General features: G+C 35.3%; 5 protein-coding genes across 11 annotated transcripts; 3 read left to right on the top strand and 2 right to left on the bottom strand.

The window, feature by feature from the left end:
• The first annotated feature begins 15,440 nt into the window (after window positions 1-15,440).
• LOC149784377 (uncharacterized) lies at window positions 15,441-80,567 on the top strand. The gene is made up of 20 exons (XM_089932429.1): window positions 15,441-15,584; window positions 23,487-23,579; window positions 25,927-25,974; window positions 28,228-28,409; window positions 30,144-30,221; window positions 32,892-32,944; window positions 40,016-40,048; window positions 42,113-42,254; window positions 46,266-46,382; window positions 48,637-48,675; window positions 51,561-51,623; window positions 54,812-54,901; window positions 55,264-55,374; window positions 58,310-58,435; window positions 61,716-61,829; window positions 64,947-65,018; window positions 66,291-66,347; window positions 70,259-70,432; window positions 74,552-74,611; window positions 77,236-80,567. Exons 4-19 carry the CDS (start codon window positions 28,278-28,280, stop codon window positions 74,603-74,605), a joined length of 1,455 nt encoding a protein of 484 aa, XP_089788555.1. The 5' UTR covers window positions 15,441-15,584; window positions 23,487-23,579; window positions 25,927-25,974; window positions 28,228-28,277; the 3' UTR covers window positions 74,606-74,611; window positions 77,236-80,567.
• Window positions 80,568-82,795: 2,228 nt separating this feature from the next.
• On the bottom strand, window positions 82,796-127,856 carry LOC149784376 (elongation factor 1-delta-like). Of its 4 annotated transcripts, XM_089932430.1 has the most exons (10): window positions 127,711-127,856; window positions 122,500-122,596; window positions 112,961-113,056; window positions 104,259-104,276; window positions 101,110-101,200; window positions 99,281-99,468; window positions 95,843-95,903; window positions 87,476-87,601; window positions 85,132-85,250; window positions 82,796-82,895 (listed from the first exon to the last, which is right to left on the bottom strand). In XM_089932430.1, exons 2-10 carry the CDS (start codon window positions 122,593-122,595, stop codon window positions 82,857-82,859), a joined length of 834 nt encoding a protein of 277 aa, XP_089788556.1. In that variant the 5' UTR covers window position 122,596; window positions 127,711-127,856; the 3' UTR covers window positions 82,796-82,856. The 4 variants fall into 4 exon arrangements, with proteins under 4 accessions (XP_089788556.1, XP_089788557.1, XP_089788558.1 ...); XM_089932431.1 differs by lacking the exon at window positions 104,259-104,276; XM_089932432.1 differs by lacking the exon at window positions 104,259-104,276 and having other exon boundaries at window positions 112,994-113,056.
• Window positions 127,857-135,090: 7,234 nt separating this feature from the next.
• On the top strand, window positions 135,091-165,896 carry LOC149784375 (chromatin accessibility complex protein 1-like). Of its 3 annotated transcripts, XM_089932437.1 has the most exons (6): window positions 135,091-135,377; window positions 136,363-136,495; window positions 137,129-137,328; window positions 138,024-138,081; window positions 153,588-153,708; window positions 158,976-165,896. In XM_089932437.1, the coding sequence occupies exons 3-6, from the start codon at window positions 137,324-137,326 to the stop codon at window positions 159,053-159,055; spliced, it is 264 nt and encodes an 87-aa protein (XP_089788563.1). In that variant the 5' UTR covers window positions 135,091-135,377; window positions 136,363-136,495; window positions 137,129-137,323; the 3' UTR covers window positions 159,056-165,896. The 3 variants fall into 3 exon arrangements, with proteins under 3 accessions (XP_089788563.1, XP_089788562.1, XP_089788561.1); XM_089932436.1 differs by lacking the exon at window positions 136,363-136,495; XM_089932435.1 differs by lacking the exons at window positions 135,091-135,377; window positions 136,363-136,495; window positions 137,129-137,328; window positions 138,024-138,081 and adding an exon at window positions 146,615-146,768.
• Window positions 165,897-170,521: 4,625 nt separating this feature from the next.
• Window positions 170,522-195,914, bottom strand: LOC149784374 (uncharacterized). The gene is made up of 5 exons (XM_089932428.1): window positions 195,257-195,914; window positions 192,064-192,120; window positions 186,479-186,503; window positions 183,645-183,711; window positions 170,522-180,798 (listed from the first exon to the last, which is right to left on the bottom strand). Exons 1-5 carry the CDS (start codon window positions 195,770-195,772, stop codon window positions 180,729-180,731), a joined length of 735 nt encoding a protein of 244 aa, XP_089788554.1. The 5' UTR covers window positions 195,773-195,914; the 3' UTR covers window positions 170,522-180,728.
• A 59,709-nt stretch (window positions 195,915-255,623) lies between these two features.
• LOC149784373 (large ribosomal subunit protein uL10-like) lies at window positions 255,624-273,793 on the top strand. 2 transcript variants are annotated; one of them, XM_089932427.1, is made up of 10 exons: window positions 255,624-255,746; window positions 257,027-257,153; window positions 261,112-261,211; window positions 264,640-264,715; window positions 266,571-266,658; window positions 267,207-267,353; window positions 267,960-268,068; window positions 268,864-268,940; window positions 269,805-269,945; window positions 273,154-273,793. In XM_089932427.1, exons 2-10 carry the CDS (start codon window positions 257,100-257,102, stop codon window positions 273,319-273,321), a joined length of 960 nt encoding a protein of 319 aa, XP_089788553.1. In that variant the 5' UTR covers window positions 255,624-255,746; window positions 257,027-257,099; the 3' UTR covers window positions 273,322-273,793. The 2 variants fall into 2 exon arrangements, with proteins under 2 accessions (XP_089788553.1, XP_089788552.1); XM_089932426.1 differs by having other exon boundaries at window positions 255,692-255,764.
• The last annotated feature ends 14,565 nt before the right edge of the window (window positions 273,794-288,358 follow it).

The following is a 288,358-nucleotide window of genomic DNA, read 5'->3' as shown; positions in this document are numbered from 1 at the left end:
GCCCACTTTACGGGTTCTGCGTTCGAGAATGCTTTCGATGTCGTACACGTCGTCTTCTTTTTTGGTGACACGTTGTAACTCGGGCAAATAAAACGTTCCTTTGAGTACTTCTCCGTTCATGTCTTCCAATTTATAGACGGCAGGATGACGGCCATGTACTCGTCCAGTGACGCGAAACAGTTCGGTCGTCCAGTTAGGTAAGTAACCTTTGTCGAAAGTGCGTTTGGTTTTGCCAATGCGCACCCAATCTCCCACGGTCAACTCTCCACTTTTCTTGGGGACAGCCCTCGTCGGGGACGTACCGAACAGGCGCTCGAACACCAGCACTTCGTTGTCGGGAGTCACGTCTTGCGGGGCACGTCCGATGCTTCGATGGTAAGATTGGTTGTACGCTTGCACCAGGTGCGGTAAGATATCGATGTACTTCAGAGTGTGGTGATGCGTAAAATATTTCCACATGCGTTCTTTCAAAGTACGTTGAAAACGTTCCACGATACTGGCTTTGGTTTCGGGATTCTCGGTGGTAAAAAAATGAATGTCACGTTTCTTTAATTCTTTTTGGAAAGCTTGGTTCAGAAATTCGGTGCCTTTGTCCGTTTGCCATCGAAGAGGGTGACGGCCGCTTTGTTTCAACACCCGTTGCAGGGCTCGCACTAACTCGCTGCTGGATTTGGAAGTCAAAGGCACGACCCAGGCAAATTTGGAAAAGACGTCGATGACACAAAACAAATATTTGTAGCCACGATTGTAGCTGGCTAAATGAGAGACATCGGCTAAATCGGCTTGCCATTGATGATCGATGCCTTCCACTCGGGTGCGACTTCTGGCAAACTTGCGTCGAATGGGTTTGTGTAAAGTGTAGGTAGCTTGTTCTTGTAACCATCGTTGCACTTGAGGTAAACGGAGACTTTTCAGTCGCGTTTTGGCAGCACGATACAATTTTTGAACTCCTGCGTAACCTGCAGGATGGGAGGGATCGTAGTAAATGCTGGCTAAGACTTTTTCCATTTTTTATTTTGTGTTGGTGTGTTAATAAGGCACCCACTCTTGGAAGAGGCTACTCTTTTTCTCTTGGGGTATTTTCTTGGATTGCAAGGCTTTGCGTGTGCGGCCAGCAATAGGTGTCGAAGAGGAGGATGTCTGAGCGGGGGATATCGGTTCTTGTTTCACTTCTGTCTTCACTTCTGTCTTCACTTTCTTTTTCTCTTGTGAGGAAGAAGGGGTGGCCATCATCTTTTTAATCCATCCAATTCTGGAGGTAGGTGGTGTTGTTAACTTGCGTACTTTTTCTGGTGGAGTTTGAAACCCTTCTTCTTCTTCTTCTTTTCCTTTTTCTGTCTTGGTCACGGGTACTGGTGGTACTGGTACTGGTACTGGTGATGGTGCTGGACTTTTCATCAAGGTCTTAAAATCTTTCAGAGTGGGTAGAGCTGTTTCGTCTAAAGCTTTCTGGTGAAAGAGTTGCAATCGTTGCAAGAGTTGACCGTACTTTTGCGATTTTTCTGTTTCGGACAAATCTTGGCGATCCATCAAGGACTGCAATTCGTGTTGTAACTGGGACATTTCGCTCAAATTGGGATTGGGAGGTAAATGCGGGGTGCGTTGTTCTTGCCACCGATGGTATTCCATCCATCGTTTGTAAGGCACTAAAGCTAGTTTTCGTCCTTCCATGGGGTTGTCAGGGGTGAATTCTGAGATCTTGGGACTTCCGAAGGCCTTTTTATCTTGCTCCCATCAGTCCTCCCAACATGGTTCCCAAGACTCCTTTCAGTATGGGGCCTAACAAGAGAGGTAAAATGCCTCCACGTTGGACCAACATCTTCTTTTTTTGACGAATGGGAATTTTCTTTTGAACCATTTTCCGAAGAACGTGACGATGTTTGCCTAAGCATTGTTTCTGGTGTTTGGACAAAGGGATCGTGCCTTTCAAAACGTTCAAACAACATTCGCACACGGTATCGATGACCTCTTTGGAGGCCGTTTGAATGAGTTTTTTTCGTAGGGGTGGAGAAGCTTTGGACAGGACAGATAACAGGTCCCCATGTTTGGCTAAACGTGGTGGCAGTCCTTTCCTTTTCTTTCCTTGGGGTTTTCTGGAGGGTGACATCTTTGAGTCTTCAGGAGCACCAAAAAACACTGATATCCTACTCGGTCACAGGTCTTTTTTATACTGGAACGCGTCGCCATTGATTGTCTTTACGTCGTATCAGTTTGAGGACAGGCATGACACGTCGTGCAGGGGTACGTAACGGACTAAATCGAGCCAGTTCTTGCTTGGACAAATCCAGTAAACTTTGTAACATGCCCGATCTTTCTTGAACTTTGATTTTGGGAGAAGGTACTTTGTGAGCAGCAGCCACTGCCGCTAAATGGGAAGGTCCTGCCACTGGGGAAGTTCTTTTGGGGGTCATCAACGGAGAAGTTCTTGGTGTGATCAACGTCTCCAAGTACTCTTCAGTTCCTGGTGACATCAACGGAGAAGTGGACAAACGTGAGGCTGCCGGAGACGTTGTGGCAGGTCGTGGCTTGCGAGTGTAAGGTTGCGTCCTGGCCGAAGTGCCTCTCTTGCGACTAGTTTTCTTCTTCTGTGGACTTTTCTTTTTTTGAGGACTTTTTCTCTGTTTCTTTTTCTGGGGGCTTCTTTTCTTTTTCCGGGGTGATGGTGGTGTCTGGTAAGAGGAGGGTCCTGCCACTGGAGAAGTTATTCTTCTTGGGGACTTGGTCTTTTTCTTTTTCTTCTTGGGGCTTCGTTGGACTTTTGTCTTGGGGATAACTTTGGGGGCATTAGGATCCCATCTTAAGAGTGAGCGAATGATGACCCCTCCTAGAGTACCGCTCCCTCCAGGTTTCAAAATGATTTGTTTTTTGGTTTGAGTGTCGATGCGGGGATCGGCCAGTTGGACCAAAGCGACTTTGTTTCGATCGAAAAAGCGTTGGGTTTGATGAGGAATCTGAATGATTCCTTGGAGTAATTGACGTGCCGTCACCGTGAACCATCGTAAGACTTCTTTGAGACTAGCTTCTAAGACACGGGCTCGTGTTTGTGGATCTTTTTCTCGACTGATGCCATACAAGGCACGAATCAATTTGACGGGAAGATGAGACTGAAGGGACGTCATGTTCACACTGTGTGAGACAGACGAAAAAGGGTCTGAGGTTTTTATAGATTTTTTTCATGGGAGTGAAATGAAGTCGAGGACGGAGACGTGTACAGGACAGGCCCTCCGTCTTGGCACCAGTGGTGAAACAAGTGGGTACGAAATCGCAAATCCTCGGGGGTCGTAGGTTTCAAATCGACGAGTAAATAGGCGTGTGGAGTTTGAGTGGCATCGTCGTACGCCTGAGTCAGCCAAGGCGTTCCTAACTGTTTGGCTAAGACTTGCACTTGCGATTTATCTCGAGGGCTTTTAAACAAGACCACGTAATGCGCATTGAGACTGATGGTGCGATGGGCTTTACTTTGTTGAAACAAATTTTGGGTGATGTAAATGACACTGGCATTACGGTGATGCCCTTTGCGCGTGAACCACAATTTAATTTCTTCTTCGTCTTCTCCTAACATGTCGTCGAAAATGACCAAATGGGTTAGACGGGAGTCAGAGACGATGCCATCGTCTTCTTTAGGAATGCCTTCCACAAACACGATGGAATCGCCTTGACTTTCACGCAAGAGGCTGTACGCCGATTGCCACTCTTTGTAACACCACACGATCCGTTGAGGTGGCCGATCGATCAAATGATGTTTATGTTCGATCAAACGTTTGACGAATTCGGTTTTGCCCGAACCGCTAGGTCCAGCAATGAGCATGTTAAAGGGATGGCGAAGATACAAAGCCTCCCAACTGGCACGATCTAAGTGTTCGTCGATGATTTTGACAGTAGAGGAAGAGGGAGCAGAGACAGCAGAGGTAGCCATGGTATGAGAAATGTCACTTGTGACACGAAAAAACAAACAAGACAAGAGTTTATATACTTTTTTCAGAACACGTTTATTGAATGTTTCAAATATGAACACGAAAGACAAAAATACATACAACCCAAATAGTGATGTACAGGAATATAAAACACAGCAAAGCGATCAAAGTGAAATATAAACAAGTGTCTGTACAACATGTTTTGGTTAACCAAGATGTCCTAGGGACAGTGTGTAATGTTCTTACAGTTTCTACATGAGGTATTGTCACACAAGTGTCCTCCCGGAATGACCTTTCAGGCATGTCCATGACAGTCCTGTCCTGAAACGAGTGGTTGTTCTCGGTGACGGGTTCTTCTGGCACCGTCACTAACACGGGTTGAAAAGTAACTTTTTTCCTTGAACAACTCTTGTGCATACTGGGCCACTTCTTGGGTCCAAACCTCAAAACCCCCCTTTTTCCAATCACGAACATCTGTCCAATGAGGGTGTAAGTCACAAGCTACACACACATCGTCATACACGTCTTGGGTCGCTAAAAGTTGACGAATCTTTTTTTCCTGTTGAGGTCGAGAAGTATCCAGATGAAAACGCAAGGCTTTGAACAAAAGGAGTTTTTCGTGACCATTTAAGGCCATGGAGGTGGTAAGTACTGATCGTAAAGAGTCCACAAAGAATCGGCTGGTAAACGAAATCCCAGAAAACAAGTCACTAAGACACACACCACTTGTCGTCCAAAATTGAATGGATACAGTTCTTGTAATAATTGATGGTAATGATCCACGGTTTGAATATGGTCATTGAGTTCCTTCCACGGAATCTGTTGGATGACATGTGACATAAGTCGTGGCATGGCAGCCTGTTTTTATAGTCTCTTTGTTTCGGAAACAATACACGTACTTTCTAGCCAGAGATCTTCGTTCTCCAGTAGGGAATCTAAATCTTGCATACTGTAACCGAAACTTCAGAGTTCGTTTAGAAGTTTCCTCTTCCTCTAAGTAGATTCCACGTAAAATATGTTGATAATCCTTTAACTTGTCTTCCTCAATGTATTGCTGTAGGTGAATCTCGAAGTAACCAAAATCATGAACATTTCGATCATTCACTAACTCAAAGTGTTGAACAAGGTCTGACCACTGAAACAATTTCTGACGAATCAGTTCTCTTATACCCTTCAGGTACCAGTGGTTAAAGATCTGGTGACGTATCGGATGCAATTGTTCTTTACGTTTGACTTGTATTTTCACCAGCTCTCGGTAAATGCGTTCTCTCAACTCCACAGGCAAAGCACGAATGTTCTCTTGTAAAGTATCCATGAATAGGTCATACTAAATCCTCTTTGGTCTGACACAAGAAATGTACTCTTTGCACAAACATGGTTTCACTTCAGTGTCGAATTTAAATCGTTGAGTCACTAATCTACACATGACAATTCGTTCAGAAGTTTCCTCTTTCACCAAGTTGACATTGTGTGAAAGATGTTGGTAATTCGTTAACTCTTCCTCTGGAATTCGATGCAGTACGTTTACAATGTAGTAGATAGAATCGTCAATACCAAACCATTCCTTTTTATAACCAGGAGGTCGTTGATCAATGTCTGTCCAATGGAACACTTTCAACTCAATCAGTCCTTGTATAGCCTTCAGGTACCAGTGGTTCAAACACCGGTGACGTAACGGATGCAATTGTTCTTTACGTTTCACTTGTATTTTGACCAGCTCTCGATAAATGCGTTCTCTCAACTCCACAGGCAAAGCACGAATGTTCTCTTGTAAAGTATCCATGAACAGATGATTATGGTAAAAAGTTTCTTCAATGTCTCGGTCCCACTAAAGGTAAGTAATGACAATTCGGTGACCATCGAGCATGTTCTACGTAGGCCGAATCTTGCGGTTCCCAGTGGTGAAGTGACACACCGCAACTGAAGCACTTGACTTTATCTCCTTCGCCCAAGTAGAAAAATCCGGCTCTGGCTAATTCTTCGGGGGTCGGTCCTCCCAGATACTTTGGCCATTTTCCTTTGAACGATTGAAGACGATTTTCAAAGTCGCAGTATTCCGACAAACGCACAGGAAACGAATATTCGTCTTTCACAGGTTCGTTTCGATGAGGGTTGAGTGACATGGGTAGGAGTTTGCTCAGGGCTGGATGACATCCGTAAGGGGGTAGACGTGAAGGTGGACATTCCCCTTTAAAACGAAACCCAGTAAAATGTCCAAGAGGACGAGCAGCATCGCTTTCGCATCCCACAGGTCTGACACGCACAGCATCACTTTCCATGATAGGGGTAGGGGTACTAAAGTTCCCATGATGCTTTACGGCATCGCTCAGGTCACAAGGTACAGCATCGGTCCCATCGCAAGGCTCACAATCGCACTCGTCTGCAAACTCCGTTACGCAATTACAATGGTAACCACATGGACAATCGCAGTTTCCTTCCGGACATTTTCCGTCGCAATGCATGGGTCTTATCCATCCAGTATTAGTCACACTAGAGAAAGATACAGCTTTTTTACAATCCCCAAACTGAAACGATGTCTTTTTCAAAGTATTCATCTTGTTCGCTCGGTCTTGGTAGTCACAATGAACTATCGATCTTGACCATAGCCCCTTTTTTATACTAGTCTCAATGCAGTCTCCAACTTGTACATCTTTCCTTTTTTACGTTTTTTATGTCCTGTTCTGGAAGGTACCGTCTCTAAGGTACCGTCAACATTGTACCGTAGTGTGATGGGTGGAAAGGCCATAGAAAGGTAAGGGCAATTCGGAGACCATCGAGTATGCTCCAGAATAGCTGAATCTTTATAGATACATAGATCCATTCGTAACTTCAGTCCGCAAGCGAAACACTGTACCTCGTATCCCAATCCTGACTCAGGTCCCAAGTAGACAAATCCTGTTCTAGCTAAAACATGCGAAGAAGGTAATCCTTCCCTATCCGTAGGCCATTTCTGAAACGTGTCCAATCGACGGGCACAATCACAATAGTCAGGTAAAAAGACTGGAAAATGGTAGGGTTTGAACTTGGAGTTCTCATCGGGTTTCTCACTCGATTCTTGCTGTGGCGAAGTCATCTTTCTGGTGGGGTAACTATCCTCTTACAACCAATGTTTTATACCAACGTGTCCGTAAGGTAAGGTGAAATGATTGGGAAGTCGCACTCGCTTCTGGTACACGATTTGATAGACTTTTTCCAAGGGTCGACTGACGATGTGGTGAGTGGGTAAACGTACAATCTTGTTCGGTTGGTGAGTGGTCACTTTAAAGTTTCCATCCTCTCCCGATTGCAAGGCTTCTTTCAATACCCCAAAGTTGACCACACGACTGGTACGATAATTCAGAGTCAGTCCTTTCACTTTGCACGTCGTGTGCACTTCTCCTTGTTTGTCCCGGTATTCGTAGCCGTAATTTTTGGGACCGCCACTGACGAAACTTAGAATCTTGTCGTCGGGATGCTCGTCTGTCCAGGCTCCTAAACGGTCTCCTTCGATGTTAGGGTGATGTTGAATAGGGTGATGGACGTAAATGCAACTGTCCGTGTCAAAGTACAGGACGCGTTCCCCTAACAGTTCTAAAGCTTCGTACAATTTTAAGCGAGCATGAGCTGTCACGTAAGCCGCAATGATGACATTTCCAAAAGGGTCGTCTTGTACAAAGTCCAGATCTTCTTCGTAATTGACCAAGATCAAATTCTCTCGAACGACGTCCACGTGTTTCATGTATTTGGTTTTGTCGTGAATCATCTGGAAGTAGCGGGAAGGTTCTGTCAAATATTCCGTCTTGGGTAAACACGGTCGTTGTGCCATTTTACCCCACAAGCAATTTAACATCACTTTGGCAAACGATCGCCTGCCTTCGTTTTTCTCGATGTGGTCTAAAGTGATGCCTTCTTGTTCGTAGTATTTCTCTTTGAATTGTATTTGGTCTTCGGGAGTGTGACACCAGGAAGGATAGCCGCTGGCTTCTTGCTTCAGTTTCAAAAAGGCATCCACGTAGTCTGCGAAAATGCCTTTCTGAGTAGGGTCACCCTTGTGGTATTGTTGTGTCTTGGGAAAGTGGCAAATTTCGTACACTTCTAACAGTTGGTATCCCATGTCCATAGCTTTGAACAATTCTACGCTGACCCAGGTTCCCGTCAAGGCCCGTTCTTCCTGGGTGTGCTGACAAGGCTGATCTTGGTTGCACGTTTCGGCACAAGTACGGCACAAGGGAAACATCAATTTGCCTTGACAATGGTGAGGTAAGACGGGATGGTATAGGTTCGTGGGAGGCAAAACTTTGCACTTGATCAAGCCTTCGTATTGTCGAATGTTTTTCAGGTCGATGTGTTCCGTGAACAATTGTGGGTGCCCTACAGGAAAGCGACAATATTTGCACACGTAGGGATACAGCGAACACACGTCCAAGTATTTGATTTCTTCTCCTTTCTCTTCGTCGGCTTGGTACAGCAAACAGGTGGCATTGGTCCTTCCTCCGTACAAACTATCCCTCGGGTTCAGCGGATCCATGAACTGGTAACTTTCCACGAGGCGTTTAAACTCGGGATCGGTTTTCAAACGGTGATCGTACTCGTGTTCCCACATTTCCACCACTTGGTATCCTTGCTGTTCTAACTTTAGACGTCGCTGACAAGTGTCCTGGTACAAGTCTTCCATGGTTCGTTGCAAAAACTGATTTTTAGTGCCACGGTCAGGGTAACAGACGGGACATCCGTGAAATAAGCAACCGTTAAACTCGTACACGATCTTGGGGTTTTCTAAGTCCCAACCATCGACCGAATACGTTCCGATGGTCTTTTCGCCTCCTCCGTTGCGGGCATGCTGAATCCATTTGTCTTCCTTGTCGCACAAGTAATGTAACCAACGTAGGGCTTTGACCGAGTATTGACGCTTGACATAGTGGGTCGTTTGAGGACTGATGACAGCCACGGTGTTTTCAGGCATGAATCGTTGGCGGTACACTAAGGAACACGCTTTGGCAATGGTGCAAGCTTCTTTCAAAGGATCGACCCCTCCGTGTTCCATGAACAGTTCTCGAAATTTTCCACAGCAACGCCGTAAAATGTCCACGTCGGAACGACAATACTTTAGCATTTCTTCCTGAAAGTCGAAAGGGTCCGAGGCGTGAATCTGGTACCAAGCGTAGAAAGCTTCTCGTTGTTCGGTACGCATGTTGTCGGGGTCGTAATAGTGAACCTCTGGTAAATGGGGTAGAACGGCATGTTGATTGGCTTCCGTATTGAAAAAGTGTGGAAAGTACCCTTTAGCCATTTCTGTCATTCCAAACGTTTTAGGCATTCGACTCAAAGGCATGGCCAAATAGCTCATCGAATCTTTAAACTGTACTTGTCCCACTTGCATGAAAATGATTTTGGCTCCGTTCAAAGTCACTTTAGGACGCTCGGTGCCTTGTTCCGTATAGTATCTGAGAAGAAACTGTCCATCGTATCCGGAGAAATTGTGAGCCATCACCGTGGCATGACGATGACAATCTCCGTAACGTTCGATGTCCTCTTGGCTCCACGTCTTGTCGACGGGGTCTAAGACCCATTGGGCAAAATCGGCTAACGTGTTAGGTCCCCGAAAGATTTTTTCACGCCCTCCGGGAATCTTGCTGCAGTGAGGGCAATGACTGAAGATAGGTTCTTGAATGCACTTCTCGCACGCTCGATGAGCCACGCAGAAATTAGGAATGTGAATGCCGGTCTCTTGCATGCATTCGAAATCGAAAAAGATGAAATTGCCTTTCTTCTTGTGACCGTCCTCTTTCTCTGGTGGGGGTTGGTATTTTTGCACGTAACATTGGTGTTCCAAGTCCACGATGTGGTGACAAATGTGACATTTTTTCTTTCCTCGACATACGTGTGCCTTGGCAGCATTGGTACATATGACTTGTTCACACGTAGGGCACAATCTCAGGAGTTGACAAGCACATTTCTTCTGTGAACCTTGCGTTTTCAGATGTTGTTGGTAACAGGTAGGGCTGACAAACGTGCGCAGACAAGTTGAACAAGGCACTGGTTCTTCGCTCAGACAGGGTGAAGAGGCCAAACATCCTGAGCATTTCGATCCACAATGCTTGTGTTGCTCTCGATTATTATAACCATGGTCACATTTCTCACAGTAATATCTGTATCTCAGGAATCCAGTGATACTGGTAATGGTATCGAAATGTTCATCGTGATGATAAAGGTGAATGTATTTTCCATCCTTAAAATCTAGGCCTCGAAACAACAGAGGTCCGCGCACTTCTTGAGGGTGCACTTTCAAGGTGTAGCGTGGAGCTAGGGTATCTTGCAATTTTTGCATCTCAGGAATGCCACAGGGTGTGTCTTTGGACAGTCCGGCTTGTTGTAACAGGAGTTCTGCTTCATTTCGTTGTTTGGCTCGATCGGATCGTTGAATAGTGTTCCAGGTTCTTTTCCATTCTACCGTGTCGTTCTTGTTGGCATAGGTTCGTCCCACCACGATGGCACGAGCTAAACACATCTGGTCATGAGGGTTGTTAATTCGGACGAGACTCTTTTTGGTGTTGCGAAGGTCGTCCACCAATAACATCTTTTTGCGTCCTGTCCCTTGAGGAGGAGAGACGTGGGTCATGTCCAGTGTGGCTTTACCATCGGTGATGTCAAACTGATCATTAGATTGTTGTACGTGTTGAATCTTGTCCATGACTTTGGAAGCAGTTAATTCTGCAGGGGTGCTAAACTCGATCCAAACAGGGGATTTCAAACCGTCGTGTTGTATGGAAAGTCTCAAACGATCGTCTTCTTTGGGTTGACATTGTCGCTTGAGTGCAGTGAGCAAAGAATCCCACACCTCAGTGATGAACACTTCTGCTTTCTCTAACGGTACTTCGGCCTTGAAATCTTTAAACTTCACCGTGTATTTGTAAGCCGTGGTTCTAAATTTTCTAGAGGAGCGCTTTTCCGTCTCTCGAATGGAATAGTACTTTTCAGGGTTGACAAAGGGTGGTGAACTTGGTTTAGAGGGTTCGGATTCCGGTTCACTCATGTCCTCTTCAAAATCACTGGCATGAATTTGTGCCAAGATTTCAGCCCTGGTACGAGGCGATAGATCACGTTTCTGCCTCTTACTTTCTTCTTCTTTCTTCTCGAATGAATGGGATCGTTTCATCTTGAAAGCAAAAAGTCAAATGACTTAAGTTCAAACACCATAAACTACTTTATAGTCATAGCAAACCAGCGTATATAAAAGGGTGTGTGTCTTGTCCTTTCACTATTCATTTCACTCTCAAGCCGAGCACAACGATGGAAGAGACTGACCAGATGGAACGTTTCGTCAGAGCTTTGCGAGGGGTCATTAGAAAATTCTCTTCAGACCAGCCTACGGACTACTCTCCTTCCTTTAGAGATAAAAGTCAAGATACTTGCTATATCTGTCAGAAGAAAGGGCATTGGTCTTCAGAGTGTCCAGACCGTCAAAAAAGAACAAAAACAGGGACTAAAAAAGACAAAAGTCAAGATACCTGTTATTATTGTCAAGAAAAAGGACATTGGTCTCCAGATTGCCCCAAAAAGAAACAAGAGGAGTCAGAAGAAAAGAGGAATTCTTCAGAAGAAGAGAGGAATTCTTCAGAGCAAGAGAGGGATTCTTCTGAAGAAGAAAGAAGACAGGTGAAGAAAAAGAAACAGGAGAAAAAAAGAAGAAGGGAAGAAAGCGAGGAGGAAGAAGAAGAAGAAGAGGAAAAGAGTGTGACGGTGAAGAAATTCAAAAAACAGAGAGACTAAACAAGGAGAAAAGAAGAAGTCAATGAACTTTTCATTAAAGTGTTGTGTTGTGAATTGTGAATTGGATTGTAACTATTGATAAAAGAATAAATGAATGATATAAGGTAAGTGTCTTTGAGTTATGATTTTAAAATAAGAAGCTACACTCACGCACTCATACACAGACACGTACTATAAGGGTAACATGGGTGAGTTTTTTTGAGTTATTGGCAAATTGAAATTGTATTTCTTTTCGAGAAATGTGGGTGGCCCTGAAAAGGGCCTTTTTTCTTCATGGTGTAGGGGTGAGTTTAAGCAATCAATTTTAACTGCCTTAAGCCTTTGCCACGGCCAAGGCCTACTTCTGGACTGCGTAATGATGATAATGATTGGGTTGAAATCACTAAGGGTGGTACGGTAGGCTTAGTCACAGGGTTGACATGTTTGGCTCGGGAAGGTCGTATTCTCTTCGGTCGTGATAAAGAAGTCTGATACATTTGTTTCAGACTTCTTAACTCCGCTAAAATGTCCAACAGTACCGTGACCGTTTGATTTTCACCCTCTTGTTTCTTTGCTGCTACTTCTTCTTGCTGTTGTTTTTTTCTTACCTCTTCTTCTTCTTGTTGCTGTTGCTGTAGGAGAAAAGCCTGTTCCGCTTCCTTTTGTCGTTGTATAAATTTCTCCAATTCTTCTTTCTGTCTCTGTCTAAAATTCTCCACTTGCGGTAATGAAGAAGGTAACGAAGGTTCCGGAACAAATTCTTGCGAGGAGAGAAAATCCACAAAATCCCAATTCACCTCTTCTGAAAGTAAGTCCGGGTTCCCTTGGGCGGTCTCCCCTGCTGGTGCACCCCACTGGATCGTTTTCTGAGTTTCCGTCATGTTGAATCACTGTCGCATAGATTGACTGCACACAAGCGCTAGCGAATCTATATTGACTACGTGACGTCACAGACTGCTCTCTTCGGATTGGATGCGAGCTGACTGAATTCTGTAACGCGTGTTCGGATTGGTAAATGAACTCAATCCGTTTCAATCCTTTCCGCCCCTATAAATAAGCGCCGTTCACTGCATTGATTCACCTATTCTAAGAACCTCAACATGTGGACAGACGTTGAATCTTCAACCCTTGTGTCAACGATGATGTTCAGGACGGACATGCTCATGTATGTCCGATCCAAGTGGACCGTTGTCAACAGGACCGACACGAGCCTATGGATACGTAGAATTTACGTGGAGAGGCAAGGATGCCTGAAAAGAGTTTTAGTTTATGGACCTACCATTCGACGAAGCCTAAGAAGAAGAAGAAGATGTTGCAGATGCCCTTTATGTTAAGGGCATATTAACATAAACCCAAAGGCCCTTTTCAGGGCCAGCCATATTTCTCGAAAAGAGATAGTCTTTGAATTGCCTACCCCTTTTTTTAAAAAAAATTTTTTAAAAAAAAATCCCATGTTAAATTCCCCTTGTACGTAAAATGACCCACAATTTATTCCCATGTTAATTCCCCTTGTACGTAAAGTGGTACACGATTTTTCGCCATGTTAAATTTCCATTGTACGTAAAGTGGCCCAGGGGTCTCTGTAATGTTATTTTGCATTGTACGTAAGGTGGCCCTATTCACTACTTGCGGATATAGCATTTTTTTTAACAGATGCACATCTGAAGTAAGGCCAAGCTGTATTATCTAGATCCCAACTTACTCCCATCCTGCTTACACCAAAAAAAAGGGTATTGAAAGACAATACCTACGATGTATAAAGTCTTTTTAAATAGCTAGTATAACCAGCAAAGAAAACCTGAGACAGTCTTTTTCTTTAAAAATCTAACCCCATTTCAAACTACGAAACTCTAGAGCGCCACCTGAAGGAGTAGACATCAATTAAACGTGTTTGGTGAATCGCCTCTGGCGTAGTACATCACATATGTTACGACAGTAAATGCCGACGATATTATGATTGTGACTTTGTCTTCTTCTGTCGCCATACTGTTCCGCGTGAACGAAAGTAGCTCCAAATATAGATCTCAACGGCGACGAATTACATCAGAGGTTTCTTTCAGGAGTTGACGGAAAATGCCGATGATTTTTCCGGTTGCAGCATGCATTTGAGGTATGATCCGTGGAATTGACTAAAAGGTTGAGATTAAATGGGGTTGAATTACAAACGAGGTTTTTTCTTGACTGAAGGGGAAAAGGTCAAGTCAAAGATACTCCATTTCGTGTAATGTGAGTGTTACTTGATAGCAGAAGAATTTGTCTTCAGACCAGTAATAGGCCGATAAATCAGCCCTTCACCCGTGATGATACTGATTTTCGGGAGGTATCGTCCATCAGTATCAATACAGATGGGGGTTGCGGTTGATTTATCGGGCTAGATCTGCAACTGCTCGATGTTATGAAGGTTCGTTTGTCCAAAAGTTAATAAGTCCGAACTATTCTTGTGCAATAGTTCTATTTTCCGAACATTTTAGCCCAAAGCTCAAGGAGGTTTAGCAAATTCGAAGAATATATGGGTCAATAGTCCGAAGGATCATTGATCTGTGATTTCAAAATTTCGAAGAAAAAGTTTCAAAGGTATGAAGGTTTGTTAGTCTGGATTTTTTTTACAAGCTGTCCAAAGGTCCGAAGGCCATTATTCCGAAAATATTTGAAGAAAAGGGTTCTCAATTCTGAGAGTTCTTTGGTCTGAAGGTATTTGCAAATGGGTTACCACAGAACCTTCGGACCAACAAACATTTGGATTATCGATATGTAACACTCCAGAGCAGATTTATAAAAATAATTTCAATGTATATTGCATACACTTTCTACTTTAAATATTTTACTTCAGTTTATGCAATTTACTCACAACATTACCCAGAATATTCATAATTTGCCATACACAATTGTCTCATCTTCTGATCGAGTGTTTGCCTTTACTGTTTTCTGATTACGTGATTCACATGCAGTTTCATAACTATGTTCATCTGAACGAGTGGGTGGAGGGATATTAACATGTTAAATACCGTTGTTATGTCCGTGTCATTTTTTGGTATGCATGCATCTCTCTCTCTCTCCCAAGACCCCATCCGGTGGCCTAGTGGTTAGAGCATCGCGGGTTCGAACACCGGCCGAGTCATACCAAAGACTTATAAAATGGTACTAACAGCTGCCTCGCTAGGCGCTCAGCATTAAGAGATTAGTGTTAGGACTGGTTGGCCTGGTGTCAGAATAATGTGATTGGGTGGGACATCATGTTACGTGTCTGCGGCAATATGCCCCAGTGCAAGACATCACTATAAATTGCCACAATGCAGACATCGTAGCGATATGACTGAAAAATCGTTAAAGTTTCATTACATTCCAAATCGAACACACAGACTCTTTACCAAGAACAACAACAAGAACAGGCAAATAATACTTAAAAGGAGCCTCGTGGAAATCACCCGTGATACCAGAGACGTCATTTCAACGTTTTTCAAAGGGGGGGGGGGCAAAACTTATGGGTGGGGGTACTTGACGGGCTCGTTAATTTTCGTATATAGGCAACAGCAGTTTTACATTTTACAGCATATGCAAATTCGGGGGGGGGGGAGGGGGGCAAATGTGCCATGCCCCCCCCCCCCATGATGTCCCTGCGTGGTACGCGTCGATGGTTTGCACGAAATTAGCAACTTTCCCACGCTACATCATCCGTTATGACTTTGCATGTGACCGCAATCTTTCCCACGCAACGTCATCCGCATGTGTATTCCCTGTACGAGTTTCCCACACTGTAGCAATTGTATCGTGTCTTCCTGAATGGAAAGTGCTTATACCGTTGAAGATATTCAAATAGCAGAAGTAATGGACCACTTTCACCTTGCCAGTGTTGAAGAAGATAATATGTTCAACGAGGCAGCTGAGAAAAATATAACATTTCTTCGAATTTCTTGAAACTTACAAACTGTGAACGTACAAACTGTAAGTGCTTCGTCTTTCCAGAAAACGGGATAGGTGTCACTGAAATATGACTATTGTTTAAAATGACCTATTTGAACTAACAGCGTAAGTGAGGTGAATCGAATTTGTCAAAATTTAGTCAGGTTTCGGTTATATTTTTTTTCTCCGTATTTCAGTCCCAATTTCAACATTAAAAAATGCAGATCTCTGACAGTCTTTCTTCAGTTTGTTGAGAAATTTAGAAATTGTTCTAATTGATTAAAAAATTTGTTTGCATGATCATATACTTTTTTCTTTATGTCGGTTCGTACATAGTCTTTTTTAACAGTACTTCGGTTGTTTCTATCAGTATGAATGTACGGAAATTCCCAGGTAATCACGTTACGGTACGTTTTCGTTTTCATTCAGTAAATTTTTTTTTACAGTTTTTTTTTTATTATCGCAAATTAAGTTAGAATATTACAAATGTGTTTATATTTAGGATCCTTTAATCATATATTTTAACATGTTTCTCTTTAGTCGAATACCCCCCCCCCCCGTCCCCATCTGCTCATTCTGATAAACCGTCCGTCAATATTATTATAGGCGTGGGTCTGATTTATAGGCCTAATTCACTTATGCCGATTTTATTACCGAATGGAATGCAGTGAAAGATGTCCTAACCAAATCCAACTTTTCGGACATTTTGTTTTTATTTTTAATTTACTAACGTATGCTAATGTGTTATGTACATTCTTTTGTAAGACTGGAATCGTCCTAAGGTTTTAAGGAGAACAGCGTTTTTTTTAAACTGGAATTTTACGTAATTTCTGAAGTCCATTGACCATTTTCTCGTATGTTGTGTGTTTTATGTCTACTGGCTGGCCCTACAGGGCCGGATCAGGTCAAGTATTGGGGAGTGAGGTAGGGTCTAACATTTCAAAAGGGCATGACTTTCCTCAAAAGGGCACAAAGAAAAAATGAATGTCTATTTACTCAAAGTGCGCATAATACCCAGTAAACGTGCGCAAGAATAAAACGATGGTAAAATGTCAAGTGACAAGTGACTACGTTTGTGCTTGTATGTACTTTTATTTTATATATATAGACTGAGTGGGAGTTCCGAATCCGGTCTGCCATATAATGCATGTCCTGCCCGAGTGTTGGCTACCGACTAAGTTTCTCCGCTTATTGTATTAGTCAATGTGTTTTGTCATTATCTTTAATTTAAAACAGGTTTTTTTTTGGCATTTGATAAAGACAAAGAAAACAAGATTTCTTTTTCTCTTTCTTCTTTTCGCGATCATAAGTTCTCTTCACATTTTAGTACTACCGGTTTGAAAGTTTATCAACATCCGGTTGGGCGCCAGATTGGACCACGAGTCGGATACAATTTTGATTTGTCTTGTTTCTGTTCAAACTATGGCGAATCTAGCAAAGAGATTACATAAAGGCAAGGCACAAGTATCTCTTGTTGATATTGATAACATTTTCTGAGCTTACGTTTTTCAGTGGTAGACTCGACAGGTGACCCACGTGTCATGCCCCCCTTCCAAATTTTATACTACGGTACAATAATACATCGCACATTTTATTTTATTCTCAAGCTGTTATATCATAACCTACTTGATTTATTCTTCGTTTGAAAACTTTTATCACTTTGTAAATATTTTGTCTGCTGCCAATTTACCAGACATGGCAACATTTGTATATTAAAGTTCGTGCCACTGAAGAAATGGTCACGTGACATACTTACGCCAGGGTGAAGAGATCGGTCGCTTTTAGTGAATTTTTATTATTAATATTTGCATCCGTAATATATTTCAGTGTTTTCAAACACGTATTGGCTAATAAAGAACCTATAAATAATGATCAGGCCAATTAAAAAGAATCGGGTTCTACGTATGAGTCCTATTTAACATTTCTAAGCTTGATAATGCCTGACGGAGTCATTTAAGTCATAATAAATGAAAATTTGAGTGTCATTTACATTTTTAACATACTTTAAAAAGTTTAGTCATATCACTACGGTGTCTGCATTGTGGCAGTTTATAGTGATGTCTAGCACTAGAGGTAGTCCTACACTGTAAGACATAGAACGTTTTTTAAGTGCCGTGTCTTACTATCCAAATAATGGGCTTGTATAGTGTGTTCCGATGTCAATGACATCGGAATGAGTAGTCAGAGTTTCAGGAATATCTCACTCATTTGGCAGCATATATTGACACTCTTCCTCTTATGTATGTGTAATTAATATACTTACTGTGCTGTCTTTATCCTGGTGGAATGAAAATATGACATTTACAAATGGACGCATTTTCATGTTCTGTTGACATTCATGTGAATTTGATGCAATGCAGTGTTAGTCTAGTATGCCGAAGTATGTTTAAGTAGGTTCATGTGGCTGATACGTTTATTGAACGAAATGAAACTTTGCTTTACAGTTCCAGTAGCAGGGCTCGAATTTAACACAAATTTTTTTGTAGCCAGAATGACTAGTATATTGAGAAATTTACTAGTCCTGTTCACAAAACAATGTCACATAGCTTTAATGTAAGTTTACAGATTCAATTTTAAAGTTCGAACAACCCGCAACTAAACTTGATGTTTTCTGTGTTTTTGCGAATTGCATACACCAGTTACACCACATAACGTTCCTTTCCTCGTCATAATTCAGCCATTCCCTGTCTTTTGTCCATTCTGAAATTTTCCATTATGCTTTTCCCTATCATAAGAATTATTCGTCATCATTCTCATTCAACTTTTGCTTTTTTTTTCCGGTGGCTGAACGCCTATCAAATGCCACATTTTCCTGTCTTGTAAGGAGGGAATTGTGCCTTGTTTTGAAATATGAGATGTTATAGTATAGCTGACGCGGATTATTTAAAGCAAGAAAAGAAATGGCACAGTGTCCTTTATATAAGAAAGTATGAGCAAGAAACATGTTTCAAAACACGTCTTTGCCCCCTCCCACAATTAAATGACCTCTCCCTAACAAAGACTTCAGCGGATGTTCTGCATGATCAAAGCAGTGGCTATTGTAAACACCATTATAAAATATTAGCATCAGAAGATAGTGTTAGTTTCAGCTTGGAAAAGGTGTGTTCCCATCAAATGAAGCCACGACACTCGATGCGTTGTATTTAATAGATCCAATTACGGTATCGTAAGTTGTAAGTTTGGTAATTGTTCCTAATTAATCGAACCTCAATGTATTGTTGAAATTAATAATAAGGCAGACAGTTTTCAAATCTTGGATGCCCATGCGCAGAGATTTTAATTCCCACCAAATGTACGACATTCTGTTTGGATATCTCCACGTGTATTCAATTATTTGTTCATTCTTGTAAGGGAAGAATATAAAAACTATTATCATCATAGAAAAAGTAGTTGTATGGAAAGGATGTGTCAATAACATAATCTTAATAAATTGATCTCATTCTTATAATTATTTCGATGCAAATGTAAAATATGCAGTTTCCTGTTTGTGACTGTTGGAGCATTTGGGTAGTGAGCAAAAAAAGAAAGAAGAACCGTAAACAAAAATGTGCAAACTAATTTCTTTGAATAGTTTTTGCCGTGTTCTTTTGAGTGGTATACTGCTTTGTAGTTTGTTACTGTGGTCAAGTGAATAAAGTGTGATGCCACGTTCTTCTTCATTTAATTCGTCATCTGATTAATTGGGATCAATTACCAAGCTTCCGTTGTTAATGATTGGACCGTAATTTGCGCTGTTAAGTGAAATGCACAAAATCAGATGGATTCTTGTTATAGAAATGCACCTTTCCAAGGCAGAAGTTGACTTCATCTTCTCATGCTAATATTTTATGACTGTGTTTACAATGGCCACTGCTTTGATTCTACAGAACATCTGCTAAGTTGAGTCTTTATTAGGGAATGGCGTAAACAAACGCTGACTATTGATAACCCAAACTTACTAGCCCGACAGGAAATCTGCTAGCCTCGGGCTAGCAGACTACCGCTAATTTCGAGCCCTGCAATAGGCAAAATATATTTTTGTTGGTTTCATTAAAGAATAATATTTCAACTTAACCCAATTTCTGCATTCCCGGCTTTCATCGCTTTCCAGTCAACTGAAATGTAGGCCAACAAAGCTTGAAAACAAGTCCATTTCTTTTGTGAGAATTTGAATTTATTAGAGAAAAGACATCAGAGTGAGTAAAGTCTGACAAAACATTACTTTGTAGGAAAGTGTCGTTATTGGTTGCCAGTTGTGTGCGATATTTCTGAAAATTTGACTTTCGTTAAACTGTTAGTTGATATCAAAACACACTACACAGTGCCTTTATTTTGGCGACAAGACCCATCCCCCCCCCCCGAACAAGCACTAGAGCATAATCCCACAAACATGCACCACCTGGTCAAATTATCCTGATACCAGGGCAGTCAATTCAAACACTCACCTCTTAATGCCGAGTCCCAAGCAGCTGCTAGTACCTTTTTTATACATATTTGATCCGAGGTGGACGTTCTTACCACTTAAACATAAGACACTGTAACCACTTAGGTCACCAATGTTAATATTAGAAAAGTGTATTGTAAATGATGCTGATGAATAAATTAACCAGACTGAAAGACTAATTTGAAAATATTTATGCCAACTTAATTCCCTGAAAATTGGGAGACAAATTTGAGTTCAAACAATTATAAAGTCTTAACAAAGTCTGTTGAAAATCACTTTTGAAATGCTATTATTTTATAAACTGTTTGACTATCAAAAGAAAATGCAATCTTTTTCAATATACATCCAAATGATTTCCTTTTGTCCATAAGCATAGCTGCCAACCCTCATGATTTTGGTGTGAATTTCATGACTTTTTCAGCAATTGATTGATTCACGCCACAAGCAAAAAAATTCACGAATTCTCCAATTCTCAATTATTTTAAATCTTTAATAAAATAACTGATTTCTCGTTAGGGGCTTGTCGTGATATTGGCAGTTGCTGAAATGGTCCGGTACTGCTGGTCGCGATATTAGTAGAACTACAGCCGATTGGTACAGTTGGCCTGGTAGCAAGCATTTTATCCTATTTTAATCTATATGTATAAGAGTAGTTTTACAAATGCTTTTGAGAGAAACTGGGGCATAACCATGTAAGATCTTGAAAAGGGCTTAACCACCAAGGAAAAAGAAATGTATTGCTCAAAAAGTGAAGTTTAATTTGAAATATACCAAAAATTGTCTGTGCATCCTGCCATTAAACATTGATATTCATCATGCTTTTTGCACACAGTGTGCCACAAATTTTAGTATTGGGCATTTTAACAAGATAACCAGATCGGATTTTTCTGATTCACAACAGAACACTTTTGACAATGATATAAATACAATGTTTAATAATGGATGACTTGAATGAGCAATTAATTATGCAAATGTGCATGTATATCATCCAAATATTGGATTTAATTAACATAAAAACGCACAGACTTAATGATGAAAAATACAAATAAATTACTTTAGCAAATACAAAGACAAGAGATGAATGGGTCACAGCGATTTGACAATGAAACGATGGATATAGTTTACTCGGGTAGTAAACAATGTAAACTTTTACTCACATAGTAAAATGCATTCACTCAAGTAGCGAAATTATGGTGATAAAAAAGAGGGAGAGATATACAACTTATCTTTACAGTCCTGAAAGATACTCTAGCAGATACTAGCGATTTCAATTGCTTGTCGCAAGAGCACACAGAATCTCACAACCGTCATTTTCATATATTATAGAAAAAAATACTTGATCAAAGTCGTATACTGGTTCTAATAAAAACACAAAAATGAAAGAGCACAAAAATTCTCTATATTTTCTGAAACCTGCTTCGGAGTTTTGTTGTATCACGTGACTACCACGTTGACATGTGCTCTCTCATGCAAGGAGTATACAAGGCAGGGAACCAGACTACACTGCTTAATGACTCAACCTGGCCAAGTTTCTTGTTGTTCTCGAAATAAATATGTTGAGAATTATGTTCTTTCTGGTGCTTACAAAAAGTATCAGACTTTCATTTAATATAATTGAAATTTTGTACAACGACATTAAACAGGAGTTTGTTGTTGATATCACGTGACTATTGGACTTTCAGCATCGTTGTTTGAGAGTTGTCAAGACATGTGACTAATAATGCAAATGGTGAGACCTGCTACGATGTCTGCAGTATGGCAGTATATAGTGATGTCTAGCACTGGAGCATCATGTAGCATGATGTCCCACCCAGTCACATTATGCTGACACCAGGCCGACCAGTCCTAACACTAACCTCTTAATGCTGCATGCCAAGGGAGGCAGCTGTTGGTATGACTCGGCCAGTGATCGACTCCATGACCTCACAATTTAACCACTAAACCACCAGAGCAGTAACTGGTCAGGTTTCATCTTTGCCAAGTTTCGTCTAGTCTGTCAGCGGATTAAAGACATAACGAAAATAATACTTACCATTTTTGAGAAAATAAATAATTTTCCTATCGATTTCATGCAGGTAGAAGTTGATATATCATAGTTTCAGTTTGCTAGGCCTGTTGGTAAGCTATCTTACGGTGACAGCAAATTCCATGTTTTTTTATATGTAATTTCTCTGAACTCACACTCCATCCTAAATGTCCAAATGTGAAAAAAAACAGGGTTGGAATATTCAGAGGAACCCCAGATTAGAAAATTGTTGAATCTCTGAGCTGAACTTTAGTGCAAAACTATTACACAGTGACATGTAGCTTGAATCATTGGTTTCAGATCTTAAATAGAATGCATGAGAAATAGGAAATTGTTGTCCCTTTTATTATATATTAAGAAACGATAAGAGCCCATGTATCAATACAGGTTTTGGGACTGATTTATTGCACTACAAGAAGACAAGTTGATTTTACAGAAAATTCAGTCCTTGTTTATACAACAATATGTAATTTTAAAGATCTTTGTCAAAATTTAAATCAACCCTTTTGTAAATGTCTTTAAATAATGGAATTTTTAACCAAATTATCTTAACGAGTTATTTTATTGGCACACATAAATTCAGGGTTAAACTTTTTTCGTTACAAGATAAGATTGTAATACTTTGCATTTATTGGGGTTTTTTTTCTTCATACTGTGAGAGGAAATGTTTCCTTTGCATAACATGCACATAAATTGCTCTAAAATTCTTTAGAATTAAAGGTTTAAAAGTAAACAATAATTTATGTTCTTTATTTTGTTTCCACCTAGCAACATAATGCAGGTCAACAAAGTCAAGTTAGGATTTGTATTCTATACATTTAAATGGCAATTTAAAGGAATATAGTCAGATTTGTTTTGTGTGACATATTTTGTGGTTTTGTACATGATCATCTTTTCTGACATGTTTTGGAGTCTTGAAAGAGAAACATCTTCAGATTTGGAAAATGCTTGCTTTATAATCCAACATATTCTTTAATTCTAGCCATAGATAAGTGAGTGAGTGGCTTAATGCGGTCATTTTACTAAACGTTTGAGGCAGATAATGTAACAACCCTCATGCAAATTTTGTCAATTTTGTTTTTTGTGTTGATTGGCAAAAATGTTACATGACTTTGCTTCTGCAAATGAATAGGTTTTGTGAGTTTGTGAAGCACAAGCCAACTCTTATATTTACAGAATGAAAGATGAAATAAACTTGTTAATAGAAATCACTCTGTAAACCTTGATATGGTAATTGTTGGCGGTGCAAATGCATGAAGGTCGAATCATTTCAGTTTGATGTGTACATATTTGGCAGGAATTGTATGCATCCTGTATATAATTAACTGTGCAAAGTCAGTTGGGGGGGTGGGGGTGGTATTTTTCACTTACTACAAAATGAAAAGCCCCCTTCCCCTCAGAATTAAAAAGCAGTTATACTTTAGCTTGTGCTATGTTTTACCTAATTTACAAAGGGGATTTAGATGTTTATGGTAATTAATTGACTTTATTGCAGATAGTTCAGATTCTGAAAAAGATGTCAAAAAAAGGAGATATGAAGAGTCCTCTGAGGAGGAGGAGGATGAAGAACATGACGAGGAAGAGGAAGGTAACATCAGTAGATTTATATCCCAGACCATGTCATAAACATTGATGGGTTAAACCTTCATTTTTGCAGATAAAACATTTTTTTACATAGTATTAAAAATGTCCAAATAATTAAAATTTATATAATTTTGAACATTTTTTTTTCCAATTCCATTAGTTTATTGTAAAATAGTGTTTTACAAGATTGTTTACAGGTTATAAACATATATGTAACTTCTAGAGTTTGTATTGATGGCATGTGTATACAAGGAACAAGAATGGGGAGAAATGTCAAAAATCAACAAGTAATATTAATATTATCCTATTTACATCTAGAGTGTAACCTGACTTCAAAACCAGTTAGAAATGTGGAATTCGAATGTAGAAGTTACATTTAATTGTGAACATGTTCTTATTCACAAGTGTTAAGAAAGCTTCATGATTTCTGAGCATATGGCACTGATCAGCCATTTCCATTATTGACATTGATCAGTCATTTCCATCACTGACATTGACACTTATCAGCCATTTCCATTACTGACATTGACACTGATCAGCCATTTCCATCACTGACATTGACAATGATCAGCCATTTCCATTACTGACACTGATAAGCCATTTCCATTACTGACATTGACATTGATTAGCCATTTCCATAACTGACATTGACACTTATCAGCCATTTCCATTACTGACATTGACACTGATCAGCCATTTCCATCACTGACATTGACACTGATCAGCCATTTCCATTACTGACATTGATGCTGATCAGCCATTTCCATCACTGACATTGACAATGACCAGCCATTTCCATCACTGACATTGACAATGATCAGCCATTTCCATTACTGACATTGACACTGATCAGCATTTCTTGACGGCTCAATATATAACTTGTGCCAACAGATCCCTGATTTCTTATTGGTTAAAAATGTTGAAAACACTATAAAATTGTGTTAAATATACATAACCATGGAATAAACGTTTGGTTTGAAAAATAAATCAAGCATTTCCTTTGTAATCGTGTGTACAAAATAGAGAGGGGGGAGTATACATGGAAAAAAGTTGATATTTTCTGTTTATTTATGTTGAGTGCATGTGTTTGAGATAGGTATGTTGAGACAAGGTTGAAAATCTATATACTCTATACTGTGAACTGTATATGTTTGTGTTGTGAATACTCTGAACTCCTCCAAAACCACTGAACAGAATTTGACAAAGTTTTCCAACTTGAATGCCATTTGGAATATATGCAGTTAATGTTGTTCAGCCTTAAAATTTGGCAGCTGTACTTTTGAATGGAAATCCATTGAAGATTATTTGACCAAGTTTGACGCAAAGCATGCAGTTATAGGATCCTCTTAATATTGCACAAACAGTGCTAATATCAAATATATATTAAGATATAAAAACTATAGAGAAACCTTTAAGCATTTGACTAAATACAAAGTCAATTAGTTGCAATGGAAAATTTCTAGAAAAACATTCTACTGATTCTGGTTTCTGGCCAAATTTTGTTGCATTTGGATGTTGGGCAAATGTCTGTTTGGTGAGTGATCTAGAGCCTACTTGGATCCCTTGTTTCATAGAGCCCCTTTGTCAATACACTGAAATAAAGGAGGCCCTTGCCTATACCCTTTCATTTATCTATGACCATCAGATCTCTCTTTCCTAGTGGAACTGAATGCCAGGCAATAATTGGAAATGCTGTTGTCAGGATTCCCGTTGCTAAAATGTAGTCGTATTGGACTGAAAAATTCTGCTTACTAGAGATGGAGCAGACTACTTTCATTTTGTGAACACTAAAAATTGTTCATATAAAGAGCATACATATATGTTTGGCATTGAAGTTTTTATCACAGTTAGGATCTTGTACACCTGGATTCTTTTTTCTTGTCTCTCAGTGTGATTTTTTTTCTGGTGTTAAAGATTGGTTTTTAGGTCATCAGCCATGTCAGCTTTCATCATTGGACATCCAAAAAGATGTTATTATAAATTTTTCACGGGCTGAGAAGGAGAATATTGATAAAAAACACATCTGGGATACAAGAGCAAGGAAAAGAAATATAAAACATTGAATAATACAGAATTACTGAAAGTTGTAAAAATTCCCAGATCTATATTAAGCAAATAGAAACAGATTTAAAAAAAATAAAAAAAAATTTGTCTTTTATGAACATGATAGTGTGTTGTCATATAAGAGCTGGGCAGAATAAGAGTTCAAGTTGGAAGAATGCTAGTTGTTTTTTTTTTTTTAATTACATTTTTCCTAACTGGGTGAGTGGTTTTTGAAATTGTTTGGCCCCTAATATTGAGAGGGTCTAATCTTTTGAAAGCTTCAAGTTATTATTTTTTTTTTGTTTAAGTTGAAATAGATGCAGTGAGAAATGCAGAAAATGCCACATTACCAGCAGGTGAGTGTTTTTTGTTCTGGTTGTCATTCAAGTTCTTATTTTGTACTTAAAGTGCCGATTCTAGCACTTTGTCAAGTCGGGCACTTTGTCAGGTCGGGCACTATATATGTCTAGTCCAGATGACTACTGTGTAGTGTTCTGTACATATTTTTACCAGTTTTCTGCCGGTTGAAAAATACATACCAGACATGCAAGCAAGGAACATGATCATGTGATTCACACAAATATTTATATGAATTCATATACATACAGTGCTCAACGAATTTTGTTTTTGACATGGGTACAGGACTGATGACTTGGAAAAATAAAAAGCCGTGACTCGAAGGTCATAAGCTCAGACTCCAATTTCCATATGCACAAAATTGTCCCTTATTCAATATTATTTTCACACATCATTGCAATTGCTACACTTAAGAGTTGAAAAAATAAAAACAAAAATTGTATTAAATTGACTTTCCATCTTGAACATTTTTGAGCAAAGCATTTTTTCTCATGGTCCTGAGGTTAGTCATTATCTGATTGCTCTAACAATGTCCAGTAGGTCAGCAATGTTTATGTTTATTAACATTGGAAGCGTCTCTTGATTTATATACAGTTTCTGTTTACACTTTTGATGTTGTTCATAGATGCCACTTAATTGGTTTAACCATATTTTCATTACACTAGTGTAAGTATGAGCAATGGACATCTGAATTACTATTCAGTAAACTTTAGCATGAAACATCTTGAACAATGCAATAGCAATTAAACAAGAGGATGAATTCTTATTACAACGATGATGGCTATTCTGTCCTGGATTAACCAGTTTTATAATACCAACAGGTGTGTATTACATTATGAAAGTTAGCTTCATCCCCCTCCCAAAATGCATACCAAAGTATGAACAATAACAATTTGCAAAATACTTCATGTAGCAAATAGAAAAATACATGGACTTGCAGGCAGCAAAGTACACATAGAGCAAGTAGCAAATAGCAAAATACATAGTACAAAGTAGCAAAAATACATGGAGTAGCAAGCAGCAAAAATACATGCATTCGCAAGTAGCAAAGTGCACAGGAGCAAGCAGCAAAAGGCATGCTAACCATTAGCAAAACACATGGTTCAGCAAGTAGTAAAATACATGGAATATCAAGTAGCTAAATACAGAAGCAAGTAATAATACAGTAACCATTAGCAACATGCAGGGAGTAGCAAGTAGTAAAATACATGATGTAGCAGCAGTAAAACACAGTAACCATTAGCAAAATATATGGAGTAGCAAGTAGCAAAATAAATGGCATAGCAAGTAGCAAAATACAGTAACCATTAGCAAAATATATGGAGTAGCAAGTATAAAAATTCATGGAGTAGCAAGTTTTAAAATACAGTAACCATTAGCAAAACATGGGGTAGCAAGTAGCAAAATACACGATGTAACAGCAGCAAAACACAGGTAACCATTAGCAAAATATATGGAGTAGCAAGTAGCAAAATACAGTAACCATTAGCAAAACATAGGGTAGCAAGTAGCAAAATACATGATGTAGCAGCAGCAAAACACAGTAACCCTTAGCAAAATATATGGAGTAGCATGTAGCCAAAAACATGGAGTAGCAAGTAGCAAAATAAGTAACCATTAGCAAAATTAATGGATTAGCAAGTAGCAAAATACATGGAGTAGCAGGGAGCAAAATATAGTAACCATTAACAAAACACATTGAGGAACAAGTAGAAAAATACATGATGTAGCAGCAGCAAAACACAGTAGCAAGTAGAAAAAACACTGAATGGAAGTTTAAAATGTTCTATCTGGTCACTTGGTGAAAAATTCATTCAAAGGTTTCTTCCTACCAAGAATGTAGAGAGAAATAAACCCCATAGATGCTTTTGCTGTTTTATGTGCCATGCTGCTGTTTTATATACCATGTTGCTCCCAGATTATAAAGTTCTTCATGTTTAATTCTAACTTTGCTAATGGCCATTTTATGAACCAGTGATTGAAGTTTTTTTAATGACTTTTTACCTCATCATAATCTGTCTTTTTTCTAATCAGTAGGCTTGATGACAGAAGGATGATCCTGATCTTGTATGATATTAATTGTAAGTGTCAGCATGGTCAACACACCATTACATTGCAAGCCTTATTTTAATTATTTCAACTGGCTTGGCAGTTTGTTCATTTCATGTGTAACCTTCAGATTTTCAACTTCAAATGTTAATATTCTATCATTTACCTCTTAGCAGACTAACTTCATGAGTTGTTTCTGTCAGGGCCAGGAAAATGGAGCGTCGAAGACAGCCATCGGCTTCTTATCTCCATCATGTTGTTGCTGCCACCGTGTGATGTCGAGCCATACAGTGAACAGGAGGCACAAATTGAATGGGAAAAAGTTGCGTTTGGCTCATTCCATGCTGACCAGTGCAGAGAACATTGGCGTGAACTGATAAAAAAAGTAAGAATTTAGTTTTCTTTTCACTTGATTACTTTGTAGTGACACAATACTATTTGTTTCCCTTTTTTTAGAGAAAAATGCAAGAGGGATTTAGTGCTGTAATTATGGCATGTAATTTATAGATAACACTGTGCCCAAAAGACACTTTTTGGCCACCTTATATCAGCAATAATTACACTAATACCTCTTTTGGGGTTGGCATGTATGCCAATAAGATTCCAACATTATAAATGTTTATATACTTTCTTGTCATGAAAAGGTCAAGTCATTTATGCAACCAGCATTTGCTACCAGGAGGATCTTTCCCTGCCATTTCCAAGACCTGGCTTTGAGAGCCATAAATTGGAAACCATTCACTTCCTCACCCTTTAAGTGTATATATATATATATATATATATATATATATATATATATATATATATATATATATATATATATACACACACACACACACACACACACACTTAATTGGTATTACTAGAAGAAGTAAGCTGTGCAGTGAAATAGATTCCTGGGTTTGCTCTGAACCCACAGGGCTACGCCCATGGTGTCATAACTTTGAAATAATTTAGATTTGCATCCTATCACCAGAAATATGTACACTTTGTATTAAAAAAAGACAAGTCATTAAGTATCTCTGGGGTCTTGTCCTGAGTCGTAATTTATAAACTTTTTATAGCTCCACCTGCAAGTATTGACCAAGGACAAGGAGAATTCACACACACTGTAGTAAAAAAGCAAAAAGCAAAAATCTGAGAGATTGTTTTCCATGGAAGCCATTTTTATGTGCTTTTATACAGCACCATGAGATCTGGTTTATTTTGAAGTCCATCCATCAACCTATCCATTATCAATTTCATTTCCATGCTATAACTCGAGTTGTCCACCATAAACACTTTGTAGACTATATTAGATGACTTATACTTGGGGTAAGGATGAACCCTATTGATCTCAGGGACTGTGACTGAATGAAAATAGGGTTTCCAGACAATTGAGTTTGTGGGTAGCTTGAAGTCAGCCTATCAGCTTCCTTTGTCCAAAGGCTAAAGATCAGTTTGACGGTGAAGAAAAGATGGAGAATGGCTTCTACATAATAACAAATTCTACATCACAAACCTGGACCAAACTTTATGGATGGCTATCACTTGGGTTAAAGAAAAAAGAACTGGTTTGCACATGGTAGCAGAAGTTGAACATCGAACCTGAACCAGAATTGCAGATGACTTCAGTTGGAATAAGGATAAAGCTTAAAGTCCAAATCTCGTGATCATGGTCATGGACTGAAAGAAGAAAAAAGGTTTCTGTCCAGTAATTCAGTTATTGTGTACGTTTACCAAATGTAGTAGCTGACTTGCACATTGAGTAAGAAGTAAGCCTGTTGATTTTGGGGTCAAAGGCCAAGAACTTTATGACAGAAGACAATCTAATGTGCACAATTTATAGTTTTTAGGTTTGTAAAGTCCTTATCGCTGATATTTAAATCTCTGCTAAGAAGTAATAGCAGTATAGTATTCATGTATTATTTTTTAATACATGTAAATACCATTTATGTTTTGCATAAATTTGAGAGCCCTCAGGCGAGACACAGAATAACATTACTCACACTGAGGAAACCAGAACTTCTAATGTATAAAATAATACTGTTTTCAAACATTTTACATTTGTGTTTGATCACGTTGGTCATAATCAGATTTTCTTTAATAAAACACACATTAATGCAAATACCATTTGCAGGTGAGGCTCTACCGGACAATGAGTGATTTGGTGATTGATGCCTTATCTTTGCTTTCTCGTCCATCTTCAAGTTTCCAGGTAAAGTGCAAGGCTTTGCTAGATAATAACAATGTTGACTTCTCGTGCAAGGCTTTGCTAGACAGTAACAGTGTTAACTTCTCATGCAAAGCTTTGCTAGACAGTAACAGTGTTGACTTCTCATGCAAGGCTTTGCTAGACAGTAACAGTGTTGACTTCTCATGCAAGGCTTTGCTAGACAGTAACAGTGTTGACTTCTCATGCAAGGCTTTGCTAGACAGTAACAGTGTTGACTTCTCATGCAAAGCTTTGCTAGACAGTAACAGTGTTGACTTCTCATGCAAGGCTTTGCTAGACAGTAACAGTGTTAACTTTTCATGCAAGGTTTTGCTAGACAGTAACAGTGCTGACTTCTCAGTTTGTATAAATTGTTAACACTAGCAAACTAATTTTGATTCACCTTGCTTTTTATGTAGTGTTGAAATAATAATGTTGCCATCTTTTAACATTATTGACCTAGTTATATTTTCTTACATATTTGCACAGTTTTTAAATATCGTAATGAAATAGATATGCTTTCAAAAACTAAGAAGTGATACATTCTGTTGATACTTTACTGCTGTGTTGTCCTGGTATAAAATGTTTTACAGGAGCAAGAGAGTGAAGTATTAGTAATGATATTGAAATATATAAAGAAGATAAAATAGTCCAGTGCAAAGAAAAGTAGAGTATGAGTTGAAATAAAATACATGATTTGTTAGGTGCCTCAGTTATGTTTAATAAGTCACTTTATTTTGATGATCTAATGTGGATATCTGTTTGTAAATGGCATTGCATCCATTGTAAGCAGTCATCATGTCAGATGACTGGTCAGGTTCTAATGCCATTTTACATATATTCATGCAGGTTTTGCATTTAGGTCTGTTTGTCCATTTCTCTCATTTTGTCAAAACCCAACCTTGGCACATTTGTATCTTACATAGTATCGTTCTTTGCTTAGAAATATAAAAGTTTGCTTGAGAAACAAGATAACTGCTTCAGAAACATGCTTTATAAAATACGGCTATATGATGTTACCATGTCTGTCCACCCATCTGTTCATCTGTTATGTATTTTTTTTTTTGTACAATAACTGGAGCTTTCCATGATCTACTAAAGACCCTGTGTGGCTGATTGGTCTCACTGACATCTTACCCCTGTCTGCATGGTTTTAAGTCTTGGACTTGGTCAGTGTGGATAAGTGAGAAACCTTACCAGTAGCTTCCCGGGAGTTGGTTCTTCACATAGTTTTCCCAGGTTCTTTCTTCAACAAGTATATTGGCTGCCATGTATAGTCTCTCACATTTTGAAAAATGGTGTTAAGCACTTAACAAACAACCAGTCAACCATGATCTACCATTGTCAAAATTTGTAAGTAGCTGCCATTTGGGTCGTGGAAGAAACCTATTGATTTTGGGCTCAAAAAGTCAAAGTCACTTGAACTGAAAAAAAGAAAACCACTTGCACACAGTAACTTGCATACGAGTTACCATGACCAAACATTGTAAATGACTTGCAGTTGAGATGCATAAAACACACATTAATTTGGAGATAAAACTGACGACCACGTGACTCAAAGAACAAAATGGTTTCCATATTATATTTTATTTTGGCAAACTTTGTGGCTGTCTTGCATTTGAGGCCAGGAAGATATCTATTTATTTTGCAGTCAGGTCAGAATCAAGGTTAGAGGGACAAGAATAAGGGAAATGGTTTCCACACAACAATTTGATTCTTAGACTACAAGCCACGATCAAACATTGTGTGTAGCATCTGTTTGAGTCTAGAAGGGCATGTATCAATTTTGGATTGAATAGGTCAAAGATCAAAATCACATAACTTGATAGAAGGCATAACATTTTGTAAAAAGATTTTATTTTTTTTAAATTTGTTGCACTATCTTAGCTTTGTTGTAATCAGCCCAGATGATTTGAATTTTTCCCATGCTAAATTCACTGACAATAACTGCATTTATTTTTTCTTCTCTCCAATTCAGTACAGTTACATCTGTGTAAATGGCTAAATATCAGCACACTCCTTTTTTCATGAGTTGAAACTTCAAAGTGTAACCATCTCCTTCTCCCGACTGCTGGTCATGTATGGAAGAAAATGTATTGTCTATTTCAGCAGCTTTATACAATTTATTTATATGCTGACCACCTTTAATGTTGAGAACATGAGAATGACTTTGAAACATAAAAGGCAGTCAACATACAAAAGTAAAGCATGCTAACAGACTGAGAAAATATTATGTGTTGACTAAGTGAGAAAAAAATGAAATTCTTTAATAATAACTTTGATAAGCGATTGTGCATTTCCATTTAAATTTTATGTTCGGCTCCTGAATATATTTACATTTATGGAATGATAAGAATGGAAAAATTGTGATGAAGAAAGGAAACACTTTTTTTTTCTCAACATTTACAATGAGAAATTATGTATCAATGATTCATTGGATGTATGTGTCATACAAAAGAATCAGAAATTTGGATATTCTCTTACCATTTTCATACAAAAATATAGTGTCAAAATTACTACTTTCTTTAGTTTTCGGACTAAATGGCACCCTTGACCCCTGGGCTTACTTTTCATTATTGTGGTTTTTCCCAACTTTCATCCATGTATGTAGCACATTAGGTACTATTTGCAATATTTTTTTTTCTTCATTATTCTTGAAATTTTACATTGTAGATGATACAGAAAAATAATCGGAGGCTGAATTCGAAACCAAATCCCAAATCTACGTAAGTTGAAGTTACTTTGTATGATCACATCATATATCTAATGCTGGTCTTCCATCCATTTACAGTTTATGTAGAACAAATATTAGCTCCACTCACTTAGTTAAATACATAGCAGATGCAAGAGGTCATGGGCTTGAACTCCAGCAAAGTCATACCAAAGACTTTCAAAAATGGTACTAACAGCTGCCTCACCGGACACTTGGCATTAAGAGGTTAGTGTTAGGACTAGTTGGCCTTTTGCCAGGATAATGTGACTGGGTGGGACATCATGCTACATGTGCGCTGTGTGATGTCCCAGTGCTAGACGTCACTGTAAACTTCCACACTGCAGACATTATAGCAATATCACTGACAAACTGTTAAAGCTATGTTAAAAATCCTAAACACACACAGATACCTAGATTATGAATTTGTTATTGCAAAATTAAAAAAACAGACACTAATTTGATAATTGCAGGGGTGTTATTTACCAAATAGTTAATAAAACATGAACTTCACTTGCCAGTATCTGACAATACTGGTCCTTTCTTAAATAGATGTACCTAGATTCCATAATTGCATCTGATATTGTTTGGTGTTTATCAGAATGTTAGCTGTGGCCATGAAAATTGTTACATGTAGTGTTGCTACAGGCAGGAGTAGCAATTACACCGCTCCCTCGATAACTCGCGCCCGGATAACTCGCGATCCCGCTTATAACGCGGTGTCCGTCTTGGCTCCCGATTTTTTCCAGAGAAAATGTATTTAAAATATCTTTAAAATATGCTGAACATGAAAAAAATTACGATAAGAATTGATAAATTAAACCTTGATACATTGCTCGTTTTATTATCGAAAATGGTGATTAATGCCCGTAAAAATATAATCCATATTTTGAAATTTGCAAGTTCTAGAGAAGAATTAATTTCAGAGATCTCGAAAACGCTTAATTACGCGTATTTGGACGCCAATTTTTGATCTGGGACGCAGAAAAGGCGGGAGTCCTCCGTACGCATGTAATAGGTGCGCGGGAAAATTCAAAGATTTGCCGGTCCTGTTTCAGTTCAGCCACCTGCTTTGTGGGAAAATGTGTTGATCAGTTTACTGTGCTGATATTTACAATGACAGAATTCAGTGACTGAAAGACTCTTTGATGTACTGTTGCTATTTCATAAGAGTACATTAAAAAAAAAAGAACATGATGCAACAGCTAGGCGGCTAGTTCAAAGGCTTTGACTTGGCGGCCGAGTGAAAAAATATACTGATATTTAGTGATTGAATTCAGAGGCAGAAAGACCCAGTTTTAAAATCCTAGCGAGACCTCTGTTTAAAGATATCATATATTATGTAAGTTTTTAGGATAAATAGTTGTCATTATACTGTAAATAAACAGTCTGGTGAAATAGCGATCAATGAAAACTTCTGGTAAATGTTAACAGGTGGCAACAGAGAATGAAATAAACACCAATTAAACGACTTCCTGTGTGAAAGTCTAATCCTTTAATTCCGTTTCAGTGTAAACATTATAATTACAACATAGTCTGTTCATTGAAAACATGAAAAGAGTCAATCGACCGTCACATCGAAACCCGTGAATACTTCTGTGAGAACCTAATTACATGTACATGCCGGCTTTGTTTTGATCAACAACTTGGGGAAGTGTTTGTTGCATTAAAAAAAAAATCGATTACAAGAGACCTCGGGTGCTGGATTAAGCGTCTTGGAGCTGCCTTTGACGTAAAGCTAAACAGTAACAGAGACAACGACGACGATAGTGACTTCGAATGTTTCAGTGAACTGATGTCATTAATGCCGAGGCTGTTTGGGAGAAATTAGTACAGACTCATGGTCCTGAGATGGGCGTTTCTCTTGATGGAGGAGTGGATTTGTTCTGACAATGATTGCCCTACAGCCGCATACATGTCAGATGAAACTATAATTATTTCTATAGCGAACAAATTTGCAGCAGAAGACGATTCTAACTGGAATAACACAAGTGTTGAAAGTGATGCAGACACAGATGTTGCACCCCCACCCTTCTGCACAGGAAGCAAATATTTTGATATTGCCATAAGGTGGCTGGAGACCCAAAATGTTGACTACGTAAAGCTCATGCAGTTGAGAAATCTGGGGGATTTTGCTCGGCGGCAGAGAAACCAAGGAGTAACACACACACAAAAAATTAACTGATTTTTTCAAAAAGTGAATTGATATTTGTCAAGCGCGGCACAAACGGCAAGTATTAACTTGTTCTAATTTACGTTGTTTTAAATTTGAGACCAATTAAATATGTTAGTACTGATTAACTCTTGTTTTTTTTCCCATTTTACTTCTATCGCATTCAAATCTATCTATCTATCTATCGTTCGATCGACACAGTTTCTCGAAAAGAGTCGATCTTTTGTGTAAAAAAAAATTATAATTTGGCTCAAACAATAAAACTAGAATGTATACAATTCAACATAAAAATTAGTGACGTAGTACACAATGTGTGAAGTGGTACACATGTTCAGCGAACGGAAACCACGTGGAATAATGTTTTCGATGATCGCCTCAATATACTGTAATTTATCCTGAAATTTTTAATGTTGTCCTATGAGAAAATAATAAAATACACCGTTATGAAGAGATATTTATTAACAGTTAATCTCAGAACGATTATAAAGTGAATATTCAACAGTATAATCTGCCTACCCCCCCCCCCCATTTTTACGTTATGTCGTCAATCACTTTATTGGTTTTGGGCTTATTTTATAGGTCCCTCGATAACTCGCCCCTAGCTTATAGTGCGGTCGATGTTTCTGGACCCCGATGTGCGCGAGTTATCGAGGGAGTGGTGTATAATGACATTTGTGTTAGATACTTTGAAAATGAAAAAGGTAAAGTCATGTGTGTTCTTTCATTACCATAATTAACAGTAGATTCCAAAAATGTTTGATTGCTTAATAATGCTGTGAAGAAATGTCATGTAAGTTGGCAGGACTGGATGAGGATTTCTTCTGACTGGAATTCATATAGGAGTTGCATCCTAGAGTTTGAAAATGTCTCCACTAATTTCTATAACAGTTTGTTCCAGTCTTTGATGTGCCTTGCTGTGGGAAAGACTGAGGATAAATTAGATATTGGTCATCCTTTAATTAACATTAGTCATCTGGAGATGCCTTCTATAAATACTAAAAAAGACCAAAAACAGAATGTGCCGTTATAAAGTACACATATGGGCATCTTGCTGCATGTATTACTCAATCACCTTTAGAAAAGGGGGAAAAAACCTTCCCCTGGTAATGCTCTATGTATGTACAGAACCAATTACACAAAATTGTTCTAAGGCATTACCAAGTTATTTTCTTGTTTTATTCCATGACAGTGTTGCAACAGAAAATTCCAATCCATCATTTGTAAACTACAGCATCCAAGTGGTTCTTCAAAGGATAAGTGTAGCACGAGTTAAGTTGTCAAGAAGCATATTGAGTCTTTCAGTTCTTCTAAGGCGTCCAGCATCTTCAACAACTGATATGAGAAGAAGATTTAAGCCCTTCTTCATGCTGTTTTGAACCTTACTGCCTGTTTAGTTGAAGCTTTTGTCAAAGATAGAAAACAGTAGTAAATAATAACTGGAAACTATTAAAATACATACCATACTCTCTCAGTTTCAAAGTTTAAATATTCACTATATTTATATCCATATAGATTTCATTTAGGTTAAATCCCAAGAATGACCAATTAGCATGCTGTGTAATTGTTTTTGCAAATACAATGACCTCTTCTTCCCAGACAGATGATTCTCCTGATTAGAAAGTGCATTTACACTACTTGTACTCAGATGGCATTTGGTTTTGACCTTGGCTTATTTTAGTTCAAATTTTAAATTGCTGACAGTTTTGTTGACGAGTACAAAAGTTTCCACTGGTTGAGAAAGCTACATGACTAAGTATCTGGCATTTATTTCATTCATGATATCATATTCACAATCCCCTGTTCATAGCCTCACTCTCCTCTATTTCCTTCAGACAGGTGTTTGCTTGGTTGAGTTGACCCTACTTGTAGCGTATTTAATTAGCATGTAAATAACACTGCCGAGCCATGTGGATCTCTGGACAATGGATAATTAAAACTAGAAGGAACTGTTTATTCAGTGGTATTAATTGACAATGGAATATAGTATTGACCTTGTAGATGATCATGAATGTCTGGTAAATAAACAAAACATATTAGAGTGATTCTGAAACCTCTTATATCAAGGCATATTCTATTTGGTCACGAGGTAAAAGAAAAATATGATGGAATACCTGGTTATGTCATGGTTATTCATTTTCTAATTTGTCTTTTCTAATGCACATACATGTAATCAAATTTAAACAAGGTATCTTGCTAATACATGCTGCTTTAGCACAATTACATCTGATGTACATGAATTTTATGCTGATGATCACATAATTTTTAAAAATCTTTTTCAATTTTGGGTCCTGTATTTTTTTCATATACGATCTCATTCATTATACGATAATTAGTTTTACATGTTATTTTTTGTTCTTTTGGAGAAAATATTTTTACATGCAAAAGATTACATGACCTATGATAAAGCAATTTGAAAAACATGATCCACATACAAGTCGATTCAGACTATAATCAAATCCAATATTTTATTGTCAAAAGTATAGACTTGTAGGCTGGCAAATATGGTAGATCACAGTGTGTGATTGCAAATAAAGAATTCTTGCATAATAAATTTTTTAAAATGAATAATAATTGTAGTTCTGGTTGCCTTTTCTTTTTCTTTATGTAAATATTGTAATGCCCCATGTGTTATATATCGAAAAGACCAGAGTTCAGGAGGTAAAAATGATTTTTATTTAACAATAAATGTGAAACAGAACAATACTTTTCAATCTCGCTTAGTCACTTTACATAAACACAGTGTCTGTCACAACAATATCAACTTGTGATAATATGGAGCAGACTTGTTTGTCTGAATGCCAAAAGACAACGTTACAATACACCATATTATGGTAAAATTAATTCTATTATTAAATTCCTGTGTATATTAACAGTTAAATATATTAGATTGACTGTAACATATTATGACATTTTAGCGTGATCTCAATGAAAAAATTAGTTTTTGTACTAGTGTACTTGAGCAGTGTGATGGGAGATAGCAGCTTTATAACGAATTATATATTAATTATAAAGCATTTAAATTCAATATCAGTCATGTTACAAATCTATTTAAAATTTCTCATAAACAATTTAAGTTTGAGGATTTTTAAGTGCCAAAGTTAGTATTGGTTATGTAAAAATACATAATTGATGGTTTTAGAATACATGGCTGAAATTCTTTTCTACTTAAATGTTCATACTTTGAAGCTCTGACAGCAATCTGCTAGTGCACTGTCTGCACTCGTATTTATAGACTCCTATTCATGTCACATGACCTTAGTTAGCCAATCAATGTTTGTCCTTCTTAGGGTTAGCCATGGTGGTAACCAAGTCAGCTGTTCAAACTGCATGGAAAAATCCCTCTGAACACAAAATTTAGACAGAATTAACTTGTCCTCTCAATGTCCGTGGTGTGCGTTTTTACTTTTATTCTTATTTATATATTTATACCTATGATTAAGTAGAACTGAACGAAACGGACAAGTGAATGTCAATGCAAATCAAGCCAGAGTACAACATTCTGATGATGCAATGAGGTGTAATAAGGTTAGAAATAGTATCTATCAAATGCATGCTATTTTGCACATTACGGTTCTACATAATCAATGATGAACAATAACATTAGTTCTAACTTATTGTTCAGCAAAAGTCTGACATGAGAAATGTGATTCTTTGGCCGGGCAAATTGATTCTATCACTATCCTGCATCTCCACTGTTTCGGTAACAAAACTCCACCGGGTATTATTGAAGTCACTAATTTATGTATTAGCATCATGTTTCTGGCTTTGATATTCCAGAATCATGGAAGGTAAGATAATTAATTTCCTAAACTATTTATGTGAAATTGTGGGTGGGTGGGTGGCCCACATTCAGGAATGGAAGAATTCACACGGTGTTTTCAGTGGCAGATAAAAATGACATGATCAAATATGCCAGAGTCTCAATAGTTCAAATATCATCTCACATCTCAATGTTTAACAGCAAATAATCTTGACACATTAATTGGACGATGTGCATGCAAAACTCCATTCACAATACCATTGGGGTATTACAACATACTGAACAGCGTCATGTTTTTCTGACTTTGTTTCATGTTTTTACATTATTGTTATTAATATTATTACTGGAAAAAGATTGTAGTTGTTAATAGCGCCTAGTATTTTGGTTTAAAGAGTTAAGTATTACAATATACTGCTAGTGGAAGTATTAAAAAAAACAAGCTGGGAGGTCCAAAATATGTTTGACTATATATGTGGTAAACAAAGGCATGGGTCCTCAATTCACTCACATTTCAACTGGATTTATTTTTCCATTGTTAAAAAATTGTATGTACTTTTTTAAAAAAATGTCAAAATATTGGCAACTTGTCTGGACAATTGGAGAGTCCTGACATTTGGTTCAGTGATAGTATGCCAACTTTTAGGGATTTTACAATTCAGTCCTTGCTGTGAAAGCTGCATTCCCTTTATTAAAAAAAATTAACAGCATGGCATGACCACATGTCTAACTCCTGATGAAGAATAATAGTTTGCACAAAGTCAAGAAAAAGGGAAAATCAGGGTGTCCTCAGATCCATGGTTAAAAGAGAGAATGTTTTGCTTACAAATTGGGTTTAGCAGCATACATCATTATTTCTCAAAATGTCATACAATCAAATCTTTGGTTTGCTTCATTTGCGAAAATTTAATATTTGGTCTCTTTAATTCTACAGGAGTTATTTTCACTTATACCGTAAGGTTAAATGATAGATTTAAGACCTTCTTTATTACCAGTAGAAATGTATATAGTACTAGGTAACATTTCTTTTCAATAAAAATACACCATTCTAGATTTAGCAAGTCTGTACATAATAAATATAGTATTTTACACAATATAAAAATATCAGTCTATATTAAAGTTATTTTCTAATGTAACCAGAACTTTTTATGTTTCAGGAAAAAGAAGTCATCTCTTCCAAAAATGGTTATGTAAGTGTCTCCATACAATTTCTTATTTCCATATTTTATTTGTTCAAGGCAAGATGAGTAGTAAGTACACCTCTCCCTTGATAACTCGCGCACAACGGGGTCTGCAAACATAGCATGCACTATAAGCAAGGCATGAGTTACTGAGGGACCTCCAAATTTTTTTTTAATTGCTGACATCGAGAAAACCTTGTGGGGGGAGAGGAATTAAGGATCTGGGCTGTTTATTGACTGAATCTTCATTTTACAATCACGTCAATAATAATTTTTAATAGCGTGCATTTTCTAATGAAATTTATACGATATTGATGTCCTGATTTCATTGGAAGTAATAATGAAACTTCTTGTCATCCTTGAGGATATCTCTTAAGTGCCATTCAAGAATTCTCTGAAACTTGCTTGCCCACAATGGTTCATTTCTGTGAAATCAAGCTCTTTATTTTATGAAGTATTAATTTTGCTTGGCTGCCTGGTTATATTTGATCACAGTTATGAAAGAGTTGGTCAATTTAAGGTAGTTTATGTTACATACACAATAACATTTATGTGTTCGATTGATGAAATGAAGTGAGTTCACCTGACATACGACTGGGGCCACTAGATTTTAAGTTTGTAGGATTTTCATGCCTTTTAACTTTTTGTTCATTATGCCTCCTTTATTTGATTCAAAAGACATAATTAACTTGATAATATAAAGGAGGCCAGCTTTCAATTCAGTGCAACAGTACAATAAGTACTTCCGAAAATCAGTTATCAAAACATGGTCAGCACTTAATTAGGTTCTCAGAGAAATGCTCGTGAACATCGCTATTCTGGTAGATTGACACATTTTACGTTTAATTACAAGAGGACATATTGCATTTATGACGATTACACTTAAAATGAGGTAAATGTAAGAACTAGTACACAAATTTCAGGGCGCAAGTTATCGAGGGAGTGGTGTAGTTCCCATGGGGCCACACATTGACAAGGTTTCTGGTGACATGCTAGAAAAAGCCTCTCAATTACAAGGTTTCTTATCATCAAAGTTTCTGGCATATGCTAGATAACACCTCTCAATGACAAGGTTTCTGGCAGCATATTAGCTAAAGCTCTTATAAACAAAAAAAGTTGACCATAGTATTTTGTTATAGCTGTGTTTGAAAGGCACATTGTTTTTTTTTCTCTTCATTTTGTTATTTTTTATTAATAAATGTGTTATGTTTATTTGATTTAATTTATATTTAATTTAATTTAATTGTTTGTAAGTTTTAAAATATTTTTATTTTCATTTCATTACATGTTAAGTAATGTAATTTTGTTTTCTGGAATTTTATACTTTCCAGAAATTAGTTTGACCTGACTGTTTTGTCAAAACATCTAAATATAGAACTTTGTATCCTTATGCAAACCTAGTTCCTGACCTTGATTGAGAATCAAGTAAACAACAACTCTTTTTTTAAATTCATTATTAATGTTTGAATGATAATAGTGAAATCAAGGTTGCCTGGGACTACATGACTTTAGATGTAAGTACTTCTACATTCTCTATAGATTAATTAGTTAGTTAGGCTTCTAGACACCAGTACTTAAAGTGTTTTGTTTCTTCTGTTGTGACCATTTGAGTTATATCTTAAATTTTCTTCAAATTATTTGGATTCTAAAAAATTCATTCATTTTTTGTTTCCTGATAATATTTGAGTGCTCATACAGAATTCTTGGACTAAGACATTTCTTGAAATTTTATTAGGAAATTCAAGCATTGAATATTATTGTCTGTGGAACAACAAAGAACTGTAGACACTACAGCACTATACTGGCTATAGTATACATCATCGTCTTCCATTTTGGATTTGTTTGTGGGGACTCGAACTTGAATTCATTAGAACATTTTATTACTAGGACTTCTCAGATTTAATTCGTGGATTATTCTTGGATTATTTCTGGATTTGATTTTTACATTGTTTTTCCAGGGAAATAAATTATTTGTTAAATTTTTCAAAGCTTGTTGTAAGCAGTTGCTGTTTTGAGTTCTTTCTCTCAGTACCTACGATATCTTTATAAAAAAAATGTTTTCTGTTTTTGCAGGAATGCATTCAGTTTCTTTATGAAAGAAAAATTGAATACTCTTAAACACATCCCTGCAATGGAGCGGATGAAACATGTCTCTCAAATGTATAAACTTCTCAGCGAGGCAGAAAAAAATGAGCTGAAGGAGCGCTACGATGAAGTAGGTTACTCTCATAGCTTTAATGACTAGCCACTTGTAATGGATGTCTCAAGCTAAGTTTATATAAGGATGTAATTTCAAGAAAGTGAGATCTTTTTCTCAGATGTCCGAGTTATTTTAAACTTTACACTGAAATGTGTCATTTTTCTTAATATAGGGGAAAAATTATGCATGCAGACTCAAAGCTGGCTTACATCAGTCTTTGAGAAGGTAATTAGTATGCAAACTTTTGTTACAGCTTCTACACTAGATACTCCTTTGAGTGCAAAAATTGCTTGCATAAAATTTGATGTCAATACTGCACATTTTGTACTAGGAAAATAGTCTTTTTGATTTTACATTGTTTCTATTCTGCACACATGCATGTGCAGATATACAAGTACACACATGCCAGTCCTTAAGATTTTACCGTTAGACTTACAGTAATGACCCATAAAATTTGAAATTACAGGCTTAAATAATAACAAATTATGGAAAGACATTTGTTTACTGTAAATTCTGGATACTGGCTTGTTGTATGTGTTTGAATCTGGGTTTTATATTAGGTTAAGTGGAAATTGTTGGGAAACCATAATAACTTTACGGGAGTATCTCTTGGGAAACCATAATAACTTTACAGGAGTATCTCTTGGGAAACCATAATAACTTTACGGGAGTATCTCTTGGAAAACCATAATAACTTTATGGGAGTATCTCTTGGGAAACCATAATAACTTTACGGGAGTATCTCTTGGGAAACCATAATAACTTATGGGAGTATCTCTTGGGAAACCATAATAACTTTACGCGAGTATCTCTTGGGAAACCATAATAACTTTACGCGAGTATCTTTTGGGAAACCATAATTTTACGCGAGTATCTCTTGGGAAACCACAATAACTTTACGGGAGTATCTCTTGGGAAATCATAATAACTTTACGGGACTGTCTCTTGGGAAACTATAACTTTACGGGAGTATCTCTTGGGAAACCATAATAACTTTACGCGAGTATCTCTTGGGAAACCATAATAACTTTACGCGAGTATCTCTTGGGAAACCATAATAACTTTACGGAGTATCTCTGCTTTAGAGTGTGCATATTTTGTGATGGTGCTAAAGATGATTTCTGTCGACATGGCCTCCGTGAAATTAAATTTATTTTTTACGGGTTACTTCAAGTTGAGAGATATCAAGAAGCCATTGAGCTTCATACGGTTTGGAACTGCAGTTTGTGAAACTTTACTGGCGGTAACTAAGGTTCAAGTAAACTTTACAAACTTTTGAGTTAAATATGACATTTACAGTTGCTGTCATGAATCACTTCTAGACTTTGCACATTTCACAGCTTGACATTAGCAGTACATGATATTTTTGTTACTTCTTACTGAAAACTGGTCCATCTTAGAGAACAAGTTTGCAAAATAATACTCCATTGGTATTAAAAATGAAAAATATCTCATTTCTAACTGAAAAAAACAAGTAATGTCAATAGAAAAAATATTTGGCTATTTGATCAAGTTTTATAAAACCATGGTCATTACATTATTAAGACATTATAATGCTAATGTTGTGAGGCGATAGATTCAGTCTTAAGACACTATTATAATCTGTTGTGAGTGGATGAATACAATCATAATGTCTTGTGCTTTACATGATTTTTCTCTGTATTCCTTTTTTTTTTTTTTTTGAAATCATCTCTTATCTCGTTTTTAAAAAAGTGATCTGTCTGGTCCCATTTTGTAATGATGTTTGTAAAGTATTCATTCTGTATATTATTTAATGTTATAAAGAGAATTCAAAAGTTCTACTCATCCAGTGAATCTTCATATAACAGAAATGGATGGAAATGGAAAGAAAGAAGCATGCTTGTAAAACATGGCATCTTGAGTTCTTCAGAGAGACCAGGACACAAAGTTTGGATGAAGATTTGATTATTATATATTGTGTGTTTAGTACGTGTGTTTTGTGTTTACAGGCCCTCTCTGATAAATATCTTGCCTGGGTGTTGGCAACCCACTAAAAGATTCCCTGCCTATTATATCAATAGTGTAGCTAGTAAATTGTAAGCTTTCCCTGCCTATTGTATCAGTAGTGTAGCTAGTAAATTGTAAGCTTTCCCTGCCTATTGTATCAATAGTGTAGCTAGTAAAGTGTAAGCTTTCCCTGCCTATTGTATCAATAGTGAAGCTAGTTTATGTGTAAGCTTTCCCTGCCTATTATATCAATAGTGCAGCTAGTAAATTGTAAGCTTTCCCTGCCTATTTTATCAGTAGTGTAGCTAGTAAAGTGTAAGCTATCCCTGCCTATTGTATCAATAGTGTAGCTAGTAAAGTGTAAGCTTTCCCTGCCATTTGTATCAGTAGTGTAGCTAGTAAAGTGTAAGCTTTTCCTGCCATTGTATCATTAGTGTAGCTAGTAAATTGTAAGCTTTCCCCGCCTATTGTATCAATAGTGTAGCTAGTAAAGTGTAAGCTTTCCCTGCCTATTGTATCAATAGTGTAGCTAGTAAAGTGTAGGCTTTCCCTGCCTATTGTGTCAATAGTGTAGAAAGTAAAGTGTAAGCTTTCCCTGCCTATTGTATCAATAGTGGAGCATGTAAAGTGTAAGCTACATCGTCAGCACTTGCTATTTTTATTGACAAGCTCTCAAATGTTTGCTTATTTTTTATAGGGTGTCTGTTATAATGTAAGCTTATCAAGTACATATGTAAATATTCATGCCCCAAGAAATTTTGTTTTACAAGGTTACACAAATACCATTCAACAGTGATGATTGAAATTTTACTATCATATTTGTAATGTAGAAGACCTGATAAGATTTTCTTACCATTACAGCAGTTTTTCAGATTTAATTTTTCATTTTTTAACTATTTTTTTTTCTTCTTCTTTTTTCCCCTCCACTATACAGTTTTAATTTAAGGCCTTATGAGGCAGGCAAATGACACATATTTGTATGTGCATGACCTGGTTATATTTTGAGATTCTTGTCCATTTGTCTTTACACTTTTTGTGTTGATGACAAAAAGTGTTCGTATTGACTTCAGCTGCACAGACTCGGATCTACTGTCACATTGTTTGCTGGCTGATCTGGGTCTGTGTTTTTTGTCATAAGTAATCAGTAATGGAAAAAAATCTCAATCTGCTGGTGTGACGTCAGATCTGGGTCTGTGTTTTTTTGTCGTAAGTAATCAGTAATGGGAAAAAATCTCAATCTGCTGGTGTGACATCAGATCTGGGTCTGTGTTTTTTGTCATAAGTAATCAGTAATGGAAAAAAATCTCAATCTGCTGGTGTGACATCAGATCTGGGTCTGTGTTTTTTGTCGTAAGTAATCAGTAATGGAAAAAAATCTCAATCTGCTAGTGTGACATCAGATCTGGGTCTGAGTTTTTTGTCGTAAGTAATCAGTAATGGAAAAAATCTCAATCTGCTGGTGTGACATCAGATCTGGGTCTGTGTCTTTTGTCGTAAGTAATCAGTAATGGAAAAAAATCTCAATCTGCTGGTGTGACGTCAGATCTGGGTCTGTGTTTTTTATCGTAAGTAATCAGTAATGGGAGAAAATCTCAATCTGCTGGTGTGACGTCAGATCAAGGACAGTCTTGTTTTGGGTCAGGAAGCAAATGCTATTTGCAAAGCTTGTTAGTATGCATAAGTAGATAATTTTACTACAAGATTTTAAAAAACAGTTTAGAGTTTTTGGTCTGCATTTTGGGTATAACTTCTTTGCAAATATAAATTTTGTATATTTGATTTGTCCATACCTGTTTGCACTTCTTTCCAGGTATTAGAAAAAATTGTGTGCATTATCTAAATTTGGAGATCATTGTACTTGGACCTTCTTTTTTTTAAATATTTTTTATATTTATTTATTTATTTTTTTGTTAATCTAGTTGGGTTTATTCTTGAATCTAGAATAGAAATAGTTTTGGTAATCCTCCATTGTCAAAAACAAAAAATTGAATCAGACTTTGTTTTCAGATGTCTTGAGAGGGCATTTATCCAATATATCAGCATCTTTTTGATTTGAAGGTGAAGAGGAATCACATCAAGGTTTTAAAGAAATTGAAGGAGGATAACCCAGCGTTAGCAGAGGAGGTAGACATACAAATAAAAAAACTTGAAAAAAGTCCAGGAAAACCTAAAAAGGTAACAATACATTTGTTGTCCCAAAGATTAATTTTGAGTGGGTCTAGAAGGTTGTCAGCATTCTTATGTTACTTTATTTTGAATTTTAAAACTATTTCTTAGTATTTGTTGTATTGTTATGTGATTTATTTTCAACAGGGTATGATGTAATTTACAATTATATTTAATCATGATATGAACTCTTTGAGAGATCAGAATATATTATTTTATTTAAAATTGCCTTCTTGGGTACCATGTATGGAACAACCCCAGACGCATCAGCTACAATGGAAGGAACATTTTTACAGTGTGTATGTCTTTGCTATTTAGAATTATTTCTCAATAACCAGAATTCCATTTTCTTGCTAAATAGACTTCCATTATCCTGCTTGTAATAATCCTTTTATTCTCACTCCTAGTTTAATGTTATCTACTTTGCAACAAGGGGATCTGGTAAGCAATCCACAGGATGGATAGGTTCCTAGGTGTCCTAAAGATGAGAACATGCAAACAAAATCCCAGCAAACTCTATATCCATAATGTACTTTTAAAAGTAAAGTGCATTGTTTTGTTGCAACTTTGTCTGTCTTAACATACATACCTCTTGCAAACAGCAATAGCAGCACAAGTTAGTGTATTAATGAGCTGGCATTTGTGAAAAGAAGGGGATTTCTTTGCAGAGATCAAAGGTCAGGTCACACTGTTGAGTTGATTATTGTTTGAAATGGAAGAAATAACAGTAGATATACATTAAACTTGACCAGATTTGCCAGTACATAGAGCATTCTTGGTTATGGCCAGAAGGTCAAAGCTCAAGGTTACATCATGAATGGGTTAATGGGGGAATTGTAAGCTTTATAAAGCAAGTACGTCTTGTTTTTATATGCAGTATGTATGTATGTACATATATAATAGTACTTTGTGGCACATAAGTACAATAGTGACTATATCGTACCAACTAAAGGTAAATGTTTGAAATGTTTCCATATGGATTATTATCAGTTTTGGCACAGACGTTTAACAGGAAACAACATAGGTAATTGGGTGATTGAAAGGTCAGAGTTCACTCCATTTTCTGGTGACAAAATTTTTGACAGTGTCACTTAGGCAGAAGTGACATCAAAACCATAAATTTATGAACTCATTTTTAATTAGGAAAGAAATCCCTTGTAAAGATGTCTGCTATTTGGACTACAAATACCTAATTACTTACGGACTAATTATAGTTTAGGTTGCTGAAAATAGTTGTCAATCTTGGAACCACTTTGACCTCTTAACATTGTCTCAGTTTGCTTGTTAAATTTGTCATCTTACGTTTCAAATAGGTTGGCAAGATTTTAAGTGAATTTGGGCTGAAAGGTCAAAGATGGAAAGGATGGATTAGGGTTACAGGCAGCAGCATATATTGCAGGTGAAAATATTATTTTAAAATAAAGTTTATGGTGTTGAAGAAGGGTGTCCTGTTCATTAATTTTTGTTACAATTTTCTCCTCCTTATCATGAGTAGCAGTGTCTTCATCATAGACATTGTTTACGCCTTTAACGATCACTGCCATCTCACTTCAGTCTGCGTGTGTTCGAGTCTCAGCCAATGTGTTTTTTTTTAAAGAAAGCTTACTAGTAGCTTACCGTGGGTTGGTGGTTCTAGCTGGGGTTTTCCAAGGACTATTCCTCCATCAGTTAGGATGTCTGCCATGTATAGGCTATTTTGCACTGAGAATTGGTGTTAAACCCCAATACATACAACTACAGCCCCACAAAGAGTGAGCGTCCTTTTCATACAACAGCAGAATGTTAATTGCTTATTCGATCACAGTCATGTTTAGATATTTCAACAATTCCTTTGTCGTTATATATTGATGATGCATACTTTGCCATAGCCCAAGGATTTCTGTATTTCCACACAGCACACTGTATAATCATTATTGTAACATGATCAATTACTAGGTGAATAAATTATACGCCAAATACCAACAAAGATATGTTAAGTGAGGAAATCATTTTAAACAAGCAGTCCTTGAAATCCTGATTTTAAATGTAGCTGTCCATCATAAAGGCTTTTGACATTAAATCGTCGGATCATATATGAATATACTGTAGAGCACAGTCATATTGAAATAGTCGGATCATATATGAATATACTGTAGAACACAGTCATATTGAAATAGTTGGATTATATATGAATATACTGCAGAGCACAGTCATATTGAAATAGTTCCTTTCTGGAATATGTTAATCCAAATTGATCACTAATATTTATAAATTTCTGTTTCAGCCAAAATTTTCAGCTGTAAATCAGAACAACTCAATACTGGTAATTCTCTTTTTTTCACACAATCTCTCTAGCTTTCTGTCCCTCACTCCATCTCACATGATGGCACAAAGATAAATTTGGAATTGTCACAATGTTAAATTTGGAATTGTCACACTGTTAAATTTGGAATTCATGATGTACTTATTAAGCATGACCTATAATTCCCTCTTACATTAGTAGTGTTGGACACCCATTTTTGGAAACAGTACTGTCATTGTTTGGCATGTTATGTAGATGAGATTACAGCATTGCCAGTCATGTCAAGTGAGTATCAGACTTGTGCATCTTTACCTTCTGGTTCAGTTTTTATGCCCAGCCATGACAGTGGCAAGGTATACAGTTTTACGAGTTCTCTGTAGAATTATATATCTGTCTGTTACACATTCATTAAGTTAATGTTAGGTTGGTTTTCAAACACTGTAGTGTTTAGAGGGAAGTGCTAGAAGATTACAGCTTGTGAAATTTGAGCACAAGTCCAGTTTTGGTGATCAAACAGTTGGATTACTATTAGGATTAAGTATTACCAGAAGAAAAAAAACAGTATATTTGAATTGGAGTACATATGTATTGGTCTGACACTAACATTGATGTTGATTTTGCTTCTTTTATAATGTAATAATGAGCAATTTGCTTGTAAAATCTGAACAATAAAACTCCTATTAAAAATAATTATAACATAATTGATTTAGCCAACAATAAACACATCAACACAAGTGAAAACTTCCGTGAGCTCGAAACAAAAATTGGTGATGTATTGTAGTATTATTTTGCCTAATCAGAAAGGTTTATTGGTCAATCAACTAAAACGATTAAAAGGTTCATGGATTGCAGTAAAGTCATGACAAGAGACAAAAAATAAGTTTTAAAAAAATGCATGTAATGTAATTTTCACTCTGATAAATCTCTTGCTTTGATTTGAAAAATAAATTAATAATATAGTAAACTAGTGATATCAGTCATTTCAAACATTGAATGGTTTCAGCCCCAGATACTTAGAAATGTCATTGGTATGTTAATACAACTACATGTGATGGACAAGCATGATTTTATGTCCTCTTTGACTTTTAAATACATCTCTGGGATCATATTCTCAGAAAACTTGTCTAGAAGGTACAACAAAATCATGGATCAAGCACCGATATTTAAGAATCGCTTTTTTAAACAACATTATATGGACAAAAGTCATGAATGATGAAACTGGCAATGTCGTAAGTGATAGCTGTGCCTCTTTGTGATTAGGTTTTGTATTTAGTCTGTGCATCAAGCATACCTGCTGGAAGGCTATCAGAACTGTCTAATGTAATTTAGGGACAGGCTGTCAGGAATTCAAACTATAAGTCAGTAATATGAAGTTTTTCTCTTTTTTTTCTTTTTTTTTTCTTCAATTATTATTATTTCAATAACATTTAAATTGGGACTCTCAGGTCTAACATGCGTACATGATTTTCTTGCTTCCCCTGTTCACATACATGGGATTTATTGCAAGGAATCTTGTACTCCTGAACAGCTATGAATTTTGTAGGAAATGGCAATCACACACCAAATGCTATTTTCCAATATGGTGACATATTTTTCAGTGTTCATATCCTCATCGATAAAGAACAAAGTTTCAACTCCATAGTACGTAAGCAGTTCCCACACCATAACTTCTGATTGGATTTTGCTCATGTGGATGTGTCTGGACAGTTATGGTTGAAGTTTTTTTCCAGCATTCCTCTAAGTAACTGCTTGCGTGAGTCACATCATAATTGGAGTATAACATCAGCACATAGCCCCTTCCATCAGTATCGCTCCTGCTCCTGATTTCTGACTTGGGAGGGTCTGTGAGTTAAGATTTATATTTGGAGCACATTTTAGTTCAAGTTTTTTTTCTTCCAGCACTTAATTTCTGCTACCTCTTACACAATTCACTTAATGTTCGGAATAGAAAATCACTGCCATATCTCCTGTTCCTGTCTTGTGTTTGGCCTTGGGATCAGGAATTCTAATGAAGGCACAATTTGGTCAAAGTTGTTGGTTGATGTTTTTTTTATATCTTTACCTATATTTTCATAACCAGTTCACTTTACATTTAAAATAACATTTCACACATTGACCTTGTGTATTTTACCATTATTACCCTTGCATCAAACACGTACAGGAACATTTTTGGGGTTACAGTTTTAAATCCATCTCTTATGTTTGGATGAAAGTTTTATCCAGTTTGCTATAAACTTGGAATATTGTGTGATCTCAAATTCCCATTTTTTTACTTCTACTGATGTTGCCCCTGGGTAAGATCCCCAGGGTTAGATCTTCAGATGGAGCCATTTGGTCAAGAATTAAGTCACTGGTTGTATTTGTTTGAGTTCACTTAATATATGGACTAATATGCAAGGCTTCCCTTCCATTCTATAGCCATGTTTCCAATGGGAAAGCATCTTTAAAACCCAAACAGAAACATGCGTCTTTGCTTTCATGTAGGATGACAAACAAATGGGTATTATTTAGCTGATTCCCAAAAGGTCACTTGCACTAAAAATTGCATTCAGTTGCCTATATTTTCCAGAAAATAAATCATAAGCTATGAAGAATGTTGTGTCCAAGTTTATGCCAAACATAAGTAACAGTCTTGATGCATCTGAACATGTAATTAATGTACTGGATTTTATCAACTATACAGCAGAATAAAGCAAATATATATATAAATTAGTTTAGTAACATTTCCTGTATAAGGAGCAAGAGAAATTAAATACATATAAAGCCATGTTTTCAGACCAGGTATTTAGCAATGCATATGAGTATTAATTGGTGATGGTTGCATCTTTGTATCCCATTCAAGATAAGATTGCCTTTAAGTTGTATGTGTTTTGATATCTAGCAAGTTTCTCTCTTTGTCTTGCCAGAAGTATATGAACAAGGAGAAGACAACTCCAGCACAGAAACCGGGGGGAAGTGAAAGAAAACAGGTAGGTTGTTCTTGTCACTGTTTTTTTATTCTTGCCATTTTTTTTCTCTACCATCCAAGACTGTGAACTTTGAAGGGAGAAGGCCAGTAATAATTGATTGCATTAGGCCAGTAATAATTGATTGCGTTTGAATAAGTAGGCATTGAGATTTGGTTATCAATTGAGTAATGATGCTTTGCAGAGAAAGTGCCATTTTTTTTTGTTGTTGTTGTTTTCTGAATGTGGACATTGAGATAGTGGCTTATTATCCAGGGTTCGTAGGATCTTTGAAGGTCTTTGACAGTTTGGGAAAAATGAGGTAGCATTTTCAAGGACTTGAAAGTTTAGGAAAATCAAGCAGATTACCCTGAAGTCTTTAAAAGTCTTTGAAAATTGAAATAAACCCAAATATTTTAATTTATTTCCATAATCACAAAATTGTCCGTGGTTGTTAGATTTGGATGTAGTCTAGTTTTGCGTTTTTTTTCCTTCTTTTCTTTGGATGACCCGTTCAGTTTCATTTTATCGTATAGCATAACTTGTATACAAAATGTTAATGCAAGTAGGTCTTGGAAATCTGTGTTTGTGGTCTTTGAAAAGTTTGTGGTCTTTGAAAAGTCTTTAAATTTATCATTCAGAATTCTGTATGAATCCTGTTATCAGAATCACCGAGTCTTGTAATGATGTTCTTTGCATTTACCTTAACCCTGATCAAGACGGAGGGAAGATAGGACAGGAAGAGTTTGATGGCATAAATAAAGAAGATGGGAAGAATTTTATAGCATAAATAAAGAGTTTAACATAGTTGGCAAATGTTTCTTCCATATTAGTTTCTGTTGTCATAAAATTGGCTGGGGTCAGATTTGGGTTTTTTGAAGTTAAATTGTTTCGGGAGTCCTGGGTGACAGCATGGTCTGAAGTGCTTGCCTTTACAGATCACTGCCATCTCACCTCTGTCTGCCTGGGTTTGAGTTTCAGGCTTGGCCTATGTAGGTATGTGAGAATACTTACATACCTTAGATTCTTGTTGGTCAGTTATTCTTTCTGGATTTCTCCTCGGTTTATTACTCAACCATTTTTGTTGGCCACCATGTATAGCCTATCATGTGCTGAATAAATGGCGTTAAGCCCACAACGACAACACATTCTTTATTGCAGATATGTTTGATAAATACTTGTTAACTGTATGAACTGTGCTTGCAGTGGAAGGGAGGATGGGAATCATAGTAAAAATAAGTGGGTTTACAATGCAGATCAAATGATATTTTATTATTAAGGGTTCCCATACTACTGGGAAATCGGAAGAAATGATTATAAAAAAATCCCAACCATAAATTTTGCAAATATTGATGAAAGTCGGAAAAAACACTGAATTTTCTGCCAGCACTTTACGTTTGAAACAATCACATAATTGAGTCATAACTAAACTGATCATGAGTTAAATTTATCGAGTTCTAACCAGAATATTAGGAGGGTACAGTATGGATCATTTTGGTACTTGAAATAAACATACATGCTGAGTCAATCCAAATGCTCAGTAGATTAGTTATGTCTAGTAGACTTTTATATTCAAAGTCAGGATGATATCCGTATCTTTCTTTACATGGACGGTACGAAAACCAGTCTAGCATCAGAAAAGGCCAACATCGTGGTGGCAATGTGTAGCCATTTAGTGGATGGCCTAGCAAACTTCAAAAATTGTTAGATCGAGTGATATATGCATGAAATCGATATAAAACTTATTTTCTCTGGCCGAGTGGTCTAAAGCGCTCACCATTACGGATCACTGCCATCTCACCTCTGTCTACGTGACTTCAAGTCTCAGCCTCGGCCAACGTTGGTACGTGAGAAAGCCTGTCAGTAGCTTCTCGTGAGTCGGTGGTTCTTCCCAGGGTTTTCCCGGGTTCTTCCTCCACCAATTATACTGGCTGCCATGTATAGCCTATCATGTGCTGAAAAATGGTGTTAAACCCTACAACAACAACAACAACAACAACAACAACTTTTTTCCTCAGAATTTTGTTAAACCTGTCTCCAAACCTGTATCGATATATTACAAGAAGACAAGTTGATTTTACGAAAATTCAGTCCTTATTTATATAATAGTATATCATTTTGAAGATTTTTTTAATCAAAATTTAAATCAACCCTTTTGAAAATGTTTTTTAAATGATGGATTTTTAACCAGATCGTCTTAAGGAGATCAGGTTGTTGGTTGTTTGAAAAATCTTGTTTGGAATTTTATTGGCCACAGATAAATTCAGGGTTAAACTCTTTTAGTTACAAGACATGATTCTAATATTTGCGTGTATTGCTTTTTTCTATATTCTGTAATAGGAAATGTTTACTTTCTATAAGATATATATATATATTTATATATATAATTCTTTAGAACTGAAGCTTTGAAAGAAAACAAAACTAATTTATTTTCATTATGTTGCTCCCACTTAGCAACATAATGCAGGTCAGCAAAATAAAGTTTGAATTTTTATTCTGTACATTAAATTGACTTTACATGCCAATTTATAGGAATATAATCAAACTTGTTTCGTACGATACATTTTGTGGTTTTGTACATGATCATATTTTCTGACTTGGATATTTTGGAGTCTTGAAATAGAAACATCTTTAGATTTAGAAAATGCAGTTTTATAATCTAAAATGTTCTTTAATTCCATTCAGTAATGGTCATATGTGAACCTTGAAAAAATTAATTTCATCCTGGAAATTACCTGGAAATTTATTGTTAGAAAAGCGAGGGAACCATGATTATTGTTATTGGATCTGTTGATTCACTGCATAACTTTTGCCCATGAGTTATTAGGATAATGAAACCAGTCAGGGACTGGGGGTCACTAGATGAACCCAGCAGATGGGAGGGAATGATTTGACTTTAATTCAGGCAGTCTCTTTATTTGTCTAGAGGTGATAGTTTTCCACAAGCATTAAGGTAACGACAGATATTGCAGTGTCGGGAAACATTGTTCTATCTCTTTAATAATTATTAGAAATCATGCTTTATGAAGATGACTTGTGTTGGATGAATTTGGGAGTAAAAAAATAAAGTTTTTCGTATGATGCATGATCTGGTAGGTATTACATTAGATAAATTTTTATCTTTTTTGATATTTGTAAATGAACCTAATTGTCATTGAATTTAACCACATTTTACAAAATGGTAATAAATAATTGAGACCACCAATTTTCAGAGTAATCCATCAAGTGGTAGATCCCCAAAGGAGAGTGCCTCAGTGAAATCTGCATCCACACCAGTCAAATCCAAGGCAATAGAGGATGAGGTAAATAACTCCCTCTTCCCCACCCCATTCCCATTCAGACTTTCTCTTGCTCCCCACCCCCCCCAAAAAATCGGAGACATAGAGATAGTGGTTTTATGACCATATGTGGTTTAATATCTGAATCATAGAGTCTTGTAATGTTTCTTAACTACTAATCGAGATAGAAGAAAGAAAGACGGGAAGAGTTTTCTGGTAGGAATAGTTTGACATTTAAGGCAAATGTGAGTTCCATATTTGTTCCATTAGATGTATTGTCATGGATGGCCATTGCTAGATGCTTGTTATAGAATTTAATTGTTAGTGAATGTAACCACATTGAAAACAGCTTATCAATAGAAAACCAAACCTGCACATTTTTTCAGAGTGATCAGTCTAATGATGACTTCACAAAGAAATCTGCATTCAAACCTCGGACCACAGCAGCAGAGGAAGAGGATTCTGGTGCTTCAGACTCCAGTGATAATGAGGAACAGGTAAATAATTCTCCCTCCCTCTCACCCTCTCTCTCCATACAGACTAGTCTAGTAGCTTTAATTTCAACTTACATGTGAATGTCAGTGACCAAAATCTCAGCATTAAAACCCATGGTGTACTGTCGAAAATGTTGATCTTATTGATATCATGACCATATAACATAGAACCACAAAGAATTTCATTTTATAATGATCTTTCAGAAAATCTTAAAATTTTGTATAGTCCGATAGAAGAGCCAAGTATCAAGTTGTTGTCCAAGTTTCCTCCGATTTTTCTGACTTCGTTACACATAGGATAGTTATCTGAGATAGAGGTGAGATTATGTTAAATATTGAAGTGTTGGAATTTGTTGAAACTGTATAATGGCATAGGGTTGCTAATTAATTTTAGACCTAGCAAAGTTAAGTGACACTGCATCAAGTCATTCCTACATGAAATCAATATTTTTTTTCTTTGCAACATAACAATAAAACATATTTTGACTTTTTTTAATAATATACTACATGGTCACAAATAATCTTAGCAAACTAAACCTCTTATATTGCCATTTCTCTTGTTGCTTGTTTCCAAAATCCAGTTTTTCCCTTGATGTCAGAGGTCAAATGATACAAGCATTATACAAGGCTGATAACTTTATTGTGTTTGAATAAGTGGGCCACAAGATTTGACATGACAAGATAAAACTACAGCGTTGATGAAATGTTACCTGGTACTCGTGATTTGAATTGCTAGTCGCATGAGTACACATTTAACAACCCACATTTTCAAATGTTGTAGAGAAGAAAATATTAAATGAAAGTCATATCTGATTGTAATAAAAATAAAAAAACAAAAGAACACAAAATTTTCCATATTTATACATTCTGAGAACAACTTTTGGAGTTTTGTTGTATCACAGGACTACCACGTTGACATGTGCTCTCTGCTTGATAAATAAGGTTGGCGAGATTGCTGGTTTTTACAAAAAGTATCTGACTTTAATTTAATATAATTTAATTTCTCTACAACAGCATTAAAATGGAGTTTCTTGTTGATATCATGTGACTAATAAACTTTTTATGTCGTCGTTTGAGATTTGTGAAGTGACTAGTAATGCAGATGGCAAGTACTGGTCAGGTTTCATCAATGCCGTAGTTACGTCTAGTCTGTCAACTGAGTAAAAACATGATGTTTATAATACTTGCTATTTCTGAGAAAGTAAATCATATTCTGATTGATTTCATGTAGGTATAAGTCGATATACCATAAGTTCAATTTTTCTAGGATCGCTGGTAAGCGACTACCATATGTCGCTACCACACTGTGGTGGCAAATTCAAATTTTTTTATATTCAATTGCAATGACCCCACACCTCAACTTAAATGTCCAAATATAAGAAAAATGGGGTATGAATATTCAGAGGAAACCTGGATTAAAAAACGGACAGCTTTTCATTTTAAACCAAACGTGTTGTCAGAATTGTTGAATCTAAGAGCTGAAATGAGAAAATGTCATCCCTTGTATTTTATATTAAAAAACTATTCGAGCCCCTGTATCAGTACAGGTTTGGTGACTGGTTTAACAAATTACAAGAAGACAAGTTGATTTTACAGAAAATTCAGTCCTTGTTTATCAAACAGTTTATAACTCTGAAGGTCTTTTGAAAAAATATTAATTTCATCCTGGAAAAACCTGGAAATGATCACTAAATTTATCTTTAGAAAAGCGTGTGAACCTTGTGCTTGCCAACAGCACCCTAAATTCAGCTTGTCTGAAGCTGAGTCTGGCCTTGGAGTGGATGTCTACCAGTACGTCTTTTCAGCTTTTCTTGTTGTTTGTGTTCTCTTTTATGTGAAAATATTTTACTGTTGTTAGGCATGAACAAAGACCAACATTCTTTACAAGTGTAGCATATATTGCTGAAAATTGCTGTAACCTGCTTTAGTATATAACTCCATATCTCAGGCACCTGTTCATAATGGACACTTTAAGTTATTACCAGTGTAGGTTGTGCCTTAATATTGACTGTTTAAGAGCAAAGGAAATTAAATTCCAAGGAATTCCATTTTGACTATAAAGCCACATAATGCTAGTTCGTTGAAGGTGATTGAAGTGTCATTAGAGTTCATCATTGTATCTATTAGAGACTGGATGACACTCTTGTTCAAACTTCCCCATTGAGATAGCTGAAATCTTCTCAGCAATGAAAATGACCTTTCTGAATCGAACACTTACAAGCTAGTGTTATTACATTGTTAGATGTTATTTACTCCAGATTGATACATGTTGCCATGGTTGTTTGATATGTGCAGAGTGCAATTGCTTCTTGCTGCTCTTCAGAGTAAAACTGCTCTGCCAGCTTGAGAATAAAGGTGTGGGGGGGCTTTTTATGTTTAATTTGTGTTTATTTGTATTACTTTAAGTCTAGAATAGACCATTGTATATCATGGGAAATATAGTTACAGTAAATAAATAAATAAATCTTAATCAAATACATAAACAGTTCTTGAAAACTAACAGCAAAAGTCCACAATACTTTAAATAAAAAAGATCAAGGGTTTTTGTCATACCTCTGTCAGGGTTCTTTTGTCCTGAAATTTAGTTTTCCACAAGCATCAAGTGTAAAGCTATGTGAATTATGACTTTTTGTTGTTTTGCCATTTTACAGGCAACAGGAATATCTTGCAGTTTCAAGAAAGATTCCTGTTGCTTTAATTGTTATTGGAAATCATGCTTTTGTAAACAAGACTGATGTTGGGGAATTTGGGAATTGATTATTTTTATGTGACACTTGATCTGACGGGTATGTTAGTAATTACATTAGGTATTTTGATAATAATTACATTAGGTATTTTGATCATTTTTATTTTATTTTAATGTTTATAATAGAATTTAATTGTCAGTGAATTTAACCATATTAAAAAAGTTCTAATAAATGAGACCGCCAATTTTCAGAGTTATACATCAAGTGCTAGATCCCCAAAAAAGAGTGCCCCAATGAAATCTGCATCCAGACCTCACAAATCCAAGGCTATATTGGAGAAACCTTCTGTCTTGGACCACAGTGGTAGTGAAGATGAGGTAAATAACTCCCCCTCTTTCTCCCTCTCTTTCTTCATGCACACAGGTGTGTGAAATTTCCCCCTCCATCTCTCCGTATTTCTCTCCAAGCATGCAGATGTATGAACTTAGAAAGGGTAAGGCCATTAATAATTGATTGCATTGGAACAAGTAGGTATTGAGATTTGGTTATCATATGACTAAAGCAGCAATGCTTGGCAGAGTAGTGTCTTATATATTTAATTTATACTGTCTGCTTGACCTTTGACCATGATTGAGGGTAGAATTTTGGCCTACCTGATGTTTTGACTTGTCAAGATGTTTTACCTAAAGCATTGTTTATGAGCTTCTTGTTGAACACAATCTATCAGCTTCAGATCATACTAAGCATTTGTTCCGACAAATATTCCCGGACTTGAAAATCGCTTCACTAATTTATGTCACTATAAACTAATTTTTACCCCTATTTTCACTAATTGCGAGCCTGGAGGGTTTGGCAGCTATGAACATGACTTGCCAATGTACTGTTCTGAAAGTTATTGTTTTTTTGCACATTTGGTACTGGTGGGTATTTTTAGCCTCTGTACATATATGGCAAAATATAAAGGTATCTTTACTGTCACTTTCTTCACTCGACTTCTTTTTTGAAAACGTAGCCAGCTGTGTTTTCAACCATTGCTGCACAAACTGTTTTATCTTATTGGTAACCATTACCTCATCTTTGGATGATGAAGGATCCACCGGTTCGATAAAAATACTGTTATCATTGGTTGGTCATAAACGCAATCCAAAAGATAATTTCGTTTGTTTTGGATCTATTTAATTTTTTGCCTTGGATGCCATTTACAATCATATGTTGACAGTATATTGGAACAATGCAAGACATAAAATTGAGCGAATGGAAATTGTTGCTTCATTGCACGACAAAGGTGAGCATAAAATAATATTTTCTCATGAGAATCACTTTAAAATCATGTTTATTTTCTGCCTCTTTCTTGGGTATGATGATTATACAATTCTAACATCCTATTGCTAGAAATGATGTGACAGTTACAGTTCACATAAGGTCAGCTGCAGGCTCCACACTCAGTTTTGACCCTATGTGTTATGATAATATTAGTGTAAGAAACTGATGTGCGCGTTTTCCATTTGGAAGAGTTGTAATCTAGCCATTAAAGTAGTTAGACCAAACTTTAATTTTGTTTTAATCAGCAAAACATAATATTGGGGTGCGTCAGTTTACCTACTGGCGATGATTTTCAGACCAAACCTTTTTTGTTTGTTAATGAGTAAAATGCAACATTGGGGTGCATCAATTTACGTACCGGTGACCATTTTTGTGTGTCAAATAGGAAAAGTATGTGTATTTGACGCATGATGCATGGGTAGATAAAACACTGAAACAGGAGTGCTTTGCACATTAGATTGCCAGTTTTTTTTTCTATCACCCAAGAATGGGGACCTAGATATACTGGTCATCTGTCATAGAATAGGGTTCTTGATATACTGGTCATCTGTCAAAGAATGGGGACCTAGAGATGCTGGTCATCTGTCATAGAATAGGGTTCTTGATATACTTGTCATCTGTCAAAGAATGGGGACCTAGAGATGCTGGTCATCTGTCAAAGAATGGGTGTAACGAGATAACGGTGGGATTTTTCGGATTCACAACAGTACATTTTTGACGATATAAATACAATGTTTAATAATGGATGACTTGAATGAGCAATTAATTATGAATATGTGCATGTATATATAATCCAAATATTGGATTTAATTATCAAAACGCACAGACTTAATGATGAAAAATACAGGTAAATTAATTTAGCAAATATAAAGACAAGGGTTGAATGGTTCACAACAATTTGACAGTGAAACGATGGATATAGTTTACTCGGGTAGTAAACATTGTAAAATTTTACTCATGTAGAAATGCATTCACTCAGCGAAATTATGGTGATAAAAAAGAGGGACAGATGTACAACTTCTCTTTACAGTCCCAAAAGATACACTGGGTTTTACAAACCCCAGAATTAGCCCACGGCTAACAAATTACATGTACGGAGATACACTCCACCATAGTACACTGTTTCAGCTCCACAGCTGCTGCGATTCATCTTCACGGCTGCTACAGACTTTGAACACTCAGAACACTTCGAAACATTAGACACTCGGGCATTAGATACTGGTCACTTCAGACACAGACACTCTGGTCACTCCAGACACAGACACTCTGGTCATAGACAGGGACACTCTGGTCACATCAGCTGAAAATACATCCAATACTGTGTACTATACATGTCACGGGCATAATAATGTAATGACGCTATACACTGTAAGTTATATAGATTACATTATCAGCACAATAATTACAAAATGACAGGTTCAAAAATAAACCTAATCCTGTTCGATAAGAATCCTACTATATTAAACAGTTCTTGAAAAAATGTAGCCCTACATTACTAATATAAATCCCTTGCTAAGTCGAAAATGAGAATAGAAATATGTGTATTATACTGCATAAACTAAAGCTGCATAGCAAACATACAAAAAAAAATAATGTGGTAATACAGTAGTTATAACTTATAGACTAGAAATTAATAAACTTACATACCTATACAGCTGAAGATGTGCAAGTCTTTGAAGCAGACTGCCCGCTGACAAGACTATCTCGTATTGTAAAGAAATGTACGTACGGTGAGGTATTTATACACATTCTGTATTGTAGACATTTGGTTCGTCCCATCGAGAGCACTTCGCACGTGCGGCATGGGATGAACCAAACTCACTATTTCGAAATATGACACACTGTACATAAATCACCCTTGGGTATCGTTGTACACAAAAAACGAAACCCAAGTACATGTATTCAATAAATAAGAGTTTAATTCTGTGACAATGGGGACCTAGAGATACTGGTCATCTGTCAAAGAATGGGGACCTAGATAAACTGTTCATCTGGTAAAGACTGGGGACCTAGAGATACTGGTCATCTGTCAAAGAATGGGAACCTGGTGTTTCTGGTCATCTGTTCGAAAATGGGGACCTACATGTACTGTTTATCTGTTCATGTGTGGTTTAATCATTGAATTTTGTAATGGTTTTTTTGTTGTATAAACCTTAAGGCTAATCAAGATTGGACCAGAAGAATTTTATGGTATGAATAAAAAATTTGATATTAGTTGCATTAAGTGTATTATTCTGCATTTTGATTTCTTATGCTCGTTATAGAATTTAATTGTTAGCAAATTTAAGAACTTTGAAATGTTATCAATCAATAACAAAACCTGTAAATTGTCAGGGTGATCAATCTGCTGGTGACTTCCGAAAGAAATTAGCATCCAAACCTAAGAGCACCAAGGCAGTGGAGGAAAAGGATTCTAGTGCATCAGACTCCAGTGATAATGAGGAAAAAGTAAATAATTCTGTCTGTCTCTCTCACCCACACACACACACATACCATTGTAGTAGCTTTGATTCAAATTAATATTTAAATGTAACACACTATTTGATTGGTTGATTGTCCAGATTTTCACATTTTAATCCATGCGGTACTGTAAGAAATGTTGATCTAAATGATATCATGAGCTTCCTTATGACTTAAGACTACAGAGAATTTTATTTTATAATAATATTTCAAAAAACCTTCAAATTTTTTGTATTGCCTGATAATGCATCAGATTACTGCAGTACAAGTTGGAGTCTCCTCCAGCGTTTCTGACTTGGTGTTATGCATTGGACAGTTATCTTGAGATGGGAACATGTGCCCTATTGAAATGTTGGAATTCATTGAAACTGTTGTAATAGCCACTTAATTCTAGACATAGCAAAGATAAATAACACTACATTGAGTCCTTCCTGCATGAAATCCAACTTAAAATCAAACATAACGAAACATTTTTGTTCTTCAGTAGAACATGTTGGAGCAAATATCATTGTGTAGAATTTACAATCAATGGTAGTGAGTGATTTTCACCAGGAAACCCCAATATGTGTCCTCGTGTGGAAACCCCAATATGTATCCTCGAGTGGGGAAAATTGGAAATTGTTTGCCCTCGTATGTTACATTCATGGGGAGGCCATCCTTAAGAATTATGTGTGAACATCAAGTCGTCATGCTTAGGGATTTTATGTGGGTGTTGGAGGGGACCACTGTAGGTAAATTAAGATTAAAGTAATTTGTTATTTGATACTGAGCACCAGCTGTTTTGTGGTTGTGTAGGTTGAAGTGTTTAGATAAATGTGTATCACTCATTTTGTGGAAGTCCCTGCAGTGCTCTTTTTTTTTGAAATTCCCTTTTTGGTCTCACCTGCATATTATTTGCCACCTGCGTGAAAGATGAGTAAATAAACATCACATTTGGTGTGTTGATCTTTTAACTTGGAAGTATATTTGAGGATTGTGCTTTTAAAGATTTTTGATGTATACATTTTTATGTAGATAGTGCAGTTCACAGTAACGCAAATCAGACCAATATCTGTCAGATTTTAAGCAAAGTCTGTTTGCAAAATAAATGTGGATTTTGGAAAAGAAAGGGTGACAATAATCCCAAGGGAGTCGATCACACACTGGAGAAAGTTATCTTTGCATGCATGAAGACATTTAGTTTCAGCCTGCCAGAATTATGATCCCTCATAGCTGGAGTGCATAGATCAGAATGGTTTATTTGTCTTGATTTTGTTATATCCTTATCCAGAACTTGAGATGGGTACACTCTGTTCTTATTATTTGCATGAGGACAGATTTGGGTTTCTGAAGGTAAGAATGTTTTGTGCACATATGTTTGCTATATACTTGTGAACACAATGGAGTGGACATGCATTGAAAGGTATGAGATTAATCAGTGTAAATAATAGTGTAAATAAGTGTTTATCAATGGGTTTACAGTGCTACATAAAGCTGCTCCTTTTAAACTATATGAAACTACACACGTTTATCTCAATGCTTATTTGGTCCTGAATGAAAATGGAGCCACTTCAGTTGTAGTTACAGTCCTCCTTGTTAATTTTTTTTCTCTCAAAAATTTGTTTATCTGTTTTGCCATTTTTTTTTGTGTATTTTTTCCACAAAAAGTTGTAGGGTCGGCAGTACAAAATGGGTTCATTTGTGTAACCAGAACCGCACACTCTTTTTATATAGCCTTACCACTATTTCTAAATGGGAAGGCATATCAGCATGGGGTATTTACCAAAAGATTTCATATGGCTGATCCAATATTTCAGTGGCCATCTAGAAAATTTTGTTATTTTGTTATTACTTCAGAACATTTGGGATGGTTTCAGCACTTGGCAGTAAAAAAGAAGAATCAGACTTGGATTACTGGAAATACCTTTTTGGCCTGTAAAGTGTCAATCACTTTGAGTAACTCATTTTTTTAGAATATTAATTAAAAAATTATTTGTTGATGACAATGATAAATAGAATATGTTTGTAAAGTCCTAGTTGTAAAAGTCCTAGTGTATGTTTCTAAAAACCCTAGTGTATGTTTGCAGAAGTCCTACAGTATGTTTGTACAAGTCCTACTACATGTTTGTAACAGTTCTGGTGTATGATTCTGAAAGTCATATGCTTAGATTCAGATGAGTGATCATGAAACCAGTCTTATAAGCTTGAAATTGCTTATACTTCTCAATCAAAACACCTGCATCATCAAGTTTGTGCTTCTCGTGTTGGCTAGAAGTGGTATTGAATGAACAAAAGCACTTTGAAGATGAAAGGGATAAAAGAGGAAATTCAGATTTTGCCAGATGGGCCAAAAATTGAGTTTATTAGACATCATGTCATGTTGATTTGAGTAATTCTTATGGTGGGAGAGATGAATGAGAAAAAGAAAAAAGACCTAAAGATTAGGTCAGGTTGAGAGATCTAACTAAAAGCCGTTGAGTTTCATAGGGTTTGGAACTACATTTTAATTAAAGTGTAAGTGTTTTTAATTGAGTATGTTTACCTTCATTGACACTTCTGAACATTTTTTAATGCATGTTTCCATATTGACAATACAAGTACATAATTTGTTTCACCTTGGTGAAAAGTGGTTTAACTTTCAAAAAAGGTTTCTGTCTTACTTAGAATGTCTTGCTTGTTTTGGCAGGTTTGGAATGCTTGAGATCCTGATTTCTTGGCCAGCTTCTTTTGTATTTGATTTGAGGCCGATGTGAGCCATTTGAGCAGTGTCAGGCCCACTTGGGTCTCTTGATGAGAATTTTGCTTGGTCAGCTGTATATTTATTATATCTCTTTATTTTCATAATTATGTCACAAGGTCTGTTAGAAAAGTATATATGTTAGAGTTACCTTCTCATTTATGGTTATTTTGTACAAAATAATAATGCAGTCCTATTGTCAAGGTACTGTTCTACTAATCTATGGAATTTCCTCAAACTCTTCCATGGTAAGAAAAGTTCCAGTATATTAATATGGTGGTGACCATATCTGTTGACTAATACCAGCATAAATTCTTTGTGGTAAAAATTCAGCCTGGTATAAATACAGTAGATTGTGCCACTTAGCTACAGTCATCTATTTACTGTAGGAAGAAAAACAACGACCAAAGCCACCAAAAAAGAGCCATTCAGCAAAACCAGCAGTAGTTTCACATAAAAAGGTAAAGTAAACTTTTTTCTGCAGTGAACTGTTTGTTGTAACAAAATATTTACTTTAAACTTTGGAACTTGAAATTAATGCAGGCAAATATAGGTTGTTTATATTATGATGGAGTTTTATGCACCAATTAGTGTTTTAATTGTAACTGTCTTTCACTGTATCTGGACAGCTTTTTATTGCATAATTATTAATTACAGTACATAATTTTCATTTAAGTATTTGCAAGTGCATAATTAACTCAAGTTTGTTTTTTTTAACCTGGGCAAGTAGGTATATCCTTCCTCTTTCTGAAAAACAAGTTCACCAAATTCAGATGATAACTACCAACTATGACGGTTCATGAGGAGATAAATGAGTGTCAATTTCAGTTAGTATGACTTTTATCAGATGATACACTATGCGGTGTAATTTCCTGTACAAAGGCATGCCATGTTTCTTGGTATCTTGGGTGTAAGTCGTATTAGGATATAATTTGCTCAAAGTTTCATTGAGAAAAGGGGTGGAGTAATGAAATTGTAACATTGTGTCATTTTTACCCACAATGCCTTGGAGAACATTACCATCAACTTTCAAAATGGCTGCTATGAATGGCGCTTCTAACTGAAATTGAAATTCATGTATTTGCACAAAAGAACCAAATTCTCCTGTTGTCATATTTTTTTTGTTATTATTTTTAATTAAGATTTAAAAAAAATTAAATATACAAATTCTTCACAAAACTTGAATGGTATACCTACTTAAGTGTATAGAAATGTTGTTGTTGTTGTTGTGGGGTTTAACGCCATTTTTCAGCACACGATAGGCTATACATGGCAGCCAGTATTAATGGTGGAAGAAGAACCACTGTATAGAAATAGACTTTTAGTCCCTACCTGATCCACTTGTTGCTTTAAATATTGTACAATCACACACTTCACCTTGCCATTGTATTGTCTATAGGTAGTTACATTGGACGTGAGATGCTTTTTTCCCCCATCACTTACAAGAAACATATTCATTTCATGAATGGACCACAGAATGATTATTCTTCATTTCGTCTCTCAGTGCTCACATAATATTTTATGCACTTGCATGTTTTGTGTCAAACTTTTTAATACTTCATTAATGGAGTTTTTGCAGGGCTTCCTAAGAGTTCATTTTCTGAGCATGTGATGGTCACCTGGTTGTCATGTGACAGCTAATTTGCCTTGATAGCAGTGTTTCTTTACAGCACAACAAATATATGATAATGAATATTATGAATTTATCTTTGAACATTGAATTCTGATTGCAGAAATCTGTGTCACTGACTTCCTCGAAGCCAGCATCCAAGCCTGGCAATGGATTGAAGGTAATAATCAAGTATGTTATGTATAGAGGAGAGGACAGCAAGAAGGAGCTGTCATCTCTGTGTAATACATTCCTCAGAACTATTCCTTAACCTATGTGTACTCCACTATGTTATATGTATTCTTAGGAAATGATGGAGGTTTTTGCTATATGTATCAGACCTAGAGGGATAACTTTTATGCAGTTGTGTTTGTGTGTGTGTGTTTGTGTGAAGATGGGAGAGGTAAACAGTCACAACCTTTCCAATCCTTACAATTTGGTAGTAAGCCTTATATATGACATTTCAATTAAGGACTTTGGCAATAATAGCAGAAATTACCATTGTTGTAGTCCAGTCTGGTTACTGGCTTGTCCTTGTATGATCTGGATGCAGGTTTCATATCAGTTTCAGTGGAATTAGTGATCCTTATTGGCATTCACTGGAATTAGTGATCCTTATTGGCATTTGCTTGAAGTGGCATCCATCAGATGACACTCAAAGGGGCAATAAGCATTTTAAAAAGTTAAAACTGGTAACATAGAAGTGTGAAAAAGAATGTTTAGATTCCCAAGGGAAAAGCAGAAAAGGTAGTAATTAAATTTATTGGACAACATATGTTAAATTAAGCATATCATAGTGGGAGAGATGATTGCTGTTGCTATGTGAAATTTATTTTAATTTAAAAAATATCCAAGCTATAGGATTCAAAAAGCCACTGAGTTCCATAGGAACTGCAGTTTGTGAAACTGTGCTGGACGTAAAAAGGTCTTGGAGCTTTTAGCCTTCATAAGAACAACTCTTGTGGAAAAACACTGACTGCCTTACAGAGAAGATCATATTATGGTTGGTAGGTCTGTGATGTGCAAGAAATATGTGACCCTGTTTTATTTTTAATGATATAAGAATGGATTGATATAAGAATGGATAGAGGAGTGACAAGATTTGCATGGTTTGATTCTGTAATGATAAGTGTGTAGAGAAAGTATATATTGTTTTTTAGAAAACACAAGACTGATTTCACTTTTAAAGTGTTATTCTGTAATATACAAAACTCACTTTTTTATATATATATATATACATTTTACAGGATTTTAGCATTGTCTTTACATTTATTTATAAGGGTTTCTGGGTTTATCTTCAGCAGTTTGTTTACAATTTACCATTTGTAATTTTTTAGAACTGTAGAACCTTTATTGTGTTGATGTGCTGTTAAATGCTAATACATACTGAACCACCATCAATTATGTCTACAATCACTTAAAATAGAAAAACGTGCGAACAGCTTTTTAGACATGAATCAACAGAATTTGACAAAATATGACTCCAAAGAAAGCCTTCTGGCATGTACATGTTCCAGGTTTCTTCTACATGGTCACTGTTACTATAATATACTAAAAAAACATAAAAATGACTTCTCAAAACAGAATTTTACTGAATTTAGATGACGACAATCTGACATCAAATATTGCAACTGTTAATAAAATAGAAGATCCTTTGAATGACTTCTCAAAAACCATTTGACAGAATTTGGCCAAATTTAACAGAAAGCATCTTTGCATAGATAATGTTTGCACAGTTAATGCCAGTAGGTTTCAAATATGGCTGCTAGTACTGGAAAGAGAAAAACTATTAAAAATGTTTTAAAAGGTGCAGAACAGAATTTGTCCTCACAATTTATAGAACTGATGCCAATAAACCAAAAAGACCAGAAAAATATTTACACAGCTTCATCTCAAAAACTGTTTAAGAAAATTTGCCCCAAACTGATGAAAATCATCATGACAAATGGTGTTGATGTAGCATCATATATGGACAAAGGTGAAAGAAATTGTTAGACCATGAAATGATTGTTTTTATAACACATGCAGTCAACAGCCCAAGAGGAAATTTCTACAGAAAGTATCCCACAGATCCAGATTTTGTGGCCAACTGATCTTGAGTTTAGGCAAATGTCAGCCAGGTGAGCCATTTCAGGCCCACGTGGGCCTCTTGCTAGCTCACCCACGCATATGGCCAAGCAAACTTGTATAATCTTGCATCCATTTTGGTTATCCATCCAATAACAATTTATTTTTTTGTCACTTTTGCAGTATTGCACATTTAGCAAAGTATCACTGGTTCCTGCATTTGTGTCCCCTGTATCCCCCAAATCTTCAGCCTGTTTGCCCTCATACCTTATTGGGAAAAAGACTGAAAATTGTGCTTATTGCCTTCTTTGTATGCACTAGTTGAAGTCAGTATGAGTGATAAAAAAGTAGGAGGCAGTTAATTTCCATTTTAAAACAAAACATTCACTGGCAATAAAAAAAACATTCATGGTTTGTGGTAATCCAATGATTTGTAATGTATTATGTTTTGATGACTTCTGTGTAACATGTTTTTGAAGTTTGTCACACTTTTGGCAGTGAGAATTTAATTTAATTTGAAGTTTATCACACTTTTGGCAGTGAGAGTTTAATTTGAAGTTTATCACACTTTTGGCAGTAGGAATTTAATTTAATTTGAAGTTTATCACACTTTTGGCAGTGAGAATTTAATTTAATTTGAAGTTTATCACTTTTGGCAGTGAGAATTTAATTTGAAGTTTGTCACACTTTTGGCAGTAGGAATTTAATTTAATTTGAAGTTTATCACACTTTTGGCAGTGAGAATTTAATTTAATTTAATTTGAAGTTTATCACACTTTTGGCAGTGAGAATTTAATTTAATTTGAAGTTGAATTAATGACAAAAGGGACTATAATACAAGGGACTGTATTTATACATAATACAAGATTCAGATACACAGTCTGTAATTTTATCAATAAATTTATTTGAAAAGAAATGAAAGGGTTGCTATAAATGCCGGTAGATAATAGCTAGATAATGAGTGAAGTTAAATGAGACTAGGGTCCAGAATTCTGTAGTACAGCTTATTTCACGTGAACCATATAACTGAACATCTAAATATTTTCATGAGCTAATGGGGATAAAACAATATGGTAATGTAAGATGATAGTATAGTACGGACTTCAAAGTCATGGTGACAAAATTGCCAAAGCAAATAGATTATGTAAACATTTTTTGGTATTCTTAGTAAATCAGGTACAGTCCACTGCCTTCCTCTTACCCTCAGAAATGTTGTGTGTACCAAATTTTTATTTCTGCTGTTTTTGTAAAATAATTGCAAATGTACTGTAATTCTCAAACATGTCAATCTACCAGTATTAAACTTAAGTTGTACAAAAAGTTTAGAATTCTGTTAGACGAAGCATCTTGCATTATGGTGTTTTTCCATCCATTTTTTTCTTCATCTGTTTACCAATTTCATTTCCATGCTTACCAATTTCATTTCCATGCATCAACCTAAGTCATCCACAATCGAAAGTTTCCCAGCTTTGTGGATGACTTGCATTGGGCATTAGGAAGAACCCTATCTGTGTTGGGGTCAAAAGTCATAGTTACTTACTTGAAAGGAGCAAAATAGTTTCTGCATAGAAGTTTTGTTTATCTTCATAAAAAGCTATTAAACACAGGACATGTGTAAAATGTGCATTCCACAGTGCTTGTAAAAGAAAACTTTGTATTAAATTTTTTTCAGCAGAAATGTGACTTATTTTGCTGGATTAACTTTGAACAAAACATTAAAGAGAATTTGCATGAGAATCTGCAATACATACAGGTTACCATATAAGCTTCTAAACCACTCCCAGAAAGAATTTTTTTTTGTTGAGTATGAACTCTAATGAAAATTTTGTCTGAAATTGAAATGTTTTAACTTTTACATTTCAGTGGTGTATTTTTACAAAGTATCCCAAAAATTAGATCAGAAAATTTTAGTTGAGCAAATACTGAAGTGGCAGCTATGTTGCTTAACTTGAAAAAGTGAATGATTTTAATTGGCAACATTGTGTCTGTTTAATTATTTTAATTGGCAACATTGTGTCTGTTCAGTTACCTAAGCCTTCATCAAAAAAGAAGAAGAAAACTGAAGATGTTGCGACAGGTCTAAGCCAGTTTGTGACAACCAAGATGGCATCATACCGATCTATATACCCTGAGCTGAATGACAGAGAAATAGCCATGAAACTGGCAGGGAAATGGGAGAGACTATCTGACAAGAAAAAGGTAATTCGGCATTAACAACTATACAATTGTAGGAATGATACTAATTCATAAGGACTGATTGATGATTAATAGAGTTTGCAGTAAAGTTGTCCCTTCTTAAAAGTCCAACCCTTCTACAACAGGAAAGTGGCCTTATAAAAGGGATGGTCTTTCTAGAGAGGAATTATACAGATGTAAGTAATTACATACAAAAATCATGGGCATATTATGAAATGTATGTAATAAAATTTGAATTAATGTTGTTTAAATTAACTTTAAAGAATCATCAATTTGTGATACAAAACCAGATCAGAACACAGCTGTTTGGCTATGACCATCATTGTTTGTTGATTCCATTATCCCACAGGTGTAGAATAAATGATAATGTCTTTTTTCAGATGTCAACTTTCTTAACAGTGACCTAAAGACTCTCCACTTTTCCTTCAAAGTGTTTTTCCGTTCTAAACTAAACTGACACCTGATAATGTTTTGTACTTTATGCGACATCTTGTTCCTTCATGTTGTTTTTTGTAGTCATTGTAGTGTTTAGAAAGGAAGTGAGCTGACCGACGTGTTTCAGTCTGGTACATTTTGTAGTTACCAGAGAGAAACCATGATGACTATTTTTTATTTTTAATTTATGGTGACTGGGTGCCTTACTGAACAATAACAGACCTGCCAACCTTTACGATTTGCCATGTCTTAGGAAATATAATTGTTTGCAGTAAAATCCAGATAGTGATTTTGATCCGTCAGATTCAGTGGAATTTGTCAGGGAACCAGAAAATAATTTTACCCAAATACCTTGGATGCTTTAAACTGCAAATATTTTGTGATGCATATTGTCTGCTTGATCAAGTTATTTCTTCGAGATTTAAAAAAAAAAATGGCATCCAACAAGCAAGCAGTGAGGAAGAAAGGAAAAATTTACCTCTTAGAACTATAACCTTTTAAGAAGGTTTGAATAGTACCGAAGAATAAAATGGAATATTCATATTCTTGGGGGGAAAAGCAGGAAGGGCAGGAATTATCTTGTGTTGTTTTGAATATGTTACATGGTGGGAAAGATGATTGCTGTCACCAAGGCTTTTTTTCCTCAGTGGAATGCATCAAGTTGAGAGATATCAAGATGCCGTTGAGCTCCCTAGGGAACTGCCATTTGTGAAACTACTGGAAGTAATATAGGCTAAAGTAAATGTTATGAACTTTTGAATTGAACGTGATGCTTACCATCGGAACATCAGTCTTGAATCACACTTCTGGACTTTTATTGCATGATTTCCGGCTTGACAATAGCAGTACATAATATTTTGTTACACCCTACTGGAAAATGGCCCAACTCATGGAAAAAAATTGACTGCCTTACTGAGAATGTCTTGTTAGGGTTGGCAGGTCTGCAATATTTGGTTCTCAGTTCTTGTCTCTTTTGATTATTATTGGTGATGATAATAACCAGTAATTTTCAAAAGTAACAAAAATATTATCATAAGAAACAGCTGTAAGGATAATCAAATTACATATCTCCTTGTATGGATTAAAGTTAGATCATGTATTGGAACAAAAGTCAGTGTATTGAATTTAGAAATCAGTCGAGTTGGAAGGTCCTGCTGGTGACCAGTTTAGGGTTGCAGAAAGAAACAAAAGGTTGGGAACCACTGGTCTTGTGGCTTTTATAGTACAAGAAAAGACAACATTGGAGAGGAAAAAATATTTTTCTAGACATCCAAAGGGCTTGTATTTACAGGGTTGTATAAAAAATACATTCCGGAATGAAAACTTGCTTTTTATTAAAAAGGAATTATTTTTTTCTTTGATTGATAGTCGAATGAGCATCATACAGATATTACACCCTGCAGATTTTGAAATTAATCAATTTTTCACCTAGTCAGAATTATATTGGACCGTGAAGAACGTTAATGATAAAACATGATGAAGCAAAAAACGAAGCAGATTGGAGGCTTCAATCGTGCACCAAGCTATTGTTCCTTTCCCACCAATACTTTCATTTATTGTTAGTGTTTTAATGCATGCTTTTTAGCATTCATCCATCTTGTGTTATTTGTGAAGAACAAAAGTTGAAATAGAATAAAGTTTGAATATAGAAAAATAAAACACACCTTTTTTTGTCTAGCTTTGATTTTCGGGTGATAAATTTTTCCCAGATGTTCTATTAAAACATGCTGATAGGTTAAAGCTATAAGAAGTCCGTTCTCGTGTATCAAAAATGATTCAGAAATCACACCATTAATGCCATGCTTTCATTATTGATCCAAACCGACATTGATATACATGTAGACATGACAATCATAAAAGCCTACAGTTCCCAGCGTTGCATAGAATTATTTATTTTTGTGTATGATTGACGTCTATTTTGCTTCTTATATTTAACACATATTCTGGTAGCTTTGGTGTGTTATAGAAAAGGTGAATAATTTAGATAAATAATCATATAAATATTGGCAGTGGCAATAAACCAATAAATGTGAAAGTAACAAATATTTTTAGCTGTAACCATTGTAAATGAATGTATATACACAACAGACCTGCCAACCCTTATGATTTTGCCTAAGTCTTACAAAAATTACCCTTAAAATACTTACGATTAAAAAGTAAAAACTATGGAAAAATGATCATTGCCGAAAAATCTGGAAATGTTGATTTTCCGTGTTTGATTTGGATCTGGATTTCATATTAGAATTAGTTAAATTGGTTAGGGAACCAGACTAACTGTATAGGAGTTCATTGGACGCTTTTAACTGCACCTATTTGTTCATGTGAAGCATCTGCATGATCAAACTGTTGATTAAAGTTTTTAAAAAAAATGGCATCCAGCAAGCGATGCATATTTGAGACAAAAGGGAAAATAAGCTTCTTGAAATTGTTAATAATCAACAGAGAAGAATAAAAATATTCAGAGTCTTGTGAATAAAACCTGCCGGAAGGGACACAATTCCATTTATTGGACATCATGTGCCAATTTGAGTGTGGCTCATGGCGGGTGATATGATTGCTGTTGTCGTGTAAAATGGAAAAAGAATTTCCAAGAATTGTGTCAAGTTGAGAGACATCAGCAAGCCATTGAGCTGCATAGGGGTTGGAACTGAAGTTTGTTTAACTTTACTAGTGGTAAATAAAGTCTATGTGTACTTTACAAACTTTTGAATACCAAACTTGTACTTTTATTTTCCAGCTTTACAGTAGCAGTTTATGATATTTTGTTACACCTTACTGAAAACTGGTCAAACTTATGGGAAAGAAATCCACTGCCTTACTGAGACAAACTCATCAAGGTTGGCAGGTCTTATACAGTATTCTTGCTTGTTTGTCACCAACAGAAAGTATGTAGACAATATTCATATTTGTCACATATACATTATAGATGATGTAAAAATTGTGTATTGAGAAACTGGTACACCCCCAACCACCAGATTCTGCTGTAATTTAACATTTTATTTACTGGAGAGCATGACTACATGTTATTTTTCAAGGTGACACTGGTTTAGAGCAAGTCATCTCTGGTCCCACTCAGTACAGCCTGGCCCACTTGGTACAGCCTGTGGGAGTTTGGAGTTGTTGTAGGTTTTTTTTTTAAATTAGTTTGAATGCTACATTTAAAGTGTCCATGATTGAGTTTAAAGTGTCCATGATTTAGTTTGAATACATTTCAAGTGTCCAAGATTGAGTTTAAACATTATATTTAAATTGTCTATGATTAAGGTTGCATTATTGCCGATGTATGCAATTTTAATTGTACATGTCATTCATTCATAAATTTGTTGCACTGCTTTCTATGTTGTGTGGGCTTGTGTTGTCATGCTAAAACAAATTAAAATATAGGATTAAAATCTTGAAAGGTTGTGTTTATCATGCACCCTATGGTTGATGATGAATGCAAATATCCCACAGCTTGTATTGGTACAGTATCAAAGGCGGTTTAGCATTCAAAAGCCTGTGAAGGAAAGGATTTCTACATGCATCTAATGAAAACTGTAATGGACCACAAATCTTCGATTTCCTGATACCCTTTACAGAAACATTTCAGCTGTTAGAGGAAGTTCATTGCTATGGCAGCAAGCGTCAGTTGAGAGTTAATAAATTAAGTCACACTTTCACGCAACTGTTTTTTTTTTTCTATTACAGAATAAGTATGTGAAACTTGCCTTGAAAAAAATGACATCTGAAGAAGTTGATTGACAGAAGGTAAATTTTGGTCATTTGACACTTTTATCAGTGTTATGGTTGTTTTAGATTTATTTATGTGTTTATGTATAGAATTATAATTGATGGTTAAACGTTTGTGACAGAAGTCTCTTCAACCTAAGAGATGTTTTTGGTGGCATTGGCAGCACACTCATAACTGCTGAAAATTGTTACAGTTTTTGAAGGTAAAGAAATGGTGATACTAACTAACAAGCATAGCTTTTGTTTTTCCCCCACCCACCTACCCTATGCCCATCTCCACATCTGCACCTGATCCAATTTTTATGCCATATAAATAATTTTCTTAATATTAATAGGACGACTGAGACCTCTTCAATGGAATCACTGTTACTTATAACCCTCTTGGATTTGGGAAAATGTAATTAGATCATGCGTAGGTCTTTGACCTGTTAATACCTTTGTGCTATTTTTTAAAAAATTTATTCTTTGTTAGTCTATTTTTTATTTATTAAGGCCCTATATATATATATGTGTGTGTGTGTGTGTGTGTTGACCCTATATGAATCCCCCTTTTCCATCCATCTTCTTTCAGCCACCATAGAACAGAAGCTATTCAATATAATTTGGTGACATTTAGTAGCTAAATTCCATATTACCTGTAGATTTGCTTTTAATGGTTTTGTCTTTCAAGTCCAGTTATGTAAGTTATTGCCGCTCGTCAATAAATTACAAATCTTAACTACTGTAACCAGACTATGCTGATGCAATTTGGTATGTACATTGTTTTGTTGGCCTAAATGTGCCTTTTTTTCTTCTTTTTGTTAACCTCATTTTGGATTGGGCTATGGTCATTAAATCAGTTAACCTCATATGTTTACACAGAATGAAGTTTGCAATCAAAACGATTCAAGAACCATTTATTTTCTGATGGAATTTGGTTAAAATATTCTCTCTTAGACCTGTGTCCCTTGTGAATCTTGACTCAACTTTTCCATTTTGATCATAGTTATTGCCCTTTGTGGATATCTTCACAAGGAATGTTGCCTTTAAGAAGCATTGTTTTATGGACCTTAGTATATCTTCTGTATATTTATTTTGATCTACTTCAGTTTGTACGGTCCATCTCAGTCTACTTAATATCTTTACATATTATTGATCTACCACTGAAAGAGTTGAATTTCTTAATTTCAAGCCATCCACATCATCACTTACAGGAGTCATGGACCCTGGTAATCCAATCTTCTCTTAACACTTTATTTTGGATACAAAATCTTCATTTTTACATCCATTGGAACAAATTGTAGTGAGCATGGTCGAATGTACGGAACAAAATTAATGGCCTCAATGAGGTGGTCTTGTTTGAATTGGCAGGTCGGCATATATCTTTACAAAGGATTGTACATGGGCTGTTTTGGGGGTAAGAAAGATGTCAATTAGTCATTGTTAATGAAAGAAGAAAATAGTTTTTGTGTAGTAACTTTACTTGAAGACCAGAGAATTTATCCACAGCATGTTTAGGGTTTGCACTTGAGTTTGTAAAAGGCCTATTTATTTGGGAGTCAAAAGAGAAAAGGTCAAGATAATATGGAGAACACTTTTCAACAATTACACTCGGACTTTGTGAAGTTATTTTACTCTCCAACGATGATATTAGTCTGCCCTGCTTGTCATTGAACTACATTTAGTCTGAAAAACATAATTGCATAGAAACATTCATGGAAAACAATGTCCAAAAATGTGAAAAAGTAATTTGGTTCCAAATTTCTGGTGTCCATAAAAACTGTCCTTTAATGGACATTAAAATGACTACCTGCTGTGGATTGGCAATTCATTTTAGTGAGCCCAACCGTGAGATTTGGGGTTAACCAGCATTAGACCAACAAGACTTCACAATTAACTGGCTAGACACTTAACTAGATTCACATTTTGCATCACTTGCTGTAGTCAACCTAGCTGCTGTCAGATAAAAATCAGTATCCATTTGGGTTAATTTTAAGTGGACTGACAGGGCACTGGATTTCACTTTTTTCAATTAACCTATCTGCAGAAAAATAACAATATCTAGTTGGGGTTAGCCTACAGTAGACTGGCAGGGCATTTTACTTCACTTGCTTCATTTTAACCAAGCCAGTGTTAGGCATCAAGTAGGGGATTAACCAGTAGTGGCATTTTGCTCTGTTTAACTTACAGTTATATGCATACTATTTTGCTCTGTTTATTGTAGCTACAGGTATCATGCATGGTATTTTGTTCTATTTAATGTAGCTACAGGTATCATGCATGTTATTTTTGCTCCGTTTAACCTAGCTACAGGTATCATGTTTGGCATTTTGCTGTTTAACCTAGCTACAGGTATCATGCATGGTATTTTGTTCTATTTAATGTAGCTACAGGTATCATGCATGGTATTTTTGCTCCGTTTAACCTAGCTACAGGTATCATGTTTGGCATTTTGCTCAGTTTAACCTAGCTACAGGTATCATGCAAGAACTTAATTGCTGACATTTCTCAGTAAAGCAACAACAAAAGAAAATGATTAAGAAATGATCAAACTTTTAAAGCTAACTTTACGTATTATTTGGCATTTTGTATTTGTGTTGAAATTTTGATTGTTTAAACTTTGGTCTCATTGTTAAATTTTTTTGTGTTTGTTTTATAAACAGAACATTGGGACAAGTATTCATCAAGATAGCCTTTGCACCAATCAAGATTGAAATTATCCAGCATTTATGGTACACTAGTGTACTATGTCCAGGGAAATGAAAGATGATAAGTTGGTTTAACACTTCAGAATGCTGATATCTGTACTTCAGTTTTGAAAACACGTTGTGATACCGCTGTGTTCTATGAAAAGGAAGAGTTAATTAATTTATTTGATTTATGCATAGTATTTAAAATAGTGTTGTCTTCCTGTGAAAGACATGGAGAATAAGATTTTAAAAAATTACACCATTAAACGATATATTGCTTAATTTATCGTCAAAGTTGAGGGAATATTTGAAATCTGTGTTAAGACATTTCTTTCACAAGTATAATGAAGTTAAATTTTCTTTAATATCTTTATATATTATTGATCTGCCATTGAAAGAAGTGAATTTCTTAATTACGGTATTCATTTAAATGAGTGACACTGATTTTATATTTCCAATGTAGTGGTTGGTACTTTGAACATGCATCATCTAAAAATCATTTGTCACATGACTTCACGTGGTTAAATTTTAAATGTGCGAAGCTTCAAAATCAAAAACACTTCCATACTATTCAGGCGATTTCTTTCCTTATGGGTTTTAATGAATATTTTGAAATCAAGACAAATCACGCTGAAGCTGCGTCAGTTTTTCCCCATTATTGGTGGGAAAATGTGAAAGTTGTTACATACAAAAGTTATGTAATCACTGTTTGAAAGGAATATTAGGAGACATTTTTAAATTTGCAAGTGAGAGAAGCTTGTATTTTATATATAATTTAATGGTGGAAAAGAACCCATTTCATTGTAAATGATGGTCACTTCTTTAGAATTATAATCAGTTGATGGAATTGTATATTACTAGGGTATATATGCCTGCCATTTCATAGTGAAAGATGGAGTAGTTTTGGAGTTTTATGCAGTTGATGGAATTATTTTTTACCTTAGTATGTAATGTACAAGACTTGCCCATAGCATTTGAAGTACTGTAACATGGTTTTAAGCATCAAAGTTTTTCTTTTTATCATCTGAACAGCAATTATCATTTCATTTTGTTAACTTTATTGATTTTTTGAAACTGCAGTATGTTGTCTTAAGTTGTTAGTTTGTATTGTCAAATTGTTTGGGATTTTAGTTGTTTATAATGCACTTGTGAAACAGAATCCACAAATGTATGAATTGTAAGAAACTTTTATGACTAAATGCCAGTATATTTTCTTACTCTAAATCAGGGGTGCACAATTTTTTTTCGGGCAAGGGCCGGATTGCATTTTTTAAGACCACTCGAGGGCCGCAGACACTAATTTCTTTAATATAATTACTGTTCACAGTCTAGATTTCTGTGTTTTAATTTGCCCTGAGGGCCGGATAGAACACATTCGCAGACCGTATCTATCCCGTGTGCCAGGGGTTGTGCACCCCTGCTATAGATATTTGCAAACCTTCTTCATCCCTGGTTATCAATGGACACAGCTGAACATCTGTCTTAATTGTGTAAATCATGTTTACAAAAAAAACTTCCAATATCTTGGCCAAAATTGCTTTTTGATCAAAATATTTGGCAATATTTATTCAACTCTTTCCATCTTGTCTGGAAATTAGACTACACATGCCTTGGGTGTTCTGTTTTGAGGTTATATGCATAGATCATGAAATGTCAATGTTAGGGAAGGCTTGCTTTTTCCTACAACGTTCTGAAAGATGTATGGGGAAGAAATTTGTACTCGTTCATTATGGCAATATTTTTTGGTTTGGGTTGGTGTTTTATGGCACAAGTCAGTTATTTAATGCTAAGACAATTGAAGTAAAGTGCCTTGCCCAAGTACACACATCAGTAGCTGCATTCTTTCAGTAGCAAGTCCAGCATGCTGACCACTCCGCCACTGCAGCTCCCATTTTTTGGTGGAGTTAATGTGTAATTTCGTATTGGTGTGCTAATGCTGCTGAATTTGAAATTAAGTACAGATATGAATATTACAATTTCTCTAGTGGTTATAGTATATACTATATACATTGGGACACCATAAAGTTGTTTTTTTTTCATGTGCACCGTGTGTTCTGAGCAGGGTTCCTACGATCTTTGACAGATTGGGAAAAACGAGGTAGCATTTTCAAGGCCTTGAAAGTTTGGGAAAATCGAGCAGATTACCCTGAGGTCTTTAAAAGTCTTTGAAAATTGAAATAAACCCAAACATTTTCTTTCCATAATCACAAATAAAATTGTCCAGGGTTGTTAGAGTTGGATGTAGTGGAGTTTTCCTGGTTTCTTTCTTTTCATGATCTGTTCATTTTCATTGCCACTACATTCACAAACGAGCATTTTGATTTTCATGATTAAACAATACTGTAGCATTTTGCATTCATTATTTTCTCATATAACTTGTATACAAAATGTTAGCGAAAATAGGTCTTGGAAATCTCTGTCATCTTTGAAAGTTTTGGGAAAGACTTTGAATTTATCATTCAGAATTCTGTATGAACCCTATCTAAGGGGTCTCCTTTTTTTTGTCACAAGTTTTGTGACACCTTTATATCTTAATATCAATCTTTACCCAAGTGTTTATTGTCATCTCTCATCATAACAAACAGGCATTCATGTCTGCATAGTACAGTGGTATGCACAGCATTCATGGTCTTCAAGTATACATTTTTTTAATCTAGCAGAAAGATTCACTCTTACACTAAATGTATTTTCTAATGAAGAGTTGTATTTTATCGTTGTTTACTTGGATTTAATTGGTTATTTTTGTCACCATATGCCATTACATTTTCAATCCTAAGAGGAAAACCAAGCACGATTCATTTATCTATTCAAATCCGACTTAAGCAATACATAATCTATATTACAGGATCATGCAGAGTTTGGATAGTGGATACATTTGTCTTTGGGTAAATTGCTTATGAAGAACAAAAATAAGAAAAAAGAACATTTTATTCACCTACATTATTGATCATGGGGTGGGTCAGCAAATTCAACTTTTCATTTCTCAAGTTTTGGAACATGTATCTACATAAAATGAAATTTAGGCAATGGGGATTTTCATTTTTTTCTCGAACCAAGATATATGTTAAATATGGTAGTCTATTTTTTCTTGCTTTGATTTTGACAGCTTCTTTATCTTTTAATTGAAGGATGTAATTTGTATTTGTTTTTATCAAGTTTATCTTTAATTAATTTTAGAACATGCGAGCAATCATGCTTTTATTTATTTAGCTTATTTAGTTTTCGAAAATATGAAACAAAACTGCCATCATCATAATCATGAAGAAAAAAAAGGTATAAATTAAAAATAAAATTGTTTAATTATATCACTTGTTTGCTTGATTTATTCATTATTTGCACTAGACCCATTTACTTTTCTCTGCATCTTTCTTTCTTTAATAACTATAATTACTCGTACTTCATGGAACTTCGCTAAGTGTTCCGAGTTAATTGCACATGATGCAGTGATCATGCCCTTTGTAGTTAAAATGGTCATACACTAGAAGTGTCAAATTTCGAATTGCAGCGAACTTTAAAGTTGGATGCATTGAGCATTAAAATTTTATCACATTTAAGCCAGAAAAGTTTTTGTGAAGGGTCACTTCGATTTTTCTTCGTTCATCTCCCCCCATGTCAGTGTAAACTTCAAAGGGAAAGCATTTCAGCTCCGTGAAATTGACAGGGTATCTTAACATGGTCCTAAGACAGTAAACGTTTGAGCTACCAACCCTAGCCGCTTGGTAGGAACCTATGTCCACTTATCATTTTTTCAAAGGGAAATTGTTACGCACAATTCACAGATCCTGAGCTGCCTAAACCTGATGAAAGGAATTTATTCTTTGTGAAAAATTAGGGACTGCTGCCTACGATTGGCCAGAATTAGGGCATACACTTTAGAGGAATTAGACTTCATAGTGACAACCTTAGTCAAAATTCTTTAGACTGAAAATTTCGTAGAAGAGGAAACTTGATCGACTCTGTGGAAAGCATAAAGAGATTAGTGCTTTCCTCGTGAAACAAGAAAGAGACCAGGTGGTCATCTTGTAAAAAGGAAGACATGTTTAGTGCCAGGATGCACAAGTTCTGAAAGAGAACAGCAATAAGTAACGGCTTTTAGAGAGAAAGAGACAGTCTGAAGATAGAAGTCCGGGCAAAGAAAGAAGGACGAGGTCAGAATAAAGGAAGCAGGAAGTCCATGAAGGGGCAAAGCATTGAGCTTAGAAAGATGAACTTGATATACGGTCAAAGGGAAGGAAGGTGATGCAATCAATCGTGGACATTGTGCTCTTTTCACCTCTTGTTATGATGATGAAATAAATCCAAATTAGACACACCTGTTAAATTCTATTGATATAATCTAACTTGAATTGGAATTGCCGTTTTTAATTTGTTCTAATTAAATTAATTTTCTTGTCAAAAGGGGCTCATATTGCTTTATTCCTCCCCAGTATTCTCGCTCAGTTTTTTGTTGAAATTCCATTCTTCTTTCACTCGCACTGGGTTTTAATATTGAGGAAGGTCAGCCAAATCCAATTAAACACCCCTTTTATTAAGAGGGCAACGTTACAGTCAGAATAAGTTTGTTGTTCCTAAGCTACTTGGGAGAATTGCCATAAAACTTGACAAAAGTTCGTCCCAAAGTCTATTTGGTCCTAAAATAAAAACAGTACTGCCTGGACATAAAATATGACTAACTCTTGGTATAGTTACTCCACATGGATGAATGGTCTTCATGAATTCCTATAATGTCTAGTGGTCCTAACAAAAGGATGCAAATCTGACATCCAATACGACCATCACAGAACCCATCATATTGCCACTTCTGAACAGTAAGTCATATTGGTATCAATTTTTCACTTAAGACTTATTATGGTGTCTTGTTGGTCTTAAATAGAACTTGTGCTGGTCTGATATCCAATATTCTAAAATCTAGTAATAACGTTGGAAACACGACATGTTAGCAGTATTTAAAATTATTGTCAGTTCAACTATTAAGTTTTCATGCCACTATTCCCTTTCATGGTATCCTATGTCCATTTCATTATTGTATTTATTACACAATACTTCAATTATTTAGATTTTAATCATTTGAAAATATTACCAGTAAATTAAATCCTACCCACCTCAAAGTGAAGTGCACGAATTAGGGATACAAGACTTCAACTTGGCTGTAGTTTATAAAATGACAATCTATGCAATAATCATTTGTCATCTAGCAAGAGATATATACAACTTCAATATTAATGGGTAAGCCTTACAATAAATTCAAGCCAAGAAGATCTTCAAGGTGGTCCATAAATACACAATTACAGTGCATCCCCATAATCATAATATTTTATGTCAGGCAACAGGGATCTAAACATGATGTAAAAAAAATATTGGGTAGTAATTTTTCAAAAATCAAATCCAGTGAATATAGACCTTTGGATCTTCATCCTGGCAATCATGTTCTCTTGATCCACATTTACTATACTTGTTTGAAAAGAAGAGGGTCACATGATTATTCATGAGGTTTTGTTTTCATTTGTCAAAATCTAAAGAAAACAAACGGATGCACCTGTGTGAAATGTTTTTTTTAAATATTATTTCATTACAAAGAAACTCGGTGGTTCTGGCTAGATCTTGTTAAAAGCTGCAACATCTACACTTTGTACCTGACGAGAGAAACAAAACAAACATTAAATATTTAACTAGCAACTTATAAAGTCTGACATATATTACCACAGAATTACTGAACACAAAATAACTTCAAAAATCTAACAACATGCATATCAAATTTAACTTTTTTGTACCCCAAGTGATCTTTTTGCTAAACTGTGCTTTGTCCAAAAGATAAGAGTCTAAAAAGGCTAAAAAATATGTCCAAGAAAAAGTGACGGAAAAAAATCTGCATAATGACCTACCTGTACATCTAAGGGGTCGTCCATTTAGTATGTATGCATGGGTTGTTTCTTTTTTTTTAAACCCAAATGCATATGCTTGCATATAATAATAATAATAATGAGGACTTTGTATAGCGCCTAATCTTTAGAAGCTCCAAGCACTTTACAACATTAGACAACACTTATAACATATTTAAAAAACGTAACGATATTATTACAGAAAACAAACACCATGAAATATAAAAACGCTGAAAATATTTATGGTAGGTAACAATATTAGGTCTTTAAGTTTGTTCTTGCAGTATGGGGAGAGTCTACTGATAATATACATATGCATAGGAAAGTGGGTGGCAGTGAAACCTTGATAATAACTTGTCTAATATGTAACCTGTTTGGGTTCAATTGACGTTCGAAATTTAGCAGACATTAGACAAAATTTTTAAAGTTACACAGCTTATTTCTTTGATGCAGCCAGACATTCAATGTCGGGGGACTATCTGTTTTATTAAACACGTCGATAGTATTAATCCTTGATTGTTTCTGCCTGGATTAAATATAGGCTGTTCCTTACAATTTGGGGGTGGGGTTTGCATCACGCATACGTATGCAGGTGGGGGGTGTAAAAAAGGTATGCATGTGTACATTGGGGGGTGGGTCAAGCTTTGCCAGATGTTTGCGTACATACTAAATGGATGGCCCCATATCAGGTAATTTACTTGTAGCCATGATAAAGTGTCAAAGATTCTATGGCTATGTATCTAATAGATTATAGTCTAAGAAGAATTTGTAATCAACTAACAAACTGACAGCAGCAAAATAATACTGCAGTAGGGGGCATTACAGACAAGAAACGAAATGAAATATTGCTGACTTCCAAAATCTGCTTTGCATTTCTAAAATGTCACATTTCATCAGTGTATTGTTATGTTTTGATTTAGCTACACAGCATGAATGAATGAGGACCATGCTATATGGAAAACTGAGCTTATAAATAGAGCTGCACACAGATTAATAATTTCTGGTGTTAGCAATTTTGTTACACATTCACAAGTACCTTAAGATAATAGATGTTATGAGCAAAAGCAGCAAGCAAGTACCTTTATCCTGAACACAAATAATCATGAAACAAAATCACGATACTAATATAATGTGTACATCTTCTCTAAGTTATTAGTACTTCTTTTTCACTGTAGAGAAAACAAAATAATATTGGAATCCATTTTCATATGAAGTTAATAAGCACACAACAAAAACATTACTGTATATTGTAAAAATGTTTTTCAAAACATGAATCCCCTCCAAAAATGTACTTTTCTTACTGGATGAAATTAAGGAAGTAGGTCACAATGGCGCTTTCTACATTGGTGTGCAGAGAGAATTCAATATACAAAGCACATATAAGGCTTCTGATGTCCAAGTCTTGCAGTCATGCACTTTCTTGTCAGAAGGTTGATAAAACGTCACATTGGTCTGAGTTACTCATCCCAAAAAAAAAAACGTATTAATTTTGATGGCTGTGAAATTAGTTCCAAGATACAGATGTATTGTGAACAAATATTCATGTCAATCAAGCAGGACAAATATGTCACAGTGACCTGCTTTTTGTATGGTGAAGCTGCTTTTCTTGAAATGCATCGAGACAATGACTGTAATGACTAGGTCAAATAGTGTTTAAGAATTGTTGGAAACAAACCTCAAAATATACAGTCTTTCATGATGACCTACTATTTTTCTATGGTTGAGTTGCTTTGCATGTGATGCAGCCATACATCATTTATGGTGTCTAGGTAAAAAGGGTTCACATATATATATATATATATATATATATATATATATATATATATATATATATATATATATATATATATATATATATATATATGGTTATAAAAAAAAACTAAAAATACAAAATTATACACAAGTATATATAAGTAAAATTTGTGCAGGTGAGTAAAGGTTCCATGCTAAATGCTAATTTTCTGAGCCCTGAGGACTGACGTGTACTTACATGTTCTTCAAAATTCTCTGTTATTTCTTCTATTAATGCATCCACACTTATTTTTTCATCTTCCACCACACAACAGATTTGTAGCTTTTTCAATCCATAGGCAATATCAACTAGTTTGGCTGGAAAAAAAGAAAGAAATCTGCGTTTAATGTGCATGAATAATTGTAACAATGACAAAATAATAGTTATCTTTTTTTTTTTTTTTTAAAACCAAGAAAAGAAACATCTTTCCTAAAACCAGTTCCACTCTACCTTTTTCATCTATATTCTTAAACAGTTTACCAGGGGCCCCGAGTGGCCGAGTGGTCTAAAGCGCTCTCCGTCACAGATCACTGCTATCTCACCTGTCTGCATGGGTTCGAGTCTCGGATTCGGCTAATGTGGGTATGTGACAAAGCTTGCCAGTAGCTTTTCGTGGGTCGGTGGTTCTTTCAGGGGTTTTCCTGGGTTCTTCCTCCACCATTAATACTGGCCACCATGTATAGCCTATCATGTGCTGAAAAATGGCGTTAAACCATACAACAACAACAACAAATAGGTAACCTTCCCAGCTGCAATTCTGCTGTCTGGAAACATTTTCTTTAAATCCCAGTTTAATGAATTAGTTGTTTTCAACGGTAAGTTTATCTTAGCCAAAAGGTGACTTATCACTGCTTTAGCTTGAATAATATGCATTTCCTCACTGTCAGACACTATGCTTTACAAAATGAGAACAGAGACTTATTCGTGTCTTTTAATTCAGCCCATTCCTTGTGGGGTTTGCACTCAACATATCTTTTTACATCACCGTGTGTAACAGATGATTCTAATGCACAGTGATGATACACTGTTTTATAAATGGCCAAATATACGTATAAATCTTTAGAAACTTCTGGCTAGCACACAACATTTTGACATCCTCCAATTTTCTTTTCACACAATACTGGTATGCCATTTTCAAAAACAACTGCCAACTGCTCACTTCAATGCCTGCAGATGGTTTACCAGTTTGTGCAGAACTACTGAATAAGTACTTCTTTGTGTGTGTGTGATTTGGACTTTTTTAACGTAGCTTTAACAATTTTTCAGTCATACCACTACGATGTCTGCAATGTGAGAGTTTATAGTGATGTCTAGCACTGGGGCATCATGCCGCAGACATGTAGCATGATGTCCCACCCAGTCACATTATCCTGACACCAGGCCGACCAGTCCTAACACTAACCTCTTAATGCTGAGCGCCAAGCGAGGCAGCTGTTAGTAACATTTTTGTAAGTCTCTGGTATGACTCGGCCGGGGATCGAACCCACGACCTCCTGCATCCGAGGCGGACGCTCTAACCACTAGGTCACCAAAGTGGTTAAGTACTTCTTTGAAACTGATCAAATATTTTTTTTTTAAACAAAAAGATATTTTAGAAGTAGAGCAAAATGTTAAGATTTATTTTTTTTTGCAGATTCTGCTGTTTTCTGATGTCTTGCCTAAATGATCTATAATGAGTATTTTCTGGCTTCATCAGTACAAAATAGAGTAGGGGGAAACAGGTCTACTATAAAGAATGACTGAGACACAAATGGCTTCCTATTAGCGTGAAATATAAAAATAGAATACATAACCCCTTTGTATATTGCTGGCCACATATAAGAATGAAATGGTCATCTACTAAGAATCAATTTAACTTCACTTTGTTTTTATGAATTGTGTACATTATGGAATTTATACAGTGAAGCAGAAGTGATGAATACCATTAAAAGAAGCACAGCTATGAAAACAATGTTTGAATCAGATTGCATCAATCAGTTCCAAATCTATGCTGGTTAATAGGTAACTTAAACTTGTCAGGGTATGAAATTGTCAAGGCCTGTAAACAGTTATTTGTACTAAATAATGCAAATTCATCAATTAATTTAACCCTGTGTAATGTCTAAGCATGTGAAATGTACTGACTCAAACATGGCAGGTCAACTTCTTCAAATGCCTGTTGATAATAAGATGGCATAACCCTGAAATGAATCCAACACAATAAAGACTAACACAGTGAATAAGACTTTTCTGGCCTGGAATGGTTTGCTGCTGTCTATTACAGTAAAAATGCAGTTTTTTTGGTGTGTTTTGTAAAAAAAATTACATCTGAAATATTTATGAATGGTAACATTGAGAATACTGTAAGGATGACATTTCTCTACACTAAGCTAGTAGAATAGCTGGTACTTGGGAGTACACTTCAGTGTATTTTAGTAATCACAAGCCACCCCACCCCAGTAGCAGTAGTCCATCCTTCTCTACACTCCAGTGTATTTCGTAACTGACATACCCTCCCCAGCACCCCATCCTTCTCTACACTTCATTGTAGTTAGGTACTCACAGGCCCCCCACAGTAGTCCATCCTTCTCTACACTGCGGACACTTGCTTCCATCACTTTTAGGTCTGTCTCATCATCCCATGGTTTCACCTCCAAAATAATACTTGATTTGGCTATCAGCTCAGGTTCTGCAATAATTGTGTGTAACTATATATATAAATAGCAAAGTGTATTGTTTATCTACCATAATACATATACATTTTTCACTGAAAAGAAACTGGGTTTGCCAATTTTCCTTTGAGTGATTTTTTTAATACATATTGCGGCATATAAAAGACACAGCATACATACTAACATTTACTTTATTTATACATATACCACATACAATTATACATATACCACATCATACATATACCACATACAATTATACCACATACACTTATACCACATATAATGATACATATACCACATATAATGATACATATACCACATACAATTATACATATACCACATACAATCATACATATACCACATACAATTATACCACATATAATGATACATATACCACATATAATGATACATATACCACATACAATGATACATATACCACATACAATTATACATATACCACTTACAATCATACATATACCACATACAATTATACATATACCACATACAATTATACATATACCACATACAATCATACATATACCACATACAATTATACCACATATAATGATACATATACCACATATAATGATACATATACCACATACAATTATACATATACCACATACAATTATACATATACCACATACAATCATACATATACCACATACAATTATACATATACCACATACAATTATACATATCTCTCTTTCCAATGGAACTGAGATTGACTACATTAGACTGTACTGACAGGAAGTGAACACTGGTGAGTAGATTGAAATGAGTGAATTAGCATAGTCACACAATAATGAGGAAATTCAAACAATTTATTTACAGTTAATTGAAGTCATTATTATGCATTACTTACCACTGCTACCAACCCTATTAACAGTTATTAGTAAGCTAAAGCATATTCTAAACTCTGGTTGGTTTGTATGTCAGTTTTCCATCCTATTTCCAGAGACATTGTTTCATGCCAATGAAAAAAGTGATGCCCCATTTTTCCCAATATAATGTGACAATGGTCCAGAAAAAAGAGAGGTGGGGGTGGGGAGGGAGGAATTTACTACAATAATAATTTTATTTTCCATCCCCGTGTCTCTGTTCATTGATTAGTCGGTCATTGTTACCATCATAAGGCCACAGAAACAGTTATATGGATTAATTGCGGGAAAACTGACATGGTCACTGACAAAGGGAGATGGATCTGCGAAAAATAAGTATTTAAAAATTATGTTTTAGAACCTCATTGCAAGTTAAAAAAATAAATAAAAGCATAAAATATATGACAGTATGTATGTATCTAACCAAGAAATTTACAGTACAGCTTGCCTCAATTCGACAGTCCATGGCAGCTTTGTATCATAGGTGTCATGTAACCCTTTTGCACTAACTAGCATGGCTAGGTTTATGACAAAAATATGATCTTGGCCATTCTATATGTGGCCTATAATTCTAAACATAATGCTTTGAAATATGTACATTTAGGAGCTTTACCATGTCAACGTTGTGTGCTCTTATTAATACACTATGTAATTGTTGTTTAACGTGTCTTGTATTAATAGTAACCAGTGTGATGCATAAAGCTCTGAACAATACAATGTTCATGTGATGATTCCAGAAAACTTATGCAGTGTTCATGTGATGATTCCAGAAAATTTATGCAGTGTTCATGTGATGATTCCAGAAAACTTATGCAGTGTTCTAATTTTTATTGACTGCTTTATACACTTTATCGTTAGGGGCAACCAGGTGGCCAAGTAGCCTTATGTGCTCACCTTTAGAGATCACTGACATCCAAACATGCCAACCCCTGGCGAGGAAAAAGTGTAATCCAAGTGGACAAAAAGAGTAATCCAAGCAGAAAAAGAGCAATCCACATATAACATGATTGAAATTCAATATGCATATGTACAAAATGATTTATTTATCCCTCTGGACTTTTAACATCAATTACTGCTTTGAATTTTCGTATATAACACTTTGTACCAGCTGAGACTATGAATGTTTTGCACTAAGAGCACTAAGTGCTGCTGGGTTACTTCGCCTGGATCTGAATTCAGTTTTATTTTTGTTAACAATACTGAACAATCTCTCACAGTCAGCATTAGAATGGTAAAGAACCAATACTCCTTTCCTAACCTGACAAAGAAGAGAAAATTTATATCTCACAGTTATTGAGTCTTTTAGCTGGGAAATAAGATGAAAAAATCAACTCTGTCCACATGAAGTACATTGTTAGATAAAGTGCCAACTTGATAATTCAGGAGTTCTCCTAATTTATCAGCTGCCTTTCCTGCAGCATGGTGCACCATATGATAGAGACAACATGATATGTACAATGATGGAGACATTTTTCATAATACTTAATGCAACTCCTTTATGAATTCCAGTCATCACTGATCAGTATCAGCTATAATAAAACAATACAGTTTTGTCAACTTATGTTTATTCAAAGCATTATCAAGCAAATAAAAAATAAAATGTTTTCTCCAGTGGAATGAATCTACTGTTAATTCTGGTAACAAAAGAAGAGCACTCTTTGTCCTTTTTGTTGTCAAAGTCTCTTACACAGACTGTATACAACTTTTTGACATAATCATTACTCCTGTCTGTTGCAATACTAAACAGCCCAATTTTCTTGGCTTCTGCAATTTTAAGCAAAGTATCTTCTGCTAAACACCTAACAATATTTGATGATTTTGTTCTTCCACATGCATATTTTCTGCAATTTTGGAATCAGGAAACGTCCATTTGAACAAAGGACCAATGTAGTCTTCTACAGCTAGGGGTAGTCCATGTTCTATTAAGATCATGGTAGATAATGCTTCTGCATTTATAAAATTCCTGTCCATAATTTAGTTCTGCTGTAGAAAAGAAATTACCATAGAATTGGAGTTTGTAAAATGAGCTAATTCAAGGTTTCTTTGTTTTACCACCATGACCAATATTAAAATACTTTCCATGCAGCCTGCAAGGGGCGTGAAGCTGCCCTAGAATGGAACGATGTATGGTGTAATTCATGTATTTATATTTGAATCGGTTTTTCGTCTTTTCCTAACCCATCTGTGAAATTATTTGAAAAATAATTTGCTCTAACACACGTATCGACTAGAATAAATCTGACTTGACTTTAGCGCCAAATAGCTACAGACTGGTTATGTACCAGATATGAATTAGAACAATGATTCTGTGCGCAAAGAGTAAGTTAGAAAACCAGTCTGTTCTCTCCTACTAAACCATGCAGCTGCTATAAATAGAAAATGAGTTAAAAGTAGAAACCAGCATGTTTCTTGGACTAGGGCAACTGCTATAAATAGAACTGCTATAAATAGAACAATACTGTTAGGAAAGTACAGGTAAGTCTTCGGACAAGTGTCTCTTATGTCGTAGTTACATAGAAGCTGTCTTTTCTAGAATACGGTCTGTGGGATTAATGGGATGTTAATCAAAATGAGAAAACAAATTATTCATTTTTTTTTTAGGGGGATATACCAAAAACGTGTAATCCGAATATGGTTACACGTATTTTAGTGAAAAAAAGTATAATGATCATGCCAAAAGTGTAATGGTTGGCATGTATGGACATCTCACCTCTGTCAGCATGGGATTGAGTCTTGAGCTCAGCCTGTTTGGGCATGTGAGAAAGTCTTCTAGTAGCTTCCCATAAAATATTGTTTTTTTCTGGATTTTCTTAGGTTCTTGCCCAACCAGATTTACTGGCTGCCATGTATAGCCTATGATATGCTGAAAAAACTGTTATACCCACAACAACTTTTCATTAAAAAAACTGTAAAATATGCATAATGTATTAAGTTTATTTCAATTTTGTGTGTGTGTATTTTTTTGTGGGCTTAAAGCCCTTATTCAGCGAGTGATAAGCTATTTATGACAGCCAGTATATGGTGGAGGAAGTATCCATGAAAGCCCTGTATAGAACCACCAACCCACAGAAAACTACTGGCAAGCTTTTCCACATACCCATGATGGCCAAGCTGAGACACACTCCAACTCATGTGGACAGAGCTGAGAGAGACCCCAACTCATGTGGACAGAGCTGAGATGTGCGAGTGATCTGCAAAAGAAAGACAACTCGGCAACCCAGGATCACAAGTGGTTTTCAAATTGGAGTCCCTCAAAAGGGACTGACACTCTACTGGCAGAAAAGAATTTCAAGGAATTCAAGATAAGACCTCTTTATAACTGATGAATGGTGAAACAATCTCTGATATCCTTAAGTGATAAGATTTTCAAATTAGCCACTGTGGCAGCAATATAAGATGCAAGACATACCATTTTGATTTAGAACCAACCAGACACCATTAGAAGACATTTGGTCAAAACCTGATGTTCATATAACCATCCATTCAGCAAAATTTTGTTTTTTTTGTAGCCATAGACCACGTGCTTGATAACTTGCACCCTGTTAACTCATGAACCTGCTTGTAAAGTACAGAGCCCATTTTTTAAAACTGGAAACTACCCAAAAATATGACCTCGTTTGTTGAACGTAAAAGTAAAGATCAAAACTGGAAAATTTAAACCTCGATATATTGCTCATTACATCGTCAAAAACAGTTGATAGTACCCACAAATTTGAATCAACATTATGAAATTCTCAGCTTTTACTAAGAAATCATATATTTTGTTAAATTTTCTTTCTAAACATTCTCAGCACACCGTAAATTTAAAAAAATAAACGTGGTTATTAAATGATTAGGAAAGAATTTAAATTATACATGATGAACAAGTCTGAAATGTTTCCATGACTGATATATGTTATCAGCAGCTAAACATGATGACGGGATGAAATTGTTAGCATGCAACTGGTATGTTGGGGGCAGATTGAAAATCATTCTGTGTTAATTTGTACTAGGCAAGTGGGTGTTGTCAATAAAATTTTGCTAATCTAAGAGAAATGAGCACATATGCGTAAGACAGCTGTCTTAGATAAATTCTCAACCTAAAGAATAAAATAGCAAATAATAATTATTCATGACGGCTGAAGATTAAAGTAACTTGTATAGGATAAGTATGATTTTGTATTGACTCTTAACCTCATGTATAGACATGGGTAACAATATGCAAAAAGTACTGAAAAATAAATATACTGATTAATCATTTCACCAATACTGGCCATAATGGATATCAAACTGACACCATTTAGTACTAATCTGACATCACAATAAGTCTTCTTATGAGAACCCAATGTTGTGGACTTTCCATCAAGGAGAAATAGTGACAAGATTTTGGATCATAACAATTTTCATTTAAGCTCGACCAAACTGGAGAAGTCTTCCAGTAAAATACTGTGATGACATGAGTATCCATTAAGAATAATGAGATTCTCAAGATTGCTGCAATGGTGGCAATATGACCATTTTCATTTGGGATCAACTATAAGTCTTTTTGTGGACACCCCTGAAGTAATGGTGGCAATATGACCATTTTTATTTGGGATCAACTATAAGTCTTTTTGTGAACACCCCTGAAGTAATGGTGGCAATATGACCATTTTTATTTGGGATCAACTACAAGTCTTTTTGTGGACACCCCTGAAGCAATGGTGGCAATATGACCATTTTCATTTGGGATCAACTATAAGTCTTTTTGTGGACACCCCTGAAGCAATGGTGGCAATATGACCATTTTTATTTGGGATGAACTATAAGTCTTTTTGTGAAAACCTCTGTTGTTATGACCATGATTTAGAAAAGGGGTCTCAAGCTCAAACCACCCCGAGGGCTACATGGTGGCATTTTCGATGGCCCAAGGGCCAAACCACCTTTGTTATCTCTAATGACACCTTGTGATGCCAATCATTTTGCAGACACATGATATAGCTTGGCAAGCCGCATGTGGCCGCGGGCCAGGTGTTTGAGACCCCTGATTTAGAAGTACACATAGTGACAAAGATTTTCAAGATGGCCACTAGTAGCAACATTTTTGTTCAGCATCAACTAGACTTTGAAATGAGTGTGAATTTCATGGCAATCCTCCAAGTATTGTAGGTCAAGTAGTGATAACAAACTTTAGGTAATGAACAGAGAGGGTCAATAGGCCATTCCAACTTTAGCTAATGAACAGAGAAGGTCAATAGGCCATTCCAACTTCAGCTAATGAACAGAGAGGGTCAATAGGCCATTCCAACTTTAGCTAATGAACAGAGAGGGTCAATAGGCCATTCCAACTTTAGCTAATGAACAGAGAGGGTCAATAGGCCATTCCAAAAGCTCTTCTGTTCTAGGATTAGTAAAGCTAAAAATTTATCTAGCCAGGGTCAAAATTGAAAAGAAAAAATACACTAGCAACAAAACTTTTTTATCATTCTCTGATACTTTTTCAGTCAAGTCAGTAATCTCCTTGCTAATAAAATTAAAATATTTGAATCGCATAAAATACTGCTGTGTGGCACAATTCTACAGCATAGTGCTCTGAAAGAAAATATTTTTGCAGAAGAAGAGTTCAAAATAAAACAAGATGATCACTGAAGTCCAATGTTAAAACTAAGCAAATAAAAAAACAATACCCCTAAACACTGGGTTTTGCATGCTGGTACATTTGTGTTTCATGTTGACTGACACTGAATCAGACTTGGGTTCATCTGCCAAGCCTGCGTTATAGCCAGTCTGTTGCTTTACCTGGTGTTTACTACACACAGCACCAGTGGAGTGAAGTGTGTGAAAAGGCCAGGTCTAGTGAGCTCCCATCCCAAAACCTAATGACAAGAGATCTCATCATGACTGTATTTGCTGGACATGACTGACAAATTATCTCCAATGACCACATGATAAAGTTACACATCAGACGTTAGACATGTAAGGTGTCCATAATTATCCTATGCAATCACTGAGTCCTATGCAATCATTGAGTCCTATGCAATCATTTATTTATAATTATCCTATGCAATCATTGCAATCATTGAGTCCTATGCAATCATTTATTTATAATTATCCTATGCAATCACCGAGTCCTATACAATCATTTATTTATAATTATCCTATGCAATCATTTATTCAAATTATTCTATAAAAATATATGGTCATACATATCCTATGCAATCATTTGGTTATAATCATCCCATGCAATCATTTGGTTATAATCATCCAATGCAATCATTTGGTTATAATCATCCTATGCAGCCATTTGGTTATAATCATCCTATGCAGTCATTTGTTTATAATCATCCTATGCAGTCATTTAGTTATAATCATCCTATGCAGTCATTTGGTTATAATCATCCTATGCAGTCATTTGGTTATAATCATCCTATGCAGCCATTTGTTTATAATCATCCTATGCAGTCATTTAGTTATAATCATCCTATGCAGTCATTTGATTATAATCATCCGATACAGTCATTTGGTTATAATCATTCTATGCAACCATTTAGTTATAATCATCCTATGCAACTATTTGGTTATAATCATCCTATGCAATCATTTGGTCACAATTATCCTGTGCCATCACTTGTTCATAATTATCATATGCAATCATTTGGTCAATAGGTTTTCCCAATTCTTTAAACACTTTACTGCCATAAAAAGTTAATCTCCTGGACTTGCATGTTATCCAGATACACTGATACAATCAGGGTAGATGTCCCAATGGTGTGATTCGCATGTTATCCTAATACACTGATATGAATCAGGGTAGATGTCCAAATGGTTTGACTAAGATGTTATCCTAATACACTATGAATCAGGGTAGACATTCCAATGGTTTGACTAAGATGTTATCCTAATACACTATGAATCAGGGTAGATGTACCAGTGGTTTGACTATCATGTCATCCTAATATACTGATATGAATCAGGGTAGACATCCCAAGGTTTTGACTATCATGTTATCCTAATATACTGATATGAATCAGGGTAGACATCCCAAGGTTTTGACTATCATGTTATCCTAATATACTGATATGAATCAGAGTAGACATCCCAAGGTCTTGACTATCATGTTATCCTAATACACTGATATGACAACCCTAGCATAAGAACTTTTAATTTCTAATCAATCTGTTAAAAATGAAAAGCATCAAGAAGGGTCACTGCCCAGCTAAAGCGTTATCAAAGTCGATCTAGAAAATGACTTGATCATGTGATCTGTTACCAGTGATCATGGATGACTGACAGCCCTGACCCTTATTCTTGAAACCTTGTGAACTTGTCAAGCTCAAAATCTCACATTATGATAGACATTCATTAAATTTCAAAACAAAATTTAAATGATTTGCACAGTAAAGAAGATTAGGTACTTACTTTTGGATTTTTTAGCTTTGTATTCTTCTACCCTCTTTTTTTTGACTTCATCTTCTTCACCCTGATGATGTAACACAACCAGAATGTAATCAATGATTAAACAGTTCTACTCTTCAGATTTTAGTAGTCTCAAGTAGCCACTATAAACATTAATTATCATGCATAAATAAATTTAGGGCAAATTGATACTGACAATGAAATGTTGACCCCTGTGACAGAGTTGCACACTGAAATAAGGCTTTTTCCCATGTCCACCAAATCTTAACCCTGTGCACCCTCCTTGGCATGCTTTTTCAATGTGTGTAAAGCATTAAAAGAGAATACAACGATGTGTCTAGCATTAATGGGAACTTCTATGTAGGCTACAACATGTATAGCATTAAAAGAGTCTTTTATGTAGGCTACAATGTGTATAGCATCAAAGGAGACTTCTATGTAGGCTACAGTATGCATACCATTGAAAGAGACTTCTATGTAGGCTACAGTGTGTATACCATTAAAAGAGACTTCTATGTAGGCTACAGTGTGTATACCATTAAAAGAGACTTCTATGTAGGCTACTACTAGTATAACAATAAAAACTATCTGCTGATTAGCTAAACATAAATGCTTCACCTACATTAGTAAAACACAAAATGTAGATGACACTGACCATTGACTAAGGGTGTAGTATTATCAGACAAACATTTCAGGAAATCAAACATAAAATTTAATCCAAGTCAGTGAAGCATAGAAAATAGCTGTAATGATCTACTTCTACAATACAAGAGTATGTTCATCCAGAGTACCCAGCATCAAGTTTATTGATCCTTCAGCAAGTTTACTGATTCAAACATAGAACTAAACCAATGTCAGTGATGCATGATATAAGGGAAACAGTGACCCAGTTTTGTGAGGAGGATGTAATACTTGTATTGATGCACCCACTAAAATACCTTCTTTAAGGTATATATTTGTTCTCTGAACATGGCTACTTAAATTTATGTGTTCTATCCTGGCATTTCCTCATTCATAATCCTTAAACTACTTGGAATTTCTATAACAAGAGGTCCAAGTGGACTGGGAGTGCTCACCTGGATGATATCTGCCTAACTGCCAACTTTAACAGCAGTTGACCAAGAAATCTGAGTCAGCTGGAAGCCCTCTTTAGAAATTTCTTCCAACGCCTTGTATTGCATACCTTATGAAAATATGTTTTAAAGTTTCTCTGCTTCTTTTCATATTTGATGGTATATCATCAACACTGTCCATAACGAAAGGTGTTTATGTCGGGAAGACATCTGTCAAAACTGTTTCAATTCTGTTAAGCAGTTTTTGAGACAAAGTTTGCTATGACTTGACTTAGCATTGAACCTACAACCTCCTGCATCCAAGGCGGGCACTTTAACCACTAGGCCACCGGAGCGGTCCATGGTAGATTGGAACATAAGTACAAACCTAAAACCCCTTATGCCAGGATATGTCCTGTCAAATTCTGCTGAGAGGTTTCTGAGAAGTTCTTTGATAGTTTTTTTGTAATAATGACCATATTTGATAGCAGAATTACATCATTTTGTTTAAATCTGAACACATGATTCATTCGTCAAAATTTTCAATTTTGCTTTCAGGTTTTCAAGAAATTGTTTATAAATTTTCTACTACTTTTACCTACAGTAGTCAATGGTGGTTCAGTATTATATTTACAAATTTTGAAGGCCCTGATGATATTTTCACTTTTGGAGGTGAATCAGTATAATTTTGTACAAATTTGAAGGCCCTGGATATTGTCACACTTGGTGATGAATCTGTATAATTTGTACAAATTTGAAGGCCCTGAATATTGTCACACTTTGTGGTGAATCTGTATAATTTGTACAAATTTGAAGGCCCTGGATATTGTCACACTTGGTGGTTAATCAGTATAATTTGTACAAATTTGAAGGCCCTGGATACTGTCACACTTAGTGGTTAATCAGCATCTGCTGTATAAAGTTTAGGGCTCTGCATACCATGACATTTTCGAATTTGATTAAATTCTGTTAAGTAGCTTTTGAAGAAAAAAAGTATCTGAAAGCTTTAATTTTTTTTAAACGTTGGTAATATGTCAAAACTATATGTCTGTATAACTTGAAAGCATTTGTACAACTTGAAGACCTTTTGTAAAAGAATGTTTTCTGTCTAATATTATCACATTCAATGGAGAGGTTTTAGAGAAGTTCTTTAAAAGGTTGAAGTATGTTAGTGATAATGGCAATATCTGATAGCAAATGGGCAAACTTTAAAGGCTGTCATGCCAGGAAGCCATTAAATTTGGTGAAATTCTCTCGAGTGCTTTTGGAAAAGTTGTTTAATTTTTTTCTATGTAAAAAAATGAGTCATATCTGATGTCAGACTGTCTTTATTTGCATTAGTGAAATGGTCCATACAATAAGCTCACTAGACCTAAATGGGCCATACCATAAGCTCACTTGACATTAATGGATGATTCAAGACTGTTGCAGGTGTGGTAAACATAGTGTTCAACTCAAAAGCTTGTAAAGTTTACCTGAACCTTAATTACCTCCGGTAAAGTTTCAGAAACAGCAGTTTCAAACCCTATATAGCTCAACGGCTTCTTGACATCTCTCGATCGACATATTTTTATAAAATTAAATTTCACATCAAACATGGTGATGGCAAACATCTTTCCTGTCAAGTTACATACTTGACATCTTGATGTCCACTAAACATAATTCTTGCCCTTCCTGCCTTAGTCTCCAATATTCTGAATATTCCCTTTTATTCTTCTGTACTAAGACGTTTATTGTCCCTTTTGTCCTGACCTGTCGGTTGTTGGATGCAATTTTTTAAAAAAGCAACAGCATGATCATTCAGAAGTTTTGCATCACAAAATATGTGCAGTTTTAAGCATCAGACGTATTCTGGTAAAATTATTGTTTTTCCGTGACCAATTCCCCTGAATCTAATATGAAACTTGGATTCTAATCTTAACACGGACAGCCAGTATTTGAATTTTACTGCAAACATTCATATTTCCATAATCTGTGCTTTTATTCCATTCATTATTATTTTGTAAGGGCCATTTCCATAAGACTTGCAGCAAAATCTTAAGTGTTGGCAGGTGTGGCCATAAGCTTGCTAGACCTTAATGGTGGATACTGAAAATATAGCCTAATGCTCCTGACCTGGCAACTCTGTTTGAAGGTCTAATCATCTGACCTTAGCTGTCAGTAAAATGGTGAGGGATTGTAGGATTATGAATGCAACTGATAGAACTCGATGCAGTGGATTTCTGTGATATTCAAACATTTACTACTGACTTCCTTAGGTCAAGAAAATAAAACTTCCCAGGAATTACTCCTTAAATGAAGGTACAAACCAAGACTGAAAACTCAAGTGGAAGCTTGGATTAATTTCAAGTTAGTTAAATGGAGGCCATTACTTAAAGCACACACACACCTCACTCTGACTGCCAAACACATCAAAGTCATCGTCATCATCATCATCATCCTGTTTGTCCTTGCTACTGCTGACTGGTGCTGATGGTGGTTTGGCTGGTGCTGCTACCTCTTTCCCTCCTCCCTGCTTCTCTAGGGCAGAGATCCTATCCTCCAGTCTCTTCACGAGGGCCTGCATATCTGCTGCCTCTGTAACAAACAGTACAACCAACCAATCAACATCTGACAAAACAAACAGGCTTGTTTTAGAATAAGATACTATGCCAAATAATGGGAAAGACAAAATGTGTGCGTGCGGTTGTGTGTGCTGAAAGAAGACATGGCCAATTAAGCTTATTTCAAGTAAGCTATGAAACAAATTTAGTTATTGTTCTGGAATGAACAGTATGGGCAAAATCTATTTTACCTTGTACCACAAACTACTCACTTCCAAATCAACAGGGCTCTTTTTCAGGTTAATGAACAATAATAAATTTACAAAGTTTTGTTGAAGTCAGCTTAAGCTCTTTATTCTATTATCTATCGGTTAAAGTTTGTAATTAGGAAATGACATTTATCAGCTAAGTCAACTCTGTTGCTATATACAAAGACCTTTACCTGGAATTAATGACCACAAAATAAATATGGTTCTTTCTTGGGCTATGGGATACTAATGTACCAAGTTGTAATCAAATCTGTTTATTAAATTTAAGTTATAATCAATGCATGAAAGTAAGGTGATACAGTGCTCTTCACATCTGAATTACTGACCCCAAAATCAAAGGGTTCTATGCTTATCGGGACCCCTCCAGTGGCCTAGTGGTTAGAGTGCTTGCCTTGGATGCGGGAGGTCATGGGATCAAACCCCGGCCAAGCCATACCAATGACTTATAAAAATGGTACTAACAACTACCCCACTAGGCACTCAGCACTAAAGAGGTTAGTGTTAGAACTGGTCAGCATGGTGTCAGAATAATGTGACATCATGCTACATTGTTATGTATATTTAAACCTGGCCACCCTGACAGTCTTGCTGTTTAGGTCAAGAATAGTGCTAGCAAAGAAAAACAATTGTGAGGTAGGAATATATCATGTACAGAATGCGTCTATCACAGTATACTAAGTGGGTGTGTTAACACACACCTCTCTTGCTTTGGTCTAACAAATGCAATGGCACTAGGTAAAGTTCTCTGGTTTAAAGGACCTCTGTGCCTGAACATTTGGTTAACTTCAGTCCAGTCTTTTCTGAAAAGCTTCATTTTCTCTGTTTTTAGCAATACAGAAATATTTAATGGCAGATAAGCAAACAAGCTTGAAAGGTTTTATTTATTCCAGGGTGCTGTCTGACATAAATGGTCTGCATCAATGACAACTCATTCATAACCATGTCTTTCAACAGCTTTTAAATGTTATATTAATCATAACATTTTGCATTCCCTTAATCGGACTCTATTTTTGGGGGTTAACCGTTACCATTTAAATTTTTCCCAACTAAATGATAAATTTTTCTTTATTATACAACTAATGTTGGGTCTGTCTCCTTAAATAGACAAAGTACCATATGTACTCACTTATAAGTAGAGTCCAACTGCAAACTGCACTGACCCTTTTCTTATGATGCATAATGCACTAGCGGATCAGGGTCTTCATTGTTTTTTCCACTGATTACTCACCACATAATGCATAAGCTCAGGTCTGCCTGCACATTATATGTTGGCAGATCAGCGTCTGTGCAGTTTGCTGTTGGACTTAACATAAAACCTAGCATGCATATATATATATATATATATATATATATATATATATATATATATATATATATATATGGTATGATTCTCCTTGTTGGCTTACTTTTTTTCATTTCTTTGTTCTCCTTCTCCAGGGATTCTATCCTCTTTACTACTGTTGGATCCATTGCCCCACCTGTTGAATCACAAGGCCCCTGCAACCAAGCACACATTAACATTACATTAATTTAGTGAGGCAAAACTTCACTATTTTCACATCAAATTATTCCTGGAAATACAAACACTGACATGTTAAGAACCCAAATTCACTTGTATAAAAAGATTATTTCCCACAATTTATTTTGTCACCCTTCTAAACACCAGCTGTAAGTAAGTACTATGTAAAACAAGTCTGCTCTCTTTCAGGCACTAAATGGCTTCATATGCCTAACTAAAAAGGAATTTTTTTTATATTGAAGAGACATCCATACTTTATCATAATCATAAAGCGTTTCCATCATTATGTACAGTGGTGTCCAGAATGTATTATTTTATTTCACATGCATAACGTGATGATTACAGACTTCTTTTTATCTATGATAACTGTCAATTTTACTGTACCAATTATAAACAGTATTTCTAAGTCTTAAGAATTTTAAAATTTAACAATACAAGGTCTGGTTAAGTATAATAAAGTCCATAAAATATGTAATTCACAAGAGTGCGCCACATCCACATGGAGTTACCTCCAGTCTATATTTGATCAATACTGAGCAACATAACATTGTCTATGTTATGAGCAAGCTGAACACAAGTCAAATTATCCCACAATACTTTGTCCAGATCAAAGGAAGAAAACAAAATATAAACAAGAACAAAGGAAGTTTTCTGAATACTTTCAAGTTACCGAATTTGACAAATTGAAAATTTACCAAAGTTAAGTTCTACATGATTTTAACAAAGGATCAGCGATCTCCAATTTATATACCAAGATAGCATTAAATTATATGCAAATGATGTAAAGCTTTACTTGCCAAGCTAATACGTTTCCTTGTCCAGGTTGTTTTGACTGATCAAGCTTAATGGTACATCAACACATGAAAGACTAGTGCCAACATAATGCATACATGCCAACCCCTGGCGAGGAGAAAGTGCAATCCAAGTGAACAAAAAGAGTAGTCCGAGCAGAAAAAGAGTAATCCACATCCACACATAACATGATAAAAATTCAATGAGCATATGTACCAAATGAATATGAATACATGAATTACACAATACAGCATTCCAGTCTAGGGCAGCTTCACGCCTCTTGCAGGCTGTGTGGAAAAGATTTTAATATTGGTCATGGTGGTAAAACAAAGAAATGTTGAATTAGCATGTCCACAATCTAGTTCTGCTGTAAAAAAGTTACCGTAGCACTGGAGTTAGTAAAAGAAGCTCATTCAACGTTTCTGTTTTCATGTATTCATCTATGAATAAGTTTTTCATCTTTTCCTAATCCATCTGTGAAATTATTTGAAAAATATCTTTGCTCTAACACATGCATTGGCTATAATAAATCTGACTTGACTTTTAGCGCCAAATACCTAGAGACTGGTTCTGTACCAGATCTGAATTAGAATAAAAAAAATCTGTGAGCAAAGATTAAAAGTTATAAAACCAGTCTGTTCTCTCCTAGCTAAGCCATACAGCTGCTATGAATAGAAACTGAGGTCAAAAGTTGAAAGTAGAACCCAGCATGTTTCTTGGAAATAGGGCAGCTGCTATAAATAGAACATAGAAAAAGTGCATGCAAGTCTACGGACAAGCGTACTCTTATGTTGTAGTTACATAGAGGCCATCTTTTCTAGAATATGGTCTGTGGAATTAATGGGGTGTTAATAAAAATGAGAAAACAATTATTCATTGTTTTGGTGGGTGATATACTGAAAACGTGTAATCTGAATATATTTACGCATAAGACGTAATTTGGTGAAAAAGCGTAAGGGTTGGCATGTATGCATAACGATATTAAAGTGCTTTGCTCACAGACACACCACAATAGTCAACTTGGTCTAGTCTGGCAGAATTTGAACCCACAACCCAATGATTTAGCATCTGGCATGCAATAATCAAAGCACTTGGACTCTTGTCCAATTTAGTCTGGACACTGAATTTTTTCAATACCTTACTCTTCAGGGGGCAAAGAAACCTATTCAAACATGAGTGTTTGAAACACGTACAATTATACTTATTAGATCAATATCATTCGCATAGAAAACTACTTTCTCCTGTGCAAATATTAACTTGCATAAAAATAATCTTTTCAACATGAACATCACAATTCAACTTGCTCTATTCACACAAAACCATGCCTTACTGAAACTCCACCTAAAGATCAAGTTACCCACTCAGTGTATATGGTGTTTACAGATAGGCACATGCAATGGATACATTTGCCTGCAACATCAATGCTAAACAATTATCTTTCCATATATGCATGTCATGAATGATGTATAATTGAGATTTTAACAAGCACATATTATTATTATTATTATTATTATTATTAATGTTCGTTTCTTAAATCGATTTCACTGAGAGACATCTAACTTCTGTGATTTCTAATACAAATCAAAATAATGGCAAAACAAAATAAAGTAACTTCATGCATACTTTCTACTACAAATTAAAATGACAAATTATGGTCCTGTGCAATGATATGAATGAGACCTCTGCACCAGGACATACACACACATATCTCTGACCTCTGCACAAAGACATACATAGATATCTCTATGAATGAGACCTTTGCACATGGACATGCATAGACATATCCATGAATGAGACCTTTGCACATGGACATGCATAGAGATATCTATGAATGAGACCTTTGCACACGGACATGCAAAGACATCTCTATGAATGAGACCTTTGCACATGGACATGCACAGATATATGGATGAGACCTTGGCACAAGGAGACACATATATCTCTGAATAAGACCTTTTGCACAATGACATCTATAAATTAGACCCCTGCATAAGGACTTGCACAGATATATCAATGGATATATGGATGAGACATTTGAACACTGACATGCATATACATATCTATGAATGAGACCTTTGCACATGGAAATGCACAGACATTGGTACATGAGGGAATACATGTGCTTTAGACATGGCCAGTATTACATACTGAAATTCAGTTCAAGCCATGCAAATACACACACATGATCCAATGACATGCTACAAATACTTGTAAGCTAAGAAAAATCACAAAAATATTACCTACATTTGGGTAGTTCCATATCTGAGAAGCGTGTTAAAAGTGGAAAGATCTATTAAAACGATAGTGGTCTGAAGGAAATGATATTCAGCCAGTCAAAAACTTTTTTCTTCAGGAATCCACAAGAAAGCCACTTCTTCTGTCCTTATTTTCTTTCTAATTATGGAGTACAGATACCATCACAGACATTCTGGAGAAACTCCTCATACCAAATTTGGTAACAAAACTTTTCTTTTGTTGGAGTTAACAAGGGTTTTGGAAATTTCTGACAAATTGTCAGAGAATGACTAACTTTGTAATTTATGTGAAATATTGATCCAATAATGATCAAATACACAAGGAATATTTAAATTTGGTGACGTCATCAAAATTCACCTAGTTCCCATGATACCTGTAAACGCAGTACAAAATTCACTGTCATAGCCTTTTGACCCTGACCCTGACAGAAGGTATTTTTTACATATATCCATATAACTGATTTCAAGCAAGTCCTTTCGTATTAATCTTATCGGTCTCTCATGCCATTACAGCTATACACCCTGTGTCATGACCCTCTACCTGAGTTCTCATGATCAACTCATTAACTGGAATGCAACAAAAACATGAAGTTTGGTAACAATTCACCACTGTACGCACAAGTCCCTGTTTTTCATAAGCTCTATTAATTTTAAAAAAAGCAAGCAATCACTAATGTGACCACAAGGTCAATTAGGTCTGCTTTTTAAACTCCTTCACAAAAGCAAAGACATGTTTACAGTAACATATACTTGACTTTTTAACCTTAAAATTGGCAAGTCTATTTACTCCAAGTGAAAGGTTCAACAAAGTCTGGACCTAGTATATGAGGTACAGCTGATTATTCAAGTCAAACTGACCTTGACCTTTCACATTTTGACCCTAAAATCAAGTCTTTTTCCTTATGCCAAATGCTAGCTTTTCGGAAAGTCTGCTCCAGGTATGTGATAAAAACTTTCAAGTGTCACCATTTTCATTTAGGACAAGGCAGACCATAAGATAAATGTGTTATACAATTTTAACACAATCCTCTATGTAGTTTAGCAGTGATTACTAACTCAATCGAATGGATGGACATAACAAAGACAATAAGCTCTCTATAGTCTATGACTTTTAATAATAATTAAAAGAGATATGTAATGTTTACAATAACAATACTTAGAGATGAAATGGTCACAAATAAGCAAGTTTTTTTCTAAGCTGTGAATGCTATATAAACATTGGGTGGGGTATTTCAGTTATTTTTTTACCACGTAGATGTTGCAAAGTTCAAATATATAATCTTCACATGGAACAGGACTGTTAAAACTACTGTTTCACAAACACATACTTTTCTCTGTCTACAGGTAATATATCATCCCCAGTTCCAAATAACAATTTCAAAGTAGACAGTTTAAGTATTATGCACCTTTACTGGGTAAAACAGACTCAAATAAAAGAAGTAGGCATTCCTGCCAATCAAGAACATAATTTGTATGTTTTCAATCTATCATAAATGGGTTGAGTAAAGATGTAAAATAAACACTCCTTAATGTAGACAATGACAGCCATTTTTCTACATGCTGCCAATATGTCATCAGAATCCAATATGTAACATTCTCACAGAAAATGTTTACAAAATTTGTAACTGTCTCCAAAATTCTATCCCTGCAATATTTTTTAACTGTATCATGAACCACATAAACAAATGTACTGTCCTTGCTAAGTTAGTCAGAAACATGTGAGACTGGCAGTAAATTTTATCCAATTTTCACGACATATCATTTGTTTTCCAAAAGTCACATCCAGACATGGTGATACAATTTTGGATAATTTTATGAATTAAATTTTTCTGAGGATCTCAGCATGTTTCTGAATGAGCACAGTTCTAATGTCGGTCATTTTAATGAAAATGACCACACCCTTAATGAACAAATGACATTATCATGGCAATTAGCACGACACCCTCATTGTGGGCACAATAAAACTTGTGAATGTTCTTGCAATCTGTGTGCAAATTTTAGATTTTAAATTTACTGTATGTAGGATCAATCAAATAGAATATATAAATGTTTTCTCTCTATAGTTAATTTTGAATGACATAAAAACGCCAGCTTTGTCTGGTGTACTATTTCAGGAACATTCAGACATTTTTCGCAGATTTTATGACATAAATTCTGTACAAAATAAGAAAGTATTTGTCAATCAAATATTAAATCAAGGGTATAAGCTGTGTCTAATTCCAAAATAGCTTTGTTGGTCATACACAGGATGCCTTAATTTACAAGAAACACTGCTCAGGCTTTATGGCACTAATTTATGTTGTTGTCAGAGATATATATTGCTAAATGGGATTAATTTATGTTATCAGGGATATATAGTGCTAAATGAGACTGATTTATGTTGCCAGGGATATATAGTGCTAAATGAGACTGAATTATGTTATCAGGGATATATAGTGCTAAATGAGACTGAATAATGTTGTTATCAGGGATATATAGTGCTAAATGGGATTGATTTATGTTGTTATCATGGATATATAGTGCTAAATGGGACTGATTTATGTTGTTGTCAGGGATATATAGTGCAAAATGGGACTGATTTATTTATGTTATCAGGGATATATAATGCTAAATGAGACTGATTTATGTTGTTATCAGGGATATATAGTGCTAAATGGGACTGAATTATGTTGTTATCAGGGATATATAGTGCTAAATGAGACTGATTTATGTTGTTATCAGGGATATATAGTGCTAAATGAGACTGAATTATGTTCTTATTGGGGTTATAGGGGGCTGAATTATGTTGTTATCAGGGATATATAGTGCTAAATGGGACTGATTTATTTATGTTATCATGGATATATAGTGCTAAATGAGACTGAATTATGTTGTTATCAGGGACATATAGTGCTAAATGAGACTGATTTATGTGTTATCAGGGACATATAGTGCTAAATGTGACTGAATAATGTTCTTATTGGGGTTATATGGGGCTGAATTATATTGTTATCAGGGACATACAGCACTAAATGAGACTGAATTATGTTCTTATTGGGGTTATAGGGGGCTGAATTATGTTATCAGGGACATATAGTGCTAAATGGGACTGATTTATTTATGTTATCATGGATATATAGTACTAAATGAGACTGATTTATGTTGTTATCTGGGATATATAGTGCTAAATGAGACTGAATTATGTTATCAGGGATATATAGTGCTAAATGAGACTGATTTATGTGTTATCAGGGACATATAGTGCTAAATGTGACTGAATAATGTTCTTATTGGGGTTATATGGGGTTGATTTATGTTGTTATCAGGGATATATAGTGCTAAATGAGACTGAATGTTATCTGGGATATATAGTGCTAAATGGGATTGATTTATTTTGTTATCAGGGATATATAGTGCTAAATGAGACTGATTTATGTTGTTATCAGGGATATATAGTGCTAAATGGGACTGAATTATGTTGTTATCAGGGCTATATAGTGCTAAATGAGACTGATTTATGTTGTTATCAGGGATATATAGTGCTAAATGAGACTGATTTATGTTGTTGTCAGGGATATAAAGTGCTAAATGAGACTGATTTATGTTGTTATCAGGGATATATAGTGCTAAATGGGACTGATTTCTTTATGTTATCAGGGATATATAGTGCTAAATGAGACTGATTTATGTTGTTATCAGGGATATATAGTGCTAAATGGGACTGAATTATGTTGTTATCAGGGATATATAGTGCTAAATTAGACTGATTTATGTTATCAGGGATATATAGTGCTAAATGGGACTGATTTATGTGTTATCATGGATATACAGTGCTAAATGGGACTGATTTATGTTGTTATCAGGGTTATATAGTGCTAAATGGGACTGATTTATGTTGTTATCAGGGATATATAGTGCTAAATGGGACTGATTTATGTTGTTATCAGGGATATATAGTGCTAAATGGGACTGAAGAATGTTCTTATTGGGGTTATATGGGGCTGAATTATGTTGTTATCAGGGATATACAGCGCTAAATGGGATTGATTTATTTATGTTATCAGGGATATATAGTGCTAAATGGGACTGATTTATGTTGTTATCAGGGATATATATGGTTATACGGAACTGATTCATGTTGTTATCAGGGCTAGATCAGGCTATATGGGACTGATTTATGTTGTTTTCAGGGCTATAAAAGGATATATGGGACTGATTTATATTGTTTTCAGGGCTATAAAAGGATATATGGGTCTGAGTTATGTTGTTATCAGGGCTATATAAGGATATATGGGACTGATTTATGTTGTTTTTAGGGCTAAATGGACTGACTTATGTTGTTATTAAGGCTATATGGAGCTGATGAATATTATCTGGGCTATATTGGCAAATGGATAAACATGCTCAGTGATAACAACCCTGACATAATTCTAATACCAAAAAAAAAAACATTCCAGTAAGTCAACTGCAAAAGAAATTTACTAAAATACATCATACCTCAAGTCCGAGTTGTATGCTTATGATATTAATTATCCATTTGTGCTAAACCTCAGGTGAATGTGAAATGTTAGCATTACACTGAACATAGTCATAACACCACAAAAAATTAACAGATGCTTAGAAAGTAATGCAATACAGATATAAGCAGAATCCACTTCAATTAATTTATTTTCATTTCATTCAAATGACTTGGAACCCAAATACAGTCAACCTGTCAACAGCATCCACCCATGATAAATGGCAAAACTGGCTGGTGTACAATGGTGACCTCTAATCACACGTTCACCTTTCAAAATTGTTTTTTAATCAAATACCAAGCATCAATTATTATTATTATTAACATATATGCACTATTAAGCAAATAATAAAATACAAATATATGTTCTCTTCCAAACAAGATTACACTCACCTTAATCCGTCCAATAAGTTAAATCATCAATGACTTCAAATCATTACTAAATTTGTTTTGTGCACCATCATAAAATAATTTCACTACTCACATACAGCTTACAAATGACTGAAAAAAAGAATGCTGGTTCAATCTTGTGCAAGCTTCACCTGTGAACAGCTGTTCACATTTCAAAAATAATATCTGGATAAGCCAGTTACTTAACTCAGATTAAATGACAGCTCGCTTATGCAAAAATTCTGTGATGAATCTGAAAAAACAATATGTAGCTTTTGTTGTGACCCTTAAACCAAAACATCACTAACCTTTCCAGACAAGTTTTTAATAATGAATGACCCCTGAAACTAATGAAAAGGGAAGTAACTCTATATCTTCTCAAGACATATTTTGTCTTTAAGGATAGCGTTTATTCAAATGCAAACAGATATCAAACTATACCTGTCACACGGGCACATTTCTGATAAGAAAACCTGACAACTTTTCAAAACCATCCAGTAAAAGAAATGCTGCAACCCTCTATCTTAATGATAAAAACTGCCTCACTTCTGAATTTGACACCTTTTAGATACGCCATCAGCTGGAATGGATTTACAAGTACAAGCAAGATAAATGTTGGCACACTGAGTCACATAGACAGAGCAGTCACAGTGACAACTTAAGGCAGGGAGAAACTATTGATTGGTTATGAAAGACTGTCCTCTGACCACACATGATTATGACTGCTTATGAAAAACCTGGCCTCTGACCACACATGTTATGATTGGTTATAAAAGACCTGGCCTCTGACCACACATGGTTATGATTGGTTATGAAAGACCTCACCTCTAACCACACATGGCAGGTGACAGTTATATACAGGGCATTTGAAAAGGAAGTTTGCCATGGGGAAATTAGAATGGCCATTGTGAACAGGTGGCTGCTAAAAAAAAGGTGACAGAACAGGTTTGACTGTAATTAATTTATTTTTATTCTAATTAAGAGATCTGAAACCCAAGTATACAATAGAGAAATGGAATAGAGGATAAGCATTTAGGTCAAGAAGAAAACAATAATCATGTCAATTTCTGAGGAAGGATCAACTCCTTATGGAAAACCTATGACCTACTTGCCCTAATGCTCCAAAAGCTAGAGATATAACAAATATCTATTTTTTATTTTAGTACTGACCCCAGGGTTTGTGTTGTGTAAAATGCAGGAGAACTGAACAGCTCTCCTGGTAGTGTTGAGAAGAGTTATTCACTCTCCTCAAATATTTGTATTCATAAGCACAAAGGAACAGTGATAGCTGTTAACGTCAATGCTAGCTAAGCAAAACTGCATGTTCAAAATATAAACACTGGTTTGATATGATGTCACCAAATTGTTAGGAATAATAATGTTTCATCATTAAACTAAATTAATGTTTTAAAGACTTTCCTGCACTAAAATATTTAACTGGCAAACTTGTAAATATATCACTATTTGTTAAAGGCAAAGGCCATGAAATCTAGGTACAAAAATTGAGAAGTTCTCTCAGAAAACATCTGAAAATCTTTGTTTTGAACAATAAAATTGGGGAGAATAATGTATCATTCTCTTGGAAGCAATTTAAGGAGTGCAACGCCATCCAAGAGTGATCATGCTCTTCAAAACACAAACCCTGACTGTCCACACCCAAAAAAAGCCCTAACCACCGCTGCTGCATTCAGGATTCAAAATCTCACTCATCATCTATTTACATTACTGAAACATTATATCAAATACGATCACCCATTATTAAAGTTGGAGAAAAGGTTACATACAAAAGTCCATATTACCTATAAAATTGTGACCTCTTACCCACAACTCTTCCCTCCCAAATTATCCAGGGAATTGTCTCAAAGATACAAACTCTTTGATGCAACTTACAAACATACAAAATATACCCAATGAAGCTTGCATAACAAGGAAAACAGCAATGGACAGCGAGAAGACACACAGATGATAATTGGCCATCATGATATGGCCATAAAAATTATGAATGTCACAAGACTTAATCGACCATCATTATAAAATTAATTATTTCATGCATTTGATAGAATGACATGATACACAAAAATAACATTTCTCATCTAAGAAGCATCAAAGCAAATACAGAAAGATCACAAAGGTAAAGCTCTAACTGAAAGCATGCATATTGGTAAGGCAGAATAAAAACTGTCAAATCCAAGATGTCAGAACAATCCAAACATCAATATAAAAACTGTTTTTCTGCATTATTCTGTTTAGATTTCTCCTACTAATGATAATACATGTACCTAGAATTTCATCATAACTACATCCCATGAATTTCATCATAACTACATCCCATGAATTTTCATCTCAATCAATGACAAAATGAAACAAATTCAGACATTTAAAATACTGTCTTGCTTCACCTAGGAAAAGCATGAAGGTGATAAGAGTCCCTCAAACGGACTAAGACGAAGGTGATAATAATCCCTCAAACGGACTAAGACAAAGGTGATAAAGAGTCCCTCAAATGGACTAAGGCGAATATGATAAGAATCCCTCAAACGGACTAAAACGAAAGTGATGAGTCCCTCAAACAGACTAAGATGTTCTACTAGGCAAGAAGTATTTCCAAGAATTCAAGACCATTTCTTCCTTTTAACTGCTAAGGGCTGAAACCATCTTCAATGATGAAAATATTTTCATGGTATCTGCTATGGTAACACAGATTGGCACCATTTTCATTTAGTACCAAGAAGACCTCATTGGAAGTTTTGGTGAAAACCCTTTGTCAATACGATCATCAATTTATGAATGGTAAGAACAAGAGTTTCATATTTTGGCTGCAATACTGCATTAATGATTGGCACTATTTTCATTTAGGACCAACTAGATTATCATAAGAGATCTAATGGTGATGTTGGTATAATGGGATCAGTATAGAATAGTTAAACTTTTCGAGATGACCACTGGCTATAATAAAGATCTACAACATTATTTAGGACCACCGTAAAAAAACTCTTCTGATGTCAAAATGACTTTCCTTTTCAGAGACTTTACTGGATATAAGATGCACAACATTTCCATTTAGGACAAACCAGATATCATTAAGTCTTCTGGTGAAAACAAAACGTCTCCTTATTTAAAATATCAATCAAATGTTCTTTTATGCTCAAATGGAATTCCTTTTTTTAGTCTTGTGTATTGTTTGCCACACACGTGGCTGGTGAGTAAATAAATAACATTTTGCTTAGTATAATGACCTCTTTTTGATGAATATATGATTGTAGTAAATGAATCTAGTATTTTAGATTTATCCATTGTCATGCAAAAGCCTCTTTTCTCATAAACATGGATGAGATTAGATGCACACTTCTCCAAGTCTGACTCTATTTTCATTCATTGACTGTAAAGGCCTAATTTCTATGGTAGTAGAAATAATAATAAAGATACCAATGTTTATCTGTAGCTTTACAAGCTATTTTCATTCATTGACTGCAAAGGCCTAATTTCTATGGTGGTAGAAATAATAATAAAGATACCAATGTTTATCTGTAGCTTTACAGTATGAAAAAACTTTTTTAAAGAATATTACAGTTACTGTTTAAGTTAAATTATTCTGCCCTAACGACAATCCTATTTTGTTTACTTAAGCTAGAATTAAATTTTAGTGGTACTATTCAGAAATGTTTTAATCAAGCAATTATGACAGCATCTAACTAAAGCAGACAAATGTTACAAGATTAAAAGACAGAAAAAAATAGCTAAACAAGGAAACAGAGATCTGGCGTGCAGCTAATAGAAAAAATGTTGCAGGGATGTGTACTACTCACATCCTTCAGGGCATTTTGAATTTGTTTCCTTGCCTGGACTATGTTTGTTTTCAGTGAGCTTGACGATGCCGAAGCACTGCCAGCCAAGGCCTTTCCCTGGAAAGTAAGGAAAAGTGCATAGAGGCTAAATAAAGAGGTTCCTAAATTATGAAAACAAATTTGGAAATTCTTTAATATAATCTTTAAGAGTCTCTCAAACTTACAGATGCACTAATGGGCAAAAATAATTTCAAGGAATCCAAGATAGGACCATTTCTTCCTTTGTATTGCTAAGCATTGAAACTGTCTCCAATATTCTTCAGCAATAAAGATATTGTCAAATTAGCCACTGGTGGATATACTGGATGTCAGATTGACACCATTTTCATTTAGGACAAAGCAACATCATTAGTCTTTCACTCAAAACCCCATAATGATCACCATTCAGAGGAAGTAGCAACAAAAACTTCTCATCATAATCATAATGGCAGCATACCGATATGAGACTGGAACCATTTTCATTTAAGAAAAAGCAGACATCATTAGTCATTCACTCAAAACCCCATAATGATCACCATTCAGAGGAAGTAGCAACAAAAACTTCTCATCATAATCATAATGGCAGCATACCGATATGAGACTGGAACCATTTTCATTTAAGAAAAAGCAGACATCATTAGTCTTTCACTCAAAACCCCATAATTTTTTTTTCTAAATGTTTGCTTTGACACCTGAGTCTTTTAGCAAAAAGCTCATGTTGATATGAACTTCCATTCAGAAAGAGTAATAATAACAAGATATTCAAAATATCTGCTGTGTTGCTGTCATACAGGATGTTAAATCAGCACCATGTGCATCTAAGACCAACTGGAAATAAGTCTTTTGGTGAAAACCACATGCCAATAATAACTTTCTGTTCAGAAGGATTTGCAATAAGATTTTCAAGATGGCTGCCACTGTGGCCATATTTGGACTTTATCAGCACCATTTTTATTTAGGACTAGCTATACATCTAGCTAGAAAGTCTCATTAAGGAGTCATGATAACTAGATTTTCAAGATGGCTGCCATACTGGATGTGCAAGCAGCACCATTTTAATCTATGATAAACTAGACTATGGGATGAACATGAACGCAAAGTTTGATTGCAATTCTTCAAGTTGTTTAGGTTGAGCAGCAGTAACAAACATGCTAATGGATGGATGAACAATGGACAGAAACAGATGGATAGGAGGATAAAAATATAATTCTTTTCAAAAATTGATTTTCATATATATAATTGGCAGATGGTAATACTCAATGCTTGCAACAACAGTGGCTGAACCATGATGAATGTTACAATAAAACTTGTTGGATTGTCTGTTTTTCTGTCATAGTTTATAATGATTCAGTACCATAAAATAAATGTATGTATGTATGTATGTATGTATGTATGTATGTATGCCTGTATGTATGTATGTATGTATGTATGTATGTATGTATGTATGCATGCATGTGTGTGATCTGGATTTTTAACGTGGCTGTAACAATTTTTCAGTTATATCACTAAGATGTCTGCAATGTGACAGTTTATAGTGATATCTAGCACTGGGTCATCGTGCCGCAGACACGTAGCATGATGTCCCACCCAGACACATTATCCTGACACCAGGCCAACCAGTCTTAACCATAACCTCTTAATGCTGAGTGCTTAGCGAGGCAGATGTTAGTACCATTTTTATGTCTAAGCTGGGGATCAAATCCACGACATCCAGCATATGAGGTGGACTCTCTAACTACTAGGCCACCAGAGTGTATGTATGTATGTACGTATGTATGTACGTACGTACGTATGTATGTATGTATGTATGTATGTATGTATGTATGTATGTATGTATGTATGTATGTATGTGTGTATGTATGTATGTATGATCAAATTTTGTTTGCACCCAGTTGTCCAGGAAAATTGTTTCAGAAAATTCACTTGTTCCACCGTACTTTTTTTGTCCTAAAATTGTAATCACTTACAGATTTGATGAGATGTATGCACTTAAAAAAAATATTGGTTGATACTACACATTTGGCTGCTTCAAGTATATATGTTATGGCTGCTGGATTTGAAACAAATGTCCATGTACCAGGACCAGAGCTAAGCCAACAGTTGACAGCTGTGTCTGGAATGAAGTCCTCAAGCTCTGGTCCATTTGCTGAAAAGTTCAACTGAATCTGTAAATCTCTTAGTTTAAAGAATTCCTTAATAAAGTCAAGATTAAGTCAAAATCTTTGTTCATATTAAGCAATGATTGGGCTAATAACAAAAATGATTTCTGTTTGCTTAACAGACTATAAGAGAAGTTGGTGTGTTCACTAAGAGTGTTCCAAGGATTTTAACAGATGGATGCCTTGACTGTTTCTATCACTAAGAGTGTTCCAAGAATTTTAACAGATGGATGCCTTGACTGTTTCTATCACTAAGTGTGTTCCAAGAATTTTAACAGATGGATGTAATGACTCCATTTTTCTCTGAACTCTAAATGCTGCTGATAAATGGCAGGCTGGTCTTCCAAAGGTAACGCAGAAGAACCTACACATCTTCACTTCCATATTTCATTAGAGTTGCAGACAACACTGGATGAATTTCCATTCCATGCCAGTTTGGTATATTGTCTACAATAACCTCAAAACATTGGCCCTTCTAAGTCAATAAATTCAAGCCAGGATAACAATACAATGCAGCTGAAAATTTCTGTCTTTTTAGTTATGTCACACCTGGAATGTTTTGCTACCAAAGATTCTGGCATATGTCTCTTTGGAGTTACCTAATACTCAGTTGCACTCTTGTGCTTTATCATTCCATTTTCACATATTTTTTCTTCTCTGAATATTCCTTATTACCGTCTTAGCAAAAATTATTTAGCAAGCTCATTTTATCCAGAGAAAATAATGGCTTGCTTTACAACTACTTCCAAAGTGAATATTAGGATCTGGTAAATAAAAAAATATGCTTAAAACACTGCAACTTAATCATAGCAGATCTGTTTTGGTTGATTGGCCCAGAACGCAGGCAAGCAGTAACAGAATATGTGCAGGAATGGTTATCAATGGCCACTGGATATAAAAGTATACATGGAAAGGGGTAAAATCAAGGTAGGTAGGTAGGCACTTAGGTAGATAGGTATGCCTACAAGCCATAAAATTGTCCAAATATAAACTGCTTGAAACTTTATGAAAATAACCCCTTTCCAATCAATGTAAACATACACTCCTGAATGATTAAAAATGTAAGATTTTAAAATTCTTTAAAAGGCAGGTTAAATGCTACAGAAGCAGACAATTTCTCAATAGCAAAAATACTAGATTACTAGTGTGAAATAACAAGTGTCCTAAGGGATATAAAAGACATATCAATTTTACAAGTGTGAAATAACAAGTGTCCTTGGGATATAAAAGACATCAAGATTACTAGTGTGAAACAACAAGTGTCTGGGGATATAAAAAACATATCATTATCACCAGTGTGTGCAGGGCATATACTTAATGGTGTTGGAGTTTTGTTCTATATAACAAAAGTGCGAACAATGGCTGGATGGACACAGCATACAAAATATTCCGACTTGAAAATTTCTAAAAGTCAAAGGCACATTTAGAAACAAATAGGTGAATGATGGAATGGATAAACAAAAAACTTGGATGAAAATGTTAAAAATACTGAAAATTAAAATTAAGAACAGCAAAAGAAACAAACAGTTTTATCAAATTTCAGAGATGCATGTATCATAAATGGTTTTGGAGTTCTGCCACTGATGGAAAAATAAAAAGACAAAACACATTAGCAAGAGACTCAAGTGGGCCTAATACTGCCCATCTGGCTTACATACAAAACACATTAGCAAGAGACTCAAGTGGGCATAATACTGCCCACCGGGCTTACATACAAAACACATTAGCAAGAGACTCAAGTGGGCCTAATACTGCCCACCCGGCTTACATACAAAACACATTAGCAAGAGACTCAAGTGGGCCTAATAATGCCCACCAGGCTTACATACAAAACACATTAGCAAGAGACTCAAGTGGGCCTAATAATTCCCACCAGGCTTACATACAAAACACATTAGCAAGAGACTCAAGTGCCCACCAGGATTACATACAAAACACATTGGTTACTGTTTATGCATTGGTCGATACCTGCTAGAAGTGTAACAAATGCAGCTAATCAGATTCAAAATCACCTTAATTAATATGCAAGGATATCTCTCATTATTGAACTTTTCCAAGTTTTGATTAAATTCAGATATGCAATATGGCACCACCAGTGGTAACATGATCAGCAGATCTGATGCAAGATCAACTCATTAGTATGCACAGCTCTCACGATCATCTCATTAATATGCATGGTTTCTTGCTCATAAATGTACTTATCCTAGAGCTTTATGATTTGAGTCAAGTTAACAAGTTCGACTTAAAAAAAATGGATTAGAAAAGACTTTAGAATAATAATGACATCAGCCAACAAAAATGCAAAATCACCTAAATATTTTGTGCAGATCCATTGCATTACAAACTACTTCTGAGATCTTGATGATATAAGCACATTTTCAGAGACAAAACAAAATCAGATTTAAACTATGGCTCCAGTGTGGTAAGAAGCTCAGCCAACCAGATCAAGATAATCCCAATAATATCCATGGATCATTATCCAACTCATCCAAGATTCTGATAACATGCACATATATTCCAAATTTTTCTTTTCATCAAAGTCAGATCTGATATATGGCCTCCAAAGTGGAAACAAGTTCAGCAAATTAGATACACAATTACACCATTAATATGCATGGATCACATTTATTATCTAACTCATACAAGATCTTATTGCTATAAGCCAACAATCCCAGCTTTATCAAAATTGATTCAGAAATAAGGCCACCAGAGTAATAACAAGCTCAGTCAATCACCTCATTAATACAATGTATTTTAAGAGTTTTGAATGAATTGTTGCAACTTTTATTTGTTTGAATCTGTCAATAAATTTAAAGCCAATCAACAGACAAAAATAGTCTTCTACAAAATGATCTGCAGATACAGATGCTGCACACTGGACACCAGTAGATATTTGCATGCCATATCATAGATAAATGAGAGTGACCCAAACATGCTGGAAAGAAACAACAATTCTGCTACTAGGCAATGAGCCTGTGAACTCTTATGTGATCTCAAGGACCTCTGTGACTAATACCAAGGCCTACTGTAAAATCCAAGTGATCTCTGTGACTAATATCAAGGCCTACTGTAAAATCCAAGTGATCTCAGGGACCGCTGTGACTAATATCAGGGCCTACTGTAAAATCCAAGTGATCTCTGTGACTAATATCAAGTCCTACTGTAAAATCCAAGTGATCTCTGTGACTAATATCAAGGCCTACTGTAAAATCCAAGTGAAATCAGGGGCCTCTGTGACTAATATCAAGGCCTATGTAGACAAAGTTTATCCAGAAAATTCTGTCATATTATATGCCTTATAGGTAAATGCATTATTTTAGAGATGTTACAAATCTCTGGAAGACAATCCACATTCTGGAAGATCATCATCTGTGATTCATAAAAAAGAAATGGCTGCCGTGGCAGCAGCTGAGCTTCAAACATGATGCTGGATATTACTATTAAAATTCACCAGCTGTTTGTAACTATGATTTTAAATAAAGAAAAGTCATTTAAAACTTAGAAAGGTTTGTGCAAGATTTATCACACATGTGAATATAACTTCGGATGAAATTACCAATATGAAATGAGTGACCAGAGACATCTAAATTGCACTCTCACAGTTGAAAAAACATGGATTTACTTTTCTGAACCAGACTCATAGAATATACTAATGTTTGGATGGGAGTAAATGGGCATAGACCACCAATAGTTTGATGCAGACCAGGGGTCTCAAAGACGAGGCCTGCCAAGCCGTATCCTGTGGATCACAAAATGATTGGCATCACAAGTGTCAAGAAAGATAACAAAGGTGGTGTGGCCCTTGGGTTATCAAAAATGTCCTCATGCAGCCCTAAGGGTGGTTTGAGCATGAAACCTCTGATGCAGACAGAATGTCAACAAAGTTTTATACGCATTCTGCACCTGTCTCTACTAGTATCAATGGAAATTTGTATGCCTCAAAGCGTTGCCAACACTACCAAACAAACCACTGACACAACCTTATCTGAGGTATCCATCTACTCCACAACATTGCACTGGCACATATATCTCTTGCCATGAAAGACTTAATGAAGAAGCACAGCATCCAAACTTTGCCACATCCTCCATACAGCCCTGATTTAGCTTTGCTGCATCCTCCATACAACCCCCGTTTTTTGCTTTGCCACATCTTCCCTACAGCCCTGATTTTGCTTTGCCACATCCTCCATACAACCCTGATTTTGCTTTGCAACATCCTCCATACAGCCCTGATTTAGCTTTGCCACATCCTCCATACAGCTCTGAATTAGCTTTGCTACATCATCCATACAGGCCTGATTTAGCTTTGCCACATCCTCCATACAGGCCTGATTTAGCTTTGCCACATCCTTCATACAGGCCTGATTTAGCTTTGCCACATCATCCATACAGCCCTGATTTAGCTTTGCCACACTGTCCATACAGCCCTGATTTAGCTTTGCCACACTGTCCATACAGCCCTGATTTAGCTTTGCCACACTGTCCATACAGCCCTGATTTAGCTTTGCCACATCCTCCATACAGCCCTGATTTAGCTTTGTCACATCCTCCATACAGCCGATTTAGCTTTGCCACATCCTCCATACAGCCCTGATTTAGCTTTGCCACATCCTCCATACAGCTGAGATTTAGCTTTGCCACTCTGTCCATACAGCCCTGATTTAGCTTTGCCACACTGTCCATACAGCCTTGATTTAGCTTTGCCACATCATCTGTACAGCCCTGATTTAGCTTTGCCACATCATCCATACAGCCAAGATTTAGCTTTGCCACACTGTCCATACAGCCCTGATTTAGCTTTGCCACTGTCCATACAGCCCTGATTTAGCTTTGTCACACCGTCCATACAGCCCTGATTTAGATCCGAGTTTTTGGCTGAATCCCATTATCAAATATTTGTGTGGAGAAGACATTTTGAACACTGGCAGGCAGTTAAAAGTACAGTTTTCAGTGTATGATAACATAAAAAAGGTGAAGACAAAATATTATTTAATAACTGGATAATCAGACTAAGAATGTGTGTTGAGATGCATGGTGAATACTGTTCACTAATAAAGAACGTTGAACAATGTACTAATATTCAGAACTTCTTAATACACCTTGCATGTATAGAACTCACTCTTTTTGGAATCAGCTGTAATGCATCTGAAACTTCCACCAGAAGAAAGGTCACATAAGTGATTTTTAAAGCTACACCCAACAATGTAAAATAGCAGATAAAATTGGGTATCAGGCCATATTAGACATATGGGCCTCAGGTTGCACATGCCTGATGTTAGCCCATATTCCAAGTGAGACCAAAATGTGATCAGAAATATGGATTCCAGTGCATTAACAAGCTATTGCTGGTAGATGAATGAAGGACAGGTAACAATATATGCAGGGTCATATAACAAAACCTGCCTGGTCTTACAGACAAGTGACCTAATCAATTGGGTTGGTTGGGCTGAATAAAAGGATTTATTTTTTATTCTCTTTTCCACCCACCATTTACTGAGAGTGAACCAAAGTTGCAAGACCAAATTTTACTCCTTTGGGAAAAGATTTCAGTATTACTCAACAGCATGATTTTATACAGCAGTTAAAAGTACAATTCTCTGTATAATTACTTAAACAATTTGCACTGATATATCTTTTTGTTAAGATGAACCATCCGATATGAATAGCACACAAAAGCAGCCATCATATAATCATGCATTACCGTCCATTTCCAGTAGGTGCTAAATATATTAGGGAAAATATTACAAATCTTAGCAAGCTGATAAGTAATACTGTTACCAATAAACAAATGAAATGCAGCCAAAACACAACATTCAAAAATACTTCCAAAGCTTATTTTAAACAGTGGTTGGGAGATGGCCAAATGACCTAGGGTTGACATCTGTAAACATGGTGGGTCAGGATTTTTGGGTACAGTAAATGAATTTGGAAGGCTGTCAGAAGAAAAGTATTGGGTTATTGGGTGGGTTAAGTAAAAAAAATATAAGACATGAATTTAAAATAATCTGAGACCAACAGAATTTAATATAAGATATACTATAAAATAATATATATAGGTAATAACAAAAATACCAACAAAATATTTCATACATTTTAACATGGCAATACCATGTTACGATATTTAGTGGATTTGGTTAGTGTATGTTATTAGTGTGCATCACAGATATCAAGTTCAGATGTACTAAGCCCACTTCAAGATATACTGCCGAAAATATACAATACACCAGATTTATTTTTTTGCCAACAAGAGTAATTAATGTTTTGTACAAGATACAGCAAATTTATTCTAAAGACTGCCTACACTTCTTTGTCTTCCAACTTAATCCTATCCAAGTTATTTATACCTATTTCCTATTTGTGTTCAGTTTATAAATTATTCAATGTAATCCCAAACGTGTTTCATCCAGCTAATTTTAACAACTTGTTTTTAAAAAAATGTGATTCTCAATAGTCCTCATCACAGATAACAGACAAACTGGCAACTAGCATATTTATGTTTTCATTTTTAGTACAGGCGGCCAGCCATACCTAATATCAGATTGGCACAATTTTGTACAAACCTGGAAGTTGTATATGCCTGTCTGATCAGTTTTAGAAAAGTCATCTTTATTAAGAAATTTCTGTTTTGCTGTAATTGCAGTCATATTTGATGGCATCATTTGTATGAAATGTATTCATGCCAGGACATTTTTGGTCAAGTTTGCTCAATTTCCAATCTGATTTTGGAGAATTTAATTAAGACTTACTATTTTTTGTAACAAAGACATTTCTAATTTATCAACAGTGGCAGATCAGCTTCATTTATAATAACTTGAAAGACCTTTGTGTCAGGATGCTTTCTGTAAACTTTTGATCAAATTCTGGATAGGTTTTTAACAAAAAGTCATTTTAATGGAGTTTACTATCTCATGTAATGACAGCCATATCTGAAGGCAGACTGGCATTATTGATAATAACTGGAAAGATCTCAGTGCCAGTAAGCTTTCTGGCAAAGTTGACCAAATTATGTTCAGTTCTTTTAAAAAATTCTTCCTTTGGCAGAAAGGCATCATTTGTCTAAATATGAATACTCTTCATGCTAGGTTACTAAGTGCCAAATTTGGTCACAATTATACTGGCTCATAGAGAACTCCCCAAGAAGCAAGACTCATTAATGTCTGTATTTTGTCAACACACGGTGTAAGCTAACATACTACATCTGACCAGAATCGGATTAAAAAAAACATATGGCCTGCTGATTGTTCACAAATGTTGATGAATGGACAGAAAATGGAAGATGGATGTCAAAGTGAGTTAAAGATTGATGGCTTCAAAACAAATGCCTTATTAAAAGAAATTCAAGCAAGCTATGTAAAATCATACACTGATGCCACAGATCTTCTGCTGGTAGACAGCCTCTGCACTTTCATATTTCTGTTGTTGAAACCAGACGGAGTCATGCAACAGTGGGGCAGCCATCCTGAGAAGGAAGAGAGATAATCAGTATTACCGATCAGTTCTCCTCACATAAAACCAAAATTTTTAATAGTCTCCATTAGCCATTATAAACATTAATTATCATGCTGAAAAAAAAATCTAAAGTGATCTGGAAAACGTTTCTATATAATGTTCTGTTTCCATATTTTTTTCTGCTGACAATGTTTACATTTTTTTTTAATGTTCAACTTTAAAAAGCAATACCTACCTAGCTTGCATAAAAGACTTGAAACAATAAAAACTTCTCTATGATATCAAGAAGCCTGAGGTTTTATTTTAAAAAATAGATTAAGAAGCTATTATCATTGTGAACCCCTAAAGCACAGATTCTGGCACTGAAAGGGAACATGGGCATATAAGAAAGCTTGCCAGGAGCTACCAGTGGGTCAGTGGTTCTTCCATGTGTTTTCCCAGGTTCTTCCTCCACTGAATACACCGTCTGCCATGTAAAACCCAGCACTGTGCTGAAAAATGGCATTAAAACCAAACCAAAGTATGCATCCACAATTACCTGGATTAGCCACTATAAGGCCTCACATTCAGTTCCCAAACTCAATCACAAATACAATATACAGTTAACCTGTTGAGGGTAACCAATCACAATATACATCATGCAGCCATAAATATGAACAGTTTCACACTGAATAAAAATATTTATTCCCACTTCCAACTGCACTAGTTACACAGCACCTTCTTAGTAGGTATGGAAGAGTCTATGCAGTTATACAATGTAGGTTTGAGTGACCTTTGACTATAAGGATTTTGTACTGAGATGCATCCATTTATTAGGTTTCATGACTGGAATATAAACACCACCTGATCAGTGACCTTTAAACACAAAATTTCAATAAGGTAACTGAAGCATGACATAATGCCAAAGAGACATATTTTGCAATAAGGATAAAGAACTTGTCATCTTACAAAGTTTTGATGATTTAAACAAGATACTATGCCAGAAACTTCTCTTGTCATGATCCAAACAAAGAGACTTAACCAAAGCCAGTAGTTGAAATACAGGTCATGGTGGCCTTCTTTTGTTGTAACAGAGATGTGTATCATCATCAATTTCATGATTCAAGCATGAACAATAGGACACACTGACCTTTACTGTATGGGTGTGGTACTAAAAAGATGTATGCAATTCTAGATTAGGGATTCAAAATGGAATAGTAAAAACACAAAATTTAAGCAAAGCCTCTATAGTATAATATATGGGTCACAGTGATGATTTTTCAAGATGCATCATCTCACCAATTGTCATGATTCTGGTATAACAGCATTATACTGAAGGAAAAAACAACCGAAAGACATAAAGATTACAAGTGAAAAACAAGTGTCTGGGGATATAAAAGACATAACAGATTACAAGTGTGAAATAAGAAGTGTGACACTGACAGTAGCACTAGTACAATGACCAACCACTTGAAATAAATACACAAGTGTCTTAAAAGTGGGCATGTGGTCTTGGACAAAAAAGTATTAAAAAAACAGTCAACTACGAAAGGCACAATCTAACTATAATGAATTTTTTTCTCCAGGAAATGTTCTGGTTATTTAGCATTCATTTTCTTGGGATAGGGGACCACCTGCCTGCTGAGGGCACAAACAATCATAATAACGATGTCAATAACATTTACAGTTAGCTATAAGTTACTGGGCAGATATTGAAAGTAATCAATTTTTATTGCAATATCAAGTCAGAGGAATAACACTTAAATAATAGAATTATATGTGACCTTGACTCTTTAGATAAAACTTTTACTCCGATACATAAGATTCCATCAAAACGTGAAGCACAAGTGCACCATGGCTGACCTTTGTGCCTCCAACAGCCATTATGATATAAAGCAGAATAGAAAGAAACCATACAATAATGACTTTGAGGATCTGACATTCAATGCAACACATATTTTAGTGACAATGCAAATATCCTAAGCTTCATCTATGTAAAAAAGCTGTTACATAGCAGAAGGGCAAGTGTGACTTCAGCTTAATAGACCTGTGACATTGCCCTGAAAGATAGGTCATCCAAGGTGGTACATACTATACCATTTCAATTATGACACATATTTATTTTAACTCTCATTCATCTCAGTGATTATAATAGTATATTGGTAAAATTTAAAATACAACACCAAGAGATGATCTTGAACATACCTGCCATGACAACATATGTATACAAGCTGCATATTACTGTATGGAGAAAAAAAAGGGAAATGATGGAAATGGAAACAATATATTGTGACCTTGACCTTGTATATAGCACCTCAACTATGGATCTTGGGGGAAATACTATAATTTGTGAACATTTAGAAAAAAATAACTTAGCATATATTTTATTGATAAATAACTATTTTTTGTTTCAAAGTGTTAAAGTGCAAGTGATACAGGTGTGTAGGTGTGCAGTAACAACTATTTCAGCTAAAGGCATCAGACAAACCTGTCAATAATGGGCACCAATGGGAAAAATGCAAAACTTGGATTTATAGTCCTCTGCACAGAATCACATTTGAATTTTCTTTTTACAAATACCATGCACTGATTACTGGTAGTATTGTTTTTATTAATTATTATTATTATCATTAATTAGTATTCCTTTATCGTGATTGTTTTATGAGCACAATCCAACAAAATAAAAAAATATGTATATATGTTCTCTCTCAAATTTATATTCCACTCAAGATTACTGTCATCCTATAAATCATCACCAACTTAAATAATCACAGATCATAATTTGTTTTTTGTGTACCAACACAAAACAATGATTTCACTACTCACTGACAGCTTACATATGACTGCATAAAAAAGGACTCTACGGTCAGCCATCTTACATTTCTGCACTTGGAAATGTCTGTTTATGCATTAAAAATATAGACTAGTCAGTTGCTCAACTTGCTAATATAAAGAGACAATCAGCTTAAGTGAGAAGCCTGTGATGAATAGGAAAATATTCGTATATGGCTCTACCTTTGTTTTTTTTTTTTACAAGAATCCATCCAATTCTGTGCATTTCACTTAACAATGCAAATTATGGTCCCGTCATTAACAACGGAAGTTTGGTAATTGATCCTAATTAATCTGATAACAAATTAAATGAAGAAATGACGTGGTATCACGCCTTATTCACTCGACCACAGTAACAAACTACAAAGCGGTATACCACACAAAAGAACACAGCAAAAACTATTCAAAGAAATTAGTTCGCACATTTCTTTTGTTTACGGTTTGGTTTTTTTGGCTTGCTACCCAAACACTCCAACAGTCACAAACAGGAAACTACATATTTTACATTTCCATTGAAATAATTATAAGAATTAGATCAATTTATTACGATTACGTTACTGACACATCCTTTCCATACAACTACTTTTTCTATGATGATAAGAATAGTTTTTTATATTTTTCCCTTACAAGAATGAACAAATAATTGAATACATGTGGAGATATCCAAGCAGAATGCTGTACATTTGTTGGGAATTAAAGTCTCTGAGCATGGGCATCTAAGATTTGAAAATTTTCTACCTTATTATTAATTTCAACAATACATTGAGGTTTGATTAATTAGGAACAATTACCAAAGTTACGACTTATGATACCGTAACTGGAGCTGTTAAATACAACGCGCCAAGTGTCACATGGCTTCGTTTGACAGGAACACACCTTTTCCAAGCTGAAACTAACACTATCATCTGATGCTAATATTTTATAACAGTGTTTACAATAGCCACTGCTTTGATCATGCAGAACATAAGCTGAAGATAAGTCTTTGTTAGGGAGAGGCCATTTAATTGTGGGAGTGGGCAAAGATGTGTTTTGAAACGGGTTTCTTGTTCTGACTTTCTTATATGAAAGACAGTGTGTCATTCCCTTTCTTGCTTTAAATAATTCACGTCAGCTATACTATAACATCTTGTATTTCAAAACAAGGCACAATTCCCTCATATATAAGACAGACAAAATGTGGCATTTGATAGGTGTTCAGCCACTGGAAAAAAAGCAAAAATTGAATGAGAATGATGAGGAATAATTCTTATGATAGGGAAAAGCATAATTGAAAATTTCAGAAGAAAGAGACAAAAGACAGGGAATGGCTGAATTATGATGAGGAAAGGAACGTTATGTGGTGTAACTGTAATTCGCAAAACAAACACACAGAAAACATTCTGTTTTGTTGTGGGTTGTTCAAACTTTAAAACTGAATTGGTAAACATACATGAAAGCTGTGTGACATTGTTTTGTGAACAGGACTAGTACAAATTTGACAGGACTAGTAAATTTCTCAATATACTAGTCCTTCTGGCTACAAAGAAATTTCTGTTAAATTCTAGCCCTGAGTATATGTATGACAGGTCAACTGTAAGCAACGATATGAGCCCATGTGGTCTTACAGTGAAGGACTATGTATATTTAATTTAAAACGAGTAAATATGCATCTCATGTGACGTTTTCTATAACCGTATGCACACAAAACTCAGTCAAAATAAATGTATTAATTAGGAAAGAGGGGCCCGATATATGCAAACATAACGACAACAGCCGAGTGAATAGCACAGCACTGATACATTTTATGAACGCTTTGCTAAAAAAAACACTTTTCTATCAAAATATAATTAGGTTTAACTATCTGAATCGTGAATGAAATCTATCTGAAAAAGAACACAGGTGCTCTACGCGAGCAATGATGGCTTGATGGATAGAAAAATATCTAAGGAGTAAAACAAGCCATACAGTTTGGTCGTGTGCCTTTAAAGACGGAAATTGCAGAAGGAAATCGATGGTCATGGGTGCAACGAAGTATTTGGAAGTTCCGTACCTTCTCTCTTATATATTATGATAGAAAGGGTCCTAATTCAGAACGGGTCATGGGGGTAATCTAAGGTATTTTTTGTCACTCTGTATGATATTATTCCTTCAGATATTTTTTTTTTCTTCTCAACATCAAGCTCGCGTCGAGCACCTGTGAAAAAAAAAGAGGTTAAGTCCATAAGTGCGTCAGATCCGATAACTCTGGGATACACAATCAAGCCAAACGTTAATCAGTTTCTTTTCGCGGCATTTAAATTTCATTGTCAACCTAATAATAAGTAACTCCTTAACCTGTAGTATTGTACTTGGTTCTTCGCCAACACGCTGAACGGAAAAGGAAGCAGTGTAAGATAATTCTTAAAGATCTGCCGATCACGCTCTCCTTTGATTGGATGAAATTAAGTATATGGTAGTCTGTCGCGAGAGATTGTGTCCTCACCGTGGGTTACCTCTCTTGAAAGAGGGTACGCTGAAATTAGCTTTTAACAGCTTCCGATTTCACTTGAGCTTGTCTGTTTAATCAAATCAGGCATCTGTTGTGGGCTAAAATCTCCTAACCCAAAGTAGTAAAGGCACATAATGAGAATCGTTTAAGATCTTTTGGCCAGTATCTGGCCTATAACTATTCAATAGCTTTACTGTCTGTAGGAGGAGCTAGGCAGGTTTTAAAATAAGCCAGAATTTGGCTAAGGATTCCTGTTGTCATACTCAGTGAGGCTGGTTCACAACTAATGTCCATTTAGCAAAATTTAGCTATTTTCTACAAAGTTGTTCTTCACACTCTTAGGTAGAAACCAAATGTATGCTTAGCCAAAATTTGGCTAGTGTCCTCAATACCTCTTAGTATAACACATGTATGGTTGTACAAAACCAAAATCTAGGTAACTATTGGCTATCTGCAACATTGCCCCTTTCCATAATGTACATGCATGACTTTTAGGCAGAAACCAAATCTTGGATAAATGTATGCTTAGCCAAAATTAGGTTAGTGTCATCAACAGCTTTTAATAAAAGTTGCATGTGTGATTGTTAGAACTGAGAAGATTAAAAGCTGTATAATTAGCCAAATTTGGATATCTACCTCAGTGTTTCATACCATAATGTATATGTATGACCTTTAGGCAGAAGCCAATGCTTGGAAAAATATATGTTTTGCAAATATTTGTTTAATAACCGTAATAACTATTATCGCGAGCTGAAGGTGTGGATCTAAGAAATAAAAAACATTTTGGATAAAAGGATGATCAGCCAACGTTTGGATGAATTGAAATAAAAGCTTGGAATAATACAAAAATAATGTTTCTGTATTTCTTAAGAAGTGTTTATACAGTAGATTCATGCTGTATGTCACCCTTTTAATTGCAAGTGGAGTTTGGTAATAAGTAAATGCCCGCTTATAAAAGTCATCCTTTTTTTTTATCAAGTTTGCTTGCAGATGTTGACCACCTGATCAGTGACCACTGTTTTTGCTTCTATGGATCCTTGTGTACTGTGACCATGAATATCTAAACATGTTTCTTTTCCCATCCCTGAACTCTTCAACCACAATTAATAAGACATGCTTGCAATCTCAACTGCCTAACTCATTTTAACAACTGCCTCTAATTACATTTATTGCATATACAGTTAAGCCTATTGCAGTCTTGCAATGTGCTATGTCTTACTAATCTGTTCTTTATCAAACTACCTATCGGTCTACTTATATGTATTTGGCCAACTATTATTTCTTTTCGTTTTCTCTATCTGCTGCCTTCCTCTCACATTTCCTCTCGCTCTCTCATTCTGTTGTATCATGCCTTTCTCTTAAATCCTTGCATATTACGCTTTTCTGTATATAAGGCCACCTATAAAAAAACATAAGTGATCCTTGTGTTTGACTACTCATGTTGCATGCCATTTTGAAATGTATATAACAGAGTATAGAACTTACAGTGTAACATTCAAATTTAATGAATGGCATAATACTAAACCATCCCAGTGATTTTATAAGACTACTTTTTTTTACATAAATTCATGAGCTAAATTATTTATTTTACCTCCACCCACCCCTATCCCATTCTAATGTGTGCCAACCATACCATTCATAAATGTGTAATCAGAATACTGTCTAGTGAATACACATTTTCTGACCTGTAATCCAGAGGAAATGAGTAGAGACTGAAAATGATAATACCACATTGCTATTAAATACCCACATTTTTAGCAATAATGCCACATGGCCTTTAAATATCCATATTTTAATTGTAAATGTAGAACTTTCTGAAGTTGTTTTATTTCAAGTAATACTTTGTTACGTTTTGCGATATAATGATGTGACGACATAACTTGTGCACATTTAAAGTTTAGTACACTTGACCAGTATGTTTCCTGTATATAAATCTTTGTAAGGAATGACTTAATTGGCTTTGACCTTCAGTAAACCACAACCCTTTGCAGCACAGAAATAAAGTACAGTACAGCTAACGTGTGTAATCTGTTCAACCAACAAATTGTCTATGCAATAAGAATGTAAATGAATGAAGGAAAAAACGTGCAATTAATATTGACTTTATTTGAATATTTCATAAAAAGGGATAGATTGGATGATAGTACTTAGGTCAGATAGAGTAATAAGAAGGAAGCATAGTATAAAGTATGTAATGATTTTTTTTTGTTCATAATTATGTAAAACTTTGCTTCCATACGATGATATTTTGTAACATAATTAAATCTTATCAAGATATATTCCATATATTATCAGCATCAACAATTCCATTTCAAAGATTGCGTGAGGTTCAACTTTCGTGATTTAAAGGCAAGTGGTTAATTGTTTAAATTTTTATACACTCTGAAAGACATGTCTTCTATTATAATTAAAAAATAACTGATGTGACCTAGTGACTATACAGAGATGCTGTTTTACCCATTAATAACCAGTCAGTTCTAGAATAATATGTTTCTTCAGTAATAATCACCCGATCATAATCCTTTGGGAGAACTATTACTACCAGTCAAATCCAGTGCTCCCAAATTAAAACTTTTTTAGCTAAAAGGAGAGAGTATGCAGCAAGGATGCAGGTCTTACTTGAGAGATCAACCAGTGAAGCTCTAGAGAGTGATTCAGTAATTCATACCATTGTTTAACTTATAATGTATATTGTAATTGCTTCCTTTATTTGTTCATGTTCCTTTTCCATAACAGATATTTGGTTGTTCACTACCTCTAGTTCAAACTTGGTGATCAAGTAAATTTAATTGATTTTCTGGATATCTTTCAAATTTAATGTTGTTTCTAAACCATCAGCAAACTGAAATTCAAAATTTCCATTCTCAAGTTTCCCTAATGGCTTTTTGCACTTTATCATATCTTGACCCTCCAGTAGTCCCATGTAGATTGCACCATCATTGTACTCCACCAGCCCAATAGTTTTTGGAGAGATTACCTTCAACGAAAATCATAGTTGATAAAGAGTTTTCTTCTTTCCCGTTGGGACTGGAAAATAAATTATATACTAACAAATTAACCTTTGGTATATTATTATGCCTGGTGGATTAATGTTACTGTAAAGATACAACTGTTTTCATAAAAGAAAATCTACTGACTTTTATGTCCAAATTTCGTAAATATGATGTTGATACCTGAAATGAATAGTTTTATGCTGATGACACTGAAGGAGTCAATAAAGAGTATAAGATCACATCATACCATCCGTATTGTTCAAGTTTTGTAATATCCTTAGCACTAAATAATCTTTTATTATTGGTATTGGTCACTGATAAACTATATTTGACATACAACTAGTGATAGAAGAAAAACTTTATTTTCATTTGCAATCATGTGTCAGTGATATAATGGTGATAATGGTAACTAAAGGTGTTGCTGCTGATGATGTTGTTTCTAGGTAATGATGTTAATAAACCTCCAAAAATCTATATATTCATATTGTTGTGAAAATGATGACGTATATAAGTTCGCTGCATTGGATAGTTGAACTACTGACTATCTAAACTACTTACGTGATGCTTTTGTTCCAGTTTCTTAACTTTATTTCTTTGACTTTTATTTTGTTCTGCTTCATTCTTCCTTTTCACTTAGTTTTCTATACAATAATATATAATTTATGGAAATAGGAATAATATATAAATGAAAGTAATTTAGCATAACAGATATTACTGTCATATTATTTACCTGCTCTTAGATATAAGAAAACCCTCAACTCACCTTGAAAGCACTACAAAGATAATCAATCATTTGCTCATTTAAATGAAGTTTAATACATAATGATAACATAAGAAGTCAATTTATTGGTTCCTTTTGCATATATTTTGGTCTCATAATCCCTTAACTCGGCTCACCTTTACTACCATTTCAGCCGATGGTTTGACTCTGTAAATGTCTGCTGTCCATCTTATGTTGTCTATTTCAAGCAGAAAAGATATTTACTGAATCAAATGATCAATCTTTTATGTAGAATGTCAGGCAATGATACCAACTAAAAATGTAACCATATAATTAAACAAATATGAATGAAGTACATGTATGTCATTTTATTTACCTATACATAACAAATGTATTTTAAAACACAAATAATAAAATCTTACCCACACTGTCATACCCTCCACAGAAAAAAGCAAAGTATTAATCTCCTCATCTGAAAAATAGTCTTGAATTCTTGGAATCTGAAGTGAAAACCAAATCAAATTAACTCTGTTACCATGTATGCTCATCTATAAAATGTTTTCAAGTATTTTCTTAATGTTACTCTCAATAATTAATTTATTACAGAATGAAATGAACAGTTGACTGGTTGAAAACTAGTATTGTGCTAATCTCCTTTTCATATTGTTTATATGTTACATCTATCATTTTGAAATAGTTCATCCAGCAGTTATGTTTATTACATTGTTTAAAATATATCATGTATCAAGGATGAACTTACATAATGAATATATTTTGACATCTTTGCAGTAGAAGTCTGGACCCATAAACCATGCCAAACAGTTATGTGCATGTGAAAATATCATGACAGATAAAGCATGACAGAAGTTTTTAGCTTGAATGACACATGCTGTGTTTTGTTTGTTAACACTTTCAAATATTGGAGGAATAAAAATTTATTTGAGAAATATTATATATGTTTCTTCTCACAATATTTAATTCAGTTTTATACCATAGGCTATATCAAACTACAACACTAAAGCTAAAGTTAGTTAATAAAATGAGTTATATCGTCATCTATCACAAGGAAAGTGTAAATAATGATAAACTAATACAGTCATCCGGACATCTATCACAAGGAAAGTGTAAATAATGATAAACTAATACAGTCATCCGGACATGTATCACAAGGAAAGTGTAAATAATGATAAACTAATACAGTCATCCGGACATGTATCACAAGGAAAGTGTAAATAATGATAAACTAATACAGTCATCCAGACATGTATCACAAGGAAAGTGTAAATAATGATAAACTAATACAGTCATCCGGACATCTATCACAAGGAAAGTGTAAATAATGATAAACTAATACAGTCATCCGGACATCTATCACAAGGAAAGTGTAAATAATGATAAACTAATACAGTCATCCAGACATGTATCGCAAGGAAAGTTTAAATAATGATAAACTAATACAGTCATCCGGACATCTATCACAAGGAAAGTGTAAATAATGATAAACTAATACAGTCATCCGGACATGTACAAGTAAACTATGGGTAATATTTATTGAAAACTATGTAGGACAAATGTGAGGTTACTTAGTTTTAAACATAACTGTTACAAGGTAATTTTTGTTTGATCAGTGATATAAATCTACTATCTTTGTGAGAAAGTAGATTAGACATCCTGACCAATCACTTGGAAGTTGATGTCAAATTACAAATAAAAATATATCATAAAAAAAAGTAGGATAAAGCTGAATTTTAAGATGAAGTGGTTTCTCTGTTTCAACCAAACAAATATATATTGTCATATGATGCTTTACAATTGCCATTTCATTCAATAATCAGAAAGTTGTCAGTGATAACTCAATCCAGTATTTAATCCAAAGGTTATGGACTTGATTTCCACCCAGGGCAGCCCTGGTTGACTGCCTTTGTGTTTCCTTGGCAGAGGAAAGTTAGCAGTTTTTCCTTGCCATGGAACAGTCAATACTGTTGTATAGGGCAACTAAAAGCAACAAAACCATCCAAAATTATATCATTATTATATGCTTAGCAGAATATAATCAGTCAATTTACTAATTTTGCATAATTTATTTTTCAAAGAAGAAAAGTAATTATATTTAGTAATTTGATAATTGCCTCAAGTTCAGTGTTTTGTTCTAGTTCTTCTCTACATTCCTTGACAGTCTCTTTTAATCTGGAATTTTCTTTCATCATTGCCTATTGAAAGGAGAAATACAATTATATATTTCACAGCTGATGGCTGAACAAAGATTCTATGATTAGCAGAAATAATAATAAAAAACCAGCAATGAAAAATTTGTACAGATATATTTTGAAAAAGAAAAGACAATTATTTGGGGGAGGGGGTCTTGCCAGGGGGTCAGCCACACTGGCTGAGCCGAGGCTCAAACCCATGTAGACAGAGGTGAGATGTCAGTAATTCTTAAAAATGATTGTCTTAGACCACCCAACAACCAGGGAGCCCTTTCTTTTTGACTTGTAAAGATTATTTAGTTTTAATGACTTTATGAATTTGGTCCTTGTATGACACTGAACATAATTTTAAACCAATTCATTGATTACAGCCAAAATAATTTCCAACTTCTAACTCGAGAATGACAAAATTAACATTATGCATGTTTGCATTCTTTGTGGTTTTTGGTCCATGAGATCTGCTTAAATTGCAAATTATGTTTGTTCCTGAAACTGCGCTATCAAGGAATCCCTCCCAGTATCTAATGAAATGAACACAAATCTGCAGCAGGAACAAGGAAAACATTCTAGATTGACTTCATCATATAAAGGAAAACTTATCTTTCACTTCAATACATAATAAACGTTTACAAAATATCCAATATTATGTAGTCTATTTTCATTTATAAATTTGTCTCACGATGAACCCCAGCTGAGTCATACTAAAGACTTATAAAAAATGGTACTAACAGCTGCCTCACTAGGCCACTGAGCAGTATCCTTATGATGCCCTGATGATGATGAATTTGACATTGAACAATTTTAATATACCTGTCCATATTTTTGGCTGTGCCATTTCAGTATGCATGTTATTTTGTCATCTCATGAATCATATTGTCTAGCCATGTTATTATAGACCCTCTTTCATTTGAGTTACATGCATTCTTACATCTAGAAACCTGATGAGAAAATTGTGAACCAAAGAATTAGGACTACTATTCATAACCTTGCAATCAGAAGAATCCCTAATGTAACAACTGTTTTGGTGCAACAGAAAATAAAATTTTTGGCTAACAATTCAATCATTAAAATCAGACGCAAGTGTTTGAATAGCACTGTATATTAAGATTTATGTACAAACAAAAAAGAAAAATGTGAAAGTGTCATGATTCAAACTATACTTAAATTAAGTAAAGAAGACAATGCTTTTTTCTATCTTATGTAATTTTAAATACATTAAAAAAATTATGCATTGCTAATTTTGTAACTACATACCCTTGATTGACATTGGTGCTGTATAAGAGAGTGTTAACAATTCTTCCCCAAGTGTTAGAACCAAATCTATGGTGGGAACATACAGTCTTACCCATGCCAGGATGAAAATCTGAAGTTATAACATTTATTTACAGTACACACCTAAAATGCTATTTCTCCTGCATACATCAAAGTTATTACAGCTTTGATAATTTATTTTCAGGAATGAAAGAGAGTCCTACTATGTAAGAAGAGCACAAGCAGAAATGAGACCACATCACATACTAAGCCTCATAATTAATGGAATGGATCAAAGAAAGACAGACCTGCCACACTACAAAGCCTGTAACAGCCCAAATGTATGTTTCAGTATGGTCTTTGTCACTTGTGTGTTTTTTTCCTTTTAGTGGAGGTCACTGGGACCTAATCAGGCCACTACTATTAATCCAATAACCTTTGTCACAGCAAAACAACTTTTGTACTCTGAATTAAAAAATTCTATATAGTTTACTATTACTTCACCCTTCAAATTGGCCAATGCTTATATGTTTCAGTTGTTTGATATGTGGAAGTTGAGACATAGAATAGAAAATATATTTTTATCTCGTGTTTCAAGTTTATATGATGACTGAAATAAAATGAAGAAAGTATCTGAAAAATTGGCAAATGAAATACAAGTCTTACCTTAAAATAAGCCAGTAATTCATAATATCAATACAAACAGCATCTATTTATTAAACCAGTCATTATAATGATATTACTATCATATATTTAATCAGGAGAGACTTGACTCCAAAGATATTTGGCCTCATGTATTAAAACTGACTTTTTAAAGCACCAGTTTCAGTTATTTATCCATTTGTCGATTTTCACACTCTCTAATTTGCACATTAAAAATTGTGCATATGCTCTTTAGTTAGGAGATAAAAGCATCAACATTGTCAGAGAGTTTTGGATGTACATATGCTTATAAAATTGAAATTTATAGTTAGGGTACATATATGTTTGCAATATAGAGACTTGTTAAAAAATAATTTTCATATATTCTCATTCATATATTTTCACATGTGAACAATATACCCTTCTAAGATTCGCCATCATGCAATATGTGTAGCTTGATTGAACGTACCAACAAAATTTGTCCCAGAAGCAACAGAAATGAGTACTTTTTGAGCTAGGACAAATAAATAGAAACCACATTACATTTCACACAAGGAAAGTTTTCTTTGTAAAGAAATCTGATCAGACACAGCTCACATTTCTATGACGTTATCTCCCCTTACTTTCTTAACAACAATAAACCTGCAGTGACACATTGCTGAATCAGAGTTTTATTGTTTTCAGATCATGTCAAAATGAGAAGATGTAATTTAACACAACATACTAGGTCAATCCAGTACTACCATTTTCTTAGGTAGCATATTTTTATGTGACCAGCCTATGAAATTGATATGAATTATCCAAAGGGATGGTGGGGGTGAGCATACTGTACCAGAGATTGTCTTTAATCTTCTAAAATCTTATTCTGGAGCAAGTTTGGTATATCATATAAGAAAAAGAAAATTTTCTCTTTCTACATTTATACTGAATCAGATGTATTTCATGTTGTGGTACCATAAACAATTTATTTTACTTGTGGCATACATTAATATATCATGTTGATACCACATGATGGAAGTATATATGGTATTAATGAATGAAAAGAAAATGGCACACACACACACACACACACACACACACACATCTCTTCATTGATTTAGCTCATGGAGTGAAATACAGATCAGTTTGCTGATCTGAATGTATCTGTTTGCAAAATTAGATGTATTTAAATTTACACTCATCAATGAAAAGGTTAAAGAATGTAGTTCTGTTTTTTTGTATTTTGTTTTAAAACAGCTCTTTTGTTTCTGTTATTCAACATTGTTTAAACAGAACACATTTATAAAAATATATAAATATTCATGCAACTTTTAGTAACTTCATTTAATATCAGTCTACCTTATTTGTATATACTCTAAAATGGTCTAATGTGCTTCATGCAAACTGAGTTGTGAACTGACACATAAAAGTGATAAATTGCATGCATTGCAAAATTAATTCTTTATTACAGGGAGCAGGATCAAGAAAATTGAGAACACATATTATGGGTTCCATTGTCCATGGTAGGAACAAATATTTCTTTGTTGAATTTAATCAATACCCACACAGTACCAGCATGAGCCTGACAATACTTTTGAACATACTGATGAATGAAGCAATGGATCAAAGGCTGCCTCCTGTCCTGTAAATTCAGCTGGACAACACCATGAGGTAAATAAACTTAATAAACCTATATTCTGCTGGTAGTGTATATCTATCTTCAAATTTTCTCTGTTGTAATGATTCAAAAGAGTTAAACACACAAGATCAAGAAGTGTGTTTCTCATTTTATGAATAGCATTTCAAGTTCATTCTGTTTCGGGCAGGATATACTGTATTTTAAGTGCTATCTCTATTTGGATTCTCATTAGCCAGTGACAACCAGCTACAAATCTTCCTGCATTGTAAATTTTAGCATTGTACCTGTTTTCTATTATAGTACTGCAACACTGTTGGCATACTGTTGCACCAACATGACCTGGTTCTTTGAATTTTGAGTCAGACAGAAAACAGCAGGAAGGCCATTATCTCATGATACAAAGGCCATGTATTGGATACATGTCAAGACAAACATGATTTCTGAACAAAGTTCTTTACATGATTAAAATCACCTCATTTATATAAAGAACTGAGGCTACAATTAGAACAAACTTTTGTGTTTTGTACTTATAATTTTTACCTCATAAGTGGATCAATAGATCAATCAAAGAAGCATCTTTATATATAAAGGAATCAAAACTATAAACTGTTATTAACCATTGAAAGTGCATATTGATAGTGCATGACATCACTTATTTAATATGTTCCTGTTACAATACACTATTGATATTATATCTTGTATTACATAACAGGATACTATGTTTCAGGGAGAACAAGAACAAATACTTTCTTGGATACCTTGTGAAGAAAAAAATTGTAAAGGAGGTAAGAAAGATTTCTGTTTGCAGTGTACTTTTGTTTCATAATTATGCACATTGTAAAGTACCCGAATATATATTATACACTCAGTAGTATTCATGGAGAAACACATTTGTGCTTGCATCAAACCACACATTTAAAGGTGAAAATAAACAAATATTGACATAAGGATCCCTTCCAAACCTTGCCAATTTATTTGTATGAGCAAAATGGTCGATGCCAAGAGATGACATTTCATTCATATGGAAATAAATGAAATTAAGGTCATGAGGTTGTATTTGAGGTAGATACGAAAATAATTGAATTGCGCTTACACCAGAACCCGTCATCACCAACCACAACATCAGAGGTAGAGGGTAGCTGAGTAGCATTCCTGCTTGAATTTGATGTTCATGTTTATTACACACTCACTTTTAATGACTTTATGCTAGAAAAAATTAATAAACCAAGTTTCTTGAATTAGTAAATTTTTGTGTGCTGAAAAGTATCTTATTTTTGCAAATTTTCAAATATGGTTGCATTTAACTGTTCACTGCATAATTTGTACTCTTAAAAATAAAATAAAAGACACAAATACACACTGAAAAAGAAAGAAAAAAGTGTTATTTTATTCCAAATAGTGTACTGTTTCAGAGAATAATTGTCTCCAAACCATATTCTTTGATATTTTCTCTTAGTAAAATGAGTAACATCACATTCCATGTACATACCACATGCACACACATTTTACAATGTTTGTTAATAACGCTTCACAGTAATACAATGTATGTGCTGAGCACATGTATTTTGATATGGTAATAGATTTCAATAATTTAATGCACAATTTGGATTGAGCTTTATTTATTGGCCTAACCTGAATTCAGTTGAATTAGTAACATTAATAATGTGGTTTTATATGATTAAACAGCTCAATTTTCTTTTGTTAACAATTTATCCCTTTACAAGATAATCTTGTTTTAGAATTTCATGATTTTGTCTGTATAACATCAGCAAGGCCACATTGTAAAGGTTTTGTCATAAAACTTAAATTTTTGTTGTTGTAGAATCATGTCAATCATGCATCATGTATGGAATCTAAACATACTTTGCATATTTTAAAATAGGCACCTTAAGTACTTTATATAGTGTAGGAAGCTGTTTGTAATATGGTATATATTACCAAGATATTAGAGTCATTTATTGCATTATCTACCTGCCTGTGGAATATTTATTTCTCTGTTCATCTGTGACAAAATTTTGTTTGTCAAACTTGCAGCATGTAGTGGATGATATGAAAACTAGGTAGTCATGACATTAGTCACTGCAACCATGTACCTTGAATTTCCTGATTTGTCACTCCTCATAGTTTACTACTAGCAAAAGTATCTTAATGTGACCATAAAATATGTTTTGAATTTAAACTAATATCTATCAGCAACTTTGTATTAGATATCTGATGGTTTTAACCCAATACAAGATTACATAATTATTTTGTTTGGTTATCATTTCTTATTGTGAGTCATACTCCTGAAGATATTGACCAGGCTTTTTCTAAATTCAGCCACGAGGAGTCAGTCATCTCTGTACAGGTTAGAATCTTTATAGATGCAGTTTATAATCACATATTATTGGTCACCTGGGAATAAATTATCCTAAATTGAAAATATTTTATGGCAACAAGATGAGGCACTAAATCTAGCATGTTCAGAATTCTGGGCTTACACAAAGATTTAAACATTGTTTTTACACAAAGATTTAAATAGTGATCTTCCAATATTAACTTTACATCGCACAGACGCCACTGGTGATGTTTATCACCCAGTTTCAAGTTATACAGTATTGTGTTATAGCTTTTTTCTTTTCTTTCAAATTTATTTGCTTCACTGTACCTGCAATGCCAAGAAAAGTTATGTTATACACATGATAATTACCACAACAAAGTATCCTCTTTAGGTTTATCCTCATGGTCCATTGAGAAGGATACATTTTCCCACATCTTTATTATTATTATTATTATTATTATCATCCAATGTTTTTCTAAACTTGGTCCTTGACCTGTCACAAAAAAACATATTTATAAAAAAATGACAGGATTCAAAGTAAAACCACAGCACCAGATCAAAACATGAACAGAATTTTAATTTTCCAGGCTTTCCCTTCCATATTTAACTACAATCTCCATCTGTGTAAATATCACATACTTTGGTATTATGGTATTAGCATATTGATAAGCATCTAACAATTCAGTTTTGTGTAAGGGTTCAGGTTTGAATAGTACCACTGGACTACACTGGGTCAGCAACCATGGTGTGTCCTTGAGTAGGACACTTTGCTTCAATTGCCTTGGCATTAAATAACCAGCTTGTGTTTTTGTGTCATAAAGTAACCAAAACCAAGCCCATACAGAACTTTACATAACATTAATAATGCAAACTTAAAAAGGCTAATACTCATGAAAACAATCTAAAAAGTATGAATTTGTGTGGAATAGCTGGTACCAAGCAGTTGCAAAGAAATAGTGTGCTTAGTGTGTCTTAAGAAGAACATAATGTATATATAACCTAATCTATTAGTCATCATGTTGTCAGAGAAATTATAAGGGTCATTAACTATTTCTGCACTGTATAAATAGTTTCTTTTTGTCAAATATAGATGCTGCCTCTGAAAGAAACAGTAAATGCAATTTTATATATCAATATGTGTTTTTATATTCAGGATTTTCTCTGATCAAACTGACCATGTAACAGTCCAGTTTAACGCATTTTCCACTGATCTAACCTGGAGGCCAGCCTGGGATAAAAAAACCACTTGAAATTTTTAAGCTCGATGAGAGATCTCAGCAAATTATTCCTGAGGTACAACCGCCTTTAGTGGAACAAAAAATGGATCAAGATGATTGGTTGGAAGTAAAAAGGTTAGGATTGTTTGTCATAAAAACTAACTTCGTTTTAAGAGATAACATAGATGGAAAATATGTGAAAGTTATTTCTTTTAAGTGAGAAATAATTGTAGATCTTGAATTCTTTTGCAGCAGATTGTAAATTCTGACACTTTTGTTATGCAATTAAAATTTGGCTGTAAAGATATATTTCTGATAGCATAACACTATATAACAGATAAACTAAATTCTTATTGTCTTGGTTTTTAATTTCAAATTAAATTTAATTAAATATATTTGCTTCAGATCAGTGGAAAAAGACTTTAAGCTGGCAGTAGTGTCAGAGGTGGAGTGGAGAGGCTTCTTAGAAAACCCATTCCAAGAAAGTGAAGTACCAATTTGTCCACTCCATCTCCTTCCATCTCCTTCAGACCTACCAAGAAGTTGAGAGTTATTCCACACTGTCAGAGAAGGAGAAAAATCTGATTCTAAATTGCAAAAAGAAAGCTCAGGCTAAACAGGTGGGTTTTATAGCTCTAGAACCATTTTAGAAATTGAACAAGCTATGTTTGCATATCATTCACACAGATGGATTTTGCTGCATCATCACTTTTATATTAAGGTCACACTGGTAATACCTATGTTTGTTCAGTAACTGTATAGATTCTACAGCTATGCACAAAATGTCATAGTTGTTATGTTTTTATTTATTTTACAATGTTTGCTGCCAGTAACATGGTATTCCAAGTGAAAAAAAGAATCTTGATTGTTACTTTTCCAACTAAATTGTAATGTAATTTGAAAATTATTATTTTTAATATTAATTTCTTCGATTGTGACAGCAAACATTATTATTTTTAATATTAATTTCTTCTATTGTGAGAGTAAAACAGTCGTTCAAAAGACTTAATTTAATTTTTGCTTAATTTAGTTTAGAATAAATAAATTTGGTTTAAAAATTCTTACCCAAATTTTTCAGGTATACAGAACCCAACAAGCATCAGGAGGACATCGTGCTGAACGTGCAGACAGAAGAAGATATAATGTTGGGAAACATGTTCTTTACCTTGCTGATGAGACAACTGTTCACATTGGTCAGGTCATGGAAGTTGCGACCACTGAGATTACACTCAGAATATACAGTACAAAGCAATTTAAGGTGTCACTGACATCATTTAAACACCTGAGGACATTAATCAGCTACATTATGCCAGGGGAATTTGACCTTCCTTCTTCAAGGAGATTGCCAATAGCCATAAAGACACTTATAAAGGAGAGATCTTTCGTGCTAAAGTAAAGATTGTTTTTATGAACAAAGAAACATTTCATGGGCATTATTCTTTCAAATAAAGCAGCAAAGATACATTTTCTTTTTAACATTGAAAGAAAACACCCACAGGATCACTACAAATTTGTCGTGTTTTTCATATGTATGTAATATTCCGTTAAATATTTATCTACAATTTACACCATTTCAGTCATATGTTGTTTAATAATAAATATTTAGTGTATTTCAGCATTTGTTTTAATATTTGCTTTTCTCTACATTTTATATGCATCCATCTCTCGTTAAATACTTGATATAAAATTTGGGTTTTATACATTTTGCATAAATTCTAGTTTCATTGTAGCCCCCCTACTGATTTCAATAACAAAAATCATCGATGTGATAAAAATGCACAAAACAGTCGTTTCATTCACTGATTTATAATTTCTAACCCAACTCAGACCAGAGTGGCCCTAGCGCTGTCATCATCTGTGGGTTTTGTGCTTAATGGACTTTCCTTACTAATACTGTGCCATATTATGTAAACTATAGGTGAGTCTTATTTTCCTCAGACAGCAGATTGACATAGTTCATCCTACTCAGTAACTGACAGATAATTCTGCAAATTACCATAAGGTTGAGAGTTAGGGCCCTTGCACACATATACATAGAAATTAGACCACTTGTTAAATCCATGTGAAAGGCAAGTTTGTAGTTGTCATTCTTTTCCTTGATTTGACATTGTAAATATCAGAAGTAGACGACAAAGTATTTACCTTCTGTGTACATACACATGTAGTCATGCATCCACCCCTTTGCTGAAAATGGACTTGCCCAGGAACTGGAAGTGACCAGCAAGCAAAGTAGTCTTTTACACTGAAAATTTCTGTATGAGATGAAACATGCAGTCCTTAATGGTGTTAGGGTCCCCCTGGTCATAATCAGGTTTGAAATTATAAATTCAGTGACCAAGTTCTGAGCATTTTTTATCTCATTTATGCTTTTGTTTTCTTTAAAAATCAGAAATGGGGTATAAACAAATGGGTAGGTATATTCAGAATATATTAAGAGCTGTATGAAAAGAAATTCAATTTAGGAGCATTTGTAGATTGCCTCCAACGTATTTATCCAATATTTACCAACAGAATCCATAAAACAGTCTTCATTACAAGAGAACAATTTACTAGTAGGAAATATGAAACATTGCTTTGAAATGATCTTGTGATCACAAAAATATATGATTTCTTTTTGGAAGCCATCCATAGTGATAATGACCAGTGACCCTGCAGGCATTTCCAGAAATTTGTTCAAGCACATATTTAGCTAATATTGATTTTACTCCCTATGAGCTATCTATGTAGGCTATGAAAATTGACATTATTGTGGATAGTCACAACTGGCAAAATATACTTGTAGCCAAATTTGGATTTCTTAGAGTCATTACTGTAGGTTATACAAGAGAAACATTTCAGCCAATGGCCAACATTGTGCTAAGCATACATTTACATAATTGTATGGAATGAAACACTGAGGTGGATAGCCAAATTTGGCCAAATATACAGCTTTGAAGCTTTTCATTTCTAGCAGCCATACATGCAGTTTGTACTAAAAGCTGTTGCTGACACTAACCAAATTTTGGCTAAGCATACATTTGACAAAAATTTGGTTTCTACCTAAGAGTGTGAAGAACAACTTTGTAGGAAATAGTTAAATTTTGATAAATGGACATTAGTTGTGAACCAGCCTCACTGAGCATGGCAATAGGACTCCTTAGCCAAACTCTGGCTTATTTAAAACCTGCCTAGCTCCTCCTACAAACAGTAAAGCTATTGAATAGTTATAGCCAGATATTGGTCAAAGATTCTCAGTATGTGCCTTTGCTACTTCGGGTTAAGAGATTTTAGCCCACAGCAGATGCCTGATTTGATTAAATGGAAAAGCTCAAGTGAAATCGGAAGCTGTTTTGTGTATAGCTTTTAAGAAAACCAACATTTGAAAGCTTGTTTGCGAATAATACAAATTGTTTGAACCATTTCGTAAAAAAACCAAGTCTAAATTGAAACAATGCTATATATTAATATTCAGACGTAGTAAATAATTGTTTTAACGTAAACCAAAATGTATTGACCTTATCATGTATACAATACAATAAGCGTAAAATGGCATTGTGCCTGCAATACAAAAATAAATTTCCGGTCACCAAATCTACCTTAAAAAATAGTATTGTTCTGAACTGTAGAAGAAGAAAAACAAACTTGTTATATAATTATATTAGCGCAGTTAATCAGTGTTATTTTAAATCGTTAGTTCGTCTCATTTTTTACCCAGATACAAAGTATATATTGTAGCGGAATTTTTAAATCGTTAATTCGTCGCTTTTTAGTCGTGTCAACTTTGTTACTCAACAACATTCAGAATTCCCTCTTAAATTAAAAATGATATTTGTAATATAATGAAACTGTCCAGGATTTTAATTTTATAAAAATACAAAGAGAATTACCCGATGAGGTTATACAAGTTTCAAAATTGTGCTCACATTTACTGAATACTTAATTCCAAATAAATACAGACAAAACCTATTGCAAAGAATACCTTGAGAAAAAATGAAAGCCCTTTGAAATACGTCATTTTAATTTTTTTAAAGTATTACCATTGACAACAGATTTTTATATTCGAGGATTTAACCGGAGTCAAAACGCCTGATGCAGAGAGTATCATATGTAGAAAACTAAATACAAGCTCTATTGATCTAAGTTGTGAGAAATTACATTTTCTTTTCAGCTATGTATGCATTAGATGAATGAATAGAACAGAAGGTTGGATAAATGGATATACGTTTTAATGGAAAGAGGAAAAACATAACATCAGCTAAAATATACGGCCAGAGCTCACAATCAGCTCCAGCGTGTCCTTTTTGTAGCTGGATATATATGATCATGATCCTCTTCGAAGCTACTCCATGTATTTTTTTTTAGATACTTGGAACATTTTGGTTGTTAAAATTAAAAGATATTCAATTATATGTACAAGTTATGTCATTGTTTATGGTCACAGTTACGATTCTGTGGTTATGATATTTGCCTCTGAGTACGAGGTTCACTTCCATTTTGCACAGGTGTGAGGGAGGGGAGATAATTTTTGCCTTACCATATGTTTTTGCAATACTGAGATTTTACTGACGTTTTTTTCTCCTGTTTTTTCATGTTTTCTTATTACAAAATAGTTACATCATTTTATAAAACATCTTTGATTCTGCCATCAGAACGAAACACATTATTTCTACATACTATAGACATTGATTAAAAAGTTTCAGAAATCGATTAAGAAGAAAAATAAGAAATAAAAAATGGGGAGACATTAGCTTATTGCATATTTTAACACAAATTCTACTTAGGCAGTCTCTGTTCAATTAATTTAGTCTGACCCTATAACTCCTCCAAACAAACTTTATTTAGACTGGACAGTGTAACTACAGTATACTTTATCCTTCTTTCAAAAAGTATCCAACTGTGATAGATGTAAACAATCTTGTTGCGTGCAGTATATGTCTGAAGTATTGGTGTTGGTTTTCAATGAGTCTTGAAGTCGACGGAAAAGGGAACATATTTGCACTTTTGGTGACAAGTAAACTTTGCAAGTATAGTAAGTTTGTAATTTTGGGGAAGGTATATCAATGCCACTGGACGTACCAAAATGTTATGTACACTTACGTTGATTGGCTAAAAATGTAGCACTCCTTTCAGTGAAGGAATACATCAAAATAACGATTTCGACCAGCTGAGCACCGAAGTTGTGCCAATTGTGGTCATAATAAAGAAAATCCCAACAAAAAGTGTGCTAGTACACGGTTAATATGTTTAGATTAGAGCACCATGCCTTTTGAAATTCTATCATTGTAATAAAATGCGAAACATTTTTCATGTATGTATGTAATAAAAAGAAGCCTCTCACGTATGTTTGAATTTTATCGTTTTTATTAGATATTCTGATATTTTTTCCCTAAACTTCAAGAATTTGAAAGACCTGTCTCATAAGGAACTTGGGATTTATTGTATAAAAGAAAATAATGCTTGCCTTTGGGTTTGTAAACCTGTACAGATTCTAAAATATTTTGTTTATTGACTAAGATGTGTTAAATATTTTTTCATATATGTGCAATGTGAATTAGTGTTTCACGTGATTTGTGTGAAAATATGAACGAATGGAAAGAAGCGTATCATTAGCAATAGTTTCAGTTCACTACAAAAGTAAGAAGAAATGTTTTGAAGTTTTACTTGGATCATTTAAAAACAAAATAACCCCCTCCCCCATTATCATTGACCACAAAAGTCAATGGGATTTCCAAACAATGGAGCTTATTTGCAACCCATTATCCCGGACTTAGAGCGGACCGGTCGTATGTTCCGGTTTGTAAAACATATACGTCGCTTCCTATTAAAAATGGCGGACAAAGACGAAAGTCTTCAAACGTGCATGTTGCCTCTTTCTAGAGTGAAGACAATTATGAAAAGTTCACCTGATGTCAGCTGTATCAGCCAAGAAGCTTTATTTCTTGCGGGCAAAGCCACCGTACGTACCCGCTCGATATCGCTTGCTCTCTCGTGATTGCTGCAGTATAATAACAATGCAACTACTTCAGTCTTCAGTACACCGCTGAAGACTTTTATGCGCTTTAAGGTTTCCGTCACAATATTGGCACAAAACGCATACCGAATTTGACCGATGTATCAAAATAAAATACTGCAAAGCTTACCATTTGGAAAGCGACAATTGTCGCCAGAACATTCTGTTCAGAATAATACTAATTTTGGACACACAGGATACCACTCTAGTCATACAGTAAGACACTACCCGATATTTTTGTTCGGGGGTGGGGTGGGGTGAAGGATCTTACCGCCTAACTAACGGTGCTGTGTAGCGTGTTTTCATGTCGAATAACAGTGTAACGAAAGTAAAAGTTTCAGGAATATCACACACAACTGGCAACTAATAACAACAATTTTCTTCAAAGTAATGTTTTTGTCAGAATTTACTTACCCTGATGTCTTTTCTCTAATAAATTCAAATTCTCATAAAAGAAATGTACAGTTTTCAAGTTTTTGGGCCTACATTTCATTTGGCTGGAAAGAGATGAAAGCGAGGATTGCTGAAATCAGGTTTAGTTGAAATATCATTCTTTAGTGAAACGAATAAAAAAATATATTATGCTTATTGCAACTGTAAGCAAAATTTCATTTCGTTCAAGAAACAGATCCCCCACTTGAACCTACTTAAACATACTTTGGCATACCTCGACTACTGTTGCATTGCAACAAATTCAAATGTATGTTAACAGAACATGAAAATGCATCCATCTGCTAGTGTCATATTTTCATTCCACCCAGATAAAGACTGCACAGTAAGTATATTAATAACACATAAATTAGTGGAAGAGTGTCGATGTAGGCTGCCAAGTGTTTGAGATATTCTTGTAACTTTGACTATGCATTCCAGTGTCAAACAAGGCCATTATTTGGTGTAGTAAGACATTGCACTTAAACAAAAACATGTTCTATCTCTTACATTGTAGGACTTGATACCACCCCTGTATTTTTATGTATCGCAATATGTTGTCGTTTTTCATGCTCCATTGATATACATTTGAGTTTGTTGAAATGTTGAGGTATACAGAAGTATGAATGGAGTTATTCTGTTTTCAAGCAGTTGATGTGATGTAGTCTGTTATCTTTAATATTTGAAGAATTCGTAAATTTTGGAATTACATCTCTTTAAACACATGTAAAAGAGTTCCTTTTTTTATTTGTTCAATTTATTTTAGAAGTATTAAACTTAGACATTTAAAATAGTGAATGCAGACAATGCCATTTTTCTGAAATGGACTGTTCTGGAAACCAGAAAAGGACCAAGCAGTCTTTGTATTTGTTTACATTGAAAGCTTCCATTTTGTTTGAAATGCCAATAAATTGACAGTTGGGATCCATAATGATAGTCAGGTTAAAAATTATAAATTGATGAAATAAATGGCTACCTTTTGTGCATTTTTATGTCCTTTATGCGATTAATTATAAATATTGGGGGTGGGGGCAGTCATGGGGTTAATTACAGGTGCTCAGTTTCAATTCTGATTATGATTACAGGTTGTTTGGCACTGAAGTTTACGATTATGATGATGATACACTTTATTTGGAATCCATGATTATGATTATGGTTGTCATATACCTGACGAAAGAGTTGTTAATTGAACATGAATATTTAATTTACCAAATGGTCACCTACAATTTTAAGGCATGGTATATACATAGAAAAATTAGCTTGTATATTGTAAAATTACTGATTCCTTACTGTAAAGGGAAACATTTTTGGTCTTTCGTTTATAGAAACTTTTATTATTCTTACAATTATTAAGAATATAATTTAGTGATTTTTTTTGGTTGTAATCCTTGGTAATCATGATTACACTATGCAATTACATTGCCAGTGAAGGTCAACTACAATTATGATTATAGAGCTTTTGAAATCAATGATTACAATTCATACTGTAATAAATAACAATCAATTACTATTACATTCATAATCGGCCCTGTGCTCTTGGAGGTACAAACAAATGGGAGAGTCTGCATTACTATAATAACATGCAGAAACAAAACTGCCATATGTGGAAAAAGTCTAGCCTTCTGGTTCTAAAGCTTTTTTCTTTTTATCATTTTTAAACAAAACTTAGATGTTGCAAAGAACACTGTGGTATAACAATTAAATAAAGTATTGTATTCTCTCTGTGTACTGTTACTAGAAACACAGAATTATGCTAAAAACTGAAGTAAAAAAATTATTCACACGTTTTTGGTGTATATGGGGATGTACATCCTGATATTATGATTTATAACCGTTTTAATAGTAATAAAAAGTAAAACAAACTTTGAAGCAAAAGCATTTAAAAAATACTCCCTTTTATATGACTGAACTAATTTTAGGAAGATATTTACAGAAAGATAATTTAAAAACCTCGACTAGTACAAATATGACTTTGATAAACATAAAATATCCATCAAAAACAACAATGACTATACTTTGTACACTGTGAAATATACATGTATATGATTTATAGCTCTTGTGGTACATCTTTATTTTCTCTGTCATTGTTTGTTTCCAGGAGTGATTATATTGACTTTGCTAATGTCATTGTTTCCAGTATTGGTGATATTGACTTTGCTGCCATCATTGTTTCCAGTGGTGATGATATTGATTTTGCTACATTCATTGTTTCCAGTGGTGATGATATTGACTTTGCTACCATCATCATTTCCAGTGGTGATGATATTGATTTTGCTACCATCATTGTTTCCATTGGTGATAATATTGATTTAGCTATTGTCATTGTTTCCATTAGCTATGATGTTGACTTTTCAATGTTCAGTATTGCATACAAAATACATGCATACAAGTCCAGTTTAAAAATACTGGTACTGCTTTAAAAACAATAAGCATCCTTACTATACAGATGGGTACAATATAATTCAGATCAAGTTGGATCTTTTAGAAATAGGATAAGACAATCACAAGTAGGGCATAACCGATTAGCATTTTTCTACTGATTTCCGATTCCGGATTTTGGGCATGAAATTTTTCCGATTCCGGATACGATTCAATTAATCGGAAATGCTAAATTAAAAGGTTTTTCAAATTAACTTTTTAAACCGTGTTACACATGTTTTGCATATCACACCGATGTCACAAAGGGAAGGATATGGCAGGACTATAGCAAAATGCAACGAAGTTCAAAGCCACAAAGAATCCATGAAATTTTTTATTTTTGTAAAATGCACTGAAACATTATAAACGTTTTTTCTACGATCACATTGTTATACATAATAATTATAAAAACTTACTATTTTACAAATAAAACTCGCAAACTGAAATCCACGTGTTATGGCGCCCTAAGTATTTATTTTCCTGTGATATTGTTCTTGTTTTTTGGCAAAGATATTATAATATAATAAATTTAGAAATGCGAGTTAAAGAGTCTTGAATATTGATATATTTATGTAGCGCATAATATAATATAATATAATATAATATAATATAATATAACATAACATTAAAGTTAAGCAGTTTATTTCTGCCATGTTTTATCTACCTAAGTAAAAACACGCAGTTTAATAGATAATAAAGAAATTTAATAATCAAAATTTATAACTTCCAAGTTCTTTGCAAGCAATAGTAGCATCTCCGTTTTTTCAGCGGACATGCTCGATCGTTTGTCGCTGCAAATAGCACCTGCGGTGCTAAAACTTCTTTTACTATCGACGCTAGAGGGCGGTATTGAACAAAAACGTTTAGCGACAGCTGGAACGTTTTTTCCCGGGATTTCCAGTATATAACTGGGTCCATTGGTGGTGAAGTCCTCGGCTGATTTTTCTCAGCTAGATACGAATCCAATTCGCGCTGGCACGTGAATTCAGATGACAGGGATGCAGAAGCGAGATTTTGGTCGGATGTGCTAGAGGCAAATAACTCCTGGTAGTAGGAATCTAGGCCAGTCGAAGTTGAAGGTCCTGGATCCACTTCTGTTGAGGCTGGAATGTTGACAGCGGTGATTGTTTTTTCATACTCGATCTGTAGTTCGTCCATTAACATGCGCTTTACAGCGTCATGCCCATGCGCATTAAAAACCAACAGTTTGTAAGTGGGATCCAAAACCGTTGCAAGTGCACACAACTTGTTTGTCTCCACTTTCTCATAACGTGTACGCAAATCTTTCAGCATGTCCGCCCGCATGGTCTGTATTCCGATGTCATCTCCGACTCTTGCAGGTTTTGTTAAAGTTGCCATGAGAACGCGAACACTGGGGATGATCATGCTTGCTGTTGCAGTAGACATACTGGCATTCCTGGTTTCCTGTTCGAATGGTCGAAGCGTAATCAAAACCCGTTCCATCAAATTCCACTCATGTGCCGTTAGATTTGTAACCCCATCATTTTCCTGACAATAGAGGGCAGTAGCTTTCTTTTGTTCTATGAGGCGCTCGAGCATGTAGAACGTAGAATTCCAGCGGGTTGTAACATCCTGGATAAGACGGTGTGTCGGGTATGGCGTGCCGTCCTCGCATGTCAAAGACTTCTGGATTCTGAGCAATTGTTCTGTGGCTTGAGTTGAATGCCGAAAACGCCCAACGATTGCACGAGCAGTGACAATAGCATCCATAACGGATCTTTGACTTAAAAGTCCAACCTTGACAACTAGCTGGATCGTGTGGGTGAAACATCCCAAGTGATCCAATCCAGATAACTCCGCCGCTTTTTTCATGCTCGCACCATTATCCCGCACGAGAACTCCACGTTTTTCATCTGGAATAGACCATGCTGCCAACATTGCAAGGATGTTATCCGAAATAACTTGGCCCGTGTGTCGGTCTTCAAGATTTCATAGTGACAGAACAATGGACATCCTGTTCCACTTGCTGTCAATCCAATGAGCGGTAAGCGAAATGAAAGCATTCAAATTATTTGTGCTCATCCACACGTCACTTGTAAAACTTATGTAGGCTGCTTGTTCTAGTAAAATAACAATTTTACTTTTCACGGCAGAATATAAGTCCGGAATAAGCGTTCTTGACAAATGGACTTCGGATGGAATAACGTAACGAGGTTCAAGTTCATTCAGAAAGCGAGTGAAGCCTACGTTGTTAATCATGCTGAAAGGCATAGCATCAGCCGCAATCATTTCTATGATCTTCTTAGTTATGATTAACTGGCGTGGGTTGTTAGCCTCAAACGGTTTTTTCTTTTCTAGCAGGAACTCTATTGTCTGTACTCTGTGTTTCTTTCCAGGCTACATTACTTCTTCGGCTTTTCGTTTCTTTTCGATGTCACAGATTCCGGTATACTTTTTATATTCATCCGGATGTTTTGCACGCAGGTGATTGATAAGTCCACTGGTTCCATATGAACGTGGATCATTACCTCCTCGTTTTAATTTATCCTTGCACTGTGGAACCAAACAATCTGCCTTTGACTCATCTATGGCATTTATCTCAAAATAATCCCATATTTTGCTTCGTTGTTTTTGCGACATTTTAAAATAAAATTATTTTTTTTACTTTTATCAGATTTTCATTTAATTTTATTGTCTGTAAAGGCTTAGAAATATTTTGTTATTGTGGCCAATACAACAAATTCTGTATCTAAATAGTGCATGAGAGGGATGTATGTCTAGAAACAAAGTGACAGTTTATGGAAAGTCGTATATCAAAACTCAAGATTATCTACAATATAGCATCGCAGTATCTGTCAGAACTGTAATGTGAGATTAATGATGGATGCAGCCTCAGAGTCTCAACAGTTCAGCACAATTTTTTCACACTGTATGCTAATATAAATTTCATTTACATTATCATACAGTTCCAATGCATCCACGCAGCATATACGCTTTAATTTTCCCGCCTAATCATTTATGTCGACCAGCTGCCAGTTCCGACCCATTCTTTGTTCAACAATTAGTTGATCTTGCCACCAGGCTTTAATTTTCCCGTCTTAATCATTTATGTCGGCAAGCGGCCAGTTCCATCCTGTACTTTATTCAACAATTAGTTGATCTTGCCGCCATGCTTTAATGTCGCGGTCAAATAAAAAATAAAACAGGCTTTTGTTTGGCCCTATAAAGTTGGCCTCTTGCGGCGACTTAAATAAAAGCAATGAAATCTGATCGATTCTTGCATTTTCCAAAGTGATCGGTGATTGAAACAAGTTTATTGTGCTGTGAAAGTTTCCTTATTAACTTTATTTATATTTACGATTGTAAGAATCATTTTCTTTTAATACCTCATTAGCACGTGTCAATGTATTCAATATTATGCCTTCATTATTGAGGATGTTGACATAAACGGGTAGGACTGTATTATATATTTTAATAAATTTAAATCTTTCGGTCTAACTCAAGTATTATCGTTTCACCCCGTTGTGTTGACCATATTGGACTTTTCTGACTTCTTATTTAACTTTATTAATGCACTATCGAATGACACGCAGTGTTAGACACGGTGCTATAGAAATTCAACTTTATTATTTTTATTATCCGAATCGGTCGTTCCTGCCTTGTCCGACTCCGATTAATCGGAAGTTCATACTATCCGGTGGAATCCGATTTCTGGATCAAAAGTCGGTTATGCCCTAATCACAAGCATATCATTTCATGCAGCAGTGCTAATGAAACTAGACACATACTGATATTGCAAATTCAGCTTAATGGTGTGATCACTGCAAGTATCCATAAGTCTTTTTTGGTTTATGTGCCTCTTATTTACATGTGTCATGGCCAAAAGCTCGAATAACAGCCTTTATGCATTCAAGATTTGCTTTTGAAATATGAAAACTCATTTTTTTTTATTTTCAGGAACTTTTTATTCAAAGTCTGGCTCAGGTATCCCTGGAGAAAAGCACCGACAAAAAATCCTTGCAGTATAGAGACCTAGCTGAGGTGGTGAACTCTATAGACACCCTCCAGTTTCTGCAAGGTACAAGGTTCATTTACACAGTAGCAAGAAGAAAACATTATGGCTCCACTGGTCCTAGATCAGAGGAGCTTATCAGATGGCCTTTTGTCTGACCATCCCTTAACACAAGTTTGCTATCACTACTCCTCCTAAACTACTTGGAGGGTTGCCTAGAAACTTTACACACAGAACCATAGTCTAGTTGGTCCTGAATGAAAATGGTGTTGCTTACACATCCAGTGTGGCCACTATGAATATCTTGCCACTACGTCTACTAAACAGATTGTCATGTCAGGATGGAGTTTTCACTAACAAATATTTCTTAATGGTGTCTAGATGGTTCTAAATACAAATGGTCTCAATATGTTGTACAGTTTAGCCACTATAGTGGCCATCTTGAAAATTTTGTTATTGCTATTTCTCGTATACGGATGGTCACAACATGATGGCGTTTTTGCTAAAATCCTTCTTCTGATGTCTGATTGGTCCTAATTTGTACCAATCTGACTTCCAGTATGGCTGCTATGGCAGCCATCTTGAAATTCTTATCAGATCAGTTTCTCAACAGAAAGCGATAATGACATGGGGTTTCCACCACAAGATTTCTTATAACGTCTAGTTGCTCTTAAATGAAAATGGTGCCAATCTGACTCCAATATGGCCACCAAAGCAAATTCACTTTCATTATGCCACCAAAACATGTGCTAGCATCCACCCAGACTGAGAGTGAAGCAGATAACTCAAATAGTGTGGCAGTTAAGAAACTACAAACAAAAACCAACCTAAATCCAGCTCACAAATTGGCTTTAATGGTCACAATACACTTTTGGTTTGTAGAGATATCTATGAGAGAGGGAAGAAAATAGAAACATTTGCCACAAAAAAACAGCTTTTGCCGATTTAATGTTAAGTCATATGATCCTGCATGACCTTGGGTCTATTCCATCTCTTATTTGACTTCTTTTGGGAAGTTAGTGGAAACACATGTGGTATTGACCACTTTCCAGAGGGGCCCCCGAGTAGCCGAGAGGTCTAAAGTGCTTTCCGTTATCGATCACTGCCATCTCACCTCTGTCTGCGTGGGTTCGAGTCTCGGATTCAGCCAATGTGGGTATGTGAGAAAGCTTGCCAGTAGCTTCTCATGGGTTGGTGGTTCTTTCCGGGGTTTTCCCAGGTTCTTCCTCCACCATTAATACTGGCCGCCATGTATAGCCTATCGTGTGCAGAAAAATGGTGTTAAACCCTACGACAGCAACAACAACCAATTTCCAGTATTCTAATGAAGTTATATTCCCAAACCTCGGGTTCTAGAGCAAACATTGAAACTGAAGTGACAGATTGGGACTGAATTCTGTTAATGTAAATATCAGAACAGCTAAGTGATCAACACCTTTTCCCACTAAGTATGTGGCTGAAGCAGGACTGGCAAGTCTTTGAATTTTTCTGCCTACCTACACCTTTCCCTCAATAACTTGTGCAAAACAGGGTCCACAAACATAGACCACACTATAAGCAAGGAGCGAGTTACTGAGGGACCTCCAAAAATTAGGGGGAAAATCGCTTGACATCAAGAAAATTGTGATTGGGGGGGTTTACGTTAGGGAACTGGGCTGTTTATTAACTGAATCCTCATTTAACATTCTCATTGATAATAATTTTTAATAATGCGCTTTTTCTAATGAAGTTGTTCGTTATTCTGTATAAATAACATTTATTTTCAAAATGTCGAACAGGAAAGATTGTTTCAACTGGTTTCAACAGCCATCACGTGTACTTGAAACAAATCTGTGTATTATGTCACTGCTTTTTCTTTTCTTGATGAGTCTGGTTTCCATAGTGGTGTTTAATATTATCCTGCCAAATTGCGAGCCCCAAGAGCAGGGAACTAGACTAACTATTGATACACCACCAAACTAGATTCCTTTGTTCAAAAACACTCAATATTTATTTCATGAGACAGTTGTATCTGTCAAAACTCAATTTTTGTATTGTTCAATTAATACAATATTGATGTTGGGATTTGATTGAAAGTACAGAATAATGAAACTTCTTTTCATCCTTGAGGATATCTTTATGTGTCAGTTCAAGAATTCTCTGAAACTCGCTTGCCCACAATGGTTCGTATCTATGAAATCAAGCTCTTTATTTTACAAAGTATTTATTTTGGTTGGCTGTCTTGTTATCTTTGATCACAGTTATGAAAGAGTTGGTTAGTTTAAGGTAGTTTATGTTACATACACAGTAACATTTATAAGTGTTTGAGCGATCAAATAGAGTTCACCTGACATACAACCGGGGCCACTATATTTTAAGTTTGTAGGGTTTTCGTGCCTTTTAACTTTTCTTGTATTCCACCTTCTATATTTAGTTCAAAAGACATAATGAACCTGATAATACAAAGAAGGCCAGCTTTTAATTCAGTGCAACAATACAACAAATACTTCCAGAAGTCAGTTATCAAAACATGGTCAGCACTTAATTAGGTTCTCAGAGAAATGCTCGCGAACATTGCTATTGCGGTAGATTGACGCATTTTACATTTAGTTACAAGAGGACACATTGCATTTTTGACGATTACACTTAAAGGAACTAAAATATAGAACTAGAGCACAAATTTCCATTGATAATTTTTTTAATTTGTATTTATTTATTAAAGTACTGCCTCCACTTGGCATAAGTGACATTTTCATTGATATAATTTCCTTACATATCGTTAATGGCGGTGTACAAGGAATGTCGTTTGGAAAGAAAATGTAAAATATTGTATGACCTATTTTTAAATTTGATATTTCATAGTGTTGATTAAAATTTCCAGGTCCTATCTACCATTTTCGACGATAAAATAAGTGATACATCAAAGTTTCCTTTACCAATTTTGATTGTGATTTTCTTCAAGTTCAATAAATAGGGATCAGTTTTTGGGGTATTTTCAGGCTTAAAAAATGGGATCCACGCCTGACCCCGCATTATAAGCGGGTTCGCGAGTTATCAGGGCATGAGTTATGGAGGGAGTGGTGTATTACATGCGTATGGAGGACTCCTGCCTAAGTGATTTTTTGCGTCCAAATATGCGTGATTAAGCGTTTCCAAGACCTCTGTATATAACAAAAGTCTTACAGTAGCAACTCTGTACTCTGTGCTCTGTTTTTTTTCCCCCACCTCTTCACTTTTGATGCATATTGAGTTTCAATTCACATGCTAACATGTGTCAAGTATCAAGATGAACACTATCAGGTCTTCCTGGGACTCTTGTTTTGGCAAAAGCATAGATATTATATCCAAGAAAGTAAATGAATTTTTGTCTAAAATTTATATGTAGTCATAGTCCTACATGTAAGACCTGACACTGATATTTATGTTTTGGGCATCCGGGTCTTACTGCCTAACTAACAGCGCTGTGTAGCGTGTTTTGATGTCAACTAACATCATAACAAAAGTCAAATTTTCAGGAATATCTCACACAACTGGCAACTAAAATAATGGCACTTTTCTACAAAGTAATAATGTTTTAGTCAGACTTTACTTACGTTGATCTCTTTCCTCTAATAAATTCAAATTCTCACAAAAGAAATGGACCTGTTTTCAAGTTTTGTTGGCTTACATTTCAGTTGACTGGAAAACGATGAAAGCTGGGAATGCAGAAATTGGGTTAATTGAAATATTATTCTTTAACGAAACGAATAAAAATATAATATGCCTATTGGAACTGTAAAGTAATGCTTCATTTCATTCGAGAAACATATCTGCCACATGCATCTACTTAATCATACTTCGGCATACCTCAACTACCACCGCATTGCAACAAGTTTGAATGTATGTCAACAGAACATGAAAAAGCGTCCATTTGCTTGTGTCATATTTTCATTCCATCAGGATAAAGACAGCACAGTATGTATATTAATTACACATAAATTAGAGGAAGAGTGTCGATATAGGCTGCCAGATATGTGAGATATTCCTGAAACTTTGACTACTCATTCCGATGTCAATGACATCGGAACACACTATACAAGGCCATTATTTAGATAGTAAGACATAGCACCTAAACAAAATCAACATGTGCTATGTCTTACATGTAGGACTAATGTAATCATAGCAGTAAGGTGCATCAGGTATTATGTATTTTGCATTACAAGCCCTTGATTGTATGCAGAGGTTGAATGCAATAAAGTGCATGGGGACTTCTTGACTTGTCAGAACAATAAGTTCTTTGTTTCATTTGCTTTGTTGCAGAATGAGACTTGCAAGGACGAGCCATCATTGTTTCTTGTTTTCATTTTACTTTAGTTGCTAGCATACCATCTCATGTGAAATTATTGTTGGTGGTTGATAACGGTTATTCTGAAAGTCTTGATTTCATTAATGTATGGTTGATATTCTCAGCTTAGCAAATTGTTTATTAATATAAGATAAATAATCGTGTTTTGTAAAAGGCAGCAAATATTTTCATTTAAATATTTGAAAATTTTAGTATTTTACAAATAACATGCATATTCTAAATGTATGATGTTTCCTGTCACATCAGCTTTTGTTTTACTGTTTGGATAATGGGGTGGTTTACACTTAATATAATAGATAGGCTACGAGACTGCTCTGGTGGTCTAGTGGTTAGAGCATCCACCTTGGATCATGAGGTCAAGCTATTGAACCCAGGCCGAGTCATACCAAAGATGTATAAAAATGGTATTAGCAGCTGCCTTGCTCAGCATGATGAGGTTAGTGTTAGAACTGGTCGGTCTGGTGTCAGGATAATGTGACTGGGTACGACATGATGCTACATCTCTGCGGCATGATGCCCCAGTGCTAGACATCACTCTGAACTGACACTGCAGACATCGTAGCAATGTGACTGAAAAATTGTTAAGGCTACGTTAAAAAATCCAAATCACACACACACAGAGATAGGCTCCATTTAGATAAAGTAAGAATGACAGAGATACAATGATCCATATCAGGTTACTGTACTGATAATCTGTTGTTATCTACTCAATAGCAGAGATACAGTGATCTATATCAAGTTACTGTACTGATAATCTATTGTTATCTACTCACCAGGAGAGATAGAGTGATCCATATCAAGTTACTGTACTGATAATCTATTGTTACCTACTCACTAGGAGAGATACAGTGATCCATATCAAGTTACTGTGCGAATAATCTATTTTTATCTACTCACTAGGAGAGATGAGTGATCCATATCAAGTTACTGTACTGATAATCTATTGTTACCTACTCACTTTGAGAGGTAGGGTTTAATTCATTTAAATTCAAATCCTTCACAATTTCAGATATTGTGCCAAAGAAGATTACAGCAAGGGAGTTTTTTGAAATGTTGAAACAGAATGAAGATGAGGATGAAGAAACATGATATTACTTTCTTCATAAACTGTTTTAATTGTTACTGCACATTCAGTATCTTTATTCAGTTGAAATGATAATTTCTGAATGAACAGATGTGATTTCCAGAAAAAAGCTAGTGCCAGAATTTGGTAGGCTATTGTGGATGTTCAAAACTGTGGTCACTTTAATGGCTGTTTGTATGTCTGTCAGTATGGATGTCCATCCACACCCTAGATTAAAGTCAGTGTTAAAGTTGTTTATTTTAATAATAATTCCAAATTTTATGAATTGACTGAATTTTCTAGAATTTGACCAGATGTAACCAGTCATGTGATACTGATCTGGAATTTTGTACACATCAATAAATTATGTGGACTACTTTTGGTTCCCTGTTTCCAGGGCATTTTGTATGAAGTTTTAACTATATCAATGCCTTATACCATAATAATAACATTAACAAGCCCCCACCCACACACCCGTGTGATTTCTGATCAAAATTTACAAACCCCAGATTAAAATTGTCCATTATAAGTTAAAACAATGTAATTACACATAACTTCCTACACTCCAACACTCGATCCTCTTGCCAATATTGCATATGCTTTAACAGCATGTTCCAGCAGTTCTTAATGGTCAGGGTAATTTGATGAGCAATGTATCTCACTAACAGTGGACACAAGTTTGATTTTGAAAGATCGAAACAGAAAGCAGGAACAACGAATGCTGTCACAACATATGCCATATGTAGGCGTAATGTTGAAAACAGGAATAAACAGCAGAAACCATTTTCTTTTGAATTAAAAAAATGATCATAGCAAAATTATCAGATGAATATCATGATCCACTTTGACACTCTACCCTACATTACTGCATAAAAATCAACCACTCTTGGTTAACGAAGATGGGGCTGTGTATTCTATCGCAGTGAAGAGTCTAATGAAAGAAAACTTCCAGCTACCCAGAAATAAATGCTTTGTTTTGAAATCTGCTGATATGATGACAGAAAGAAAGCAAATTGGAATTATAAGGATTAAATGATGATGGTTGGGTATTTATTGATGTGTTAATTGTTACCTAATTACTCACAAAGTTAACATAAAATCTTGTGGACTTTATTTACTTTGTGAGTGATTAGGTAAAATTTACACATTGATAATTTAATCCTATTTTTAATCCCAGTCTTAAGCGTTTTACTCTTCATGTAAATAAAATGCATGTTGTCCAAAACTGGATTTTCATTATTTTTTATTTAATTAGCACTATGGCTTCTTATGGCACATAAAGCAATTCTTTGTCGATATTTCCTATGTAGCAGTGTGGTTTTGTTCTTGAGCTACTCGTGTCAAAGGAAGGCTTTTTTTTATAAGAGTATGGCACATAAAGCAATTCTTTGTCGATATTTCCTATGTAGCAGTGTGGTTTTGTTCTTCAGCTACTCGTGTCAAAGGAAGGCTTTTGTTTATAAGAGTATGGCACATAAAGCAATTCTTTGTTAATATTTTCTATATAATGGTGTGCGGTTTTGTTCTTGAGCTACTCATGTAAAAAAAAAATCTTTTTATGTCAAATGAAGGCTGTTTTTCATAAGACTGGCACATAAAGCAATTCTTTGTTGGTATTTCCTATGTAATGGTGTGGTTTTGTTCTTGAGATACTCCTGTAAAAAAAAAAACTGTTTATGTCAAATGAGGACTGGTTTCATAAGACTGTGGCATATAAAACTCTTTAAATACCAACAGTCATTTTAAATGTTGATGGTGAACAAACATTGTACTGGTTCATATAAATCCAGTGAAACTAGTAAATAGCTACTGGGCAACTATTTAATAGATGGGGCTTTTTTGGCCTTTCTTGTCATATCTTTTTTTCATACTGATATTGTAGTGTACTCCTGAGTATAAAATGCTTTTGGGCACAAGATGAAGATGATGAAAATTTTAGACTAGAATCACTTTATTTGGTGTATATATTTAAATTTGTTGTTCATCTGGTCAGATGAGTTTATTGTATGGTGCTTTGTCCAGTGTGCATCATCAGTCACCCATTGTCAGTTGTCCACTTACAAATGTAATTTAAAGCTCAGTCAGAATCCACTGAAGAAAAATTGATCAGATTTGACAGCTTTATCCACCATCAAATATGACCATGATGACCCAAAACAGAAAACCTAAAGAAAACTTTTTCTCAAAACATGCTCAACAGACTTTGACCCGAAAAAATCCAAACATGAACGTCTTTCAAGTTGTTTGGATGATGCTGATGTGCCAAAATATTATGGCAGCTGTTGCCAAGAATAGAAAAGCTTTTAAATTACATCTTCTCACAAACCACTGAACAAAATTTTACCTCATTTGATGGCGTCCTTTCATAGTTGGCTTTGAGTTTTACAAATAATGTCGATTTGCTGTCAGAGATTGCTAGCTCTAATAGAAATAAAAACAAAGTCTTTAGATGGCTTTTTCAGATACTCTAATCAGAATTGAACAAAATTGGAAAAAGGATGCTCAACAAAATTTGACAACTCAGACAGGATGAATCCTGACAGAGGCTTTTTATTATTTTGACAATGATGTTCATGTGCCATCTGAAGTGGAGGTCAATTACTTGTGAATCCTGCCTGAACATTAGATCTTAAATTCATGATGGGAATCATAGTGGCTCTGGTTACCAGAACTCAATACCAAAAGGGTACAAGTTCAGTGCTATCACAGGATCAGCTGAGGTCAGCTAACATGCAGTGTCCTTCAGCATGGCACTCTACTCTTTGCATCAGTACAGAATAAACTATTGTGTTGCTGTGAAGTAAAACACCAAAAACTAAACCAAGTCAAACCTTAAAATTTATGATTTATTGAACTTTCATTTCAGGATTAGCCACTAAGAACTATTTTGTTAGACACAAGAAATATCATGGACATGTTTGTATGCAAATGTAAATAACATGATTAGATTTTGAGGGTTTTGCAGCAGTTTGTTTTGGTACCTCATCTGGCCAGGTGAGCTTATGTTATGGCCAACTGTATTGATTTGTGTCTGTCATCCATCAAGTGAGCCCCAGGTGGCCTTAGTGATCTCAGGCACATGATTCTGCAAATCATTCACATCTCACCTGTATCCACATGGGCTTTGAGTCTCAGCTTAACCATTGTGGGTATTAGAATGCTTACCAGTAGCTGGGTCAGTGGTTCTTGGTGGTTTTCTTGGGCTTTCTCCTCGGCCAAATATACTGGTGTCCGTGTATAGCCTTTCATGTTCTGAAAAATGGTGTTAAACCAAAAAAAGAAACCGAACTTTTCATCCATCAACATCTACATGTTACTACTCTTTAGGCCGTATTTCTAATCAGATTTCAGTAAAACAGAAAAATTGGATATATGTTATTAAAATGTTAGAAGGGTTTGATTATAAGCAAGAGCTCTATCCAAGTGGGTTTGAGTCTCAGCTAGGCCAGTGTTGTTAAGTGAAAAAGCTTGCCAATATTTTCCTGTGGGTTGTGGTTCTACCTCTAGCAGATATACTTGCCATCACGTATAACCTTTTGTGTGCGGAAAAAATGGCATTAAACCATAAAAACAAAACAAGCAAGATCTTGGACAAGTTAGATGCTGATCAAGATCCATGCATACTAATGTGGTCATCTTGCATATGATTGGCTGAACTTCTTTCCGCTCTTGAGACCATATATCTGATCCAGTTTTGATGAAATTTGTAATATTTGTCTATATTATCGTCTTGGATAAATGCTATGACGTTGAGATACACACATTTTATATGAGGTAATCATGCATCTGATTGGCTGAGCATTGTTACCAGTCTACAGTATATATTTCTGATTCACTTCTGATCAAATTTGAAATATGAGATTATAGCAATAACCTGGATGGATTTGATAATTAGTGAAATCTATGCATATTAATGAGGTGATCTTATTTGGAATATAGCTTATATTATCAAGATATATAATGTGATTTATTAGGAGCAAATGTTATGCATATTAATTAGGCTAATTTGTATCTGATTGGCTGAGCTCATTAACACTTGGTAATTTTTGTTGGAAACTAATTGTGATTGTGCTTCAGTAAGCTTATATGATAAGAAGGTCAGCAATTCATGGCATCCATGTATATCAATTCATGGCATCCATGTTTATCTTGCACATTTTTTTTTTGCAGAGCTTGTTACCACTGTTGAGATTACTTCCAAGTTGTGACCAAATTTGGTAAATAGGCTTAAATCACCAAGATCTTGAGTGTGTTTAATTATGAGCAAGAGCTATCCATAATAATGTTTTGCATCTGTTTTTTTTTTATATCTGAGCTTGTCAACACACTATAGTTCGATCCACACAGCATCATGAATTTTATCCTACCTGTAACTCATTAAATGTAGCTAAAAGTACCCAATTTGTTTTAAGTACTTTGTGTGAAACAAATTTGGTACTTTTAGCTATAGTTAATGAAGGTGACCTGCATATTTACCGAGTTACAGATAGGATAAAATTTGGATGCAATGTGGAAGGAACTTTATCAGCCATATTTCTGATCAGAATTTTATCAAATCTACATTATGATATGCAGTTAACCAAATTACCTAACCTTGAAGGTGAGAGGTATAATATTTTGTCAGATTCTGTAGGCTTGCACAAAAACCTAATGTTTTTATTAATTTATTGATTACTATGTTAATTAGTTGGGTTTTTCCCCACCATTTCCTGTGAATTGGATCCTGCTGGACATCACTATTGTCTTTAGTTTTATCAAGATGTTGGATGAATTTGACGAGTAAGATCAGTACATATTAATGGCATGATTGGGTAAATGTGATGCCAGTTGAGACTGAATTGCTGTTGGATATTGCTTCATCTTGGTAAATAGGTTTAAATTATCATTGTTGTAGACAGATTCTGTGCTCATTAAAGAGATGCTTTGAATCTGATTTACTGAGCTTATTACTATACTAGAATTAAAGAGTATATTTCTCGTCCAATTTTTATCAAATTTGGTTATATGCTTACATAATCAAAATCTTGGATGACATTGATTATGAGCAAGAGAATGTGTGTGTGTGTCTATATATATATATATATATATATATATATATATATAATGCTTTTATCTGTCAGATATTTCTTTTAGGATAGTAAAGCAAGTAAAATAAACATGATTAAAGTTTGAGAAACACTTTGCAAAGGTGGTGTTCTTACACTTCATAAACATGCTTAGCAAAACGGTAAAGTGTTTGTTTACACTAGGGGAGTGATAACAAGCTTCATTTTATAAAAAAAACTTTCCTGACTTATATGAAAAACTTTGTTTACATGTATAAGTAAATACTACTTGAGGTACATCATTTTATAGGCATGTTTGCAGGCATATGTAGCTTACCCAAGCAGAATTTCATAGCATAGGAGCCGAAGGTCCAATTTTTTAAAGTCATTCCTTAATGAATATGTATCAGTATTGAGAGGATTGTCTTTATAGTTGACAGTCTTGGGCAGGAGATGATATTCTTGCAAATTATGAGAACTCATATCACTAGGATCAAAAAAGTTAATCAGATTGAGAGTTTCACTCTAAGAAAGTGTGATATTTGAGGAGAAATATGTACGTTCAGTGATTACACCTACATTATTCTCATTCATTGACCATACAAATTTGTATTATGTAAAAGCAGGGTGTATGACAAGAAAATATTTCATTCATTGAATAATATTATTACTAATATTAGTAATATGAATGGTATGTGAAGAGAGAATAGATTCATTCAGTGACTGCACAAATTAATGAGAAAGAAGTGAGAAAATGTCAACAATGATAAAACTAGAAAAAGGTGTATAACTGCAATGTATCCCAGCATCAAGACAAACTCGTTTTACTCCTTTCCTGGAAACAAATGAAAATGGATCCTAGATGAGATCTAAAAGTAAATGAAAGCTAAAATTAAAGTAGAACCCCATGTCTTGCTGTATTTATTCTTAAACCTGACAGGTACATGCTAATGTAGATGCTGAAGTAATTTGGGTTTCAAATGCTCCGTAGTCTCGTTGCTTGTGCACAAGTTTGCTAAATTCTGATTCAGACTTTCCCATGTCTTAAATACCGTATAGTCTGATTTTGGCTGGAGAACCATTGAAAGTTGAAGATTGTTGGAAAAGTTGGATGTTGGAGAACTTGGAAAATTGTCTTGAGACTAAAGATCTATGTAATAAGGATAATAAAATAGATACAGTTGGTGAAATTAACATCAAGAGAAATTACTTTATGGAAATTTATCCAGATTCTGTTCTTGAACTGCACGTCGGTAATGCATATCGCCCTCTGTACAGATGTACCATACTGGACATATTATATGCATGCTGTGATTTATAAATGGCAGTATCTGCAACCTACAAATGATATACGATCATGGATCAAATAAAGCCCAATATTTTATATTTAAAAAAACTGACGTCTGTTGAATATCATATCTGGTAACCAACCATTATCTCTGATATGACTCCAATCTATACATCGCCTTATCATGTAAAATTTGCAAATGTGTCATTTGAATTCATGAATAGGTCACACGTACATGTACACATTGTGTATAATTAGCTGTAGTTCTGGTAGACCTCATTAATTTAACGGGTAATTTTTTTTTCTTCCTATGCAAAAAAATATACATGCTAAAAAAAACATTTTGTGCAAAGTATAGTAATTGTGATCTTATGTGTTGTATTTTATAGTGCTTACATTATCCTCTGCTTGATGTGTAGCATCATTTCAAACATCTACCTCTAAAAAATATTAAAAAGAGATCCAATTTTTTTTTAAAATTCCTTTACTTATTTGCAACACCACAGCTGCTAGAATAAAAAGTGATGAAGACTATACCGGCTTCCTTGTGATTTATTTGTCTTCTTGCCTTCCCTTTGTTTATGATGGGTATTGATCTCCCTAGTGTGATCTATCACTCATGGTGACCTGGACCTTGGCCGCATCCTTGTCTGGTTGATCACGGTCATTGAGGCCTTCAGATCTTGCACTGTCCTGGTAAGGTCTGGTACATTATCTGCTTGTTTCTACAAGGTGTTCATCACTTAAAGAGCCTTATTATTTGTGACATTGTGTTGTATCACCAAGTCAGGTGTTTCTTTTATTTTGCTAATTATGCTTTGGCCAACCAGGCCACAGCTGCATTTAGATACATGTGAGTGGGTAAAACTGTTGTCTGTCAAAGCATGTGCTTCTTGGGTTGTGGTGTTATGTACCAGATAATTTTCATGATGGAAAGAAGCATGACTGGGGTGGCATCCAGGATAAGGGAGCATTTTCTGTCATCACAATATTTAGCTGATGTCTCCCTGTCATAATTTAGGATATCCCTTCCTTCCAGTGGGAAATATGGATTACATAACAGGACTCTCAAGGCTCCAAGCCTCCAGGTTAAAGTAGGCACAAAATTCTCAGAATGTGCAGTTTCTCCATTTGACGCACCTCATATTCCCCCAAGGACGCTCCCCAATTTCATACTCTGGTCAGCCATAGCAAATCTGCACAATGCTAAAGGCTAGACCTAAGTAAACGGGCAAGAAGCGAGTTTGTGTAATTAACGGTTAATACTTATCATTGCAATTATCTTGTGAAAAAGGACTGGCCCTCTTATATCCTTCAAAAAAGAAATGTATTGAGTCAGTATGTAAGCACCTGCAAAATTGATTGGCAAATAAATGATGCTTTCCTTTGTTGCAAGGCAGTTTTTAAATTAGTGTAGTGACACAAATATTAATCATGAAAATAATCAGAGCTTTCTCAGAATCTGATTTGGACAATTGTGAATATTGTCAAATCATTGGTATGCCGTAATATTTATAACTGCAATTTAAGTACATGTTTTTCTACAGTTCACTACAATACCAGTAGAAACTTTTTACAAGATTGCAAGAAAGTATATTGAGTACCAAAATGAGTTGGCAAAATCTGTTTTCATTTTGCAAAGAAAAGGAAAAAAGAAAGGTTAAAGTTCCATTTGATTGGTGATATTTGATCACGAATACTTTAAGCATATGTGAATTCATCTTGATGACATTGCAAATATGCAGTCTCAAGCTACATGTATTTAGGTACCATACATCTGTCAAAATTAGAATTTTGTCCATAGATCCCATTTTATATCTGACCTTTCTTCCTTATGGTCAACTCATAAGACATTTAACATGGTTTACTAATTAACATTTTTTCTGAATTATCTGGTTTTTGCACATATGCTCTTTGGTACATTTTTCATTCCTTTGTTTAATTTTATGATTGTAAAACAGTGTTATGTCATTTGTTTACTCGTGTAAGCTTCTTTGATAGGAATGGAGATTCTATTTTACTTGCAGAGGAAACTACACAGCATTTCCAGTGATCATTCTCTGGATTGAAACTATTTGTTGACAATTTTATTGTTGTGTTTATATTTTTCTTGGTAGTGTTATAGGGGTTAAAAAAATATAAATTTACGTGCATAATGCTTAAATTGTACATTCTATTCATTGAAAAAATATTTTTTTCATATTGTGATATCATTAATGGGTAAGAATTTAATTATTAAAATAATGAGATTGCGCTTTAAATTTCCTTTCTATCTGTTTGAAAGTGAGGGTCCCCCAAATTTATGCCAGGGACTCTCAGATGCAGGCTGTGGATTCTTGAGTTCCAGTGGCGAAGAATGCAGGACTCCTCATCCAGAAGTTCGGTTGAGAGCCTGCATAATACTTTTTCTATCAATTACCATGATACTCTTCTTATCCTTCAATGATTATTCTGTGTTCACAATAGTGACATTCATGCTTCTGTAGATCTTTAAAAGTGGTGGTCTTGTAATTGCAGAGTCTGCACAAAAAGGGCACCTGTTGATGATCTTGGATGTACTCTTTCAAGTAATGGGCTATAATTCTGATTCTTTCACTCCTTTGATTGCAAATCGTGCAGACATAGTCAACTCCTTTTTCAGGTGCATGTTCAGTTTTTTGGTCATTTCTTAACTAGAAACTCATCTGTGTAGCTCTGGTTACTAAGAGATCCAATCAGGAACAACAACAAAAAGAATTAGGAAACTTATCATGAAATAAAATGGTGGTCATCGTAATGGGGACAAGAGTGTGAAGTGCAGCTGATAATGTCGAGTCACTCCAAATGAAAGAAAGTGATAAACCCTGCTTCTGCTTTGTCAAATAAAGTTTTGTTTAAAAGAATTATGCAGTTATTTTCTGATAATGTTAAGTTATTTTCTTTGCCCATTTTCGAGGATCATTACCTTGGTAAGGTTTCATCTTGCTGTGGATGACAGTCAATGCTGATTCCTCTGGAGTATACAATTCAAGTCAATCAACTTTTTTACAACAGCAAAATGAACCTCATGTACAGGGCTGAGCAAATTATTTTTTAAACCAGTAGTCCAGGACAAGCGGTTTCAGAAAATTCACTAGTCCCACCTTTCTCTTCACTAGTCCCACCTTACTCGTCACTAGTCCCACCTTATTTTTCAATGATCCCAAAATGGTAATCACTTGCCGAGATTTGATGAGACGTATGTGCTTAATCCATAGAAGGAAAAAAAAAACGATATACAACATAATTATTTCTTAAAAGAATTTAATTTTTCAAAAACATTGGTTGTTATACATTTGGCTTCTTCAGGTTCATGTATATATGTTTTAGCTGATGGATTTGAAAATATGTCCATGTATATGTCTTCCACCTGCACCAGCACTAAGCCAGCAGTTGATAGCTGTGTCTGGGTTAAAGTCCTCAAGCTCTGGTCCATTTGCAGAAATGTTCATTAGCATTTGTAAACTCTTTTGGTTTAAGAAATTTCTTAAAGAAGTCTTGATTAAGTTCATTGAACTAAATCCTCATTCACACTCAGAAATAGCTATCGCACACATTGTTGTATTAAATGGTGTCGGAGAAAACCGCTACATATTTTATCCCACTTCTGATACCATGAAAGATATAATGGTTTTTACCATGATTTTGCTAACATGGCCAACATTTTCTTCACCATCCATTGTGTCCGTTTCATCGCTACAGAGTCCTACTAAGTTTATCATTCCTTAATGAATGTGTGCAGGAAGGATGCTATTGAGAGGAGGCATCTTGAAATGTTAAATTGGTGTTTAGCTCTTAATGGCATTGAGGTTAGTTTAAATCATGTAGTGGCACATTGTCTCTTATATAGTGGCATTTGTCTACTTATGTTGTCATTCCTTCACAACAACTTAATGGTAATGAAGCATGTGCCTAAATGAAAATCAGGTGTCCCCTTACAGTGAACAAGGCTGCCATGGTGACCATCATCAAAACTATAAAATAGCTAATATTGCACTCCAAAATTCTTTGGATCATGGTCATAAAACTTTACTTTTAAATAGTCGTATAAGTGAATGGTTTTTCTGTGACTTGTGCTGCAATTGACCCTCCAAAAAATAGTTGTCACTACTGCTTTTGAACATCTGGTCTTATTTAAATGCAGGGTGCCTAGACACTATAAACTCCTAGAAATTAATGGATTCATACATTAGTCCAATATTGAATATAATTCCTTTAAAGTGAATCTCACCTGAAATCTTGAAATGAGCAAAAGTACTTAGTAATGCCTTATAAAAAGTAATTTAGTTTCAGCAAAAAATTATCTTAAAACTTTGTAAATTTGGAACTTTCTTTTAAGAAAAAGAGAATGTATTGACAGTAGCAGTAGTAACACCGGTTTACTTAAGAAGTAGTTCACCCAAAACCTCAAGAGTATGATCAGAGATTGAAATTGAATATGAAAGGTTGGAAGATGTTCAGTCCTGCCATGAATCAAATTGAATGACAGATCATTTTGAAAACATGACATCTGATACTCCAATTTGCTAACACACATTAATGTGGATATAATACCAAGAACTTTGGCAGTTAAAAAACTTAATTAAAAACATATGGTTTGATGACGCATGTAAAGATACCATTAAGAAATGGTCAAAAGGTCCTTAGAGACTTGACTGCCAATCAAACAGTTGAAAATTTGAATAAATAATGTATAGAGTTCAAGTTTATTGTACCATTAAAGATATTAAGAGGAAATTGTCTATCATGCTTATCTGTTAAATCAATATGGAATATGGTATGAAAAATTAGTATTGGATGTTAGATTGGCACCATTTTAATATGGGATCAACTAGACACCATAAGAAGTCTTTCAGTGAAAAGCCCATGTTAATATGACCATCCATGTTCAAGGGCAGGTGATGATGTCTGAGCAGTCCCATTTTTATTGAAAACCAACAAGACATTGCAAGTTTTTTTGTGAAACCTCCCCATTGATATGACTTTCCATTAAGGAGAAGTAGCCAGATGGCTGCTGTGGTGACCATATTGGATATCAGATATGTACCATTTTTATTCTTTACCAACTAGACATAATAAGAACTCACTGAAATTAAATTTTTACCAGCAGAAGCTGGTAATGAATGAGACAAGTGCTGGGCCAACATTACTCTCTACTCCTTTTATTATAAAGTTCAAAATTTAAATTGGTCATTAATCATTCTTGGAAATATTTACATAATTTGATTACATAAAGTAACATTTTCTATCAGAAAAAATCTAATGAAATGCATGGAAATTTCTTATAACAAGACTGTAATTAACTTGAATATTTTATTCAAAAAGACTATTATAAAAAAACATTGTGCTATTGGTGCATATCACAGACATTTGTGGCTTGAATATGTGGACCTTCCTGAAATGAAATTAAAACAAAAAGAATGCTCACATGATGTACAAAAGATGCTGTAATGGTACATCCATGGTGATACTGTCAACATGATGTACAAAAGATGCTGTAACGGTACATCCATGGTGATACTGTCAACATGATGTACAAAAGATGCTGTAATGGTACATCCATGGTGATACTGTCAACATGATGTACAAAATATGCTGTAATGGTACATCCATGGTGATACTGTCAACATGATGTACAAAATATACTGAAATGATACATCTCTGGCAATACTTTTAACATGACAAACACTTCCAAGCTTGTTTCCCCATGAAACATAACACACATAATGCTGCAATTACATAATCTAACAACAAAATCTTTTGCAACTTGCTGCAAAAATTAAACAATGAAGTCCTTGAATCATAAACAAAGTAGAAGAAATCAACTATATCTATATATATATATATATATATATATATATATATATATATATATATATATACACAATTACCAAGGCTTGATATAACACAAATTCCATCTCTTCACAATAAGTTTATAACAAGAGACCTGTGAATGGACTGACACTCCACTGGTGAAAAGAATCCACAAGTCCATTTCTTTTGGCCTTTTATTCCTTTTAATTCTGAGTATAGAAAACATCTCTAATAAACTCCAACATACTAAATTTGGTAACCAAACTATTTAACTTAGAAGATACTTATAACTGCAGTATAAAATTCTTGGTCATGGGCTATGACCTGAAGCTGATATCATGGGCAGATCACTGAAATTGTCTAAAATACTATCAAAATATGCCCGTGTGCTTAATTTGATTAAATCTATAATTAACAGGGTGGGTATTGAACCTACATCACTTGTGGGATTTCTGCTTCTGTATCAACATATCTGCCATCATGCTCTCAAGCCAGTACAGCTAAAAAGTCAGATTCAAGACCTTTGACCTTAATTCAATGTCAGATTGCTATCAACTTATTTATCAGTCTGGTCAAATTTCATTTGTATGTGCAAGCCACTGTGTCCATGAGCTCAATGAAATTAAAAAATGCAAATATGACATTCACCTTAAACCCAAGGTCATTTAGGTCTGACTTTCAGATTCTTCACAAAAGTGCCGATATGCTGGTTGTCAGACTTCAACCATGTTTATTCAGAACAATTACATACTGCTGGAAGTGTTTAAGTGAAAAGCCAGTGTCAATGCCACTGTTCCCTCAAGAAAAGCAGTGTTAGAAAGATTTTAAATATGGTCATGGTTAGGAACAGACACATAATGAGTTTCAACATTGGCCATCAGGGCATTTTGGAGGTTGAGATCAGAATTATTTTAACAGAACCATATATTGCAAGAAAGATTACAAGTCTGTAAAATTAATACTCAATAGTATGACCACGGTACAAATTGATCCAGTGACGAGTTTCAGTTAAACCCCATGCTGAAATGAACATTACTTCATGAGAGAGAACAGATAAGAGACATTTACAACATTCCAAGTCTGAATGGCACCAATGTCATTCAGAACCAACCACCTATTACAAGTATTTTTGTGAAAGCTCGAGGTAAACAAGTCCAGCTGTTTAGGGAAGATGATGAATTTCAGATCAACACCATATTCATTTAAGACCAACTAAACATAAACAGTTATCTAGTGAAAACACACTCACCATTAACTAGTACCATAAATGATAGATTTTATGCTCAACCGCATTATAAATGGTCGATGTAAGAGCCAGTTGGGCATTGTCGGTCTGTATGAAATTTGGCCAAGGTATGCAGGATAAAGATACTGTGCATAAACAATTATTTTCTTATTAGACTTACTATGATAGTTACCTTTGACCTTCAAACGCCAAAAAAATGAATATGTTTCTTTACTACCCTATGTGGAAGCTATCCTAAAACTTGAGTCATGGAACTAACTTTAGAACATTTTTGTACAAAACCAATTTTTCTTTGAGTCACAATGATGCTGACATTTGCCTTTTCAACACCAAAATAGGCCTTACCTTAAGTGCAAGCCCTCTGCAAAGTTCTGTAAAGGCATGTGGTATAGAACAATAAATAATCTGTAGAGTTACATTTTTCTACTTTCTGTCACACTGACCAAAACCTTTTGCCACCAAAGTCAAGAGGCTTCTTTTCTGTTTAACAAAAAATGTATGCCATCACTTTGTTGAAGGTGCATGGTTGAGAACTTTTTGTGTAGAAACCATTTTTAATTGTTCAGCCAAATTTACCTTGAACTTTCATCTCTTGACCTCTGAATCTACCTTACTCTATGTACAAGGCATCCACAGAGGTTAGACTACTCTGTGATTTAGAATCAAATAGCGTGTGTCTTTCAGTCACAATAACCCTAATATTCGAGCTTTTGACTTAAACAATCAACAGGCTGCCTTCTCATCGTAGCTGTAAGCCAGCGATGGGCAAAATACAGCCCCCCTCCCCCTTGGCCAGATCTGGCTGTGACCTAGATTTATGCATTAATTATATCATAGGGTGTGGCTTTAATAATCACTAATCCAGACTGCATCCTGGAGGAAAACCCATGCCTGGTGTAAGCCATATATAAAGTTTGGTCTATGTCTGTGATGTGGAACTTGTGTTATCCTTCAGAAACAGTTTTGTTTTACTCTTAACCACAAGTGCAAGCCATCCACAATGTTTTGTTCAGGTCTGTGATGATGAACTAATATTATTATGCAGAAATAATTTTTCTTCTTTGTGTAGTGAATTTGACCTTTGACCTTTTCACCCTAAAACCAATAGGCTTCTTACTTACCCAAATGCAAGCTATTTACAGTTCGCTAATGATGACTCAAGACTCAATAACTCGAGTTATTGTGTGGAAATAACTGATAGACATCGCAGCATAACATCCTCTGCCTTATGATGGAGAAACTGTAACAAGTATCTGGGGCCAATACAACCATCTGTTCGGACGACTACGACGAGATTTTCAAGTAGGCCAATATGGTAGTCAGTCTGAATGTCCTAGAGGCACTGATTTCATTTAGGTCTAACTAGACCCTGGGGTGAAAGTGTGTTAGAAGTTTTATGGTAATCCTCCCTTTAGTTCAGTAGAAATAAACTAACAGATGGATAGATGACAGTCCATCACATACGCTCATTTTGTCTCTGATCAACAGAACTAAAAGTTGATAACATAAAGAAACCTATTAATTATGCATGATAGTGGACAAAGGTTAATAAAATCTCCATTTGATCATGCCAAGCCTGAAGAGTTTGTCTCAGTAGGGCATTTGATTTTTTGCCGTAAGTTTGACCAGTTTTCAGTAAGATGTAAGAAAATATCATAAACTACTATTATAAAGCTGGAAAACATAATTACAAGTTTGGTAGAAACCATTTATGCGATGATAAACATTATGGTCAAACAAAAAAGTTTGCATAGTACGAGTAGGCTTTTTTTACCACTAGTACAGTTGAATAAATTTTAGTTCCAAATCATCTGCAGCTCAATGGCTTGTTGCTGTCACTCAACTTGACGTAATTCTTGGAAATTCTTTTTCCATTTCACATGACGACGGCAATTATATTTCCCGCACGAGTCATACTCAAACTGGCATGTGGTGTCCAATAAATATAACTGTGTCCCTTCCAGCTTATATTCACAAGAATCTGAATATTCCTTTTTACTTTTTGTATGTTTATTATTAACACTTTTCAAGAGGATTCTTTTCTCTTTTGTCTTAAAAATGCATGGCTTGGTGGACGCCATTAAAAAAAAAAATTCTATGTTCAACAGTTTGATTACGCAAACGCTTCTCATGAACAAATAGGTGAAGTTTAAAGTGTCTGAGGTGCTGCTGTAAAGGTATCCTGGTTCCCTGACCAATTTAACTACTTCCAATATGAAATACGTATGAACAAATTTTCCTGATATTTTGCCAATGATCCTTTTTCTGTAGTTTTTGCTTTAAAGCCATAAGTCTGTATTTTAAAGGTAATTTTCGTAAGACTTACGGCAGAATCGTACAAGTTGGCAGGTCTGTCATGCATATGCTGGACTCGAGTTATAAGCAAGCATATATGTTAATGTATAAATTAATTATCTGTCCACAAATAAACGTCTCATGACAAAAAACAGTTCTTGCATGTAACTGAAACATCAGTAGTTTTAGTACCAAACCATGTAACAAATCAGATAATGAAATTTGGCCTATAATTAAAAGTGTCTTCTGATCAATACATACTATTTTAATAAAGTCATGGATGTTTAATACCCTTTTCAGTGTTTGAGCACTTGAAAACTAAATCTCTATGTTAGACATCTATAGCCTGCAGAATGTCAAGGAAAAAAACAGTCATATTGGGCTGCAACTTTTGGAACCAAACAACATACTCTACCAATTCATATACACATCTTGGTTGAAATTAAGATGTGCTGTTAAAAGAAACTCCACTGAAAAGTGGCAGCAAATGGCAATAAATAGTACTGATATATAACTGGCATAAGATGAAAGGTTTGAATCACAATTGGCTGTCAGCATTTTCAGAGAATAATTACAATATGTAATGAACTTCAATGACCTTAAACAGCCCTACTTTAAAATGAAACTGCATTTATTGGACCTTAAAAACTTTACCTAATGCAAACACAAAGCAAAACAACTTTTTTAAACAAAATATAACTGAGAAATGATATGATGGTATTATTAATCTAACCTTAATAATATCACAGATATTATAATTAGATGATTGACAGTGGTCCTGCATTTTCACTTTCTCTAACAATTCCCAGTTCAAAGTTATGTTTTGATTTTTGCAAAATTTGTTTCTGACAAAATTTACTAATAATCTGATGCATCCATTTTAACCTAAATTTTCTCCTCAGAAATTATTTTCTCATACATGATTTTTTCTCCTCTCTTCACTGAAAAGTAAAACAAATAAATATAATCAAATGTAACATTTTCAGTCCAAAATGCTTTGTGGATGATCTTGTATTTAACTGTGTCTCAACTATATAAATGACAGTACAGTAAAACCTGTATAAATAAAAAATATACAAATATTTCAACACAGAAAACTATGAGAAAAATAATATTGTTTTTCCCATTTAAAGTATAACTTGCCATGTTTTGCAAAATCAAAAAAGTTCAAACACTTTTTCCAATAAACTAGAATTTTATCACCACATAATAAACCATATATAAAAATGATAAATTCATTAAGACATGTATTATATTAAACAAAAAGATTACAATGTGTGAATCAACTTTCAAAATGAATACAATTTCTCTCTGATTATAACTTTTAAAAACATACCAATATATTTCTTAAAAAATGTAAAGAAAATAGGCCCTGCTTGCCAACTGTTCTCTTGTTAATTTGAAACCATGGCAAAATACCACACTACAACATATAAAACAGCAGTGCTATTTCTATACATAGCCGTTCTGTGTTATAATTTATTACTACGTACAAGTTTCTTTTAAAATAACTATTAAACAAGGAGCATTCCAAAAACTATCTTTGTAAAGGTTAAGTATTTGTCAAAGGAAAAAGAAGTTGAGAATATGACCACTCAGACACTAACATGAAAATCAATAAAGAAAAAAAAAATGAAGAAACTTCTCAAGCTTTTAACAGTTGATATAATTTTATTACTACTTCTACCTATTCAGGGCTGTACCATTTAAACATACAGGGTACGCTGGGAAGGCAGTTTAAAAAATATATATACCATGGTACCAGGGTATTTTAATTTTACAGGGTTCATATTAAAATGATAAGAAAATTATAAATTGCATCAATGGGTGAGTACCCCACTTTAAACGTGCCTTCCCTGGGTCCCATGTATGTTTTAAAGGAACAGTCATAATTCACATTCTGAAGTTATATAAATTTTATTTTGAAACCTAAACTAGTTTTAAATAGGTAGCCAATTACTATTTACTCTACAATTACACCTGACACATCAAAACAAGTGTTCATTTGATACAAAATGTATATAAAGAAGATTTAGAACAAATGTTTATCTGATAAACAATGTATACAAAAAAAATAGTGTTTAAACAGATGTTTGTTTGATATATGAAATTAATACATGGAGAGGGTTTTAAACAAGTATTCATTTGATATCAAATGAGTTAAACCATATTATATGCAATGAGCTGTATGCAGTAAAATAATGTAAAATTAATATATTTTAAGATTCTATTTATTATATAATGTCAAAGGTAAAATATGGTAATAATTTATATGTAGTGTTCAGGATTTTGTTCACTAATATGTGTAAAATTAAAAATCCACATTTTGAGGACAAATTTGCTGAAATATTCCACATAAGCTAGTGTAGTGTGACCTGTCTTAGTGTCTAACCTCTTTGCTAGATTGTTTACTGCAATGTATCACTGCAGAATAGGCTGACCATTGATTACTAAACACAAGTTTTGATGGAATGGTATTTTGAAGAAAGAGTGGATCTTTAGAGCTGTATATAGTAAAAACTTGTGAATAGGATAGGGAAAAAAGTCAAATTTGTTTTGTGTGGAAAAATAAAGGTGCAGAAAGCATGGACTGAATGATTAGTATCATCAGATAGTTTGCCAGGATACTGTCAATTTCAACTAAGCTTTAAGTTTGTTACTGTGGATAAAATTATTAGCACACTGTCAATTTCAATTTAAGTTTGTTACAGGGGATAAAATTATTAGCACATTGTCAATTTAAATTTAAGTTTGTTATGGGGATAAAATTATTAGCACATTGTCATTTTATATTTAAGAGTGTTACAGGGGATAAAGTTATTAGCACACTGTCAATTTCAATTTAAGTTTGTTACAGGGGATAAAATTATTAGCACATTGTCAATTTAAATTTAAGTTTGTTACAGGGGATAAAATTATTAGCACATTGTCATTTTATAATTAAGTGTGTTACAGGGGATAAAATTATTAGCACACTGTCAATTTCAATTTAAGTTTGTTACAGGGGATAAAATTATTAGCACATTGTCATTTTAAATTTAAGCTTGTTACAGGGGATAAAATTATTAGCACACTGTCAATTTCAATTTAAGCTTGTTACAGAGGATAAAATTATTAGCACACTGTCAATTTCAATTTAAGTTTGTTACAGGGAATACAATTATATTAAATCTTTCCATGCAATAAGTGGGGCTTTAAACATAGATTCAGACAATAAGTGAAACTTGACTAATTCTGAGCCGACTGCTTTAAGAAAGGAAAAAAGAAAGGTAAAGCAAAGAAACAAAAGAAAAACAAGTCACTGATCCATTACAGTAAACCTTTGTAATAAAAAAGAAACTCCACATTTTTCTGTCCTTATCCAATAATTAAGATAAGATACACAAATGACAAATATTAAGTATGACAAAAGATTATTGAAAGAAATGTATTTTGCATAGTGATATTTAAGGATTTGCCCCAATTACCCTCTCCATTTACAGCAGTTTATGTTGAAATGTTTGACAGAATAGGTATTTTAATGCATCTGATTCCTCTCTGTGACTAACAAAAGCAGTAAGAAAATACACCATAAATGCAGGGACTGCACTGATGCACAATATATTGTCATCATTATTCTTCCTAACAATATGCATCATTCAAATAAAGTTACTTAAATTTTTATTGTTGAGTCATCAATGGCTAAAAAGTGTAGGTGGGCTAAATGTGAAAGAATCAGTTATTTTCCATTCGCTAAAGTTTTTATGATCTCTAAAACTAATACCTCTACTTTGTTAGTTCATCATTCCCCGGTTGCATCACTTGCATATATTTATCAGCAGCAGTAATGTCTGCTCTAACTTCATCAAGGTTACCAACTTTATACTAAATAATTTGGTAATTATGCAACACAATTTTTAGGACCAATGGATACAGAGCCTTACATTTTGAAGATCCAAAAATAAATTTAAATGATAACCTCCGCCTTTAACAGTAAAGAACTTTGCATTGTGACCTTGCTAACTATTATGTCAGTGTGTTGAATGGTTTTTTATATGACATCATGATACTATCAATTGTGAGCTTCATGCGATAAATTCAAAATATGTACAAGAAAGCAGTATAAATAACAAGAGTAGCCAAATGGCACATAATATGCACATCTTGTGACCTTGACACTACAAAGTAGGGCATAAAAAGTGACAACCTGGATAAACAAACAGGCTACTGACTCAGATTATCCCTTGTTGTGACCATGAACATGAAACAGAGGGTATGACCCTGCCTTGAAACAGTGGGTATGACACTGCCAACTACAGATATTTAACAGGCTAAAGTTTCATTAACAGTTATACCCATATATGGATAGGGTTCACTGATTTTATATATATATATATATATATATATATATATATAAAACGCTTTGCTGTCACCTTGCACTTGAGGTAGGGGGCATGACCATGGTATGAGGTATCATATAGATAACTGGATAAAATTTCATTAAAATATTTGTCACATAAAGATTGAGTGTACCTGAAGAGGTTTATTTGGTTTTGTCAAATACCTCGGTCTACCAGTAACATTAAGACAGACTGTACCTCAAGAGGTCAGCCTGGTTATGTCCATGACTTATCTATTCTTTATAGTACAAAAGAGTGTATCTGAAGAGGCCAACTTGGAATGTCTAAGGCTTAAATCAATCAGTAAAAATACAAGTGTGCCTGAAAAGGCCAGCTTGGTTATGTCTAAGACTTCAATCTATCCATAACATCAAAACAGACTTCACCTAAAGACTCCAGGTTGATTATGTCTAAGACTTGTAATTACCAGTAACATAAAGACAGAATTTACCTAAAGATTCCAGGCTGGTTATGTCTAAGACTTTTGTCTATAATTAAAATAAAGATTTTAAGTAGCAAGAAAGGTGACAGGTATATACGATGGACATAGAAGGAAGAGACAACAACAAAATACAAATCAGGACAGACATGCAAAAGCACATGTCAATAAAATTTATGAACAAATAGTGAGTGCAATATCACAGCTTATCTCCCTTGTCAGACAATAATCTGCCAAGATCGTCATTATTCACATCAAAATAAAGGAAAAAATTATTGCGAACAAAAACTACAAAAAACTTCATCTACTAAATTTTCTGTTTACTAAAGCAGAAGTGATAGAAGATGGGCAGGTGCTTGGGCCTCTTTGTAATGTTGGACCCACATTTCAAGTTTAACCAGAATGAAACAATAAAGCATCCAAAACAGCAATTTTTCAAAAACCCATAAACAAAAAGATTCAAGAAATGAACTTCCAGTGAGCTACCTCCTGTCTTAATGGGAAACCTTTCTTCTTTCCACTGCTTAAAACCAGTTTGACCCTATGATATCTACTGGTGAGGATCTGCGCTGACAAATGAGAAAACAGTTTACATAATATGCTCCAATATAACAAAATGACAGAAGTTACTATCATTGTTAGTGTTAACAATATAATTGCCCAATAAAACCTTATTCTGCATGGGTTAATTGTAAAGATTCATCAGGTTGAATGGACAACCAATTATACAATCAATGAATGAAAATATTTAACTGAATGCAAACAAAATGCTGGCCTTAACTAGACTGCTGAACAAATTTTACAAGTACAGCTCTAAAATCCCATCCAGCTATTGAGGTAATATGAATGGATATAGGTCACAAAATTTCATAGAAAGATCGTGCACGAGACAAGAATCTCAACAGCAACATTATCAAAACTATCCTGAACAACTCAGCCATGAATGAAATCATGATGCATAATGTCATATCAAAATTATCTTGAATAATCTAGCTATGACCAAAATTGTGATATCCACATGTAAATGTCAAACTACCATTTTGTGTGGCTCACATATGATTTACAGTTAAATGTTCTGACATAAATAACTCTTCAGACTAATGTGATTTCATATCTATTTCAACGCAGACAGCATCTAACTGAACATTGTGTCTGTGTGTCGTCAAACCACATGATTATAGCTGGAACTCTTTCTCAATGTCAGCCATCAACTCTTCATCGTTGCTGTCATATCTCGGAAGAGCTCTGCCAAAAATATGAAAAAAATCACAATTTAACTAGATTGAAAGTTGTAATGCACATATGTACTAACTACAAACTCTGAAGACCAAATATATCTACATCCAAAAGTTCAAAACCATAAAAAGTAACATGAATGGCACATTATAAACAGATGCCATGTTTAATAGTCCTGTATGTAGATAACTGAAACTATTTCATGCAGAAACAACATTTCTTCTTTAAACTTCAGCCACCCTGACCTCTGAAATTTTTTACTCCCAAATCATCAGGAACATCACTAAAACCCCAGCCCTCATAAATCATCAGACAGCTCACTATAAACCCATCCTCACAAATTATCAGGCATATCACAAAAAACCTCATCCTCACAAATGATCAGGCTGATAACCCCCATCCTCACAGATCAGGCAGATAACCCTCATCCTCACAAATCAGCAGGCAGATAACCCCATTCCTCACAAATCAGCAGGCAGATAACCCTCATCCTCACAAATCAGCAGGCAGATAACCCTCATCCTCACAAATCAGCAGGCAGATAACCCTCATTCTCACAAATCATCATGCATATCACTAAAATACCCATCCTCACAAATCATCATGCAGATAACCCCATTCTCACATATCATCAGGCATATAACCCCCATCCTCACAAGTGATGAGGAAGATAACCCCCATTCTCACAAATCATCTGGTAGATAACCCCCATTCTCAAAAATCATCAAGTATATTACTAAAAAAACCTCCATCCTCACAAATCATCATGCATATCACTAAAAAAAACATCGTCACAAATCATCAGGCTATCACTAAAATACCCATCCTCACAAATCATCAGGCACATAACTCCAGTCCTCACAAATCCATTGGATCAGTTAAAGTTTCTGCCAATCATTATGAAAAATTAACAGAGGGAGGGGGGAGATAACAAGAGCTTCAAGATGGTGGCCATTCTGTATGTCAGCTTGGCACCATTTTCATTCAGGACCAACTAGATATCAAAATAAATCTTTTAGCTATAATCCCAAGTTGATATGACCAAATGCACCATTTTCATTTTGGACCAACAAGACCATGCAATGAATGTGTGAACAAGTTTCATGGCATGGAGGTTTAGCAGTAACACACTTGTGTTAATGGATGGACAGATAATGGACAAAAACCCATCTCATAAGCTCTTTGGTCTATTCCCAGTAGAGCTAAGTATGAGATAGCAAACAAACATTGAGCACAGTCTATTGGCATAAGCATAATCAAACTGTAACATTAATTAATATTATCGAAGGCCAATCTGATAATGTTAGTACTTGACTTGTCAACGGTCATGATCTATAACTTATAAAGTAACCTTATGCAAATATGAAACCCCTTTGGTAAAGGTACATTCTCCAGAACTGAAATTTTTTATGGTTGAACTGTGTACCCCAAAATCAACAGGCTTCAAGATTACTCCAAGTATAAGCCATCCACAAAGGTTTTTCCAGGTCTGTGATGCAGAAGCAACCCTAACCTTAAACCATCTTATCAAAAACTGACAGGATTCTTCCTTATTCGAAATGGATAAATTTGGTAGCAGTAGAAGGTGGAGAACTGAAGTTAATGTACTGAATGGAATAGGGAACAGAAGACCAATGGACATCATACTGTGACATGCTCAACCTTATGGTGGGTGTGAAAAGATGGAGAAGTTGGAGCCAAGTTTGTGTCAATCTGTGGTATTTGTCTCAGCAGAAAATAATTTGGTGAATGCTTAACTGTGTAGAAGTATTATTTACATTTTACATGTAGCGCATTAAATGTTTCTCTTTTTAAATACTGGCAAAGACCCTCTATACTGCTATGTAAGTTATAATGGGTAGTGTATCACATCATCCCAGTGTATCAATATGTTGTAACATCCTTATTAGACACCCAATATAAAATCTTGGGATGTCATTAAAATGCTTATCACTGTAGGCTACATTGTAATTTTTGCATCTGTCCACTGCATCTGTGTGAATCAAACCACCCCTATCTGGATGTCAGCAGACCTGCCAACCCTGATGAGTCCATCTCATTAAGGCAGTTGATTTTTTTCCGTAAGTTTGACCAGTTTTCAGTACAGTGTAACAAAATAGCATAAGCTGCTATTGTAAAGCTGGAAAACATAATTAAAAGTTCAGTATTTGGAACGAGCAGCGACAATAAACACTATGTTCAACTGAAAAGTTTGTAAAGTATGTGTAGACTTATGCATCACTAGTACAGTGCACAAATTTTAGTTCCAAACCCAATGCAGCTCAATGGCTTGTTGTTGTCTCTCAACCTGACATAATTCCTGGAAATTCTTTTTCATTTCACATGAAGAAGGCAATCATACTTCCCACCAAAAGTCATACTCAAACTGGCATGTGATGTCCAGTAAACATAATTGTGACCCTTACAGCTTTTATTCACAAGAATCTGAATATTCCATTTTATTTTTCCTGTGCTGATTATTAACACTTTTCAAAATCCTTATTTTCCCTTTCGTCTTAGAGATGCATCGCTTGCTGGGCGCAAGTTTTAAAAACAAATTATATGATCAATAATTTGACCATGCAGATGCTTCACTTTAACAAAGGTGCTGATTAAAGCATCTGATGTGCTGCTGTAATAACAGTCTGGTTCCCTGACCAATTTCACTACTTCTAGTAAGAAACCCGGATCCAAATCAAACACAGATGAACAAATTATCCAAATTTTTTGGCAATGATCATTTTTCAGTAGTTTTTGCTTTTATGCAGTAAGTCTGTATTTTAAGGGCAATTTTCGTAAGACTAACGGCAATATCAAAGAGTTGGCAGGTCTGTGTCAGCTGCTGTTGGACTTACTTTTTGTTTTCTGTAGTAGGCTGACTGTAGTAGGAATCTGGATCCAAACCTGGCTGCTGTCGCAGTTCTGTATGGGAATCAATATGTAGAATATTACATTTGCATTTAAAGTCATGACAGACAGGCAATAAACTTTAAATTTCTATTTTCCACACATAGCATCAGTTTAGAATTGTTCCTGTGCAATCATAAATGATGTGCTAATCAAATTTAGATTCACTGTAAGATGCTTTGATGAGAAATTAAGTTTGATGGATGCTTTGATTGGATATTAGGCTTGATGGATGCTTTGATGAGATATTAGGCTTGATGGATGCTTTGATGATATTTTAGGCTTGATGGATGCTTTGATTGGATATTAGGCTTGATGGATGCTTTGAAGAGATATTAGGCTTGATGGATGCTTTGATGAGATTTTAGGCTTGATGGATGCTTTGATGATATTTTAGGCTTGATGGATGCTTTGATTGGATATTAGGCTTGATGGATGCTTTGATGAGATATTAGGCTTGATGGATGCTTTGATGAGATATTAGGCTTGATGGATGCTTTGATGAGATTTTAGGCTTGACAGATGCTGTTATGAGATATTAGGCTTGATGGATGCTTTAATGAGATATTAGGCTTGATGGATGCTTTGATGAGATTTTAGGCTTGACGGATGCTGTGATGAGATATTAGGCTTGATGGATGCTTTGATGAGATATTATGCTTGATGGATGCTTTGACGATATTTTAGGCTTGATGGATGCTTTGATTGGATATTAGGCTTGATGGATGCTTTGAAGAGATATTAGGCTTGATGGATGCTTTGATGAGATATTATGCTTGATGGATGTTTTGATGAGATATTATGCTTGATGGATGCTTTGATGAGATATTATGCTTGATGGATGCTTTGATGAGATATTATGCTTGATGGATGCTTTGATGATATTTTAGGCTTGATGGATGCTTTGAAGAGATATTAGGCTTGATGGATGCTTTGATGAGATATTATGCTTGATGGATGCTTTGATGAGATATTAGGCTTGATGGATGCTTTGATGAGATATTAGGCTTGATGGATGCTTTGATGAGATTTTAGGCTTGATGGATGCTTTGATGATATTTTAGGCTTGATGGATGCTTTGATGAGATATTAGGCTTGATGGATGCTTTGATGATATTTTAGGCTTGATGGATGCTTTGATGAGATATTATGCTTGATGGATGCTTTGATGAGATTTTAGGCTTGATGGATGCTTTGATGATATTTTAGGCTTGATGGATGCTTTGATGAGATATTAGGCTTGATGGATGCATAAACAAGTAAGGCATAAAACAGGAAATTTGGCAAATCTAAGAGTTAGCATGATGCTTGCTGGTAGTTAATGGTTTATCTAACTGCAGTAACAAAAGTTATCTTTGATGATTGATTTACATCATTTGCACAAAATTAAACAGCCTTCATTGCAAGGTATGCTTCTGAAATAACTGCCGTACATGATAATGCAATGGCATCATTGTATAAAGTTCAACTGCTTCATGATAAGAGGCATTTGTTAAATTTTATCAAATTCTTTTCAGCTGCTGTTGAAAAGAAGTTATTTAAAGTTTTTTCTAGCCACATGTGATGATGGACTGATGTCATTTGTACAAAATGTGAAACATCTTTATTCCAGGATGCCTTGTGTTCAATCTAGTCCAGCAGGTTTAGGGTTTTTCTATTTTTACTATTTGGGCAGCTATATTTGATGGATCAGCATAATTTGTACAAACCTGAAAGGCCTACATGCCAAGATGCCATCAAATTTGGTCAAATTTTGTTCAGAGGTTTTGAGAAGAGGTTTAAAGGTCTGTATTTTAGGTAATGGTAAATATGTTTGATGGCAAATGTGTATCTATGGTATTAAATAAATCAGTCAAAATTCGGTTGAGTGGTTTTGTAGAATTTTGAAGTCTTTCTTCTTTTCAGTAATGGTGGCCATATATCAATAGCAGATAAGCATCATGTATACAAACTTGGAAGACCATACTGCCAGCATGATCTCTGTCAAATTAGGCTGGCATTAGTCCAGCAATTTGTTTTGAAAAACTACAATAGCAATGGTTTCTGGTCAATGGATATTTGATATCTCAAAATGAACACAAACCCACTGAGTATCATAAACTCACTTTGGCTTTTAGCCAGATGAGTCACTAAAGGCCTAAAGCTCTCTGAAAATTAATTTAAGCACTAAAACAGATCAAAAATACTTTTTGCAGCCTGGCTCTGTGTGGATGTGTATGATTTGGATTTTTAATGTAGCTTTAATAATTTTTCAGTCATATTGCTTTGATGCCTGCAGTGTGGCAGTTTACTGAGATGTCTACCACTGAGGCATCAAGTCACTGACATGTAGCATCATGTTCCATCCAATCACATTAACTTGCACCAGGCCAACCAGTTCTACCACAAACCTCTTAATGCTGAGTACCTACTGAGGCAATTGCTGGTACCATTTTTATAAGTCTTTGGTATGACTTGGCCAAGGTTCAAACCCACGACCTCCTGCATCCGAGGAGGACACTCTAGTCACTTAGGCCATCAGAGTGGTTGCATCCTGGCTGTATTATATACTTATTTTCTTCTTTTCCCTTAATAAAAAAAAATTAAAACTTGGTTAAAGCAAACAATGTAAAAAAATCTTTTAAATTTAACATTATTTCAGCATATGATGTGAAGTATTATGAATATTACTCAACCTCAGTTTACCTCACCACAGGGTAATCATTCGAGGAACAGTTTCTTTCACCAACCTATGGAGTTGTATTACTTGCAAAAGATCTGACAATAAAAAAATTACTCTTACCTGGATTGCCATATATATCTTGTTTCTGAAAAGAAACAAAAACATCATTGTTTAAACATCAAAGGTATTATGCATGTATGTATAGAGTTAGCAGCACAATCCTGGCTATATAGTGACAAAGCAAAGTCCCTTGTGAAGATATGAAGCTACATCCTATGTGATGACAATGTCAAGAGTCAAAACCCTATCCAATACAGTGTTTGTGGTGATATCTGAGACCACTAAATCTCTACAACAGCAAAATAGTCAAACAACTTCAGTGCATAAATAAAATTCTTTTAAACCAATTTCTACAAATATAAATCATAAATAAAAATTACTTTTGCAAAAATATTTTATCTCTAAGCAAATATAGACATAAAGACTGTACATTACATGGCATGAACAGTTCTTCATATTTTCCATACAGCAGATATGTTACTACAGTCCCTAGAACATGCCATTCACATCATTACTGCAGTCTCTAGAACTTGCCATTCACATCATTACTGCAGTCTCTAGAACTTGCCATTCACATCATTACTACAGTCCCTACAACCTGTCATTCACAGCATTACTGCATTTCCTACAACTTGCCATTCACAGCATTACTGCAGTCCATAGAACTTGCCATTCACATAATTACTGCAGTCCCTAGAACTTGCCATTCACAGCATTACTGCAGTCCCTATAACTTGCCATTTACATCCTTACTGCAGTCCCTAAAACTCACCATTCACATCATTACTGAAGTCCCTAAAACTCACCATTCACAGCATCATTAACAGCAACTCGTTCTAATTTTTGGTGTAATTACTCTTTGACTGTATTATTACTATGCATGCTGACATAGTGAAGCCTTCTCATTAAATGAAACAGGATTGTTCAGTAGCATATTTATTTCAACGTTTCACCAAATGATACACTTTGGGTCACATTTACTTTACTACATAATAAATTTTGACAAAATTCTCTTTTGGTGACATCAATCTGAGAATACCGAATCTCAACAATTTCTCCACTGCTAAATAATTCACTATATATGGTATGGCCCTTTGGAACCTACTGTGGTTGCTGATCTCAGCAATGATAATTTGAGTAAAGCAATTTGGACCAGATGTAAGAAGCTGATTTTCAAACTGCAGTACCTGACACCGATGTCACATTTTGGAATGATTTTAAAACAAAGACACCATAGTCTGTATAACCAAAAACAGATACTGTCTTATTCTCTGTAACAGGCAAATTCTTATACATGTGTGTGGACACATTAACATGTAACATGTTTCAATGAATTGAATTATGTGCAAGATATGCATCAAGTCATAATTGTGTAAGTGTACAACTGAGAAAAGTATGCATACATGTAAGACAATCATCATGTTATGATTAAGTGTACAACTGAGAAACGTATACCTGTGTCAGAAAATTGTTTAATTTTGCAAATGAGAATAGTATACATATGTGAAAGACAATCATCAAGTTATCATTTTGTACATGTACAAGTGAGAAAAGTATACATGTGTTTAAGACAATCATCAAATTATGATTGTGTAAATGTACAACAGTTACAAGTGTACATATCTGTAAGACAATCATCAAGTTATGATTATATAAGTGTACAACGGAGAAAAGCATACATATGTGCAGCATGCAAAATTGCCATTGTACTGCTAGTCATATGCCAGCCTATTTCACAGTGGACTGGGGCAAAAAATGAAAAGCCAGTCCATCTAACCAGCAGGATTTTTAGGCATTACCAGTAAATAAATCTGCAAGTTTAATACTGTTATGCTATTAAAAGAAATAATAAAAACCAAGTGAAAACTAAATAATTGTTAATTATTTCTTATGACTACCAGTATTTGCTAATCTGGGTTCAAATATAATCATGTTCAAACAAGATCTTGATAATACGTGCCCATTTACAATGTTTTATCTATAAAAATAAAATCTTTTGTGGTGAAAAAAAAACATCTACCAAATCTGATGAAATACTACCTTATAAATATGCATTTGTCTTACTGATACTGAAAGTCAGTCAACATCTTGATGAGCCAATGTGGGTATGTGAGAAAGCTGGCCAGTAGCTTCTCGTGGGTTGGTGGTTCTTCCTCCACCATTAATATTGGCTGCCATGCATAGTCTATCATGTACTGAAAAATGGCGTTAAACCCCACAACAACAACATCTTGATGATATTAGCCTTTCTACCAAGTCTGATTAAAGGATGGCCAAAATTACAGTCTCATAAGCTTGGCCACTCAGATACAAGACTACCTCATTAATATGCAATGTCACTCATAACAAAACTCAACTGATATCATAATTACATGTACTGTGTTCAATAAAAATCAGATCAGAAATAGAGCTGCTTGTGTATTAACAAGCTCAACCAATCAGATGCAAAAGAACTCCTAATATGCATTGAATCACTTCAAACTGTACTTTTATTCCTAGTTTTATCAAAGTCAGAGAAGAAGAACAGCCTCCAGAGTAGTAATAAGAAAATGTTAATGGATGCACAAGAGATAATGCATGACACAATGCTTACAGGGCTTCTTTGCGAAGTGAGTTACCTAATCCATGTATTTACTTTAGGCTACGATTTTAGGATGGTCATTACATTTAAGATCCTAATTTTCAGAAAAGTGGTACACAACATTTATTCATCTGCACTTTGAATGCTGGTCTCAGATTTGACCCCTGTATTGTACTCACTGACCATTATGGGACTTTATCACCCTCTAAGATGGTGACCACCTCCATAAAATCAATCAATACTCCTTTGGGAATGACTTCAGGATTGTGGCCACTTTTTCACTTTTAAGTTGAACATACACAAAACCTAGACTAGCATCATGATCCCACCAGTATCAAAAAACTTTGTTAAAAAATGTCTCAGTGAACTTGATACCAAGAATGCTACAGGACTTGATCAGATTGGTCCACGACTCATTAAATCTTCTGCCTCTGCTATTGTAGATAGCATAACATTCATAATTAATTTAAGTATTGCAACCTCATCTGTCCCCAAAATATGGAAAACTGCAAAAGTAACTCCTATTAACAAATCTGGTTCTAAGGATGACTCTGATAACTATCGACCAATCACAATACTATCAAACTTGTCAAAATTAATTGAAAAACAAGTCCATGACTCATTCATGTCATATTTAACCAAACACTTGCTGTTACACCTTATCAATCAGGCTTTAGACAGAAACATTCTTGTGAGACTGCCTTGATCTCCCTAACTGATAAATGGCATCAAGCACTTGACCAAGGTAGAATAATAGGATCTGTATTTGTAGATTTCAGGAAAGCTTTTGACATGGTGGATCATGAAATCCTTTGAAGAAACTGAAAATCTACCAATGTGATGAAAGAACAATTAGATGGTTTACTTCTTATTTAAGTGAGAGAACAAAACATGTTTACATAATAATGTTCTGTCTGAACCTGGAACAATTAGATATGGAGGACCACAAGGCTCAATTCTAGGTCCATTACTATTTATTTTATTTATTAATGACCTACCACTTTTACTAAGAGACTCAATATCATCTACAGATCTCTATGCAGATGACACAACATTGTCAGAGATCCAAAACACAAAGCATGAACTTGGAAATTCTTTACAGAATGCCTTAAACAAACTGGAAAACTGATGCACATGCAATGGCATGGTGGTAAATGCTGGTAAAATGAAAATATTACTTATCTCAACATGGCAAAAAAGGACAAATCTTGATAGTGAAGAACTATGACATGGAAGGATAAAAATTTGCAAATGGTCTGTCATGATAGACTACTTGGTGTTCTGGTAGATAATAACCTATCATGGACTGAATATATCAAACATATCAGTCAAAAAGTCAATTCAAGTTTATGGCTTCTCAGTAGGATAAGACATTTTCTCCCTGAAAGGCACAGAAAACTATTTTATAACAGTTACATACAACCCTATTTAGACAACTGTAATACAGTATGGGGTAATTCAAATGATAAAAAGCTGGCACATCTTTAAAAAAGAGCATTAGGGCTAATATCAGTCCAGAAAGAAAGCAAGGAAAATTAAGCTGGTAAGTTAAATATATTTACTATTAAAGACTGAATCTGTTTGAGAAATGCCAAATTAATGTACAGGATATCCCATAATAGTGCTCCTGAATATTTACAGTCACTATTCCAGTATAGGCTACCTGGTAATACTCCCCACCTGCGATCCATGTCTACCGAACAGTATATAATTCCCAAACCAAATAAGGAGTTACTTTTAAAAAAATTCCAGTACTCTGCAACTTTGCTCTGGATCAGTATTTCAGTTGAGATTAGAAATGTGCACTCTATTTTCTTCTTCCAAACCCAATATATCCAATGGCTTTAGAGATGCAGCTAAAATAAATAAATTCCTTTGCATGAGGGCAGCAAGGTAGATTACTTCTTAGCTAATTATGTTACCCTCTTTAAATAAAGTCATTATTATTATTATTATTATCATGAAAAAACTGCAAGAAGATTTAGTGAAACACATGATAAATTCTCAAGTTTTTATTGGCTAACTAGTGCAATTTAATTTAAAGCACTAAACATTTTCCTCCCTATACCAGGATGCTATACTTGGCAAGTCATTATTCTAAGGCAGTGGGCACTATTGCCACTTGCCAATCTTTCTGAGTTATCACCCTTGCATAGATGGAATTGTCAGAATTTTTAGACTGTGCCTCTAGGTCAGGGGAAATGTTTTATATAAATTTCAAATAACACCTGAGTTTCATGTCAAATGTCTTAGGATTAATATATGTGATCAATAACCCAAGTGTAAACACATCAGACTGTTACCAATGAGTCTTTCTACAAGCCCAGGAACATAGCCTATGGATCACAATACAGAACCTACTGGCTTAAGCAGTACTTATTTCAAACATCATTACAGAAAGCACATAAAAGTACAATACTGTGATATTATCAGATTGTAATTAACAACTACTGATAACAAAAACATGTTGCTAGATACCATAATACAAGATACCCCAAAATTGGGCAGACAAGATGGGTGGGAGGTAAATGAATTTGAACTTCAATTCAGATGATGTATATTGGGATGAAAAAGATACAAGTGTCATACACCAAAGAAAGTTCCAAACATAACATATAAACGCCATTTATACTTTAAAGAAGAAATGTACATAATGTGGAAGAAAACAAACTGATGTCACTGAAATGTTGATTTGTTTAAAGAAAGTCATCTTCAACTTTTGTAGTTGTAATTGCAAAGGGATAGTCTCATTTTTAGATAACAGGGTGTATCTCCATGCCGTCTTTAACACATGAATAAAATAAATTCAGAAATCAGGTAACAAGGTTTTTCAAGAATCATCCATATCATGTACCTTGTACTATTCTAAGCTTTTACAATGCCTGGCATTTAAATTACTGATACATTTGAATACAGTCAACCAGGGGCAATGGTAAAGAATATCAAAGATAGAAAGACGCTAGGATAAAATTCTTTCTGGCAATATGAAACTCAAAAACACACACTTTGCAATGAGTAACTTAGGATGTTCCTAAGTTACCTATGATCTTATATATCAGCCTACCTGAAGTTGCTGTTGCTGGTTTACAGCCTTGAACTTGGAAACATCAAAGTCTGGCACCTGATTCAAGGAAAAATAAAAATAAATTATAATTTATTTATATTCCAGATGAGTATTATACAAGTTACAAATCACATGACAATTAACAATCTTTCCAAAAGCACTGGATCATAAAAGATTGTGTTGGTGAGGGAAATAAGGAAAACTGACAATCTCTCTCTCTCTCTCTTTTGTTTGCCAGCTCATCAAAGCTTTGAATAGATTACTAATGGTACTACTATTAATAATGATAAGGCCAAAATAAATTATGTGTGCTTACTGTGTGAGTTTGTGTGATTTGGATTTTTAACGTATCTTTTAACAATTTGTCAGTCATATCACTATGATGTCTGCAGTGTGACAGATTAGAATGATGTCTGTGTGTTTACTATTACATCAGCTTTAAAATTAGAGTTCTTATAAAAAAAGTTTTAACAAAATATTATATGTACATAGTAAAATGGTTGGTATATATAATGTACTAAACACTTCATGTACTGGGTTAAACCAGTTCAATTAGTCAATAAGAATCACAAATCAATTACAGGAATGTTTTCTTTTGAAATTTTTTTATAACCCTGGAAAGGTTAAGGGGATGTGCTAGGGACAGCAACAAAAAATTCAGTTACTTACATAAAGGATATTATTTATGATGCAACCCTTTACGATACCGATACTAATTTATAAAGCATGCAACCACAACCCACCTCATGCATATGTGCACACATAAATGCACACAAATATCCAGAAACACTTAATGTATGCATATCACAGACCTAGACTAATTAATTACACTTGTAAATTTTATATATTCTTAAGCAACACTACTGCTGTCAGTGTTAATTAGAGAAAGTAAAAGCATCACATGTACCAATGTACATTTACCTGTATAAAGAAAAGTAGCAGACAAAGGTGGAAAGGCCCTATGCTTTTTATTTCATCCAGTTAATACATGATCTATTGCGAAAAACTGATAATCTGAAGATTTTTAAAATTTGTTTTCAGATATTGTTTAATAAGATGGACCCAAAGTACTGAAGACTATTTTTAAATACTTCTTTGATTCTGGAATTCCAAAGTTCTGGAAGCCATTGATCCAAAGCAAGTCCAGAATGTTGCTGGAGTCTCTGCATTAAAAACATATTCTCAAAGCAAGTCCAGAATGTTGCTGGAGTCTGCATTAAAAATATATTCTCAAGTCAACTGCTGAAGACTTAACAGAAACTTAATAAATACATCATTGGCTTTCCAGCAGTAAAGGAATACATGTATATAGCTTTTAAATCTGTTTCCAATCTGCCCATTTTGTTATTTTTTTACACTGCCCATCTGGTATTTTTTTACATTGCCCATCTGGTATTATTTTGCATTGCCCAGCTGGTATTTCTTTACATTGCCCAGCTGGTATTATTTTGCATTGCCCAGCTGGTATTATTTTACATTGTCCATCAGGTATTATTTTACATTGCCCAGGTATTATTTTACCAACTTATTTTGGTAACTAAACAAGTTTCTTTATATTAGCATCTGACATACTTCTCCATATTAGATTAATAAAGTCAAAACTGTAGCTGACTTTCAAAAGTGACATGGTACTATTTTGTGTGTCTGATTTGTATCTTTAACATAGCTTTTAAAAAATTTCAGTCATATTGCTATGATGCATGCAGCATGGCTGTTTATAGTTATGTCTAGCACAGGGGCATCATACCACAGACATGTAGCATGATGTCTCACCCAGTCACATTATCCTGACTTTAGGCCGACCAGTCCTAACACTAACCAGTTACCTCTTAATGCTGAGCAAGCGAGGCAGCTGTTAGCACTAAAACAAAAACAACCTGTGCTATGTCTTACACCGTAGGCCTAGGTATATGATCAGTAATAAAGTTCAACATAAATATCAGCGTCGAGGACTTACATGTAGGACTAATCATATACCATTCTCTTCATTACTTCACTGGCCAGAGGTCTTGCTAGGATTATAAAACTAGCAGCCCAGGACTCCCATTTTGGTAAAAATAGGAGTCCCACAAGTAAAAGTTGCAGTCCCCTCCCAGAAAATGTTGAACTTTGCAGATTAGAAGAACTGTTGGTTGCCAATGAGTTTAATTTCTACATTCGTTATAACAATGACATGTATAGCTATCATGTTGAAGCCTCAACTTGACTTGTTGTCCACAAGGTAGGAGTAAGGTAGGACTGGACATAACTCTACAACAGTGGGTAGGCATAGTTGAAGAAACATATAGATTAAATCTTCCAAATGGATTAAATTCTCTGATGATTTGTCTAAGATCTCCAGCTCACATAACATATGAAGTATAATCACAAATAGATAATTTTATGTCATTTTTGTTTAGCAACTTATTTACATAAGTACGATAGTTAATTGTTCATGTAAAGAAAACACACTGTAAAGATTATCAAGATATTAGTTCCTTTAAATATTTTCAATATTTTTTCTCTAAAAGCTACTTTATTTTACAACCTAATTAAAAATAAGAATGAAATGGTATTCTCAAAACAGTGCCCATGTTCACTGGTAGGAACAAACTGTAATATTTGTTCTCACTTCAAAAAACAAAAATGAATACTATTAAGGAAAAGGTGACCTCCCGTTGTTTCATACATTACACACATTATATCCCAAAAGATAGAAACATCATATTTCTACATATTTGTTTCCACAGCTGAAATTTTGAACTATAAGGTATATACAAATTGTCCAAAATATGTTATCTGAATTAACTTCTATATATCCAGTATAAAGAATTACATATAATTTTGGACACATTTTTATTCATCAAAACTCCTGTGACAGTTGTCTTGTTATGTTGGGCCAAACTGTCATTCAGGTTGCCTCAAATGGTCTTTTTTTGGGTCAAAGTTGGGCTGAATTGTCTATAACTTTCTACATCAGATGCCACAATGAACCATTTAACTTAGGAATGTTAACTGTTACTAATTCCATTCTGTATTCTTGCATTATGTGTTAATGTTTCCTTTTGCGAGATTAAAATGTACTGCATGTGATCAGAAGTAACAATCATAGTGCTTCCAAACAGAAAATTTTGCCGACCCTCTAGTATATGATGCTCTGGGCTGCACTGAAAATTCTTACAAATAACTCTAAAATAATAAATAAATAATATACCTCGATTTCATCCGATTTCCACTCATCTGGATTTTTATGGAAGGTCTTTTGTCTAAGTAAGCTTTGCTGGAGATATTGCTCACGCTGTAGTTTTTGTGCATACGTTTCTGGATACTCCTCTGTCTCGGGTTTTCGCATATTGCGTTTATTTCGTTCATCTTCTTCTTTTGCTTTCCTTGTTGCTGCCAACACTGTTCCTATGTCATCCTCCTCTTCATCTGAGGACGATTCACTGTCAAAATCTTTCAAATTAGCCGGCGGCGTATTTTTGGCAGGCGTTTTGGTTTCAGACGTGTGTGATTTAGTCTTTTCCTCACGATCTTTTATTCTTACATTATCACTTGAATCCGACTCTGGTTTTCTCTGTGTTTCTACTTTTTCTGCAGCTTCACTTTTTACCCTCTCTTTCTGTACCTCCTTATGATTTGTTTCAGATTTGGGTTTACCTGGACTGGATTCAGATTTGGGTTTACTAGGACTTGATTTCGCCCCCGTTTTACTATTTCCCGATCCCATTTTTTCTATCTCTCTTTCTGTGCTGTAATTGTTTCATACATGTATCTTATATGGGTGTCAGGTAGCTAATGGCGTGATATTTCATAAAATCGCCATCTGTACCGTGCTTCTCCCTTGACTGTCTGAAGGAATGTTTGAAGTGAAGGACTCTGATTTGCGAGCTAACAAATAATGGTTTAGGGAGGAAAGGTAGATTAGAAAGTAAGAGATCGTAAAATTTTGCCAACATAAGCTTCAAATTAAAGATTTTAAAATTAAAATGTAAAATATAATCAAGAGAACTGATGTAGTACTCATAATATTCATTAAAACTGTAATTACCTGTTATCTACTACACTCTCACATCCCTATGTCAAAAAGTGACAACGCCCATGCGCTTGTTGCTCAGGTTCGGTCACTCTATTTACGTGGTGATAATGTAAACATTATCCGGTTATGGTCCCGAAGCTGCCATCACGTATCACAGAGTGACCGTGAGATTTCGTTAAATAAACAGGCCTTTGAAATACTATTAAAGAAAATAGCAGGATATCAGGGCGGGGCGGGAGATCCATACTTATACCCACCCTCTTCTGCCATTACCCTAATACAATGATAGAATTTCAAAGGTCCGTGTTCCATCCCTAGTGTATATTCAACTTATTCTGCTTAGAAATATTAAGTGTATACATATATCGGCATGATAATATGCACAAGCATGGGCGTTGGCGAGAGGGGAGATGCTTGCTTGCTTAAATTAAAGTGGTGTGCGTACATAGGTACATGTACCACTGGTATTGGGGAGATGTTGGTTCCTCCACCTTATATAGGTGAAGTGTAGGTGGATGTTCCTGGTAATGCCCATGTGTCAGGGGTGTGTTAACCATTAAGCAGACTAAGCACGTGCTTAGGGCACCAGGGCCAAAGGGGGCACCACAAAGTTTAGAAAAGGGTGAAAAGAAAAAAAACGAATGCAGATTTGTAAAAAAAATTGATATAACTAGTGCAAATTGATCATAATGTTCTGTTTCTTGATCATGGTACACCCTAGGGTTATCTTCCCAGGTGTACCACAAGGAGCACTGCTGGCGCAGTGCACTCTGACCTCTGTCGGTCAGCGTGGAAAGGAGGGGGGCACTAAGATTTGTCAGTGCTTAGGGCACCAGTGAGCCTTAATCAGCCCCTGCCATGTGTGCATGTGAAGTTCATGCCGGCGTTTATTGTCTGTTTATTTTTATTTTTTTTAAATTCTTCAAATCTTAAATTTGGGTATTTTCAAAATAACGACCGCCGTAAGAATTGTATGCATACTTAGAATAAGTCCATTCTGCGGAATGATTAGAGCGACAGTGGTCAAACCTGCATTCATATATATATATATATATATATATATATATATATATATATATATATATATATATATATATATATATATATATATATATATCTTTCCAAGCTGAACTCAGAGCAACGCTCCAAAAGCACTATGATTCCCAGGGGTGGCTGTGCCATAATAGACAATTACACACCAAGACTTGACAGCACGTGTCCAGGATATTACATGAGGTGGAACGATTATTCGATATATAGATGTATCAAAACGTTTTCCACATTGATATCAAAATATCGATTATTGCGAGTATATGCTCTTAAAATAAGTAACGTACAAGAGTGAAAGACAACAAGCTTTGTAAAATTTAAAAAATAATTTATTTCCCTAGAATACAAAGTGAAAATGAGGAAAAAGAACTTACGGTATTGCGAATTAAATCCCAACTTAATCCAAGAGTTACAGACACAAGTCCTAATCATTTAAAGTCCTGAATGAAACTCATTACAAGTCTCGAAGAAATCCAAAACTGAAGGCGATGACGCCTCTGTTATAGCTTATAGAGTGTTGATGCATCAAGTCTTCTGTAAAATCTCAGTAATATAATTCCAGGTTTGAATTCAGTATAAATTCCAGTGAATGTCTCTATCCAAGAATTTTATAACAGCACCTTTGTATTTCCAGAGAAAATAATCACTTGAACTCAATAATCTGAAGAAACAAAATTCATCCCATCTGGACACAACATAATACAAAATGAAAAAGCTAGATGTTAAAGCACGAATGACCATGTCCTCGCAAAATGAAAATGAAAAAGCTAGATGTTAAAGCACGAATGACCATGTCCTCGCAAAATGAAAATGAAAAAGCTAGATGTTAAAGCACGAATGACCATGTCCTCGCAAAATGAAAATGAAAAAGCTAGATGTTAAAGCACGAATGACCATGTCCTCGCAAAATGAAAATGAAAAAGCTAGATGTTAAAGCACGAATGACCATGTCCTCGCAAAATGAAAATGAAAAAGCTAGATGTTAAAGCACGAATGACCATGTCCTCGCAAAATGAAAATGAAAAAGCTTGATGTTAAAGCACGAATGACCATGTCCTCGCAAAATGAAAATGAAAAAGCTAGATGTTAAAGCACGAATGACCATGTCCTCGCAAAATGAAAATGAAAAAGCTAGATGTTAAAGCACGAATGACCATGTCCTCGCAAAATGAAAATGAAAAAGCTAGATGTTAAAGCACGAATGACCATGTCCTCGCAATCAAGAATGACCATGTCCTCGCAATCACGAATGACCATGTCCTCGCAATCACGAATGACCATGTCCTCGCAATCACAAGAGCATATAGTTATCAACTTGACCTCAGGTCACAATTAAAGTTTTTAAAAACAACACATTATCTAATAGAAAATAACCTTCTAGAATGACAACACATTATCTAATAGAAAATAACCTTCTAGAATGATCCTGATGTTTACAAAACCTGGATTATTCATAATTCACGTAGGAAACTCCAAACAAAATTTGACCCAAATAAACTTATTTACTTCTTCTATATAAAAAAAATGATCCTGATATTAAACCTATATACAGAGAGAATAATTTAGCTATGTATTAGTTTTTTACAATTAATAAAATAAAAAATGTAAATCAGATAAAGCAGAAATGAACTCAGTTTTGGGCAAGGTCAACTCCAGCATATAATGTTACGTTACAATAGCATGTAATGAAATAAAAATAAATTAAAATAACAAACAAGGAATTAAATTAAATATACATAACATTACAATACAGACCGTAATTCAAAATACCTTTGGAGATTATTCGGATAACTTTATACTTTTGGAATTGATACAACGTTGGAACTTTATGATTTCATTCAGTGTACTGTAAATTATGTTTATTCTTTCACACTGTATTTCAGGGAAATAAATAATATTTTAAATTTTACAAAACTTGTTGTTTACGCTCTTTCTTGTTACCACCGCTCCGGTGGCCAAGTGGTTAGAGTGTCCGCCCCGGATGCGGGAGGTCGTGGGTTAGATCCCCGGCCAAGTCATACTAAAGAATTCTAAAAATGGTACTAACAGCTGCCTCGCTTGGCGCTCAGCATTAAGATTTAGTGTTAGGACTGGTCGGCCTGGTGTCAGGATAGTGTGACTGGGTGGGACATCATGCTACATGTCTGCGGCATGATGCCCCAGTGCTAGACATCACTATAAACTGCCACACTGCAGACATCGTAGCGATATGACTGAAAAATTGTTAAAGCTACTTTAAAATCCAAAAAATCACACACACACACACACACACACACACACTTTCTTGTTGCATCTTTTAAGACCATAAAGTCGTAACAATAAGTATCAACTAATTCTGTTCATTCATGGCCAAGGTAGAAAAAAAAAAAATCGAGAAAAATTAGTTAAATAAATTATCCCAGGTTTTGAGACGAGGTATTCATATCTGGATCAAATATCGATTGTCCTACAACATTATGTATATTTCAGTGTTCTCGTCTGATACTAAAAGCCACACTCCCCGATTTCAATGTCTAGTTTTGCTGTGGAAGATGAAAAATTAGGCTGTATGTTTTGGAGTTGAATTATTGTTATTATTATTATTATTATTATTATTATTAATTTATTATTATTATTATTATTATTATTATTATTCATGATTGCATTTGAAACCTGATCTGAAAGAATTAGATGCATTCTTTGTCTGTGAATGTAAAAAGATACTGGTTAAACAAAATTGCGATATTGAAGAAAAGAGTAAGGGATGTTTAATAATGACATTAAGGAACCAACTGATTTAGGTCTGAATTCACAATACGTCTGTTAGGAAAACAGATTTAAGATGAAACAGTGCTTATTCTGAGTTTGCAGAATGACTAAGATTTTGAAGTTGTATTCCAGTCTGTATGGAATGTAAAACTGTTGAATAATTCCCAAGCGATATTGATTTAATATCCTGTTCCGGAAAATGCTAGAGAAACAATGATAAAGGCATAATGTGCAGAGTATCTAAACACCACGCTCTTTCCAATGATTTATCATACGACTCTATAAAGGTATAGACCAAACTACACTACTGTTTAATTGGAAACGCCCTGGTGTATGTAGTTCGAATTGTGATACATGTCTCATAGCATTCACATTTTCATCGGCCAGTATGTGTAAGATTAATTGCATCGACCAGCATGTGTAACATTAATTACATGGACTAGTATGTGTAACATTAATTACATGGACTAGTATGTGTAACATTAATTACATGGACTAGTATGTGTAACATTAATTGCATGGACTAGTATGTGTAACATTAATTACATGGACTAGTATGTGTAACATTAATTACATGGGCTAGTATGTGTAACATTAATTGCATCGACCTGTATGTATAAGATTAACATTGAACAGTATGTGTAAAACTAATTGCATCCACTAATATGTGTAAAATTCATCACCTCGACCAGTATGTGTAAGATAAATTACATGGGTTAATAATGGCAAGAATAATTTCATATACCAGCATAAAAAAGATTAATTTCATCGACCTGTATGTGTACGACTAATCACATCGGCCAATATGTGTAATATTCATTATATGGATTAGTATGTGTAACAAAAATTTCATCGACCAGTATGTGTAGGATTAATTACATGGACAAGAATGTGTAAGAAATAATTTCATCGACCAATATATGTAAGATTAATTACATCGATCAGTATGTATAAGATTAATCATATGGACAAGTATGTGCAAATTTAATTATTTCGACCAGTATGTGTAAGAATAAATACATCGACCAATATGTGTAAGATTAATTACATGGACTAGAATGTGTAAGAAATAATTTCATCGACCAGTATATGTAAGATTAATTACATCGAGCAGGATATGCAAGATTAGTTACATCGACCAGTATGTGTAAGATTAATTACATGGACTAGAGTGTATAAGAAATAATTTCATCGACCAGTATGTGTAAGATTAATTGCATCGACCAGTATGTATACAATTAATCATATTGACCAATACATGTTAGAACAATTCATCGACCAGTATGTGTAATATTAATTACATCGACCAGTATTTGTAAGATTAATTACATGGACTAGAGTGTATAAGAAATAATTTCATCGACCAGTATGTGTAATATTAATTACATCGACCAGTATGTGTAAGATTAATTACATGGACTAGAGTGTATAAGAAATAATTTCATCGACCAGTATGTGTAAGATTAATTGCATCGACCAGTATGTATACAATTAATCATGTTGACCAATACATGTTAGAATAATTCGTCAACCAGTATGTGTAATATTAATTACATCGAGCAGGATATGCAAGATTAATTTCATCGACCAGTATGTGTACAATTAATCATGTTGACCTTTACATCTAGGAACAATTTCATCAACCTCTATGTGTAAGATTACTTTACATCGACCAGTATGTGTAAGATTAATTACATCGACCAGTATGTGTAAGATTAATTTACATCGACCAGTATGTGTAAGATTAATTACATCGACCAGTATGTCTAAGATTACATAAGATTAATCACTTTGACCAGTATGACTACGATTAGTCAGATGGACCAGTATGTGAAAGATTAATTACATCGAACAGTATAATATTAATTACATCGAACAGTATAAGATTAATTACATCGAACAGTATAAGATTAATTACATCGAACAGTATAATATTAATTGCATCGAACAGTATGTGAAAGATTAATTACATCGAACAGTATAAGATTAATTACATCGAACAGTATAAGATTAATTACATCGAACAGTATGTGAAAGATTAATTATATAGACTAGTCTGTGTGAAATGAATTACTTCGACCAGTATGTGTAAGATTAATGAAATCGCCCAATTTGTGTAAGATTAATCATTAATCTAAGATTAATCGACCAGTATATGTAAGATTAATTTCAGCGGCCAAAGTTATGTTCATCACTTAATAATGTCACTTCAAACAGCAACACAAAATACTGTTCGTGAACCATTTTATTTCAAAAAACGGCAAACTTGAAGTTTCTTTGGACAGTAACAAACTGTTGGCGAATTGGCAACTTTTTTTCTCCATTGTTTCATTTTTCTGGAAGCAGTTTCCTGAATAGTGATTCTTTATAAATATCTGCAGACTGGTGAAATATAACAACCTGCTTTACAAGAGCTGATCAAAATACAGCGAAAACGATGTAGGAAAAGTAAAATGTACGCCATAAAAAGTAAACGTATACTTGTATACAATGAAAACGATGCAGGAAAAGTAAAATGTACGCCATAATAAGTAAACGTATACTTGTATACAATGAAAATGATGCAGAAAAAGTAAAATGTACGCCATAAAAAGTAAACGTATACTTGTATACAATGAAAACGATGCAGGAAAAGTAAAATGTACGCCATAAAAAGTAAACGTATACTTGTATTATCATGTCGTTACGAGTACAGAGTTTGTGCTTTCACCCATGAATTTGTAATTCGTCTGAAGTACCTGATTTTCACCAAATGGTGAGAAATTTTAACAGTATCCATGACAACAATGTAGATGTATCCTGCAAAGATTTGAAGATATTAATTCCATAAATATATACATGGACTACCACAATTTAGTTTTATGGCTATTTGGAAAGGATTACGTCTTACTCAAATTTTTATTATTGAATTTCGTAATTCTGTATTAGATTTTATGAATCAAAATATCAAATGTAGAAATTTAATGACACCAGTCTTAGTTGTATCGACAAGAAAGCCCTTACACCGATTATTCATCTGTTTTAGACTATTCTTTATACTATAAGACTATTTTGGAACTATTGTTTTGGTTGTGCTAAAATTTACAATAATTATGTCTCTATGGTATATTTTTGTTTTGGTTTTTTTTATTCGCCTGTCCATATTGTTTAAGAATCCCTTTTAAGATAATTACATCATCCCAGCTGTAACTGGTTGATCATCGAATGAGAGGTCTATCTAAAGCATATTTGCATGGGAAACCATCGTTTGCTTTTAGGGAGACGAAACTTTGTCCGATGAGATGGAATGATATATTAAGTTCAACTTGAAAATCTGATGAATGAGCCAGTAACAACAAGAAACGCCTAAAATTTATACACGGTCCATTTTTCCTGCTGACGAGAGCAGTTTAATTTATATAAAAAAAATACTAGCTGTGAAATGTTACGAACGTCTGAGTTCTTTTTTTTTTGTTGTTGTATCCATTAATATGTGTAAGTTTAAAAACAATCAGGTTAACCAAACATTAATACAAGCCATAAAAAGCAATGAAATTTTACTGAGTCATGACTTGACTGTCTGAACAATTATTACACCACCGTTAATCCACGTACTAATCTGCAGCTAAATCACAAACTGAAACATCACTGAAAATCAACCTGAATCGCCGACATTTTGAAAAAAGACAGTTGGTCGTGTAAAACAGGGTATTTTAGGCCTGTAAGGCATTGTTTTGTAGAATTAATGCTGCTGTACAAACTGCCACGTATCTACTAAAATAATTACTTTTTTTTCAGACAACAGCTATTACGAGTTGTGGATAGACGGACTGACGGACAGGCAGGCAAATGTAATACTAAGTGCCAGATGTTCATTCATGATAAAAGAAAACGAAAATATAATTAAAACATAAAGTGGAAGCAAAGTATATTGGTATTTGATGAGGACGTAAATAACGTCCTGAAAATACACAATATGACAGGAAGGTGACAGGATGTATTAGTCCATATTAACTGCAAGATTTATTGCAGCGACTGCAATCAAACGTGTAGTCAGAAGTAAATTAAAACATCATTGCTGTGATTTTTAAAATTATTTTTAAATAAAAATAAATGGTGAAATTATTTTTTTAACACAAAAAAAAAGAAAATCATTATGTTATAGAAACTGTATTTCTTATAACATGATTGCTTATACAACCTGTTGTTTATTCAACTGCCTGCTTCTGCCGTCACCTGTATATTTAAACCACGTAAAGCAGCCGTGGAATATTGACGTATTTTCTTCCTTTGTTCTCACAAGTGAAAGTATTAAATAAGTTCGACAATCTCTGTATTGTTTTAAAAATAACTCCAGCAATACAATTTTGCTAATGTGTACCGTTTATAGGTAACTTTCCGGGTCATTTCATGTTTACACCATTTACATCACAGATCTGGAAAATATAAACTCGAAGAATTTTTGGAATTTAAAATGATGTATGATCGTAAAAGACAAAATCAATTAACTTGCACACGCAAAATTTCCGAAAAGTGTCAAATTGGAAACAGTGTGCAACATAATGGTTTTCTCCATGGCCGCACTTCATAAATCTGAATCTATTACTAAATTTCAGAAACACATCGACTATCCTGTCTATATTTTAATATGATGCTTTAGTTTAAATTCTTATCTATATTCAACATTTGTTGCAAATATAAGGAAAATCATCAATTTCAAATGGGATAACCCTATAACAATAGAAAGAATTTTAAAGATGATAGAATGGTTTCAGATTATGTCAGACTGGTTGGTGTCATGTAGACAATTTGCGGATGGTGAAAACATCGTACACCTGAATATCACAATACATGAGCTTCTGAGTAAAATTATGGAACCATCAGGCTGTCGCATTGCTGTCGGAAGTAACGATCGACAAATGATGTAGTACCGAGACAGAAGATAACAATCAGAGTGCAGCCGTCCTTTGATCATGTGAAGGTTCTTTATCAATCCGGGATTAAAATCTGACCGACTCTTTCACCGTACCCTGCTGGGGGGGGGGGGGGGAGGAGGGAGCAAGGAGACTAACATTTCCCGCCCGACAGACTATTTACCGTTTAACATGTGACTCCCACAATTTCATCAGCCAATGATGTGATAATTAATCACAGATCTGTGTGTAGTCCAATTAAGCCTGTTAGGCCCAATCGGAACACACTCTGCCTTCGACGATAACTCGAGAAAGAAAATTCGGATTTTATTTCCGTGATTGAGAACTACTGTAATAAACCTAAAATACGCGTTATTTGTATTTATGCCTCCAATTATAGCTTTGTTAGATTTTATTGATTATTTGGTGAGTCGGTGTTTGAAAGATATTTACCAACCCGAGTAATTAGTTAATTTACAGGAGCAGACGTCATAACGTGCAAAATTCACGAGACTTTATGATAGCATGTTGCGTAAAATGACCCTCTCTAATTTCTTAACAGAGGGAATTATCTCGATATGTTTAGCTAAATTATGTGTATTGTTTGCTCGTTTAGGAACATTTTAGTAGACAGTTATTGTTGTCTTGCCGAGGTTGTTTGATTCGCTCTCTTGCGTGTGACTATATTCTGATCGACTTTCGTTCGCATAGCACCTACAGGCGTCAGAAGAAAAGACAATCTGAATACTTTTGGTCTCCACTTTCGTAACACATGAGGTGCACATCGCCCGCTGCGAATCACCAAGCAATCGAATTGAAGTGTATACTTTTACCTGGTCGTCGTAAAGGACGAGCAATAGGGACAACATCCCAGGGTACTAATTTTTTTTGGGGGGGGGGGGGCGGGGGCATTTCGAGGATTCTGCAGTACTTTTTCGGAAGTGGGAAGAGGCGCCGAAGGCGACATTCGTCCTGGGTCCCGTTTCACCTGTTCATACTTGCGACGACCCTGTTCATTCAACTACTTTTGAGGGTTTTTCTCAACTTGACTGAAATGGTCAAATAACGTATCCAAAAATGCTCGGCTGCCTACAACAAGTCCAGAAAATAACCACGGATGTACCTGTAGGATTACATATTAATTTAATGGGTTCATTGATTCGCCTCCTGCAGAGTCAACTACATATGTTGCAGCAGAAAAGACGAAAAATGTTCCGATTTTGATTTTGGCTCCTTTCGCCGCTAAATTATGCCACGTAAACAAGAGTGTGTCCGAACAGATTCCTCAGTGGCAGCTAAATGCATCTGAGAATTCTATGGATATGTTAAATGCAGGTCATAGGATTCAACGAAACATTGAGAGTGAAAAAATGTATTCACAACTTCTTGCTGAATTCTTGTGCCGTAAAGAACCGATGTGGTCCAAACGGCAAATAATTGCAGCTCATTCGTAATTTCGAATGCTTCAGATCATTTAGTCTATTTACGAAACAAGGATTGGCCGAAAAGTTAAATTGGTCGAACTAGTTGTTCATTTCATGATGGTCAATCTTAGGGTCAACCCAATGTCAGAAAATAAGCAAGATAGTCCGAATAGTTTAATTTTTCGTTTTATGGGCAGAGATATTTCCTGCAAATATAATCGTGATTTTGCTGTAAATTACTGCGCCGACATGCATCCGGGGCACATTTAAATATCGCAGAAATAGCCGACGCTTTTCCGAATAATTGCAGCTATCTGCAATTCAATGAAAGGCAGACAAAGACACGATCCAGACACGCTGCGAAAGACATAAGATTCATTCATTCTAAAAAACTTTATAAATAAATGACTGTATTTGTCCAAGAATTCTGTATGAGCACTTAAATGTTCCAGGGCAAAGAATTAATCTCTTAGAATTCAAATAATTTGACGAAAAATAAAAATATTAAACTCCAACTGGTCACAACAGAAATTAACACCGTGATATCTAAGTGTTTAAAACATCGGTATTAAACCACTGCGCAAAACATATGCCCAGACTGGGGTCACATGGTCACTTTCTAGGAGCTTTACATCATGTACTCCTCCAGTACAGCCTCGGCTTAACTCTTTCACTCTTTAAATGATTAAAAAAAAAGAAGTTGTTTGCTCAAACTGTTACTAATTCTGTATCAAGGTTAGGAACTAGATCAGCATATTAAAAGATACAAAGTTCTATTATTAGGTGTTTACTAAAAAACAATCAGGTCAAACTAATTTCTGGAAAATGTCATATTCCAGTAAACAAAATTACATTAATATAACATGTAATGCAATCAATTAAAAAAAAACAACAGAATACAATTAAATTAAATCAAATATAAACTTATTCAAATATAGATAACAGTGTGCATAAATGCGTACGAGAGTGTGGCTCTCTAACTTCCTCCCGTACGAGTAACTAAATATCCAGCGGTGCTGGAACAAACAAGACGCATATGTCCGAATGGACGAAAGTGTCTCTAATTGAACGAACGAACTGGGCAAACTCTGGTAAGAACCACGGACCCACGCGGAACTATGGCAGCTTTCTCGCACCCGCACTGGCTGAGCCCGGGAATGGAACCCATCCAGAAAGAGGTCAGACGGCAGTGAAGGCGAGCGCTTTAGACTACTCGATCACCTGGGGCACCACAAGTAGTCGGAATTAACAAACTGTGATGCGTGATGAAAAGAATAACATAAATAGTAAATATTACAGAACAAAAGAACGTAGCAAGAAGTATCAAGTTGAAAATTTAAGAGACAAAAGTGTACACAACAACAGACATTCAGTTATCTAACAACACCGACCACCCTAGTACTGATGTTGTCAACCATCTCAAACACAACAGATTTCACACTTCACCGCATTAGACTTCAACATCTGAAGTCATCAGACAAGATATATATATATATATATATATATATATATATATATATATATATATATATATATATATATATATAATATTTTTCAGAAGTCTACTTTTCATACACGGACCCACAACCGAACCGTCTGATAATTATTCAACGTACGATTGCTCTTTTTGGGGGGGCGTATCTATACTAGAGGACGTTGACGAGTTCACTCCCTTTACATTGCACAGTGTATAGCCGTCAGTTTTATCTCCCTTCAAAAATGTAAAAAAAAGTATAAAAGAATACGCGTAAATTGTATGTAATATAAATAATATAATGTTTAGTATGTACTCTGTTGTTGTAGTTGTTGAAGGGTTTAAAGCAATTTTTCAGCACACGATAGGCTATACATGGCGGCCAGTGTTAATGGTGTAGGAAGAACCCGGGAAATCCCCGGAAAGAATCTCCGACCCTCGAGAAGCTACTGGCAAGCTTTCTCACATACCCAGATTGGCCGAATCCGAGACTCGAACCTACGCAGACGGAGGTGAGATGGCAGTGATCCGTGACGGAGAGCGCTTTAGACCACTCAGCCACTCGGGGCCCCGTATGTACTCTGTATGTTTGTAATACCAAGCTTTGTATAAAGAATACAAATCATATGGCGAGTAACAATCCTTTCAAGTGCACTGGATCCAGCAAGGGATCACGTGTGTCAGGGATTGATTAGGATAAATGCAATAAACTGACAAAGAACAGTGCGAAACTAGTATCTAGTTAGCATGAGCGCTTTTGACTATTTAATGAGTCTTTTTCAAAGGCAAATACGAAACATAGACAAAACAAACAAATAAAACAGAAAAACGGTTATGTTTGTAAAACTTTACATGGCTGTTTCTACAGGAATTCAACCTTTTAACTATATTATGTGTCAGTTTATTTCAGCTTGTTGCAGTTGACACATAATTGAGTTAAAAGGGTGAATTCCTGTAGAAACAGCCATGTATATATACGGCCTTTAAGCGACAACATATAATTTTGGTACCTTCCGGTGACTCTTTGTACACTGAATATGTATGAGTAAATATTGCATCCTTAGAGTATATTTTGTGTGATATTATCTGAAACATTCAATGGCATGATAAATGGGTAAATGACAAACACGTATTTTGCGTCGCCCATTTGCCATCACCAGATAGTAAAGCAATCTAAATGCACGAATATGCTTGCCTTGGGCGACATTACCCAACTGTTCATTGTGTGTCCCTAAAGTATTTTGTATACATTAAGCTCTGACGTAATCGATAGACATCACCCAGTTGTATCCCATACAATGAATTAGCGGGACTGAACTAAGGCGGTCACGTGTGTGTGTGTGTGTGTGTGCACATATATAATACAAACTTTGACGGAGGCAAAGAAGACATACACAGAGGTATATATATATATATATATATATATATATATATATATATATATATATATATATATCATAGTACAGTATATGTTTGCTATAAACATCCCGCAAAACAACATAGGTATTCGGGGGCCAGGTGCGAGACAGATTTTGTCAATCCAGTCCGTGTCCAGTGATTACAAATTTTACTTCAGCAGTACTTCAGCAGAAGGTGGCTCCATCCTCAAACTCATTTAAAGACGTACAAAGTGAACATTTATTTCAATTCTAGAATGAAATGGAAACACCAGTTTCTATTATTTCCATGGCCCTCAGAGTCATGGGGATCTGGTGCAGAGTTCTCGCAGCACCCTCCAAATCACCCACCCATGCCAGCCGCGCAGGTTGCAATAACAGGGCAAAATATCAATGGGTCATATGAAACGGGACGCGAATTATACAGTTGTTCTTGTGCCAAAGCATATGATAGAAAAATTTCAACCGTGCGTTATAAATTATTATCCCAAGGGTGGAATTTTCCTTTGTAACACCGATGCATAAAGGAGGGATTATGTTTCTCAAGTTCCTGTAAGAAAAAATGAGGGCTGAAGTCAAATGTGCGTATGGTGAAATTTGATTTAAACAGTATGGCACGCATTGAAAGTCCCACGTCATTAAGACAGAACGTAAAATGTTGGGGTTTTGCACTGACTTTAAACGGTGTTGAGACACATTTTAATGTTCAAGGTACAGTGGTAGAGACAGCAGTGACGTCCCTAGGGGGGTGCGGACCGCACCGGGTGACACCATCTAAGAGGGGTGACACCAAAATGAAAAATTGCAAATTTTACAGAGCACACACTACTCGGTCTAGTCGGATTTCATAAGCGGATAACCGATCATAGTTAAATACATGACTAGCAGGCACAGCAGTGGCGTCGCTAGGGGGATGCGGGGGGTGCGGACTGCACCGGGTGACACCATCAGAGGGGGTGACACCAAAATGACATTGCTAAGGATCCTGTATGGTCTGTTACGGAAGGAGGACCATGGGGTGACACCATGAGCTACCGCACTGGGTGACATCAACCCGAGTGACGCCACTAAGAGACAGTTCAAGTAATGGCAAGACACAGTGTATGAATTTTGTACTGCAGAAAGGTTGTACATTAATGCAAATATGAGCAGGGGAAGAATTAATGAACAGAATGAAAATAAGAAGAGTCCTTTATTCATCTTTGATCTAGAATTGTTTACCATTATAAGTCATAATAAGAATAATAGTTTGAAATAAATAACAATTATAACAGAGGCTTTTTCGTCTCGACGTCTGTCTACAGTAGCTGTACATGCTGATACATTTTAAATTCCTTTTTTATACACTTAACTTCAACCCAGTCTGTTTAAGTACGTTTATTTCTTACAGTTTGTGTGTATCATCTTAATTATTGTGAAAGAATGCTTAAGTGATAAAGGAAATAGAGAGGTTTTACAGTATCGTTCAAGCTGTTGACTGTAAAAGAATGATTTAATCTGTTGACATTGAACGTGAGAATCTCACGTCGTAATACAACACTAGTGCAATGGCTTTAATTCGAAGTCATACAGCACTGGAATAAAGAAGAAAAATATGGCTCTTTACATTCTTTGTCGCTATTTTTAAATATGTTGAAAAGACGCTGATTGATTGAAAGACCAATCAGGTTACTTAATCGTCTTCAAAATAAGACCCTCTAGGGATCAGACCACTAATTCATCACCCGTGGAATTTAATGTTAAGATATTAAAACATTAAAAAGACCTGCACATTAGACTGACAAGCAAACCACACATGCTTTCACTGATGTACAGATATTATTTTCTACCTTGACAAGTTGGTGTTCCGTCGCATTTTATGACCCTCTTACAGCAAAAGGGGGACATTCTGGTCTGCATCTGATATGTCTTGTTTCGCACCAAGAGTTTATATAATATTTGGACAGTATGAAATAAATTGCAGGATATCAAATAAAAGCAAATAATTGGCTGTACATAGATTGAAGTCTGTGAACCTGAACCCATTTATTAACCGATGTGTGCATCTCGGATCATTTAGTTTTCACTCTTCCATCAGTAGACTGGTGTCTGAAAGGGATTTTTGGTCCAAGAGGATAAAACATGAATGTTACATTTCAAGAATGTTCATCATGTTCATGCAACATAGATGTAGATAAGAGAAGAAATGCAGTGATTCTAATTGTTTTTCTCGTATTTATCTGTATTTCCTTTGTGTCTGCTATTCAGGCGTACATGTGTGTCTGCTATACAAGCTTACATGCGTGTCTGCTATTCAGGCGTGCATGTGTGTCTGCTATTCAGACGTAAATGTGTCTGCTATTCGTGTGTACATGTGCGTCTGCTATTCGGGCGTACATGTGTGTCTGCTATTTGGGCGTACATGTGTGTCTGTTATTTAGGCGTACATTTGTGTCTGCTATTAAGACGTACGTGTGTGTCTGCTATTAAGACGTACGTGTGTGTCTGCTATTAATACGTACATGCGTGTCTGCTACTCAGGCGTACATGTGTGTCTGCTATTAAGACGTACATGCGTGTCTGCTATTCAGGCGTACATGTGTGTCTGCTATTCAGGCGTACATGTGTGTCTGCTATTCAGGCGTACATGTGTGTCTGCTATTAAGACGTACATGTGTGTCTGCTACTCAGGCGTACATGTGTGTCTGCTATTCAGGCGTACATGTGTGTCTGCTATTAAGACGTACACGCATGAAAAATACGCCATCAGCATTAGATAGTAAGAGGTAGCAAATTAGATACTCATCCCCCAATCGCATCCGGTATCAAGATCATATGATGGATGCCTATGGTTTCTCTCATTGGAGATTTGGGTTTCTTGAGTCATATATTAAGAAGTGTTCATAGCAGCTAACAGGATCATCTTGTTTTTACGTTTGCTAGAAGGAAACTAACTCTAATAGACTTTAAAGGTTAGTAAACAAAAGCACAGTTTATGCAAGTTTTTACAAAATCCGGTAGCAAATTCCAGTGTTATATACCAACCATAATCCCGGAATCCAGGTTTCGAAACGTTTTCCATGAAGAATATGATTACCGTTTCTCATAATCCAAGATTTATTCAAATCGAATGCCGGACTAGAAAGACAACCTTATGCCGCAGTCTTCATGGTAAAATGCAAATTAATTCATATGCATTATGCAGATACGCAATGAATATCTTGCAAATAACACAAATGTTATATGAATATCTGTGTTTGATAAATTTACTATGATGAACATCAGATCTGAGCTACATATCTTAATCTTCTTTCGTTGTGAGCTATTACTACTGAATCTATTAACAAAATTATATCCCTGTGATAAATGTCTCTGATAATGCAAAAATCGATCGACTCGAAAGGCATTACTAGAATGACACGTTCGACTCGAATAGCATTACTAGAATGACACGCCAACAGCTGCAGTTTTTTTTTTTTTGGCAAAATGCTAAATCATTAATAAGTATTATGCCGAAACACAATAAAAATTTCAAAAAGTTATAACATCTTGATATCAATAACAGTGTTCCCATAAATATAACATGATAAACGTTAGAATAAAGTTCAAATTTCAGCGGTAAATTCTTTTTATTTTTTTATTTTTTGTTTTTTAAATATGAAAATTCAGTGTCAGTTGCAATACCTGATCCCACGATCTTGGACACTAAACATTATCCGTGACAAGAAACTCAAAATGCCTCCGATAATTCATATCTACTGGACCGAACTGGCATTAGTCGGAATGTAATGGGATGATTGGTGTTATTATAATAAGTACATTTTGATACATATCAGAGTCGGTAAATCTGTGAAATTGTCAGTTCATTTCATGTTTTTGGAAGGAATAAAAACGATGGAGCCATACCGCTCACAACACGTTTGTTTAATGTTGCTCATTTTAAAATTGAAGGCGTTACTGTGGAACAAAGTGGATGGATGACCCTTGGCAAGCGAAACTCGTAAGACTTATACTGTATCCCTTATCATTTATACAATTACTCTCCAAATTCATACCTACAACTCTATACAGATCGTAACTCGATCGATTTTTTTAAATTATCTATTATCATTTATACTTTTACTCTCCAACCTATAACCCTATGCAGATCGTAGCTCGGTAAGACTTATACTGTATCTATTATCATTCATACTTTTACTTTGCAAATGAATACCTATAACCCTATACAGATCGTAGCTTGGTAAGACTTATACTGTATCTATTATCATTTATACTTTTACTTTCCAACCTATAACCCTATACAGATCGTAGCTCGGTAAGACTTATACTGTATCTATTATCATTCATACTTTTACTTTGCAAATGAATACCTATAACCCTATACAGATCGTAGCTCGGTAAGACTTATACTGTATCTATTATCATTTATACTTTTACTTTGCAAATGAATACCTATAACCCTACACAGATACAGATAAGACAACACACTTGGTCAGTAGAATAACAATCATGTAACGATTTGAAGACTTGTGCATTTTTCTTCTTTAGAATCCGATACTTTCTTTTAATTGAATTATTTTCTGTAAGTAATGAATACTTTTTTTTTTAAATCGTGACTACTGATTATTATATGAAGGTATTTTAGAAACCTCCACCCCGAAACCATCTGCGCTCCGTTTTGCCATTGCGCCCATTCATCGTGTCTTCTTCTCCAACGTTATCATGCATAATCACAAAAATTGATAATGTAATTTCTCTAGGTTCTGACGTCGGAGAGAGATCACGCAGACACCAAATAATGTTTAAACCCTTGACCAACGTTACTCCTTCCATCCCAGTTTGTATACCCTCCATTTCATCAGTAACTCGCGCCAACTAGACAGCAAATTTAAATTAGAGTAAGTGAATCTAAATGCACCCTCATTCATGATTCCTTTCATGAAAGGTATAGTTACACATGAATAATTGTTGTAAGGTATAACTTATATACCAGACACAGGGGCATCGCCGCAATTAACGAGCTCCTCTTTCGCTCGTGACTGCATCTACTCGTTTTACATGAGTACGATAAGACTAAGTCATGAACAATACAATATAGCAATCTCCTATATATCGACGAAATATGACAGTTTTAACGATCTATAAATTAATGTGCTTGGAAGAGAAACTTTGATTGATTCATTCAAAAAAACGTAAAAGGTAATGTTGGGTCACATTGGCGAGAAAATGATTGGCAGTGATTAGTTAAGCAATGTCAATCCATATTGATGAAAAACTACATTTTTCATACATACATCCGGACACGGGTGACAAAGGAGCGTAGCGGATTATCACCCGTGGCTTGCGACGATGACAGAGGGGATGTATAAGATATATGATCCAAGATGATCCAGCCGGTGAAAACGTGTTGATATGAAGTGAAACTACACTGAAAAGCTTCATTATCTATATGAAACATGTCGGAAAGATATAATTTCTCGCTCTCCGGGAATTCAGCTAGGAACCCTAGCCACAAATTATGGTACCTTCCTCTCATACACGTGCCTATGTTTACCTTCAGTATGATTAATTTCAAACGGGTGCAAAATATGATTTCATGTTACATGTGACTCGAAGAATCGCTCTTCTTCATATGCTGTCGTTGTCCATATTCTCACCAGTGTTTGCTGGTGATGGGACTTAAGGTCATGAGGACTTTTGGTCATAAGTACTATTGTTCAAAGTATTATTTGTCATAGGATTCCAAATACAAAAACTATTATTACATTGGTTTCGTGTGACTGATTTGCTGGAGTAGGAAGAACCCGGGAAATTTCAGGGAAGAACCACCGACCCACAAGAAGTTACTGGCAAGTTTTCTCACATACCCATGTTGCCCGAGACCGCGACTCGAACCCACGCGGATAGAAATGAGATGTCCGTGATCGGTAAAGACGAGCGCTTTAGACCACTCGGCGACTCAGTGCTCCGGTGTAAATATAAAGAATTTCATATTACACGTGACTAGGAGACTCATGCTTCTTGTTATCTGATGTGTTCCTATTCATACGAGTGTTTGCTCACGTAGCCATACGGTGTATATAATAATATACAATGTATGCACGTATAACAAGATTTATAGTCCAGGCAATTGTGACATGAAAACATGTCAGTGTGTCGAAATAGACACAGTTAAATAACTTTTCATCTAAAATAGAATCAAAGAGAATAATGCATTAAAGAAAGTCGTTAACTGTGAAACTGAGCGCATCAGATAGTTATGTCATTTTTTTGTACAATTTTAATAGCTTTTACAATCAGAAAACCTTTTCGTCTATATTTAGCAGAAAGCTCTGTCTAATGTGTGTCATTATCTTTTTTTGTTGCAAAACTAGTGATCCCAGGATGTTTAGCCTTTTACATTATATATGACGAGATAAACTATTTGTCAACCAATATTGTGCCTCAACGTGGAGAGTTTAAAAAAATATTTTATCAAACGTTAGTCTCTTTAACAATGATTAAATGAAAATGATGCACAAACGCATGCGGTTAACTCTCGCTCTCTCTCGCTCTCTCTCTCTCTCTCTGCGGGAGGTCGTGGGTTCGATCCCCGGCATTGTCATATCAAAGACATAAAAATGGTATTAACAGCTGCCTCGCCTGGCGCTCAGCATTAAGAGATTAGTGTTAGGACTTGTCGGCCTTGTGTCAGGATAATGTGACTGGGTGGGACATCATGCTACATGTCTGCGGCATGATGCCCCAGTCCTAGACATCACTATAAACTGCCACGCCGCAGACATCGTAGCGATATGACTGACAATTGTTAAAGTTACGTTAAAAATCCAAATCTCTCTCTCTCTCTCTCTCTCTCTCTCTCTCTCTCTCTCATATATTGAAATTTAAAATCAAACACGTTGACGCAACACAGTAGGCAACAAATCATTTTTTATCAGTCTGCAGTTACAAGAAAGGAAGAAATTTTGCATTTAGATCAAATCACAGTTATGGTAGTCTCAGATACAATCAATAAAGAATCAGTAGAAATAAAAAGGAAAATCACAGCTTGTAAAATTGTACAATACAAAAAATTTTATTGAACGAAAAATGGGCATGCAATACAGAAATTCAAAAGAAACATTAAGTTTAGCTATGTATATTTAAATCATAATAAATAATTCACACAGCTATCCTTATACTGACCCACTTTGACGTGAGATCATATGAAATGAAACGAGCAATCCGTGCACAGACTGCAGCACCCACGGCCACGTGAATAGTAACATACGTTTCGCCCTCAAGGGTATAGGCTAAATTTCGATTGAAGAGTAATTTCAAGGATTAGTTAGACGTGAGTACGTGAGTGGGATACCAGCAGGGACGTTATGGGGGGGGGGGGAGGCATGGGGTCAATAGCCCCCTTCCCCGAATTTGCATGTGCTGTAAAATGTAAAATTGCTGTTGCCTATATACGAAAATTAACAAGCCTGTAAAGTTTTGCCCCCCTCTGAATCAAGTTTCGCCCCCCCCCCCCCCGAAAAAAAAGTTGAAATGACGTCCCTGGATACCAGTTTAATGTATAGTTGGGTAAATCGAGACTCTTTAGCCTTCGAGTTTTCTCTGCCATTATATCCCTTTGAGTCCCCCACCATTCGATATCTCTGGCATTAAACGAGAAAATATTCTCTGATTTATTGTATGACCGTGACTTTCTTTCCCATTTTGATTTAGCTAACGCTCTTTAAGATAAATCGAACTGTCTTCAAGGACAACTCGTGGTTCTCATACAGGTGCGCTACCAGAATTAAACAACCCGTACAAGTGGTCAGCATGATAAATGAATGCATGATGTGCAAATGAGTAAAGCACCAGATAACTTCTGGCATGCAATAGGTTACACAATCTGATACAATATATTTAGATGGAATAAACATTAATTATGTTCACTATTTCGCATGTATATATAATAAATGTTCAATTTATATTCAATGATTTCCATTTATATTGTAGTAAATTTAGAGTATGTGCACGTGGTTGTAGTGCCCCGTTTTAAGCAATTCTTAGATTTGTGTGATTACTTGTTTGATTATTGGAATTTGGCGCCATGGAAATATTCCTGGCCCGAACTAATGAGCTAATCAAAAGGAGCAAACGTCACGGAGTGAAGTGTTAGTGTGTTTCCATGATGTCCTGGTTCACTAGTAGTGAATTCCGACCAGAACCGAATGACTGTCCCTGTAGTAAAATAGTACATATTAAAAGCTAGTGGTATACATTGGTAGCGTGCCTGCAAGGACAGCACTTACGGTATTAAACCGGTAAATTACACAAGGGCATAAATAAAAAAGGACTTGGCAGAGACCGTTTATGTCGCCATGCGGGCGAATATGGTGCAGTTATATCGGCGAAATGTGCCTGGAAAGCATACATTGACTGGCCTAAGGTGGCGGAGTTAAAATAGTTCCCATTGTTAGGGAGTACTCGTATATGTTCTAAGGCGTGAACGGTTGGTGGTACGGAAACATAATGAAGCCAAAACACGCAGATGTACGGTTGATGGATAGTTGACAGTTTGGTTTATCTGTGGTCTTGCATTAATTAGAGGAAAATTTAGGTATAGAATGGACACGTCGGGCTTTCTGATTTACAACTGAGGTTGTATGGAAGTCTTTGGAAAGTCGGGGAAACTTATGACTTCTAGCGAGAATCGCGCCAGGGTTTGACAACCGCTCGGTCAAGTAAATACCCGTGTGCGTGTAACAATATTTTTTAACAAAAATATATTTATGTGAAATAATGTAATTAAGATTCAATCTATTATACTTGTTTTGACTCATGTTCAATAGTCATTGTGCATAATCAGTGTTTCAGCTGAAATATTTTCTACGATGTTCGACACCCCTATTTGGGGACATTTGTGATCTTAAATCAAATGGAAATGGGCAGTATCTAACTGTCTCCTAGAGTTAGGATTATACAAGAGACGGCTAAGGGCCAGATGGTATACAAGCAGATGACTCCCTCAAGCTATCTACCGAATCTAATCTTGGCCGTCCCAGTGATACATTAGGTAACATCACTTCTCTCACTGACCATCGATCTATTATGTGATGTCAGATTGCCCAAGCAATCGAGATTTTGTATATAGATCATGTTACATAGATTCCCGCAAAAGCTATCAGATCTAATCAGTGAACATCCATCCATAGGCAAATGTAGATTATCTTAACGATGTATGGTCTTATTGGGGTTGGGGGCACCAGACAGATGCCCCCTAATTTTTTAAAAAAGTGCTTTTATGTGCTCATATATCCCTTAATGGGTGTGTGTGAATGTGTGGATTTTTTTATTAAAAAAGAATTTGATAAAAAATTTACTTAAAACTTTTGTTCATCCGATTCTGGCTTCAGTCTACAAAATCGGAATCCGTTCCTTAATATATCTGAGTGATCTTCGCTAAGGATCTCCTATGTCCTGTGTATGCTTTGTGTGTATTTGCTATATTGTTTATGTGCTATAGATTTGTATGTAAGGACAGCAACAGTACCAAGGTTAATCCCCAGTTGTCTTATCACTGAATAATTTTTTTTGTTATTTGGACATTATCAGTTCCATTAGTTTGTCCAAAATTTAATTTCCTGTAAATTGTTTTGCTAATTTTGGATTTTAATGAGAAATGATTGGATTCTTCAAAAGAAAAGAAAAACAAATTCCTACTGCTTTATATATGTGTTCATTGTGAGACGTTTCTCATTTTTCCTCAAAGTGTTTCAAGGGTGAGAAGACCATGCCCTATTTAAGGAGCCGCATTTCCTTTATTTCATCATGCTTCTCTTCGGGCATAGCCTTGTCTGCCGTCTTGAAAGTTATATTTAGTTTAGATATAATTTCTAAAGCAAAAATGGTCTGAAAGGGCCTTCAGTCAAAAAGATTTTTAAAAAATATGCTAATTATCACCTGAAAGATTCATTTGGGTAGCTCTTTATTGTTGAGGTTAATCCTATATCCTGTATCTATATCCCTCTGTGTGTGTGTGTGTGTGTGTGTGTGTGTGTGTCCATTTCCTGCATGTAAGTTTTCTGAGACTCGTTCGCAGGTCTGTTCACTTCGCGCAGCGCCTTGTGACTTAGCCCTGCGACGTCTGTGCCTCATACTTCTCCCATACGAAGGTTCCCTGTGTCCCTCTAAAATTTCATTTTTACTATTATTGGTTACATTTGTTTAGTTTTGTTGTTTTTAGTGGCACCGGAGGACTCACTTTTATGTATATACTGTGGTTAGATGAATTGGTCAAATATTCCCATGATGTGAGGGATGAGGGCAAGGCCCCAGCCCGCGCTCAGGCCGGTACATACCCCTAATAGGCTGTAAACCGAAGCCATCACACACACACACACACACGGTTATTATGCCTTGTTTATCAGCTCACTTCTTGATTACAATGACCTGACCACATGCCATCAGTTTTAGTTATATATTCTGTGGTTTTCCTTAAAAGATTTTGGTTATAGTCTCCATCTAGAAATAATATGTTATTCCTCCGGTACCTCTCTCTTTTACATATTTCCATGATCAAGTTAATTCTTTCGGGTTTTCTTTTTTCACATTGCACTGTTACCTTTGTGAATTTTGCTGTCTTGCACATCGGACACTTTGGCATTATTTTAATCATGCGCCTTGTTATGGCTACTTCCCCTCTTAGCCATGAGTTGTGCAGAAATTTAAATATTAGGCTTTGCACCTTTAGAGATCTGATGTTTGACCAGTGCCCCCTTGCCCTGTCCCGATTTACTTTTTTTTTGTATCCTCCCTCAACCATTCATAAGTTTTATATATATATATATATATATATATATATATATATATATATATATATATATATATATATATCCACTCCCCATAATTCCTTTCTGTCCCTGTATTTGACCAATAGTTCTTTGATGTTCCTAAATTTTCTAGGTACGTCTAGTTTTTTTCAGGGTGTTATTTTTGTATATGTCTTCTCTATTTCTGATTGTAAACCCATACCAGTATGCAAAGAGGCGTAAGTGTCCAGATTTATGTGTTTTCTTTGATTTTCTGTATCATGTTCTTGTAGTTTTCTGACTCATCCTCTTTTCCATAAAAACAAATTCCTATAGCTTTTACTTGATTTTTTTTGGGGGGTGGGGCGTGACCAGGATGATTTCCCCGCCAGTGTCCTAGTTTTAGTATCTCAGTTTTATCATGATTTATTTTTGACCCGGAAGCTTTTCCAAAATACTCAAATTCTTTAACCAGGTACTTAAAGGATATTGTATCCCTTATAAAATTAATACAATCATTTGTATGTTGGGGCATTTTGACTTCTTTTAAATTTGGATTTTTTATCAACTCAATTTCTTGGTTTTCCTTATTTTTATACTTAGGATTTCAATTGCTATCACATATATCAGCATTGACCGTTGATCTCTGTATCTCAAATTTCTCCGTGATCGCACAATTGTCCTGCACTCTTTAAGTTATCTTATTGTACAGGATTTTAGTCCATCTTCGGAAACAATTTCCAAATCCAAATTTTTCCAGAACTTTCTGTACGTAATTATGTTCCAATCTATCAAAAGCCTTTTCTTGGTCGAAAAGTACCATGGCACCTTTCTGACCTGTCTCCTGTATAAAATCTATCACGGTTTCTATACTCAATATATTATTATGAATATCCCCCTTTTTGCCCCACATGTTTGGTTTATATTTATTATATTATCCATTCCAATATTTACTATATTTGCTAGGATTCTACTTAAAATATTTTAATCTATGTTTAGGAGGGAGATGGGCCTACAATTTTTTAAGTCTTCCCTATCTCCATCTCCTTTGTAGATTAATGTGATTAAACCCTCCCTCATTGACGGCGACATCGTTTAAATTTGTAAGAAGATATTATTTTTTGTACAATGATTCAAGGATCGACGGCAATTCACTGGAATTTTTTTAAATAGAATTCCGCAGTGATTCCATCTCTACCAGGGGATTTCCCTTTCGCTAGTTGTTTGATTGGATTCTGTGTTTCTTCTTTTGAGATGAATTTGTCACGTTTATCTCTATGTTAAGATTTTTGGATCAATATTTTGAGTTGTATATAATCAAGTACAATATTCTCCAATGTGATTTAGTTTATCTTCTATTATTGCTACTAGTTCTATTGAAAAATTATTATGAGTTTCTACGTGGGTTCGAGTCCAAGGCTCGGCTAGCGTGGGTACGTGGGAAAACCTGCCAGTAGCTTCTCGTGTGTCGGTAATTCTTCCCTGGGTTTTCCAGGGTTCTTCCTCCACCAGTTATAATGGCCGCCATGTATAGCCTATCTTGTGCTGAAAAATGGCGTTAAACCCTACAACAACAACATGTCTCTGTGTTCTCTGTCTCAAGTTCCGTTTCTTCTATTTCTTGTCCGTTTATTATTATCTTCGTCCTCGCTTTCACTTCACTTGTCCTTGTCTATTTCACTTTCCATGTAGTTTTCCGTGTCCCGTCCTTTTGTCTCAATTTGTGTTTTTTTTTTTTATAACTTTTTTTGTGGGTGGTCCTCCGGCAGTGTATTATAACAGCCCTGGGAGGAGCTGGACAGAGATTGTACCATTGTCCTTTTTTTAAATCTTATTTTGGGCATCGGTGTTGATGTCAGTGGCTTTAGTCCAGTGAGGTCCACGGTCCTGTTTCTATTGAAGGGGGCTCACCCTCCAAGGAGCTCGCCTCCTCTGTCATTATATAGAATCTGTTTTAGGACAATATATCCCCTTTCTTAATGGATGTTGGCATTCTCTCTGTTTTGTTAGGGCTTAAGAAATTACCCCATTCTAGACTTTTACTAGAGTTTTCTCTCTTTTCCCCTAATATGGCCGTATCATCCATATTGGGGATCTCTGTATTGTTTCTACTATCTAAATGTACCGTCCCTGCTCCCTCTATGTTAGTTGTCACTATATTTTCCCCTGTTTATTTGTGGTGTTCTGACTCTATTGCATCAGTTACAGCCTGCATCTCATCGTTTTCCTTTTCGTTTCAGTTCACTTGATGGTTTTGATGCCTTGTTCGCATATGTTTGCGTGGCTGGCTGGTTTTTACGGTCTTTGGGACTGTGGCCTGTTTGCCTACAGCGCGGGCAAGCATTGTTAAAGTCACATCCCCTGTACAATGATTTAGAAGGAACCCCATTACGTAGAAATACGTAGGTATCCTTTTTGCTTCTTCCTTAAAGGATTGTTACTATCCTTACTCCTGATATGACTTCTCTAAAGCCCCATATCGTTGCCATTTAACTCTTTCTTACTTTGGTTTTCAGTTTTATCTTGGTTATGATTTCTTTATTTTCAATCTCGAGAGGGAGCCAGGAGGCTAAAATGACCTTGGGCTCCACCTCTCGGATTATTGGTGAAGTCTTGTCCACCTGTGCCCTAACACATTTCACTTTTTTAGTTTGTGTCTCTAAGATGGGTGTCCATAGATCTTTGGGTTATATGATGAATTTGTTAATACATGCATCTTGCAGGCCATCAGTGGCGTAAATATTCACCCATTGTGTTTTAGCGCCATAAGAATTTTAGACTGCCAAGGGTAAGTTTTGAGCATTCATAAAATGTAAAATCTGAGAACATGGGGGATGGAAGACTAAAAGCCCTTGACATGCATCACTTGCCTCCAGCCTTGTTTGAAAGTATGTATTCAAAATTTTCTCCATCTTGTTGTACATAACTAGCTGCTTGATCCATGTTTGTGTTTATTGCTGTGTGAATAGAGGACACTATAATTTGAAATTTTATGTGATAAGTTCAGGTCGCACACAACTAATTCTCCATTCACAAAATTTAAAAATGTCAAAATGTATACCGTGTAAACTAATTAAAGTCCACACTTGGTCTTGTTAGTAGACAAAATTAACAACAAAAAAAATAAAATAAGAAAAACGGTTGAAGAATATAAAATTAACAAATAAGAAAAATGAAAATGAAAATGATTGAGAATGAACACAAGTGTGAGTAGTGTTCAACGTACACTCATACAGTCTGCTTCGTTCTTGTTTTGTTCGTGCCATGGCAAGGGTTTGTGTAAAATCGTAAGACTTTCCTTCTCAGGAATGAGTGTCAGAATGGCGGGTTTGTATTCAAAGTGAAATATATTCCTGTGCAAAGGCTACTCGGAATCAGTTGGAGAGTCGTCTCTATAATTAGGTTATCTTTATATACATATTTCGATTTAAGTATAAATGGATCCTATGGATCTTTACCCTTATACGCAGATGGAGAGTCGTCTCTATAATTAGGTTATCTTTATATACATATTTCGATTTAAGTATAAATGGATCCTATGGATCTTTACCCTTATACGCAGATGCCTATTATATACAGCTCTTATATAATAGATGCTGTAAAAAGTGTCTGCTTTATTTATTGATTTTACTGGTGTTACTACGTACTCTTTAATAGGATATTTTGAATACAAGCTATGTAGTGAAATATAAAATGAACCCTACATATTATGTTTACAGAAATCGAAATAATATGTAACACTAATACGTAACAATAATACGGAACATTAGCCCAATAGGGTTCGTAACATTCAACTTCTCAAATAACACCAACCTCTACTTACACTTACATTATTTCAGACGGACTTGCATTATACAGGTTTTGAAATATTGATGAAGATGTCTGAAAATGTGACACTATCTGCAATTTTAAAATATGAGCTTATGATGTCCAAAAACTTAACACATATTTTTTTCAAGTTATTTGGTTCCTCAAAACAGACAAACGTTCGAAGTGCTGATTTTGTTCAAATTTGTTTAATTTCTGGGCATGTATTAGTATAATATAATTTCTTGTTTAGTTCCATTCATCATTAGTCTAATAGATACAAAATGAACAAATAGAAATCATGATATGTTTTTAATTGGTCTTAAAAAGAATTCGAACTTCCTTTGTCAAAAAATATATCTCAGTAGCACTAATTTTTCATCCTCTCTACTCAGTTCTATTAAAATATGTCGTCTGTCGATGCAACATCATCAAAAGGTCTTGGATGACACAAGTACCTATCAAAGACGAGAGATCCGATCACGTGACTCGTTTAAGGCTGTTTGTGTTAGAATGACTAATTCCTGTCTTGACTTATGAAGTGGAGTCAGTCTTCAAGTTGTGTTTCAGTTAATATTTGAAAGGATCAATTTATTAAAATTATTAATTGGAATTTTAAAGTGGTCATTAATACCTTCGGACTAAATCACTATTTTGGGATTATTTTGAATTAATTTAAAGACATTTCTGGTTATATCATTTTGATACATAAACACTGTTTGCGCATCAAAACTTCCAGGCTGTTGGTACATTGACACCTTCAAGATTGGAACATCACTAGAATACATTCTGAATACTCTGTACTTTTGGACTGGTGATATAACTTTAGGACTATTTGGGATTCAATTCACAATAATATAAGTTCTATTGAAGTTTCACTTTCTATTCTAGGGAAATAATTATTTGATGACTTGTTCTAAACTTTTTGGTTTTCGCTCTTTTCTCTTACTTGTTTTAAGACCATAGAGTCGTAACATCACACACTTGGTATATTTTCCAGTGTAATATCGTTATTATCCAAGGATGATGACTGAGTATGATAATCCCTGCCTGCCACGGTTCCAACCTGTAAGCTGGATTACTTGAATTAAGCTTGCGTGTATATGTTCATATTCTTTCAAAGAAGCGATATTTCTTGAACGTTTCCCACCTTTTGTTTCCTTTATGACATAGATTTTCTTGTGCTAATCAGTATGGGCTGAGGAAAGTTCTGACACTTAGGTCTCACTGGACAGTTTATCTGGTGAATTTTCATCCGACAATGATCAATTACAGAAAAATAAGAATAATTTTACACTGAAGATACAAATAAAAACAAACTAATGATTTTTGTAGAAAGCATACATGTGAGATTTTGACTGCAGTAATCAGGTTAATTCCTCATGCAAGTGGTGGTTTCTATACTGAACCAACACTGCCACCAACCCCTAAATTTTACATTCATTTTTGACAAGAAACGGCTATTTTGAATATTTTTCTGTGATAAGGCAGCTAAAAGAATCAGTATGTGCCTTATGCATGAATAAAGTTCACTACTACTATAACAAATTAGCATACTTTTCAACACCCCTCAACCATCTAGATTTTTAGATATTTACCTCTGTAGCAGACACACATAAATACGCAACCCAAGTCAGCAGCTCATTTGCAGCCCAAGTTACGCATTTGATCTCCAATGCTCATCTAACTGTGACAGGCAGTCACCAACAAGCCAACCTATTTCCAAGCCCAACTCAAAGTAAATCTAAATCACATTATAGATTTATCTTCTGTGTGAATTTATAAATGCTAGGCTTGTGATAATTAGGTTCATGCCTTCTACCTTAAAAATTAGGGGGGTGTCAAAATACGAAACTATCCAGTGAGACCTTAAGAGTCAACAGCCATATATGTTCTCTGTAGCCTCGAGGTGTGTGTACAAGCAGATATAGTCCTACAAACATGCACACTTTAGCTTCGATGTGTGTGTACAAGCAAGTATAGTCCTATAGACATGCACACTTTAGTTTCGACATGTGTGTACAAGACATGCACACTTTAGCCTTTTGCGCGTGTACAAGCAAATATAGTCCTACAGACATGCACACTTTAGCTTCGAGGTGCGTGTACAAGCAAAATAGCCCTATAGACATGCACACTTTAGCCTCGAGGTGTGTGTACAAGACATGCACACTTTAGCCTCGAGGTGTGTGTACAAGCAAATATAGTCCTATAAACATGCACACTTTAGCTTCGAGGTGCGTGTACAAACAAATATAGCCCTATAGACATGCACACTTTAGCCTCGAGGTGTGTGTACAAGACATGTACACTTTAGCCTCGAGGTATGTGTACAAGCAAATATAGTCCTATAGACATGCACACTTTAGCCTCGAGGTGTGTGTACAAGACATGCACACTTTAGCCTCAAGGTGCGTGTACAAGACATGTACACTTTAGCCTCGAGGTATGTGTACAAGACATATACACTTTAGCCTCAAGGTGTGTGTACAAGACAGGCACACTTTAGCCTCGAGGTGCGTGTACAAGCAAACATAGTCCTATAGACACGCACACGGTCAACATCGATCTTCATAGAAAGTCTTTACTATAACTTTAATCGTTATTAAATAGGTGGAAATTTTTGTTGATAGACAATAGTACATGTTAAAGATTACAATTTGGAAACATTAGTGTTTGCTTGTTAGAGCGTTCTTTAAATCGTGCTTTGTGTTTTATTGGTAGATCTTTGTTTTCTAATAGCCAGCATTGTTACTGATAAATTTGTACTTGCCAGATGTTTACGTAAAGATTCTTTTATAAGAGTATTAACCTTTCTTAAAGCACTTGTATCAACATGTGTAATGTGTGGTGCGGGGTGTGGTGTTGGAGAGTTGTGATGGTGGAGGAACGGGGGAGGGAGGGCGAATGTGTTGCATTTCTGATGGTTAGCTGATTGCTGGAAGAAGGCGCTTTTATTATTAATATTATTATGCACCGAAACTAAGATTGTGACGACTAGAATGTCGAACAGGAAACTTCAATCATAGGCAGACTAAATGAGTTTATATCTCTGTTACTCTCAACACATGGTAACAGAAGCAGTAATCAATACTTTCCATCAAATAGAAAGTGATGAAAACGTTGGTGTGTATTACTTTCAAGATATAAGCTATTTTGATACAAACAACAGTTATCATGATACCAGTGTATAGCAGTGTTAACTGTATTAATTTACCGCGACGTTGGCAACGGTTGATTTTAGGGTCAGTTTCCTCTATAAGAGAATTTGCACCAATTTTTGATTAGAAATTAATACAAGTGCGCGTTACGTCATGACGTAGCTTTGAAACTGTGATCAGTTTGGTCATTTTTAACATCATGACATCACATCTTGACGTTTACAGGAATAATTACGAAGTCTATGCAAATAATTTCATTGTTTCATTTACATGTACTACTGTGTTATTTAGATCCATATACCAATATACTATTCTCCAATATTACCCAGTAACATACTGAATTAAATGACGGGCAATGAGCAAAGTATCCGAATGTAATTGAAATTTAAGTCTTTACACAATATTTTGCAGTTCTTATATAGCGATATTGATATTTACCCATAATACATCTTTCATCTGATATTATTTCAGATACAATTTCTACAGCTTTTGTGAGTCGTCGTAATTCAATTCAACTTTAATTTTAAATTTAAACAAGCACTTCTGTAAGGTCCTCCAGTAATGCCCATATAATTTTAATGTCATTATATTCTTTTATTTTAAGACAAATTTGGTTACAAAAGAATTAATTCCTTTGTGCCCTGCCTGAAGAACCGTGTGACAATTTAATACATATTTCATCTATACTAAACTAGTAGGACCCATAGAAAGTAGACAAGCCTGCAACCTTGACCTCTGTTTCACCGTTTGGAAACTTTACATGAGTGATACTAATCCATGTCATCAGTGCCTAAACATGGCAACGTTATTGTAAGCCCCCACTCGCCCCCGTGACTAAACTGGAGAAGTTAAATTAGCACTTCCATCACCAGTCGTATCACTTCTGATATTAGTTCAAAATGATGGGATGTCCTTGAGTGAAATAAATGCCAGTAATACGGTTGCTTCAAAATATAAGGCAATACATATAAAGAGTACATAATCCCTTGAAGTTAGGAACACATGTTCTGCATGATCGCACTTGCTTCTTTTGTCAGCGAAGACCCAAAATAACCTTTTCACATTGTGGCACAATTAACAAAATTTGAAACCCTAATACCATATTTCTGCACGAATATCAGGAACGTTTGTTGATAAAAAATTAAATTAAGAGAGTCATCACAATAAATAAATAAATAAAAGCTTGCTAAATTTAAGTATGTGACAGTAATCCACCCCATGTGAGGAAAAGATATATAAAACAGTAGGATACTTTTCGAATACTGATGATAGTTGTTTTGATCCACTTGTATTATGCAACTTTTTATTTGGGGAGAAACATAATGTGTACGAACTAGATTACATTAAAACTTTGTCAAAGAAAATAAACGAATTTAAATACCATATTAGATAGAGCTATTTCATTATACCTACAAGACTTTAAATACCGTACTAGAGAGGGCCATTTCATTGTACATAAAAAATTAAGTAACCGTAACCTCCACAGTAGTTTTGTCTACAACTGTCCTCGGGTCTTTATTGCAATTACATTGCTATTTAAATACGTGTTATTGTAATTGTCTGATTGTCTGATCTTCCTGCAACTAGAGTTTAGACTTGATTGTGTCTTAACAAGCAGTGGCGTCGCTGGGGGTGCGGGGGGGGGGGGTGCGGACCGCACCGGGTGACACCATCTCAGAGGGGTGACACCAAAATGAAAAATTGCAAATTTTACAGAGCACACACTGCTCGGTCTAGTCGGATTTCATAAGCGGATAACCGATCATAGTTAAATACATGACTAGCAGGCACAGCAGTGGCGTCGCTAGGGGGATGCGGGGGGGGGGTGCGGACTGCACCGGGTGACACCATCAGAGGGGGTGACACCAAAATTACATTACTAAGGATTCTGTATGGTCTGTTACGGAAGGAGGACCATGGGGGTGACACCATGAGCTACCGCACTGGGTGACACCAACCCGAGTGACGCCACTGTTAACAAGATTCGAATATTGCATCTGTCTGGAAGCCAGACCAATTATCTGTATTTGCGCATTAATGGCAGGATATTGACCCGATCGTCAATGATTATTTTGCTGAGAGCAGAGGAGTTATGTCGTAATTTTATAATACTCTCTCTCTCTCTCTCTCTCTCTCTCTCTCTTATGTACATGAAATGTTGAAAATATGACCCAGTGATTGTTTTTACCTCACTATATATTTCGTGGTGACTGCGTCCTTTTTAATCCGCTTTAGTTTAATAAATTGTTGATGCAGGCAACATTGTTTCAGTGGTCGCTTTCTAAGTCAATTAGATTACACATTTGTCACTTCAATGTACCTTATATAGAAGTTATGTATCACTGACTGTTATTGTTTATGGAAATTGTTAATCTACTCGATTTGTCCTAATTCGATGTGACAAGATCTATTGACGCACATGTATCGCCTATTAATGAAAAATGCACAATTATTAGCAGTCTATTCTAGTCAGTCTAGTTTGGCTTAATTATTTTGTATTTCATGTTTAGATCTAAAATGAGATAATAACGTTTGGAAATCTGTAATTTGATAGCGTGGATCTCATATACAAATGTTCAACCGGGCAATCGTAGGCATGGCTTTGGTGCGTGTATATCGCCAGCTATGGAGGGAAGATACACGCCAAAATCATTAAACAAGCATAAAAAATATGTAAACGGAAACCTTCATACAAATCAAGTTTTTACATTGTTGGCGTGTAATAGTAATGGCCTCTGTTTGCACCAAATATAAATGCGCACGCACACACACACACACATGCACGCGCACACACATGCACACATACACGCACATACACACATCACCTGTATCAGGAGGATATTATAAACCCGAACCTAATTGCGACAACTTAATTTTTTACAAAGTTTTCGCTGATAACGATATACTTGACAGTAAAGATTAAATAATGTTGACACCCGAATTAAGAATGATTTCAAGTCTATAAATAAAAGAGTGCTTTTACAAAACATGTATTATTGCCTTTCGATGTAAAATTCAAGTACGTAAATGACAATGCTACTGTTTTGTACAAAGTTTTTAGGACTATAATATATTCACTGTAATAACTGAATGCTTAACTCTGAAACTCAGTCGTAAACAATTATAATCATAATGAAGAACAGTATTTCCGAAAGACTATGATGTAATACAGGACCTAAAGATAACTGTAAATATTGATGACTGTGTTCACGTTGTTTACAAATACTTTCGTGACAATTAAGTTCGATTATGCGAAAGTTAAAATCTATAACGAGGCAATTTTTAGTCACAGAGAACTGATCATTGTTTTGGATCAATCACTCTTAGCTATTAAAAAAAGAGATTACATTAATCATTCGAAGGAAGAATATGGGTTACAAGTGAAGAATGGATAATTCCTGAATATTGATAATAATTGGAAGCGCTATTTGATGGTGTCAAAGAAACTGCGACGTTAATAAATGAGGACATGAAATGATTCACTACTGTGTGTGTGTGTGTGTGTGTGTGTGTGTGATCTGGATTTTTTACCGTAGCTTTAACAATTTTTTAGTCATATCGCTACAATGTTTGCAGTGTGGCAGTTTATAGTGATGTCTAGCACTGGGGCATCATGCCGCAGACATGTAGCACGATGTCCCACCCAGTCACATTATCCTGACACCAGGCCGACCAGTCCTAACACTAACCTCTTAATACTGAGCGCCAAGTGAGGCAGCTGTTAGTACCATTTTTACGTCTTTGATATGACAACGCCGGGGATCGAAACCACGACCTCCCGCATCCGAGGCGGACGCTCTAACCACTAGGCCACCGGAGCGGTTCACTACTGTTATTACGCTGACCTAAAATGTGACAAATGCATATGGTATATGAGTAACAATTGCGACTTTAACAACAGCAATCATTGCATATTCACCTCAATGTTTAATTTTGAAAGACATCGCACATAATTTAGGATTTTTCAAAGTTATTGCCAGTTACATCAGTTTCGTTGTAATAGGCTGTGACGGAGGGGGGGAGGGGAATTGTTACGTAATTTTCATGCTATTGGTAACTTTTTGAACAAGTTAACAATACGTCTTTCAATTAATTGCTAATCGGCCACATCGGCCAGTGCTTACCTACCGTAAAATTCATAATATGTTCGCATTCTACCTATTCTTTTCAGTCTTTGCTCGCGAATGCACATGGTATATATACTATTTAACAATTTATGCAGGTATGACAAAACTTCTAATGGACGTATATTATTTGTGAAATAAAAACATGTTCTGGGGTTGAAAAGCATTATAATACAGGTTAGTCAAAAATTTTCAACGGGGATATACTCAGTGAAGAAAATGCATTAAAGAAAGCGGTTGACTGTGACATTGAGGTCATAAATGCACATTAGATGGTTATATAAATGCTGTACATTTAATTTTAATAACTTTTACAGTCTTTACTCGTGTTCATCTTTCTTTAAAAGAAAACTCGGTCTACTGTGTACTATTGTATTCAAGGTTTTAATGGATATTTTATAATAGGTTCCGAATAGTGTATCATTAGTTGGTTTCTTTGAGAACGCTAATATAAAACCGATGCACACGAAAACCCGTCCCTCCACCCCATCCCACCCCCGCTCTCCTGAGTATGCGGAAATTCAGACTCAGTTGACACCGCGGACTTGCTGTCAATCTTTGTTTCAGTACACTGTTAATTTGATGGGGGAAAAAACAAATCCCCATTTAAATCGAATCATGGACCGTAAATAACACACGTGTGTTAAACTCAAATGCAATAGATAAATAATTGGCAGAAATTAAAAAATAATAATCCATCACCTTACACTATTTTCACTTATCAGAGAAACGTTGAAAGAAAAAATGGGCATTTATTGAGGAAAGTGAAAGAAATGGTACGTTTAGCAATGTTATTTCTATTATTAAAAAAATAAACAGCACTTTCGTAGTATCTATCCTGATAACAGTCGTATTGGCCGAAAATACATGTGCAACAGAACAGGTATGGGTATGTACAGACTGCAGAATCCACGGCCACTTTAACAGTAACATTTCGCCCTGAGAGAGAGTGGTTACAGGATTAGTCCCACAGACATCGTAGAGCGGTGCGTTACAAAGAATGTGTTGCATAAATCGAGGGCTCTGTAGCTCCCGAGTTTTCTTTGCCACTATGACTTTTGAGTCATTTACCATGCAATATAATAAGTAATACACGAATGAATATTGTCCAAATGATTTATTGTCTGACCACGACTTTTTGACCTTAAGGTGATCGACTCTTTTCACCCACATATTTATATTCCTCAATCTCTTTCTTTATTTCACGCGCCCGTCCATCCCCCGTGAAACCACATACAGATTAGGTGTGAAAATTTGGGTCTACGAACGATAATTCACGTGGTTTAAAAGAAAGATATAATTAATATAAGATTAATGTATTTATATTGTATTGGCACAGGTCAAACTAGGCAATATTTTAGTAAATATTATTTTCTTAAATAAGAAGTGAGTGTATATATCAAATGAGAATTTAGATTATTCACATAGTACTATGTCTTCTCTTTCGTGTGTCTTGTATGACTTAGATGTACATATACAGAAATGTACACATGAATTCAAATGCCTGAAGGGCATGTCGTAACCACCGAAATAATTATTGGTTTGAGTCATTTTGTAACTCTGTTACCTCGAGGGTATAAAACAACCCACCCCCATTTACGCATTATTAAATAATTAATTGAAGGAAAGAGAAATAACGCGTGCACTAGTTTGCTCTAATAATTGATTCACAGGTTGGGTAAAAGATTTTTTTAAAAAAAATCACATTCCATGACTTAAATATTGCTCACGTTTCATTTGTTTCCAAAGATCAAACTGATGATAAGACTGACAAATTACATGAACTATGTTTGAATTACTTATGGGCCTGGTATGTTATCATCCAGTGAAATCTAAACTGCATTGCCGAGTTCGACTCATTAGTCGTATGGTTCTGGTTATAGGACACACGGTACTAATGGTATGGAAAAATGGGAACCAGCCTGGAAATGAGTATATATGGGTTAGGCTGACTAGGATTGGTTAATAATGTAAGTTTTGTTGTAGGAAAAAGAATCTTTTGAGAGCTTATCCTAATTGTAAGTGAAAAAATATAGAGACATTGTATTATTGATGGAATTTCAGTCCTTTAACAGTCTTGAGTTTGGAACACTCATTACTAAAATTAGCACCTGATTCTTTGGTGCGGAATTGAAAACACATGTATCAAACACATGCAAGTCCAGAAAATGCCGCGGTTCATATCCTTTTTCTCTACACAGAAGCTGACATCCAGGTTTCATCTATACTGATAAATATAGGTTTGATTATGAGCACTCAAAATTTTTAAGTTACTGAATTTTTAGTATGGTGTTTGCATAGGTTTACTATGGGAACTGAATTAGTACCGTGAGTCCTATAGGACGGCGTCGTAACTTTCCCAGTGTTCAGATTAGTTATGGGAGAGCCTGTCTTGCCAGGATCTCATTCAGGCCGATGTATCCTGATCTAAAGGCATCATGCAAGTATGTTTTAAAACAACCAGGTCTGCATGTCAGGAAGCGTCGCCCTTGCATGCATAATGAAGTTAAACCCCAAAGGTGGCCCAGCCATAACTCACTAACTTTAATACGTGGAGTAATGATATTTCTTCTAAGAGCTATTAGATATGTAACAACGCTGATGATAAAAAAAATCTTTTAAATGTATCCTAGTCTTGTAGTCACACACACGGTCAACAGAGAGGTATGCATAGTAAACATGATGTCGCCGAAAGGACACAAGTGAATAAATATCGGAACCAAAACTTTCAAATAAAATAAGATTGTAACTAAGTTTCATCCTTGATACTATCGCATCCACAATTAAGATATTTAGCTAATAACAGAACTGGCTGGGAGTATTGTTTTACTTTTGTGTGAAACTACCATCTGGTTACTGCTGTCTCAGAGAGAGAGAGAGAGAGAAAGAGAGAGAGAGAGAGTAATAAACCAAACAACAAAGCATCCCGCGAAGGTAAGGACGCACATAAATACTAACAATATCATGGAGACTGTGGACATTGGTACATGAGCAATGAGGACTTTGACACATATAGAATGAACTATCATCACAAACTAATTATGCACACTGTTACTGACAAAGTCATGGAGACTGTGGACATTGGTACATCATGGACAATTATGACAACTTATCGGTACACAGATAGATATCAGTGCAAACTAAGGACCAAAATTACATTTTGACACAGTCATGGAGCTGTTATACTGGTTACCATGTCTAGCCAAAATTCGCAGAGAAATGGCTTTAAAGCCCAAAACAACAACCTATCAATCACCGACCAGTGATGATGTGTAAGAAGAGTTTCCGACCGTCACCATATACTGAACACCCAATGTGTTATATCGAAAAGGCCAGAGTTCAGGAGGTAAAAATAATTTTTATTTAACAATAAATGTGAAACAGAACAATACTTTTCAATCTCGCTTAGTCACTTTACATAAACACAGTGTCTGTCACAACAATATCAACTTCTGACAATATAGAGCAGACTTGTTTGTCTAAATGCCAAATGACAGCGTTATAATACACCATTTTATGGTAAAATTAATTCTATTATTAAATTCCTGTGTATATTAACAGCTACATTTATTAGGCTGTAATACGTTCTGTCATAGTAGCGTGATCTCAATGGAAAAATAATTTTAGTGCTAGTGTGCTTGAGAGGTGTGGTGGGAGATAGCAGTGGCTTTATAAAGACTTACAATATAATAATTATAAAATTTAAATCTACTTAAAATTTCTCATAACCATTTGATTCAGTTTTGGGATTTTAAAGTGCCAAAGCTAATATCAATTATGCAAAAAATATATAACTGATGATTTTAGAATACATGGCCGAAATTACTTTCTACTTATATGTTCATACTTTACCGCTCTGACAGCTATCTGCCGGCGCACTGTCTGCACTCATAATTATAGACTCCTATTCACGTCACATGACCTTAGATAGCCAATCAATGTTTGTCCTTCTCAAGGCTAGCAATGTGGGTAACCAAATCAAATGTTTAAACTGCATGAGGAAATCCCTCTGAACACAAAACGTAGACATAATTAAGTTGTCCTCTCAATGTCCGTGGTGTGCGTTTTTACTTTAAATCTTATTTATATATTCATACCTATGATTAAGTAGAAATGAACAAAACGGACAAGTGAATTTCGATGCAAATCGAACCAGAGTGCAACGTACTGATGATGCAATGAGTCGTAATACTGTTAGAAATAGTCCCTATCAAACGCCTAATATTTTGCACATTAAAGCAAAATAACAAGTTCTACGTAGCCAAGAACTTACAACAATGAACAGTAACATCAGTTCTAATTTATTGTTCAACAAAATTCTGACAAGAAAAATGTGATTCTTCGGATTCAATCACTATCCTGCATCTCCGCTGTTTTGGTAACAAATTCCACCAGATGATTGAAATCGCTAATATATGGACTACCATCGTATCTCAGGCTTTGATATTCCTAATTTAGGAAAGGTAAGATAATTCATTTCTTAAAATCCAGCACGACACACACATGGTCCAACATGGAAATGAATAGGGCACAATAACTGCTAACATGCGGACTTCTTTCCACTTAATGTTGATGTCCCAGGGCATGTAGAACTCTTGGTGTCTTTAAATGAATTCCTTGACGAATTCATTAATACTCATGACAACAGCTTGACATTAGGAGTTCCAGCGCAGGGTTTTATACTGACATTTAAAATAAAACACAGAGTACACATTTATAAGAGGTGCAGGCGGCGATCTAAACAATTGTGACTGGGTGGCATACATTCAGGAATGGAAGAAGATATTTACACATGGCATATGTTTTCAGTGACAGATTACATCATCAAATATGCAAAAGTCTCGTAGGTGAAACATCATATCACATCTCAACGTTTAACGTCAAATAATCTTGACACATTAAATGGACAATGTTTGTGCATGCAAAACTACATTCACAATACCATTAAGGTGTTACAATATAGTGAACCGCACCATGTTTCTGTGACTTTGTTTCATGTTTTTACATTATCCTTCTTCTTCTTCTTCTTATTATTATTATTGGAAAGGGAATGTAGTTCTTAACAGTGCATAGTATTCTGGTTTGTTGAGTTAGGTATATATATATATATATATATATATATATATATATATATATGACGCTCATATTCAAATATTTCCACGATATGGTCAGGTTTATCAAAACCTTGATATCAGCCAGTCTCTATCGCTAAGTTAGGACTGCAACATTGATTTATATGAAGTGCATTTCCAAATTTTATCGAAATTCATGAACATAAAAACTGTTAAAGATTTAACAAAGTTTCAATATTTCTGTACCTTCCTTGTGTTGAAGCCATACATTCACTTTGTAATTTTTGTCTGGTACAATCCATAACTGTTTGTTGAAATACATGATCAAATTAATCTCGCCACCACGTTTCTCAGTCCATACAAAACCAAACCCTTCTTTACATTTTAAGCCAGATACCTTAACATCAGATAATTATCAGTTAAACGTAGTCGAAATATAAGTTTGCATTTACAAAACTTATTTTGTACTTTGTCTATTAATTTCGAATCTTCATAGTCTCGGACTTCTCGACAAGACTGGCTTTAACCACAATAAGAAAAATTATAAAAATGAAATACTCAAGCAGCTAAACTTACAATGATATGGATTATATATATTTCTGCGCCAGGACAGTAAATGTATATTCGGCTATACTCAAAATCGGGGGGGGGGGGGGAGAGTAAGAACTAAACCCATACACAGGTATTTATATGAGGAGACATGTTCAATCGACTGACCTCCAAAATACCACTTCTCCCTTGCTATTTTTCTCTCTCGACATTCTTGCAAATCTTAAAATTGTTTATGTTTCACTATATCGACGTTCATGCCTATATTTGACAAAATTAATCTACAATATGTATTGTTCTTGCAATAAAATCGGTGCTTCAGCAGTTTGCAATGTCATCGGCGTGTAAAATAGCAAATATATTATTTGTTTTCCTTTATATATATGCCATGAGGAAATTTTAAACGTATTGCTTCAATAAGATCTGGACTAAGAACAGAACTGTTCATTCTTGTCCGGAAAACTAATATGCTAAAACTTCAGTAGTTTTAACACATGGTTTCTTACCAGCATACATTGATTTTAGGTAAGTACATGGATTAACCATGAATATCTTTTCTTCAGGGCTCGACGTCAACGTTAATCCGCTAATCCGAGGTCACGGAGCCCCGACAGATCACTAAATACCCAGCTGTCACTAATTCTTCTCCAGTCGCTAACAAGTGTTTATGAGATGGATGTATCAAATAAAACACGAGACGCTCGCTATTCCCTATTAACGGACCTTTTTATGAGATGGATGTATCAAATAAAACACGAGACACTATTCCCTATTAACGGACCTTTTTCTTGTGATGGATGTATCAAATAAAACACGAGACGCTTTTCCCTATTAACGGACCTTTTTCTTGTGTCAGGAGATTGCATGCCAGTACAGTGCAGTTGATAAGCTGCATAAATCCCGCAAAGAAAATGAGCAGGTGTTAGTAGTATACACACCGAGTAAATTAGGTAATTATTGTGAAGACAGTTTTCGCGTACATGTAACAAGTCCAATGTTCTGGCCCAAACACCGGTATTAATACTTCGCGTTGTTCTACTCAACAAATAATCCAGAATTGTGCCGAATGACGTATTTTAATAATCATGGAGTTGTTGATCGCTATACATCATCGCTTCTACTTTTAAATAAGCGTCTCCGCTATCTGGCTGTTTATTACATATCCTAGGTTTGGATACTATCCCTACAAAGACCAACTTGGCGGGCACGTATGTATAAGAATATAGTTAAATAGTTCCAAACGTTTGGCTAATTATTATTACGTATTTAGTTGTGATGACTTGCAAAAGTCATTATATGTGTTGATAGTAAATTGAGTTTAGTAAAATGTCTTTACATGCGCTTGTACAAAATGTAAAATTGCAAATGCTCATTTGAGCACTTCTGCTGAGAAATCGTCAGTTTTGGTGGTGCATATATTTTTTGTTTTTATGCTCCTCAGCTTCGAATATCAGTAAATTGTTCATGCAGTCCGCAATCCCCAAATCTGATTTCGATCGGGATTAACACTGGAATATATTAGGTTTTCGTACTTGACGGACATTCAATGTATTGTGCGGTAATAATTCTAAAGTATGTTTGTATGCAATATCGTTTTGTGGCACATCAGCACAATGGTGGCCATAAGGTACCAACTTAAAGTTCGGAATGTTTTGTTCAAGTTTATATATGCTTCCCGATAAGGACACAAGCAGACGATATTCTGCAAAATTTACCTGGACAATGGGCAACCTGGCAGTTTCTCCTATATGCGATCACCAAAATTTACCATTTTTAACAAAGCACACTGAAGCAAAGTCAACTTACAAATCACAAATGTAGATAGTAACAGAAAGTTTGATTTGCATTCTGTTTTTGTATGTAATTTTCGTAAAAGTATCTTGAAATTCAATGAATATATTTCAACTTCCGAACACCGTATAAAGTCAACGGTAAATCTGCAAGCTGACCACAAATATGGCGCCTGATGACGTCATTCGGGAACTATCTCACGGTGCGTTGTCTCAGCAGTAGTGTCAGAAATCAGATGATGACGAGAGAGAGAGAGAGAGAGAATAAGCATAAACAGGAGTAGAGAGCAAGGAGGTACCAGAAATACTACGAATATAATTCGACTGACTGAAGTATATGAAAGGTGTGATCTTGTGCAGTTTCTTTACTGCGTATTCAGAGATATACGAAAGTGCACGACGTTACTCAGACTGATTCGTTCATAGGTTTAAAAACTGTCACAACTTGTCTCTGAAATTACACTAACGATGGCGTTCTTTAACTCACCAGACATTCTGGACTACCAAGCAAGAGATGGCGTCAAGCAGTGCCATACTAACTGACAGAGAAAGAGAGCGTCAAAGATTAGAACTAATTGACCTATATATGCCTCTATCGACGAAACACGTTTATAATTGCTGGGATCTGGAACTTAACCTTTCTTACATGATGGATAACATATGCCTTAGCCCCGTTCATCTGGAAATATACCAGTCAAACATTTTTTTCAATGGAAACAGTAAGAAGAGTGCAATATCCATGCGAGTTTTGAAAATGAATATTTTTTATATGCCTAACTACAATTTTACATTGATGGTCTGTACCATATAAAATGAAAGATGCACACAATAATTTACAAAGACAAACGGACTAACAATGGCTCATTACGGGCATCAGGTTTACACAAAGACAAGGAGACTAACAGTGCTTCATTACGGGCATCAGGTTTACACGAAGACAAGCAGACTAACAGTGCTTCATTACGGGCATCAGGTTTACACAAAGACAAGCAAACTAACAGTGCTTTATTACGGGCATCAGGTTTACACAAAGACAAGCAGACTAACAGTGCTTCATTACGGGCATCAGGTTTACACAAAGACAAGACTAACAGTGCATCATTACGGGCGTCAGGTTTACACAAGCAGTCTCAACGATCAGATAAAACCGAGGACGCACCGTTGGATCAAACTTGGAGACAAGAGACAACGGTACACGACGGACCCTCATGAAATATTTACAGAAACAGATTGAAAGATTGGTAAAAACTAAAGACACACTCAACTATTGGCACAAAACACAGACTGTAGAAAATAGGACATCGAGGACAAATCAAATGTCGGCATATTTACAGTACAGAGTATCAATTAAAACTAAAAACTAACGTAACTGTTTGAAAACCAGAACAACATTGACATTGTAGACAGTGTGACATCAAAGACAACAAATATCCACTTTATCCTGCATAATGAAAACGAAGATAAGCATTGTTGCGCCTTGAATAAATGGTTTAAATTAAGGGAGCGGGTGCATTAAACCTATCTATGGTTCAGTTTATAAACATCACCCAGTTCATAAGCTGATTTTTCTACTGTTTTTGTGTTCATCCTAGTTGTGTTTTATACTGTTCCCTCACATTTAATAAAAATGTATCATTTATCCGATAAGTCAGCCCCAAATGATACTTTCGGCTAGATGCACATACTATTTCATAGAATCCTATGTTATACAACTTCTAAGTCCACACTGGATAGCAGAACACTACATCAGTGGAGATTTCGTATTTTGTGGCTACACACGGCTTTTCCATGAGGAAAAGTAACCAATCAAATGACACTTCCGCTCATTCTCTTATTTTTTTAAAGTTTCGGTTAACAAAATCCAGGGACGTTCTAGTCGAGTCGCATTCTTGAATCATTCAAATTATTAACTACAAACATGTCTTATATAATTTATATTTATTATTGTCATTTCTGTACATTCCGGTTCTCAAAGAATTCTGATAAATCAGTCAATCAAACCCAAAAAATATTTCTTTCGAGAATATCAATTTGTAGTTCTTCGTTTTACCTGGCATCTTTTCACCTCGGTAACGCTTAGTCATTGTCACGATTTTACCTAAAAAGGAGAGTCCTTTGAGATCGTTGCAAATGGGAAGGTGGCGGGGCGGTAAGAAGTGTAATTTATGTTCATCTCAAATGATTTGCACATGTTCCCTGGTATCCCACGAACTTGCATCAGATCACCTCTGCATTTTATGCCATCTTGACGTATCAGTCCCTAACCCTCCACCTTTCTTTGCTACTAAGAGAAACCTTCGTATGATAAATAGAACCAATCTAATGCATGACATCCAAGCAAACCTAACAACTTGCTTACCTCCTGCAGCAGAACAACTCGATAACTGCCTGCGTTCATTGCTAAACAAACTTGCCCCAGCCACCAAGTGCAGAGTATCACTTCAAAAGTGTTCTCCATTGTATAGCAGTGTTAGGGACCAGCTTCGCACTGCTAAAAGAGACCGCCGTAAAGCTGAAAGGCTTTGGTTTTCCACCAGACTCACTATTCATAAGCAAATATATGAAGCGCTAAGAAGAACGTCACGAACATAGTCCATGCAGCGAAATCAGCCCACTGCAGTACTAAGTTCACGGAAAGTTCAAGCTGCAAAGAGCGCCTTGAGATTACTAACAAACTAATGTCAAGGAACAATGACCGCTCCGGTGGCCTAGTGGTTAGAGCGTCCGCCTCGGATGCGGGAGGTCGTGGGTTCGATCCCCGGCCGAATCATACCAAAGACTTACAAAAATGGTACTAACAGCTGCCTCGCTTGGCGCTCAGCGTTAAGAGGTTAGTGTTAGGACTGGTCGGCCCGGTGTCAGGATAATGTGACTGGGTGGGACATCATACCACATGTCTGCGGCATGATGCTCCAGTGCTAGACATCACTAAAAACTGCCTCACTGCAGACATCGTAGCGATATGACTGAAATATTGTTAAAGCTACGTTAAAAATCCAAATGACATATGACACTCGAGGAACAAATGTACACCACTTTCAACTATCTTCTCTTCAGTCGACCTTCCGGACCTGTTTGCAAATTTCTTCCGTGACAAGCTTAACTATTAGAGATAAGCTTGACAACACAATTTCAATTGACTCGTCATCACCATACAGTTGCGATACAGAATTTCAGCGGCAGCCGTTAGCAGCATTTGAACCTGTCTCTATGGATTTCATACGTACAGTCGTGATAAAGAGTGCATCAAAATGATGTGAACTTGATCCAACTCCAACATCACTGCTACTTGAGTGCTTAGATCCAGTATTGCATTCACTAACTGGTGTTATTAATACCTAACTCTCATCCGGAGAATTCCCATCATTTTTCAAGACTGCCATTGTAAAGCCTCTGTTGAAGAACCAAATACTCGACCATAACGATTGAAAGAACTACCGCCCAGTTTCACACCCAAATATATGACACCCAAATATACAATTCTAGCCACCCAACTGAAGTCGATGCTAACATCCAAGGTGTAGAGAGGTGCATTTCTGATGTGAAATCATGGATGACATGTAGCAAGCTGCAGATGAATGATGATAAAACTGAAGCCATTCTGATTACAACACAAAGACTTTCTCATTCACATCCTTTACCTCAAACAAAAAATATCAGCAACATCAACATTAAATTCATACAGTCAGTACGAAACCTAAGTGTTACTCTCGACAGTACTCTCACTTTGCACCAACATGTCATGAACATATGCAAGGCTGCAGATCTTGAGCTGAGACGTATCAGCTCCATTCGCAAACATCTTTCAGTTGATGTGTTCATTAGTATTTTCAACACTGGACTATTGTAACTCAATTCTGTATGATTCATCTCAATATCTGCTCCAGAAACGTCAGAAAGTTCAAAACACAGCTGCTCGGATCATCCTTAGATTACCACGATCAGAGCACACCTCCCCCTGATCTGTACCCTACACTGGCTATCCATTCGATCCAGAATCAAACACAAAAATTGTTCTCTGTGCTACGATTCGCTGACGGACTCTAGTCCAACATACCTATCTGACCTCACCCATGTGTATACACCAGCGAGATACTTACGCTCCTCTTCTGACAATCGTATACTCATTATTCCCACTATGAAAACGAAGTCATATGGACAAAGTTCTTTTGCATACCAGGGCCCAGCAACGTGGAACGAATTGCCCACTGAGCTTAGACACAAAGACACAGTAATCTCATTCAAGAGTGCTCTTAAAGCTCGCCTTTTTTGACTGCAAGAAAAAACTTAAAGACCTAATAATGTTTCCTACCTTAAATATGATCAGCATGTTTTATGTTTTCTAATTTCATTTTTTTTTGTAATCATATCATTATATATGTTTTTATGTTAAAGGTGTTGTCTAATGTTGTAAAGCGCTTAGATTTCTAATGATTAGGCACTATACAATGTCCTCCTTATTATTATTATTATTATTATTACGTCATGCCTGAATTGACTATTATTCGTCTGCTACCAGTTTTCGTGTATTCTGTATTTGTATCTGTTGGTGATGACTGAGGGTACAAAGTTCAAAAAAATTTGAGGATTAGCGGATTGTTGGGCATTTAATATTATTGTCATTATTATTATTATTATTATTATTATTATTATTATTATTATTATTTAACGAATCTTTGATTGCAAGGAATGGAAGGTCGACCAGGACACATCGATCATAGGCAGACTAAATGAGTTTTCATAACTTTTTCTCTCAACAGATGGTGATAGAAACAATCAATGTTTTGTATTAAATGGAAAGTGATAACACTGGGCCGTCTTATTTGCAGGATATGTTATTTTGTTATTAACAACAGTCATTGGAATGCCAGTAAAAATTCTTGTTATGACTAATAGTGTGAACAACAGTCGAATGCTACGACATATCGTCTTCCTCTGTAATGGAAGACCATGTACACCACACTTCTATTACAAATCAGTCAACGTCACATCATGACTCGATTAAAAATCTCTTATCTGTTTCGTCATTTTTAGCACCATGACCATAGCCTGGCATTTAAAAAAGCGTCTGACATAGCAAAAGGATAATTAGGAAGGTCATGCAAAAAAAATCCTTTTTTGCCATTTATTTGCATAATCGGCTTTAAATATATTAATTTATCACGAGACAACTGTGCTATTTAGATCTACATTGGCTAACCTTGATTTGGCATCCACGGCAACGGTACACATGTTGGATCCTTAGTGCTGAAGCAATTGGAGTAAAGTCCTCTGCCCAAAGACACATGACAGTGGCAGGGATGATCCAATGCTAGTAATCGAAGTCTTTCGATCGATAACATGAGATGCTATCCGCCGAGTCACGTTTTGTTCTTATTTATAGTTATATACTCATACCCGACTCTATGGAGCGGAATCTTGGTAAATGACCAAAACCATAAGCCACAGAAGTGCTTCAGAACAGATGCCTGCCCAGGATTCTCAACATCTTTTGGCCCCATGCTATCTTTAACATCGAACTGCATAGGTATGACACCAAACCCATTACCCAAGAAGTCCAGGTGGAGCTGGATCGGACATGTGCTCTGAATGCCACCTACGTCTCTACCCAGATGGACCCCAGACGGCCGACGAAAGAGAGGAATACCAAAAGAGACCTGGATGAAGATGGAGGAGAAAGATATAAAGGAACAAAAGTCGACCCAAGGTCACCATGAGAGATGTATATCAGACAGACCACAATGGAGAGCTCAAGTTGCGGCTTTATGCACGACTCCTTGCGAAGAGGATTAACTTAATTAACTCACATCGTATTATCAATTCATTCAAAATATTTTTTACAATAAGAAGTCCTTCAAAACCCTCCATTATTGTTTCATTTCAATTTATAATTCATTATAATGCTATATTGAAATGTACTTTAGTTGCAAACGAGACAACTTCCGTAGCATTCGTGTAACAGCTGAAAATTCGTTTAATTTATACAACACTTGTAGGTCCATTAATATTATCAGTCTTACACAATGTGATAGCTTAACACCGATATTAACAGTCTTACACAGTGTGATATCTTAACACCGATATTATCAGTCACCCAATGGGATAGCTTAACACCGATATTGTCAGTCTTACACAGTGTGATAGCTTAACACCGATATTATCAGTTTTTCACAATGTGTTCTTCCAATTGTCTGCATGTTAAGGACGCAGAATTGCGTAATAAACAATTATTTGTACTGAGCGAACTCGCACTATTAAACTGTCAAACTAAAACTTCTCTCTCATTAATATTTTGAATAAGTACTAATACGTAAATGGATAATATCTAATAGATTTATTCTTCAGACCAACATCCAAATTTCATTTTTAAAATATGATGACTTTAGGTTTAATTTCCAAAGTATATTAATAGTTTGACAGAAAAGACCGGAATTAAAAAAGATAATCTTATTCCTTTTAAAGTACTTTAGTATTTTTATTCACAAGAAAACTATAGTCTACATGCAAAGCATAAGTGTAATAATACGTTCTTTTGGATTTTGAAACATGTAGTTGTCTTGGCTTTGTTGTTTATATGCAAATTGCTCAAGTAAAAAGGTAATTTCTCTGTCAAAACTTTAGAGTCATTCAAGCAAAATCAAATCCCTGTATAATAAATTTGATTTAAAGGCAAAAAGTTGAAGATTTGAGTTTCAGGTTACTTACATCAACCATCTTCATCACGTAGGTGTAAATAGCATGATTTATAAATACTTGCTTCTTGTTGCGTATATAAATTACACTTATAGTATATTGTTTTGCGGATATAACTTTAGTTCAAAATAATAAATAAAGAAAAACTTGAAGGAAATGTTATGTGCAGTGTCTGCCCGATCATTGCAATCAAAATCAGTGCACTCTTTCTGCCTATTCACTAACAGCCAGTACGTCATAGGCTGCTTCTCAGACAAAAATAATTTAAACCCTTTTCTTTTGATAAAACTTTTGTGTCCCTAAGAGAATGAAGAGAACATTATTACAAAGAAAATTTCTTAGATGCATTTAATTTTATACAGGCAAAGTACAATTGTTGGGAATTAACACGTTATGGTAAAGTTTGTATGTAAGAACTGTTAAGTAAGGGAAGAACGTTACTTACAGATACCTAGAACAATCAAGAACAAATATATTACATGTACATTCTAAAGGGGGCTTTTGTATACTGGCACTGTTACTTGTTCCATTCTGTAGATAATCATGCTTGTACTTAGAATAACATGGTGGAAAAGGGTTGAATCCATTATTGTTAATTAGCATCTTTTTCAGACTTATTGTCCAGCAACTAATTTTTTCTCTCCATATTAACATTTAATTAGTTTGGTGTTATCTTTTTATCGCTCAAATCTACATCTCCTTTATTGACACTTAACATTAAAAACAATCAGATAATCAGTTTGCTCTCGCCTTGGATAAATATCATAGCATTACACACACACACACACACATATATGTGTGTGTGTGTGTGTGTGTGTGTGTGTGTGTGTGTTTATATCTCTGTGTGTGTGTTGAAAGCCAGAATATAACTTGCTCAGAAATTAAGTAAAATTATACATCTTTCTCTATTTGATCTTTCATAAGTTTTCTAATAAGTTATTCCTAAGTTTGTTTTTACAGATCTTACAAGAATGTTATTCGATTGTTTTTGGATGCATCTGTTAAGTCATTCCTTTTGTATTAGTCGGACAAAGTTTTAGTATCAGTCATTATAGTCATTATCAGTCATTATAGTCATTACCAGTCATTATCAATCATTATAGTCATTATCAATCATTATACTCATTATCAATCATTATAGTCATTATCAATCATTATAGACATTATCAATCATTATACTCATTATCAATCATTATAGTCATTATCAATCGTTATAGACATTATCAATCATTATAGTCATTATCAATCATTATAGTCATTATCAATCATTATACTCATTATCAATCATTATACTCATTATCAATCATTATAGTCATTATCAATCATTATACTCATTATCAATCATTATACACATTATCAATCATTATACTCATTATCAATCATTATACTCATTATCAATCGTTATAGTCATTATCAATCATTATACTCATTATCAATCATTATACACATTATCAATCATTATACTCATTATCAATCATTATAGTCATTATCAATCGTTATAGTCATTATCAGTCATTATAGTCATTATCAATCTTATAGTCATTATCAATCATTATAGTCATTATCAATCATTATAGACATTAGCAGTCATTATCAATCATTAGTCTTTATCAATCATTAATCATTATCAATCATTATATTCATTATTAATCATTATAGTCATTATTAATCATTATAGTCTTGTTTGATATGATTTCCATATTGCAATCATTTAGCACATTTTCAGTGTATTGATCTGCCTGATTTCCTTAATAAGACCTATCTATAGCAGCCCTATGTGTGAAATGTAATAGACATCAAGACATGTTCGATCTACTCTGCATAGTAATTGCATGTAAATACTGTTTAATACGAGGTATTTCATCTGCTTTTGGTGTCTGAAAAGCTTGTATGACAACATATATGCGCTGTTTAAACAGGAAACGATGATCCAATCTGATTAAAATCAGATCTCCACTGTCCTGCGTGAAGATCTGACAGCGACCGTTTAGGGGTCATGTTCTGGTAAAAAAATTATTACCATAATCGCTAATTTTATCAACCAGTCAGATAAAGTCTTATATCCTTGCGATTGGATACTGATCAGTGTGGACGATAAGCATGAATTTGTACTGAACGATTTGATTCACTTTCAGATTTTTGAAAGCTGCATTTCCATTGGCTAATTCAAAGGTAACCAGATTATGACCCTAAGCGGTCGTCGTCAGATCTTCATGTAGGACAGGGAAGATCTGATTTTAATAAGATTGTCTATACTAAATTTGCATCTGATAATGTTTTTGTAATTCGTATATGTGTTTGCTATTAAATTAACGATCACTTTAATAGATTTGAATTTCATATCAGTTTCTTATCTCCATGTATTTCAAATACTATCCTCATCGTTTTTCGTATCTGGTAAGGCTATGTAGTAACTGCATCAGTATTTTAACACCATAACCTAGATTTTGTAATGCTGTCTTTGCTGAAGTTTAATCCACTGTTAATATACAGTCCATCTCGCTGTTTAAAGGAACACCTACGTTACAAGTTTCTCTCAGATATCTCTACCATCATGTTTAAATTTTACATAGAAATGTATTACATCAATGGCGTGAAACTCTATTACTTCTCGTTACACATATGCTGATATCATATTATATCAATAGCGTGAAACTATATTCTCGTTACACATATGCTGATATCATATTACATCAATAGCGTGACTATATTACTTCTCGTTACACATATGCTGATATCATATTACATCAATAGCGTGAAACTATTACTTCTCGTTACACATATGCTGATACAAATATTACATCAATAGCGTGAAACTCTATTACTTCTCGTTACACATATGCTGATATCATATTACATCAATAGCGTGAAACTATTACTTCTCGTTACACATATGCTGATACAATATTACATCAATAGCGTGAAACTCTATTACTTCTCGTTACACATATGCTGATATCATATTATGACATATGTTATATTACCTCTTTATATGGTAATCAAAACGTCGCCATGCAAAACATTTTAACAGGTAAATGCATGCATTTTTACCATTCAAAGGCATATAGTCACAGTATATGACTATTGTTTTCTAACAACTAGATGTGTGTTGAAGGCGGTGATCTACAGCGTACACTTATTATTTAACTTCTGAACACCAAGACTTTTAGGCTGTATATTTTCTTCTTTCAGTTTATCAGTAGTCATTACACCTTAGCTAAGTTTTTGTCGAGACTTTTAAAACCATTAGATTGAAACACAGTCCTGATTTCATTTTCATCCTTGATGTATGTACGCTAACATGCCATTCTATTTTATCTTTAATGCATGTAGGGTAACGTACCTTCTATTTGTATAAAAACACGCGAGAGTTAAAGTCTTTTTTCTACTACATTTGTATTCAGCTAGTATCCTCGTTTTGTGGGTGATTCAATGCCTCCTTCCGAGTAACGATTGTAGGCTTTCTGCCTTGCTTTGTAGAACCTTTGCCTTTCGCTTTATCTTCATCCAAAAGTCCTTTTTTTCGATTTCCAACCTTCTTTGCTTTTTTTCTCTTTATGCTCTTATTTTTAAATTGCGTTATTTGTTTGCTCGTACCTGTTCAACTCGCTGATGATCAAAATAAATTGATTTCAACGTCACTAATTGCTTTCTTTGTCATATCTTCAATACCGTTTAACATAATGATATCAGATTTCACTATTTCGAAATATTTCAAAAATTTATTTTATATCCATTTTTCCTTCAAAATCTTTGCATTAAATAATTAAATGTTGCATTAAAGCCACTATATAATAAATGAACAACGACACCTAATCCAGTCTAATACAGCCATACCAACTTAAACTGTTGCGATGCTAAACCCAATTCAAACCTCTGTATGATATTTTGCATTTCTTTCAGACACCTTGATTGTAACTGATATATATTTAAAATCATTGTTTGTTTAATTTTATTTTTGTTTTAGTCAAAAGTTCGCGAAGCTCGTTGCTGCATGGGAATTAATAATAAATTATTGTCAATGTAATTACAAAGGAGATGTACAGAAGAGAATATCCATTCTCAAACATTACATGATAACAAAATTACTTCCAACAGACATCATGTTAGTTGTCAGTGGTTTTAATTCAACCTTTAAGGTCATTTCCGGCTTCTCCATTCGATAGTATGCAGGACCTGTCATGGCCACCACGCTCATTGTTTTGCATGCATGCTTTTAAAAACATCTTATTAATTTCATATCATCACTTTAGCTAGGAGAAGACATGACAGTGTTATCTTCAGAAAAGAAGAAATATTGTAAAATCTAATATAGAACAAGGCAGGCTGTGTGAGTGGAGATGAATGACAACAAAATATATCATCTTGTACATTCTGCAGACGTAAAACAACTGCCACCGCCGCAGGCACTCACTTTTGTTAGCGAGAAGGTAAAACTATTGACAACACCAGTTCCTCTTTTATACAAAAATTACCAAATTTACACACGGTGACTGTTACGTGCTCAGGCTCTAACAAAAAAAAAGATAACAACAAGCTTTGAAAAAAGAACAGATAATGTATTTCCCTGGAAAAACAATGTAAAAATGAAGAAGAAAAAAAAAAGAACTTATGGTTTAAGAATGAAATCCAAAACTAATCCAAGAATAATCCACAAATTAAATTTTAGAAGTCCTAGTAATGAAATGTTATAATGAATTCAAGTTCGAGTCCCTACGAATATCCAAAAATGGAAGTCGATGACGTATACTGTAGTCAGTATAGTTATGTAGAGTCTACAGTTCTTTGTTATTCCACTGACAATAATATTCCGTTGTTTTTGTTTCCGAATAAAATTTAAAGAAGGTCTTTGTCCAATAATTCTGTATGAGCACTCAAATATTTTCAGGAAAAAGAAATATCCTTTACAATCCAACTAATCTGAATTAAAATTAAAATATAAATCTAAACTGGTCACCATAAAACGAACACCTTACGTCCTAGTGTTTCGAAGCCCGACTGACTAAATTCCCGGTAGACATCGGTATAAAACCTGAATACTGCGCAAAACAGATGCCCGGATGAGAGTCAACTCTCCAGAATTTCTAGAACATCATAGAAGCCATTTACGTCTAAAGGCACGTAGTCACAGTCATCCTCGATTTCACTATTATCAATCCCACATTACGAATAAATAATTAAAAAAAAAGTTGTTTACTTGATTCTCAATCAAGGCCAGGAACTAGGTCAACAAAAGATCCAAAGTTCGGTGTTTACAACTAACAGTCAGGTCAAACTAATTTCTGGAAAATATCAAATGCCTAGTAAACAAAATTACATTACTTTGACATGTAATGAAATACAAAAAAAACTTCAAATTTACAAACAGACAATTAAATTAAATCAAATATAAATTAAATAAAATATACATAACAGTGAATACATAACAGTGAAAAACTTGTACGGTTTAAATTCTATCCTCTAGATGAAGCATGCTAATTCCGCAGGTACGTTCTGTCGCTCACTACATATATCAACATAAAAAGAGAAATTCCAAACTAGTTGCCCATCTACGACTTAAGTACTTTACAGATTACGTAATAACCACTTTTGCGAGATGTTTATCTGTTGCCTTGTATCTACATGGATTTGTATCTGTTGGGATGGGTTTAGATGCCAATACTTCCTGTTTGTCACACAGGGAATAAGCTACATTCAGTTTTGATATATGGTTACTGTGTATCCTGGATTGGAACAAACAACGTACCATCATTCAGAATTGAATAACATATTTCTTTGTGTGACATATCGGAAGTATAGCCTTTAAATTCGACCCAAATACTATGCAAAAGAGAAACTCCGCGTGAGAGTGGTGATTAAATGATGAATAAAGTTCTTCATTATACATAGGGGACGGTAGCCCCATTTGATTAAAGCGCACGTCTTTACCGATCACTGCCCTCACATATCTGTCCGCGTGAGATCATGTCGCAGGTTCGGCCATTGAGGGTGTGTGAGAAAGCTTGCTAGTAGCTTCGATTGGATCGGTGATAGTGGTGGTGGTGGTTGTGGGGTTATGCTACCAGTTATACTGGCCACCATATATAGTCTATGATGTGCTGGAAAATGGCGTTAAACCCCAAACAATAACAAAATCATTATATGCTGAAAACGTTTGGAATGTCTCCTTTATACTGAACATGTTAACGGGATAAATTTATTTTTTTCTTCTCTTATTACTTAAAATGACAGCTGTCTCAGACCAATTCCCAGGTTAAAGAATAAAAAGGCATACGATTTATAATTATTCACGATTGCTAAAGATTAAAGAAAATTGTATAGGGTAAGTATCGTTTCGTATTTTGCATCGATTTTTCACCTTTTATATTTTTTTTTTGTTGAGTTGAATTAAAGTGGTGTGCGCTCGCATTGAGCATGTACCACTGGTTTATGATGCCACAGGCACCTTTTTGATTACTCCTGGGGGAAGGAATGGTGCCACTTCCTCCAGACTGTTATGTGTTCACAGAATACTTATTGATTGGGCCGTCAGGTCGAGGTACTATTTGTGTAAATATCGATCTGGTTGTAAGGCCTATGTTGAGTGGGATTTGACCCAGCACGCACTCAGTTTTCATTTGCATTTTGCTGCGACTAGTGGGATTGGACCCGATCTAAGTTCGCTTTTTTTGGTTAAATTATGATTCGTGCACTGCACGTATGGGTTTTGGTGTCTGTTCGTGGAAAAGGGTGAAAGTGGTTAGGCTGGGGTGGTGGTGTCTTGCTACAGGTCAGTAGTGCTCTTCCAATCCAGGATATTTTTGGTCCTAAATTCCGTCATTGAATTTGGTATAATAAACTCTGTGCTGTTTTGTTTTGAGAGAGAACCTATCCAGGTTATGAGTTCAAGGTTAGTTTCTAGGTGACATCAGTGTAATCAACTTTGGATTTTGTTTTGCAGCTTTGTGCTGCTGGCCCTGGATGGAGTTGGTGTTTTGTCCATCTTTATGTTTAATTTGGGGTCCTCTTTTCCTAGGTTTGATTTTTGTTTGCAGCCTTGTGCTGCTGGACCTAATAGTCATTGGGTTTTTTGACTACCTTATACATGTAATTTTTGGGGTATTATTCTATATAGTTGTTATTTTGCAGCATTGTGCCGCCGGGGGCCTGATAGTCGTTGTGTTTTTTTTTTCGACTACCTTATATGTATTAATTTGGGGTCTTATTGCGGGTGTCCCTGATGGTCTATTCTTGCGACCACCTTATATGTTCTATTTTGGGATTATATGGTTAGGTCTAGGTTTGTTGTAGCTGTCACCTATGTATAGAAGGTAGAGTTTTAGCTGTTAGAATAGGATGCTGTAGAAGAGTGGTATGATAGGAGAAGTAGAGTATAGGTTGTTAGTTCCCCCCCCCCCCGCATATTTCTTCCTGGTTATTGTTCTAGTTAACTATTTATAGTATGGGTTTTGTTTTACGTTCGGTATTTGGATAATTTTATCAGTCTGTAGAAATATTTTCCTTATTATTTGTCCTAGAAATTGTTTTTATAACTATTTGGGTTAATATAACTTGGTCCAGATAGTATTCCTTGGCGATTGTTCTCGGATCTCTTGGGGCTAGAGATGTTCAAGGAAGTCTAATCTGGGTTTTTCGCTATTTTATTAATCTGTTTGTTTGGCCTAAATTTGATATGTTCTTATTTTGTGATTATCTGTTATTTATATTTTAGCATATTAATTGTTTAGAATCTATTTGTATTTAGCTAGTTCCAGATCAGTTGTCCTTGTCGATTGTACTCGGATCTCGTAGTTCTAGAGATGTGCAAGGTAACGTAATCTGGGTTTTCGCTATTGGTCTAGATTTAGTATATATTTTATTGTAATTAGAATTGTTATTTAAATTTTTGTATATAATTCAGTTTTTTTAAGGTAAGTTATGATGTTGTTGTAGGTGATATTTAGATTGGGGTCAGAGCTATTTAGGAATTCTGGGTATGTATTCGGCGATCCTATTTTGTTTTGTTCAATTTTGAATTGTTCCCATTCTTTTTTTTAGTCTATTGCATGTATTGAAGATATGGTGCAGATCCTCTGGCACCCGGCAGCAAAAGCAATTTGGGTTGTGAAGTTGTGGTCTTATGTGTTTTCCATAGCTGTTGGCCAGCTTGGTTTTTCCAGTGTATATTCTATTTATTACTTTTTGATCTTTTCCTTCAAGTAATGGTGGTTTTATATTTCTGATGGTTTCGTTTAGTGTGTTATATAGTTTTCTACCTTTCTTGTTGTGGTTCCAGTTTTCCTGCCATTTTTGGTTGATCATGGCTGTGGTTAGACTGTATATTTCACTAACACTGTAAGCCAATGCTACGTGGTTTAGATCGCTTAGCTTTTGTTTAGCTAATGCATCTGCTAGATTGTTTCCTAGTATGTTTATGTGGGATGGTATCCATAGGAATTCTATTTTTTGTTGATTGCTTTTCAGTTTTTTAAGTATTAGGTTTGTTTGGTTTAGAAAGTTTTCTCTGTATTTGGTGTTGTTATTTAGGATGGTTGTAAGGACGCTGAGCGAGTCGCTTATTATTAGTGTTTTGGGTGGGTTGTTTTTTTTCTACCCATTCTAGTGCTTTTATAATAGCCCAGAATTCTGCTTTATAAATGGAACAGTGGTCTGGTAATCGGTGACCATTTTGAATATTTAGTTTAGGTATTACGTAAGCAGCTGCTGTTTTTGCAGGTTCTGTGGTTTTCGATCCATCTGTGTATATTTGTAAATGGTTTGGATAATTGGTTGTTAATATTTCTGTTGTTACAGTGCGCAGCTGTAGTTCTTGATTTGTTTTATTGCCGTGTTTGGTGATGGTAATATTGATGTTGGGGCTTTCGTTAGACCAAGGTTCGTTATCGAAGGTATTGATAGTTTCTGTTTGTTTTATTTCTATGGGGAGTAGTTTGGCTAGTTCGTGTACTAGTTTTCCTGTTGGTATGTGATGCTTGAGGGTGGTTCTGAATAGTATATTACATTTCTCAGTTGCTAGTAGTGTAGGGTGTGTACTGGATTGAGTTTGTAATCTGGCTGCATATCTCGGTATTAGTTCCTGTCTTCTGAGATAGAGCGGTAGTTCTCCTGTTAGTATCTGGAGTTCTACTAGCGATGTTGATGGTAGTGCACCAGTGATTGTAATCAGGGCTTTTCTTTGTACTTGATCTAATTTTTTTAAATGGTTTGTTGGCGCTAGGTTGTATACTTGGCACCCGTAATCAAGTTTAGATCTGATCAATGCCCTATATAATGCTTTGTATGATCATGTATATCAATATGGCAAAAGTATCGATGCATCCATATATCGACGAATCGTTTCAATCATATATATGATACGTTATATATGTATATATTGTAATTAAGTAACACTTTGAATATAAAATATTGCATGTTAAACTTCATAAACATACTTTCCACGTTTGAAAGATGTTTTTGATAGTGATAAAATAAACTTTCAAGTGAAATTTTAGCTTTATGAAATCTAGTTCCACCATACGATGTGTATCCGTGTTAACAATAAATATGCAGCTTCTTCCTAACCGATGCTGCATAAATTTTCTGCCAATAGATAAAAATGGCATTTAAGCTTCATGCGTGCCCTGTCCTATCATTTTTCTTGTACAAAATCCTCAATCGTGTAAGGTCGTTTCTTTGTCGCTATTTACAAAACAGGTTAACTGATCGAAAGGCGTACAATTTGGGGTGGCCGTTTGATTCATCATGCAAAAGGATATCATTTGAAAGGTCAAGATCATACACGAACTTATTTTCTGGATTTAAGATTGTTCAGTCATCTGTTTGGCTAACGTAAAGACAAAGAAACATACATCGACACGCATAGGCCTACAATGGGTCTTAAAAACGCAATGGAATCAAGGACTAAAACAATTTTTTCGGACAATCCAGGGATCATTATGAGAACAAACTTAAAGATCTAATAATGTTTCCTACTTGAAATATTCTCAGCATGTTTTTTATTTTTTAATTTTTTAAAATAATTTTATCGTGTTTGTTTTTGTAATAATATTATATGTTTTTTTTATCTTATAGGTGTTGTCTAATGTTGTAAAGCGCTTAGAGCTTCTAAAGATTAGGCGCTATACAAAGTCCTCATTATTATTATTATTATTATGGAACTGGCCACGTATTCCTTATAAATATCACCTCAAAACAAAATACCTAAAATTTAGTTCTTCTGAGACTTTTTTTGTGTTTTACACACAGGATGGTTTATTTTATGTTTTGATTTAAACATAGACAAAATCATGGTTACCGTTTTGATTTCTAAGATTTCATTGTATCAAGTGCCCCTTCGTGATTTTAATACTCGGCATCATGTTTCTCATATTCACCAGTATTTATACACACATGGTGCTGCTACTGTTTCGAATGTAAACTCGTTACCACTACCTAGCGGCATCTGAGTATTTTATCTAGTACTTCTAACATCTATTATAAATTATCCTAGACATTTTAAAACAAAGTCTTCGTATCGATGACGAAATTTTCTTATAATAATCAATTATTCTTTTGATATTAGAAAGATTAATCTGGTACAAATTATGAAATTGCCGGTTATTCTTATTCTTATTGTTGTTCCGGTATCGATCTGCCATGAGTCCCGCATATTATCTGTCCTTCACGAAAACGAGGCTTTCGCCACATGCTACGGTCTTTCCGCCATACTCCATGTAAAGGTGCGTGACGTGCTCTAGGTACAGCACAAAAAAGATATTGAATTTGGGGAAAGAGAGTGAAAAACAAGAAGGATATATATGTTAGACTATTTATTTCGTGCTAGTTTATTTCCTTCATGTGTTTATATCGATCAGGTATCATTCGGAGAGGAAATAATAGCATTTCAGCAATGCTGGCACGTGTTCCAAATCCTGGCATACGTGGGTTTTTTTTTTTTTTTTCTTTATTTGAGCCTGCTGAACGCAGATTTACTTTCAAATAGTTTTCTTCATACTATGGGAATGGCTTATACTTTTGTCATATACATGGAGCAGCTATGCTTTTTAGGATTGTGAACTCGCATCTGGTTTGCATTATGGTCATGTACCAGTTTCCGTGGATTACCTATTTTCGAAATAGACTCGTGCATGTCGGAAAATTATATAGCTCCTCGATGGCATTTTCGAAATTACAGATTTTTGTATTATTTGTCGTGTATGATAATTTGGGTATTTATATTTTAAAAGTTTCCAATAGTCGTACAGGTATTTCGAAATTTTTGCTTTACACGAGGTATTGCGAAATCTGAGCTTTCCATAAGGTATTGCGAAATCTGGGCTTTACACATGTAATCTGTACCCTTTTGGATTTAAATGGTCTGTATCCAAAATTGGCAAATAACCTAATGTTGATTCGGTTAAAAACTTTGCATGTTTTGAATCTAAATTGCCAAATAAACATGTCTATAGTTGGACTACAAAGCATTTTTGTCTTTGCAGCTGAAAAGTTGTAACTGTCCAGTTTAATGATTTTAAAACTTTTTTTTGGTGCTATTTTTCCATAGAGCCCTTTTGGCAATGCTTTTGGTTTGACCTACTTGATTGAAAACTTGTTTTCGGGCAAGGCCCATCAGTATACCTTGTTGTCTTGAAAAGGTTACAAAAGTTGCAGTTTCTAAAATGAAGGGTAGGAAACTGTCTACCTCCTGTCCATCCTTGGGGCAAAAGGTGAACTGCTCCTCAGAAGGGTTTGTAAGTCCCCCTTTTGGAAATGCCCAAGTGTGAAATTCTTGGAAAGATCACTGCCTGACAACTAGGATCTTCTAGATCATGTGTAGGTTTGATGTACAGATGCTTGAAGGAAATACATTGTAGCACAGCATCGTATACATTTTACGTATTAAATTTTTTAATTTCAAATGTAGCAAAATTCTAGATTTTTTCATACAAGAAAATTTAATTTGATAAATAAATAGAGTTATACATGCCTTCGCTGATAATAATTTATATTGTTTCTGCAGGCTTTTTATTTGAACTTGTTTGAGGCCGGCTTTGTCTTTAAACTCGTCTGAGCAATCCCTGATTCACGTCAAGATGGTCAAGGAAGACAGAGCAACCTGGAAGTCGAATTACTTTGTCAAAATAGCAGTAAGTACTGAAGAGGACATTATGCTTTACAAATTGGAACTTTATTATGAATCGGGAGCTATCATATTTTTCAACAAAACTGACCAGCTTTTAAAATGTTCACAAATGTTGAGTACCTGTGGGTCAGTAATAACATTAGGCAAGAGAGAATATTTATTCCAAAGTGCATTCAACACCAAGTCGTATCTCGTTGCATTTTCTTTTCAAACAAAAATCTCAGACTGCAAATAACGTTCTCTTTTGATCAATAAAAATGGTTTCTAGAGTTCAGAATGTCATACATTTTTCTCAAGTTAACACTGTTTTGGTTTTATGTTTGTAAATACTAAATAACCTTTAGGTTGACAAATACCAATAAATACACAGCTATGATGAATCATGCAAATGCAAGTTGTCATCTGAATAAGCAGAGTTGGAGCCAGAAATGGCTGAACCCACCAACACTGGCAGGTGACCAGGAGCAACACAAGCCTGTATTGGCAGTCTGAGCTGTGTTTTTGTCTTGTCTATAGCAAAGACAGGCAGTAGCATTTAAGTTTTGAAGTTGTAGCAAGTCGTTGGTCTGCGAGTAGTGTTATTTTATAGAGAACTGTACATGTACACCAGTTGAGGCTAGATTCCACAGAACTTGTTTTGTGCTAAAAGAGATCTTCTGGCTAATATGAATTATATGGTTAGGAGGCATAGTTTCCATTAATTTATGACCTCGATTGTTATGCATCTGTTTTTTCCCACTATGTTCTGGATCATACTGCTGAAGGCTAGGGACTTCATTTCTGTTACAGTATACCTAAATAATGAACTTGTTTATGGGTACAATTGCTTGTACATCCATGGTTAGAAATTGGGATGTCCCATACCTCTATCCAGAATGTTTCATCATTGCACTTGTACCCTTGGAGCACTAATTGGTCATAAGTATTGTGCATTGTTGTTTATCAGTCTAAAATTTGTATGAAGTATGTTTTAATAGCCAGATTGCATTTTTATGTCCTAAATTTGATCTTTTTTTTATACACAAAAATTGGATAAATTGACAAATTTAGTGATAAGAAATGAGGCTAAATTTTAATCCCAGAATGACCCATAGAAGTGTCGGTGCACATCATGGCCTGTCTTAAACAGACCTTGGTCATATGACAATGTGTAACTTGCTGATACTGTAAAGATCGATCTTCGATTGGTCTTCTCTTGTGAATGCTTTGTTTAAAAAAGTATAAAAGCAAAGGTGCACGAACATGCAACATTCACTATAAGCAGCAGGCCTCAAATTTAACACATTTCTTTGTAGCCAGAAGGACTAATATATTGAGAAATTTACTAGTCCTGTTCACAAAATAACGTCACGAAGCTTTCAAAAAAGTTTACCGATTCAGTTTTAAAGTTCGAATAACCTGCAACAAAACTGGATGTTTTCTGTGTTTTTGAGAATTGCGTACACCAGGTACACAGCATAGCATTCCTTTCCTCGTCATTTTCCGACACCAATTGACACCAGAAATAATCATGTAATTGAGTCGTACGTAACTAAACTGATTGAGTTAAATTTATCGAGTTCTAACCAGAATATTCAGAGGTTGCATTATGGATCATTTGGTTACTTGTAATAAAAATATATGCTGAGTCGATCCAAAAGCCCAGTGGATTAGATTGTATAGTAGGCTATTTTCAATGTCAGCTCGATAACCATATCTTACATGGAAGGTATGAAAACCAGTCTAGCATCACAAGAGGCCAACGTGGTGGCAAAGCATAGCCGCTTACCGGATGACGAAGCACACTTTAAACGTTAGATTAAATCGATATGAAAATTGCTTGTTTTCTCAGAAATTGTGAGCATTAAAATTGTTATGTCTTTTATCTGCTGAAAGACAAGATAAAACTACGTCATTGATGAAATGTGACCTGGTACTCGCAGTTTGCATTGCTAGTCACATGAGTACACCAATCTTAACATTTCAAATGTTCTAGAGAAAAAAATATTAAATGAAAGTCGTATACTGGTTGTAATAAAAATACAAAATCAAAAAAGAACACAAAACTCTGCACATTTATATATTCTGAGTTCTGGAGTTTTGTTGAGTCGCTTGAATACCACATTGACGTGTGCTCTCTGCTTGATAAATCAGCCTGGCCAGATTGCTGGTTTTTACAAATAGTATCTGACTTTCATTTAATATAATTCAATTTCAGTACAACAACATTATAAAGGAGTTTGTTGTTGATATCATATGACTATTGGACTTCCGATGTTGTCATTTTGAGATTTGTGAAGTCATTTGACAGTAATGCAAATGGCGAGTACTGGGTCAGGTTTCATCTACGCCGTAGTTTTGTCTTGCCTGTCAGCGGAATAACGGTAATAATAATTGCCATTTCTGAGAAAATAATCATTTTCCTATCGATTTCATGCAGGTATGAGTCAATATAACTTAAGTTTAAATTTTCTGTATGCATTTGCAATGACCCCACACCCCAACATAAATGTCAAAATATGAAAAATGGGGTGGGAATATTTGGAGGATACTGATTAGAAAATGTACTATTTGTTTTAAGCCATATTTTGTAGTCCAGATTGTTGAATCTTAGAGCTGAAATGAGAAATTATATTGTCCCTTGTATTATATATTAAAAAAATGATACGAGCCCTGTATCAATGCAGATTTGGGAGTGGTTTAACGAATTACAAGTTGATTTTACGGAAAACTCAGTCCTTGTTTATACAATATATAATTTTGATGGTCCTTTGTCAAAATTTAAATCAACTGTCTTGAAAATGTTTTTTAAATGTATTTTAACCAGTTGTCTTAAGGAGATTAAGTTGTTTGAAAAATCTTGTTTGGGATTTTATTGACACATATAAATTTAGAGTTAAACTCTTCGTTACAAGACAAGATTATAATTATTTGCGTTTATTGTTTTTTTAATATATATACTGTAATGGGAAATGTTACTTTCAATGGCAGGGCCCCGAGTGGTCTAAAGAGCTCTCCGTCACGGATCACTGTCATCTCACCTCTGCGTTGGTTTGAGTCTTGGATTCGGCCAATGTGGGTATGTGAGAAAGCTTGCAAGTAGCTTCTCGTGGGTCGGTGGTTCTTTCCGAGGTTCTCCCGGGTTCTTTCTCCACCATTGATACTGGCTGCCATGTATAGCCTATCTTGTGCTGAAGAATGGCGTTAAACCCTATAACAACGAGATGCACATATATATATATATATATTGCTATAGAAATCTTTCAAATTAAAGGTTTGAAAGGAAACAAAACATAATTTATGTTCATTATGTTGTTCCCACTTAGCAACATAATGCAGCAAAATAAAGTTAAAATTTTTATTCTGTACATTGAAATGACTTTACATGACAGGTTATAGGAATATAATCAACCTTGTTTCTTGTGTTAATTTTTTGGTTTTGTACCTGATCATTTCAGACCGATGTTTTTGGAGAGCCTTGAAAGAGAAACTTGTTTAAATTTAGAAAATGCGTGTTTTTTTAAATCTAAAATCGTTCTTTAATTCCGATCAGTAATGGTGTTATGTGAACCTTGAAAAAAGTAATTTCATTCTGGAAATGCATGGACAGTGTTGTAATGAGGAACTAGTATTAGGGTGACTATAAATTTAGAGATTGTGAAAAGTTTTAGGTAATGGTGGGACTTTTAAAGGAACAAATCTCCAAAGTGGGGTCTAGAACTTGTCTGTATTTTTTTATCTCCCATGGGAATGGTGAAACATGGGCCAAACTTTCTTTGCTGGCATTAACAAGTTCAGGGTGTTTTACCTTTTTTGTTGAAGTTGCAAAGAAGATCGTTCAAAGTAATAAACTCGATTGAACTGCAGCTTGGTAGGAGATAAGTTAATTCTGTGCCCTGATAAACTGGGAATTCCATTTGCAGTGAGATTCAACATTCTACAGAATAGTTTTAGCTTCTCATTATCACACTTTATTTTGACAGCAACTTCTAGATGACTATCCTAAGTGTTTTGTCGTCAATGCCGACAATGTTGGATCCAAGCAGATGCAACAGATTCGCCATGCACTTCGAGGAGTGGCAGGTTTGTAATGACCAATTTTAGATCATTACAGGTTAGTGTTGTTCCGATTATTGATTATAAACGATCATCAGTTGGTTGAGCGAACCAATAAGATAATCAATTGTGAACTCCATAATCGAGTGCGTAAAGAGAGACTACCTTTTAGTTGTATGCAAAGCACAAAGGTTAGTAAAACTCCCAGCCACTAAATGTGACCTGAAATTTATTAATTTCCTTCACAACTACAAATATAAAACCATAGGATATTTCATAGGTGCAAAAGTTCATAATTAGGAAGATTTAGTCATTATCACATGAAAAAGTTGTTAAATTGTTGAGTTAATAAATTTAAACACATTTTGATTTGTTTCAGTTTAAATACAACATATTTGTAGTATTTGTAAACAATGACAAACAAGAATGCCATGACCTTCTACACTTAAACTTATAGACACATGAATGAAAGGATTTTGGGGGATTGTAGCAGTATTTCAATTACATATGACAGATCAGCCATGAAAAGTTTTCATTTAACAAAGTTGTAAAACAAAAATAACAACACAATAGACAAAAATGTAATATTTTTTATCAGGTTAAATTAAACGTGTTATTAAAAGAGATTATTCCTGTACATTTATTCACATTTTGAACTCTTGATCAAAGATGTAACTGTATAACAAAAATAAAACTTGCTCATAGTAACCAATTATAATCGATTATAAGTTGGGTCAAGTGGAACCGATTATCGATTGTGAATTCCTGACCGATTCCCATCACTATTACAGGTAATAGAACGTAAGAACTTGTGGCATGGCTTTTTGGCATAGCCCAGCAAGATAAAATACATTTTATTAAAACTTTTCTTTGTAGCTTTGTTGACACAAAGAAACCATATGCTGATAATTAAAGTTTTCCAGAAATATAGATGCAGATGAGAAAGAGTTTGAATGCAGATTAGTTGAAAGAGCAAAAGCAGATGTGTACATGTATGTAGACAGAAAAGAGGATAGGCAGAAAAGATTTTGGAAATGGATACATTTTTTAGTGTTAGAGAAAATTTAAGACTAGTGTTTATTTGTACTCACAACTCATGGATTCATGCAAATTTATTTTATCCATTAACAATTGTTATGTAGTTGCCTTCAAATCAGCAACTTGCATCAAACTTTACGAGAATTGGACTTTTGAGAATGCTCTGAGAACTTAATTTTGTCAATTTAATTATTTGCCAATCAGTATGTGCAGTCTCCTGTAACTATCATGAACACTGCTTGTGGGTGCTACATTTTCATACCGTCATTTGTGCTTTGAATAAAATCCTGGTAGGATATTGTTCGAGACGAGTGTCTTTTACTTTCAAACATGCACCTGTCTTAATACCCCAGGGTTTTTATATTTAGCAATTAACACATACTTTCCATAAAATCTGAATTCTTCATTGCCATCATTTAAAAGCCATTGTTTGCAATGCAGTTTGTTGAATTGTCTGAGGCAAACTTGAGACCAAAAGTCTGTGAATCCCTGATTTGTATAAATATTATAATCATAGTGTAACTGGCAAATTAAAATATATTCTTATTTGTCAAAACTTGTTTAAATAGTAAATATTCACATTATCATATTTGCATAAGAAAATGGGACACTCGCCTTGACATATAGATGGAAAAAAACTTGTAGCCAGGTATGCAGTAGAAAGATGTTTCATATGAACACTAAATAACAGTTCTGATATATGTAATTTGGCAAGATTGCAAGGTATAAAACTTACAGAATATAAACTATTAGGAACTGAACATGACCCTTTGTTAAATGTTGCACATTAGTTTTTTAAATGGACTACTAACATTAAATAAAATGTCTTGAATCCCCCCTCTCAATTTTGGGACTTGCCCACATGCCAGTGACTTCTTGAACTTGCCAAAAATGAATTTGAGTTGGGCAATTGGATTTGTACCTCCCTGCTTTATCAAAACTTTATTGTTGTTTTGAGTTTCGTGCCAATTTTGAGCACCTGATAGGTTATACATGGCAGTCAGTTTGTCTCGTTGTTGAAAACCTGGAAAAATTGGAGGAATCTCTTGACTATTGGAAGCAACTGGCAAGCTTTCTTGAATACCCGTGTTGGCAGACCCCAAGAAATGAACCCATGCCAATGGGGGTGAAATGTCTTGTCAGTGATATGTAAAGTTGAGTGCATTAGACAGCTCGTCACTAATCCTAAACAGCTAGTTGCATTTCCACCAAACATAGCCTCCAATGTACAAAGGGTTAGGTAATTGTAAAATAAATGTTGTGCAGATATACGATATGGCCACAATGGTAGCCATTTTGAAAATCTGGTGAATTCTGCATGTCATGTGGTTTTCACTGAGAGACTGCATATGATGTTCAGTGAGTTGTAAATTAAAGTTGCTGATCTGACATCCATGTGGTTGCCATTTTGAAAATCATATTATTGGTACATTTTCCTCCACTCCAAACAGATGGTTTGTATTAGCATGAGATATCACTGAAAGACCTTGTGATGTCATGTCCAGTTAAGATGATGATATTAGAACCCTGAAGAATATATGGTGGCCATCAAGAAAATCTTGTCACTGTTACTCCGTTACGAAATGAAACCAGTTCTGATCTTGCATTTAGTATGGTAGCCTCTTTGAACATTTTTTTTATCGCTGCTACTACTGAACGGATTGTCATAATGACACAAGGCTGTCTCGTAAGACTTCCTTGGTCCAAAATGAAAATGGTGCTGATCTGACTGCAGTATGGCTTTCATTGCGGTCATCCTGAAATTCTTCTACTGAATGGATGGTAATATAAACTGGTTTTTCACCAAAAGTTTATGATGTCTAGTTGAAATGAAAATTGTGCACATTTGACATCCAGAATGTCTTCTGTGGTGGCAGTCTTGAATGTCATGTATGTAATTGGTCATATTAACATGGTGCTTACATTAATATGGTCTTTACACAAAATCATTCTTTTTACTTAGTTGGACTTGGTATGGAAATGGTGCTGCTCTTACATCTAATTTGGCCACCATAGTGGCCATAAGGTTTTCACCACATGGCTGCTTGTGACCGCTGCTTGGTTCTAAATGAAACTTTGGCCATTGTTACATCCATTATGGCTGCCTGATGGTTTCAACACTCGGCAATTAAAATGTAGAGCCATTATCATCTTTATTCATGTAAAATCTTTTTAGCGAGTAGTTGTCATTCTTTGCACAATTCTTTGATTTAGTTTCAACTATATTTGTTACCATAACATGCTAATATCTTTGTTTCCAGCAATAAAGAACAATCAACAGATATTAACTTTTGCTTGTGGGGCATGCATTTCAGCTAAGACTGTTAACGATTTATCCAGGTTGCACTTAGCAAGTGAGGTGTAATTACTTGTGTTTGTGGCAACTAGTTTGGTAATCCTTTAAATTTTATTTTCAGTGGTTTTAATGGGCAAGAACACGATGATGAGAAAGGCAATCCGTGGTCATTTGGACAGGAATCCATCTCTTGAAAGGTTTGATTATGATTTCCATATTCATTAAAAAGCATATTATGTTCATGGGAACATCAACATTAATGTGAAAACAGTATTAAGATGGTATGCATTTTTATTTGCTGGTACAGCAATAAGTGAAATACAGACTTGTGAAATAGAAGCAAAAACTACTGAAAAAATGATAGTTACCAAACAAATCTGATAATTGGTTCATCCATGTTTGATTTGGATCAGGTTTTCCTATTAGAATTAGTGGAGTTTGGATGTGAACGCAACTAGCCTTTCTAGAAGTACCTCAGATCCTTTAAACTAGTGGTAAATAAGGTTTGTATACATTTTACAAACTTTTAGTTGCACATAATGGTTACCATTTCTTTCAAATACTGAACTTTTAAATATGTTTTCCAGTTTGCAATTTGAAGTTTGATATTTTGTCACACCTTACTGAAAACTGGTCAGACTTGGGAGGGGGGGGGAGTATGAGACAAGTCGCATCAGGGCTTAGCGAGATGCCTTTAAAATTATTTAAATGAAGTAGACAAAAATCAAGTTACAGCTCAAACTGCTCAGCAGAGATAAATGTCTTGGCTCTTGTGGGACAATTAAATTCATGCAAGTATAGTGCTAAATAAAATCAGATATGAAATGTGTAAACGTATTTTCAAGATGTTGACATAACTGCCTTAACACAGCATAATATAAATAAAATTACCACTGTCCTATGTGAAATCAAGACTTTATTTTAATCGAATTTAAGCATGTTGTGTTATGCTAAAAACACGATTTTATACTCATGAACTCCCTGACATGGTTGTGTTTTGAGAAAGTACAATTTTCAGTAATCTTTAATATAGAAGAAAAAAACACCCACCATCACTTTCAGTGTTTGCCCCTGACATATAGAATGTATAAATGGTAAACAACCACGATTGGAGCTGATGTTAAACTAGTGTAAATGGTGGCAATTAAAGTCAAAGAAGTCATGTAATGAGCACTATTTCACATATTAATTGGTTGATAATAACTAGTGGGATGTGTTTGAAGATGCCATGGTTGAGCCCATTGCACTGATTTGCATAAGTAGGATCAGGAAGTGGAACAACCCATTATAGGAAAATCAAAGAGATGCTAGATGCATGTACAAGAACATAGTTTATTACATATTGCCTTGAATGAAAATGTTTAAGTCATACATATTATATTTGTGACAAGTTTGTGAACAGTGGCAATGTTTCTTTTAAGTTGGATTTTACTGCATATATATAATGCAAATCATGATCATTTCAGTTGTTGGAATAGTGTTGTAATTCATTTTTTAATCCGATTTAGAAAGCAATTAGGTATCAGGAAAGCCCAACAAAAATAAATTTCATAACTCTTTTTTGACTGAGTTTTACTTTGTGAAACACCAGCCATGTAAAGATAAGTGGGTGGGGGTGGCTATTATTTGGTTACACGTTCAGCAAACAACACATCAACATGCGTCATCTTTGTTCTGACCAGAATTCACCCAGTCCTGCATAGAAATTTGTCCCTAGTGAGTATGGTGATGAACACTTGCATTACCTTCACACCCCTTTGAACCTTTTTGGATTTATATTTGAATTTTAGCTATTGCAGTGTTGTGTGACTGTATAAAAAAAAATAGGGGATACATTTTGGGTGTGTGTAAATTGGAGTCCAGGCTTGTGGAATTTCAGTTGGCAGAGTGTTTTAGTTACCTCATTGTGTACATGTGTTGTATCCATTATACACAGACCTCTTTCATAGCAAGTGTGTTGTTGAGATACCCACTACAGGCTGTATATTGCTCTTTACTGGGTTATTTAGATTTCATTAACAGATTGTTGTTTACTATACAACTTTATTGCAGATTGCTGCCGCACATTGTGGGAAATGTTGGTCTTGTGTTCCTCAAGGGTGACCTTGTAGATGTTAGAGACAGACTTCTTGAAAACAAGGTAACCTTTATCTTTACGTTCTTGTCTGTTGATAGTATAGTTATTATCAGATATGAAATTATTGAAAGTCCGTAATCATTGATTTCAAAATGGCAATTTTTAAATTAAAAAAAAACAACTATATCCTGTGTATCTGACGATGAACCCATACTGGACAATACATTCACCCTTTATTTGGTCTGGAAAACAAAATATTTTGAAGCTATTAGACTGGCCGCTTTTCTCATTCTGGAATGAATTTTGCAATTTATTGGCTGTGCTTGAGGAAATTTTGTGTCAACAAATTCACCTTTCTCAAGGGACTTATTTTATCCAGTAGATTTTAAAAGAAAAAATATTTGCAGACATTTTCAACATTCATTTGATCGAAAGAATTAAAGATTCTTTGGACTGGAAAGCACGTGGATACACGTAGCAAGTGGAACTTAAGAAATTTAAAAAATATCAACACTATCCGAATTTTAAAAAGGGCACAGTGATATTTATTCTATGGCTGTAGTATGTTTGAATCACTGAAAAAGACCAACAAAGCTGTATATTTATTTTAGGTACAAGCACCAGCTAGAGCAGGAGCTATTGCTCCTTGTGAAGTGAAGGTGCCTGCACAGACCACCACATTGGGACCAGAAAAGACCTCTTTCTTCCAAGCTCTGCAAATCCCAACTAAGATCACTAAGGGATGCATTGAAATTTTGGTAAGAACGTTTGCAGTCAACCCTTATTACTTTTGATCTGTTGCCAGTTTCAGAAGCAATTTCTGATGCAGTGTTTAGAATGAAGGTTTTTCCTTGCCAATGGTTGGCATGCATGTATTTACCCAATCATTTAAGATTACCATGTAAATCTACAGGTGTAGGAAACGTGTGCTTCTTGAAATAGGTGATGCCTTCAGTTAATGTCTTGTTTGTAATTCTGTCTTCACTTTAATCAGTGGTGGCTCTGAAGCACCTTCTGTTTGTTACTGATAAATGAGCTTTTTTATCCAACCCTTGTAGAACATAGATTTTGCCTAGCTACACATTGTATTGTACCAGATTCCGTTTTATAAGTAGTTGTGGCCTGTAACCATTAGGACCTTCCAGTGGATTATTTCTTGCAACCAGATTAGCTTCAAGACAGTTCAACATATTAAAGCAAGAATTCACATGACAACAATCACAGGAGCAAGCACATGTTGACAACTCTTTAGTGGTAGCACCAAATAGTATATGGATATTGTTTGTAGTACGATATCAGACAAAAACGATATACAGGTGAGTTTGCCGGTCTGTTTGACAACTTTGTTTTGTTTCAAATTCCAGAATGATGTGAATCTGATTAGCGAGGGTGATAAGGTTGGACAGTCCGAGTCTGTTCTTCTGAACATGTTGAACATCTCGCCTTTCTCGTATGGACTCACAATCCGGCAAGGTATGTGATATACTATCTCTGATAACTTGATCTCTGTTTACATGCTGTGTAATCAAAATAGAATAGCAGACAATTGGTTTATTTTTTTCTGCATCAGGTTATGAAACTGATTGCATATTTATAAACTGTAGCAGCGTTAACATCAATGATCAGAATTTGTTTACAGTTATAGATAATTGCTTGCCAGAAAGATTTGTTTGTATTTTATTTTGTTCCATGTTTATGTGCATACATTTTCTTGCTGTGAAAAATTTGGTACGTTTGATATTGTTTGAGATAACACATTTACAAATTTGAATTACCATGGTGTAAGAAAGCCATAGCCTAAAAAGCCACAAAAAGAGCTGGACTGACATATCAACAGGTTGTATTCATAGGAGAAAAAGACAAGTGAATGTATGGGATTATTTGTATATAGTTTATGTTCTTGGGTGTCTATTTTGTATTTGAGAACAAATTCATGTGACGGTAAATATCATGAAATTATTGAAGTAAATTTGACCATTTTTGGAAGGTTTATTAATTTTTCAAATGATTATTTTGGTTTATGATAAGTTGCATCAGGAGCAGTTTTTTAATGAGTGTAACATGCATTTTTTGGCTCCCTGGATCTTCAGATCAGAGGCACTGCCCCTTAAGACCCTTTTATGGGAGGACCCCCAAACCCCCCATACAAAAATTTCATCTTATGGAACTCCAAAAATCATGTCTGATGATTGCTGATATTTAAAAGGGTATTTCATTTACTATGTGTAACTATATACATATGTGCACAAATTTTCTTTTTAATTTTAGTGTATGACTCTGGCAGTGTTTTTGATCCCGAAATTTTGGACATCACTGATAATGACCTGAGGTCCAGATTCTTGGTTGTAAGTATACATACACAGAGACCTTGTTGCTCATTATCCCCATCTTTCAAAGACTGTCATTTACCTCTGTACATCCATAATGTAAAGTAACCACTCCAACTTCTCGGAATGGGAATGGACTGGAGATTTGCGTGACAGTTTATGATTTTTGGGGTGGAGACTCTTTTGCACACGTTTATATTGTGGTGTAAAGATTACCGAGTAAAGCATGTGGATAAAGCAATTTTACAGCATACTGCTTTCATATAGAATCCTTGTTAATGCACAGAAAATAATTAGTCATCTGGTGAGTTGAGATTGTTACCATTATGGAAGCCAAACTTACAATCATGTCAGATCATAAAAAAAAAGACCAATCAACAGTGCTTTACAAACTTTAAATGAAGAATTTGATAGTAATGTAATACAGCACATATCATGCACATTGTAAAATTCCAGTTAACGACAACTCAAGTTTTGTGTTTGTATTCAGATTTTAATTCACTTGAATTTTGCCCTTTGTGACACAATTATTTACCAGCTGTAGATCCAGGTTAGTAGCAAAAAATCAAATTCATCTTTCTCATTCATGCTATAATTCTGCCTGGCCTGTAATATGGAAATTGCACTTTTTACACCCAAACTACACTTTCTTGTCACTTACAATATAAATAATTTCATCTTTTATTTCTGGGGGTGTGGGGTGGGCATGTATGGAAAATGGGTTCAAATTACTTTCGGCTGAAAACAATTTGTTCATACTAATGTTCACAATGGCTAGTGGAGGCTAGTGAAAGTAGAGGGGTATTAGGTGATTATTGATTACACCTAGATTAACATTTCTGTGATGAGGTTCCCCAAGTATACTATTTTTCTTTATTACAGGGAGTGCGTAACATAGCAGCATTGTCACTTGGTATTGGTTACCCAACAGCAGCTTCTGCTCCCCACTCCATTGTCAATGGATTCAAGAGACTCTTGGCCATTGCTGTGCAGACTGACTACACCTTCCCACAGGCACAAAGGGTAAGTTTGTAATTTTTGTGCACAAATCTTTCTTTTGGCCAAAGCTATATTGAGTTTCTGTCTGGTGTACAAATGTAATGTGTGCTAGTTGTATACATACTTTACTCAGTAAATGAATTTTAATTACATCGATGGAGCAGATATATCGGGGATAAAGCACATCAATGTTTTGTGAAAAAGGGAACTTGCTCTTAGGATATAATACGTTTAACAATGAACATCTACTTGCATGTTGCTGATCATATATTTTATTTTGTTTGGTCCTGAAGATTATGTTTTCATGCCCTGGTTAGAGCATCTGACTCTGGTGAGGGAGGTCTGGAGTCGTACCAGCTGCCTTGTTTGTTGGTTAGATTTAGGACAGGTCAGCCTGGCGTTGGGATGATGTGATTTGGTGGGATATGCCACATGTCTGGTATGATGCCAAATGCTAAACTTCACCAACTATAAACTGCCATACTGCAGACGTGTCGTGATGACTAATTGTTGAAACTACGTTAAAAATGTTTTTTTAGACCCCATTTCATGCCACTGGCCCACAAATAAATCTACATATTAGGCTATCATTGTATTTTCTCACAATAATGTATGACTGTCTATACCAAATATACATGTACAAAGTGTTCTGCCTAGTGAAGTTAACTGCATCAATTTATAAATATACAAAGTATTGATATCTAGTGAGGTGAATCTAAGGTGAAGAAAAACAACAGAATAGAGCCATCTATCAAAACTGCCAGTGTTGGTGCATTGTTGCTAGTCTGCAAACGAACTAAAGACAATATCATTTAAATCACTGATGAAAAACAGTTTTACAGTAGGTATTCTGGAATAAAGACCTTTTTTAAATATCTCTGCCTCTATGAAGGTGTGCACCAGTAGTACTCTTGTCAATACGTCTTCCCAGCATAGTCTTATTTAGGGCAACTTAGTTTGTTTCTCAAAAGCAGCTATATACTTACAACAAGATTTTAACAAATTTGGCAAAACTTCATGGCACAGGTGGCTTTGAGTTGACCACCCTCAAATAATGCTATCATTTAAGAAAAAATGTTTATTAACCCTCTCACTTCCACCCCAAAGACAGAATTTGACAACATTCTGGATTGCATGGCTTTGTTCAAACAACTATCAGACATTGGTGTAGCTCAGAGAAAAATAGGCTTTAAATATCTTTTTTTTTTAAATTACCAACAGAAAATGACAAGCATGCTGGCGTGACGATACTGTTACTAAAACGTTTAAACGGCTTTTTCTCCAAAAGCATTGAATATAATTTTACCAGGCATGAGAGAAAGTTTCGTGTATATATCAGCTTCCATGTTGTCATTGAGAGCCACATGTTCAACAGAATTCTTCCCCTTGCAGAGAAAATTTAAAATGGGTTTTGAAAGATAACTCAAGTTCGATTTCCTGTGTTCCATATCATGATGAAGAGTTCTGGTTACTGAATGTTCATCTCCTACTGTTGCTTTTCTTGCACAATATCTGTTTAAGGCTCTGTAGAGAACCTCTAGTGAGCACAGCTCTTGTGGCACAGATTGCTAATAGTTTTCTTAACAAATGTTTGTACCTTGACTGTGAGTAACTTCCCCTGGTCCATAATCCTAGCTGTCCCAAGACATTTGTTGGAAAGATTGTGCAAAAAACACAATGAACAAATGAAATGTGGTATGCCTATTTATTTTCATATGTGAATGACCCAATTATGTTCAGACCATACAGAAATATTTTCAGATTTTTTAGAAATTGAATTTTTGGGACTTGGGCATTTTGGACAAGACCTTGTTAGCATGCCTATTTAGTATATTTAAGGTAGAAAAATTAAATTTGGCTGGCACATTAACCTGGTTCAGGCCATTGTGGCAATTTTGAGTTGCAAATTGTTGTAACTGGGATTTTCTTGAATGAAGTCCCCATTTAGCACCATTGAGCAGAAATGGCGTGATTGAAGTTTATACTATGTAAATGATCAGATTAGATTTTCATGCTAAAATAAAAAAAAATTGTATTTGTAAAATCTGTTTGTTATTTTGTATCACTTAGATTTTTACATTTGCAGTGGGGCATATATTTACAAACACATTACATTTGCAGTGGGGCACATATTTGCAAACATGGATACAATTGTATGATAGGTGAACTTGTTGGGTGTGTCACATAGAATATAGTCCAGCCATAAGTAACATGAAGGCTGGTAGAAAGGGTTCCATGTTGCACGTAAATTACTCTAAATTTCAACCAAAAGTAATAACTGGCAAGTAAATTTTGCAGAATAATTGACGTCTGGCAGTGGCCCCAACCAACCAAGCTTTAGTTCCTTGATATCGATCACAGGGGCTCATATCATTGTTCATAATTTTAACAGTGATTACCGTACATGTACTACTAAATAAAGTACAAGAAAGGACATTTGCCGTAGCATAGTTTGGCCTGTTTTGATCCCTGTAGAAAATGTTTAGAAATCTCTGCCCTACTGTCGCAATCGGATTTGTGCCAGATGTAAACTTGAATAGTTCATGCTTGTCATATTATTTTTTTTATTGCTTCTGGTAGGGATTTCAGCTGTAAAACTAAGAAATGTTTTGGCAACATGCAGTCAAGTTTAATAATTTGAAAGTTGCAGTTTTGCAGTGAGTTTTCTGTTGTGATGCCGACTAGCCAGTACTTTCTTGTATGGTCCAAGTACACTGATTGTGCCAGGCAGACGGGTGATTTGCTAGTTATGGGAAGGTCATTTGCTCTATATATAAAAAAACGCAATATTTTCATTTCATCTCTTTGCTGAAACTGCACCGAAACCTATGTATGGGTGATGGTGTGGTTTTTTAAATAGGGAATGTCAGTTTTGGTCTCTTGTACAAGATAATCAACAGGATGCACATTATTGACAACTGATGAACTTGGCTTCATATATGAAATGTTGAAACACGACAACTTCTTTAATATAGTTTCAATGATATTTATGACAACATTATTTAATATAGTTAGTCAGGTGTCCTGAAAATGATTGTGATTAAGTAGTATCGATGATATTTATGATAACACTATATGATATAGTTAGTCAGGTGTTCTGAAAATGATTGTGATTAAGTAGTATCGATGATATTTATGATAACACTATATGATATAGTTAGTCAGGTGTTCTGAAAATGATTGTGATTAAGTAGTATCAATGATATTTATAATATTGTGTTGTTACCTTCAGACCAAGGACTACCTGGCGGATCCCACAAAATTTTCTGTGGCAGCACCAGTAGCAGCAGCAGCAGCTGGCAGTGCAGCAGCAACAAAGAAGGAAGAGAAGAAGGTAGAGGAGAAAAAGGAGGAGTCAGAAGCATCTGATGAAGACATGGGATTTGGCCTGTTTGACTAAACACTTACTGGGATACCACCAATTCTACACAATACCTCAGTTCATTGGGACAGCACTGTACACAGAAACTGAAAAACATTTTACCTTTTTTGTAGTTTTTGTTCACATAATCTTAATACAGTTGGAAAAAATAAATTGTGCTTAGCTTGTACTTACTGCAGATATCTAATACTACTAGCTGTTGAATGAAATGGAGAGAAACCCATACATGTGTGAAGTGTTAAAACAATTTTGTTGAGTCTGTCAGAAAATTGCAGTTCTCCAATAACATGAAAATGTGAAGTGAATTTTTTGTATTTAAACGGCATTTCCAGCATGCACAAGGTGCAAATATAAATATACAAGTAAGGTGGAAAGTGAGAAGTCCCATTTAAGAGTTATTGTGTAGTTTATTGTTTATATGATATAATAATCATGGCCAGCGCAAGCTATATGGCATGATGAAACTAAAATAAAACCGTGTCAGAAAGTTGCTGCTGTTTGTTTTCATTTGTAACTTCATTTTAAGGGGAAGAATTTATATTGATGCGACAATACTTGGCATACATGCCAAACATTACGCTTTTTCCACTAAATTACACCTTACGCGTAAACGTTTATGGATTGCGCTATTTCGGTATATCTACCTTCCCAAAAATATCTGTTGTTTTCTCTTTTTATTAACATCCCATTAATCCCACAGACCGTATTTTAGAAAAGACTGCTTCTATGTAACTAAAATATAAGAGTACGCTTGTCCATGCACTTTCCTAACAGTATTATGTTCTATTTATAGCAACTATCCCATTACCCAGAAACATGCTGGTTCTACTTTAAAACTTTTGACTTCGTATTCTATTTATAGCAGCTGTATGGCTTAGTAAGGAGAGAAGAGACTGATTTTCTAATTTTTAATCTTTACTCGCAAATTCTTGTTTCTAACTTATATTTAGTACAGAACCAGTCTATATGTATTTGGTACTAGAAAGTATAATTTATTTTAGTCCATGCATGTATGAGAGCAAAAAATATCGCCTTTCAAATAATTTCAGATGGATTAGAAAAAGGCCAAAAATAAACGAAACATAAAATAACAGCATCCTCCAAAGATGGAAGTACTAGGGCAGCATCACATGATGTATATTGTAGGCCATGTGGAAATAATTTTATACTATTTGGTGCTAAAAGTCTTCAGCTGTATTCTAGTCAATGACTGTTAGAGCACATATATTTTTTCAAAGAATTTCACAGGTGGATCAGAAGGGGAAAAAAGAACGAATCCTTCAAAGATGAATACATGAATGGCATAATACGGCATTCCATTCTCGGGCACAGGGGCTTGTATCGTTGCTTAAAACTGACCCTGTATTCTAAGGCAGCATCATGCTCATTGCAGTCTTATCTACAGCAGAAATAAATTGCGGTTATAAATGTTATTTACAGAGTTAATAGAAAGATAATGAAGATTTCGCTATTGGTGCAGAAGCAAGAGAATTCATAGAACACAATTCTAGCTGTGTAGGTGTTTTATGATAATGTTAGAGATTATTATGCTACAGCCTGTGATTACATGCTTCAGAAATTCTCCTATGGAGATGAAGTGCTTTTAAATGCTTCAGTCGCTGATGTAAATGACAGTCAAAAAGCTTCAAAAGTGTTAGATTCTTTGTCAAGAAATATTCCTTGCCTACCTTGGATCATCTCTGGAAGGAGAATTCCTAAGTATAAAGTTGGGATTCTACCTGACAATATACTTAATGCAGATAGAGTTGATGTGCAGTGGCACCTTATTTCCCAGCTAAAAGACACAATCACTGGAAGATATAAATTTCCTCCTCTTTGTCAGGTTTTGAAAGGACTATTGGTTCTTTACCATTTTAATGCTGACTGAGAGAGATTGTTCAGTATTGTTAACAAAAATAAAAAGTGAATTCAGATCCAGGCTCAGTAATCCAGTACTTAGTGCTGCTGGTGTGTAAACATTCATGGTCTTGGCTGGTACAAAGTGTTTTAAAATGCGACATGAAAATCTGTTGCTTTCGAAAGCTAAAAATGCTACATATGAAAACTGGAAGCAGTAAAGGATGTTGAAAGACAAGAGGGGCAGATAAATAGTTTATTGAATTTTTAGCATGTTATATGTGGATTCCTCATTTTGTCCACTTGGATTACACTTTTTCTTAGTCAGGGGTTGGCATGTATGTATTTGTAAAATCACTGGGAGTCCAGTATTGGACTTGGCCTTTGGTTCAGGATAAGTCTGTTGGGAGCCATTGTAGCTCAGTTGGTGAAGAATTGGAATAGCAATCTTAGGGTCATGGTTTTGACACCAGCATCGATTGGCACTTAATTTCTCAGAATTATATAACCAATAACAGGCTATAGAGTGCAATTAAACCAGCAAAAATAGAAGTAGAACTAATTGTCCCCCTCCTTATTGCAGCTTGTAATGACCTTCAAACATTATAAATTTAAATGCCCTTGAAGAATGTTTTTGAAAAGCCTCTTAACAGTATGTGACCAAAATATATTGCATCCTGGCATAGACGGCTTTCAATTTCATGTAACAGATGTTGTTCTGCTATCATACACAACTTGCATTACCAAAATCAGAAAAACTTGGAATTTTCTCAAAAATCGCTGAACAGCATCCTGGTATAGAGGGCTTCCAAACTTGTATTACTATGATCTGCCATCAAATATAGGTACCATTAAGAACCCTCCTGCTAAATCAAGTTTGATTGGCTGTTGAGCAAATGGAATACCAACTGATGTACATGAAACTAGTTAAATTAGGCTGGTCAAAGGTGTTTTAATTGACTGAACAGTGCCATCTCACCTCTGTCCATGCTACCAGTTTCCAGCTTTGCCATTGTAGGTATATGAGAAAGCTTGTCGGTAGCTTCATGTGGGTCAGTAGTTTCATGGACTTTTTCATTGTTCTTCCACCAGATACATTGGCCATCATGTATAGTCCATATGCTGAAAAACAATGTTTAACCCACAACATCAACAGCAACTGTAGACCTGCCAACTCTTACTGATTTGACTGCCATTTTAATGAAATGACCTTTCCAGTATCGACTTGATGGAACAATAGCGAAAATTATGGAAATAACGTTGTTGCAGTAAAATCCCAATACAGACTTTGAAGAGTTTGATTTGAATTCATGGTTTCATATTGGTTTCAATGGAGTGTCTGAGAACTGACTAACTGTAGAGGAATACCTCAGATGCTCTAGACTGCACATATATTTTCATGTGCAGGATCAGCTGTTCCTTGTAGAAGTTTTTAAATATGCTTCCACCAAATGATGCATGTTAATCCAAAAGGAAACGAAGAAGCACCTTTAGAAGTTTGAACAGCACACAATGATAAAACGTGAGTTTTTCTCCTATTAAAGATAGAATAGCTAATTCGGTGGTCTCCTTATCATCTGACATGCATCTGTCTATTTGTACAAGTCTTATCCTACAGCCATCTGTCCATTTCCACAAGTCAGTTGTCCATGCTACTCCAAAACTACATGGAGGTTTGTTCTGAAACTTTTAATACAAGGCTTAGTTGGGCCTACATGAAAACGGTGCTGTGCAGTCATCTAATGTTGGAGCAACAATCTTCTAAATCTTGTTACTACTTGAGAAGACATGAAAGTATGGGGTTTTCACTGTGACGGCTACTTGGTGATGTTAATCTGATGCTAATGTGACGGTTTTCTTCATCAGATACCTTATAATGTCTAGTTGGTCCTGAATGAAAATGGTTCTGCTTTGACTTTAGTATGGCTGCCAAAGTAGCCATTTGAAATTCCATCTGATTTGTTGGAAACATCAATGGGATTTCCTTCAAAGACTGCCTGATACTTTGTCCTAAATGAAATGGATGCTATGTCTGATGTGTTGATGCGGAAATCTTAAAAATTGGTATTGCGTTTCTTGAACAGAATCTTCTATTAATGTGGGGTTTTCACCAGAATTTTATGATTCGTCCTAAATGAAATTGTTCTGCTCAGACGTCTTGAAAATCTTTTTATTTCTATTAAACAGATTGTCATATCGTGTGGATTTTAAAAAAATACATTTTGTGATGCCTAAATTGTCCAAAGTAAAAGTGGCATTGATCTGTCATCATAGATGCTAATCATCCTGAAGGGAATGTCATGTCGGCACGGAATTTTCACCAGAAGTCGTCTATCCACTATAAAAACCAGATCTGATAAATACGATCAAGATTTGTCTGTAGTTCAGATGGCTAGATTTAGGTGTATCAAAACCATTCACATCATAAAACACAATTCAGTATTTTATCAGTTATCACCTCCACTGGTAACTATTATGTATCGTGTGTCACGTGTGTGAACTTGCTACTCGTGGTGGTGTCACATTTTGTGATCTTTTCATATATGTATTGTTTCTTCCCATAATCAACATTAAATGCAATCAACACACTGGCGTATCTGATTCCACTATTTTCAATGATTTTAACCAGGTTCTTGGTGATGGCACCTCTGAGTCTGTCATACTGAATGTCAATATTGGATGCTTGTAATTTATCTGGAAAATCACTAGCACACACCTGGTTCAGCACTAATAAAGACATTAAACTCGGTCAAATCTGCTATGATGTCATACCTCTCAAATCCTCATCAGCGCCATGTCTTTAGATTAAGTCCATAAATAATAATAGAAATTTTGTATAATTTTAAAAACTTAAATGTGAAATCAATAAATGTTTTGGGGGTTGACCTGAGCTTTGCTTTCTGCCAGTGCATGCAACACTTAATAATATTACCACATATGGGGCCATGCAGCCGAGTTTGTATTGGTGTAGTCAAATGAAATGGTGGTGGTTGTCCAACATCCTGGGTTTAACAATTAACATCGGCTGGTTGTGCAAAATTTTCAAGTTAGCAAGTGCCAGGTCAAATCCAGGTTGACAATACTGGTTTCTCGTGTGCATGGCACCAATGATGCAAGTTCAGTTTGCATAATGACACCATGGAAATGCTTAACTGACTTCACCATTTCGAATAACTCAAGACTGGTAATGGCATGACCTGCATGTTGTGTTGTTTAATCGAAGACCTCGTCCCAATGGTATTCGACATGTCCTGGTAATTTAAAGCCTATTGCTTTTTTATGGATCTTTTAAAACCACTGATCACCTTTTTCAAGACCATTCTTGATGCAGTGCTCAATTCCCCTGCCATGGCCACTTTTGCAACTGCTAACAGTATTGTAATCGCTGCAAGCAATGAAAATATCCTACCAGTCTTTCGCAACTGCATCACCTCTCAATTGGATCATTTTAATACCACCAAGTTTTTTGTGTGTTTGCATTAAGCTGATCAAATTGTGTTCAGGTCAACCACACTGGGACAACTCCAGTTAATATTGTTGGAGAAAGTTTCAATGCAACCCAACATTTATTTTTTGTTTTGTTTTTTAAAATTGTAAGTGATAGGACATTATTTTTTATATAAAAAAAACAGCTGGTTAAGTTATGCAGTCTATTTTCCACAGGTGCATCAAGGACAATTATTTGACCACATGCATCCTACAAGTTTAAATGTTTCAATGAAACCCAACAAATATTTTTTGTTAATATTTTTGGAGAAAGTTTCAATGAAACCCAACAATTATTTTTATTTTAAATTTTGTCCAGCTGAGGCTGACCGTTACTAAACGATAGGACATTATTATTTTTAAAAAAGAACCTCGCTAGTCAAGTTATGCAGTCCATTTTCCATAGGTTCATCAAGGACTGATTTGACCACATGCATCCTAGAAGTCTTGTTAAAAAGTATTGCAGCATTTCATTAATGACCAGGTACACATGAACATTCATTAAAATACATGTTGACAGGGGACAACTCAAGATTTTCCAATAAAAAGTAATAAGTTTGGGTATAATCAAGTCACGTTGGGAAATTTGCAAATCAGTGCCAACATTTTGATGTCGGTCCATATACAAGCACAGATTAGTGATTTGCACATATGGTTCAACAAGAATATGTCTAGTCGAGCAAAATTTCTTCAGTAGAATCCTGGTGACCACAAAGAAACTGCATCACTCCTAAGTTGTCAAATATAAATCTGTTATAGGTTTGATTATTATCTAGCAATGTAAGTAGAAATGCCACAAACACCTTTTGATGCGGTAAGACCATTTTGGATACTTATTTGCCATGTAAACTGAAACGTAATATTACATGGTGAGTGCGCATGTGGTATGTACAAGAAACGATACCGTTGATGCGGTTCCAGATTGCATACAATGATAACAAACGTGATTATATAGATAGCAAAAGGGTTAGCAAAGACATTAATAATGTTAATGTTTTTGATACAATTCAACCATCAGTGACACCTGCATCACACCAAATTGCATCGTTGGGGTTGTTTTACAAAACAAGGTGACGGTAAGGCCCCAAAAATAACTTTGTGAACATCTCTGCAAGACCAATATATGTGACTGAGGGGAATAGCACAAGAAGATCGCAAATGAACCACCAAGAAGTTGCAAATGACGCTCTGCAAATCCAATGTTTTAATTGGTATTAGCGCTAAGGAGTATGACAGTTTGATCAGCAAGATGCACCACAGAAGAATACTGATGAACCAAAGCTGCTGTGTAGGTCTAAGATCTGCTTGATCGGATGAGTCCTTGTGCGATAACATGGACGGGCCAGCAGGGTTCCCTTAATTATCAGTTATTCCAATAATGTGGCAACGATTGAGCAGATAATCGTAACGTGTGAGTGTGGTGAAGTTGTTCAGGGTATTCTAGATCAACTTCACAGAATTATCCGTAGTTGTGTTCTAGTATACTTACTGTTTGTACGTCAATATGTGCAAACCGCTCTGGTGGCCTAGTGGTTAGAGCGTCAGCCTCGGATGCGGGAGGTCATGGGTTCGATCCCTGGCCGAGTCATACCAAAGACTTACAAAAATGGTACTAACAGCTGCTTCGCTTGGCGCTCAGCATTAAGAGGTTAGCGTAAGGACTGGTCGTGATAATGTGCCCCTAATGCTACATGTCTGCGACATGATGCCCCAGTGCTAGACATCATTATAAGCTGCCACACTGCAGACATCGTAGCGATATGACTGAAAAATTGTTAAAGCTACAAGTCCAAATCTCTCTCTCTCTCTCTCTCTCTCTCTCTCTCTCTCTCTCTCTCTCACACACACACACACACACACTATGTGCAGGATCGATGCACTGGAATTCCCTACCAGGATATGGTTGCATCATTACTCACCTGCATAGGTTATTGTTATCAATATACTAGAAGCAGGGACACCCATAGATTTTTGGGTTGTTTGCACATGCATATGGATGATTTGTTATCGACAGTCCACCACAAAGTGAGCACTCGATAAACAGACGTCGGTCAATATCGGTAATTTCAAAACTAGTTTTGGTTTTGACAATGCATCCCAAGCCTTTCTCGGTGATGAGAGATCAATATGCGAGATCGTGCTTATACACGTGCATGCTAGTATAACGAACTTGTTCAAATACAGCAGTGAGCAACAACACATCAGTGTGCTGATAATTACAAATTTTGATATTCACCCATGATTTTGCATTTGAATGCGGAGCAAACTTTGTTCATAATCTTTTTCTGAAATACCTTCAAGCGACAGTGACGAATAAAAGGCTTTAATCTGTGGTAACCGAGTTTCGACAATTTTTTCCCACTTGCTGATGTATTCATATGGATGCACAAATTTTATCATTAACATGTCATTAGATGGTTGCAAAATATCGACAAATGATTTTAAAGTTTTCCACCACTAGTCTGCTCACTGACTTGTCCAATTACGAATTCAGAAATTGTAATGAATCAATGAACTATAATTGTCTGAGCCTAAACGTCCATGTATTTTTCCATGTTTGAAATAACACTTATTGGTCCATTGACTTAGTCCGATAAATCAACCCCCACCCAAAATCTGTATTAATACTGATGGACGATATGTGGATCTGATGTCACCTGTTCATTAAAATGTGCAATTTTGTTGCATGCAAGTCTTTCCGGAACAATCCTGCGTACACTTTAGACACATAACGGTATTTGAAAACGGCCATATCTAACGCGAAATTCAAAATGGCCAAAGGACAGAGTTTTGTGTATTCCACGTGGATTTACAAGTCACCAAACATAGGATTTGCTCCGGAAATATAATGTACATGCCCCAGCAAGAACCATTGAGCCGACGGTAGCTCCATTACCTCGAGAAATACCGATAGACTGATGGTTGAAGCTATGGTGATATCAGCCCCTAAACGGCCAATTAATATCATCCCAGGTGAGGGGCTGCTTTATCGGCCTACTTTTGACCTGATGATACTGTCATACCCATGCAGATTATGAAGCACCAAGGAAGTTTTGTTTGTTTGGGTAATTTCATAATTATAAACTACATAAGGTATGTTCAGCTCCTTTCATGTTCCAGTGATGTGGCAGTGATCACGAACTTTGGAAACGGAACTTACAGCTACACCAGTGGAAGTAAGAGCTCCTTCACATATCCAGCAATGAGTGATCTGAGAAAACTCGTGTGTTATTGTTAGCCATAACCATGACTACTGCTGAATACAGCTATTGCCGGATCCATTTCGCCATAACTTCAAGCATTTAAGAAAAAACTTAAACCGTGTTTGGGGTGCTAGTGCCTTTGGAATGATGCAACATTGGTGGCTCATTTACTCCATCACATCCAACTACTGTAAAACAAAACATGTATGATACTTGTTCAGCAACTTGTGTTTTATTTGTCGGTGCTGATCATTCACTTCAACGTCGAGACATTCCAAGTTCACAGAGATGATAATACGGAACTTGCATCTTTTGTTGAAGTGCAGTAAATGTGCGATTATTTTTTCTTCATCTGGTTGTGACATTATTGTAAACTGCAATTTTTCACTGATCCCACCACAGTAAAAATTATGGTCAATGAGCAGTGTTAATTGCTAAATATATGCATGCAACTTATGCATGGAACGTTACGACTTGTGTGCTTGTTGTGTCGTAGAAGCAACCGGGCATGATTCTATATCCATTCATAATGAAATAATGATTCTGAGGCAATCGTATCTCTCAGCAATAACAAATCAGTCAGGGTTCGTTCGTTCTTGTGGGGATAATGCAAGTGGATAAAATTATTTATCCCGTGTAAACACATTAACTGTGACACATGGGATACATTTTTCAAATTTGTTCAGTGTGGCCTTAGTATCCTGCACGGGAAGTTCTATATTACCAAAATTAAGTTCACCCAGTTGGTGCTGGTACTATCGAGGGTGGTCTTGACTATCATTAGTGGAATATAAGGCTGATACAATTGATTGTTCAACATATCTGCTGTCCGATTTCTTTTTGCATTATCACTGACCGTGGTGGAATATACATTGGTGTTGGTATGTAACTGGACCCACGAAACAGTTAACATGGAGAAATCTGTACCTCGACTAGTGCACGTCTGTCAAGAATCTATCCCATCCTGTTTTGGTGTATTTGTCTAACGATTAGTGATTATTTTTTCAATTCCTTTGGCGACTGATGGCTTTAGAGTCTTCACGATTCAAAATTGTATGAGTGCCGCTGTGAATCCACAATGTAGTAGCTTTAAATCAATCCTTGTCTGATGTCTTTCGATTAAGCGACATAACTGAATGCGTATTAAGAACAATATGTCTTTACCCAAAGGGACCAGAGCACTGTAACACTGATATAATTCCAGGAAACATATTTGATAATAGTTATCGCACATTTTTTACCTGGTTTGTATGTAGAATAATTGCCGTGTCATTTCCTAATTTACCACTGCGCTTTTGAAACTTAAATACTAAAAACATTTATCTATTATTTATCGGTATGTTTCCCAAACATGATCGGCAAGACAAGTGGCCTGGTTATGAAATCTTCTATAGACCCACATATGTCGGGTCTGGATTTGTTGTAATATATTGCTTTTAAGGGGCCTGCTTGAACTGGGTGAGAAAAGTACTGAGCAGGCAACAGTTGGGATGAAAGTCTGGCTAATATCATGTGGGACGTAAACTATTTACCCATCACTATCAAACATGGTTAGTTTCTGCCATCTTCTCAGCTTCTCATTTGGCCAATCAAACCGACTGTCAGTTATCTGCCCATAGGGTAGAAGACAGTGTTGGTCTCTGTCACCCTCTTATCAGCTTCTCTTTGGCCAGTCAATCACAGCTCCTCATTTGCTTTGCCAATCATGAAAATACAAACCTAATGTTCACAATTCATGGAGTTCCAACTAGGCGAGCTCATTCACATTTTCAAAGAGATCAGTCGTAGTCTGTCGATTGGGATGGGATGTCTCAGTTAAATGTGAAATTGTCTGACTCCCTTTTTGTAAGCATAATAAAACTGTTTCGCAAAGTAAGGTCTTAATATCTCTCCTTGCCTTTCTTCTGTCATTAATATCCAGCTCTGTTGTGTAGGTCTGCTCATTCGGACGCATGCACTGGATGGAAACCATAAGACTCTGTGATTTGGTAGCTGATTTTTATGCTCAAAAACATGATTGAAAGAAGGGTGGAAGTAACACTTGGGACACTTTGAGGTCCGTTCTATTCATTTCCTAGGAGCCAGAACTGAATATGGTGGTGCATAGGAGCTGGAACCGGAAGGCAGAACCCACCATATTCATTTTGGGTTATTTGTCCCCAAATGTGTAAATCTATACACAATATCATGTTATGCTGATGGCATTGACACCCTATCCTCTAAATGCCATATTAATCATGTCACATGGAGACTTTATTCTCTAACTGCAATGCTAAGTGATCATATTGGCTTCCTATTCTCTAAATGCAATGTTAAGCTTACCACATTAGCACCCTATTCTGTAGCGGCCTTTGCAATGTGCGAAATGCGCACGAATATTTTGTTTGTTTAAACAGATTATTATTAAAGAAGATCATTTAAAAGTACATTTGATTTTGAAAACAAATCCTTATTTTTCTAAGAGTATTTCACAGAATTTGTTCAGTGATATATAAATTAGATTTTAAGGGCCAATAGCCCTCATTTCGCACAGGGACCGTACAGCCCTAACATCACCGCTACCCTATTGTTTTTGCGTATTGTTGCAGTTTACATACAACTTTGTTAAACGCTTTCTGAGCCTGTGCTAAGGTCGTTTATGCATGTATCTTAAGTGATGTAATTTGATCTCAGAGTTAAGAAGCAAATGAAGCAAAGGCATACTTATCACTCCAGACATTGAAAAACTTGTTGATTCAATGTATGCAGATGATATGGCAAATTGCTCTGATACAGTTATATTACTGCAACAACAAATATATATTATAGGACGCTTTTATGTTAGAAATGGCATGGAGGTAAACATCAACCATAATGGTATTTAGGAATGGGGGAAACGAACAGAAACATGGTATTTTAGTGAAGAACGAATATAAGCAGTGCCTTATTATAACTATATGGGATTATTTTTTACACCAAAGTTGAAATGGTCTATGGCTAAACACATGTTTGCTGCACATTTTCAAAAGCGGTTTTGGGCAATTTCATGTCAGAGATCTGTTTAAAATATTCGACACAATTATTAAACCAATATTATGCTATGGAGCTGAAATATGGGGATCTGAATACTCGAAAGATATTGAGGAAATGCAGTCTCAATTTTGTAATAGATACATATCTGTGTCAAAGACTGCAAATAATTTGGTGTCTAGATGATATCGCGTTAGGTTCCTTTTCTTTATCTCATATATGATAAGATGTATAAAATATGGGATTAAAATTATGTGTGTGTGTGTGATTAGGATTTTTAACGTAGCTTTAACAATTTTCAGTCATATCGCTAAGATCTCTGCATTGTGGCAGTTTATAGTGATGTCTAGTACTGGGGCATCATGCCGCAGACATGTAGCATGATGTCCCACCCAGTCATATTATACTGACACCAGGACGACCAGTCCTAACACTAACCTCTTAATGCCGAGCGCCTAGCGAGGCAGCTGTTAGTACCATTTTTTTAAGTCTTTGGTATGATTCGGCCGTGGATCGAACCCACGACCTCCCGCTTCCGAGGCGGACGCTCTAACCACTAGGCCACCGGAGCGGTCATTTAAAATTATGCGATTATCGGATGACAGATATCAACATCAATTTTATATTTATGTTGAAAAACGTAGACGAAGTTTGTAGAGGTATAGTGGGTGCTACGAAGATTACAGATTTGCTCTATCAAAATGGCTTTGGATTTGGATGGATAACACAAGGCGATGAAAGAGTATTTATTTCCGAGTTCACACAAAGGATTAGAGACTCGGCATTTCAGATTTAATCGGAGCATATTACTAATTTATCAAAATGTTACTACTATAGTCATTATAAATCCCTACGATAATGTGAGAAAACATCTCATGCAATATACCTTTTAATTTAAGAAAAAATTTAGTGCAACTAAAGAGTTGAAGCCATAATCTAATTATTGAAACAGGAAGGGGAAACAGGAAGGGGAAAACACTGATAGAACATTCAGATTTTCTTAATTGTGCCGGAGAATCAATATTTATACAGTAAAGGATGAATTTAATTTTGTTTGCGTTTGCCAAGAATATGACATTATTAGAAGACAATATCTAATAAATGTTTATTACGCACAATAGAGAGTTCAAAACTTTGTCTCGCTTATGTCTAGCAGTGATGCAGTGATGCTGCATAATTTATCACACTACCTGTACAAATCATTTGCTAGCAGAGAGACTCTCCATTTGAATAAAATCATGTGAACATGTTACTTTTCGGAAATGAGTGTAGAAATAAGTGTAGAAATAAATCAAGAATTTAAGGGCCAGAGGCCTATATTATTGAAATAAAGTGATCCTGATATTTCACAGTACTCCACCACACCTCAAATAAATCCTGATATCAGTCCATGCTCCAGTAATAGACTTCCTTTATGGGTGACTCCTTATCTATATGTATGCCATAATACACATTTTCCCCTAATACCGATGTACTCTCACTTTTAATCATAGAGCATTTGTTTTTGCCACGGAACACCATCTCCAATAGGTATATTTGCAAAGTGTTCCATTTGTAAAATTGAAAACTCATATTTCCATCCAGCTTCAAATGGGTGTCAGCTGAGTAAGCAATCTACATTGTCTTATCAGTGTTTGGATATCTTACCTGCTTCATTCCCTTTAAAAGGTTGCGTCTCACTGCCCCTTTTATGAGCAACTTGTAAAGCATTTGATATTGCAATGTAGAAGCGTTAAACTTCCCTGTAGTCCTTTGCATTACCAATGCAAGAAACTGGCTCTCAGGCCTATGGATAACATTGGCCCAAATGAAAATAGAACCAATCTTATATCCAATACGACCAACAAGGCAGCCATCTTAAATATCTTATACCCATCAGGCCTTGAAAGCCATAAATTTATCCCTACCTTTTACATAATGTCTGTACGTTGTATATTTTGTCTGGTACTGCATGATTATATTTATTTTGAAGAGTTTATATCCCTATATGTCTGTGAAATTCATTTTTAGTTCTACTGGTCACATACTAGGAGAGCTTATGCGATGGTTTGTTGTCTGTCTCCATCTGTCCATAAAAAGAATTTTGTTATTGCTAGTCCCCCTAAACTGACATTAAACTTACACACACGCACACACACACACACACACACACACACACACATCCTATGATCTAGATGATCCTAAATAAAAATGGTGCTGCATGGACATGCAATATGACTTCCACAGCAGCCAACCTAAACGTCTTGATAATAACCATTCGTTCTAAATGGATGGTCATTTTAACACAGGGTTCTCACAAAAATATTTATTTTGATGTTACATTGGTCCTATAAATGCCACCAATATGATGACCTATTTCTCCATACACGCTAGAGTAAGTATTTGGACTTTTCGTCTTGTTTAATTTTTACTGCATTGCATGGTTCAAGATTTTTTAAGAGGAATATGTAAGGAGAGCTCAGACATAGTTTGCTTAGTTCGTGACCAAATGCCAAAACCTGCACTTTCAGTGCTTAGAAACGACCGACTAAGAATTATTAGAAGTTCAACAATGCTTGGATGTCCGAGTTTAAGTGTATGCAGGATAGTACCAAAGGTCCCGAGTTTTGTCTGTGTATTTCAAAGGTGTGCATTTTGTGTATGTCATCAAGTATTGGAAGTTTTCGTGAATATAATAAAGTTAAAGTCTTAAATAAACTATATCACTTAAAATATTTTACAACATAATTCATTTTATAGTTGGAATAAATTATTCATAAATGCATAACTACATCAAGTAGTTTTTCATTTAAAAGTCATAATCAAGCTTCGTTATCATTTATTTGGGTTTTCATTTTGTTTCATATAGTTGTGATACTTGCCAACAGAATTGTTGACTAAGCCATGAAGAGAAAGAAACCCATGAGGATGATGCTCAGGGATACATCTCAAGTCCAAGTCAGGAACTTTCTCTTCAGAGTGAACGTTGCTTGGAGGAGTTTTATAAGGTAGTCAGCAACCCTGCGAACCCAGCAACAGTAAAACTGAAGTTAGATGCTCTTTCCGAAATGAACGTAATTTTGTCCTGTTATTGCCACATTCCAATTATGATGCACAGAGGGCATTCTTCACCTTTTGCAAAATATAAAGTGATTCAAAGGGAAATCTGGACAAGAAAAATATTGAGTCTGTTAAGTGTCAACCCCGATACCAAAAAATGAATTTTGTGAGTGATTTTGTGGAGGAAACTAGAAAGAAAAAAAGAAGATATCTACAGGTTTATAAGCCAATCTACTTGTTTGAAATCTTCGTTCTATCACATGCATACCAGCTTACACTCAGTATGGCACACCATGATGAAAGTATTATCTCTTCCAAAATTGTTGGCCATAACAACATGGAGTTTTCACCAATATACTTTTTAAATTAAACTGATGTAAAAATTTTTATTCGATCATGGCTACCACAAGAGCTAATTTAGGTTAAAATCATGTTATTGCTAAAAAAAAAAACCAGAGATA

The sequence above is a fragment of the Sinohyriopsis cumingii genome, chromosome 14 (assembly GCF_028554795.1).
Source record: "Sinohyriopsis cumingii isolate HCF-2022 chromosome 14, ASM2855479v2, whole genome shotgun sequence".
NCBI classification, from domain to species: domain Eukaryota; kingdom Metazoa; phylum Mollusca; class Bivalvia; order Unionida; family Unionidae; genus Sinohyriopsis; species Sinohyriopsis cumingii.
Note: the sequence above shows the minus strand (reverse complement) of the source record. Positions and strands in the feature narration are given on the sequence as shown.

What these genes read in the sequence shown, in the direction of transcription:
- LOC149784377 (XM_089932429.1), top strand. Translation starts at nt 28,278, where the DNA reads ATGTTGTTGCTGCCACCGTGTGATGTCGAGCCATACAGTGAACAGGAG. An exon ending in AAACCAAATCCCAAATCTAC is followed by an intron (nt 32,945 to 40,015) that starts GTAAGTTGAAGT and finishes TTTATGTTTCAG; the next exon opens with GAAAAAGAAGTCATCTCTTC. An exon ending in CAGTAGTTTCACATAAAAAG is followed by an intron (nt 65,019 to 66,290) that starts GTAAAGTAAACT and finishes TTCTGATTGCAG; the next exon opens with AAATCTGTGTCACTGACTTC.
- LOC149784376 (XM_089932430.1), bottom strand. Translation starts at nt 122,595, where the DNA reads ATGGCTGCCCCACTGTTGCATGACTCCGTCTGGTTTCAACAACAGAAA. An exon ending in TGTTTGGCAGTCAGAGTGAG is followed by an intron (nt 95,904 to 99,280) that starts GTGTGTGTGTGC and finishes TTACATCATCAG; the next exon opens with GGTGAAGAAGATGAAGTCAA. An exon ending in CAGAGAATTTTGAAGAACAT is followed by an intron (nt 82,896 to 85,131) that starts GTAAGTACACGT and finishes TTCTCTCGTCAG; the next exon opens with GTACAAAGTGTAGATGTTGC.
- LOC149784375 (XM_089932435.1), top strand. Translation starts at nt 146,640, where the DNA reads ATGGCGGACAAAGACGAAAGTCTTCAAACGTGCATGTTGCCTCTTTCT. An exon ending in TTCTTGCGGGCAAAGCCACC is followed by an intron (nt 146,769 to 153,587) that starts GTACGTACCCGC and finishes TTTTATTTTCAG; the next exon opens with GAACTTTTTATTCAAAGTCT. An exon ending in CACCCTCCAGTTTCTGCAAG is followed by an intron (nt 153,709 to 158,975) that starts GTACAAGGTTCA and finishes TCACAATTTCAG; the next exon opens with ATATTGTGCCAAAGAAGATT.
- LOC149784374 (XM_089932428.1), bottom strand. Translation starts at nt 195,772, where the DNA reads ATGGGATCGGGAAATAGTAAAACGGGGGCGAAATCAAGTCCTAGTAAA. An exon ending in AGATATATATGGCAATCCAG is followed by an intron (nt 183,712 to 186,478) that starts GTAAGAGTAATT and finishes ATTCCCATACAG; the next exon opens with AACTGCGACAGCAGCCAGGT. An exon ending in CCTACTACAGAAAACAAAAA is followed by an intron (nt 180,799 to 183,644) that starts GTAAGTCCAACA and finishes TATTTTTGGCAG; the next exon opens with AGCTCTTCCGAGATATGACA.
- LOC149784373 (XM_089932427.1), top strand. Translation starts at nt 257,100, where the DNA reads ATGGTCAAGGAAGACAGAGCAACCTGGAAGTCGAATTACTTTGTCAAA. An exon ending in ATTACTTTGTCAAAATAGCA is followed by an intron (nt 257,154 to 261,111) that starts GTAAGTACTGAA and finishes TTATTTTGACAG; the next exon opens with CAACTTCTAGATGACTATCC. An exon ending in TGCACTTCGAGGAGTGGCAG is followed by an intron (nt 261,212 to 264,639) that starts GTTTGTAATGAC and finishes TTTTATTTTCAG; the next exon opens with TGGTTTTAATGGGCAAGAAC.